Source organism: Ctenopharyngodon idella, chromosome 2 (assembly GCF_019924925.1).
Source record: "Ctenopharyngodon idella isolate HZGC_01 chromosome 2, HZGC01, whole genome shotgun sequence".
Classification (NCBI taxonomy): Eukaryota; Metazoa; Chordata; class Actinopteri; order Cypriniformes; family Xenocyprididae; genus Ctenopharyngodon; species Ctenopharyngodon idella.
The window spans coordinates 16,514,186-16,786,395 of NC_067221.1; the positions used below are offsets into that span (position 1 = coordinate 16,514,186).

The 272,210-nt window shown below is 37.3% G+C and overlaps 6 protein-coding genes and 2 long non-coding RNA genes across 16 annotated transcripts; 3 read left to right on the forward strand and 5 right to left on the reverse strand.

The window, feature by feature from the left end:
- The first annotated feature begins 1,546 nt into the window (after positions 1 to 1,546).
- Positions 1,547 to 5,849, forward strand: LOC127497452 (uncharacterized). Its single transcript, XR_007925551.1, has 3 exons — positions 1,547 to 2,312; positions 3,867 to 3,950; positions 4,079 to 5,849. It is a non-coding gene; the product is annotated as an uncharacterized LOC127497452 (long non-coding RNA).
- Positions 5,850 to 17,421: 11,572 nt separating this feature from the next.
- On the forward strand, positions 17,422 to 149,946 carry LOC127524791 (dihydropyrimidine dehydrogenase [NADP(+)]). 2 transcript variants are annotated; one of them, XM_051916693.1, is made up of 23 exons: positions 17,422 to 17,589; positions 28,314 to 28,424; positions 34,481 to 34,563; positions 50,012 to 50,099; positions 50,318 to 50,479; positions 52,446 to 52,642; positions 54,199 to 54,280; positions 56,082 to 56,169; positions 65,146 to 65,253; positions 65,541 to 65,710; positions 68,840 to 69,050; positions 79,081 to 79,265; positions 80,722 to 80,937; positions 96,339 to 96,503; positions 101,178 to 101,246; positions 109,278 to 109,361; positions 117,978 to 118,098; positions 120,146 to 120,265; positions 130,407 to 130,549; positions 139,165 to 139,344; positions 147,598 to 147,747; positions 148,929 to 149,069; positions 149,428 to 149,946. In XM_051916693.1, exons 1-23 carry the CDS (start codon positions 17,551 to 17,553, stop codon positions 149,590 to 149,592), a joined length of 3,078 nt encoding a protein of 1,025 aa, XP_051772653.1. In that variant the 5' UTR covers positions 17,422 to 17,550; the 3' UTR covers positions 149,593 to 149,946. The 2 variants fall into 2 exon arrangements, with proteins under 2 accessions (XP_051772653.1, XP_051772662.1); XM_051916702.1 differs by having other exon boundaries at positions 17,490 to 17,631.
- Positions 149,947 to 162,878: 12,932 nt separating this feature from the next.
- On the reverse strand, positions 162,879 to 176,875 carry LOC127524797 (polypyrimidine tract-binding protein 2-like). 3 transcript variants are annotated; one of them, XM_051916719.1, is made up of 15 exons: positions 176,727 to 176,875; positions 176,036 to 176,066; positions 175,771 to 175,831; positions 172,452 to 172,624; positions 172,157 to 172,300; positions 171,878 to 172,039; positions 171,649 to 171,759; positions 171,108 to 171,306; positions 170,713 to 170,772; positions 169,937 to 170,052; positions 165,651 to 165,684; positions 165,016 to 165,108; positions 164,708 to 164,924; positions 164,304 to 164,381; positions 162,879 to 164,217 (listed from the first exon to the last, which is right to left on the reverse strand). In XM_051916719.1, the coding sequence occupies exons 1-15, from the start codon at positions 176,732 to 176,734 to the stop codon at positions 164,088 to 164,090; spliced, it is 1,617 nt and encodes a 538-aa protein (XP_051772679.1). In that variant the 5' UTR covers positions 176,735 to 176,875; the 3' UTR covers positions 162,879 to 164,087. The 3 variants fall into 3 exon arrangements, with proteins under 3 accessions (XP_051772679.1, XP_051772699.1, XP_051772689.1); XM_051916739.1 differs by having other exon boundaries at positions 175,771 to 175,852; positions 176,727 to 176,840; XM_051916729.1 differs by lacking the exon at positions 170,713 to 170,772.
- A 2,706-nt stretch (positions 176,876 to 179,581) lies between these two features.
- Positions 179,582 to 186,916, reverse strand: LOC127524807 (uncharacterized). The gene is made up of 3 exons (XR_007933169.1): positions 186,139 to 186,916; positions 180,891 to 181,100; positions 179,582 to 180,761 (listed from the first exon to the last, which is right to left on the reverse strand). It is a non-coding gene; the product is annotated as an uncharacterized LOC127524807 (long non-coding RNA).
- A 42,108-nt stretch (positions 186,917 to 229,024) lies between these two features.
- On the reverse strand, positions 229,025 to 231,087 carry LOC127503852 (RWD domain-containing protein 3). The gene is made up of 4 exons (XM_051878022.1): positions 230,754 to 231,087; positions 229,829 to 230,292; positions 229,448 to 229,563; positions 229,025 to 229,340 (listed from the first exon to the last, which is right to left on the reverse strand). Exons 1-4 carry the CDS (start codon positions 230,836 to 230,838, stop codon positions 229,229 to 229,231), a joined length of 777 nt encoding a protein of 258 aa, XP_051733982.1. The 5' UTR covers positions 230,839 to 231,087; the 3' UTR covers positions 229,025 to 229,228.
- A 209-nt stretch (positions 231,088 to 231,296) lies between these two features.
- Positions 231,297 to 236,290, reverse strand: LOC127503831 (holocytochrome c-type synthase-like). Of its 4 annotated transcripts, none has more exons than XM_051877993.1 (7): positions 236,090 to 236,290; positions 234,266 to 234,392; positions 233,898 to 234,073; positions 233,677 to 233,825; positions 233,476 to 233,595; positions 233,305 to 233,391; positions 231,297 to 232,246 (listed from the first exon to the last, which is right to left on the reverse strand). In XM_051877993.1, exons 2-7 carry the CDS (start codon positions 234,387 to 234,389, stop codon positions 232,054 to 232,056), a joined length of 849 nt encoding a protein of 282 aa, XP_051733953.1. In that variant the 5' UTR covers positions 234,390 to 234,392; positions 236,090 to 236,290; the 3' UTR covers positions 231,297 to 232,053. The 4 variants fall into 4 exon arrangements, with proteins under 4 accessions (XP_051733953.1, XP_051733962.1, XP_051733945.1 ...); XM_051878002.1 differs by having other exon boundaries at positions 234,275 to 234,392; positions 236,090 to 236,235; XM_051877985.1 differs by lacking the exon at positions 236,090 to 236,290 and adding an exon at positions 234,924 to 235,297.
- Positions 236,291 to 237,329: 1,039 nt separating this feature from the next.
- si:dkey-10f21.4 (Transmembrane protein 56-B-like) lies at positions 237,330 to 245,650 on the reverse strand. 3 transcript variants are annotated; one of them, XM_051869630.1, is made up of 7 exons: positions 245,120 to 245,650; positions 240,740 to 240,906; positions 240,567 to 240,656; positions 240,356 to 240,414; positions 238,892 to 238,986; positions 238,740 to 238,813; positions 237,330 to 238,661 (listed from the first exon to the last, which is right to left on the reverse strand). In XM_051869630.1, exons 2-7 carry the CDS (start codon positions 240,892 to 240,894, stop codon positions 238,343 to 238,345), a joined length of 792 nt encoding a protein of 263 aa, XP_051725590.1. In that variant the 5' UTR covers positions 240,895 to 240,906; positions 245,120 to 245,650; the 3' UTR covers positions 237,330 to 238,342. The 3 variants fall into 3 exon arrangements, with proteins under 3 accessions (XP_051725590.1, XP_051725595.1, XP_051725581.1); XM_051869635.1 differs by lacking the exon at positions 245,120 to 245,650 and adding an exon at positions 243,952 to 244,077; XM_051869621.1 differs by lacking the exon at positions 245,120 to 245,650 and adding an exon at positions 241,946 to 242,242.
- On the forward strand, positions 244,278 to 258,725 carry cnn3b (calponin 3, acidic b). The gene is made up of 7 exons (XM_051869610.1): positions 244,278 to 244,548; positions 254,905 to 255,026; positions 256,010 to 256,076; positions 256,213 to 256,350; positions 256,460 to 256,576; positions 256,713 to 256,859; positions 257,692 to 258,725. The coding sequence occupies exons 1-7, from the start codon at positions 244,492 to 244,494 to the stop codon at positions 258,037 to 258,039; spliced, it is 996 nt and encodes a 331-aa protein (XP_051725570.1). The 5' UTR covers positions 244,278 to 244,491; the 3' UTR covers positions 258,040 to 258,725.
- The last annotated feature ends 13,485 nt before the right edge of the window (positions 258,726 to 272,210 follow it).

The window sequence follows — 272,210 nt, forward strand, 5'->3', positions numbered from 1 at the left end:
CCTTTATTTATATAGCGCTTTTTACAATACAGCAGCTTTACAGTGATAACATGAAAATTATGCAACATGCTTATTTCGGCTGTACAGCTGCTCTAGAAGAAAATAGTGTCATTGTTTAGCTTGAGTCAGTTCAGTATTGATTTAGTTCTGTTGTAAAAATGATCAGTTATTAATTTAGTGTATTTCATCTGCATTTAGTGCATTTCATATAAATATTCATCTATATAATATTGTTAAATAGTAGGTGTCCTCAACTAAGTAAGACAAAGGCGACAGTGGCAAGGAACCTAAACTCCATCAGGTGACAGAATGGAGAAAAAAAACCTTGGGAGAAACCAGGCTCAGTCGGGGGCCAGTTCTCCTCTGGCCAACAAATGAACGCTGTAAGATTATATTCAGGTGGTGTCACAATTCAAAAGTCAGATTCGGAGTCAATCGTAGCATTCAAAATGTAATCCAGTTCTGTGTTATGATCGTTTATGATCATTGATTGCATCATTGGCTCAAGAATTAAAATACAAAATACAAGAAATAAAATTTATATATATATATATATATATATATATTTCTTTATTACTGACTATTATTGAGTATTCTTTGGAATGGCTATATTTTCCCATTATATTAAGCATTGTCAAAATTGGCATTGTTTTATAGCATAATAACATTAAATCAACAGATATTTAATATGGTTTCTCTGTCAAGTAGCCAAAGAAACCACATATTCTGAGCATAATGGTAATGATGGCTAATAATATCAACCTAAAGGAGTGGCTCTAAAATATATGTGAACTACAGCTGGACAAACCAACAGAGGGCAGTATGTAGTTGCAAAATGGGGTCAATCACTTCGTTGCCTTTGTCTAAGCTAAAAGCAGGATGTGCTTCAAAATTTATCAAATAAAAAGTTATATCTGAAATGTGTTTTTTTTTCCAATGAAGTGATATATCTGGATTCTATTCAAGAACTCTGCTAACATTGTTCTCTGACGTTATGATTTAATTTTCCAGTAAAACACAATGGACAATGTCATGATATCTTTCCCAAATATTACAATGGAAATCTTTCCATTTTTTGAATATGTCTTATTTGAAGTCGGACTAAGAAACACACAAATATTGCACAAGATTTAATAACATTTAAATATGTATGGTGGTGGTGTGGCCTAAACGGGCCCTTTATAAAAATGATTTTGGATACTACTCTCATTCTGATAAATCTGATTCATGTTGTACATCTTTGATTAAATAAGCAAATGACATATAATATCTTATGCTATATTATTTAGTTGATAAAACAGTCATGACAAACTGATATGTATGGAAAATGGAAAATGATTTATATCTTCGATTATAGAACATTTGCAAGGTGTTTCAGTTTCTAATATATCGTAAATTTCATTAAAAATATCATATGCAAGTAAAAGATTGACAGCAGCAGGATACACATACAGAAAAACTAAATATGTTTAATATGACATCTTTCTCTTTTTTGCTTCACGTCTCTCTCCACAGCGAATGACTCTCACAGTGAACTGAAGGGTTTGTGAGAAGCGGTGAAGTCATGCATACAGATGGCAGTGCCGGTGTTGGTGGAAATGATGCTTCCTGAACTGTTGTAACGGCAGTCCCAGAGGACTGAGCCACAGTCCAATAAGATGTCATGAAGACTAGACCGAGAGGAGTGCGCATCAGATCTCCCTCAATTAATCCACCATTAGATGCCTGAGATTCATGGCTCACTGCCTTTGCTTACTGCGTTGGAGCTAAAATCTAATTAGACCCCCTCTCTCTCTCTCTCTCTTTTTCTCTCGGCTTCTCTTTCTCTATGTCCATCCCTCCTTAGATCGAAAGATAGACGGATCTTTCCTCACTGAACGCTGTGGTTGGGTATTTTAGGTGTTCCTCCCTCTCCCTCTCTCTCTCTCTTTCGCTCTCTCTCTCAGTATCTTTCCTTACAGCCACATACTCACTCTCAGTCTGTCCCCCTCTCTCCCACTCCTGCTTTCCCTCCCACTCTCTCTCTGTAACTCCTTCGCTCCTCTCATCCTCCTGTGACTTAGTCTGCTGTGCGCAACAACTTGCAGACCTCTCTCCTCTTCTCCGGCGAGGTGGCAAGCGTGTCCTCAGGCATGGGAGGGGATCCTGCACGTTCGGGCACATGGTCTTACGGCGACGACGGATCGGCGGCACAACAACCTGAAGGAACGGAGGCACGGCATCCTCAGCCTTCCCCGTCACTGCCGGCTCAAGGCAGCGGACGAATGGGCGGCTTTGTGCTCAGCGGGTGCCGCTCTGTAGAGATCTCTAGGGTAAGCCTGCTTCAGTGGAGTAAGGATTTGTGCCTGTTTTTTTTTTCTGCCACTACTTTGCCTTTTGTTCCTTTTGTGACTCGTCACAGTATCATGGGGGAAAGAAAGATTTGTTGCCATGGGTATTGTGTGAGCTGATTGTCACTGTGCTGCAGATTTGTGTAATCGCGCTACTATCGGGGCGGTGGATATTTTTCTGCTGGATTTGTCAACTGTGTTTGCCGTATTAACATATTCATGGGATTCCTGCTCCTTCAATTAAATGGCAATCACTGGCAGGCAGCAGGAGCCCTGTGTCAGTGAGCCTCTGTAATGATGTGTGAGTGGAATGAAGAGGAGCTTCACCAGAGAAAAAAAAAAGAAAAGCTTTTTTGTCCCTCTCTGTCCACGTTTTGTCTTCTCTTTTCTCTCGTTTGTCCTCTCTTTGTCCACCTCACGTCATGTTTCGTTGTTTTTGTTGTTCTCAAAAGCCCCAAAATGGAGGGAAAAGTCACAAAAGGATTGGGACAGTCACTCTGACTTCTCGTTCGTGCACCTGCTGCAGGAAAACGCTTCTGGAGACGAGATTGAAGACTATGTGTTTTTGCTATTTAATTGTGCCTGGCCAGAGGAAGATGTTGTACCATGGGAACCTGGCTGTATGCATGCTTTGGGGGCACGGGAGGGTGGTCTTTTAGCTTTGACAGGGCTGTCCAAACAAGATAAGAAGAGAGTTTTTTTTTTTTTTTTTTGACAAGCCCGTTGTGCTGAACCAGTGGTTGTGCTGCTGTCACAATGTCTCCAATGTGTTGTTTCTCTACTACGTGTCTTGTTTGGTGTGAATTCTGAGCAAAATGTTGTAAGCATCTGTGGATGGGTGTGTCTGAGTGTTTCGAGCATGTTAAGATAGCCACGGTCCATGTTTATGCCATGTTTTTGAATGTATTATGTTGTGTTGGCTTTACACTCCAAGTGTCATGGTGAATCACCATTGTTCAGTGCTCATTCTCTTAATATTTGCATTTAAATGCTTTTTCTTCCCAATGGCCTGTGAGAAATGTTTCATGAAAGCTGTTGTAAACACATTTCTCACATTTACATCCTCCCAGCACAGAGAATCTTTGGATTTTCTCTTTGTTCATGTTAATTTATGGTACCACGTGAGTTAGAAAGTGTGTATGAATGAATTCCACAAAGCTGCAAAAATACATGTTCTGATGTCCATCTTTTTCCACTTCCATTTGGTAGCTGCTGCACCCCTCAGAAAATGAAAGCCATAATAACAGTCATTGTTCCCCGTTTCTGACAGCCATCATTGCATTCCCTTTTCCCCCCAAACGATCTGTAATTTGCTTCCCGCTGCTAATGGATTTTCTGTATGACTCCTCTTTCTCTTTCTCTCTCTTACTCCCTCCCTGAATGTGTGTGATGAGCATGTGAGACTTTGAAGGTGACAGTGTTTGACTGTTAATGTGGTGTGCAATAGCGACGTTAAACCTATGGTGAAGAATATATCAAGTATCTGTGCACATATCAACTTTTGTTTAATTCCTACCTCTTTAACATTGTTCCCAGATTTGGCCTGGATGTTTGCGAGCGCTTCCGCTCCCTGAGGACGGGCTGGACCGAGGACAGGACGTGTGGTCTGTGAGCTCCCAGGTAAGATGATCCCCCTCACCATCTGTCTCTCCACATAACTAGTTAAACCCAGGAAGGGAAGCATTTTTTACATGCAATATCCTCCCTCTCCTGCTACAAATGCAAAGTGTGTTCATTTCTGTCTGCAGATGCAACCTTTGACGGGGGCCTTGGCTTGTGGTAAAGGGCATCTTCAATCAATTCCCCTAGAGAGAAAACTCTGCTTTGGCCTATGCCACTGTGAATGGCTGAAAGTCAGGCGAAGCCCCCTTTTACTAAGGCTCTCTTCGGTGACGGGTATTCTTGGGTGGATAATACGGCTCTCGTTGTTATTGCTTAAGAATACGCGTAGTTGAGGAGAGTCATTGTCGACTGTCTTCGGGGAGATAACCTCCACTGATCCCAAAAACCTTCTGTGGCCGTTTATGTAGCAACTAGACAGCTAATCATTTTCACTGTGGTTTGTTTGATTTCTGCAACAGGAGACAGACAGCTCTTGCTCTCAGTGTAGTGTCTCCACCTACATTGGCAAATCGCCACTTTATGTGCTATCCAACGAGCGGCGTTTTGCATTTCACACAACTTGTTTGTTTTTTCCTCTGAGTGTGCGTGCGACGAGAGGTTCATGGGGAACGGCGTTTATTTTTGCTCTCTTCGGGGAGTGTTTTAGAGTACACATGCCTGCTTGCCTGGCTGATAGGAATGCATTTACTGCTCTTTATTGTTAGTCCTGAGCACCAGCGGGAGCCCCGGACTGCATGGGGTGTTCACACAGATTGATTTTGAGATGGCATTAGTCGTACAGTTTTCGCCATTCAGCTGACAGCGATGGGAGGCAAAATGTCCACGGAATCTAAACAGGCTTTGCTGTGAAAGGGGAGGGGCTTCAAGTCTAATTACAAAACACAGCTAAATAGAAGCAGCATAACAGATTACATGATTGTGTCTGCTGAGCTCATAGCATCAGCTGGTTCATTCTGATTGTAGCACCGTTTCTCAGGACAAAAACAGATTGAATATCTTTTTTCTCCTAGATAAAGACACACATACGCATAATGTTCTTTTCCAAACCGCTAATTACTTTTTAATGATGCGCTCAAATGTCTGAGTTAGCTTGTGCTGGTGAAAGCCAATGAGGCCCAAGGCGTATAAAGACGGTCAGTGTTTTTAAAGCAGTCATATCTATATCTCAGATTTTATCATAGGAATATGTTGTTTGTATAATATTTAACCAAACAGCTTTAATATAACTGAATGCATTTAAAATGAATGTGGAATCTATTTTTAATGGCTTGTTTTTAAACTAAAGGACTGGCAATTTTAAATATTCTCTGCTCAGAAAAAATACTTGTTTTTTATTTACGAATCATATTGTGTGGGTTTTTATTTAATTGATTTACAGAACTGTTAAGAAACACTTGATTTTAAATGCATAGCTTGCTTCTTTCATTCTCTGCTGTACGAAGGCCTGGGAGACATAGAGGCAAAATGCAAATTGGCTGCTACTCTGTTTTAGTAATATTAGCCAAGAAGTTTGTGAAAATAACTAGAGGCTTATTAGAAATGCTCATGAAAAGTCCCTAGCCCAAGAAACAAAACATATTACTTATATTATTATGTAATCTAGTGATGTATTACTAATATTATACATATCATAGGGTTGAAATGTGAATGAACTACTTCCATACTCAAGGTATATTATATTATATTATTTTTTAATTTATTATTGTCATGATTGTAATGTCATTCTTTGTTACTGATGCACATTCAACTTTTTTTTTTTTTTTTTCAGTGTAATTGTATTTCACACAAAAGTTAGTGATTTTACTCAGCACTGAATGTGCCTTTATCATTAAATCATGGTAAATGTTGTATCAAATGACTATATGAAGCCCTAAATAAACTCTCTATAAAACAGTCCGGAACATTGTTATGAATTTGTCATGGCTTGAGTGAGTTTACTCTGCCTTCCCCCTGTTTTCTCTCTCTGTGTTAATAGCTTTCATACACCTGTATCCGTGCAGGTGTTTTCCTCTTTATGATTACCTCTCCCACCCACAGAGCTAATTTCAGCCTTGGAAAAAAAGGGGGGGGAAAAAAGGAAAACACTAAATAACCCATGGAAATTTCACTAGTTTACTAAATAACAACTTTTTCTTGTGCTCTCTGTTTCTCTTGTGTAGACAGCCACATTAGTGGAGCTAGTAGTATTTTGTAGCAGGAAAGCATTTCAAATCCATTTGAACTGTATTCAGCTTTGAGACGTTTATCATGATGCATTCCCCTCTTATGCTGCTATCAACAACAGCCAGGTACCCTCTGTCTCACTATAATGACACTTTAAAAAACTAATCTATTTTTGGGTGTTTGTGACACACAGCCTTAGTGAGAAAACTGGATCAAGCGTTCCATTTCACCAGCATTTTGGGGAGAAAAGATTGTGCTATGGGAAAAAAAAAAAAAACTGTTAAAATGCGACTTTTTGATCAAAATGCGTCTTAGAACCCATCTATATTTTTACAAGATGTATTACTCACTTGATACTTGTGTTGGCAAATGCTGGTTTGTTTTAAAGCAATTGTCAGAAATAAGCTGACAGATACTTGAATGCCAAATGCTACCCAGAATTCTGTGTAGGCAAACGTGATCTAGACTAAACAGACATTAGCCCACACTCCAAAGACTCTGCATACTTGGCTGAGCTTGAAGCTGCGCTATCAGCTCACCCATATGATATGAGAATGCTGTTCATGTGTACATGTCCCTGCTGAAAAATCCAGCATTAACCATCATGAATTCCATGTTGGTTTTTGAGTAAGAGCTGGTATATTGGTTGTACAGCTGCTGGTCCACCAGCACCCCCGCTTCCCATGCTGGGGACCAGCAAACCAGCATCCCATGCTGGACTCAGAATGCAAAACATACCTTATGCTGGTGACCAGCAATGCTGGATTTTTCAGCAGGGGTGAGCGAGCGCTGTGTTTTTATCCCTTTTGAAGGCAGAGTTACCTTAAAAACTTGGGCGGTGCCGTCCCCAAACCTCTCTTTGGCTTTTAGCTACTTATCAGAGGGGTCGACAGATCAGTCGTAGTCCTAGTTAAAGGGTCAAAAGAGGTAAAACCATCTGAAGTTGAAGGGGGGTCTTACAATTGTTTGCTCAAGGCTATTAGTGCAACGAATGTGTTGTGGCAACTGAAAGCTCTCGACAAGGCCATTGCAGGCCTCATGGTCAAGTGGCTGCACTTAAAACATTTGAATACTCTGAAAGGGCCTCGAAATTGTGTTTCGCCCATTCGCCATCTCTCTGTCTTCGCCTCGCTCGCTCTCCCTTCCCCCTCCCTCTTCGCTCTCGTATAAGCTCTGACCTTTTGATACATAATCATCTCCTGGGGGCTGCACGCAGAGCCTTTGTTTACTCCATCATCAGGACCACCTTCAGACAAGACCCCCCTTCCTCCCGCAGCCCTTCTCTTCGCTCTCCATGCAGGTCATATCTTTAATTATTCTGTGATAATTAGTCCAGCAGGGCATTTTCATCTGCATTGATATATGTGCGGTTCAGGGTAGGACGCTCGCTTTGTGAGTTTAAGAGCGCGCGGAGGTGATCGGTATGCATGCCATCTGCCCTCCAATTGCCTTCGACAATTTCGCTGAGGAATAAATGGAGGCCTATCGGCACAAAACAAAATAAGCAAATCAATTATCTGCGCCGCTGCAGCTCTTTTACCGAGCACTACGCATTTCGCATGTAGCGTGGGCTCTCCGTGAGAAACAATCTGTCGGGTCCTTGCTTAACTGATGCGAGATCGTAATACAGCACAACAGTCGCTCTTTGGAAGTTCACGCATTTCTTTGCTAATTAAATAGCCATGCGTCCTATCGTCGCAGCTGGTTTAACCGTGTCGTGTCAGGGCTAATTGCAATTGAGACGTCGGACAGAATCAACTGCTATTTCCGAGGTAGATTTTGAGCACTCTGTGCCTGATAAGTCAAAGTGTGAAATAAAACCGACTCGGAGAGGCAGTTCAGTCAGCCAGCTTTGTTTCATCCTCGGAAAGATTGACACCGACGGGAATTCCAGATCAACAGTTGCCAGTTTTGTGTGCTTAGAGCTGACACATTGACACACATAGCAGTGCATCTCTCTGTTAAACAAATGGCTCGTTGAGCCGCGGCTGACTCTGAGATCAAATAAAAGCTTGCCTAAATCCTCTCAAGGAGGACAAACTCTGTTTCTGTCAGCAAGACGAGCGACTGTTGTATTCGCTGCTAATCAACTTTCACACTTCAAGCTCACATCAAGAGCTAAGCGTGCAGCATGTGCCTGAGCCGATCCATCGCCCTGAAAACCACAAAAGCACGTGTGTTGCTATCAAAACATTTTCGGGCTGGGGCCTGGCCAGCTGTTGTGGGTCCAGATGTGCACGCCTTGCTCCTTTCTCACTTGTGCTTTATCACTCTGACTGCCAGTGAAGAAAGTTTCACAGATTGGTGTTGAACAGAACGCTACGGCTTGGCTTGTGCGTAGATCAGTTTTCATGATACATCTAACTCTCACAGGATTGGCCAGAACCCTGCAGAGAGAGTCTGTGCTGCTACAGCCATCTGGCATGCGTTGGGTCAGCAATGCCTCCCTGCCCTCTGTTTTGGCCTCCTATCTCAATCCTGCCTGCTCAATCCAGTTGTTTAACAGATATTTACTGTCTGTTTGCCAATTGCTCATCTTCATATTCTTTTTCCTGCACTATATAACAGGTTAGGACTGCTGGTTGTGCTTGGAAGACTTAGTTGATTTAGCTAATTTGTCATTTAGCTGACATTTCTTTACACTGCGATGTACAGTGTGCTTAATACAGTCCCATTGGAGCAGCCAGGGGTTAAGTGTTTCGCTCAAAGGTGCAATGGTGATTTTTCATGGGGTCTATGATATGTTGCAGGATTTGGACAGTAGTGTTTCAATTAAAAGCTTCTGCTAAATGAACAAATGTACTGTAAAAGTACAATTAGCAAAGCTTTTAGTTTAATTACTTAGGTGGTAGCATTGCTAGTTTTTAAATTATGTAGTTTGTCTTGTTAAATCATACATTTCCTGTCAGATTCATTGGTGGTAAAAAATGGTACAAAGTACACAAATGTCCTTAAAGGATTAGTTCACTTCAGAATTAAAATTTCCTGATAATTTACTCACCCCCATGTCATTCAAGATGTTTATGTCTTTCTTTCTTCAGTCGAAAAGAAATTATGCTTTTTAAAGGAAAACATTCCAGGATTTTTCTCCATATAGTGGACTTCAACAGTTACCGACAGGTTGAAGGTCCAAATTGCAGTTTAAATGCAGCTTCAAAGGGCTCTACACGATCCCAGCTGGGGAATAAGGGTCTTATCTAGCGAAACAATCGGTCATTTTCTAAAAAAAAAAAAAATTTATATACTTTTTAACCACAAATGCTCATCTTGCACTAGCTCTGCGATGCGCTGCGTATTACGTAGTCACGTTGGAAAGGTCACGCGTGACGTAGGTGGTAGCACCGTGGTAGGGCGAAAAACTATCTAATTTATCTAATTTTATGTAATTTTCTTCTCCTGTGTCAAAATCGTCCAACGTCGTTATTTTACTTTTTTTTTTTTTTTTGGAAAAACAGTTTGACTTAGTCTTTGCATGTATGCTTTGTTAACACTTGCTGGGAAATTCCACCTACGCCACGCGTGACCTTTCCAACGTGATTACGTGATGCTTGTCGCATCGCAGAGCTAGTGCAAGACAAGCATTTGTGGTTAAAAAGTATATAATGTTTTGTTTTTTTTAGAAAATGACAGATTGTTTTGCTAGACAATACCCTTATTCTTCATCTGGGATCGTGTTGAGCCCTTTGAAGCTGCAGTGAAACTGCAGTTTGGATCTTTAACCCATTGGTAACTGTTGAAGTTCACTATATGGAGAAAAATCCTGGAATGTTTTCCTCAAAAATCTTAATTTCTTTTCGACTGAAGAAAGAAAGACATAAACATCTTGGATGACATAGGGGTGAGTAAATTTTAATTTTGAAGTGAACTAATCCTTTAAGTTCAAGTACAGATATGAGATCCTACTAAATTATTAGTCCATTAAAAGTACTTATTTTACTTAAGTACACTGATAAATAAGCACTTTTGTACCACTAAAGTAACATACTAAATGAAAAATGTACTTATGTTAAAAAAAAACAACTTATCATCCACCAACGAGAATCAGAACTAGCGATGTTCTTAAATTAATCATTCTTTTGAGTCGGATCCTTTCAATGAATTGTCTGAACGGGTTAGCATAATCATCTAAATCATTTCACAATTTATTCACACAGTTTCGTTACGCACTGAATCAGAATCTTCTAAATTAGTAAATTCACACTGGTTTCTTAAAAAGAACAAAAAAGTATCAAGAGTAACAGTACACACAAAATTTAAAAGTACCACATTGTTTCCAATTGGAAAATGTTTCTGTAAAATAGTTATTTAGCTATTTTGTTTGGTTTCTTTTTTCTGAGTAGCTTGCCCAACAGTGCAATTTAAACCTTTCGATTACTAGCACAGAGGTTTAACCAATAAGCAACACCATATGTGAATCAGTTAATTAATATTTCCGTTGCAGCAGATATTTCATAGCACTTTTAGACTTTAAAGTGGAACGTATCATGCTGCTCCTTGTCACATATACTTAAGCTGTTCCTCTAGCACTTGCTGATGGAAACCTGCAAGACCTCCAGTGAGTACGGGGATGAAGTGGAGAGGACTGCAAGGGCTGACGCTTTTCTTGTTAAAGTAACCCAAAGGTCAGCCACAACCCAATCCTTCCAATCCAGTTAGAGCTGCCGGCAAAGCTGTCCAACACCTTGCTTTTTCTCAGTGCCCCCAAATCCTTGACTGGCAGTCAAAACAGCCCTGAGCAGAATCAGAGGTGTAGTTGACCGCCTCTCGTCTGCGCTTTGCAAACCATCCCTTCAAGTCGCCTCTAATCCTCTGCTAGCCCGGCTGGCCGCAGCACCTTTAATCCCGATGCTGTCTGACAGAACTGAGCCCAGGCCTGAAGTTTAGGCTCTGCTTGCTTGGGAGAAATAAGGTGATGGTGAGAAGCATTTCAGGGCTCAGCCAAAGTCTGGACGCATCCGATGACAAACAGACACTGCCCGGATCTGCCTCATGGCTGACGGTTAGTGAGCCTGAACCTGCTCTGTTATCACTCAACACGCTTTTCTCTGCAGTCTTCCATCAGTGTCAGATGGAGGAAAGCAGAGATGACAACAAATAGTATCTTCTAACCTCTGATGTTTAAGGAGATGCGACTGGTTAAAAATAGTACGTTTGAACACAGGCTCTTAAGTTAAGAAAAACGGTATTTGCTTTCAGCAGGTCTCCTTTTTAGGTGCCAATTTAATACGCCGCAAAGAATTTAGCTGTATTTTTGTCTGGTTTTGCAATGAAAATATCTAAACATTATTAAAAACAAGATAATTTTGCATTTGCATTTGTTAACACTATCGGGTAGGTTTAGGGTTCAGTGTAGGTGTACGTTATTAAACGTGATGGTGCATTAAGCTTTTAGCGCCACTCACCGGACATTTCGATTCAGAACTGCAGTGATATGTATAAACTCCAACATAATAAAACGTCATATTCACATTCATCTGTTCTGGAAAAGACTAAACACACTTTTAGCACCACTCACTGGACATTTCACTTTTAAACTGTTGTGAAACGGGCACGACGCAACGTATTTTGCGCTTTGCAAAAATGTTGACACGGGTACTTTTTTGTAATGAGACTGGGCTGGAATATACATAAGCTTGATTTTGGCAGACGAGATCTGCTACGCTGCTGCTGCTGAGCAAATACAAGAATTTGTTCAGCTTAGTTCAAATAACAAACAAAAAGACAGGCTGCTGAAAGAAAATTGAACCCCATAGCAGATCTCTACAGGTGGTGCTGGGGAGGAGGAGGGACAAACAGAAGTTTTCATAATCGCACAGAAGGGCGGTCGCAGGCTAGGGTACGAGATTGTTAAGTGGATTAGGAAGTACTTCTGATTGGCCGATGCCACGCCGTTGGAAGAACCAATCAGTGCTCGGTTAGAGTTTCATGTCTGAACTATGTATCTATAATATTTCACAATATTACTGTTTTTACTGTATTTTTGATCAAATAAATGCAGCCTTGGTAAGCATGATAGATTTCGTTTAAAAAACAATAATACTTTTACTGAATTGAAACCTTTGAACGGTCCGATGGTTTTAATTATGAAAAGGATTTGCAGTGTGATTTTTGCAAAATCCACACATTTCAGATTAGATGTTGACCGGTTCTATATAATCTTGTTTGTGATTGTTTCTGCATAGCCATGAATTGTGAGGTGAGCGACTGGCTCTCTTCTCAGGCCTCTGTGTTTTCAAATGATGTTCTTTTTCATGTCTCCACCAAAGATGTGCTGCTGAATTCAGACCTCTGTGGAACACTGAAGGGAAAATGAAAGACTGTAAATGTTTAATGCTCTACCAAAAAACAGAGAATAGGAAGTTAATATAAAATGTCATGCAATTCGAACCTCGCCGCTTCATTCGATCTGAATTTTCACAGACCTGTCATTTATATGAATTACTGTATCAATTAATTGGAATGACTGGGAAGCTGCGTGGTTCCTCCTGGAACAATATTGCAGTATATTTCTCTGTTGTTTCATCATATCAGAAATAGTTATGGTTTCCAATATTCTTTTTGTTCTGGATGTCTGCCAAGTTCTACACAGGCAGTGTTGCCAGACGGCAGGCATTTTCAATCCAGAATGCTAAGACCTACTGTGGTTGGCAGAGAAGAAAAACATTCGAAGCTTGACATTTGTTAATGCTCTGTCCTAATCCATGGAAGACATAAATGTAGAACAAAGAAAATAATAATAAAAAAAGAATAGGAATTCTCGAATTTCTCCGTAAAGAATGCAGGAACTGTTGAGTGTGCAGGTGGAAGAAGGAAGAATCTTCTAAAATCATGGCAACAAAAGTCCAGGCTGAAAACTGATGAAAGAGCTGTAATTTTCCATGCATGCAGCAAATAGGACATTTCCTCGTGTTACTCTTTTCAGAAACCTCAAATGTTTTTGTGACAAACATTATTTACAGAGGTTTTCTGCAGAGCCCAACAAGAAAAAATGAAAGGAAAAGGAAAAGTGAACCAAGGTCTGTTTTTTTTTTCTTCCCTGTCGCTGCCACTGTCACAGGAGGTAGCCTGTTAAACGCAGGAAACCGTTTGGTGTGTTTCTCTCTCTCTGACTGCCACACAACGCTGTTTGTCATTCCCTTTTGAACCGTTGCCTACCGGATCAAAGCATGCATGAAAGTGTGCAGGTTAGTTAAAACCAGAGATGTGTTAAACCACATTCCATATGCACACACACACACACAGAGCTCAGTCACTAAGGATAGCTCCACTCTGATGATGAAGCAATGTGCTTGTGCTTGCAAATAAAAGGGAACGATTGATGCTGAAGAAATCACAGGTATTTTTGAACCCCTGAAAAAATGGCTTAGACGTTATAATAATTGATAGACCTTATTATTGATAGACAGATTAATCAGTTGCTATTTGGCCATTTTGAGATTATCTGTAAAATACTTGGCTGTTTTTTTTTGTTTTTTTTTGTTTTTTGTCGTTTAACACTTCCAAAATCTACTGACAGTCTTGTCAATGGATAAATAGACATTGAGACAAATAGACGCTTTGTGTTTAAAATGTTTTTTTTAGTGAATTTTGAATAAATATTTTGTTATATAATAACTTATTATTTTTTTAAATTATTTTGCTATCATTGTATTTTATATAAATTACCTTTCAAAAGTTTAAGTTTATATATATATATATATATATATATATATATATATATATATATTTATATATATATGGTTTTGAAAGAACTCGCGTATTATTGCAATTTAAAATGCTTTTTTCTATTTTATCATATTTTAAAATTTAATTTATTCCTGTGATGCAAAGCTGAATTTTCAGCATCATTACTCCAGTCTTCAGTCACATGATCCTTCAGAAATCATTCTAATATGAAGATTTGCTGCTCAAAAAAAAAAAAAAAATTATCAAAAATGTATTATCAAAAAATTATTATCAATGTTGAAAACAGTTGTGGTGATTAATTATTTTTTTTGGGAAACCGTGATACATTTTTTTCTTGATTTTTTGATTAATAGAAAGTTCAAAAGGACAGAATTTATCTAAAATGCAAATATTTTATGATATTATGTATTTACTGAAACTTTTATTCATGTCGAATAGAAGTATTAATTTCTTTAAAAAAATTCTTACTGACCCCAAACTTTTGAACAGTACTGTATATAAATGAAACAATAATATAAATGAGCTAATTTTAATAATTTTATGTCTTTAAACTATATTTGTTTATGTGCACAATATATGCAATGCAATTTAATGTTACCAAAAAGTGTTCATTCTAATTCTTTTGCTAACACTTTATTTTACAGTATCAGTGTTACACATGTTTCATGTAGTTACTGTAGTAATAACTATAAATTATGCATAATTACATGCAATTAACCCTAAATCAAACCCTCATTCTAACCCTAACCCTATAGTAAGTACATGTAGTTAAAGGTGCAGTAAGTGATTTCTGAGAAACGCTGTTGAAAGTGACAGAGCACCAAAACAAACTTGTAGCCAATCGGCAGTAAGGGGCGTGTCTACTCATGATGGGGTAGGTGCCTGTGTTGCATAGCGTGTTCATGAATTTGGGGGTGGAGCTATCGAGATAGGGGTGTTATCCTTTTGGGTAGGGGCGTGTTTGTTTTGGTGATTTCAAATATCAACAGTTTCTCAGAAATTGCTTACTACACCTTTAATTATTATTACTCAAACGTACTTAAATGTATAATTACAATGTAACACGGACACCTTAAAATAAAATAAAAACCCATTTTTTAAATATAAAATATATATTATATATTCAAAATTCTAAATATTTTAAACAAAATGTGTAGTTCGATGTTTAATGTCTTTGTGTTTTCAATGCCCATCAAACAACTCATATCAGTCGACCACTGCTTATTATCCATCTATAGTTTGATTATGTAACAGCAGAAGTCCCTTTTTGTTAAGTATATAGAATGTATGATAACCTACTGTACATGTAACCTCTTCAAAACTGTTTAAAGTCCTTTAAATATACAGCCGGCTGTTTTGTTTTACAGCAGGGCAGTGAAATATCCCAGTGTACTGACAGCAGCTCCGTTCACAAACGACTAATCAAGCCGCCTTCCTTCGCTTTGAAAATGAAAGGACACTTATCTGATGTCAGGTTTGTTATTGCCCAAGGACTGAGATCATTTCTCTTTCAGCACAAAAACGCTGGGTGACGAGAATCAATCAAACACTGATTCACCGAATTGGCCAACACGGAGGAGAGGAAAAATTCACGGGAGCCAAGTGTGTCATCTGTTGCCAGAGTCTGTCTGTCTGTATGCGTGATGACAATGCTGTGCTGGATTCTGGTCCGTGCGTGTATGCTAGAACACTGGGTCTGCTGTACTACTACAGCTGCTTGATTATAATGATATTCTGACCCCTGCTGATTCTAGAGGATCCACAATCCCTCTGATCAGTAAGTTGCCTCAGGCTTATCAGCTCTCAGCATGAGGAGGCTGCTGTCCCGAACATAAATATTAGATTTGAAAAATATAGGCCGAATATGAATCTAAACGAGAGCAAATAGAAAATACTGTTTGGGATGTTGTTTTAGTTTTTAAGATTATTTATGTGTTGTTATTTATATTTGTACTGAAAATTGCATTCAAAAGTGCACTAAACTCTGCGTTTGTGTTCTGATACTGTGATTATAATGAGTGGCAAAAATAATTGTTTTGAGAGAATGACTAACATTGTGTTGAATGATTATAATGAGTGATAAAAATAATTGTCTTGCCATAAAACACAACATTTTGTTGAAGGCTACATAGACGCTGCAAAAAACACTTGAGGCGCAAACACACACCACACACACACACACACACACACACCGAGAAGCTCAGCTCAGCTCCAGAGTTGCAGATTTGAAAAATAAAGCTCCTCAGCAGTCGGCAGGTGTTTGAACATCAAGCCCTGCTCACGTTTGGCCTGCTGTGTTGGGTTGGAGAGAAACCCGCTCTGACTGCAAAGACGAGAGATGCAAGCAGGCAGGAGGAATAAACACTAGAGAATGGAAGGTGAAGTGACCTATTTCTAAATGTGATGGCAGAAGTGTCTACATAAAAATAGGAAAACAAAGCTTCTTGTCTTAAGGCTAAAGGGAATTACAAGTCATTCTGTATGTTCATTCTCTCACATATAAATGAACGTACTACAGCACAATATTATGATGAAAAACACATCTGTTGGAAATATGTACATTTTATAATAAAGCAGAAATCTATAAATGGCTTTGTGTGATGATTTACTGCACTCTGACATTGTTTAGACACATTCAAATACACTGATTTAAATAAAAAAGTGATGTATGAACATGAGGTGGATCATAGATTAATCCCAACTATTTTCATTTTAATAAAATTTTACATTTCCATATTTGATTCTATAGCTGTTAAAGCTAAACTATGTGTTAAAAATGTCTTAACTTTAACAAATTGAGAGTACTATACTTGAATATTGCATAATACCACAGCTCAGAGATATGGTAACTTGGAGTCATCAGACTTTGAACCTCATGGTTTACTGAGGAAAGAAAGAGGGGGAGGAGCCAGTGACATAGATTGGATAAGCCACTCCCCTTACTGTGATACTGGCTCAAAACATTTAACTCCTCATTGCACTCTGAGACTGGCTGAATTAAACTTCCCAATGCCTAGAGTTATTCATCTTTCAGTGTTCTGCCCCCATAAGGTATTTTCAAATATCATATCTGACCCAAGCCACATAAAGAAGTAAAATTATATAAACTTGCAAATTATGACAATTTTCAGATTAAATCTGAAAAATGGCAATATCACAATATAAAATAGATAATGTACAATTTCAAAACATTACGTTAGTATACTGGTCTGATGACTATATATTTGAATATGTATGTAAGCTTTATGATTATTCATTAAATTAATAGTCCCCATTAAATTAACAATTACTATAAAATAATAATATAAAATTCATATAAATTCATAAAAAATAATACAAATGTATACATGAAAATATAAAATTGATTAATAGGTAATAAAACCGTGTGCACGTGCAGCCGAGCTTTACCTTCAATGTAAACTTTGACCCTCTAAACTTCGTCTGTAGAAGGAATAAACCATTTCACTCAGAACATTTCGCCTGTTCGTGTCAATTAAAACAATTAATGGGTTGAAAAGAGACACTAGATGTGAGTAGCGTTGGTTTAAGAATAGCTTTTTATCATGCCTGCGTCAAAACAAAAAGTTCACAGCTGCTGCTGATGTGAGATGTGTGCGGTGTCATAATGGACTGGTCGCGTGTTTTAGGCGCGCTCACTAAAGTTCTGAGCGCGTGCTTAGATCTTGTCAAGAGCTCTCGCGTCTCTTAACGGAGGAGAGATCGGATCATATATTGCAGACCGGACATAATGGCTACTATGTTGAGCAAAGAATTACCGGATATCGAGGTAAAGCTACACGCAGAGTGTTACTGAGCTTTGTATATTTCGGTAAGACGTTTTTACACGCTTATCTGTTGCTAGCCTATTTTTGGGCACGTGTCCATGGTTTAAAGTCAGGTAAGGTGATTTGTGTGGGAGACTGCGAGACAAAACTTTGAAAGTTGCACTGTTGTGCAAAATACAGGCACATCGAGGAAGAATAACAATAAATAATAAAACATTTGATTTTAATAAAATAAAAATATTCACTTTTTTATGCACTTATATTATAGTCTAATTGTTCAGCATGACTATTTTCAACCTAAAAATAAATAAGAGGTTATTGCACAGCAATGTATTGATGGTGATTATGGAATTGTTAATGTAAATTATGATTTTGTTTATCAGTTTCTAATTTCTGCACTTAATTAGCAGTTTTAGGTTACATGGAAAAAGCTACATACGAGGATTTTCGTCTCCAGTACTTAAAACTCTTAAATCCCACTGAATGTTTATTAAATGGTGGATATGAATAAAGGGTCAACTGAATAAGACTTGTGTACTGCTAGGAAGAGATTTCAGGACCTTGGACAGGGACTCACTCAGTAGTTGAGATCACAGTACAGTGTTCAACACTGATGAAGCCATAATTAGTACCTTAATGAAAATGTACAGTTCCAATTTAGGGATCATTTCCTCCAGATAAACAAGTGTACAGCCACGTATGTTACACATTTTCTTCTGATGTGCAGTGCACTTTAGAGACAACAATCCCTTTGATTTGTGAGCAGTGCATGGTGGCCTACATTGTATATAACTAGGATTTGTTTTTCAAAGCAAGTGTACAGACATTGACATGTCAGTAGCTTTTTATTCCTTCCTTTTTATACTCTTAAATAAAGACTGTTAAATCATGTTTTGTTTCTATCAAGTGCACTTAAGCAAGCAGGTTGCTAATTTAGTGGTTAAATTAGTCTGGAAAAACAGAGGCATTGGGTGTTTTTTTTTAAATACTTCATGTCCCTGAATTAAAATCAATTAACTTAATCAAAACATAATTGAATGTTTTAATTTTATGCCTTTGAAATGGTGGAGTATTTTAATTTAGGCCCGACAGACCCTTCCTCGACTTCAGTGTCTCTGGGTGCTTTTCAATCAGCTCCCTAGCTTTGAGCTTGTGAGTCAGTATATCGTGTACACAGATCTGGGCACTGGTTAGGACCCTGGCTTAGTAGACACTGGGACAATGGTTACTCAATTTCTGGTGACATGACTATGTACAACATCAATGTACAACATTGTAGAACAGGCATTGTAGAACAATTTTAGATATTTTTTTAATTCTGTTTAAACACATTATTCTGTTACATGTCGTTACAACATTTCAGTCGAATAGTCTAAATAATAACTAGATGTGTTTACTACCTGCTTGCATATAATAAAAAAACGTTTTGCGCTTCAGAAATGTGATGTAATTTCCGGTAAGCGAGCATAGTGAGCATCGATGCTCGCTGGTTTTTGTGGTGCATTGTGGTATTTTTCAGGGAGCGAACGTTCCAGTGCACTGGAAGGATTTTGCAATTGAGACAGCCCTTAAAATGGCCGACTCCCTATTCAGTGCCTTGACTAGGGAGCTGATTGAGACGCACCCTCTTTATTTCCAATATTAGTTCCAGCTGTCCGTAGCATTTGCCATGTTTGATCTAGCATTAGCACATCTGATTTACATGAATCCTATCTGTTAGCGTTGAGCCTAAGAGAACATCTTGGTATGCACAGCACATGCCGGATGACATCTCTGCTCAGGTGAGATAAAGCTTTCTCTTTTAAGTTGAGCAGATATGGGCATTGACTTTCATAGAGAAAATAGAACTGTTACTGACGACTCTCATTAGCATTTCTATTCATGAGTGTTATGACTATGGCAACGTGACCTTGGCGTGCAGAGTGCACTTAAAACGTGCTCTAAACGACTCCTGTCTGCCACTGAAAATACCTCACTAAATGTCATAATAATGGCTGTCCGTGGGGCAATTAAATTGGCCATTCATTTTGGCAGTGCTGTCAGACGTCTCATTTTAATATCCTGCTTTTCCAAGAGCGCTAAACGTGTGCCTTTGTGTGTGCTCACGGATTCATTAAAAAATCCTCCGGGATGGCCATCAGTGTTCGTTAAAAACCAGATTAATGTGGCCGCTTACACAAAGGGCTACGGCTTTTTATGGAAGGCCCCGAACCCCGACAATGACCACTTCCTGATAACGAGTCAAGTACCGTGATAGAAAATTGTCGACTTAAAAGCCAAAATTGCAATATGAACGTTATGAAAGCCCCATTAGCTGACAGACATCCATATCATGGATGTCAAAGTCAGATGCTGTACCTGCTGGAGCTTTTATCCGTGCCATAAAAAAGAAGTCCTTCTCAAGTTCAGGAGGAAACTTGGGAATATTTATAATCCAGTAATGGTCTGCAATTACATGTGGTGCTTACAAAGACGCTGACCTCATGACATATGCTACTGATGTAAGTGCTTATATAAATGGTTACATAGTAGTGGTTGAATGGAGTTGATTTGTGATCCGTACGGACCAGGCCCCGCAGTTAAGCGCGTATGTGATTTGCGGATAATTTGCTAATTTTAACCATCATCGAGTGAAAGTTTATCATTTGCACGTGTTTCGTCTTGTCCATTTACATAATCAAGTGATTTTAAACCATTGCAGCACAAGAAGAGGCAAAAAAGAACTCGCATGGTGTTATCTGTGGGCACACAGCCACACACACCTGAAATGCGCACACACAAAGACAGGTGGTTTCAGATAGCGCGTGAACACAGAATCAGTTCCTCTTTTGCATCTTCTTGCGCTTGAACAGACAAATACACACAAAATTATTATGTTAAAATACCCATCAAAATATTCTAGTAAACACCGTCGGTTATGTCTTAAGTGAACGTAAATAGTTGAGAAAGAAATCAGATGTGTATCATTATATTGGATCCGTGCATTCTGTCTTAAAGTGACAACAGCCTATAAATATCTGCTGCTAAGTCATTAATGTTAATCAAACAACAAAACAGCTTTAAAAAAAGATTCATCTATTTTTAATTTATACAGTGAATACTATAGTGTTACATTTTGCCCTAATTATTATATTTCTGTACCTGAATACTACAATTAGACCTTACTTTATTTATAACTTTGTTATATTGTATTTATCTATGCTTGTAATTAGTGAATTTGATCTTATTTTTTTACTGACTGTTCACTTGTCTTTAATAATATCTGAACTATATTAGTTAGGCTAGTAGTTTTTGCTGTGACATCAAAGTACTTAAAGTATGCTTTAAGTAATAAACAGAAAGCAAAGTTACATTTGCCCCCCCCCCCCCCCCCCCCCCCCCCCCCAAATTATTTTGTTCTTGCTGCTATGTGACTCAAAAACCGTAATATTATATATATATATTTACATTTATATTCAGATTTCTAGGTTCCAAATAATAAAAAAGCAGATGATATTCCATTGTTCTATTGTGTCTGTCTGTGTGTGTGTGTGTGTGTGTGTGTGTATATATATATATGTATATATATTACACCATATGAAAAGTTTGCAGAATACTTTTTTTTTTGATCTGAAGATACAAGAAAATAAAAACATTTAGTCTTTAAATTTAACATTGTTGCATAAAAAAAGTAAGTGTTTGAAAGGACATTGATGAGCCAGCAACCCTTCAGCTTGGTTATCATACTATCATCCACTCAACCGGTTCATGACCCTAAGTCAATGATTATCCCAGGCACTAGTGAGTGGTATTAAGAAATCTGTTCACAAACAGCCTGTTCAAACCCTTTGGACGACATGGCAGGCCTCTCCTCTGGAACGCAGGATTTTGAACTTGTTCCACCCTGTTACCTTTCACTTAGTGTGAAATAATAAACATTAATATATAGATTTTCTCAGTCTGCTCCTAGTCTGGTCCAAGACTGTCTCTTAAGAACTAGTCTAAGTAGCACTTAGCCAACCAGCCTTCTTTTCGGACCAATATAACTGACTGAAGTTATTATGACTAACTTGTAAGGCAAGTCTAATCAGTTTATGCAACCGGCCACAGGACTGAGGCATTTAAGACTTTAAAGGCAATTTGTTTTGTAAATACTTTTTGTTATACTGGTTGAAACTCTTTACATCCTGATAGCAGTCAATAATAGAAGTTGTCTAAATATCAAAACATGTACATCTTCAGTAGAAGACTCAGGACCACAAAAAATGTCCGACCAATCATTGCATTCAGTCCGATACAATGTCCTACCTGCCTATCAACACATGTATTTCCATACCTCTGCGCACCCTGCTCGCGCAGACATCACATGTCATCAGCATGTTGTAGACACAGTCACCGTCCACCGTAAACAAACAGCAGTCATCTTTTACAGTTCCTCCTAACCCAAAACAACGAGCTTATGCTGCGGTCACGCCATGTCGTAACCGTAATTTCGAGACCCGTGACGTTCTACCCGGAGCTGTTCACGTCCTCAGACTGGGATTTATGCGTTTCTATGTCAACACTGTAAACGGCGAAATGAATCTGCAGCAGTCAGGTGGTACAAGTAAGAGCTCTGTAAGTTGTTTACGTTCATTATTATTGTAATGTTATGTGCTTTGAGACATGAGGTAATTTAACGCCATCTCTCGTCTTGTGACACTTTGCAAACTCTGCTGTGTGCGTTCAGGTGTTTTGAAGGAGGCGTGCTTTGGAGAGCGTTCTGAAGGTAGGGTGGGATCTCATGCTTTCAAAGCTAGCTTGCTATCGCTAGCCACTCTGAAATTGCCTACCCTACCTTTAAAGAGACAGTCCACCCCAAAATAAAAATTCTGTCATTATTTACTTTCCCTCACGTCGTTCCAAACCTGTATCACTTTTTTCTTCCAAGGAACACAAAAGAAGGTATTTTGAGAAATGTCTCAGTGTTGTTTTATCCATATAATAATAGTCAATGATTGACTTTTGACATTGATTTTCATTGCATGGACAAAAACATTTTTTCAGTATGTCTTTAATGAATCATTTTAGGAATGTTTAATACCTTTTTAATCAAAATAATGTGAAGCATGTGTGAACATGGTTGGTCGAAAGTATATCAGCAGGCCTCTCATAGATGCCTAGCCGATGATCAGCCGTGCGTTTTCGCGTGAATCAACTACGTTTCACTCATTACAGTGTCTGAAAATTGAATAGAAGCTTCAGGAGACCTTTAGCTGAGCAAGATGATGTTGATGCCAAATGATCTGTATTGCACTCTATAATTATGTTACAGGACTAAATGATATTCTGGGCTTGTGCTGAACATTGCTGGGCTGCTGGAGCACTGTGGCTTCATTGCAGCTATGGAGGATCAATTCCTGTATTGATTTCAGGCAAAAAGACTAGGCAAGAATCTCTGTAGATTGTGTTTAACTATTCCGCCTTAGGGAGGGAGGGGGCTGTGTTATGAAAGATGAAGTGTGCTTTGGAAAGGGGTCAAGTTGCCTACATTGAGATCATTGCATAAATGCTTTTAGTTATGAATTTGCTCTTTTCTGCATCTGGATGATGTTTCATTAGTATTAATTATAGTAGAGAACACACCTGAACTCATTTAGACAGAGACAAAAGCTTGCTTTTAGTGTTCTGGGTTGCTGTCGTTTATAAATGTAACATTTAAAAGTGCCATTTAAAAGTTCACATTGGGGTTCAAAATCTAATTTAAAACTTTACTTAAACATATTGTTTTAGGACTTTGAAAAATGTAAAACAAAGAAATGTTATTAAATAAACAAGAAAATAAAATAAGATATATTTAAGAGTTCTAGGTCACAAACAATAAAAAGCAAATTTGTGACATTCATCATGTGAATCTTTGAACAGATGGTCAGATGTTCTTCAATTTAAGATTATCTATACCGTATATAAAAATTGACTCACCCTATGAAAATGCGTGCCGAATCCTTATGACTGACATCAGACTACATCATTCCCTATCATTTGATCATATTCGCTATTCTTTTTCTGGATAGGGAGCAGATTTTGCTTACTTTGGCAGGAAAAAGCCAGTATTGATTTGTTGTCTCAGTGGATCACTATGACCAGCAGAGAGTGATAAAGCCAGTCTCCAGAGCTCTCCCTGTGGAAATGAAACACAGCACATCACATGCAGCTTAAAATGCATTCTCTTTCTAGCCAAAGCCTGGCATGCTTTAATGAAATGTATACACTTGCTCTTCAGTATGCGATTCTGCTATGATTTCATTCTGTTCAATTCCACAGCTTTATTTTTTCTCAACTCGATGCTGTGGTATTTTGAGAGGAGAAACCTACCTCACAGATGAAACTCGAACCTTGCTGACATTTTAAAACAGGTTTTATTTCAAGCGACCAAGCGATGTAGCTTGTTGTGAACATAGTTCAAGCTCATAAAGGCTTACTGTATATATCTGGGAAAAGAAACCCGTGATATCTCACCAATTACCTTACGCCCTTTACAAGCGAATACACAAAAAGCAATAACTACGCATAGTGACCCTCTGTTTGGTCATAAAAGTGGGCCCACACTTTCATTTCCATCTTTGTTCCACTAAAAGCCTATTTGACATGAAATAGACTATGATTTCCATCTAGAGCTTGTTCAACCGTCACAGAGGGACTTTAGAAGAGATATTGATCTCTTCTTATATAGATCTTTTCTTCTTATGGATGTGTTTCCTCTTACACAATATTGATCTAATTGGCAAAGGTGCACAATGTTTTTCATTGCTTACAAGAAACAGCCTTCACTCTAAAATCATTGTCACTCTAAACATACTGGGCATGTTTCTGTACTGGCTTTGATTAAGTGTTCTTTTTTATCATTAATACTTGTTTGTTTTTCCTTTTTGGCTCTGTGTGCCACTTTGAGGTTGCCATCCATAGATTTTCAAATCTGTTCATCTGCGACTGGTCAAACATGGCTTAACTCACTCATTATTACTTTTGCTTCTCAGACTGAGCCTATTATAGCAAATAAACAGTAGTTTGACTGGCTCAGTTATCAGCAGTCCCAGCAAGGGAACAATACTGTGCAATCCTGATGTTTTTTGTCATGTCTCTGAAATGAATGAAAATAAAGAAAATTTCCTTTAAACATTGCTATTTAGGATTATAAATTCCATCTAGTTCAAGCTGCTTGCCGAAGTCACAATTAAATTATATTTCAAATCAGCAACAAAATCTGACATGAAATGTCCCAAAAATGCTTTATTAAAAGGGCTGTCTTTTTTTAGCAGAAGCAATAATTCAGATAAGATTATAAAATAATGTTAACTTAAAGCCACAATATGTAAATTTTCGCCGCTAGAGGTCGCTTATTCAAAACAAAGGCGTAGCTTGATGACGCCTTGATTTTGCAGAATCATGGGGTGAGTTGTCTTCACGTTTACAGCCGGTGGAAAAGAATCGGGATGGGACTTGGGCAGAAATCATGTTCATGGATGAGATTATTAACGTTACTGTAGTATGAAGCAGAGCAGGGCTGAGTGCTGCGAGAGCTGAAACGAGCGCTGTTTTATCATATTAGATACATTTGTGTGTTGAAAGTTGTTATAATGCTACTCTATGCGTTCACTTATTGCACACTGCAGTAAGCTAGATCGATATTAGGAATGGTAAAAACCTGGTATTTGCTGTAAATCAAGAAAATGAGATTTAAAAAATAACACTTACTGGGCCCTATCATACACCCGGCGCAATGTGGCGCCAGGCGCGACGCAAATGTTTTTTGCTAGTTTCAGCCCGACACAGTTATCATTTTCACATCCTGCACCACATTGTTTGAATAGCAAATGCATTTGCACCTATTTGTGCACCCATGGGCGTGCTGGTCTGAAAACGAGGTGTGTTCAGGCGCATTGTTGGCGCGTTACTATTTTGAGGCAACTGAAATAGACTGTGCCGTTGACCAACTGAAATCTGGTCTAAAGTCAATGGCGCAATATTTCTTTTGTTATTTAAAGAGTGTGTTAGTAATATCGTTAAAATAGGGCCCACTGTGTTGAGCTATATAACATGATTAGTTTTCTGTCGGTGAATGTATCCATCCAAACAGTTGCTCACCTGCCTAATAAAACACAATATACTAAAGCATCTTTGGTGTTTCCATGGTTTCTACAAAATAAAACCGGAAATCGAGGGTAACACAGTATGATGTCATTGATAGGCGACGCATGGACACAGCCCGTGTCCTGGTTAAAATTGCTTATTTCTCTGGATTTAAACATTCTTGGAAACATTTGGGATACAATAAGTACACAAGTCAACAAAATATATAACAGTGTTCTAGTGGTTTTTGGATATTTTAATCCAAAAATCCTACATATTGTGTTAATATTTAATGTCTATGTTTTTATTTATTCGACAAGTAGCCATGTAATAAGCAATACAGTCAGCCATTCATCATCCAGCATCGATGTCTTATCGTGGTTTATTTTACGATAATGGCTGGCTGACTGTTATGTGTATGTTCAATTGCTGCTTCATGCTTGCCATAGTTTTTACTCCTTATGTTTTGAGGTTTGACAACAAATGTAAGAATACTCCATGATCGAACATTGCTGTCAATTTCATTCATACTAGTAGAATAAAATTAGAATAAAAAATAAAAATATGAAAGTTTCATGCAAGACCTACCTTTCCAGCTCAGTGCTCTATACCCCCAACAAAACTAAGAATGATTTACACATGCTACATATTAATAGTGTTATCAATAATTTATCCCTCCATGCTTCTAAGAGTAAATGGAAACAGCCTGGAAGGACTGTTTCCTCCCTCTCACTATATTTGTTGTCAAACATATTTCTTTACAAGTCATTCGGAAAGTTTTGTAGCATAAAATGGCAAAAACAACATTGAAATTTGTTTAGGGAATGGTGCATGACTGATTGTAAATTGAATTAATTGGATAAATATTCACACAGATAACACAGAGAGCCACCACAGCGTTCAAGTGTCATGTCAGGATTTTCTGTCAGTGTCCTTTTTTTGGGTGAAGGTTTTTCTGACACCTGGCTTGTGGGCTATAATGCCAAAGTGGCTTATTTCAATTTGCTCCTGGCCTCCTGTTCAGGCCTTTGTCAGATAGTGTTTCAGCACAGTGAAATGACTGTGGACATGGTATTCTTTTACACTACGAAGAGCATGAAATTGGTATTAGTGTGATGGTAATGGTTGCTTCTCCCTCACTTGTTCTCCTCTCTCTCAGTAAACTGCCTGTTAATTGTGTTTGCCATTAAAAGATCCCACACTGCTGCCTGCCTTCAGCTCCTCGAGTGTGGTGGGGTGATTTGACTGGCAGGCGTGAAGGTGCCGTGCGGTGCGTATTTGAAATGAAGGTTGCTCCTGAATCAAATGATGATGGTCCCCATCATGGCTCTCATTTCACCCCTCTTTATTGGCCCCGCTGCACTAGCGTTCTAATCAGTGTTGTCAAAGACGGCTTTGAAGGACCTTGGCTTGAGCAGGCTTTGTAGTTCATATCAATGTTTTAAAATGCTTTCATGTTTGTGGAACACAACAGCATGATTATCTTTGCTTTTTCTTCAGTTATGCTGTAAAACTAGACATATTATTCAGTGTTGGGGAATGTTACTTTTAAATGTAACTGTTGCAATATTGAGTTACTCTGGGGAAAAAAAACAAAAACAACACTTTTTATGCAAAGTAAGTCTTAAGTTACTTTTGCTTTACTTCTAACTGTCAGTGGAGGTGCTTTGGAGATGTTCAGCTTACAGCCATTTTATATATTGGAAGTAGGGATGCACTGATATGAAAATTTTGGTCGATACCGATAACTGATATTTCTTTATATTTGAAAGCTGATAACCGATATATTGGCCGATAAATCTAAATCCATTTTTTATATAATTTTTGAGAGCCTGATTACAAAGACAAAAGTTTCACCATTAAAAGCCATGTCCCAAGCACACAATTATAATGTTCTCATTATAATTTTATGTAGCCTATATGACAGACAAACTATATTTTCCTTTTGGAAGTGACTCCAATCATATTTCAAGCAATTCAAAATCATCATGGTGAACTGTGCGCATCTGAAATGTTTCAGCTGAAGGAAATAATCCATTTTTTATCGGCTTTAATTTGTCGGCCAAATTTTCTTATTGGGCCAATAACGATAACATTAAAAATGAACTGGTTTGGGGTTAGTTACTTGTAATTATGCATAATTTACTGTTATTACTGTTACTATTGCAATGTATAATTTCACTATATAAGCACAATTTTTATTCCAACATAGGTGAGGGAAGGGTTTTCAGTTCATTTGTCAGTATATAAATTATTTAAAAAAAAAAAAAAAATGAAAGTGCACTTTCATTTGTGAAAAGTAACTTGGCTATTATGGTGTGAATTTAGCAAGTAATGAGTTACTTTAGTAACACTAATCTGATCAATAATCTAATGAAAATAATAATCCGATTATGTAATATGCATCAACTGTAATAGCATATAATAACATATCATAATATTGCAATATGAATTGCATTTCAGAGACAGCGTGTTAAAGAGTATGTAGAACCATTACAGCAGTCATACGTTTACTTTATCCTATAGTTTATTTGTTCTGCATTCAATGAAAAAATGTTACACATCATACCATAATGATCATGCATTGATAAGTCCTTTGAACTTTTAATGATTTTCATTATGTATAACTGTACTTCAGAGTATCCTCGCCTTGAACCCAAGGGTGAAGACTTATGCAAATCTCCATTCCACTGCCTCTAAGAAGAATGAGAAGAAGCACTGGAAGAGAAACCCAGAGAGGAGCTGCGATGTGAGTATTGTTATAAATAAATAAATAAATAAGACAAGCTCTGCTCATGGGCTGGCTGAAATAACTCATTTTTTTCAAAACTCTCACATACTGCTGCCTTTGAGTTTTAGATTAAATATTAAAGAAACAGCCAATGAGAAGAAGAGTCCTTGTCATGGCATTTCAAACTTACATGTCTTTCCTTGTTTGTGAAATGTTTACATGCTGCCAATTGTCACAATGCGTTATAGTCACAATGTACACAATGTAAATTAGAGGTAAAAGAAGAATAACTATAACCCATTGAGATGTTAGGGCTGGTTCTCTGAATCCCCTGGAAGCTGTAGCCCTAATATCCTCTTCTGTGAGCAAACTTTGTCCCAGTTTACCGATGATAATGAGTACTCTGTGATGTAGTTTATGGTGTGGTGATTCAGTGATTATGTCGGTGATGGCTGTGATCATATTACTCTGATGAGCAGTAATAGGGCCGAAGATTATAATTCTATAATTAGTTCCAGCCGCCTAGTTTGTCCAATTATTGTAGAGATTCAAATTTTGACTCTTTCTGCCCTTTTGCTTACAATTTGTCAGTGAGTAATTCTTTAGCACTCATCAGAAAACTGCAGCAAAAGCCTAAAGGAGACATTATGAAAATGCATCATAAGCAGATGCCCCCCCCCCCCCCCCCCAAATCCCCCAAGTGGATTAAATATTCCAAATTTCCTCTCAATTATTATCATATCCTGTGAGTCAAGGCTCATAAGCATATTCAAATGTTCATTTTAAATGCTATTTCACCATGTGGTGACTGTGTTGATGAAATACCAAATCTTGTTTCCAGAGCTTGCATATTAATTAGCTGTTAAATTATACTACCAATTCCCAGCACTAAGCATTTTGTCTAATTAATAATAATAAAGCCCCCAAGATGTTGGATTAGACTAATCCTTTGCAGGGGAAAATGCTACACATAATTTCAAGAGAAAATGTCAATGGTTATCCCAGTCCCAACAATGCCTCGGTGTAATTGGAAATGTAATTATGTTTCATTTTACCACACAGATGAGTTTTAATACCACACAGAAGCTTTGAGATTAGTCTACTGTGACACAGGGTTGACCAAGGTCAAGTATTTTTGCATTTGAAATGACAACACAAAATAACACATGGTGCTCTATATGCTTTAATAAAATTTGCTGACGACAGACACTTCTCAAACTTCATTATACATTGTATGATGATATGGTTGTTTGATTTGTTGACTAGGCTACACATCTGAGAGGAGACAGTTACATATATATTACCCATCTTTAAAAATTATTTCCATTTATATATACTGTTTACTTTATTATTATTATTATTATTATTATTATTATTATTATTATTTTATTCAGTACTAAGTTCTATCAAGGTAAATATCATCAATATTGTTACCGGTAACAGTACTGATACCTCTATTGAATGTAAAGTTTTTGCAGTTTCTAAAGATCAAGTATCAAAAGTACTTCAAGATTGATCCACCCATCCCTATTGCTGACATGCAGTTGTATTATGTGCTGTTAACAAATGTTATGCTCATCATGGAGCAGTGTCAGATTGATCGTGGAGAGAGTGAAAACATGCTCCAACTTTCAGAAAACCTGCGCCTCACTCCAGGCAAAACCACACAACTCTTCTTCTCCACACCGCTCACATATTCTGCGATCAAGTAAAAACTATATATAGTCAGATGTTTGAACATGGTGAGTTTATCATATATTCTGTGAAATCTTTTGAGTGGTATCAATAATACCAGCAAATCCTTCTCGTGGCAATCAAGGCATCACATTGAGGCTCCGTTTTAAAAATGTAAGTTGTGCAATGTAAAACAGACTGTATTCTTGATTTGTCTCTTGTGAATCTGCATCTTGGCAGAGGTTTCTGCAACACAAGGTTGCCAGTGGAAGAAAAGAATCCAGTGGAGGTTCATAAAATAACTATATCAGAATATCAGATGGCTCACTGGATTGGTTTCTTATTCACCACCCATCTGTGTTATAATAAAATGTAGTAACTCTCTCTCATGCCATAAATTAACTCAGTCTGTGAAATCGAGTTAGCCTCAATCTCAATCGTGTTGTGATTTTATTTTCTTGGCGCCTCAGCCGCATATATGTGTGGGGGAATTTCCTGGCTGCTCATCCCTTTGAATTTCATTAAATAGCTTAAGTCAGTTGTCACAATGGCTTCTGTGAAACTGTATTAGCTTATGGAATAAAGAAAACAGCTTAAGCAGCTTGAACTTTGCTTCCTAAAAAGGGAGGGGTGGGGGAATCCTCTTTAATGTTTCTCTGATAATGTCAGCCATGTCATGTTACAGTGTTAAATGGCACCAATTAATCCTTCCGTTTTAAAGTAGAAACTCATAAATCTTTAAAAGCAGGATAATCTCTGAACAGTCTACTCAACGGCATAATCCTACAGTGCGGTCATATTTAAATCTACAACATACAGAATATTCTGTATGTTCCTTAAGATTTATTACTATTTGGAGGATGTTTGGTTATCTTTGTGAGTTAATGATTGTTATGTTTCTCTCCTTAGCAGTGGTCAATATAAGCAGCATATTTGTAATGTTTAAAAAAAAAAAAAAAAAAATCAGGGTATGGCCCTCTATTTAAGATTTAAAACAAAAATGAAGTCAAAACAAAAGGTTGATCTTCAAACACTAGACCGTTTTAATTCTTCATATTATATTAGAGACATTTCAGAGTCAGAATGCTTTTTTTCAACTGCTGCAAAATATATAGAAGCTTGAGCATTTAAGACATACTGCTTCATCACATATAGAATATATAAAATTTCCCATAACAGATTTATACAGGTGGAGCTGGGGAAGGTGGAGGGTGAACCATAGTGAATGCCCACCACCTATTTAAATGTTGAGCAGCAAGCTCACTAGTTGTAGATGTGACATGAACTAATCAACTTGTGCCAACTTGGGTTAGTTCACCCAAAAATGAAAATGATGACACCCTCATGTCATTCCACATCCGTAAGACCTTCGTTCATCTTCACAAATCAACACAAATTAAGATATTTTTGATCAAATCCGATGGCTCAGTAAGGCCTGCATCGCCAGCAATAACACTCCCTTTTTCAATGCCCAGAAAGCTACTAAAAACATATTTAAAACAGTTCCTGTGACTATAGTGGTTCAACCTTAATATTATAAAGCGACTAGAATACTTTTTGTGCACCAAAAATAACAAAATAACGACTTTATTCAACAATACCTAGTGATGGGCGATTTTCAAAACACTGCTTCATGAAGCTTTGAAGCTTAAAGAGTTTTGAATCAGTGGTTCGGAGTGTGTATCAAACTGCCAAAGTCACGTGAATTATTGAAGTTTCAAAACAATGACGACATTACGAAGCCTTGTTTACTGAAATCATAGGATTTTGGTGCTCTGAACCACTGATTCGAAACAAAAGATTCGTAAAGCTTCGAAGCTTCATGAAGCAGTTTTTTTTTTTTGAACATATTTTTATTTTGAACCACAAAATAGCATACAATACAGTATAATATTAGTTTTTAACATGTTAGTCCATATTCCAACAACCTTGACAATTATGACATTTTAATTACATCAGACACATTATCTAGAGAATAAAAGCAAATACACCTAGTACAGGGGTAGGAAGAGTTTAAAAAAAAAAAAAAAAAAAGGGAAAATTATAGGGAAAGGCGGAGAAGAACACATGAAGGATGTGATCATATAGCACAAGATCACTGGAGTATTAAAGGCATTACAGGAGCCCACCTCATTAAGAAATTAGTTTTCTGAAGTCGTAATGAATATGAGATTTGTTCCATTTCATACAACTCCCATACTTTTTGAATCCAGGAATTGTATGATGGGGGGTCAGGTTTTAACCATCTGCATGTAATACATTTGATGGCTGCAGTAAATAGAATTTGTACTAAATATTTTTTAGCTCTACCCTCAAAGCCCTCTGGACACACACCTAGAAGGGCAATTATAGGGTCTTCAGGGATTTCAAAATGGAAGATTTCTTTAAGGGCGTCAAATATATCTTTCCAATAATTTCTTAATTTTGGACATGACCACAAAATATGGGTGTGGTTGCCAACATGCTGGCCACAGTTTCTCCAGCACTTGTCTGAGCAGGATGGATTCCATTTTGCAATTATCTGTGGAGTTCGAAAAAATCTGGTTATTATCTTCCATTTGAATTCCCTCCAGATATTAGAGTTGGTCACAAGGTGTACCTCTCTGCAAACTTCCTCCCAAGTTTTGAGACGAACTGTTTCGTTAATTTCAGCCTCCCATTTCTCCATTATCTGTAATGTGTTATTTGGGTTCTTAGATAGAAATAACAGATATATTTTAGAAATGATCTTTTTGACCGCATGTCCACTTTGTATTTCTTTAAAAACCAATTCTTTTGGAGAGGTTTTTTTTTTAACAATTTCAAGATCCTTATGTGTTGTGAGGAAATGTCTCAATTGTAAATATCTAAAATTCAGACCTTGGGAGTGTAAATTCTTTTCTAATCTGATCAAATGATTTAAGTGTATCATTGTGAAATAATTGGTAAAGATAATTAAGTCCATACTGAGACCACTTTTTTAAACCCACATCTGTACGAGATGGTGTAAAGTCATTAAGATAACCAATACTTGCTGCTGATGAAATTTTTTTAGACAAACTAAATGATGTTTGTATAGTTCTCCAGATTTTTAAAGTAACTTTGGTCCATTCACCCATGGAGGTGTTTTTTAAAGAAACACTGGAAAAGGGTACTATTTTTAGAGGCATGGAACAGAGGCTATTTTCAATATTGACCCAACGAGTTTGTGTATCTTCACTCATCCATGAATTTAGGGGCCTCAACTGAGCTGCCCAAAAGTAAAACTTAAAGTTTGGGAGTCCCAGCCCACCACTTGTTTTTGGTGACTGTAATATTTTAAACCTTATTCTTGGCCGTTTTCCTTGCCAAATAAATTTAGAAAGCATTTTATTCAGCAAATCAGAGGTAGATTTTGGCACTTCAATAGGTAACATCTGAAACAAATAGAGTAATCTTGGCAGGACATTCATACGAATAGATTCAACACAGCCAAAGAAGCAGTGTTTTGAAACCGCCCATCACAAGATATTGTGGAATAAAGTCGCTATTTGTTATTTTTGGCGCACAAGCAGTATTCTCATCGCTTTATAATATTAAGGTTGAACCCCTGTAGTCACATGAACTGTTTTAAATATGTTTTTAGTAGCTTTATGGGCATTGAAAAAGGGAATGTTATTGCTGGCGATGCAGGCCTTACTGAGCCATCGGATTTGATAAAAAATATCTTAATTTGTGTTCCAAAGATGAACAAAGGTCTTACGGGTGTAGAACGACATGAGGGTGAGTAATTAATGACAAAAGTTTAATTTTTGGGTGAACTAACCCTTTAAGGACCCGTCAGCCTGCGTCATCTGGAGTTTCATGACAGAACTTGGTGTTTTACCCAAAAATGAAAATTCTGTCATCATATGCTCACCCTCATATCGTTCCAATTTCCAAAACAAAACTATATGACTTTTTTCTTCTGTGGAAAATAGTAGATTTTTTGGAGAAATTGGTCTCTAAAACTGTTTGGTTTCCAGCATTCTTCAAAATACCTAGTATTGTGTTCCACACAGGAAAGAAAGTCATACAGGTTTTGAAATGATAAAAATTCTTAATAAATATATGAATTATTGCATGTTTAAATTTACGCTAACCTAAACTAAAAGTAAAACAATCGTAAATCATTTCAGTATTTATTGTATGAAAAGTATTTATTCACAGATGTCCGTCATTCATAAAATGGTAGCTATGAAATTAGCCTTAGCATTACAAAAGTGCTCTTGAAAAGTACATATAGAGTTACTTTAATAAATGTCGACCTCACTGTAATAAATTCACTGTGTAATTAACACACTGACATAAATGTAGATATTTTTGTTAAAAATACACCCTAAAATTCAGGAAATGTGCCACTTTGTCCCAACAATGTCTCTGTGTGTTTTTCACTCCCACAGTCTTGTGTGAATTTGGAGAACAACTTTGATGACATCAAGCACACGACTTTGAGCGAGCGTGGGGCACTTCGGGAAGCGCTGAGGTAAGCAGGTCTCCATGGCAACAGTCACAGTCAATGCAAAGAGGAGTTTCGGGTGGGCAGCCGAAGGAACGTGTGTGCATGTGCGTGCCGTTTCGCGAGGTGAGGACGAGTAGCGTCGTAAGTCATTCTTCATTATTGAGGGAATAGAGGGGTGTACAGGCAGAACTCGGCTCTGCTTTTCTCAGGGATTAATTTGTCGGAGGGAAGCCTCCCTCTGGGCTTTGCCTTGACTCTTCAACCCTGCAGTAGATGCTAAGGCTCAGTGCACAGTGAAAAATGTAAATGTTTAATTTGTTAGTTGAAAATGCTTTTGGGGATCCCAAGACAACATCAGAATACTTGATCATGAGGACCTCTGGTGTTCTGGTGTAGCTTTCTGTTTGTAGTCTTAAAAACAATGCAAATGATAAAAGCCTTATAAATAATCTGGATCTAAAATATATTAAGTATGATCTTCATATGAATAAGACTGTGTGCTATTAGGACTGTTCCCCACTAACATATTTATTTCTGTACCCATGTTAACAGGTTACAGCAAATAGCGTGTAAGTGCTGTGTAGCAGAAGTGTAGTGAAAGTTGAGCTGTTGAAAGTTGAGTCTATTTTTGCACGAGAGACCTGTTTATCAATATAAAGAATGAACTATTCATTCATTGATTTAAAACATACATAGTTTAGGGTTGTTCTGACTAAATTGCAATGATTAAGTTGTATATAATCTACATTTTGGCCCTTGGGTTTTATTCTGTGTAAATTAATTACCGTATAATGTGATCTCCTCCTGTAATTAGATTTCATAATGGTATAGTTTGTAATAATTCTCAAAAGCTCACTCCCAACAAACTTTTTATAAATTATGGCTGATATTAAAGGAAATAAATATAAAGGAAAAACTGAATGTGGTAAACCATATCACTTTATTTTCTGCATAGAGCGTGGGTCTGAGTGAATATTTACAATGTATCTATGATGATTTTGCAGACAGTATCAAATTTAGCAAGGATTTTTTGTTTGGCAGTGTCATTAGATTACTTTTGCAATCAGTTCAAAACTCTCATTTAACTATATTTGTGTCATAAAAAAAAAAAAAAGTTTCATGAGAGCATTTAATATGTTTTTAATATATTAAAGGGTTGGTTCACCCCAAAATGAAAATTATGTCATTAATTACCCTAATGTCATTCCAAACCCTGTAAGACTTTCGTTCATGAAAGATGTCTCTGCAACTTGATCTTTGACGCTTCAAAAAGTTCATCGGAAGAGATCGGAAAACTAATCCATATAAATTGAGCGGTTTAGTCCACATTTTCTAAAGAGACACGATTGCTTTTTATGATAAACAGATTTAATTTAGGATTTTACTCGCATTTAAACTTGATCAGCGAACATAAACAGATGCTTTACCGAACGTAAATGACGCACAAGAACAAACCTCTTCCGGAAGCTCAAACGTGCTGCGTAACACACGAGAATGAACCTCACTGGTTACACAGCAGTTTTGAGCTTCCAGAAGAGGTTTGTTCTCGTGCGTCATTTACGTGAGGGTGAGTAATTAAAGGATTAGTTCACTTCAGAATTAAAATTTCCTGATAATTTACTCACCCCCATGTTATCCAAGATTTTTATGTCTTTCTTTCTTTGGTCGAAAAAAAAAAAGGTTTTTGAGGAAAACATTCCAGGATTTTTCTCCATATAGTGGACTTCAACAGTTACCAACAGGTTGAAGGTCCAAATTGCAGTTTAAATGCAGCTTCATAGGGATCTACACGATCCCAGACGAGGAATAAGGGTCTTAACGATCAGTCATTTTCTAAAAAAAAATAAGAAATTTATACTTTTTAACCACAAATGCTCGTCTTGCACTGCTCTGCGATGCAACACGCATTACGTAATCACATTGGAAAGGTCACGTGTGACGTAGGCGGAAGTACCGCGTTAGGGCGAGAAACTAATTTTCTCCTCCAACTTCAAAATCGTCAGACATTGTTGTTTTACCTTTTTTTGTAAAGGCTGTTTGACTTTTTGCACAATTGCTTTGTAAACACTTGCTCATATAAATGAAAATGATTAAATATCGTCTCAGTTTCATTAATTTACTGAAAAAATGTGAAAAGCATGATTATTTTACTGTGGTTTAGTTCTTACTAAACTTACTTTGAATCTTTATTAAAAAAAACACCTTAACAGCAAATACAAAAATTTTGGAACGTTCTGTTTATTTAATACTTTTAAAGTGTATATTTTCAATTTAGGATATACATTACAGTTCAAAAGTTTGTGGTCAGTAAAGTATTTGATAAGTCTCTTATACTCACCAAGGCTGCATTTATTTATTTAAAAAAATATGGCAAAAACAGTAATATTACCGCAATGTAAAATAACTGTTTTATATTTGAGTTAAGTTATTCCTGTGATGGCAGCTGAATTTTCAGCAGTCATTACTCCAGTCTTGATTTGGTGATCAAAAAACATTTCTTGTTATTATAAATGTTGAAAACCGTGATACATTTTCTATCAAGGATTCTTTGGTGAATAGAAAGTTCAAAAGAATAGTATTTAATTGAAATAGATTTTTTTTTTTGTAACAATTTACTTTACTGTCAGCTGCGATCAAATCAATGCATCCTTGCTGAATAAAAGTATTAATTTCTTTAAAAAAAACAAAATCGTACTGATCCCAAACTTTTGAACAGTAGTATATTTTGTAGCTATTTTGCCGAACCCTAATAGAGCCACACTTTGGTTAGATGTGAAACACGAGTCTGCCGTTGCAGTTATGCTGAAGTGACAATTATGTGCTGATTATGTGTGTGGTGTAAAACAGGACTTAGTTTGTAGTGAAATGAAAGTGCTAAAAGCAGTGTGTGTTGACTTTAGATGAGCCTTTCTCAGTCAACCACAGGATACTAGCACTGACGACAAAACCGGTAAAGACAGTCAGATCGTTTACCCTGTATCAGTTCTGATCACATCTGATCTGTTTTTCGGACATCTGTCTTCCCAACATAATGGCCTATTCAAAACTATACTGAAATAGCACCACATAATGACTTCATTTGAATAATATGTCTTAATTCTGCATGGCATCGAATATGCATGAGCACAGCATTGCATCTGCTGATCATGAATAAAAAACAAAACCCAAAACAGCAGTGAAAACCAAGAGTTGGGGGAAGAAAGAGAGCCAGAGCGATACTGGATACATTAATACACACTTTTGTCCTGCAGAGGTTGGATTTTAATCCTTCTCTAAATGAGACACCCCTGCAGTGACTGTCGGCAGATTTGATGAAAGATTTAGGTTTTATAACTGCTAATAATGCTGGACATGAAAGTCCGAGCGGCGTGCACTGTTCTGGTGCTCATCACAGGAGGCAGCTGGCTTATTTGGCCTGTTTGTTGGGCGCAGAGGAAGCCCCAAGTCTGGATCCCCAGTGTCACGAAACAGCCAGGAAGTTGACTCCTCATTAAAGACCACAGATTGGTTCACATAGTGAGGCAAAAGTTACTGAAATACTACTCTTTCATACCTCAAAACTCTTATCAAAGATGCTTCATTATGCTTCTACCTTCATGTCAGTGAAATCGAGAACTCCAAGCACTTGCAGCATGAATTCACTTTGATTTCAGAATAAATCAGATAATGACTAAGGAAAATTGTGATGTTTCATCCAAAGGTATTTCTTGATGATTATGAGGAAAGGCAGTTTAGTCGTCATTTTGAATTGTTTATAGGGCCTACTTTGATATGACAAGACATTTCTATTAAAACTTAGTTTAAAAAGCTAGTTCCTGACACGTTCCTGACATATTCAGTTAATGGAGGCAGGTGGATCTTTGTTATTTTTATTTTGTTCTCACTTATAAAATAATCATAACATTTTAACTGCTTGTGGTAAATCATGAACTGGTCTGTCCAAATCTCATCTTAAACAGAGCTCTGGTTTGGTCAGGTAGGGTTGGGAACTGAGAAGTGTTCTTATATGACTCGCATGAGGGAGGCGGTTGTTTTTTAGGGAATCAGTGACATACAGCTTACAACTGAGACTTAAACATGAGTAACTACACTTTTGTTCATATGACTACATGTAGTTAAAGATACACATTATGTGTTTTGTCGAAGATATTTTATAAAAATGACTAGTATAAAATATAGTAAAACCTATAATATTGTGAAATATTATTGTAATTTAAAATAAAAGTTTTCTATTTTAATATATACTTTTAAATAATTTATTCCTGTGATGAATTTTCAGCATCATTACTCCAGTTTTCAGTGTCACATGATCCTTCAGAAATCTTTCTAATATGTGACCTGTGCTGGCAAAATGAGTTGGAATGAGCACAGGCTAATTTCCAGCTACAGGCAAAACAAGTGAAAAATGTCAATTTTGGTCAAAATTAAGGTTTCCACAAAAATGAGTTAATTAAGCCCGCATCTAGTGATCCTAATGCTCCAAATAGCAATTAAACATCTAAAAGTATCTTTATTTGTGCGTTTTCTGAGAGGAGTACCTTTCCTTTGACCATGAAAAATGCTGTTTTCTCTGCCCGCTTCTGGACGACTGCCGCTTCATCTCAGCACAAGTTTGGTATTATTTTAAAGTGCAGCATTCCAACTTTCTGATTATTCATAGCAAATTTTTTGATGGTATGAGTCTGAACCAATGAAATGTGATTTTCAAACTCATGCTGATGTAAACAAAACGATCTTACTTGCGCTGACTGACAGATCCGAAGCGCGAGCACAAAGACGCCTCAGACAGCGCGTGATCCCGATATACACACAATTACAGTATTTCAAAAAATGTGTCTTAGCGCGTAATCATGCAAACATTATCTGTTATGTCTTAGGTGAATGTTTGGTTAACTGTTGGGGAAAAACATCTCATGTGCAACATAGTAGATCTGTGCTGTACAGTAGGTCTTAATATATAGGCTGTCTGTTTCAATTCAATTCAATTCAATTCACATTTATTTGTATAGCGCTTTTCACGATACATATCGTTTCAAAGCAGCTTTACAGAGAAAGCATATCAACATTACAATTTGGAGACTGCAGTTAGCTAATAATGTAATAATTTAGGCGATTAACATACAATCACTGTTAGCAATGTAATTGGAGGTAGAAGCAAAGAGCTCCTGGAAAAATGAATTACATATTAACAATAATTAGGATTTATAGAATGTGAATGTGCGTGTTGATCCAGATGTTGCATCTTCTGAAGTCATCGCAGGAGTCGGCGCCGTCTCTTCCAAAGTTTTAGTCATCTGAGGTCTTCTTAAGAGGCTGGATCCAAACTGAAACTGATGTACTCTCTAGTCACCTCGGGACGGGCGTCCCGAGGTAAAACAGAAAAGCAAATGGAGAATAATTAGCATAGCTGCTGTTCATAACATTAAGCAAAGATAGTCATGTGCAATTGATCTGATATGAGATGGATTATGTGAATGCTTGGCTGAAGAGATGTGTCTTTAATCTAGATTTAAACTGGGTGAGCGAGTCTGAGCCCCGAACATTATCAGGAAGGCTATTCCAGAGTTTAGGAGCCAAATGTGAAAACGCTCTCCCTCCTTTAGAGGACTTAGCTATCCTAGGTACAACCAGAAGTCCAGAGTTTTGTGATCTTAAAGAGCGTGAAGGATTGTAGGGCGATAAAAGGTCGGTTAAGTACACAGGAGCTAAACCATTTAGAGCCTTATAGGTCATTAGCAGTACTTTATAATCGATACGGAACTTAATAGGTAACCAGTGAAGAGATGATAAAATTGGTGTTATATGATCATATTTTCTTGACCTGGTAAGAACTCTAGCAGCTGCATTTTGTACCAATTGTAGCTTGTTTATTGAGGAAGCAGGACAACCAGCTAGTAATGCATTACAGTAATCTAGTCTAGACGTCATGAAAGCATGAACTAACTTTTCTGCATCTGAAACAGATAACATATTCCGTATCTTAGCAATGTTTCTGAGGTGGAAGAAGGCTGTTTTTGTAACATATGAAATATGATTTTCAAAGGACAAGTTGCTGTCTAATATAACACCCAGGTCTTTAACTGTCGAGGATGGAGTAACAGTACATCCTTCTAAATGCAAATTGTAGTCTGAGAGATTCTGTGTACAGGTTTTTGGCCCAATAAGTAATACTTCAGTCTTATCTGAATTTAATAGAAGAAAATTACTAGTCATCCAATGTTTTACTTCTTTAACACACTCTGTCAGATTGGATAATTTAGAGTTTTCATCTGGTTGTGTTGAAATATATAATTGAGTATCATCGGCATAGCAGTGGAAACTAATTCCATGTCTTCTTATAATATTACCAAGTGGCAGCATGTATATTGAAAATAGCAGAGGGCCTAACACAGATCCTTGAGGCACTCCATAATTTACTATTGTTATCTTAGATTTTTCCCCGTTTAAATAAACAAAATTGTGACGGTCTGATAGATACGACCTAAACCACCGTAATGCCTGTCCCTGGATACCAATGTAATTCTGTAGTCGATCTAGGAGTATTTTATGATCTATAGTGTCGAACGCAGCACTGAGATCAAGTAACACTAGTATTGAGATACAGCCTTGGTCAGAAGCTAGAAGTAAGTCATTTGTAATTTTAACGAGCGCAGTTTCTGTGCTATGATGAGACCTGAATCCTGACTGAAATTTTTCATAGATAGCATTTTTTTGCAGGAATCAGGAATCATCACATTTCATTAATGTTAATCAAACAATTGTGGAATCATGGAAAATAAATGTTAAATATATATATTTTTTTCTATAGATATGGGTTTTGACTTGGTTTGTGCCAAATTTGGTGGTATTTCCAGGGATTTTAAGGCATGGTTGCTTGGTGATTTTTGTTTTGGAACCCTCAGAAAACTTTGACTCGAATTTTCTCAAAATTGACTTTGCTGACTCTATCGACTTCAAACAGGTGTAGCTCAGTCATTTTTTTGTCGGATTCCAACAAATCATACATCATTTTGAAGTTTTTTAATAGAGAATGTGAGAATAACAATAACTCATTTTTGAAAATTTGCTCATTGCGACTCATTTTGCTAGCACGGGTCACATATGCTGATTTGGTGCTCAAGAAACATTTCTAATTATCAGTGTTGAAAACAGTTGCCTAATACGTTTGTAGAAAATATGACATTTTTTCAGGATTCTGTGATGAAAAGAACGTTCAAAAGAACAGCATTTATTTGAAACAACTTTAAAACTTACTGTCACTTTTGACCAATTTAATACATACTTGCTAAATAAAAGAATTAAAATTTTACTGACCCCAAACTTTTGAACAGTACTGTAAAAATGGTTTTATTTAAGTTATTATTAAAATGATCTTTATTAATTAAATTATATTAGAAATGTATTTATTATTGAAAGTATCTCATCATTTGGCAATGGAATTGCATTTCTTTTCCCTATTATTTACTCCTTAAAAGAACTTTTAACTTTTGTTAAGGAACTGGAACAAAATCACTAAATTCTTAACAATTTCCATCCCTAGTAACAAGAGTTTTCACTGCACTTGTACTAATGGTCTGAAAGGTGAATTTGGCTTAATATGATACATTCCTGCTTGAAAGCGAGGATCTCAAAGCCGACAGCTGCCTTTAGTGTCTGTTGTCAAACCGATTTCACAGATGTCAGATGAATGAAGTCAAGTAACATGTTGCGTTGTTAAAATGATGAGCTCTAATGAGGAATAACTCCTCTTATTATTCTCTGCTCCACCACACCCCTGACAGAAGCCCTTTTCCTTTTCCTGTATTTTCTTTGACACAGGAGCCACAGTATATAAAGGTGGATTGATCATTAAAACAGTTCTCTCATCCCAGCTGTCCCGGCACCTAGTCTAAAAGGAGGCCCCTTTGATTCGGAGCCAGGCTTAATTGGTCGTATCTAAAATGGTTTAAGTAATTAAGATGACAGAGCCGGTCTGTGAGAGGACACTTTCCTCATGTCCTCTCGGAGAGGTCTGGCACCTCTCTAGGGTCCTCATTATGATTCGGTCCACACAAGTTACATGTCCTCACGAGTGAGGATTTTGACGGGTATCTCTCCAAGTTGACCTCCCACACACACATGATAAATTCATCATCTCTACAGAAGAGCGTTTGGGATTAAGTTGGTAGTAGTGGGAGGCAGGAGGTGATTTGACAGCGTTCGCTAATGCCCACGTTGGTTTTGAAATGAGCTAACATTGTATCATGTTTTGTTGCACTGAGTAATGCGCATGCTGTGTGTTATTGCACAAGAACAAGTGTGCGCTAGTGGGATCCTGAAAAAACCACAATGAAAATCTAGATTTTAAAACCTAATTTAAACCTCAAAATGTACAAAACCTCAACTAATGTTATTCATAATTAAATCCAAATTAAAGGTGGGGTAAGTCATTTTTAAAAAACACTGTTTGGAAGTTTGTTGGGCCGACACCAACAACAAAGGTGTAACCAATCAGCATTAGGGGGCGTATGACGGTCCAGGAGACAGAACGAGCAAGAGAGAGATTTGAAGAAAAAAAAAATGAAAGAGATATGCAGAAAGAGAGATGAGACACAATACAAAAGAGCTCAAAAGAATATCACTGGAATGAAGGTTTATGACTGGGCAAGCACTTTAGGACCCGCGTTAATATTAGAAAAGCTTTCCAGCGCTGGAGAGAGCTAAGCGGGAAGGCCTGAAAACAGACATGGAGGCTGTTTTGATTCCACTTCTCATGTGAGTAACACTGGGTTTGAGTGTCATTGATTGTCTGGAGCTGTTGTGCTGTTGGCGACCAACAACAAACTCTTGTTTGTATTTACTCTTGTGTACTGTACGTTAATTTTTTGTGCTTCCTTGTCGTTTGCTCATCATCTGCGCTTTATTTTTCGTGAAGCAATATTTTGTTGTGCGTCAGCTGTGATAAACAGACATCCACTCTTGCATTGCGTGTAACAGTGGCCAGATAGTGAGAGTTCTGCAGTTAAATCACTGCACACTGGCGACCGCTAGATAATGCAGTGTTTAGCGTCATTGTCAGTAAACTGGCCTCACCTGCCAGCAGCGATCGGGCCGGGGTTCGAGACCGACTTAGAGCAGGGTAGTTAGGATTGGAGGGTTTTGGAGGCTGAGCAATGAAGAGAGGGGTGGGTTTGTTTGGGTTGATTTCAGATATCAACAGTGTCCAACAGTGTTTTTGAAAAAAATTGTGGCATTGACAGATGTACAAATGGTTGGATGTTCTTTCAAGATGCTCTTTGGATCATCCTTAAATCATGCTGGAGAATCAGGTCTTCATCAGGTTTTAAAGGGGTCATGACATTTATTTTAATACGTTCCTTGAGGTTCATTTAAAATTTTAATAAAGTTTAGTCATGACAACTCTCGGGATAGTTTGTAAAACATTTTATTAATGTAAATGGATTATGGAATGTACATAGGTTTGGTTTTGGCAGACTAGATCTGCTGGTGCTGCTGATACTGGAGCTATTGTTGCTGCTGCTGCTGCTGCTGCAGAGCAAATACGAAATGGAAATCTTGAAGAATTTAGTGATTCTGTTCCAGTTCCCTAACAAAACTTAAAAGTTTTTTTAAGGACATAAAATTACAGGAAACATGCTGCTCCTGCTGTTGCTGCTGCTAGAGAGCAGGAGAGCCTAACCCCCTAACCCTAAACTCCAACCTGCCCCAACATAGCAGATCTAGACAGGTGGTGCTTGGGAGGTGGGAGGCTAGAATAAGAATTTGCATAGTGTGCAGAGATAGTGTATTCATTTGGATGGTTATAAAGGGAAATGGTAATGAATATATGAAATTGATTGGCTAAAAACTATACATTGAACAAACCAATCAGAACACGAATTAGAGTTCAGAATCAAAACATGAGTTTCACGACTGAAATGTAATTTTTTAAATTTTTAAATTTTTTTTTTTTACTTCACAAAAAACATATGCGGAAAAATTATTTTCATCCTTTTTCTGAGACTTTGTCTGAAATGATACATTTTTAAGGGCCGACTTTAATGTCAATATGAAATTTACCAATCTTATTTTTTATGGACTATTGAAGTAAATATATTGTAAATGATTTATGCGTGACCATCATTATTTATTTATTTATTTATTTATTTATTTAAATTTGCCCTTGTAATCTTTAATCAGAATAACTTTCCCTCTCTCTTGCAACAACTGCCGCAAGGGTGGGACAACCACAAATGAATGGCAGTGGGCGGGATCTATGGTGTGATGATGTATGACTATTTGTTGATGTCTTACACTAGAGGCAGTCATATGCAAATATATTTGCCCATGTGGCATCACAGATCCCACAAAATCCAAACAAACCATATTTGGAGCTTGATTATATTATGATTTATTTATAAATGAAAGGCGTTTTAAGTTATGAAACTTGCAGGATGTTTTAATGGTACAAAGAATAAGGAAAATGTCACAACCACTTTAAACAAAGTGGTCTTGTAGACTATATTTCATCTGTAAAATTTTATAGGATCAGTAGTGTTTGCAACTGTACCACAAGCACTCACTTGTTGTTGTTGTTATGAAATTTGTGGTGTTCTGTTGATTCATGATTTATTCCACAATTGAAATGAGCAAGAAATAGGTGTGTGTGCTGAATCTGTAATGAATGTGTGTGAGCTGTTGGCACCGGAACAAATCGGTTTTCTGTGTATTTTGCTGAAAAGCTTCCCAACCCACTTTATATTCCCTATCCTTACAAATAAAATCTTTTACAATTACCATGTTTTTGTTTTTTTCCCCAATTAATTTTATATTTGTATATTTTCCCCTGTTGGTCAGGTTTTTTAGCATTCCTTAGGCAAATCCTGCAGGCATCCTTATGAAAGATGACTGTACAAGTAAAAGAGAATGTAAACTCAAGTGTTACAGGAAGACCTCCGTTTCTGTAGTAAGAGGGAAGAGTAGTGTAGGTCAGGCTTATGTGAGGCTTATAGGGTTGAAAGAAAGCCTTTGTTTGTATGCAGCCACAGACAAATGCAGTGACCAGATTTCTGAAATGAAAACTGGAGACATTTGTATTTCAGCTATAATTGAATAATTGAAAATCATAACAGTATCTATGAATTATAAAGGAGGACAGTTGAAATTTTGTATATTTTAACCTTGATTAAATCTAATGTGATGAAATATGGTTATACTACTCATATTTACATTTAATCATCAACACAAACTTGAACATGGAAAACTGTTCAGAATAACCCAAGGGCACTCTTGTCTCGTTCCCCTCAAACTGATGCTCATCGACTGCCCATAACATAAGTAACTACACTGAATTGGTATATAATGCAACTAAATGAAATCAATAATAATATTCATCATCTAACTAAGTGTGTTAGTCCAATGCCACAAATAGAAACTGTGAACTGACTATATATAGTGTGCTCAGTTTAATTGCCTTCTGTTCAGTGAGTTTATTATTTTTTAACCTTTAAAAAAACAGATTAAACTGGAATTATACACTGTATGTGAACACCATATTTATTTATTTTTATTTATTTTTTTTACACAAGCATATGCAATAACTAGCACTTAATTATGGTTTTACTTCAGGAGTTATTTAGGCTGTTTTGAATCTAAAATGAAAAAAAAAAAAAAAAAAAAAACAGGGACATTGTTGATGACTGTACTATCTCGGTCATAGATATTTGAAATAAATACAGTCCCTTGTCATTTTATGCATTTTGTATATTCCTTCCAGCTGTGTTAAGTGCAGACAACTCTACATAATCAGGTTCATTAGGATTATTGATGGGATTCTCAGTTGAGGATAATTAACAGCAAGAGATTCACAAACGCACTTCACTCCACATGAGTGGATGCCTAGAACATATATTTCCTCAACATCAGTCAGATATGACCTCTGTCAAATGAAATGAGTGTACAACGCTTTGACACTGTAGCGACATGAGGTATTACCGCTGACACAGTGCTGGAGCAGAGTGCGTATTCCAGAGGTCATGTTTAGTCTGACCTCCCATTGTGGCTCATTTACCGGCAGGTGCTAAGACCAGGCAACACACGCAAATAAATAATGAAACAAGGTGCTGAATTTAAGAGCACAGGGGTCAGAGCTTAGCGCTTCTACTGCATTCACACAACAGAAAAATGCCCAATTTCCAATTCAAAATGTGAATGTGCCTCCAGCGCAGCACTGTGTGTAATGCTAACAAGGTACGTACTGTAAAAAAGCAAAGCATTATTAGACACAAGCAAATATTTAAAGGAATAAATGCTGTGAGATAATGTCATAGCTGAGAATCCCAGCGGCCTCCATTCTTAAATAATGGAAAACTCCCAGAAGCAACAACGTGCAACATCTATCAGAGATCTCCGTCGCAGCCCACAAGGAGAGCTGACTCTGTTAATGACCATACTGGAATTATTCTGCCCTTGAAAGCTAACTTCAAATGCATATTTATTTGACTGAATTACATTTAAGGCCTAAGCTTTTCATTTCTCAAGCAGTGCAGCATTAACTCTATGTTTGCCCTTGAAGTCCCGTGCTACAGAATATGATCAAATTTATTGCTTTAAGTTTCTTCCATGCTTTCGTTATGTCAATTAAGTAGTCAATTAAGTTTAGTTCATTTCCTGAATGAATGAATCTGAGTCAGTCTTTTTTAGTAAATCAAACACATGAATAGTTCAGCCATGAAACTCTATTTGCGTTCTGATTCGTTGTTTCAATGAGTGCGTTTAGATGCGATTATAATGGGATTTTGGCAATATTACGATTAAACTTTAGCTCATGTAAACGCAACACTTCGATCAAGCTGATGCGATTAAGCTCGTAATCGTAGTAACCATATTCGCATAAAACTATGTGGCGTACGCCGATTTTAATCGCAATAAATAGGCATGTAAACACATTAATCACATTATTACCGCTATGACCAAAGTGCGCATGTGCTCAGTTCTGCACGTGTGTTGTTCACAACAATTTCATGAATGAACTCTGTGACATTATTCTAAAGTTTTCCAAATCTCAATCAATTCAAATCAAAACTCTGTCAACACAACACTTTATCCAGACGGCGCGTAGAACACGACGACAGCTTAGGAAAACCCAGCATTGTGATGTTCATCACGGCACTGAATAATATCGAGTACTTCCATAAAAAATTTATTTTAAATTTGATGTGAGTAGATTAAAACAGTAGCCAGTAACATGCATACTGTATACCTATCTGAATGTGGTATAACCATACTTACAAAACGGTTAGTTTCTGTCCTTGATTCTGATTGGTCAATAACCAATTTTACTCATTTTATTTACGATAAAACACAGCTATGACCGCTTCACCCAACGGTTCTGCGTATCACTACACAACACCCTTATGCCGGTTTCACACTGCAAGCTTGAGCGGCGCGTGAGCAGCGCATGAGCATAACTACATCGTCACTGCAGCTGCAGAGACGCGCGAGTATTCACACTGAAAGCGTTTGTACAGCGTTACAGCAGCGGCTCGAAGCTACATATAAAGTGAGCATTTCTACATATAAAGTGAGCGGCTCGAAGCTACATATAAAGTGAGCATAAATTTGTTTTTATAAGTTGGTCATTTATAAACTTGATAATCTTGAAAGTTTGTTAACATGGGGATGTATATAAAATTTGCATAAACGTAAATAAATAAATAAATAAAAATAAATAAATAAAAGCCTAGTGTCATCTATTGCTGCACACATATGAAGTAAGCTTTGTGTTTTACATCATCGTGCACATGTTTACAAGACAGCCAACTCAGTGAAAAAAGACTGAAGGATTCAATATAAAAGTCTTCGCTATGGAGTGACTCACTCATAAAGACAGTCTTTACCGCCATTTAATGGCGTAATAATGTAACTTCTGTTGCTGTTCATGGTCAGGGACTATTTTTTCAGGTGGAAGGAAGGCTTTTGGTAAAAGTTTAATTCATGAAAGTTGCATTGATACATATTTTTGGCTTCAATATTTGTATTGTGTGGTAACCGTTTTATAAAAGCAATAAGGTACTCGAGGCTAGTGCTGTATCGTGAATAAGTCACAATACAGCACAGCCTCTCATACCTTATTGCTTACTTATTAGCGAATAATCAGAATAATGAAAATTGCATGTAAACTGGAGTGAAGAGTTGTACTTGCTCCGCAACAGCAGCAACCATAGCTCAAGTAGCAGCAGCATAGCAGATATAGTCCACCAAGACCAAACATATGTACATTCCATTTACATTGTTACAAATGTTTTATAAACTATCCTGAGAGTTGTCATGACTGAAATACAGAAAACGGATGAGACTTAAAGTGTGGTTACTGACAAAATGACAAAATTGAGTGTTGTCAGTAGTAGAGTATTTTTTAAAAATATATGAAATATGTTAAATATGTTTATTTTATATTGTTGTTTAATATAGTTAAGGCCAATTATTAGATCGGATTTATGCCACTTTTAAAAGTACTGTGAAAAGTCATTACAATGTCTAGATAAACAAAATGTATTTCAAAAATCATCTCATCATTTTGTGATTAATTGTGATTAAATAATTGATTTTTTTCCCCAAATATGTATTCCTTACCAGAACTAAAAGAATTGTAAATGGAAGGAGCTGAAATCTTTTCAGAATTCTTAACGATTCCCATGCCTTCTCATAATCCACATTGATTGGCCACAGGTTTTAGCCAGAATTTTGATGTGATCCTTTTATTGTGGATGCATGCAGCCCCTCTATTTACCACTGACATTTGCCTGAATGTGTTTGCTCCCTGTCAGTCAGATATGGCAAAAAAATGTGGCAGGTTATTATGAGCCAAACCATTTTTAAAGATGCATGTGGAACTGACCAAGAATCAGATAACTGACCTATGATTATTGCACCATTGTTACACTTCTTGTGTCAAAACCATGATATTTTAGCTCTAGGTTTCAACTGGAATTTCACGGTCACAGGGACCTAGTCGAGCCTTACCTATATCCAAAGCCGCTCCGCTCGCTCTCTCCGATGGAATGTGCTGCATGCATTTTGTTCCTCGTTGAATATTTAATTGGCTGGAGCCAAATTATCCCATGTATAATTTAAAGCAGGCATGTTGTTGTCTACCAATATGGAGTTCTCTGGTCATTATGAAGTCAGCAGTATTTATAAGAGGTATCAGTCTTCACCACAGTCAGTGCAGAGACATGTCTAGGATAAAACAAGCATCAAGCATTTGTTCTCAGCTCTCCTTTTTCGAAACACACAAAGGGCAAACCATTATCTACTGCTGCACACCATCAGCGGTGCCAGTAGTGTATTCGAGTTTCTTGCTTTAGCTTTCTTTGGTGTTTAAATATGTGGTTTTTGCATTAAAGCAATTGAATAAAATTCTCTTTGGGCCATACTGGTTTTGCATATAATTGTGAAGATTTCAAAATAAAAATGTACTGTTTTTTCATAGATGCCTGAAATGTGCAGATGCTCCTTGTCAGAAAAGCTGCCCCACCAATTTGGATATCAAGTCTTTTATCACCAGCATTTCCAACAAGGTAACACCTATTACAATGCTTGAACCTGCTCGCTCAGCAGCTACGCCGAACAGAGTTTATTGATGTTGGCTTAAGTGATAATCTTATAATCCTTTGTGTATTATATTTCTCAGTTTGTTAAGCATAAGCACTTATACATGGCTTTATTCGGCCAGGTAAAATCTCCAAAGCGCTGCTTGAGACCATGTTTATCGTTGGCGCTATTGTTTGTCTTCTAGAACTACTACGGTGCTGCCAAGGCAATACTGTCTGATAACCCTCTGGGTTTGACCTGTGGCATGGTGTGTCCCACCTCTGATCTGTGTGTGGGGGGCTGTAACCTCTATGCCTCTGAGGAAGGCCCCATCAATATTGGTGGGCTGCAGCAGTTTGCTACTGAGGTAAGGAGCTCAGTTGCTTTTAAGTCAAAGGTCTGTTGTGGACTTTAGGGGTGCAAATAATGTTCAGATAATCGTTAGACTGAACTCAAATCTGAAAAGTAATGTGAAAAAATATATTGTCCATTTGAAGACCAAATCTTATTTTTAGACTTAAATTGTGATTTAATGTAATGTTTAATGTAATGATTCTCCTCTGCTCTTTCTGCTGTCTTGTACTAAGTCTTGTACTTTCAGTTCCTCACTCACATCCCTATAACAATCACCAGGCTCGTTTTAGTTCCTCTGAGAAAAGTCAGTGGGAAAGTATTTTTCTCTGATGGAATGGACTTTTTTTTTCAAAGGTGTAAATCAAGAACAAGCTCAGGGAGAAAGAGTTAGCCTTTGCTCTCTTTTTCTTTAGTTCTTAATCTTTTTGAAGAAAAGTAGAACACAAGGACTTTAGAATTGAGATTTTTTTTTTTTATGTCGCCTGCCTAGTATCCTACTGCTTTGCACGGTCATATTTATCTAGCTTATATGGGATTATTTGTTGGTAAATATCTATTTTATTAATTTTTTTATTTTTATTTGAAAGAAGTCACTTATACTCACTAAGGCTGCATTTATATGATCAAAAATATAGTAAAAATAGTAATATTGTTAAATATTATTAACATTCAAAAACAGTTTTATATGTTAGTATATTTTAAAGTGTGATTTATTCATGAGAATTAATTTCAGCAGCCATTACTCCAGTCTTTAGTATCACATGATCCACTGAAATCATTGTTTGCAGCTCAAGTAACATTTCTTATTAATCATTATAATATCAAATGATATTATAATATTAATAATCAAATGAACAGCATTTATTTGAAAAAGTATTTATTTGTAACATTATAAATGTCTTTACTGTCACTTTTTATCAATTTAATGCATCCTTGCTGAATAAAAGTATTCATTTCTTTAAAAAAACAAAAACAAAAAAAAAAACGTATTGACCCCAAACTTTTAATGGTAGCTTATACTAGTGTTTATATTTTTTATTAGTTTTGGAATAGTTTATTATTTTAGTAGGTTTCATTGCCATTAAAGTGAAATTACTGAACATAAACTTGGAAGCTTTTTCTTCATTTACTAATACAGCAAGAAAAAGACAGGCCAATTAAGCATTTTATTTTAATAAATAAATAATGTGTATATATTTTTTATTTGCATACTGAAATAAAAAACACACGTTGTGTCCACATATGGCAGCCTTTCTGTAGGATGACCCAGTCTTATCTTCTCTTCAACTGACCTCAGCAAATCCCTCCATTTTCACATTCACCCTCTTTGAAAAAAAAAAAAAAAAAACATCCATGAGAAGTCCAGAGAGTCCTGCAGGAGAAGGCCAACCCAACCATCCCGTCAGCTGCTTCCCCGTCACCTCTCACCGTAGAGATGACAGCTCCTCTCTTCTCAAATGTGAAAGGCCAGGGTTGTTTATCAGCCTGTTGATTAGATAAGCCCAAGACAGGGCCATCAGCGACTGCTCGCCTTCCCTCCTCTCCTCTCCTCAGTATGAGCTCGCCAACATACACAGACCAGCTCCTGCATTAGTGTAAAGCAGGAACTGTACAGTACATCACATACAGTAAATCACATTATATGCCCAGGGCTGCTTCTGGTAAACAGTGAGTTGAAATGAGATGATGTAAACTGGGCCTGAAAGGCTTTCTGGAGCTAAATAAGAGAGGAAAGGGAATAAGGTAATCACAGCGTAATGTTGTTTCATTAGGCTCGAGCGGATCCGTGCTTTTACTGTAAAAAGCTCTAGAGAGATCAACTTTGAACTGTAATTTGCAGACTGATTCCTTATAAATATTCCTGAGGTTACAGAGCCGGGGAAATAGGATTTATGTGTAAATGTGTATTTTGCCCTAGTAGGAGAAAGAGCCAGAATGATGGCGAAGTTTGTTTGAGGACTTTCCTGTGCTCTCCTCAGGTGTTCAGCAAGATGGGCATCCCTCAGATCAGGAATCCAGAGCTTCCCCCGGCAAAAGAAATGCCAGAGAGCTACCACACAAGGATCGCTCTCATTGGCTGCGGCCCTGCCAGCATCAGCTGTGCCTCCTTCCTTGCTCGGCTAGGCTATGACAACATCACCATCTTCGAGAAACAGAAATACATCGGTGGCCTCAGGTAGAGTAAATGTTTCAGAATTTTTCTTCTGCTAAACTAAAGGTTATGAGTCACTACTACAAATATGAAGTTACAGATCCTTTTAACTACAGTCTGAAAAGACCATGCTGGTCTTAGCTGGTCGAGAACTGCAATCATGCAGAAAAAACATAATGTCCTGTTATAGTCATCTGGTAAGTAGACAGAGCTGTCTAGTTTTTGTTGACAAAAATACAGTAGGTTGTTTAACTGTCAATCAAACAAGCTCAAAAATATTCATTTTAACACGGCTTTAAAAAACAAGTAGACTTACAAAATATAATGAATAATAGGAAATATTTTGTAGAATTATTTGGATAACTTTTATATTATTTATAGTATATTAAGGATAGGCAAACCAGTTGTGTACAACACAGATGTAATTAAATGTGATAGTTTTGTATATAATTAATTTTATTTATAATTCATTCGTTATTATTATTACAGTTTTATTCATCATGTATTTCAAAAGTTTAGGGTCAGAAAGATTTAAAAGAAATTCATATATTTATTCAGCAAGAACACATTCAGTTGATCAAGTGTCAGTAAAACATCTCGGGTTACAAATGTAACCATGGTTCCCTAAGAAGGGGAACAAGACACTGCGTCTGACAAGACGCTATGGGGAACACCTCCAGCGTGACTGGTGTCTGAAGCACGTGTCTAAACACGACAATTGCATTGGCCGGCGACACCCAATGACGTCACTACAGGTGCGACTGTGAGTATAAAAGGGTGCCTGAGGAACATGTCATCCACTTCTTTGTCTTCAGGAGCGTTTGTTTGTATGTGCATGTAAGACAGAAACACCACGGATGGAGCGTGTTTGGCTACTTGAGCAAGTTATTCAAAATTGTAATAATATTTCACAATACTGCTGTTTTTAATGTATTTTCGATTAAATAAATGCAGCCTTGGTGAGCATAAGAGACTTCTTTCAAAAACATAAAAAAAAAAGACCCCAACATTTTTGAATGGTAGTGTATATTTAAATATCATACATTATTATTATATTTATAAAAAAAAAAAAAAAAAAAAAACCTGCTGTCTTTTCTTTTTTGTGTGTGTGTTGGAAACATTATGTTCCTCCTGGACCTTTAATGAGGGGAACACACACTTAAGTGCAAAGAGATCACGTGTGTGGTTTGAACAGGTGCCGTTTGCCCCAAAGGTTATTTACTGAAGAAGTCTGAATTATACACCACCTTGTAATCCCCATTATTATTCTTTTACTCACGTCTGATAGAGACTGAGATGCCGCCGAGCTTGTCATATTCGTCATACCTCTCACATGCATCATGGGGTGTTCACGCGGACATCAATTTGCACAGCGTCAAAGCAACTGGACATTATTCATTTTCAATGAGAGTTGGCACAAACATGATCAAGAAAGACTGCTGCCAATGCGACAAAGTTGAACAAAGCTTAGTAGACTGATTGATCAGTGCATCCTTAGTGACAAATCAATATAATGCCACAAAGAAACAATTGTAAATATTAAAAGTTGTTTTGTGTGTCTCCCTGTTTTTTTTTTGCAGCACTGCTGAAATTCCTCAGTTCCGTTTGCCCTATGAGGTGGTGCAGTTTGAGATTGATCTGATGAAGGATCTTGGTGTAAAGGTACCAGTGAGAGAGACATGGGAGGATGTCAGATCCTTCCAACCCATCAACAGCCAAATGTCACTGACATTAATAACCATGCAGGGAAAAAAGCAAGCTAACAAAACACAATTAAAAGCCACATTAGTGAGGCAAGTGGCAAAGACATCCATCTGTCCATTGCCTGAGAGCTGTGATGGTGAGAAATGGCAATCGATAGTCCTCATCCAGATCACCTGACCATGATTAATTTGATTTTAGTCTTGAGAGAGCTGGAGAGAGAGGGGGGGGGTGAGGGAAAGGGTTTCAAACTCAATGAAGGTTGGTTAAGGTGAGGTAAGGGGTACACTGACTCCCATGAGCTGACCTTTATATCAACACTTTATTCATTTTCAGCAAATAACTTTTTTTTTCATGGCCTCAGTGGTTTTAATTGAGAAAACAAATGCTGTCAATGAGGACTCCACTATATTCCACCATAAACAAAAATTTAAATTCTTCAGTTCCCTTACCGTAAACAGAGTTAGAATCACATACTACCCAACAAATGTACCCAAGATTACAACCCCCAAGTCATCTTTACAATAGAACACTGAAATGTACTAATATTACCATTAATTGCATAGGCTTAACAATATGCTAAATTATTGTGCATTTGATTTAGGGATGCATGACAAATCACTACCAATATCATTTGATATTGGATATACACTACTGTTCAAAAGTTTGGGGTCAGTAAGATTTTTTTCTTTCAAAGAAATGAATACTTTTATTCAGGAAAGATGCATTCAATTGATTAAAAGTGACAGAACAGGCTATGCTTCATGCTATTTCTGTTTCAGATAAATGCTGTTCTGAATTTTTTATTCATTAAAGAATCATGACAAAAAATATATCACAGTTTTAAGCCAAAATATTAAGCAGCAAAACAGTTTTAACATTTTAAACGAATAATACTTCACAGTATTACTGTTTTTACTGTATTTTTTGATAAAATAAATGCAGCCTTGGTTGAGAATAAGAGACTTCTTTCAAAAGCATTACAAAAATCTTACCGACCCCAAACTTTTTTTTTTTTTTTTTGTATTTCTGCCAATACTGGATATTTAAATGTGCTGCTCACTTGTAGCATTTAAAACAATACATTTTTTAGTCATTTATTTTTAATTTTGGCACATAAAACTATTTGTTTATTAGTATGAAATATTCAGTGTATAGTATTCCTTTTCCTTTACCTTGCATAGTTTTGTACTTGGTTTTTAATTAATGTCATATAAGCTGTACATTTTGGCATTTGTCTTAATTTAACTGCCTTCTACCAAATTATTTTTTGAATTTGCTGCACAATTCTGTACAATCTGATTGGACGCACAGCCTTTAATGTCAACAACAATATATAGGGAAGTGTTATGTCTGGTTTGATAAACATGTATATTTTACTTTCCTAACTGTACATGATTATCTTGTTAGCTGTATACGTTTTAATTTTTGCATTTAGCATTATTTTCCTCTGCAGTCTGTGACCCTTTAAGAATAGACTTGCGACCCACCGCTTGTGAACCACGGGCCTATTTGTCATTTGTACTCCAACACATAGCGGCACATGTGACCATAGAATCACTCTGTTTGCACTAATGTATCATAACTATATTCGTCTGTATACTGCCGTCACAAAGGTTGCAGGATGATTGATGTAATTATGTCCTGGAATTCACAGCAGCGTAGAATAATTGACGCTAACATCCTCTTTATGTGAATAATACAGACAGATGGAGACAGCCGAGACAGATGTAGTGTTTTTTTTTTTTTTTTTTCCTGACAGGTTGTTCTTGAGAAGGGGCTGGGGCAGAACGGGATGACTTTGACCTCACTGAAGGAGGAGGGCTTCCACGTGATCTTCGTTGGCATTGGTCAGTCCCTCTCTAGAGTTACTCTAGAACCTCTTTTGTGTGTGCTTTTTCCTGTTTTAACAAAACTATGCATCCGTTTGTCATATGCTTGCTGACATCCTGTGTTGATAAACTTATTAGTCGCTGCATAAAAATCAGTGATCTCCTCCAATGCAGGCCACTCAGGAAAGTTAAACTTATTTTTTCCCCCTCAAGGGACACACATAACCCCTGTCCTCCTTTCCCTTGATATCTAACTGGCTTGTCTGTGCAAAGCTCCCTGTTTCATTGTCTCTTTTTTCTGTCTGTCTTGTATGTCTTGTGTTCTGCCTATCTCTCTGTCTCCCCATCTGTTCTGTGTCCTTCACTGTGTCTTTCCCTTTGAACACACACATCTGCCCTCCTTGTTAAATGACACATTCATTTTTCTGTCCAGACTTGATGTCCGTATTGAACCTTAAAGAGATCAACAAAAAATGAGAGAGGTCGTTCATCGTTGAACAAAAATAAGAATTCTGTTATTTACTTTTTCAACACAAAAGCTAAAGTAGCCATTAAATGGAAAATAATCCGTTTTCTAAATTTGTTATAGATCTTATTTTGAACGATTCATGAATAAAATGTAATTTTGACAACTTGATCTTCCGGGGAAATCAACAGCAAGCTTGCACTCAGATCAAACAATTCAGCCAATGCCGACTGAAGTCCCCACTCTATTTTTTTTCTTTTCAATGATCTGTTTCACAATATGTAAGAAAAGATCTGTCGCTATTTCGGTTACATTGCAACTTTAAGAATGTCCAAGCCACCAATATAATGAAAGTGAATAAAAATGATAAAAAACACCAAAAAAAAAAGTACTTCATTCAGTGACTACATATGAAGCTGTAAGGATTGGAACAGACCAAAGTGTATGTTTTGACTGTGTGTAATTCAAGATGTATAAGTTTTGAATCAGCTCATCCAGTTCACAAATCAAGTCGCACTGGAGGGGAATGTCATCCACAGATAAAGCTTTAAACGACACTGTAAAACCGGATAAGTTCAGAAAACTCAATTTTTGTAGACACTAATTACCTCAAAAAAAAAAAATTAAGTTAAGGAACTCAAATTTTTTAAGTGAACAATAATTATAAATAACAATTAAGTCAAACTGAAAAATTTTAATTTTATTTAATGTTTAAGTCCACTGTACTTAAAACTGTTTACCATTCGTAATGTTTCTCATTTTTCAATTATTTTGATGCAGTGGTTGTAAAACCCAGTAAGTACACTCAAAACATTTAAGTAAACAACTCAAAGATAATTTTAGTACAACTTATAAAATGAACTTTGTACTACACAAACTTGCTAATTACAATTAAATTGAAATATTGAATAAACTAACCTAAACTTTATGGTTAAGTGTTAGTTAGTAACAGCACACCAGTAATGTAACCAAAGAGACTATCACTTGCATGAACTGTTAATCAACATCCATTATATAACCTTGAAGTTTGGCAGCCAATTCTCGACCTAACCACAGGCACTACTCTTCACCACGATGGTAACCCTACAAAACTGCATCACAGAAACACATTTAAATACCAAAATAACAGAACAATAAACAATAACAAATCTTCCCCTGTATTAATCTTGTGCAAAAACACACACAATAACACACAATTTCAACATTTATTCTCCTTACACATTGTGATCCAAAGCATGCTGGGAACTTGAAATCTGCTGTAACTCAGTGTAATGTTGAATGGATTCTTCTGATAACGTCGGTTAGAGCAACGACATGATGTGGATGACGTCACTTTATGTCGCTCAGTAAACTTAAAAATAATCATTTAAGTATAAGGGTTTACTCAAAAATGTTGAGCTGCACAAAAATAAAATTAAACTCTTTGTTCAGAAAATGTAGTTGTTTTAAGTTGCATCAATGATTTAACAGACTTTAATTGCAGTGTACTCAATCTTTATAAGTTAGTAGTACTGTTCAGGTTTACAGTGCAGTCTTTTCATCTCACAGATGTTTTGTATGACTTAAGAAGGCTTGGAATATTGAGCATGTGTGTCGACCACTTTTATGGTCATTTTTGAAGACTCCAGTCTAAATTCACTGTGATTGCACTGAAAAGATTGCATTTGTGTGCCACAGAATAAAACAGGTCATATAGGTTTATAATCAACATGAGGGTGAGTAAATGAAACTTTTTTTTAACTAATCTTTTAATGCTTCTCAGCTTGTGGCATTTGTGGTTTCTTTATGCAAAAAGAAATGTGTCCGTTGAGTCATTTTGCCTTCTATTTTTATTAAAGTAAGGAAATATTGTGTGCATTGGTGTATTGATTTGATTTGAGAAATTCAAACATTCCTCGAGGGTGACTGTGTACTTTGTGCTTCTTTCTTCTCCTTATAATTAAAAGGAATACGTATCATTTATTATGTTTGAATAAGCACTACTCTTTGGTAGCTAAGCTTCGTTGTTATTGAGACGGGCAAGTCTCAGAACTGCTATGGGATTTCTTTTTCTAATAAAGCAACGGCAATAAGCTGGGAATCATAAAGGAAATGATTACATTTGCGCCTCTGTGATATTTTTTCACCACTTCTCTCATGTTGTCTCTAATGTCAGCCTCTACTGTGATTGACATGCAAATGTGTACCTTTGCCTTTGAGAGAGAGAAATGGTTGAAAAACACAGATAAGGATGTTCCTTTTTGGCCTGTAGAAATAACCAACATGTTCCACGCACACAGTTTTTTGTCATTTTATCGTGTGATAGCCATTACTGAGACGGAGAGCAAACGACATGGCAATCATCAAAATGTACATTTTTGGACTGTCGCCTTGAAAATATTGTTCTCTGTGTACACCCATCACAAAATCATTCACAATGGAGGAAATTAAGCCCAGAATGCTTTAAGGTTAGCGACAGTCATGTGGGTTTATCTGAAGCAGTGAAAAAGATGAATACAGCATCTAAACTAGACCATATGGGTAGGCAGATTGGTCTAGATGTTCGTTTCTAATGAATATGACTCTGAGGAGGTCTTACTAAGGTCAGCGTGTACTGTATATCGTATTGTTGCATTAGTTGAGTTTCTCACAAAAGCTTCTGAAATGCAAGTGTTGCCTAATAAATATAATATTTTCTTAGATTAGAAAACATGTTGCAGAGGGTTTTTAACCTTTAAAGACTCAGGAACCCCCTCATCCAGACTGTCAGCCAACCCAGAGACCCTCAAAATAAAAAGGACAGATTTTCTCAGTAACACTTTATAATGACTTAATTGTAAGTAACATTGCTACATTATGTAATGCTTAAAAGATAATTAGGTTGACATCTAGAAAAAAGTTTATAGTTAGAAATGCCATGTGCATGTACAAATGCTATATATTTTTAGGTATATTCTCTATGGACTTCCTGGAGTGCCTTCGGGGACTCCTGGGGGAAAACTCTGGATTTAAGGCAGTCACTGTCTGTGAAGGATAAAACTGTCTTTTTAACTGCTTTGCATCGTTTTACTGCATATGGCATTAAGGCTGTTGAAGAATGTGGTCCCAGAACTACTTTTTAACTACAGTTGAACTGCAGATAGTATATTGGATATCAATATGTTGTGCTTTTACATTTATAGCAGTAGGCTACTCCAAAAATTGAGCTGGTTACTTTTTATTGTAGTATATTACTTCTCAGTGTTGCTGTTAGTCACTGCCAGTTCAAACTACAACACAAACTTCGATTTATGTCCTCACTGGGGTGCTTGCACTGATCCAAGAACAGTACAAAAAAAACCTTTGTAATCATTACTTGAAAACTCAAAGGTTTTTTTTCATTGATCATGCTGTAAGTACAGTCAGAAGATCACAAAAAAAAAAAAAAAAAGAAGAAAAAAAAAAGAACAGAACAGAAATTTTTTCAAAATCCTAACTTATTTCCAGGTTTAAATTAGTTTTGAATCACAGAAATATCCCATTTAAACCTGTAAATAAACAAAGTTTGGGGGTGTTGAAAATACATATTTATAAAACGTTAGTTCCTGTCCTTGATTCTGATTGGTCAATAGCTTTGTTTTATTCACGATAAAACACGGCTATGACCGCTTCACCCAACAGTTCTGTGTATCACTACACAACACCCTTAGCAACCACTCTTAGCAACGTAAACTGTATGTTCTCAAATTATATTGCTCATTGAAGCTTACTGTATTATGTAGAAGCAGCCTGGTCTCATTGTTAATACGTAGGTATTAATACGTAACTTTCAAAGACACAAAACGTACATTTTTGTACGTTTAGAAAGGTGCTAAAACGTACAATATTTATGTAATTATGGCACTAAAACGTAAAAATACTTACGTTTTACAGCGAAAAAAAACGTAAAATATTTACGAATCTTATCATGTCTTAAAGATATATGTATAATTTCCCTTTTATCGTTTTGTAGATAAATGTAAGATCCCTAAACCCCATCCCGAACCTAAAAACCTACCAATTTTATACAGAATGTTAAAAGAATAAAACATAATGGGCAGAAATGTGTAGGAAAATTACAATTTTAGTAAAAATATAACATTGAAACGATATTTTGAGCCACTAATCCTACACCTACCCCTAAACCTACCCATAACCATTTCTTTAAACTACCTACTAATATAAATAAAAGAGTGACAGACAAACAAGCGTAATCACAATAATTTATTGTTTTTACGAAAATGTCAAAAGTGGTACCAAAAGTAGTTCAAATGATGATGAGTTCCAGTCAGTCTTCTCTGGCGGTAATAGTTTTTTAGGGTACAGAGCAGAATTTAATTTATTAATCCATGAAAATATGATGAATCCGGCTTCTCTCCGTGAAGGCACGACACTCATTTCAAATGTCAATCCACTGAAACACGGCATGTCGCAATCTGTGACGAAGCAGGTGAGAACCAATGAGCGTTTGATATCAGTGCCATAAACCATGTCGTAACACTTCTCGAGGGTGGCGCTACTTTCAAATTTGAATCATAACGATCGCGAGCTTTGACTGTGACGGTCGCTGTTGCTGAGAATCAAAATGAAGATCGATGGATAAAGGGCTGAAATCGGATCTGTTCCTTACAAACATATGGATTCTAAAGATTGGGAGTACAGCGAACAAATAAAATGGATGTGATTTGTGAATTTATGTTGTGTTTTGGTGTATCTTATGGTTGTATTGTCAGTCGCTGCAGGAGAAAACGCTTTCTGTGTCGCACAGCAAACAAACTAAATATTACAAAATGGTTAAACAATTACAGAAAATTTATTCATAAGGTTTTAAATTGTAGTCTTGTTTAACATTATGCAATCCTCCGAAACGAGCAGCACAAGTCACGAACAGAAATGTTATTTCATATTAAGTAGATGAGTAAACTGCTTTCAATAAATTCGACTAAAAACAAAATTAAATCATTAAAGCCACGATTTTAATATTAATACATGGGAATTCATATACATTCATACTTTACGTTACATGATTTACATTTTTATTGCTGTTAATACGTAAGTATTTTTACGTTTTAGTCCTCTAAATACGTCAATGTTGTACGTTTTTGTGTGTATGAAAACGTAAATGTACGTGTGGTAGAACCACAATTTACATAAAAATACACACGTATTCTCATGAGGTCACGTTGGTAGAAGAGTATTGTGAGAAAAAGATCGAGTGAGCGAGTTTATTACCTGCATTCAGATTTAGCATTTTCCTTCAGGTCAGTCCTATGTTCATAATAAAAAATCTGTTTAAATGTCTGCCGCAATATCTTGTCCTTTTAACAGTTAAGGGGTTTTCCATGACTGACAGCGCTAGTCAAAGCATTTGTCAGTTGCGTCTTGTTCCGTGTTAACAACAATTCAATCTTTTCAATATAAAAGTCTTCACTACTGAGTGACACACTCATAAAGACAGCCTTTGCCGCCATCTAATGGCGTAATAATGTAACTTCTGTTGCTGTTCACGGTCAGGGACTGTTTTTTCCAGTGGAAGGAAGGCTTTTAGTTATTTTACTTCATGCATTGATACATATATTTTTTGGCTATAATATTTGTATGGTGTGGTAACCGTTTTATAAAAGCAATAAGGTACTCAAGGCCAGTGCTGTATCATGAATAAGTCATGGCTGAAGGGTGTTGTTAGGCATGACCTGAAGCGGAGGGCCTGCAACCTCTTCAGCCGTGACTTATTACACCATTCACTCAATAGCGAAGACTTTGATATTGAAAAGACTGAATTGAACAAACACTTTATTTTACAGTATGTGCACTTATGTGTAATTACAGTGTACTTACCTAAGAAAGCACTGGGTAACAAAAGGTAACTACTGTACATGGGTTAAGGTTAGGTTCAGGGTTAGTACCTAGTTATTACCCAGTAATTGTAATTACTATAATAAGTACATAGAATGTACATAGGGAACAGGACTGTAAACTAAAGTGCTACCAATATTTCAATTTCATGGTCACTAATCAAATAACCAACTAACCAAGTTTGTGTGTGAACTTTACAAACTTTGTACAGACGGTCAGATGTTTTTCAACTGAAGATATTCTTTGGATCATTCTCAAATAATGCTGGTGAACATTAATGTAGGTGTTATCAGATTTGAATAGAGATTAATGAAATTTTTTGAATAGATCAAAACACCTTCAGGGTTCTGCGCAAGATTTCATTTCTAGAATCACATATACTTCTGTACATACCTCTGCTATAAAACGATTACCAGTCTGTTTATCACAATATTTCTCTTCAGCTACTGCTTGCAGTTGCTTAATGCGTTATAGTAATACAGAAACAGACTATTTAATTTGTGCATAGATTTGATCTGAGAAGTGTCAAATGGTGCTATACAAAACAACTGTTCTTAGCAAAAAGACATTTTTAGACATCTCTAAGCTACACAACTTTGTGACTTTAACCGTTATCCTTATGTTACCTTATATAAAGCGCTGACGTTGTTCAGAACAGACTTTAAATAGCCTATAATAGTAGCAGAGAAGTACAGGCAACATTATGTTTGTACCTAGAGTATCTGTGAACTTACAGTTACCTCCTGCAGTTTGTACATGTTAATCTGTTCTTTGATGCTTTTCCATACAAAGTTTTCATCTGATGCTTCAAGGCACAGAATGGCTTTTCCTTCCCATCACACATGAGGCCTTGGTGTTCATTGTTCATATCGTGATGATGGGCATAATGAGATAGAGATTGATAGCCTGCATCACGCAGTACATCCTTGGGGTGCGTGCCAGCTTAATAGACAGATTTGAAATGACAGGGGGTTAAGTATCCCTTAGATCCATTTCTGTTTGCCCTTTGTCTTATCGACATATTTCTTAAGGAAGCCGTCTGCCGTTCCTCTAGTTCCTCTAGTAATTTTATGCAACGTGTCTGAGGAGGACATAATTCCAAACAAACTCTATTAGATCATTGAATTATTTTCAGTTGCTGAAGTGTGATTATGCTTAACAGTTACTGTCACTCGTTAATGTTTGTCACAATGTTGATATAAACTGAACAAATCATGGCTTTGCTGAGGTTTTAACATGGGTCGCTTGCCCTACTACAATATGCTAAATGCTCTTTGAATATTAGAGGCGTCATGCACCTATTTATTTATTTATTTTTTTTTTTTTTTTTTGAGGGTGCACAAGTAATGTCATGGGTGGTTGCAAAAGAAGGATCTAAATGCAGCAGTTTTCAACATTTATTTTAACAAAACTCAGGACACTGAACAGAACAACCACATAAAACGCAACAATAACGGACCATGAACAGAACAAAACACAGGGCTTAAATAGACCAAACTAATTAATGAAATGAACCACAGGTGTAACTGAATCAGTAACCAAGGCAACAAACATGATAATTAACACAGGCAGGAAAACTAGAACAAAGGAAACATGCACCAAACACAGGAAAACTGAACAAAACCCTGATAAAAAAACAGTTGGTGGACAAGGAGAGATTTTATATGTGGTTCAGTTTTTGTATAACATGTAAGAGTACTAATATAATAATGTATATAATAGAGTATTAATAATATAATATAATATAATATAATATAATAATCTGGACTGAGAAGCTAGGATAGGCTCCAGCATCCTAACAGTGGACAAACAGTTTGGGAGATGGATGGAATTAATTCATACTTTTTATATACAAAAATATAATATAATATAAATAATTTATTTATTAGGAATGCTAAATTGGCACTGAACTTGACAGTGTCACAAAGTGGCTGTAAAAGTGCGCATAAAGACGAGGGATTAAACGAAAACAGACTTTATTAAATCCGCAACAGAAAACTCAGGAGATCACAGGGAAAAACATAGATACATACATAATACAATGAACTGAGATTTTAACGGGTTAGTAATTAATGACAGAATTTTCATTTTTGGTGGAACTAACCCTTTAAATACACAAGGAGTAGTAATCAAGCAAACTAGTAATCAAGTAAGCTAGCAACCAAGGAAACTAACTATGAACACAAGCAACCGGGAACTGAGCAAACAGAGTGAAAACAAAAACAAAACAGAACATAACAGTATATACACATCACAGACAGCAAGTGACCACCATGCATTTTTTATTCTGATAATACTTAGCTCATTTTATTGAGTAAAAAGTGACGCGAAGTTAGGTAGATTATGATCAATTCAATTTAAAGCAAATTATCTGCAGAAATTAAATTTAGACATGTTTAGAATAGACAATTTAGGCCACCGAATTTTAGACAAACGTCATTTATGCAACTTAATTCAAAATTTTAAAATGCACATTGCTTCCAATGTTGTTATAATGTGAAGCATTAAAGCAAACACAAGCCTAATGGGGGTGCAAAAGACTTTGTAATGATGAATATAACCGCACACTCACTTAAAAGTTTATTTTTACCAATGTTTCAGTAACAAGCCTTTGTTTCCTCCGAGTGTATTTATCATAACACACAATTTTTCTCTTTTTTTTTCATGCTGCACAGGTCTTCCACAAGCAAACAGGGACAGGATATTTGAAGGCTTGACCACAGAACAGGGATTCTACACATCAAAGGATTTCCTTCCTTTGGTTGCAAAGGCCAGTAAAACAGGTACCAACGAGAGAGAAAAAAAAATGTTAATTTGGAATTACTGTATACTGGCTACCAGTTGCCGTCCTTTCACAGTAATTTTATTTTCACATGTTCTTTTGTAACAGTATTACACTTACTGGGAGAAAGTACATAACAGCTCCTGAAGAGTTTTCATTTGTGGCATTCACTGGTCAAACTGTTAGAGTCAACTGGTATTTGATATTGGTTAAGTCTTTATGCACTGAATTTTACTTACAATTTGTGTTATTTGTTGTGTCTTTTTCTGTGGTGCGTGTTTTTTGCAGGCATGTGTAATTGCCGTTTGCAGCTGCCAAAGCTGCATGGGAATGTGATAGTCCTGGGCGCAGGAGACACAGCGTTTGACTGCGCCACCTCTGCTCTCCGCTGTGGAGCTCGACGAGTCTTTGTGGTCTTTAGAAAGGGCTTTACCAACATTCGTGCTGTTCCAGAAGAGGTAAAAAAAAAAAAAAAAATCAGTTCAGCAGCACCTGCCGCCAGTGATAAATTCCTATTGAAGGAACAGCTGTCCTTAAGAAGACATTTTCTCTTTTTGTCCTCTTAAATTACATTTTGTGTGGATTTTGACATGTTCTTTTAGACGTTTTTTGTTGTTGTTGTTGTTGTTGTTGTTGTTGAGGTTGTTGTTTCACAAGAATTTAGGCAACTCTCTCTCTATCTCTACTGCTGACTGAGATGACAAGTAGATAGACAGACAGATTACTGTGTACCTCTACAGAAAGAAATCTTCTTCTGTCTGAGTATTTCTCAATCTCCTTTGCTCCTTTGATAATTCCAATAATTTTTTAAAATGCAAAATCTAGTCTGTGCAGCCTTAACAAAATTGATTTGAAACTTGTATTATTATTATTATTTTGGTGCTGCTCATGGACAGAAATATCACAGTTCACCTTCAAAATTATCTTGTGCTGCACCAGACTGCTTAAAACCCTAAAATAATAAAAATGATTCCCAAATGTATGTAATGTATTCAAGGGAGTGTAAAAAAAATTAGTGCCTTTCTCCTAGAATTCAACTGAGAACATAGCCCAGTTTCGAAAGCCATTGTTTCATTTATTACTGATATTTTGCAAAATTCTATCTGTGATGTGGAATAGTTACATTAAATATTAATCATTTCAAATGGAACCATATCAAAGTTAACACAGCTAGCCGTAGATTACACAACAGACAGTCAGAATAAAAGCAATAAAAGTCAGCTGAGAAAAACTGAATGGCCTCACTTAATGGAATAAGCTGACAGTAAAAAGATTCAGAGTTAAATATCTATGATAACTGAAATCTAGTGTAAAATCTGGAATGGTATGAGCCGGAGTTAAACATGGATCTTTGTCTGTGAATGAGAGGTCTGAGATAAAAATAAACATGTGAAATCATGATTAGATAGCACACAGGACTATGTTAAAGGCACCGAAGACTTACGTTTTTAAAACAGTTAATTATCACATTACACAAAATTAAATTATTGTTTCAGGTACAAACAACTAAAATAATATACGGTAAACGTATGTTCAGAATGCATATAAATGCACTGTAATGCATTAAGTGTACTTTAATGCATTAGGGTAACAATTACAATTTATATGTCTATATTGTATCTAGTGTCTATGTTAGGTTGGCTCAAACACAATAAACTAGAAGATGAAGTTTTTATTATTATTATTATTAGACTTTCCAACCTCAGGTAAAAACCTTGGAGTAAACGCAGTTGAAAAAGAAAAAGTAAAAGAAAAAAAGTGAGAGAACTTTCTGTAAAGGTGACCATGTTGAGCTGTTATAATGGGCAGCACTTTATATAATAAGATTTATTTTTCTGTGGAGCTTTTTAACAAAGTAATTAAGACATATTCTTTTCTCAATGACAACTGTTGCAACGCTGCCATGGCAACAGTGTCAAGAAAGTTAAACTTAGAAATGTGTAACTACAGAAACTATTAGATCTGCCTTTGCTGTGCGAACGTTCAAATAGGGGTGTGCTAAAGCACCATGGCCATAAATTAAGCCTCTTCATAATGGAGGAATTTTTATGAAAGGTGTTAGTTTTATTTCTTCTCTCAGTCCATGTACATTTAAGGAATTTAGCAGACGCTTTTATCCAGAATTACTTACAAAAAGTGTTTTAGCTTGACATATCATACCATTGTGATCAACAGATGGTAAGCATGCAGTTTAGAATAGTATCAACTAGGAAAAAAAATATTTGTGTACACATACAAATAAATGCTTACTGGTACAAATAAAGCTAATATAGATACAATAAAACCTAGTGCAAATAAACAAGCCAGTTCAAGGTTTCTTTTTAAAATAATTCAATAAGTATTTTTTTTATTTATTTAAGCTAGGGTGGTTTTTAGATAGGATGCACAGAAGCTTGTTTTTGATAAATGTAGCTTCTGAAGACATCCGTTCATCTAGGTAGAAATGTTAGACATGAGTTGATTTGTGAGGTACTTGGTTATCAGAGGGTGGGAAAGTGAGAAATAATTGATTATCAGCTCATTAAGAATGACAGATGAAGACAGGAGAGGTGATAACTACAAAACCATTTGGTGTAAAGGGAGAACAGAATTGGTCTGAGTACTAAACCCTGTGGAACTCCAATGGGTGTGGAGATGAAGTGTATCCTTTCCATTATATCTAGTAGGTTCTTTTCTGAAGGTACGATGAGAACAATGTGAGTGCAGACCCTGTAATTCAGTCACTGTGATTAGGGCCATTTTTGTGGAGTGTGCCATTTTAAATCTAATTTTCATCAATTAAGTTGTTCTTGCAGGTGTAGTCTGAGATACGTTTGAACACAGCACACTCCATGTGGTTCTGCAGTGGTTTTGCTACATTGGTTTATTTAATTTAATTTATTTTTTTCCCACTGCTGTTCATTATCCTATCAGAACAGATTTGTCACCCATTTTTTGGTCACTACCCACCAGCTGAGAACCACTGCTCTTCATTGCTGAGGAAGGGCAGTAAAGATCTGCATAACTTGTCAGATGTCCATGACTACAAGCCAATGTGAAGATGACCAGAAGTTGGGGAGGTCAGGTGAAGGTAGAGGTGATGAATAAGAGTGTTAAGATGGAAAAAAGCAGGTTCGAAAAGGGGGTCAACAGTGCATGTGGAAGGGTTGTTGTAGTCTAAGTGCTTTCGAACCTGGCAAATGGTTTATACTGGAGTGTTTTATTGGAATAGGTTCTTAAGAGTAAAGAAATGATGCACTGGTACAGATATCAGAAGATACGGTGGGAGAAGCTGGAGGGTTAAGTGGTTAGCAGAAGATACAGAAATGCTTTGTAGATGATTTTAGGCTGTTTTCACTAGGAGGTTTGGGTCTCCAAAAAGTAAATGGCACAGTACAGTAAAACGGGTGATGCTGTCTGTAAGCAGAAAGATGTTCAGGTCTTCTGTGAAGTTTTCTGGGAGTCCTGGTTATAGCCAATACTTCAACTTCACTATCATGACTGTTTTTTTAAAGATGAATGCATTTAGTTCTCTTCACTCTGTTATCAAGCATTCACTTGTTCACAATTAGAATCACATGCTTCTCATTTGATTTCTGTTTTTTAAGATGGAGGTGGCCAAAGAGGAAAAGTGTGAGTTCCTGCCATTCCTGTCCCCTCGTAAGGTAATTAAGAAAGATGGGCATGTCGTAGGCCTGCGTTTCTGCCGCACAGAGCAGCGGGATGATGGCACCTGGATTGTGGATGAGGAGCAAATTGTCCACCTGAAAGCAGACTTCATCATCAGCGCCTTTGGCTCCATGCTGAACGATCCAGCAGGTGAGCCTCAGAAAGGACGATTGCTGTAGCTGGTTTTAATGAGCTTACATTTATATGAGTTTATTATTGTTTTCATCTCCTTTTTGAAGCTAAATATGTTGTATGTTGTAAGAAACAATAGTTTTATTTCCCATCATCCCAAATGTATTTGTTTACCAGGCAATGTAGTTTGAAGGTACCCAAATGAACGATTCCATTACTTATTATTTTGTGCTGCACACCGGGCACACCGGGTTAGAAACAGTTTCTTCTATAGTTTAAAAGAGCACATGTTGGTGTACCTGTGGTCCATGTGAAAGATTTCCCCAGCGAGCCATCACAGAATGCAGACTGTTCCCTCGTCAATAAGCATTCAGCACCGCCCCACTTATCTTTCCTTAGCAGATTTTAGTAGCCACAGTGTGATAACCATCACTCTGAGGGAGAGGCAGGAGATGATAAGACCCTCAAAACGAGAGCCTTGTTTCATTATGGGAATCCTTTATCAATCCACCATCACACATACAACCTTATTTCAGCAGATTAGCCAAAAACATCAACCACACATTCACATATTATGTCTGGATCACACATTTTGTGCTTCTTGACTATATATATTGTAATTTTATATAATTTTCCATTAGGCCTTTTTGTTTTAAAAATGCTATTAAATATATATATATTTTACAGTTGTTTTTCCTTTATAAATTAAATGACATAATAATTTGAATGAAAAATAAAATTGAAAAATTACCATAAATTTCAGAATGTCTTAGTATCTGGTTTGTCCCCCTTTTGCTTTACTAATCCAAAGACTTGCAACGGAAGAACATCTGATCGTCAATACAAAGAGACATGATCACTGTCACAAATATACTTATTTGATGTGTGATCTATAAATAGGGCAGAATCTTAAATATTTAATGTTCATTTGCTTTATATTTTTTAAGAGCCTAAAACTTTTTATTTCAAGGTTTAAATTAGATTTTAATCCCAGATGTGGCCTTAGACTTTTGTACACCACTGTATATCATTGTGTTTATTTGTCAGCACACATTCATCCAGCTATTTTTCACCTCCTCATGTTTTTACTTAGTGTTTTGTTGTCCCAGTGTTGTTGCTCTCTAGCGAACCTGTCATCCATCCTAAACACTGTAATGTCTCTGAGCGGAGAGACGTTTCATCACCAGCTCGAAGCTCAGAGATAGCAAGCTTATAAATGCCACTCACTCCCCGCACCTTGGCCAAGATATGAATTACTTATCCACTTCAATGGCCGGCGGAGTCGACAGAAGAGGGTTGCGTTGCAGTGTTACAGAAAAGCTGAGATAGCGAGAAATTCACCCCCTGCAATCTTGGGTGGGCAGGCTGGTCGATGATTAGGTCACCACTGGCCAGCGGGATGAGCAGCTGACTGGCTACTTTTACCACTGTGGACCCCATGAAGCATGACGTTGTCTGTATTCAGACCCCTAGGTCTCAGAGCAATGCAGTTTTGAGACATACTCACAATTATGTAGTTCACCAAAAAATTAAATTCTGTCATAATTTTTACCCTTATTTGTTAAAAATATATTGTGGAACACAAAAGGTGAAATTTTGAAGAATCAAGACCAGTGTTGTTATCGTCAACTAAAGCTAAAACTATTAAATATTTTTTTTATAAACTATTTTTTTTTTGTTAATTGAAATAAAGCTGAAATAAAATAAAATAAAACTATTTAATGAAAAATTTAACTTAAACTGGAAATGTTGGCTTTGCAACTAACATAAATAAAATAAGTTGAAGTACTAAAATTACTAAGACTAAAACTGAAATAAAATAAAGTTAAATAGTAATATAAAAAATATTAAAAAATAAATAAACAAATAAATAAAATAAAAACTCATTCAAACTATTAACAAATAGTATATAAATATTACTAAAACAACACTGGCACATACTGAAATTTCAGTCATTATTCACAAATAATTTTTCCCCTACAGTGAACTGTTAACTTGAGATATGCAGATCAGTGAGTCAGTGAACTAAGCTTGAAAACTCGTTTAACTGGATTGGTCCTATTTGTAAATGATTTGTTCTGTTCGATGAGTGAACTGAACCGAATCAACCAGCTCAGTTGAAAATAATAATTTGTACACAAATTGGTTGGATCGAGTTCGATGCTGAGTTGGTGGCCATGCTTGCCTGGGCCGCTGCGAACATCGGGCTGGAGTGAAATTCTTCACACTGTCCCGAGCGTTCGCGGTTGGATGATTGGTATCTGGGCCCCAGTGCTTTTCTTCCTTGAAGTGCTGGCGATGTCGTGGAGGGCACCTTTTACTGCTGGTCCCACTTTGTAGGTTCTTCCATCCTCACTACCCTCGACGGTGGGGGAGGTACATGGAGGTTCCTCATGGAGGTGGATTGTGCGATTGCAGTGCATTTATGTCCACAAAATATGCTGGACAGGCTGCTTCCGCCTTGCATGCCATGGGCATCCTGCAGGTCCATCAGGCCAATATCATCTGCAGGTAGTCATGAGCCAGGATTGATGTAGGAAGTGCGTTCGGCGACCAACTTTACCAACAGGATTGTTTCGCAGCAAAAGACCTGAAGGATGCATACTTACATGTCTCGATTTTGCCTTGACACATACCGTTTCTTTGGTTTGCTTTTGAGGGTCAGGCATACTAGTACAAAGTCCTCCCTTTCGGGCTGTCCCTGTCACCTTGCGTTTTCATGAAGGTCGCAGAGGCTGCCCTTGCACCGTTAAAGGAAATGGGCATTCACATTCTCAACTTTCTCAGTGACTGGCTGATCCTAGCTCACTCTCGAGGTTTGTTGTGTGCACTCTGGGATCTGGTGCTCAGACACCTCAGCCGTTTTGGGCTTCAGGACAACTGGGAAAAGAGCAAGCTCTCCCCAATGCAGAGCATCTCCTTTCTCGGGATGGAGTTGGACTCAGTCACTATGACGCGTCTCACGAAGGAGTGTTCTCTCCCTGGAGACATTCAGGGGAAAAACAGCAGTTCCACTGAAACAATTTCGGATGCTCCTGGAGAATATGGTGTCCTCTGCGGTGGTTATGCCACTTGGGTTGATGCATATGAGACCGCTTCAGCATTGGCTACAGACTTGAGTCCCGAGATGGGCATGCCGCAGCGGCACACATTGCGTGGCCATCAGGGAGGTTTGTTGTCGCTTATTCAGCCCTTGGACAGACCTTGCATTTCTACGGGCAGGGGTTCCCCTAGAACAAGTGTCCAGGTGTGTTGTTGTCACAACAGACACATCCAAGACTGGCTGGAGTGCTGTGTGCAACAGGCACACTGCGTCAGGCTTGTGGACAGGACCTCAGCTGCAGTGGCACATCAACTGCCTCGAGTTGCTGGTGATATTGCTGGCCCTGTGGAGGTTTCATATGTTGATCTAGACGGACAACATGTCAGCAATCTGAAGTGGCTGCAGGCCACTCAAATCCCAGGTGAACTCGATCGTGCAGTGGATGCGCTCTCACAATGAGTGACACTTCAGGGGAAGTGGAGATTCCATCCCCAGGCGGTCCAGCTGATTTGGAGTTGATTTGGCAAAGCGCAGGTAGACCTGTTCGCTTCCCCAGAATCCTCCCATTGCCCGCTGTAGTATTCCCTGATCGAGGCCCCCCTTGTCAAGGACGTGCTGGCACACAGCTGGCCCTGGGGCCTACATAAATATGCATTTTCCCCAGTTTGCACAGACATTGTGCAGAGTCAGGGAGGATGGATAACAGGTCTTGTTGGTTGCGCCATACTGGTCCACCCAGACTCATGCTCCTTGTTATAGACTTAAAGTGGAGTCTGTTCGCGAACTGGTGTTCTTCTCGAGGGGAAGACCCACAGAGATGCACAGTTGGGTCAGTGCTTTCCTTCCTTGGCTGGCTGTCCCCTTCCACCTTGAAAGTGCATGTGGCCGCTATAGTAGCACATCATGCAACAGTGGATGGTAAGACTTTAGAGAAGTGGCACATCATGAAGCAGTGAAGCAGTGGATGGTAACACTTTAGGGAAGCATGACCTGATCATCAGATTCCTCAGAGGCACCAGGAGGTTGAATCCTCCTAGGCCACACCTCATTCCCTCATAGGATCTCTCTGTGGTCTCGCTAGGCCTATAGAGAGCTCCTTTTGAGCCACTGGAGTCAGTTGAGCTTAGATCCCTCTCATTGAAGACAGTGGAACCCTCATCAAGAGGGTTGGGGACCTCCAGGTGTTCTCTGTCAGCGAAATGTGCCTTGAGTTCGGTCCGGCATTCCCCAAATGATTTTGAGACCCTGGCCGGGCTACGTACCCAAAGTTCCTACTACTTCCAAGTAGTGAACTTTCAAGCGCTGCCTCGGGATGAGGCAGACCCAGCCTTGTCGTTGCTGTGTCCAGTACGCACCTTGTGTGTTTACTTAGACCACATGCAGAGCTTCAGAACTCTAAGCAGCACTTTTTGGGGGGGGGCAGCAGAAGGGGAAGGCTGTCTCCAAATAGAGGATGGCCCACTGGATTGCAGATGCTATTGCCTTGACATACCAGGCCCAAGGCCTGCCGTGCCCTTTTAGGAGTGCATGCACACTCCACGAGAAGTGTTGCATCCTCCTAGGCTCTTGCAAACTGTACCTCTCTAACAGACATCTATAGAGCAGCAGGCTGGGCTACACCCAATACCTTCAAGCCAATTTCATCCTGTGTACTACTGGGTACGAACAGGTAAGTTACAGGCAACAGGCCATGTTTACCGCTTGTACATAATGCCTTTTCTCTCCCTTAGGTAATAACCTGCACTTTTTTTGTCCATGTGAGTTCCCCGGACTGGCGAACCCTGAATGTATCTTACTTTTCAGCACCCTGCTGCAGTCGAATTTAGTGGAGGAATTCAACGCCAGGCCCAGTACTCGTAATGCATGCCCCTTCGGGTCAGCCCGTGTACTGGAGCTAAGTGTTCCATATGTAGCGATTCCCTGACGGTAATCCCATATGAGATATTTTCCATGACACGGATTCCCTAACGGTAAACCTGTATCTTTCTGTGCCGCCAGTCACTGTGCTTGTAGAAGGTAGGACCTATTGAGGAGACTTCTTTCCATGTGTGGTACTTCTTGGTTGGTAAGTCCATGTGATATATTCTCCACATGTTAACATCCCTTTGGGCAGAATGTTGTCTCCAACGTGTTCCTTTCTGTATGGAAAAAGAAATGCTTCTCCAGCGCTTCCTCGGGTCCGCACAGCTGTGAATTAAAAAAAGAGAAAAGGTCCAAAGACTGGCTTAGTACAGTACTTCCCATGGTAAGTACTGTCCTCTCTGTCCCAGTGCGGTACATAGGACTACATGGCTTAAGTGGGGCATTCGGTAGATTACAATGTTGTTACCAGGCACATGGGAGCTTGCCGACATCTGCACCGCCAAAACCTCGTAACATGGTTCAGTTGTTGTGGCGTTTTTCCCAGGGGAGCCCTAGTGTCAGTCATCAACACCACATCGTAATGACTGACAGATAGGGAACATCTCGGTTACTATTGTAACCTCCATTCCCTGATGGAGAGAACGATTCGTGGTGTCCCTCCTGCCACAACGTTGAACTGTCCATGGATATTTCTAGGACACTGTCTCAGCTCCTCAGCACAAACCCGAATGAGGATGCACGCCGGCTCCTTTTAGACCCATATGTCTGGGTGAGCGACGTGTGCAAGTTCCACTCGCCAACCAATTTTCATTGGCCTTTCCTCAAAGTATCAGAGGTGATTAGGGCTCCCAAGTAACAGTAATTGCAATAGTCTTTTCTTCCCTATTGTCACGTATATCTGATTAAAACGGCTTCTCGAACAAGAAAAAAAAAAATGTTGGGCAGGACTTCATTTTGTCCATCGGGAATTGATTGGATGGTTGTGGTTTGCTATTGCTCTGATCTCATGTGAGGGACAGGTTATCCCTCGTGCCAGTAAACACATCATCAGAATATGGAAGAGATGTTGCTGCAAGAGGGAGGGGTAGTTATTTTGATTAAAGATTACCAGGGCACATGAATTAAAAAAAAAAAAAAAAAGATATGCACACATAAATCATTTACGATAAGCACTTCAATATTACATAAAAAAAATAAGAATTGTCAATTTTGATTTTATGGCGACTTTAATATATTTCCATTTTTTTTTAGTACTGCATCCTGCATTCTCCCTTTTGCCCATCCAAAGTGGCTTTGTCTCCTCTAAGCTGTTGCATTTCTTCATGCCAGCATCTCTCCTGCCTGTATTTCACACAGCATTCCATCTTCTAATGGAGCTTAGCAATGAGCAGTTGTATGAGAAGTTTCTCTGGAGAGTACTACTGGATTCTGAGAGGAGGCCATTTCATTTAAGGGGAAGATCTCAGGAGTCTCTTAGATTTGTCACACTCCACAGCCCGCATGTGTGTGCATGAGACAGAGAGGGGGGGTGGGGGAAGAGGGAAACAAACAGGAGGGTGTGAGGATGTTTTTTTTTTTTTTGCTGAAAGTGATGAGGCCGGCAGTCTTCATGATCACTGGAGCGTCAGGCGAGGAGAGCTGACGGAGGGACTAGGGGATTGGTCTCAAAAAAAAAGGAAAGGGAAAATATACTCCACAATAACAGCCACAGCAAAAGCATCAACAGGGCCGTCAGGGTTACAAATTCCTTTGCTTGTCTCATGCAGGAATCCGGAGGGACTGTCATTTCTTCTTCCATCAAAGACATGTCTTCATTTTTTAGCTTAAACAATATCTAGCAGTCACTAAGTGAACAGTTATGTGTCCTCAGTGGCACCAAAAAGTATTTGGACACTTATAGAGACCATACATTCAAAATCAAAGTTTTGTGGCTTTGTATTTGTGTCTACTAGCTGTATATTATATAGAGTTATTTTTGGGGAAAATGGACCAAAAAATTGATGACTCATCCTTCACAGATTTTTGTTCAATCAAAAGCTCTTTAGAATGAGAATGTCCCTCCCCCAATAGAGTGCAACAGTGACTGCCATCTTTTTAGCGGTCTTGGTTCCAGAAGTATTTTTCCCATTCATTTTGATTTAAAAAAAGTCTTTAATAAAGCATCAAAAGTCATGAACTTAACCAACCAGCTACGAGGTGAATAACAACATGACAAGTTTGATTTAAAGAAAGAAAGTAATTGAAAATAAAAAAAATTAAAAAAAAAAAAACACAAAGGTACAAGACAGTGTACTTAACTGCTTTAATGAGGGAAAGAACTACAATCCTACGAAGCATTGCGAATGACATAATCGACTTAAAATGAAAAGAAATATAAAACTATTGATTTAAAGCTGCAGTCCGTAACTTTTTTTTGTTTTTTGAGCAAGTACATAACCAGCCAGTGTTCAAAACTATCTCCTTACCTTAGCCCGATTCACAATGGTAAGCATGTAATAATGTTTTCTAATCTAGCGTTTTCTCACAGCAGCCGGAATAATTAAACTTATCATTTTGATGGCGGATTGTATGGTATAACAAATGGACAATTAGAGATTAGACTGTACAGAAATTGAAATCTACAGGTAATGCTAATACACACTAAATACACATAGTCACGCAATGCTGATGTTGTTAACATTAACAATTTGAGAACAAAGTATAACAATAATAATTTGCATGGTTTGATGTGATATGAGCTAAGCGATCGTTGGATTTAATCACCATTGGTAGTGAGATTTATTGTAATATTTATTTTCTCAGTTGGTCAGAACAAAAGTGGCAGATTTGTTACTTGTTCAGATGACATTTTCTAGAGAAAATTCTTATTTTGGTCATACTTCCGGTGACTGACGGCCACGCATTCTCCTCAAAACATTAGATTCATCCGTGCTGAGGTGCTGTGCCAATGCACAACCCATGTAAAGATGATAATTCCGGAAATAACTGCAGGTTTCGAAAAGAGATGGTGACAAAGAGGCAAAACTTATGCACTGCAGCTTTAAAGTTGTTGATTATGTGTATAGAAACAATATCTATTAAGTTTATTGAAAAATATGCATACTGTATGTACACTAATATTAAAGTAGTTTGAGAGCGTAGACCGACTCTATTACTGTACATCAGTCACAGTGCTTCATGGGAGTGGATGGGGACTAATGTGTTTTTCTGACACAATTTGTTGCGATTTGTTGCACAGTTCTCTGATTGATAGAAATTTCTCTGCAGACTCATGGGTAATGAAGTTTTTCACCTGGAATTCTGCTGTTAAAAAAAATAAGCATAAATAACCTCACAGCTTACAGTTTGTCTTTAAAGTTTATAAGTTATCTTTTAAAATTCCCCTATGGAGAAAATGAATGGGATTTTTTACTTCCGGAACTCGACTGTTGCCCTCTACTACCTGCAGCTGACTAGCGAATAGCAAATCATTATTCATGCATGTGTAACTAGCCTATTGACTATTAAAAAAAAGAAAAAAAAGAAGGAATTATATTTTTCGTTATGTTCCATCCAAATGATCTATCTTAATATGAAATATGTCAGCAAATAAAAAAAAATTGCGTTTGACAACAAAATATTAGAACAAATGCCATTTATTTGAAAGACAACAGTTAAATTTTTTTAGCAAAACATTAAAAAAATAAGTTTGTTATGTTATAAATGACAATTTTTTTAAATGATTAAATTAAGACTAAAAGTATTATCTGGTTGTTGAACATAACTTAGTGGAATTTGCACATGTGAACTACACATGTTTTCTCTGCAAGGACACCTGTGTGACCGTGAAGAGAAATAACTACATACATCCATTAAAAAGACCTTGGATGTGCCTGAAAGCTGAAAAATGCATTGTACGTAGGTTGGAAAGCAACAAGACACATTTGAATCCAGTGTTTTTGTAACAAAACACTGTCTACCAAAGTGCCGTCATCTGCTTGTTTTGTGAAGACAGCACAGATATATCCTTTGTTGCTTATAATTATAAATGTTCTTACTGAATGAAAGTAATGATTATTTTCAAAAACAATAATAATAAAATACTGACAAAACTTTTGAAATGCTGTGTATTTATTTTTTTATTTTTTTAAATTCCTAGTGTGCCCTTCCCTGCTATTAGCCCTATTTCAGACTGTAATTGTTTCTCACGTGGACATCTGTAAAAATAAATTTGCATGGCAACTCAGTAATAAAACTCCTGCATTCAGATGGCTATTTATTTACTGTGGAGGAGCGAGTTTAGTGATCCTTCGAACCCGGAAACGTGCTGCTCACGTGGTCGCATGATTGTCTTCTGTAAATAAAATGTCATATGCTTGGAATAATATGAATAAATTCAGATTTAATTTAATAATAGGAAAATAATATCCTATTTATTGTGTGATTATTTAAATCTGTTTAAAAAAAGGAAGATAGACACACTATAGTTGAAATGGTTTTGTCTTGCATTTTATCTCAAAATGATGGATGTCATTTTAAAATTATGGAAATTAGCGTAAATAAGTTACCACAACCTCTTATTTACATGAGGAAAACATAAAGCTGCTTAGTTTATATTTTTAATGTATATAATTGTATACAATACATTTTACGATAAAATTTTAAGGCTGTATTGCTGTAACGGCCCATTTCAAATGTTTACATGCTATTTTCCTCTTTCTCCTTTCACTGAGGTGGAGTGGTGATGAAATATTGTTCTTGTAAATACTTCCTAGCTTTTCAGTAATAAAAGTGTACATATTTAAAATGCATGCAAATTACAGTGAAGCGCAACAGTTATTGTAACTGTGAATTTTGAATTGATCTCTTGTAAACTCAGAGATGTGGATTCAGACGGTTCTTATAATTACCACACGACCTTGGCATTTGTCAAAAAACAGTAGGTAATTCAATTTTTACGCGGGTGGTGGGAGAAAAACACTGACATTTTGGATTCAGATGGCAATAAAATCAGACTAGCCCCTGTAAATGTTGAAAATACCTTACGTCCCTATGAGAAACAATTACCGTCCGAAAAGGGCTATAGTTGTAAATTAGACATTTTCATTGAGTTTTCATACACTCTGACAACTCTAATCTTTGCAACATTCTGTGCTGGAACAGTGAAGAAGGCCCTGGAACCAATAAAGCTGAACGGATGGGGGACACCTGAGGTGAACTGCGAAACCATGCAGACCAGTGAACCCTGGGTGTTTGCCGGCGGAGACATCGCCGGCTTGGCCAACACCACCGTGGAGTCTGTCAACGATGGCAAACAAGCTTCCTGGCACATCCACAAGTACATCCAGGTGGGCTCTCCACTCAATAAGCCAATCCATCTCATTCTGCATTTGGACGTCTTACACAACATGCTTAGTGTTTGGCCACAGTTGTGTAGCTCTGAGAGCCTGCTTCACATTATGTGTCAGTGCCAGCAATTTTCAGTATTAGCGTAGCACTCAAAGTTTTACGCTCACAGTTTTTATAGCGAGGGCATTATTCCACAGGGATTTTTTTTTCTCAGGGTGACATCTTGAGTGCTTTTTGGCTTCGACACTCAAACAGTAGAAGTTTCTTCCTTCGTTTTCCTAGAAGAAGACTATTTTCTGCGATTTTGCACACCGACCTAAGTGGCAGCATAAAGAGAAGGTTCATGCAGAGGTTAATCGCTAATGTAACTGTGGCCAGGGGAAGTCACGCTGAAGTGTTTGTTCGGCAAATCCATCCCCCCCCCCCCCCCCCTCCAAAACCATTCTGTAATTTTGGACTACAGAGAAAGAGCTGTTCAAATATTTGCTAATGGGTTCAGCAGTTCAAGATCACGTAAATCATTGGAAGATGAGATCACATTTTGTTGTGGGTGTTGTTTAAATTTCGGTTTTAGGGCTTTGTGTATGGATCTTCAGCGGAATGAGATGTTCTCTCACGCAGTGTGCTTGTTTGTCTGGGTTTTTAGCTTGCAAAAAAATGTTTCTTCGCTAGTAGCAATAAATTTCCTCTGTCACAAACAAACTAGAGTGATGAAACTTAATCAGCACATGCTCAGGAAGTCTCTCTGCCTTAGTGACAGTTTGAGAAATTGTCAAAAAAAAAAAGGTAACACTTTAGCATAGGGAATGCATAAAAACTATTAACTTAGACTTTTCCCTCAAAAAACTCCTAATTTACTTCTTATTAATAGTTAGTAAGGTAGTTGTTAAGTTTAAGTCTTGGGTAGGATTAAGAATGTAGAATAAGGTAATGAAGAATAAGGCATTAATATGTGCTTAATAAGTACTAATGAACAGCCAGTATTCTAGTAATATGCATGCTAATAAGCAACTAGTTAAAAGACCCTCAAATAAAGTGTTACCCAAAAATATCTTGTTGTGTGAAAGTTGAAATTGTTATTAATAATAATAATAATAATAATAATAATAATACAAATTATTAATAATAACAATAATAATAAAGATTCTTTTATGTACATTATTGAATGCAGCAATTGGCTGAAGGCTGTTTTTGACTCATTGCAGTATATATATGCAGAAACATGTAGTATTTCAACTCAAATATAATTGGAATTTAGACCATTCCTTTAAACCTGCTGAAAGAACCTTATTAATGGGAAAAAGTAGTATTACTAATTATTAAAGATGTTGTATTATTATTCCCTTGGGATGTGCATTTTTTGTGTTTTATGTGTTTATTTTTTTGTGTGTGAAAAGCACAAAAAAGTAAAAAAAAAAAAAAAAAAAAGTTTATATGTGTGTGTTTTCTCTGCAGTCCCTTTATGGTAATACAGTAAGCACCACTCCTAAACTGCCCTTGTTCCACTGCGCCATCGATACAGTGGACATCAGCGTGGAAATGTGCGGGATCAAGTTTCCTAACCCGTTTGGGCTGGCCAGTGCTCCACCCACAACCAGTGCAGCCATGATCCGCAGGGCCTTTGAGCAGGGCTGGGGCTTTGCCCTCACCAAGACCTTTGGCCTGGACAAGGTATATTTACAGAACACAGAAAATCAACATGGAGAATGCCATAGGCTCCACATGCACTCGTGGTAGGAATTGGGTGGTATGTTTGTGTGGGAAGCGCACTCTGCATTGCAAAGTATCAGCAGAGCAGAGTCTTTTGTACAACATCATAGAAACTGAAACCTTGGCAAAAATCCCCAAAAGGTCATAAGCATATGAAAGCACCAGCACGCTGGGCACTGCTAACAATAATGCTAGTCTTTCCAGCTTGTGAAACAGCTCACAAACACACACTCATACACACATGTGCACACACTAACACCAGCCATAATGAGCCACATTCTGGTGGCTTTAAAAAAAGCACTGCAAAACCAACAACCCTCCCATTAGGCAGCCATGCATCTGCCTTGTTAGCAGTGTAACATTTGTTCTTGACAGGAGGTAAAAAAAAATGAAACAGGCATGAGTTGTTTATTGAACTCCAGCAGAAAATCTTTTTGTTTTAATTTACTTTCTAATTCAAGTGATGGGAAAATTAATCGGTAACATCTGTTTGTTCTGGGCTTACTGGCAGTCCTTGATTAGTGGAGCTAGAAATGGAAATAGAATTAAAAAAAGAAAAAGGAAAGGAGAAGAGAGGCAGAGTGCAGGGTTTGAGTCCTATCAGATGTCACCATGGCAACGACAAGAGGCGTCTGCGCAGCTCTTCGATCAGAGCGTCAACTTAACAAAGAATTTCAGAAAACAAATGACAATGTTAATAATAATACTAATTTGTTACATTTATGTTAGGGATGCAACGATACAACTTTTTCCAAAATGAGGCCGATACCGATACTTTAAATTTTTTTGTACTCGCTGATACCTGTGATTTCACTGCATTTGTACTTTTTAAATATATTAGGTAGAGAAACCAAAAGAATATGAATCATAGTCATTGATTTAATTTGCTTAGCAAATATATATTTCCTTCAGTTATTTTCATGCTTAATTATGCCTGTTAAAATGTATTTTACAAGCTTCTGTTACTTTTACTGTTCATTCTATTGCTCTATCATATTTTATCTTTCATTTAATAGCACAGCACATATTTAGAGCTGCTTCCGCAGGGCTCAATGCTATAAGGATTTTTTCTACTGGCCTGGTCGGGTCAGTGGTTCAAATGTTAAGATACACACCAGTGAAATATCACAGTTCTCTAGTACAATTTTAATACTACAGCAAAAACTACAAGTCTTATTAATGTAAATTTAAAACATTATTAAAGACAAGTAAGCAGTCAGTAGTAAGATAAGAACAAATAATCCAATTGCAAATAGCACAAATAAATACAACAACAAGGATGCAAATGAAATAAAAAATGCTTTTCAGGTTTTCAGGTAGGTCTAACAGTAGTTTTCAGGTACAGAATTTGAATAAAGTAATCAAATGTAAAACAACACTGCATAGTCTTTAATGTATAAATTAGATATAGATGAATCGTTATCGAAGTTACAGAAGTCATTCAGTCAAGAGCAGTGAGTGATTTCTTTGTCCTTTGTTATTTGATTAACATTAAAAACACAGCAGCAGGTTTATTAAGCTGCTGACCTATTAAGAATGAATGCACAGATCCAATACTGTTACACATGCATTTTATTTCTCAACTGTTTACATTCACTTAAGACATAACCATGTTTACTAATATACTCGCAAAGACAGACGTTTTTACATAATTTTGTGTGAATTCATCAGTTCAAATGCAAGAAGACGTGAAGGAGAATTCAGTGCAGTATTCAAGTGCTGTCTGAGACTTCGCTTTCTGTGCGCATGCTTCTGATGTTTGTTTGTACACTTCTTGTCCTGTAAACGTCCTGTAATAATGTAGGGAACCACTCGTTATATATAAATCACGTAACGGTTCAAGTTTTTACATATATGATTTAGTTTTAATCCAAATGACACTTGTGTTAAGTGAGAGATCAGCAATCAAGAGCATGCAACAGAAGTGCTTGCTCACTTTCTTTTTACCATCAGTTAACGTTAGTATGTGCCTCATTTTACCTTTTTTAGCTATTGATATCCGCCCGAACTACAAACTTTCCAGCAATGTCTGCGAAAAAGGGATGTGCGCTTGACAAGCTTGCGTGTCTGTGCCGCTGCGCACTCAATCCACTCTGTGTCTCTTGCACAGCAGCTTTATTAGCACAAATATTTAATTTGTTTAACATTCTATTAATTCAATACATTTACTTCATAGACATACTTCTCTGATATATCCATTCTGCTCTCTGTTTGCTCTTGTTGGTGTTTCTTTGTCACAAGCACTGTATCGGTTGTTGGTATTGGAGCATTTTAATGAGTACGAGTACAAGTACACGAGCGCAGTGCATCCCTAATTTATATAGCATTTTTCTCGGCACTCGAAGCACTTTACATGTGGAAGAGGGGAATCCCCTTAACCACCACCGATGTGCAGCATTCACTTGGATGATGTGACGGCAGCCATATTGTGCCAGAATGCCCACCACACACGTTTATTGGTGGAGAGGAGACAGAGTGATAAAGCCAATCAGTATTTATATGGGGATGACCCTGATGTTGGACAGAAGCCAATGGGTAAATCTGGCCAAGATGCCAGGGTTACACTCCTACTCTTTTTCGAAGGATTTTTAATGACCTTAGAGATTCAGGACCTCAGGTTAATGTCTCATCTGAAGGACGGTGCTTTTTTTGACAGTATAGTCAGTATAGTCCCCAACACTACTGGGGCGTTAGGACCCACACAGACCAGAGGGTGAGCTGCTCGCCCTTACTAACACCTCTTCCAGCAGCAACCTATTTTTCCCAGGAGGTCTCCCATCCAGGTACTACCAGGCTCAACCCTGCTTAGCTTTAGTGGACAAGCTGTCTTGGGCTAAAGGGTGGTAGCTGCTGGCTGCAACTTTTAAAGGGTTAGTTCACCCAAAAATGAAAATTCTGCCATTAATTACTCACCCTCATGTCGTTCCACATCCGTTCGGAACACAAATTAAGATATTTTTGATCAAATTTAATGGCTCAGTGAGGCCTCCATTGCCAGCAAGATAATTCACACTTTCAGATGCCCAGAAAGCTTTTTGTGCAAGAATACTTTTTGTGCGGCAAACAAACAAAATAACGACTTTACTCAACAATATCTAATAATGGATTTCAAAACACTGCTTCATAAATCTTCGAAGCTTTACAAATCTTTTGTTTTGAATCAGTGGTTCGGAGCGTGTATCAAACTGCCAAAGTCACGCCCCCCCCCCAGTGGTGAACCATTGAAATTTCGAAACACTTATGATGTAACAAAGCCTCGTTTACTGAAATCACGTGACTTTGGCAGTTTGATACATGCTCCGAACCACTGATTCGAAACAAAAGATTCGTAAAGCTTCGAAGCTTCATGAAGCAGTATTTTAAAATCGCCTATCACTAGATATTGTTGAATAAAGTTATTTAGTTTTTTTGGCGCACAAAAAGTATTCTCGTCACTTCATAACATTAAGGTTGAACCACTGTAGTCACATGAACTGTTTTAAATATGTCTTTAGTAGCTTTCTGTGCATCTGAAAGTGTTAATTATCTTGCTGGTAATGGAGGCCTCACTGATGAAAGTATTACAGGTGTGGAATGACATGAGGATGAGTAATTAATGACAGAATTTATATTTTTGGGTGAACTAACCCTTTAAGGGACTTCAAAGGAAAAAAAGTAGTAAAAGAATGAAAGAGCAAACAATTTCAAAGAAATAATCATTAAAAAAAAAAAACACGCCATAGGAGGAGCCAAAATAATTGTATGATTTTGAAGTGTCTGAACAAAGCAAATAAAATGGAATGGTTTTTAAAAAATATTGTTGAGGGTTGAATGCTGTAAAATGAATACTGAATTAATATTTTATTCAATCTACCCTTCACACTCTGCGTCTTTGCTGTTGTCAAGACAATCTGTGTACTTTTTTAAAAAAAGTCAATAAACAAATAGACATAAAAGCATTGGTGGATTGTCATGAACAAAAACAACTAACTAATTTGATATTGTTCAAAATTCGCCCACTCTTGGCTGGTATATTAAATGTACCGATCACCTAAACCCCCATTTTTGCCATGCCACTCTAAATTGAAACTCTGCCCAGTCTGTTATAAAATCAGTATGCTCTTCCTAGAATATGATCATTCTAGTTCAGCCGTTTCTCTGCAGAGGACTGCGAGTCATGTGACAGTTACATCTAACTCGCCTCACTGGATACTGCGCCCATGTCAACAGCGAACCCTAGCTAATAATTCTTGGAATCTTACACTGCTGCGGCGAGATGAGGCTATATTTCAGTAAATAGAACTCATATTACTCTCCACGTTTTGGAATGGCTGCACAGAAATGCTCTCTCTCTTTCATTCTCTCTCGCAGGCAGGATAAAGAAAACCCCTCAGTGTCAACATGTTCTCTGTGTTTCCGCGCAGTGCTGTCATTAGAACATAGGGGACTTCTTTTTAATATCCTCTTCTCCTGAGCCACTCTAAGATGCGCCGTCCGTCGAGGCTGCGCTGCATCAATAGCGCTCGGAAAACCCAGCCATTTTCAAGATGGATATGAAAATAGCCGTGTGTGTATATGTGTGCTGAATAGCTAATTTACCTAGTGCTAACAGGGGCACTGAGCAAGCAGGCGGCACTTTCATTAATTATAATTAATGAGATGCATTGCATATGTAAATGTTTTATTTTTTCCTTCTGTCACAAGATGCGAGTCCCTTGGGAATTGGCACCACACTGACTTGGAATGGGCCTCGGGAATGGCTTTGCATGACAGATAGTGGCACTACTCTCTTATTCCTCATCTCTGATGATCTGAGAGTCCAGTGGTCCTCAGATCCACATGAGAAGGTCACATGGTCAGATTGTAGCCATCAAACAGCAAACGAGGCTTGTAGAGCTGATGGGTGCTGGGATTTCTGATGGATCAGAACCTCCAGGCCCAATTAGCCTTTTAAGTCATCTCTGTGTGAGAGACTTCACACAGTGTCACGTTCTTCCTCTACGGTGCCATCGCAGGCAGGCAGCTAGGAAGTGGCACGTCGGAGCGCCGGAGGGCTAAGGGGCCATCACTCAGTCAGTGCTGCGCTAATTGTACATGAGAATGAATGATGGCTGCTATTGTTCTTTTATGCGAGGTTGATTGCCTATTACTCGTGTTCTTGAGCTCACATGAGCGGTATCCTGAGCCGTTGGATCAGCTGGTTGGAGATGATGTTAATGCCGGCTGATTTTTTGATGGAGTTCATTATGCCCCTGCAGAGTCATGATGAATTTTAAAGTTAGCGAGAAAGAAGGTGAGCCAGATTTCCGTGTGCGGAAAAATACATCTCCCTCTCGCTGACACATTCATCATAACACTGTCTGGGCCGCTCCTGACAAAGCTCCGCAGCTATACCCACTTTCCCCTCTACTGATTTAGCCGGTTGGTTATGGATCGGAGTGGAGTGCAGAGACAGAACTCGCTCGCTTCCTGCATGAGAAATAAGCCCATCCCCTGCTGTTTAAAACACATTCAATCATTGTCGTAGCTCAGACAGGAGCTTATCACACCTAAGCTTTAAAACACACCACTCCAGGCTACAAGACTTAATATCTGCAGCATAAAACTGGGATGGTAAAGCAGATGAGATCCACATCTCCTAATTAGCCTCTAATTACATAGTGCTTTGCCCAATTAAGTTAGCGTTTACATGGGTGGGTGTGAGCACATTGTGTTCTTTTTAGTCCACTGTCAAAGTTATTTGACTGACTGGTCTGATCCTCTTGGCAGATATTGTCATGTAAGGTTTCATAAAACATGAAACTCAGTGGCTACAGTATATTCACACAAGCAGTGTTTGATATTAACAACCGTGTTTATTAACCGGTTTGACTAAAACAAGTTGCATTCACTGATGATGGATACTGACAAGAGTATTTACTAACAGGTTTGACTCAAAAGCTGCGTTCACACAGTCAGTGTATGGGATTGACAACCTTATTTACTAACAGGTTTCAATCTCAAAAGGTACATTGACACAGTGTTGGGGACTGATAACCGTATTTACTTTAATAGTCCCTTTTTTTATACATCAGCTTACAAAAGCGTCTTAAATACTGTCTGTAATAACCGAAATGAAGCTACTCTTCTATTCTTGAAATAGCCACAGATGGCGACTTTGATAAAATCAGACTGTTCGCAAAGATCCACCCCCTTTAGTTACTGTTGCTACGTCTGACAAGCCATGGCGCTCTCATGCCACACATCATGTGCTCAGGGAAAAATACACTGCGGAACAAAGAGGACACTGACAACACGCCAACAGACAAGACAGAGCAGGTTACTTTTAATATAAACAAAGTCTCAGCTTTCAAGTTTTATCATTTTTTTAAAAATATATTCAAACAATAAATACCGTTTTGTGACTCTTTAATGTGTTGTAACAGATCGCTGTAGCGCATCAGTTCAAGCAGCATGTGAACCGATCATCTCTTCCTACTATAGCGCCAAATAAACATGAATGAACATCAGAAGGAATGTTGTTTCAACCACGGACAGATGTCAATTCACACCATTTTTCAAGTTCAAGTCCACTAAGATTAATCTACTCTCTCCTGTCTGCTTTGTCGGACAGGAGGGCAACTACACAATACCCCTATTTTATGCTATTTTTCAAAATCAGAGAGTGTTTGACAGCCCTAACATTAGTGACTGACAGCAAAGAATAACCCAAAACTCAACAACATGAGCGACACCTAGTTGTCCACTGCGGTTCCATTTATACAGCAGATATATACCTTAATCTCAAAATTCATGCAGATTTTTTTAGACTCTCAGTATGTTTATAAAATACAGTTATATCAGTCTCTTTCATAACCAGAGTTTGTGTGAACTTAACCATATTTAGCACTCCAACCAGGACTGACAACCATGTTCTGTTGCTATGTGAACATAGACATATGGCCATTATTGAGGCCAGGTACTGACATTGGATGATGGGGGTGATGGTGCCTGGGCCACTGTTCCAATTTGTCTTAAAGGTGTTTAGTAGGGTTCCGCTGTGAGATTTGAGCAGGTTTATCAAGATTTTTTTTTTTCCACACCAGAGTCAATAAAATATTTCTTTATGTCATGGCTGTGTACAAACTAAAAGCTCAAATTTCTCTAGAATTGTATAGTGCAGCATTAAGACTAGTTTTCCCTGGAACAACAAACCTGTTTGATAAGAGTTTGATTTAGTTAGTAGTAGGCAGCATTGTCAATTTAGGGATTTTGTCACTAGATTTAGTGACTTCAATGCCCATTTTGAGACTTTTTTCAAAAGTTTATGGACAAATCTAGCAACTTCTTGGACAAACCTTATCTAGATTCTTATTTTGCCCACTGATCTATATTCATATTTATATAGATCAATGAATTTGCCATTATGATGTTATCTAGTGATATTTAGCTACCAGTTTTAGCTACTTTCAACTGAAAGCAGTTGGCAACACTGGTAGTAGGCCTATAGTTAGTAGAATTTGAATAGGATAATACAGTATGTCTGTATTCCACAGAAAACATTCTTGACTGGCTGTAACCCCAACAGGAGCTCCAGGTATTGTTGCACAGTTAGGTAGAACGTCTGTCCTCTCTTTTCCTCTTCTTCTCTTCAAGGCCCTTAAAAAAAAAAAAAAAAAAAAAAAAAAACAGGCAGCCTACTCAGTCCCTCACGCCCATGTGGGGCAGCCGGAGCAGGCAGGAAATCAATGGTGGCTGGGGACAGACGGCTGCCGTCCCACAATTAATGCCAATTTGTTATGTGCACGTATCTCTGCAGGGAGACATGGTGTGGGCGGAACTTTCCCGCACTGATTCAGGCACCTTGAGTACACAACTCCAGAGAAAGAGCTAGATAAAGAGTCTGTTCCCAGAGGTGAATTTAGATGGCTTTACATTCGTAGATGTTTGCATGAATATGAATGATTGCAATGAATTATTCAGATGTCTTGGCATGTTTTGTGAGTCTGTGCTGTTATTAACATACACTGTACCATTTTCAAAGGATTGTAAGTTGCTGCTAATAAGCTGTGAGGGATTCTATGTATAGAATTATAGATCTTGCTAACAACCTACATCTGACTAAGTGGCAGTTTTATAACTTGGATGATGAAACATTTAAAATTTTAATTATATATTATTTCAGTGCATGCATTCCCCGGAATCTGAACCCATGATCTTGCTGTTTTGAGCTACAGGAATGCCTAAATATCAAGTAACATAACATATAAATCGAATTAGCAATCAAAAGATAAATTTCTCAGTTTGGAGACATGCACATGCTTCTAAGGTGCCACTTATGCAAGGTCAAATCAGGCTTGTGTCATTTCCTGTTCCCATCCACCTGTTTTACGGATTGTTTCCTGTCATTCATTTGAATGTCACTATCTAAAGGCAAAAGGCCCATAAATAAAAATGTGATATTCGTAGGTTTAAAAAAAAAAAAATTGCATGACATAAAACAAAGGGGAGAAAGTACCTATAGGGTTTTTTGTTTTATTCTTTAATGCAGTACATGTGTATCAATAAGCACTATCCTCCTTTACATATTGCTGTTGTGTCCTTGAGTCTGCTTATTAATTCACTATTGCCTCAGGCGTACTGTATGACAGCTTTTCAGCCTATAACGTGTGCTTCAGATGCTGGAACAGCGGTCAGCAGTGCTGAATGGGTGTAACAGTAACAAGGCCTTCATTAATTGACATATAGCATGGAAAGTAAAAGATCTTAAAAACTTCACACTGAGATGGCAGGTGTGTGCAAGAGCAAAACCTGCGTGGGGATGTTAACACGTAGCGGTTAATTTTATGTTTGTTAAATGCAGGTGTCGTGTGTGGGAAGTTTGAGCTTCATGACAGAAGAGAAAGCTTTGTAGTGACTTTTTAATCAGTGTATGTGAAGAGTGGGAGTTTTAAGCATAACTTTTCATTTCGTACTTTGTTGCAAAGATATTTTTATAAGATGTAAATCACGTTCACTTACCTTTTTGAGATCTCAGAGTTAAGAGAGTTCATTTTTCTCTACAGCGCTTGAAGTCCTGACTTATTAACAGATTTTAAAAAAAGTACCATGTTTTTTTCTCCAAAGATAAATAAAAAAAAGAAGAAAGTTATACATCCATGTTTAATTGTAAAAAAAAAAAAAAAAATTAAGCACGAAAGCTTTTCACTTTATTGCTTAAATTGGGGAAAAAATTAAAGTTCTGTCAGCGTTTACTCACCTTAATGTCATTTCTAACTTGTGTGATTTGTTTCTTCTGTGTAACGCTAAAGTTTTGAATTATAGTTTTGTGTGTGGAACAGCTTGAAATTTAGTTGACTGAGAATTTTACCTTGAAAATCTTCTTTGAAAGCCATAGTAACCATTCACTTTCATTGTACAGGGCTCAGCTATAACTCTGATTTGTGAATTTTGCTTCTCAGCTTTAATAATTGGATAACATAGATGAAACTGCAAAAATGACTCCTGATAGTATTTGTAGCATCAGTAAGAAAGGGCTGAAAATTATAAACAAATTAGTGAAGTTTTTCCATCATCTTCCAGCAAAAGTGTTTAGGAATATATGGACTTTCCTATGTAATTAGAATACCTGTATCATATCCAGCTATTATTGCTAGTTTTCTTTTAAAGAAAACACTGGTCAGTAAAACATTTTTAGAAAAATCTGTTGTTGAATGGAACAAATCAACTTGAACATTCAGCTAAATAACTCCAGTTGTGTTTTTCTGAAAGAAAGAAGCTATGCTTTTCTAAAGACATGAGTGTAAGTAAAAGAAGACACAATTTTCATTTTTTGGGTGAAGTATTACTCTAATAATAATGGCAGCGGCTATTTGCACTAAGTGAAAATAGCATATTTTCTTAGCGATAGATGCTATTTACACTAGGTGAAAATAGCAATAGATTTTATTTACACCATATAAAAGTATCAGTTCTTTGCAATAAGAATAAATAGTAATTATATGTTATCTATACATTATATTGTCAGATACTATTTGCACCTCAGTATTTTTGTACATTAACATGATGCAGTAATATCATAGAGTGTAAATGATTATATTTATTAAAATTATTAAATGGATGCTGCCTTATTCGGAGAATAAAAACACTCCCTACACCTTCCCCTAACCCTACCCACTAAACACTTTTAATATTATTAACACTCGTTTGCAGTTTATTTCCATTTTTAGAACATTATTTTCATTTTTACTGAAAATAAATGCGAGCTCGGCAAAAGGCGGATTCGAACGTGCGTTGATCGCGTTAAAAGCCAGGTCTGTGAGCCTTACTCACTACTGCTGCGCTACTGAAGACACTGAATTTAGTGCATCACTTTTTTGAGTGGCCCAACCAGAAATTGGTGGACGGAGCTAGTGTAAATAGCGTTTGCCAACAAGGGACGCTATTTGCACTTAGTGTAAATAGACACTCTGAATAAGAATATCTTAGTGAAGTCAAGAGCTTTAATAAGTCTACAAAACATCTTTGCACTGCTTTTCTCTGCTAAATGTTGGTTTTAGGCCTTGGAAAATATTTCAGACAAGCAGCATTCATCTTTTTCTTAGAGGCTTTTAATGACTGAGATCTTCCCTTGTTGTTGTACGTTCTCATCATTGTGTCCTTAGTGCTGTTCAGTGACTTCCTACATTAATGACACTCAGTTATACCATTGAAATCTGCTCTGAAACGTGTACTGAGTGTATATCTTTTCATTAGTGAGATGTGACACACCATCTGTGATGTTAAGATACCTACTGCCTGTACACCTTGCACAAAGCAATTCATATTTGTGGAACCTTGTGTGATTTTCTGGTAGTATATGAAGCGAAAACAATGTAATGCTTCTTTTATGTGCACAATATAACATTTATAGATTTGTGTAACAGTACATAAGATGAGGGTCTGATTATATTATATATGAAGAATATAAGTGTGGCTATCTATGTTTTTCAGCTTTTGTAACAGCTCCTTTGAATCCAGAAAGCGCAGTGTATACGTGTTGATGTGAAGGTACACAGGGACATTTATCCTCAGCAAACAAGCTCAGATTCCCTTCACTTTACAGAACCAAACAGACTGCTGAAAAGCAGAAAGGAAACGTTCTGTAAAATGTGAATGTATCAATTAGTAAAGTGGCCATGACTGCTGAAAGTTTTGAAACGTGGTGATTTAAGGCCACAGCCAATATACTGTTTGTATAGACTTTTTCAATAGAAAAAGGAATAGACTTAAAAGTAAAGGTCATTTTTTAGACTTTCCAGAATGTCCACGCTACATGAATGGTTAGATTTATGAAAGCCTGCTCTGAATAACCACAAAAAAGTAAATAACATAGGCAAACATTAAATTTAAAGCTTTATTTTGCCCTAATCGTTGACATTAATGTGTGAAAACATGAACTGTACTAGCAGATGGAAAAGCAGTTACGCACGTCATTACCATCAAGGCCATTTAACTGTTTCCCACGTCACATCCTGAGGTGAATCGGGTTGCTTTAGCTATACATCTAATCTGCAGTCAACAACCGCGTTCTCTAACATGTACTTCCAAGAACTCGCTTACATAAACCTGCAGCCAGTTGTTGTGTAAAGTGTAATTGTTTTGCAATCTCCAGTCACGGTCACTCGTCCCTTGATCTACGGCGGACCCTAGCGCAAACGCAAGGACACAGCAAAATAGCAGCTGGAACAGATTCCGTACCCTCTTTCAGAGCTCGTTCTGTGTCAACATAATGACGGCTGTAGTCATAGAGATAACTGTGGCCGAACGCTTTCCTGTGTCAGCTTAAAACATAGCTGAACTGTTTAAATGGCAGACAGACTAATATTTAACCAGAGATTTTCTCTGAGGAGAGCGTGAAAGAGGAAGTGGGGGTTGGCAGCTCGTCGGGACAGAGTAACCGCGGTGTCTGTAATTACCCTGGATATGCCTCCGGGCCGGCCTATCAGAGGGCTTCTTCGGACGCTCGAGTGTGGCACATGGCATGACATTTGATCACTCTGTTATCATGTGTGTTCCTTTTGGGAAAGGTGCTGGCTTAAAAGGGGGATTACTGAGCTGTGCCGGTGTGATAAACACCCTCAGTTTGCTGAATGCCACACACAAGGCCACGACTAACCACTGACCTCATCTCATACTAAAGAAGTATGTGATTTCAACCTAGGATAATGTTTGGCAGGTTAACGCATGCTAATGGGCTCAGAGAACCAGAGATTATTTACTTACCACTGGATATCCTTCACACGCATTACCTTAAAGAGGGTACTCACACTGAAAGTATAAATGTAGGGTAATGTGAGGATTACTCATACCTCATACATCTCAAACACTTCCAGATAATTTGTCCACATATCTCCTTTATTCGCAATAACGAGATATGCTGAGTTTCTAACCTAAGCAACATATACCATTCTGTGGAGACACTCTTGGCATTAGCATTGAAGGCAGATGTTGTGTTGAAACGGAAGCAAAACCAAAGGCAACAAAATCATTGGCAGGGTTAACGCTCTCACGTTTGGAGGCGTTTCACGAAGGCGTCCATGATCGGAAGATGCTCCAGATTCACTACAAATCACATGTGGTTCATTGTAACAATGAAGCTGTTTTTCTCTTCCTATGTTTCAAAAGTAAAAGTCACATAGGCCTGCTGTACTGTAGATACATTAACAGATTGTGCTGTAGTTATTTTCAGAAGCTCACATGCGGCCACCGATTTTTTTCAAATATGAATTTTCAATTTTGTAGGTAAAAAAGACAGAAATCAATTCACAACCAATCAATTACAGGGGTCCCCAGAGAAAAAAATAAATAAATAAAAAAATTAACATAATGTAACTTAAGATATTAATTAAATATATCTAGCACTTTTACTATTTTTAACCAAATTTGATATTAATACTGTTTCATTCTGCTTTCAGTAGTCACAAATTTACTCATGGTTATTTTATTACATTGAAATCTTTAGTTATCAACATTCACACATACATTTTAAATATTCTAGCTGAGACCCTGGCGTGAGTTTATTAAGACAACTGTTATTTTAGAATGAATCGCCTATTTCCATGCCAACATGTCAAGCTTGTCATGTGACACACCATTGCCACGATAACTCTGTATGACTAATGTATCATTTTTTTATTTCGCTTTTCCTTTTCATTCAAAATTTTCACAAACTTGTTAACTAAATCGTAAAATATCTGATATCCTGAGTCTCAAATACATGTAAGTAAATGTATTTTGTTGTTTAAACACCTTTATAATGATCATGTTAGTTGATCTATAACAGGCGATGGACACCTCCATGTTAGTTTGCGCCGCAATGCTGAGAATGAGTTGCCAGTTTTATATCAAATTCTGTGACCGGGGTAGAATTCACAAAATTCGATGGGTCACAGAATTTGGTGTTACACTGGAATTACAACACATAAGTTCATCCACTTTTCCCAAAAGATATGAAAGTAAGTGGAAGGTGAGCTGGGAGAAGAATAAAGAAACTTCATAGTTAAAGGATTAGTTTATTTCTGAATAAAAATTTCTTGATAATTTACTCACCCCCATGTCATCCAAGATGTTCATGACTTTCTTTCTTCAGTCGAAAAGAAATTAAGGTTTTTGAGGAAAACATTCCAGGATTCTTCTCCATAGTGGACTTAAGTGGGGTTCAACAGGTTGAAGGTGCATATTGCCTTTTCAGTGCAGCTTCAAAGGGCTCTACACGATCACAGACGAGGAATAAGGGTCTTATCTAGCGAAACGATCGGTAATTAAAAATAAAATAAAAAAAAATTTATATACTTTTTAACCACAAATGCTTGTCTTGCACTGCTCTGCGATGCGCCACACATTAGGTTGAAAGGTCTAATTTTCTCCTCCAACTTCAAAATCGTTAATATCGTTGTTTTACCTTGTTTTTGGAAAGGGCGTTTGGCTTAATCTTTGCACGTTCGCTTTGTAGACACTGGATCGGTACTTCCACCTACGTCACACAACATGATTACGTCATGCATGCGGTTCACAGAGCTAGTGCAAGACGAGCATTTGTGGTTAAAAAGTATATAAATTTTTATTTTTCTAAGAAAATGACAGATCGTTTCGCTAGATAAGACCTTATTCCTCGTCTGGGATCGTGTAGAGCAGTGGTTCTCAACCACATTCCTGGAGGCCCACCAACACTGCACATTTTGCATGTCTCCTTTGTCTGACACACCCATTTTAGATCTTTGAGTCACTACTAATGAGCTGATAACCCTAATCAGGTGTGTTTAATTAAGGAGACATGCAAAATGTGCAGTGTTGTTGGGCCTCCAGGAATGTGGTTGAGAAACACTGGTGTAGAGCGCTTTGAAGCTGCACTGAAACTGCAATTTGGACCTTCAACCCGGTGAACCCCACTGAAGTCCTCTATATGGAGAAGAATCCTGGAATGTTTTCCTCAAAAACCTTAAATTCTTTTTGACTGAAGAAAGAAAGACACGAACATCTTGGATGATATGGGGATGAGGAAATTATAAGGAAATTTTAATTCAGAAGTGAACTAATCCTTTAACTGCACAATGTGTATCTGATGTGAACAAAACAAGTTGTTAAATAATGTTTGAAAGGATTATTTTTGTCGCTTCCATCGACATAAGTGTGTATTTTACAAACTGTACACGTGAGATGAACAAACACGATCAACAGTCTAAAGTTTTTTGTGTTTTGTAGAGGTTTATACATCTTACATGATGGGGTATAAAAAAAATTGTAGTTAACTTAATACAAAATATTTTTAATATTTTTAATAATTAGCTGCCTTTTAAATTTTTCTCTTTTTGTAAATCACCTTGAAAAGCAACCTTTAACAGTGCTGCAGCATATAAAAATAAAGTTTATTACTGTTATTATTATAATCATATTTCAGGGTGCTGGGCATCGAGGTAGTTAAGTAGTTTAAAAAGTTTTTATTTTCTTTGGCCATTTGTTATTTTGCCTCTGGTGCCCCCTCAAAAAAAAAAAAAGTTGCATGACGCCCCTGGTTATCTTAATTGTTTAAAATTATGTGGCTCCTAATTAACACATGCAAATGAATCCTAATTGCTCTTATTAATGGGCCGTGCTCTTATCAATTCATTTATCATAGTTTTCTCTTAATTGTGAAAAAAGGCTAAAATGTGTTTGATTGATGCTTGTATCATGAATATATAGCAAGCATTTGTGGAGTCTGACATTATGATAAAGAAAGGACAGATGTGTGTGCAAAGGTTTCAAAGGAAAAATGCATTCATGCTCCAAGTTTGATCACTTTCAGCCTAGCGAATGTGGTTTGTGCACTCTGTCAGTGCTAATTGCAGTTTAGTGAACAGTGACAAAGTTTCTCTCTCTTGCAGGATTTGGTGACAAATGTGTCACCTCGAATCGTGCGTGGGACCACCTCAGGTCACATTTTCGGTCCTGGCCAGGGCTCGTTCCTCAACATCGAGCTCATTAGTGAAAAAACAGCCGCCTACTGGTGCAAGAGCGTGACTGAACTCAAAGCCGACTTCCCCAAAAATGTGAGTTCGCTTTCAGCTTCTCTTGTCTTTATCTCTTATTTCTCTTTCTTCTTTACTCTTATTCCTGAAGAAGTTTTTTCATAATGTGATTCATTACTTTGTTTCTTACTTTTTGAGACTGGGGAGCCTGTCAGTGTTTTATCAACAGCCATAATTCTCTATAATAGAGGTGCCATCTTTTTCCCTTGTTTTCTGTCCCTCAGTAATTCGAGTCGCTTTTGCTCTGTGCATGTTAACTGCTTCATGAGTAATTGTGTAATAGAATCTCACTAATAGAAGATTTTCCAAGGCCTTCATTCTCTTCTTCTCCCTCCTCACAGTCGCTCCGCAGGCAGATGACAATAGCTTTTTGTAGTGTTCTTTTCATCGCAATCAGCCATCTCTTTTCTCTCTAATCATTTGCAACGAGACAGCCCGTTTGAGCACAAAATAACTTCCTCAACTTTTGTTGTCTGCCTGCTTCACTCAAGGGTGAGATTAATTTTGAATTACAGGGTGTAATTATGAGGCACAACGTCACTTTTCACACTAACCCCTTGGATCCCTCCTTCACACAGATGTTTCAGACTGGCTTTTACCTCGCTGTCTACATAGAAAGCTATCTTCTTAGGCAACATCCAAACCTAAATTGAACTTAATATAATGCCCTGTTAAAGTAGTAACTGCACACTGCTCAAATTAGTGTTTTTTTTTTTTTTTTTTTAGAGTTTGATATTAACATGTTAAGATTACTGCAGAATAACCTAGTAAACAAAAATACATAGCAAAATAGCATCTAGCGCTATTTGCACTTAGTGTAAATAGCATCTATTGCTATTTGCACTTAGTTCAAATAGCTGCTGCCATTGATCACATATTTTTCATTATTGAATGAAATATCATGTAACCTGTATGATTGTTTGATTTGCCGACATTTGCCGTAACTATGAGATTCAGACTTGCAAAAAGCTTTCACATCCTTGTTGTTACAACTTACACTTGAGCACCACTTGACGGCTGCAACATTATTTGGAAACACTCAAAATACTAGTGGCAGAGGCTTCAGCAGTATTGTGTAATAATTCTGTTTAATAATTCATATAACTGACTATATTGACAGATTGATATCTGACAGAGCGCATTTAGGCCACGCCCACACCGGGGGGGGGGGGGGGGGGGGGGGAAGCTGCCTCCTTGTCATTTCTGACTTATAACAAAAAACAGAACAATGCCTTAAAGCTGCTGTGTGACAAGGTGTACAGCAAACAAGCTAAAAAACCCAGAACTAAGTTTTTATAAGCTACCGAACCATAAAAGCCAGCCTTTAAGGAGACAAAAGTGGATACAGGCAATAAGATGTGAAGCATCAGCAGGAAGAATGGGTAAATTTTGGGATCCTGACACTCAGTATGCCTCAGTAAGCCTACGTGTGCAGTAAACATTTTGTCACTGTTAAGTCAAATATCCAAATGTCAGTTTTATATATTATATTTCCTGTCGCTGATTACGTTACCCTCCAGTGGGCGTAGTTCTCATAGTAATATGACATGTCGCGCTCTGTCTCAATCGCCTGTATCTACTTTTTAGTCCTTAAACGCTCGTTTTTTGGGTCGACAGCTTATAAAAACTTCTGGGGTTTTGGTTCTGGGTTTTTTTTAGCTTGTTTTCTGTACACCTTGTCACATAGCAGCTTTTAGACATTGTTCTGTTTTTTGTTATAAGTCAGAAATGACAAGGAGGCAGCCTCAAGCAATACAAAGTCAATGGAGACGGTTGGATTGTTTTCCCCCCCGGTGGGCGTGGTTTTCAGATTATGACTCGTGTTGCTCTTTTTCTATTGTTAATGTCTTAATAATGCAAGATTTATCTGAAAATAAATTAGGGACATACAATACAATTTAATGTATGTAGCTAGCACAAAGTTATACAACTAACATCTAATGTATGACTAAGGCCACATCCACACGAAGCCAGAGCTTTCCCTATCCGATCTTTTTTTTTTTCTCGTTCTAAAAAAAATTATGTAAACACAGCGTCGTCTCCAGCAATATCTGCGTACACACGAAACCACTGAAACCGACTCAAAATGATGTAGTATACATGCCAGACCAGTATGTGGCGCTGTAATTCTGCCACAGAGATACACTAAAAATGAAGAAGAAAACTTGGAGCATGTGCATAAACCTTGTGCGCTGTATACAAACTTTAGTAAAGCCTGGTAATAAATTAGTAAAGCTCAGTAGCTTTTGCAGCACGAGCACAGGCATGTAGTCCGCCGTTGTTGTTGTTGCTGTTACGTGACATAGCGGTGTCTGACTAGGTTCGAGACGTGGGGTGATGACATTGTTTCACAAAATATACGGGCTGACTGTACACACAAAAACGCAAGGGTGTCGTTTTCAGATTTATCCACTCTGGGACCTGGTTTCAAAAAATACCGGATTCAGGCTCCCAAAACACCAGATCTGTCTGGACGAAACGCCGATACGATACAAAAATTTTTATGTATACAGCTAAACACGTCTCCACGTGGCCGGGCTCTAAAAAAGCATAGCATTTGACATTATTATGTTGCTAGGCTAACAACATAGGACTCTGGTAAACACTACAATACTTACAATATCGTACTGTTTATGTTTCACCTTAAGGAGTTATTTATACTTGAAACACTAAAGAATATTTTTGTTGGCATAATCAAGTTGATTCAGTCATATTAAAATAATATTAACCACATGAATCATTCTTTTTACAGTGTGGGTAAATTATTCAGTTTTTTTTTTACACTGAATTACTTTGTAAATTAAATGTACGTTTATTAAAGGTCAACACTTCTCTCACTTCACCTTGTACGTCATCTTGGATTTGTGTTTTCGCTTCTCGCCACAGTGCATCCCAAGTTTGCCTTCTCCACAAAGAATATTTTAGAATTTGGCCAAAAAAAGGGCATCTTAGGATGAATCAATATTAAAATGCCTAAATTTAGCAATGCTCCCTTAAAATGTTTTCTCTGTAGGCAGCACACATATCCAGAGAGATAAACATAATATGCACACACACTGAATTGTTTAGTAAGACTCTTATTGATAATGCTCATTGATTTTGGGCAGGTTTCAGCTATTCAACATGCCCATTATCTCCATTTACTATTTACAATTTCCATTTTTCCCCAACGCTCCTCGCCACCACGTCGTGACCTGCGCAAGCCAGCAACGAACACACTCTAGGGAACATTGAAGTGTGTGTTCGGCGGAGCTCATCACAGCATGTGACTGGTTTGTGGTCAGGGGTGATGGGCACATGCCGCTGGATGAAATGAATACTTGGAGAAGCATAATGAATAACAAAACCACCGCAATAATGTCAAATTATACCGGCTCACATATTTCAGCCTCACAAACACACTCTCTCTGAGCCTGCGAGGCTCGCGAGAGTTCTGTAACTGAAGAATAGATGTGGCTCGTAGAAAAAGATGCGACCCCGCCCCCTTCTTTTTTTTTTAATTTCCTCATATCATCGCGTGATTGACAGTTTCCACAGCAATGGGGGTCCCTAGAGGGCCAGTGTTGCCAGTGTTGGCGGACGGGCTTGGTTACCTCAGCGCAGTGTTATTAAAGCGATAACAGGGTGATTCCTGTGCTTCTCAGAGACGTGGCCTGTCTTGCTCACTCTCTCTCTTTCATTTTTTCTGTCTGATTAGAAAGGGGTAGAGTATGGAAGCTTATTTTTGCCACAGAATAAAAAAATTAAAAAGGTAATTTCGAGTTTTTCTCTCAATTCTTGGCTTTTTTTCTCAAAATTCTTAGAATTGCAAGATATAAACTCAGAATTGCAAGATATAAACTCTCAAAATTCTGAGAAGAAAAGTCCGAACTGTGAGATATATACACACAATTGCAAGAAAAAAGTCAGAATTGTGACAAGCTTCCACAGTAGAACAATGCCCTGCATGCACATTCACAGATTTATTTCATCTCAGTTTCTGCTAAATGCAAGATAGCAAAAAGAGCCGACTTGATGTTATATTGCAGATATACTGTACATGTAGACAGAGACCCGGCCCTCATTTATCCTCCTGACACCAATAAAACATTGACGCTGCTTTTCTAGCCGTGGTCAGTATGTGCGGTTGAGCAGAGCTCCCAGGGGTGAGCGGATGAGAGGAGGTGGGGTTAAAGCCGCTACAGGTCCCCCAGGTCCCGGCGAGATCCAGGATGGATGGACTCATAAACTTCAACACATGCTTTGGCCGCCAAGCGTTCCTCCCAGCACCCTCTGTGCCGATTTGTTTCCCTTAAAAGCGCCCAGCGAGGAGGAGACACGTGGCGTATATCTCTTCGCTTTATGGTGCGATTACAGTGTCTCCGCATACAGCGAGAGTAATACAGCTAAATCCTGCCTTGCCACAGAGGAGCTGAATAATGCCGTCAGCGTGATGTTTTTATTGTTTTAATAATACGTGCGTGCCACTGGGCATCTACAAATGCACTGAATTATAAAGCAGCACAGTTTAAGGCGGGGTAATAGCTTTTGCTGGGAGCTGGGCTGTTAAAAAATGAAATAAATAAATGCGGATTAGAAAAAGTGGTGGATTTTGTGCAAGCGCATCAGGTGAAATCACACTTCATCAGTCATTTTCATTCCCCCTAAGGTTTTTTTTTTTTTTCTCTTCCTCACACTCTTTTCTTCTCTGTCTAGATTATCATTGCCAGTATTATGTGCGGTTATAACCAAGCTGACTGGACTGAGCTGGCAAAGATGGCTGAGGTAAGCCGCCATTCTCTATGTTTGTCAAGTTTGCTCTGTTTGCTCCTTACACATCTCCCAACTTCAGAGAGTAATCAGGCTTATTGGAAGCATGAAAAGTAAATGTAACATGAATCCGTAAAATTAGTTAATGTTCTAAAGATCTTGTTCCTCAAGATATCCATTTCATTTACATGTTTGAAAATCTGTTATTGTGAAGGTTTTTTTTTTTTTCTTTTTTCGCTTAGTGTATCGCAAAAAAGAAGCATTTGTTTATCACACGCACTCTCAACACAGTGACAAACTCAGTCGCATCCATATTCATAGTGTAAAGCCTCATTGGTTCTGTGGAAAGAGGCTTTTACATTAAATTTGCATTAGATACTGTATCATTGGATTTCAGCCTTTTGGGTGACAGAAGCCAACTGTGCTCACAAACTGTGAATGAGAAGTTGTAAAACTTTATAAAATGTATGTTTGCCGTAGCTGGAACAAACCCACTTCCTCTATCATAACCACACTGACCCTGACAGACTAAGTGTGCTTTTCTTCATCTAGTGGCTAAACACAGGCTTGACTTAAAGAGATAGTTCAAGCAAATATGAACATTTGTCATCATTTACTCACTCACTTAATCTTGGCATTTCTTGCTTCTGTGGAACACACAAAGGGAAATGTTGAAGAATGTGCTTGGCAGTCTTTTCCATACAATAAAAATGAATGAGAATCTAGGCTGTCAAGCTCCAAAATTACAAAAAAAAGCACCATATACATTTCATAAAAGTGGTCCATACAACAATATATAAGGATATATGATATGATATGATATGATATGATATGATATGATATGATTCAGTGTCACATGGTCCTTCAGAAATCATTCTAACATGCTGATTTGCTGCTCAAGAAACATTTCTTATTATTACCAATGTTGAAAACAGTTGTGCTGCTTAATGTTTTTGTAGAAACAATGATATATCATGATACATGTCTTTTTACTGTCACTTTTGATGAATATAGTGCATTCTTTCGAAAAAAAAATCGGACACTAGACTAGACTAGACTAGAATATATGGTAACATTTTACAATAAGGTTCCATTAGGTAACATTAGATAATTAATGCATTGTATTTAATTAATTAATTAATTAATGCAACTGACAATGTGAAATTTGTTACAAAATTTCTTCTTCTTTTTTTTAATGGCAGTTAGAAGAAATACAGCTGTTCATTGTTAGTTCATGGTGACCATGGTCCATTAAAGGATTAGTTCACTTTCAAATGAAAATTAGCCCAAGCTTACTCACCCTCCAGCCATCCTAGGTGTATGAATTCCTTTTTTCTGATGAACACAATCAGAGAAATATTAATAAATATCCTGACGTATCCGAGCTTTATAATGGCAGTGAACAGGGTTCACGAGTGTGAGCTGAAGAAAGTGCTTCCATCCTCATCCATCCATCATAAACATACTCCACATGGTTCCGGGGGGTTAATAAAGGCCTTCTGAAGAGAATCGATGTGTTTGTGTAAAAAAAAAAAAAATCATATTTAACAAGTTATGAAGTAAAATATCTAGCTTCTGCTAGACCGCCTTCCATTTTCAACGTACGAAGAAAGTTTAAAACTCTTGCAGTTCAAAACGCTTACGCTACGTCCTATTAAACTTACGGAAAAAGTGTAACTGACGCGACTCCAGTTTACACTTTCTTCGTAACTTGAATATGGAAGGCGGTCTGACGAAAGCTAGATATTTTACTTCATAACTTGTTAAATATGGAATTTTTTTTTTTTTTACACAAATGTATCGCTTCGCTTCAAAAGGACTTTATTAACCCCCCGGAGCCGTGTGGAGTACGTTTATGATGGATGGATGAGGATGGAAGCACTTTCTTCAGCTCATACTCATGAACCTGTTCACTGCCATTATAAAGCTCAGATACATCAGGATGTTTACTGATATTTCTCCCATCGTGTTCATCAAAAAGAAGAAAGTCATATACACCTAGGATGGCTTGAGGGTGAGTAAAGCTTGGGCTAATTTTCATTTGAAAGTGAACTAATCCTTTAAGTAATATTAACAGATACAACTTTTAATTTTACTAATGTGTTGTTAGTAAATGTTGAAAATAACATTAACTAAGATTTATAAATGTTTTTCAAATATTTTTCATTGTTAGTTAATGTTTAATCATTTAATCATGTAGTTAACTAATGTTTACAAAAGCAACCATATTGTAAAGTGTTAAGGCCTTTCACACCAAGAACGATAACTATAAAGATAACGATAAAGATATAGTTCTAAAAATTGTTCTAAATATAAAAGAAAAGCAGAGTCCACACCACAACTATAACAATAACAGCACAGAGAAACAATATCTTTGGACTCACTTTCAGAACAATTTTTTTCCAGCTGATGAATGATAAAAACATTGACAGCCAATCAGAATTCAAAATTGCATGCTATTTGCCTTGTTTCATTCACCGCTGTCTGCAACTTTATTTGAACAGCAACATCCAGTTTAGATCCACTAGTATTGGTTTATGATACTAGTAACTACTTTATGATACTTTATAGCATTTTTGTCTTAACTTTTATAGAAAAATAATAAAGGCTTCAAATAGGATGAATAAATGATAAACCTTTTTGAGTGAACTATCCCTTTAAGCCTAACATGTTTTGACAATCTGTGTCCTAGCAAGGCAAGAGTGAAGCAAAAACATGGAACCTCTTCCTAAAATTCACACAAACAATGGAGTTTCTTGTTTGATATATACCTGAGGGTTTCTGCAGACTGACATTATTGCAGCCGATGTATGTGTGTGTCCTCAGAGGCGTTATAATTCCCACTGGAGCTGTTTCGTTCTGTATGTAAACAACAAGTGCTGATTTGGACAGGACCCTGCCATCACTAACACTTACTGCTGCTGGTGTTCTAATTGAGGTGTCGTACGCTCTCGTACCTTCCAGTTTAACTCTTCGACGCCCTCACACACACACACGCACGCACAAATGCACTCAACGATCCCACACACGTGCATTTACATTGAGAAACCCAGGAGAAGATTTGGCTCGTGCAGCGAGGAGGCTGCCGTGACGGTGAGCTTTAAGACGAATAAGGAAGACGTTTGTGAGGGAGTTTAGTGGGAAGTTTCATGTACAATCATGTAAGTCATTCTCTACTGTTGTATCATTATGACAATCTTCTTCCTCCTCAACATGCCTGTGATATAATACACATTACAAAACAACCCACACTTTGGCCCTGTTTACACATAGTATTAAGATCTGTGTACTGAATGTGATGTAATAAAAATACAGAATACCTAAATATAACGATACAAAACTTATTTCTTTTATAAAATACTGTACCTAAAAGGCAAAAGACTCCAATGAACCAATTATTTTAATTGAATCAGGAATATACAGTGCGACCAGTGTTGTCTGATTCCCAAAATGAATGTCTCTTAAAGAGTTCGCTGATCTCTTATGTTCGCTGATCAATGTTTACATGCGAATAAAAGCCTGAATTAAGTCTGTTCATCATAACAAGCAATCGATTCTCTTCAGAAAATTTGGATTAAACCATTCGATTCATATGGATTAGTTTTCCGATCTCTTTATGAAGTTTTTGAAGCGTCAAAGTGGTAGTTACAAAGGCAGGCAATGCAAGGAAATCTGACAGAATTCTGTCATCAAAAATATCTTAATTTGTGTTCTGAAAATGAACGAAAGGGAACAGGTTTGGAACAACATGAGGGTGAGTAATTAATGACAGAATTTTCATTTTGGGGTGAACTAACCCTTGAAGAATGCTTTTCAATGAATCAAAAACAGCGCAGCCAGTGTAGTCTCAATGCCGAAACAAATGTCTCTTATGAACCAGTTCTTTGAATTAAAAGCCATGACAGTAAAGACTTTTACATTGTTAAAAAAAAAAAAGAAAAGATAAATGCTGTTCCTTTGAACTTCCTGTTTTCTAATGTTTTCATCATTGATAAAAATAAGAAATGTTTCTTGAGCAGCAAATCAGCATATTAGAATGATTTCTGAAGGATCATGTGACACTGAAGACTGGAATAATGATGCTGAAAATTCAGCTTTGCCATCACAGGAATAAATTACATTTTAAAATATTTTCAAATCAATTAAAATGAATAAAACTCTTACCGACCCTAAACTTTTGAACGGTAGTGTACGATACTTGCTACATCAGTGTATTACTTTGTGTCATTGGACCATCTGGACTGACCGCTTGAGACCACCAGAAACTGATCTTAATACTGGGAGTAAAAGGGATATTTTACTCTGATTTTCACTGTACTTGGGCTGTTTGGATTTTGGATCCGGATTTTGATGCGTCATGCTTGCCTTTACTAAACACACTGTGCTTTTATGAAACTTTCAAAGACACAGAAGATATGAGAGCGGCCTTTCTGTGGTGATGAAGCCTCACATATTCTTGCTTTAGCTAAGAGAAGAGTCCGAGAAATTTCTTAATGCCGATCATTAATTCATTCATTAAAGAAGTGTACTGTGTTAAAGGGCCCAACAGAATTGTCTATCAAAGGTGCCTTGAAGTAGCTATGAGCTGGATTGGGCCGGACAGCGTGGCTTTGATCACACTGGAGTGGTTAGTTCTTGTCAAAGTTAGTGTCAGGTCTGATCAGTGTTTGTGTTGAGGCCTCTGGCTGTCTAATGGAGCGTATCCAGACATCCTCCACTCACTCTGTCTCACTCACTCACACACACAAACAAAATTTTTCAGAGTCCTGCAGGTCCTCAAAGCCTGGTCCATATGTGAAGACTGAAATCATCTGGGCTTACAAATGGAAACCTACTATAGATGCAAGTACTTATCTTCGTCTCAACGAGTGCAGCAGTTGGCTTTTGTTTTCCGTTCAAGTGGGCAGCTTTGATGTGATGTACTTTTTACTATTTCTGGATAATAGAAATCAGCTTTGAAGTTTTCTGTTGTATGTGGTACACAAAAGCTCTTTCTCATTACACACAGGTGATGCTCTTGTTTTCCCCCATGCCATTGTTAGGATTCACAAATAGAATTACTTGAAATCTGTCCAAGGATGCCATCTTTCCTACAAGTCGCAGGTGGAAAATGCAGAAAGGGGCCGTTGAATGTTAAGGTGTATTGTGTGCAAATATCATCTGTCCTTGGTTGCGAATCTCCTTGTTGAGTCCGCCAGCCTCTGGAAACACAGAACGGCACAAGAACTGTTCATCAGGGGCTTTATAAATTTGGTTTCTGTGGCCATGCAGCTGCATACAAATCTAAGATCACCACGAGCAACGGCAAGCATCAGCTGGAGTGGCGAAGAGCTCGTCACTATTGGGCTCAGGAGCGGTGGAAATGCATTCTCTGATTAATCACTCACTCTTCACCATCTGGCAGTCTGACAAACGGATCTCGGACTGACGTGAGAATCTGAATCTGACTGAGAGGGCGACTCACATTCCCAACCTTCCACGCATGCATATTGCCAGCTGAAAAGTTTGATGGAGGAGGAATAAGAATAGTGTAGGGCTGTTTTTTCATGGTTCAGGTTAGTTTTTCCCTTCAGGGAAGTTATAACACATTCACACATATTTATATATAAATTTATACTGTGTGTGTATCTGTATTATATCACCCTCTCATATATATATATATATATATGTACAGTCAAACCAAAATTTATTCAGACACCTTGAACATTTCATTCATTAATACAGTTTATTCACTATAGTTTAAAAAATGGTAATAAAATATGACAAGATCTCAGAGTTAAACTGTGTCAGAAAAAAATAATCTTAATTATGTCAGATAACACTTAAGCAAAACATGGTCAGGTCAAAGTGTCTGAATAATTTTTGGTTCCAATTTTTTATCAATTTTATTGGTAGTCCACTGTATGAATAATTTTTGGGTATAATATGTCACAGTTTACTTTATTTTGCTATCCTCACATAAATGAACTATAGGGTCCTGCACCCACTAGTAAAAAAATTTAAAAAATTATATCTAGTGTCTGAATAATTTTTGGTTTGACTGTATATACATATATATATATATATATATATATATATATATATATACGTACACACACACACACAGACACATATTGCATTAATACAAATGCAAGGATGCATTAAATTGATCAAAAAGGACAGTAAAGATATTAATAATGCTACAAAAGATTTCTGTTTCATATAAATGCTGTATTTATCAGAGTCCTGAAAAAAAAAATCACTGTTTCCACAAAAATATTAAACAGTTATATTAAACTGTTTTCAACATTGATAAACAAATGTTTCTTCAGCACAAAATCAGCATATTAGAATGATTTCTGAAGGATCATGAAAATTCAACATTAAAAAAAAATAATAAAAAATTGTAACGGTAGTGTATATATGTTATGTATATGGTGCTTTTTATGTAATTTTGAGTAATTTTTTTTTTTTTTTTATACATATTATTATTCAAAATTCTTATCGCTCAACATCAGTACTGACCCCAGTAATGTTCATGTAGATGCAGGAAGGGAACAGCCACTGAAAAATTCCAGCATTGACTGGAAACCCTTACCAGAGAAGTGTGTTATTGCAGTACGGACCAACATCATATTATTCTCCATCATTTGTGGAATGAAATGTTCACAAAGCAGATGTCCTCATATTTTTAGCCATATAATATATTATGCAGCTTATATCAGCACACCTTGGAGTAGATTTGCACAGTTCTGTCTCCTGCCTGCCTTGTCTGTCATTTTGTGTTTCTCAAACCCAGCCAAATCGCTCACTCGCTCTCATTTACTATCCCTCTCTCTCTCTCTTTCTTTTTTCTCTCCTCTCTAATGGCTGTCAGGCTTTAGGAAAGCCATGGCTGTGTGTCTGAAGCAGCAGGTTTGTAGGGTGTGTAGTGGAGAAATCGTTCTGGCTCTCCCCATTTCGGTGTGGTTCAGAACGGCCGCCAGAGCGTAATTGCCTGTTGAATGCTTTCCCACTTCCAGCACCCTCGCTCACTCACCCGCTCCCCATCCACCTGTGCTGCCTTTTTTCTGCTTCCCTTTTTTTTAAGACGACTCTGTGGCAGCTTTGACATGTCAAAGAGTTCTTCTGGGTCTATTTTAAGAACACCATTTTATGCTTTTTGAATGCTGGGAAGTGCTCAAGGTGTTTTTTTCTTTTTGTTATAGATTTGTCTCTTTTTCTTTGTGCAGCTTCTGGGAGGCTCCTGCTGTTTTACATACAGTGGCCCCAAAAAGTATTTGGACACTTTAGTATATTAAAAATATATTTATTTCATTGGAAAGCTTTTTTTGATAAGGAAGTGCTTTTTATGTCTTATATATATATATATATATATATATATATATATATATATATATATATATATATATATATATATATATATACATATATATATATATATAATCACTTTAAAATAGAAAAAAAAAAAAAAATTGAAACATTTTGCTAGAGTTGTGCTGTCCTGTAAAATAAATGTCATCTGAACATTCATACACTGTATGCCATTTGTGACCTGTTTATGAAGTATTGAAGGTCTGTTATAACATGTATAATGTGTCTTGATTGATTGGATTGCACTTACATATACACTTGGCCACATAAATGCAAAATGGATATAAATTCCATCTAATATTCATGAGCTATATGGAAATATAGCAAATCTCTCTTCACACACTGTGGCAATTAGTGTTTGAGTTTCATGATTGCTTCATCCATGTGTCTTATTCACATTTACGCTGGGCCGAGTCTCATCCTGTAAGTGTCTTAAACCACCTCCCGAGCTTGTTTGAGTGGTCGGATTGCTATGATTCTCAAATGCATCTTGGAAGGGCATTTACAACTGGTCTTGTCATGGTGAAATACTAATCCGATCTGTAGAAATCCATTAAGCAACCTTGTTTGTTTTGCATGAGATTGTGTCATATTTCAGCTTTGGTTTTGCTTGTCTGTAAATGTAATTTTGCAGTGCAATGATTCTTGCATTTATTTCATTAGTGTTTTCCTTCATTCTTTTGTGTTCAACAGGACTCTAAAGCTGATGCTCTGGAGCTAAACCTGTCCTGTCCTCATGGCATGGGAGAGAGAGGTATGGGACTGGCCTGTGGACAGGTAAGACAGCACTGCTGAAAAAAAACAGCCTCATTTCAAAAATGAAAATTCTGTTTTTATTAACACCTTTATGTTGTTCCAAACCCGTGTGATTTTCTTTCCTCTGCTTATATATGATGTTTATATATGATATCTTTGTGTAATTGAAACAGAAATTTTAAGTCATTATTCTCTAAATATTGAAATATGATGCCTGCCATAGATCTCTTTCATGATAAAAGTCAGAGCATCCTGTTTGTGAATGAATGCTTCAGATTTTTAAAATTAATCAGTTGATCTTAGGACTGCACAATTTGGGATAATACTATAATTTTGAAACACACACACACGTTATGTTCCCATTTGCCTGTGTTCCCTTTGCTTGTTTGTTTCCATGGTTCCTGATTAGTACACACCTGTTTCTGTTCCAGTTAATTAGTTCACTCTGTGTATAAATAGCCCTCATTTTCTGTTCATCCCTGTCCGTTCTCATGTCTGTGTTAAGTTGGCTGTGTTTATCTTGTTCTTCTGCATTTATCCAGTGCTCCAGCGTTTCTCTTATTTTCTTTATATTGCCTTCCCAGTGATGGTCTTCAAGGGACATTTGCAGAGTTTGTGGAGTAGGGCTGGTGAGTTGCGATTCTCCATTCACTGTGTACTCTGCTGAGGAAGACATCACCAGCCCCACTCTAGACTCAGACGGGCATACTGCCCGAGCCCACCACAGACCCCGAGCCCGTGCCCGCCACGGAGCCTGAGCCCGAGCTAATGCTAAAGGCCATCTACGTCACGGAGCCTGCGTACAAGGTGGAGTCTGACCAGGTGCGTGAGCCAGCTACATTGTCCGATCCACTGGCTTCGTCTCCATTCACAGAGCCCGTCACTCCACCTCAGCCTGTCGACCAGTCACCTTGGTTCCTCCCTCGGCTCCACATGGGACCGTCATCCTCGCTCGTCCCTTCGGCTCCATCTTGGTCAGTCATTGTTCTGCCTATGCCATGGACTTTTGAGCCTTCAGCTGTGCTTTGTCCCTCCACCCCTTTTGGCTATGTCGGGCTCCGTCTTCCCACAACTCTGCCTTGGTCTTCAGTCCCACCAGCTCTGCCTCAGTCCTCTGGCACCCAGGCTTCACCTTTGATGCTCATCGCTGCATCTCCACCTCTGCCTCCAGGACCATCGGTGTTGCTAGGTCTTTCTGTCTCCTCGTCTCCTACTCTCCTTGCTCCAACCCTGGTGGTTAGACTTCTGACTACACCCTGGCTCCTTCCACCATCGGTTCCGCCGTAGGCCTTCGACTTGGTGGCTCATTAGGTCACCTGTTTGCTCCTTCCTTCATTGCCTCCCTAGCTCCTCCCTCCTTCATCACCACCGTGGTCCCTCTATCAGCTCCTCCCAGTTTCTGCCTGTCTCCAAATTCTCGTCCTTCTCCAGAGCCCCCGCCTTCTCTCCTCTGTTGGACTTTATTTAGTTAGTGGTAGTTATATAGTAGTTATTTGGTAAGATGCGCCTTACAGGGGGTATTATGTCAGGAGTATGTTTGGTTCATTGTGTTTTGTTTTGGTTTTGTTAAGTTCCCATTTGCCTGTGTTCCCTTTGCTTGTTTGTTTCCATGGTTCCTAATTAGTACACACCTGTTTCTGTTCCAGTTAACTAGTTCACTCTATACATAGCCCTCATTTTCTGTTTATCCCTGTCCATTTTCATGTCTATTTTAAGTTGGTTGTGTGTATCTTGTTCTCCTGCATTTATCTAGTGCTCCAGCGTTTCTGTTTTTTTTTTTTTTTATATATATTGCCTTACCAGTGATATTTGCAGAGTTTGTGGAGTGGGTGCTGGTGAGTTGCGGTTCTCCATTCACCATCTACTCTGCTGAGGAAGACATCACCAGCCCCACTCCAGACTCAGACTGGCATACCGGCCGAGCTCGCGCCCGCCACAGAGCCTGAGCCCAAGCTAATGCTGAAGGCCATCTGCATCATGGAGCCTGCATACAAGATGGAGTCTGACCAGGTGCGTAAGCCAGCTACATAATCCAATCCCCTGGCTCCGCCTCCATTCAGTGAGCCTGTCACTCCACCTCAGCCTGTTGACCAGTTGGCTCCACCTTAGCTCCTCCCTCCCTCGGCTCCACCTTGGACCGTCATCCTCCCTCGTCCCTTCGGCTGCACCTTGGTCAGTCATTGCTCTGCCTACACCATGGACTTTCAGGCCTTCAGCTGTGCTTCGCCCCTCTACCCCTTTGGCTCCATCGGGCTCCGCCTTCCCATGGCTCTGCCTTGGTCTTTAGTCCCACTGGCTGCACCTCAGTCCTCTGGCACCCAGGCTTCACCTCGGATGCTCGTCACTGCATCTCCACCTCGGCCTCCAGGACCATCTGTGTTGCTAGGTCTCTCTGTCTCCTCGTCTCCTACTCTCCTTGCTCCACCGCTGGTGGTCAGACTTCTGACTACACCCTGGCTCCTCCCACCATCGGTTCCACCGTGGGCCTTCGTCCTGGTGGCTCTTTAGGCCACCTGTATGCTCCTTCCATCATTGCCTCCCTAGCTCCACCCTCTGTCATCGCCGTTGTGGTGCCTCTATCAGCTCCTCCCAGTTTCTGTCTATCTCCAACTTCTCGTCCTCCTCCAGAGCCCCTGCCTTCTCTCCTATGTTGTACTTTATTTAGTTGGCGCAAGGACTTGCCCTACAAGAGGGGGTGTTATGTCAGGTGTATGTTTGGTTCATTGTGTTTTGGTTTGGTTCTGTTAAGTTTCCTTTTTGCCTGTGTTCCCTTTGCTGGTTTGTTTTCATGGGTCCTAATTTGTATTAATTAGTTCACTCTGTGTATGAATAGCCCTCATTTTCTGTTCATTCCTGTCCATTCTATGTTAAGTTGGTCGTGTGTATCTTATTCCCCCACGTTTATACAGTGCTCCTGCGTTTCTGTTATTTTGTTTATATTGTTAAATAAAGAGACTGGTGCATTAGATCCTGCCTCTCAACTCTCCTTGCTGCAGCCACCTGAGAATGACACTAAGCCATATCACAATATTAATTTTCTTATGATTAGTCTTTCTGCTGTAGTTGATCTGGTTCATAAATCTGGCCTGAATGATTAGTTCATGAATCGAAATGATAAAGTTCTTGCACTGTAAAAAAATATTTTTCAAAGATGTAAATAAAACAAAGATTATTGGAGTACGTTTTACAAGAAAATACTATTTCAAACTTTCTACCTCAGCATTTCTAACAAGTAACACATGTTACTTGGCATTTCTTTGTAATTATTTGTGAAATTTACTAGCAATTTCTGAGTGAAAAAAATGTTTCCTACACCATTTTTTTTTTTTTTTTTTCAGTGTGGACTCTGATTAGTGGTTAAATGGTCAATGAGGGTCCGTGAATAACAAATTTAAGTTTGTTCCTCACACAAATCATTTGATTTGGTATACAGTAGATGATTCATTGGAACCACTTTTATGGTGCTTTTGCATCTTGTTTGAGGTTTAAAAGCTTCATTTTTCCATTAAATTAAACTGCATGAACATAAAAGAGCACAGAATTTCACCTTTCATGTTCAAAGAAAGCAATAAAAGACATTGCTTTCTTGAGCTTTTACCAACGTCTCCTGCACGAACATTGGTGAGGTGACAGGAAATCACAGGCAGACGCGACGGAAGGTGAATCTGGAAATGGCACAAGTTAGACTTAAATTCGGGTTACCCGCATAAGAGCCAATTCGCATTGGTGACGGAGCATGTGCGTGCCACATCTCCGCTCCCAAGCTATGTGTTTTTTAGCAGGGAGATCCTATAAGCCTCACAAGACATTCAAATGCAGAAGAAAAGGACAGAGCGGGTCATAAGGAGGCATCTAATGGCACCCCATTCCTTTCCATCTCCCTTCAGCTTCGTTATGGTTGTGAGGGGAGCAGGAGCTTTTTCCCCCCTCAAACAGGACACAAAGCCATTGTGCTCCTGCAGAGGCTCTAAACGAGCCCTGCGCTACCTCTCACACACACACACACACACACACACACACATATGAAGCTAATCACAGCCTGCTGCCTCCTGGCAGCTAACCTCTGTGTGAACTAACGCAAGGCAATATCATTTAATCACACTGTTTGCCACACGCTCTCTCATGCTCTCTCTATCGCTGGCTTTCTCCGTCTGTCTGTCTCTCTCTGTCTTTGCTTCGTATTTATTTTTCCCTGTCTTGATCACCCTCTTCGCTCCCCCCAACCCTTCCTGTATGTTTCTGTCTCTCCCGCTTCTACTGTGGGGAACAGGGGGAGGTCTCGTTGATTGTATGAGAATAAGTGGGAAATTGTGCACCGGTACAAAAATGTATGATTGCAGCCCCATACTGTTGGGTATTTAATCAGGGAGCGTGGCCCTCTCTTTGAACCCTGGAGCGTATGGCACACTGGGCTAATGCAGCTCTATCTGGACACAGCACTGTCGGAGGGGAAACTCATTTACATTTTACAAAGACAGAAATCAACTCACAAAGATGTAAATATGCTAATGTTAAACAGTTTCTCTCTCCTAGCGCGGATGCTGGAGAACTTCAGGAATCTTAAGCGATGCATTGTTTCGGTTCAGGCGTAGCTGGAATTCTCTTTATCTGAACTACATATTGTTCTGTACTAGAGTCTGTTTATGATTAATGGCAAATGTTTGCGCTACAGTTTATTGTGGTTGTGATATGTTTATCACTGATTCTTCATAGGACAATATTATTATATTATATTATATTATATTATATTATATTATATTATATTATATTATATTATTAATCTTTTAATATGATTATCCTGACAGAAGGAAGTCATAAAGTTTACACGGACAGATGGATGGATGGATGGATAGATAGATAGATACATACATACATACATACACACGTAGATAGATAGATAGATAGATAGATAGATAGATAGATTTTTTTTGTGTCTGACAGTGTTAACACTGTGTTATTATTAATCCAAAATAATTCTTTTGATACACATACTTCTATTTCTTCAGTTTTGTAGCATGTTTTGTCTCAGTGCTCAAGAATCAGTGATATGACAATCACCACAGCATCCGGAGCTGAAGGAGCTGTCAGTGGTGCTGAAAACAGTCATACTACAATCTGCAGGACAAAGTACTTTCCCTCCCTGCTTGATTTATATTTATAGATCCTCCTTACATGTGATATCGTCTGCGGTGGACAAGATATTGCACCCGTGCCTTACTTTATACTGCCTGTGCTGTGTTTCAGATGTGTTCGAGTCCTGAGCTCCATATATTACCACCGTAACATATTCATTGATCTTCCACTGCACCTTCAGTCATACCATGTGTGTTTGCCCATGTTTTAGAGTCCGGCCAGGTGTGTGTGCGTGCAGTGAGTGATCCCGGGCTCAGATTCAATGCCCTTTCTGTGAGATTGATGCGTCTCATAAGTGTCCCGATCCTCACCGGGACCGGTTCTTCCCGGATTTCGAGGAAAAGGGTTACAGACACGTCTAGCCAGAGGTGCCTCTCTTCCTGCATTCAAAGCACCAGCGAAGCGCGAGCCCTGAGCTCGGAGCCTTGAAAGCCAAGCTTACAAACACTTGTCAGCCAGAGGCCTTTAATAAGCTGTCATAGGCCTTCCCAGTGCCGCTGAGCTCCCCTCTGTGAGGACATTAAGTTCTTACAAGCAGCATCTGTTTCAGGGCCAGGCACCTGCCTCTGGCCCTAGCGCTCCGCTAATGCTTTTCTACCTTCCCTTGACCATGCTCCCTGCTGTTAGCCACTATGTTTTAGCCTCGCCACCAGTGACCTATGCACAGATGGACACGCACACACACTTGTGCTTGCAGACATCTGCTGGCCAGCCTCCATTATGCTTCTGGAAATTTTAATGTGCTCTCAATCTCTTCTGTGAGCCCGAAGGTGCTGCTTTTTTCTCCTCGCTCAAGCATTTCATTCCTCGGGGCGCTCGGGTCCCTGGCGCCACCGTCCCTGATCACCCCGTCTCCACTGATAGCTTGCACAGTTCTCTTTTCCTTCTCTTTTGGGTTTTTCTGTCTCCTCTCTGTAGACCGTAGAACATTCTGGTTGCTACCCTCTGACAAGATTTAGTGTGTGTGTGTGTTTGTGTGCATGTATGTGTGTGTGGTTTGCCAGCCTTGTTATAAATGCTTGCTGCCCACATCCCTCCCACGGCCCATACTGGTGGCTATTTTCCTCCAATGCACCACATATCATCCCCTCATGTTCCTCGGCACAAAAAGAAACTTGTTCAGATTAGGGCTGCACAATATATCGAAATAAAATCGCTATCGTGATATGGCTTGGTGCAGACTGAGATTTAATTAAATAAATATATGCGCTACTGACAGAGATGGTCTTTTTATTGGGTAATACCAGGGTCTGTGACTCCACCATTGGAGAAAGCATAACGGCCAACTTGCCGTTGATATCCAATCACATTACAGCCTTGACGTTAATTTCTGTCAGAGTTGTGCGACAGTCAATCGCTGTTTGCGAATACCATCGAAATGAATGAAAAGTGCCGTAAACTGGATCCTAGCTACAACAAAATTGTCTGTGACTTCTCTTAAAAAACAGATTTTTTTAAAAAATAGATAAATCCAAAATGAATGTTTAATGACAAACATGTTAAATTAGCCGATAGACTGTCGATTCATTAAATAAGCTGTTTTCCAACAAAAGCCGTTTACTCAGTGTAGTGAAGCCTATCCTCCATTGGCATCCATTCAGGGAAAAAAAGACCTCTGGTCTCCCTGTAATTTTACAGTTGTACTGTACTATGATATTATTTTTATTAAACACTCGATTTGTATTTGAACAAAAAACATTCATGTATTTCTTTATATCACAATATACATATATCGCAGAAAAAGTAAATATCACAATGTCAGTTTTTTCCAATATCATGCAGTTCAAATCTCCATCATGAAGCATTGTTCACCATGTCAGCGTCCACCAGTAACATCTGCTTGTGTTCAGACCTCAAAATCTTGAGTCAGAAACAATAGCTGGAGGGTAAGATCCACAATAAAGTTTCTTGTGCAGCGATTACGGAGCGCGGCACAGAGGCTGCATTTCAATCAAACGTGATGGGCTACAACAAGTTAGACAATAGGGCTTTTCCTCAAAAGCGCCTCATTTCTATCTCTTTGTTTGCTGCTTTGTGCTCATCCCTTTCCTTTCACTCACTCTGACACTTTTCTGCCAAAAAAAGGAAAGAAAAAAACATAAAAAAGAGATGTTTTATGGGCCCACACATGCTATGAACAAACACGCTCATATTCAGAGGAAAACAGAAATGCCCCGAAGCATCGCATTTCCAACAGATGTCTGAGGAGCCCGGAGCCTGGTACGACAGAGGCACATCACATTTCCATTTGGCACATCTCAGCCGTATCTCTGAGTTATGACAGTTTGCGGTACTCTCAAGATGCGCGCCATTCAAATCTCATTCATTATGAATGCCAGTGATTTGGAGGGCTGCCATCACGTTGCTCTCCAGAACCACAGCACCAACAGAGGAGGTGCGGTTTCACTATAAAACACACTTTATTCTGCTCCAGATGTTGCTGGAGATGGGTTATTTTCCTTCATTTACAAGTTCTGAGGGACTCGAGTTGTATCTGATTCAATGTTTTATTTCTCGTTACTTTTTTTATGAGTGAGTAAAAATGCAGGACACTTTAGGCAAATCAGACTTGTTGCACTTGCATTCTTGTCGCTTAAAGGAGAGCCAGTGTTCAAATTACAAAGTGGTTTAGAGGAGGACAAGACCCCCTATTTTCAGTCATAACCACCCCTAGTTATCTCTGCAACCCAACCGCACCTCAAAGTGTCATATAAATTTATATAGGGGTGTTCGGGTTACTTGTCTATTACATTTTTGTAACAATAGTAGAAGCTAATGTAAAATTTGTTCTAATTTAAGAGCGTTTCAAACAAACATACAGAATCACTGCTAGAGACACAAATTTGTGTAAATGAACTTGACTGCATTCCTATGTATATTTTATAGATCTATATATTATGCATCTATATATTATTTTTGTAGCTTACTGAATGACAAGGGCATGAGAGACATGAGCTTTACTGAGAGAAGGCTGGGGGAAGGGAGCGGGAAAAGGCAGCCGCATAAGTGAAAAAGCAACATGAAGGCAGCGATGTGTTTCAGACGACATGTTCAGACACAACAGCGTTTTCCTCCCTGGCCACATCTGAGAGAGTTCATGAGGGGATCGCTAAACCATTTGGAGTCCTTGGTGTGTATGTGTGTGTGTGTGTGGGTGAGCGGCAGAAAGACAGAAACTGGATGTGAGTGAGGAAAAAAAGAGAGATTGAGAGAAAACACATTTTGAACATTGCCTCTGTGCTCTGTGGCCAGTGTTCGGTGAATATTTAGGGCAGCCTTGCTGTTTTAAAATGGACCAGCAGATGAATGAGAAATGCACCTCAAACGTCCCAGTTTGTGCTCTTTGTCATTTTTGGGTTTGACAAACATGGTCTCTGACTCCCTGAATTAATAGCAGGAAGTTCCTGAATGTCCAGAATGAATGTCAAAACAAGTCTTAAATAGCTTTTTCTTTTTGAGATCTACAGTTGCCTGTAATGAGTTTTGACTCTTCTGTCACTCTAGGACCCCGAGCTGGTGAGGAACATCTGTCGCTGGGTCCGAAAGGCCACCACCATCCCCTTCTTTGCCAAGCTCACACCAAACGTCACCAACATTGTTGACATCGCCAGAGCTGCATATGAGGGTATGAGCAGCCTCACCTACACACAAACATGTAATGCGTGTCATATTTTTAATGTTAAAAGTATGTTGATTATGATGGGAAAGTTTTTAATATATATATATATATATACACACTACCACACACTATCAAAGGTTTGGGAGGCTGTACTATTTTTTTTAAGAAAGTCTGTTATGCTCACCATGGCTGCATTTATTTGATCAACAATACAGTAAAAACATTAATATTGTGTAATATTATTATTATTACAGTTTAAAATAACTGTTTTGTTTTTGAATATATTTTCATTTAAAATACGTAATTTATTCCCGTGATGGCTTCATTGTCACATGATCCTTCAGAAATCATTCTAATATACTGATTTTGGTGCTCAAGAAACATTTCTTATTATTATCAATGTTGAAAACTGTTGTACTTTTTACAGGCCTATTTTTTGTGGAAACCATGATACTTTTTTTCAGGATTCTTTGATTAATAAAAAGTTCTGAAGATTTTATTTTATGAATTTTTTTGAAATAGAAGTATATAGAAGTATATGATCATCCATCTTTGCTGAATAAAAGTTTTAATTTCTTTCAATATATGGAATAAAAAACATTTATTTGAAATAGAACTCACATTATAAATGTAGTCACTTTTGATAAATTTAATCCACCCTTGCTGAATAAGTGTTAAAGGGTTAGTTCACCCAAAAATGAAAATTCTGTCATTTATTACTCACCCTCATGTTGTTCCACACCTATAAGACCTTCATTCATCTTCGGAACACAAATTAAGATATTTTTGATGAAATCCGATGGCTCAGTGAGGCCTCTATTGCCAGCAAGACCATTTCCTTTTTCAGTGCCCAGAAAGCTACTAAAGACATATTTAAAAGAGTTCATGTGATTACAGTGGTTCAACCTTAATGTTATGAAGTGACGAGAATATTTTTTGTGCGCCAAAAACCAAAATAGCAACTTTATTCAACAATATCTAGTGATGGCCGATTTCAAAACACTGCTCCATGAAGCTTCGAAGCTTTACGAATCTTTTGTTTCGAATCAGTGGTTCGGAGCGTGTATCAAACTGCCAAAGTCACGTGAACTATTGAAATTTCAAAACACGTACGACGTAATGAAGCCTCGTTTACTGAAATCACGTGATTTTGGCACTTCGAACCACTTATTCAAAACAAAAGATTCGTAAAGCTTTGACGCCTCATGTAGCAGTGTTTTGAAATCGCCCATCACTAGATATTGTTGAATAAACTCGTTATTTTTTATTTTTTTGGCACACAAAAAGTATTCTTGTCGCTTTATAATATTAAGCTTTGGCATTGAAAAGGGAAATGATCTTGCTGGTAATGCGGGCCTCACTGAGCCATCGGATTTTATCAAAAATATCTTAATTTGTGTTCTGAAGATGAACAGGTGTGGAACGACATGAGGGTGAGTAATTAATGACTGAATTTAAACTTTTGTGTGAACTAACCCTTTCATTTATTTTCAAAAAAACAAATTACTGACCACAAACTCTTGAACATTCAACAGTCTGCATTCAACACATTAACCTTATCAGTCATTTTCAAATTGCATTTTCCTAATCATGTCATTATAATTAGGACATGCATAATTATTCTGAAACAAAGACATGGATGTTTTCCCTGATATTCTCTTCTGCTTACTCATGCCATTTATTACACTGCACTTTAAGTCATTTAACTCCATCATTCATTCTCATTCATGTCCTTCACAATACAAGACAGGAGGGTGAAGGATAAATTATACAATGTAGGCCAGTAACCTTTTTAAATATAAGATTTTCTGTGTATTCAATTGGTTCTTTTATGAATCTTGATTTGTTCCTGCATAACATAGGATCTTATCCATACAATTTAGCATCAAAATCTAATCATACATGTATGTATAAATGAGGCCCTGGTGAGGTGAGGCTGATCTTTTTGACAGGGTTAACACGTGTATTCATATGTTGCTTTATCACTGAAACAGCTTCATCAACACAGTGTGGCTGGTTCAGGTTTTGTAAGAACCTCTGTGGTTGTTTGTAGGCGGGGCAGATGGAGTCACAGCCACCAACACCGTATCTGGACTGATGGCTCTCAAAGCCGATGCCACACCTTGGCCTGGGATTGGCAGAGGCGCAAGAACTACATACGGTGGCGTTTCTGGTAAGAGAAAGAGTGTGTGTGTGGTGTTGGCCAGCACTCTGGCTGCTGAGATGTCTGGGCTTGCTCTGGTCAGGTCCTGCCTGCACAGACAGATGGACTAGATCAGGTGTGAAAGTACTGGGCATGCTCTTTGCTCTCTAGAAATGGAGCTTCAGTGTGGGAGGCTTATAGTAAAAATGACATGAATCCAGCTTGAAGTACACTGCAAAAAAATCATTTTGTTCATCAGTATTTTTAGCTTATTTTTCCAGTATAAATATCTTTCTTAAATATCTTTAAAACAAGTTATATTTACTTGAGAAGCATAATTACATATTAAAATAAATTTAATATTAAAAATTAAAAAATAATATTATTTTAAATAATAATAAGATTTTTTATACATTACTGGTAAAAATGTATAAAAAAAAAAATATCCATGCATAAATCCAACAAAATTGAGAGAGACTTGTTCTTAAAGCAAGAAAAAAAAAATCATCAATTTATCATTGTGGTAAAAAAAACTTAATTCAAGATTCAATTGAATGTTTTAATACAAAACATGGTTTAATATGTAAATCAGTATTTTTTTATCCAGTAAAATGTCTTACTTAAATATCCATAAAATAGATTTATGTGAGACGCAAAATTCAGTGAATCCTATCATAATCAATAGTGAAATTACTTTTTCATACATTATTGGTAATTTATTTATAATCATAAATTCAGCTAAATTTACTGAGGCTTATGCTTAAAAAAAAGAAAGAAAAAGAAAACAGAAAAAAAAAAATGCCAATAAGGTATGAAAGGCTAAACTTTGTTTAAGATATATTCTCTCAAACCATGTTTTAATATCTTAACACAATTTCTTAAAGACCCTCTGTGGTGAAAATTAAGTTTTTAATGTTGTTTATATGTCTATGTGGTGTTTTAATATGCAAATCATGAGTCGACACCATTGCTGCGTATTTTCTCCTTAAAACAGCAGTTTACCAAAGATAGTCTCAAAAACGTGGTTTGAAATCTCCCGTGTTCCCTGCCGTCACAAACATGTTGTAGCCAATCCTGTCAACGTGTGGGACGGTCTTTAGCATATCATTAACTATGCTGTGAAGCAGGGGGGTCTCAAGAGAAGCCAGGTTATACTGGTATATCTTTCTGTTGATATAAAAAAAATTGCAATATAGAGGGTGAATTATGTATATGATGTATATTACAAATTGCTTTTATTAGTGTTCTGAAAGAACATAAATGTCAGTATGCATCTGTGTGCTTATTACCACTAATAAAGACAATCTCTGTGGTCACACATAAACAACTTTTAACATATTAAACGGCAGATGATGCATATGTGCTTTATAGTTTCAGCTGTGTAGAGCTGAGTGTGTGTTTAAGCTTCACCTCAGCACACCTCTCCCTTCAGCTGAACTGCCACAATGTCTGCAGAGGAAAGGACAGGGTCAGAAACACGGCCTGCATTAAAAATTAATACTCATACTATTGAGGCTCTATTTTATGCAAGCAAAACTGACTGGCTGTCATATTTTTCACTTTTAAAGTCTTATGGGCCTCACCGTGCAGCTCTCCCATGGGACCCAACCTTGCAGGAATGGTCTAAGACGCTGCCCGAGACCAACCTATTGATCAGCGGGGCCCTAAAGGGCCCATGCGGCCCCACATATTTTATCTGCTCCCTGTACAGTAGATCTCCTCAGACTTTTTGTTTCAGAAGCCCATATCCAGAGCACATAAAACCATGTGCAGAGCATCCAGGGGCACATAAATGTGTGCTGCCCTGAGCCCTCGGTGGAACTGGCTTGATTCTCTAATGTATTCAGTAATTTAATGTTTAACTCAGCAGCAGTGGCCAGGTTTAAGGTGCTTTGATTTATGTGACAAGTGGCATAAACTATGAGTGTGGATGAAAATCAATCTTTTCTGACTTGATGTTTTTTTGTTTTTTTTTACCTCAAAATTTTTTAATCAGTTTTTATGCAAGATTTTTGCATTTGCCTCTAATGTTTAGTACAAACTGTGTTCCATATGGATTTAATATGGAACGATACATTGATGTCTTAAATTCGGAAAGGGGGGGTGGGGTTGTATGGGGGGTGGCAAACATGATTTAAACCATGATTTTAACTGAGGAGGAACCCCGGACAGCAATTTCAAGTGAATGCGCGTTGGAGATTAATATTTTGTAAATAAAGTGGTAAGTTATGTTTTTTGCACAAAAAAAGTGCTCACGCCACTTCATAAAACTGAGGTTAAACCACTGAAATCACGTGGATTACTTTTACTACCTTTCTGAGGCTTGAAAGTGGTAGTTGTGTAAGATGTCAATGGAGGGACAGAAAGCTCTCAGATTTCTTTAAAAAGATCTCCATTTGTATTCCGAAGATGAACAAAAGTCTTACGGGTTTGGAACGACATGAGGTTGAGAATAATGAATTTTCATTTTTGTAGAACTAACCCTTTACATTTGTGGCACGGTTCGATTATGGTATGAACATTAAGTGCTTTCCTTTCACATTATTCTAACTTCAGAATAACTAGAATAACCTAACTGCTTTAAAGGGTTAGTTTACCCAAAAATGAAAATTCTGTCATTTATTACTCACCCTCATGCCGTTCCACACCCATAAGACCTTCGTTAATCTTCGGAACACAAATTAAGATATTTTAGTTGAAATCCGATGGCTCCGTGAGGCCTTCATAGGGAGCAATGACATTTCCTCTCTCAAGATCCATAAAGGTACTAAAAACATATTTAAATCGGTTCATGCGAGTACAGTGGTTCAATATTAATATTATAAAGCGACGAAAATATTTTTGGTGCGCCAAAAAAAAAACAAAATAACGACTTATTTAGTGATGGCCGATTTCAAAACACTGCTTCAGGAAGCATCGGAGCACAATGTGTATCGAATCATGATTCAGATCGCGTGTCAAACTGCCAACGGCTGAAATTACGTGACTTTGGCGCTCCGAACAGCAGATTCGATACACTGATTCATTGTGCTCTGATGCTTCCTGAAGCAGTGATTTGAAATCAGCCATCACTAAATAAGTCGTTATTTTGTTTTTTTTGGCACACCAAAAATATTCTTGTCATTGCTCCCTATGAAGGCCTCACGGGGCCATCGGATTTCAACTAAAACATCTTAATTTGTGTTCCGAAGATTAACGAAGGTCTTACGGGTGTGAAACGGCATGAGGGTGAGTAATAAATGACAGAATTTTCATTTTTGGGTGAACTAACCCTTTAAGTTAGTATACAAATCTAATAATATGGCACTGGGTCAAGACGAGAAGGAGATGACAATATTTCGCAAGATTCAGAATGAGAAACATATTAAATGGAAAATTCTGTCATTATTTATTTAACCTCATGTCGTTTCAAACCCAAGATTTCTGTCCCTCCATTGAAAGTCCATTACGCTTTCAAGCTGCTCAATTGTACATGTGATTACAAATCACACTAGTTCTTGCATTAAACAAGCACTTTTGAGCTTCTGTTTACCATATTTGATGAGCTCTATGCATGTGCATTGATAAATATTCATATAAATAAAAATATTCATGAATAAAAGCCACAATTAAATCAGTTTAGCATATAAAGGGAGATAAAATCACTTGTTTCATATGGATTTCTTTTGGATGCATCAAAGTTTTGGTGTATAGAGCTTTTCAGTCTCTCAGGTTTCAATAAAAATATCTTTATTTGTGTATCGAAGATGAACAAAAGTCTTTTTGGAAAAACATGAGGGTGAGTAAATGATGACAGAATTTTTTTTTTTTTTTTTGGTTGAATTATCCCTTTAAATATCTGTAGTCAACAACATTAAGAAACTTGAATGGCTTTCTTCCGTTCTCCTACTGTTTTGATTTATTATTACATTTTACTGCCATTGCGGTTTTTGTATATACATTATACTTTTGTTGTGTTATAATAGTCTGTGTCATAATAGTCTGTGTATGTTGCTTCAGATACAGCGATTTTTATGATTATATTAATTTACAAGAAATTTAAATTTATCTGCCAATACGGAGTACAGATCCAGGCTGCGGTTCCAGTAATTGCTGACCTCTAGTCTAGATCATATGGTCACTTTATTTTTCCCCTGGTTGGGCCTCCTACTGTGATTTCATTTAGCTGGCAGCGTGCTCCTCATTTGATGTGTGTTTTAATGATTGGTCATGCCGACCGACTAGTCTGCTGTCACAGATACATTATTGCATCCCTTTCATTGTGTATGGAAAACCATGTTCCCCAGACACCCTGGCAGCATCGGCAGTCGTAATTAACAGAGAGCTGCACCGTCATTCCCGTCTCTTATTTGCTTTTGTTATCTGGCTGGGTGTTTTTGAGGCACAACATATTCGGATGAAGATAGGAATCGTAGAGGATGCTGAGACCCCACGCTCTGTCTCGCACTGTGTTTGGAATTATTAATCAGAGAGTCTGGCATTGGGAGCGGACGCCTCGCACTAACAGATGCCACCGATGGCCTCACTGAGCTGTCAATCACCTCAGCACGGGACCAGACTGAGGATGGCACTCGTCCGGAGCTGTGTTCGCTCGCTTTGGAAGCTGTGATAGGACCTGCTTAGAGTAATGAGGTATTGATGAAAGATACAGAGCGCTACCGAGTCCAGGACAGTCTCTGTTCTGAGCACAGACTGTGCTCTCCATAAAGCACAAGTGTAATACCGCGGACACCATCAGCCTACAGAAAAGAAAGTAAAATTAAAAGTGAAAGTGTCCTTTGTGGTCGCATCGCATTCCCATTTCTCCCAACCCCCGGAACGTGATTTCTACCGAGGGGGACCGCCCCCCACCTGGAACACGATTTTGCCCCTGCACCCACAGGGGTCTGTGCACGCTAGAGGTCTTCTCGGGTCTTAAAATCTGTACCCGACCCAAATCGACCCGAATCACTTCTTACCCAAACCCGATGTGCATAAATTCTTTTTTTTTTTAAGAAAAACCCGACCCAAGACAGACCCGATAGAGTTTAGACTATTTTCGAACCCTACTGGACCCGAACGTAAACGGCATTGACGTGTCCACAGCCTTTTTTTTAATAAACTTTAAAAAAGATTATTTTTCTTTTAATTACAAATTGCTGTTGTAAAATTGCTAAACCACACAAATCAGGGTTTAAAACTGTATTTATACTGTCTTAAATATTGGTAACAGGTTTGCAAAAAATTTTTATTTGACCTATTGATATTGACAGTCTACATTTTCTGGAAGTTAAGTGCCTCCGTTTGTTGAAAAGAGCAAAAGAGCACTTAAAGAGTTTCAGACTGACGATCAGTCCACTGAAGGCAAGTTGAATGCGAACCCATGTGCAGTTTATTGAAATAGAATACAAACCAAACAAAACCATGTCATGAACTAGAGCAGGGGTCTCCAAACTCGATCCTGGATGGCCACTGTCCTGCAGAGTTTAGCTCCAACTTGCCTCAACACACCTGCCTGGATATTTCTAGTATGCCTAATCAGGCCTTGATTAGCTGGTTCAGGTGTGTTTAACTGGGGTTGGAGCTAAACTTTGCAGGACAGCGGCCCTCCAGGACCGAGTGTGGAGACCCCTGAACTAGAGCATTTGACTTAAACTTGGCTAGAATATAAACTTGAACATAGACTTGACCTGACAAAACTCCCCAGCAGTGGTTACACGAACAAAGCTAGACAGTGGGCACATGAGGGCTATATATACTCAGAGACTAATGACTAAACAAAAAACACCTGTGAACAATCAAGACAATAAACCAATTACAAACCCAGAACTGAGAAACACATGACCTGAACAACCAATCAGAACATGATACAATAGGCTTGTTCAACTTCATGCGGTGCCACAAAGATTGGCTGCCGCCTGGCAAAAGCAATGCATTCTGGTTAGAAAATTTGTCTGACTTTGATCCGCGCCGCAGCCAACTTACGATCACATGTGCCATCAAAGTACCCCATGAGCAAAACGAGACCAGCCGCCTAGGTCAGGCGCTGCAGTTGCTCAAAATCAGCTGCGAAAGCCTTGATGACGACACACTTTATTCTCATTGGCCAGATTCTGTGATGACAAGGACGACGTGTGTTGCATGTTTTTTCTTAGACAAGTTCCTGTATTTAACCAGTGAATATCTGATATTCATAACATGGAAATTTCAATCGCATCCACTTCTTCGGCTACAATCAACGCAAAAATTACGTGGTCTGCCATGAATGACTTTGGTTCAGCACACTACGGAAAGCACGATGTGTCCGACCTGATGGCAACCGGCAGATCTCAGACAGGCTAGTGTAGGGTGACCATATATGCCATTTTCCCAGGACGCATCCTGTCCAGGATTTCTAAATTGCCTAAAATGGCTTGAGCCTTTGCCTCTTTAATGGTGAAAGTGGTCATATCGATGTGCCCCCGGAACGCGATTTAGGAACACGATTTCTACACGGATGTCTGTGCAAGCCACTGTTCTTATTGACAGTCTTCATGCAATGCATTAAAATGTTGTCGTATTTGCAATGCTTTGACCGTTCTCTGTAGATCCAGCCTTCTCGCAAGCCACGATTGGTCGATTATGTATAATGCATGCTATTGGTCAAATTATTTTTCAGTCATTACCTTCCGCAAATATGAAAACAAAACCAAAACTGGGACATTTTATGCAACTTAGAAATCCTGGACAGAACGCGTCCTGGGAAAATGGCACATATGGTCACCCTAGGCTAGTGTACTTCATCTCGCATAAGCCTAATAAGACTAGGGAAGCACAAGACATGATCACATGATGGCAAGGAATCACATGACAAGGAACCAGGAAACATGACTATAAGAAATTACAAAATAAAAGACATGAAACTATAAAAGTAAACCAATCAACAGATGTGACACAGACCCTATGTTACTCTATTTGTGGAAAGATTGGAGAATAATTGGAGAATTTGGGCATTCTCACCAGAGACAAGTCAGACATTTCACCGAAAGTTTGAATTAAAAATGTAAAAATGACAAGGTCAAATAAAATTACATTTCAAGTATAACAGTAAAATCTATATTCTCTCATTTTGAAGTGTCAGGTTTGCTTTCAACATGGTTATGATTCTGACAATTATAGTCATATGCATTTAATTTACAGTTTTAAGTAAAACTTTCAGGAAAATGTGATTTGACTTATATAAAAAATATAATTTAGAGTATAAATTTATGCCATGATGACCATTGAAAGATGTAATGCACTTGAAGGTTTAAATGAAATTGTGCCGAGAACTTCACCACAGGTACTGGTGACAAACAGGCGTGAGCGATGACAAATTCTACCTGACGTGCCATCCATTCAGCCAACAGGTGGAAGAGCAGAAAAAAGTGAGGGCGACAGGAAATGCCAGAGGCTTAGGGAAGCGCCCATATGTACATAATTAACCATGCAGCATGAGGATGCAAAAAAATATGTGCCGTGATTGAATTTATCTACCCAATTTGGGAATAGTGTGGGTGATGAGGATCGTTTAGCATGCCAGAGTGGGGCTAAAAAAGAAAGCTGTCTCGAGCCATCAAACGGTGGAAGTGGAGTTCTGAGCCGTGCCGACGAAATGAATATGGACAAACGTACGGCTGTGATCAATGAATGGGAACCTGCTGGGAAAATGAGGTTAAATGTAATGTGATAAACACTTCCATCTGTCTGGCTGATCAGAAAGCCGCTCGGCTTTCATTAGGGAATCCTGCCATCCTGAGAGATGAAGACAGAAAGGCACGGGGAGGGGAGGGTTGTGCTGCTGCATAGGTGAACTCAGACACCTGTAGACACAGTCACTCTGATACAAAACCTCACAAAAAAATCTTGCTGTCTATCCTAACCGATATGAAACCTCGTAAGTGACTGTTATGAAACACTCTACATAGGCAGCAACTCAGGAACTCAGGAGACTTGACTCACAATAGAGTGCTGCAAGAATGAGTCTTAAAACACAGAATTGAGCATTGTTGCACTTCTGGTTCCATCATTTCAAAGTCAATGGGTTTTTTTATGGGTTTTTGGTTAAATGCCTGAAATAAGTTCTGTGGCTAAAACAAGCTCAAAATATATAAATATTTTTTTTAATTCTGTGACATAAAATATATCAGTAATCCCACACTCATATTTATAAGTTTTTATGTGTTTTGAAAAGGGTGGTTCTTAAATGCGGACTACAGAGGTTGTCAGGGACATTAAATGTCATCATGCCGAACAGGTGAACTCATCTACTCACTAATCTACAGAGCCCCTAAGGGCCATTGTGATAGATTTTACCTGCTATCTCATTTTTTTCCATCACCATGTCCCCTTAGGGGCTCCTTACTAATCCACTTTTACAGCCTCGTTCTGTTTATACTCACGCTTGTGTAAAATATTCTAAGGGTACGCTTACACGACAACCATGTACTAAAAATGGAAATGTTTTTCCTCTGCTTGTTTATTTAATTTATTTATTTATTTATTGTGTGTGTGTGTGTGTGTGTGTGTACAAACAACACCATTGTCAAAACAATCCAGATTCACAAAGATCCACGAAAACAACTAAAAATGCTGTATTATTCATGCCAGTCCAGTAGTTGGCGATGACACTTTGGAAAGAAACGCTATGCGCCTATAGACTGAAGATGTAATACGCATGCGCATGACATCAGCGTTTTCACAAATTCATGTTTTTGTAGTTTGCATGGAGACTATAAGGGTATCATTTTCGAAAACTTGCACTTTGAAACACGTTCTCAAAAGTTTGCATTTTCAGGCCCCCAAAATGCTGTTGTCTTGTAAATGAACGGCCAAAACGCATAAAAAGTTTTCTGTTTTTAGTTGTTAAAATGGTGTTGTGTAAATGTCCCCTAAAACTTCTACAACTTTTGCATATTAAATAAAGACTATATATATGATGAACCAAATGTGTAAAAATTATAAACTTTTGTTGATCACAGAGCTTATTTGCAATGATCCAAAGGCTATGAATAAATCACATTGGCTTTTGGTTGAGGGAACCAGGGTGATGCTAACTTCCAGGTTGGCCAACAGAAAACATACCTGTAGCTCTCTGTTGATTTCAGAAGATGTTGAAATTAACATTTTGCTAAGCTTACAGTGCAATAATGTATTAAGCATAAAAATATATTAAAATGTTGACTAATATGATACAAATTTGAATTATTTTAAACAATTGTATTGATACTTTTCAGTACTGAATAAAATAATAGTTTACAAATTTATATTTCTCTTTGATTTATTCTTTTCACATAGCTATTTGACTAAAGCATAGAATTTGACTAAAACGAGGTGTCTTAGGAGACAGTGTAATTAAGATGTTTACCTTCTGAACATCCTTCACATATTAGTAGTGCACTTATGGTTTTAAAGAAAGGTCTTAAAAACCTGCCTACATCGGAAGTTCACTAGGTTTGGAAGAATTTGTCTTTTGGATGCATTTTTAGGAAGCAGGACTTTTGTGTTTGAAGCAATACTGATATACACTACCATTCAAAATTTTGGGGTCAGTAAGACTTTTTTTAATGTTTTTGAAAGAAGTCTCTTATTGTCAGCAAAGCTGCATTTATTTGATCAAAAATACAGTAAAACAGTAAGACTGTGAAATGTTATTACAAATTTAAAATAACTGTTTTCTGTTTGAATACATTTCAAATTTAAGATTTTAAACGTATTTCAAATTGTACAAATATTTTTTTATTTCTGTGATGGCAAAGCTGAATGGCCACATGATTATTGAGAAATCATTCTAATATGCTGATTTGGTGCTCAAGAAACATTTTTTTATTATTATTATAAATGTTGATGTTGATGAACAGTTATGCTGCTTAATATTTTTTGTGGAAACCATAATACATTTTTTTCAAGATTCTGTGATGAATAGAAAGTCAAAAAAAAAACTTTTGTAACATACATTATAATAACATATACATTTCTTTAATGTAATTTTATATCAATTGAATGTGTCCTTGCTGAATAAAAAAAAAAATCTTAATGACCCTGAATTTTTGAATGGTAGTGAATGTATGAGACATGCTCCGGCCACAAGCTGAATTTGTAATCTGTATGAACTGATTTTATATAATTATTGTTTTACAATTAAATAATTTTTTTCCATCCTGTATTTGGATAGGCAATGCAATTCGTCCCATAGCTCTGCGCGCGGTGTCAGCTATAGCAAGAGCACTTCCTGGATTCCCAATCTTGGCTACCGGTGGCATTGATTCAGCAGAGTCTGGATTACAGTTCCTCCATGCTGGAGCGTCTGTCCTGCAGGTAAGCACTCACATTCATCACCAACTACCATCAACTCCACCAGTGATTGTAAGACTGGAAACTACAACCTTTTATTTAACAGACTTTAAACCACTAGGCTATACCACATCTCAGCCTTATAAAATCCTAATTTGTAGGACCGTGGCTTGGGTAAAAACATGTTATTTTTGTTTTATACGATACGCATGCTTAACGCCTGAGTTTAAACATGCATTAAGTAGTCAGTTCTAATCAGTCCTTAATAAGGAGTCTACAACCGGCTACGCTCACACAGAGCTGCTACAGCCGAGGAGCAACAGCAATCTCAAAGCAAATTGCAATTTACAACATGGCTCTGAACAAGTTGTTAGTGCAAATAAACCCATTATCTCAACATGATGCCACAGCCTCCGAAATCTCTTTTTAAATAAATAAATCAAAACACTCATTATGTGCAGAAATAACGTTTTCACAAGTGCCTGGGTGTTCTGGGGGGAAAAAGACTGGAATTAAAACATTTTAATCACACCCACATGTAATAGCAGAGTGCTGGCTCGTAGTAATAGGAGAAATTGTAAACTAGCCAACTCCTCACTACACTACAGTTGAATCAGTGTCACCAGCAGGTTACAGGAACACATCGTAGCTCCATATACTGCACGGATTATATTAGCTCAATGAGCTGCCCTGGCAAACAACGTTAACTTCTCTTAGACTCGAGAAGACGCACAACAACACATGTGATAGTAAGCAAATAAGGAAAGTGTTATTTATGTAGCACTTCTACAAAAGTTCCCAGTTTTGAAGCTAAAGTCTTATTTTGACACTTTTTGACTTTTTGACATTTGCTTTTTTTTTAATCATAGTTAAAAAATTTTATAATCCCCCCTAGATATACATATGTCATATATATGTCATGTTCCCATGTAGGCACCGTGGCATGAATAATTCAGTTACCATTTAAGTTTTTACTCTTTCTTTCTTTTTTACATAATTTGGACTGGTGTTAAGTTTGGTATTCTGTTTGAGTTGTGTTGTGTTGATAACTCGGAGTGCATCTCTTCCCATAATGCTGTGATTTTGAGTGTCACCATCATTGTGTTTTGTGTGTGCAATGCACAAGTATTGAGAGAATCATTATAGTTCATCCATAAATATGTTACTATAAAAACTACAGTGTTACAAAAATACAACAGTAATATAACTGAGGCGATTATTCATAAAGATTGGATAAACATTGCTGCAATTCCATTTGTTGTGGCATTGTTCATACTTCATCAGTAATATTAAGTATGTTCAACCTACCAAAGCTGCAGCAAAAATCCAGATACATCAGAAGTACAGAAATGTTTAATATGGCAATTTGAGAAGCACTTCAGCATGTGTCTTCCAGGGTGACTCCAGAAAGATGAATGCTAGGGTTTACCTGCCTATTAACAATTGAAAGCAGAGTTGCCCTATGAACATTGCTTTTATCTGAAAGGCATTTTCATTTAATTTATCTCAAAGCCACTTTTCTGATTTTTATCATTCAAAATAAAAAAGTAAATTATTAAAAATGAGAAAATCAAAAAGCATGTGACCTAAAAACAGCATATTAGTGTCTTTAAAGGCCCAGTTAAGTATACACAAGAGCATACACATACTGTGCAATATTTGGGGTGACAGCAAAGTGACAGTAAAGACATTTACACTGAATTCTATTTCAAATGAATGCTGTTATTTTGAACTTTCTATTCATCAGAGAATACTGAAAAATGCATCATGGTTTCCACAAAATGTTAAGCAGTACAACTGTTTTCAACATTAATAATAATAAGAAATCTTTCTTTTGCACCAAATCGGCATATTAGAATGATTTCTGAAAAATCATATGATACTAAAGACTGGAGTAATGATGCTAAAAAAAAACAGCTTTGCCATCACAGGAATAAATTATATTTTAAAATATAGTAAAATGTAAACAGTTTAAAGGGTTAGTTCACCCAAAAATGAAAATTCAGTCATTAATTACTCACCCTCATGTCGTTCCACACGCGTAAGACCTTCGTTCATCTTCGGAACACAAATTAAGATATTTTTGAAAAATCCGATGGCTCAGTGAGGCCTCTATTGACAGCAAAATACTTAACCCTTCCAGATTCCCAGAAAGCTACTAAAGACATATTTAAAACAGTTCATGTGACTACAGTGGTTCAACCTTAATGTTATGAAGTGACGAGAATACATTTTGTGTGCCAAAAAAACAAAATAACAACTTTATTCAATAATATCTAGTGATGGGTGATTTCAAAACACTGCTTCATGAAGCTTCGAAGCTTTACGAATCTTTTGTTTCGAATCAGTGGTTTGGAGCACGTATCAAACTGCAAAATCAAGTGATTTCAGTAAACGAGGCTTCGTTACGTCTTAAGTGTTTCGAAATTTCAATGGTTCACCACTGGGGGGGGCGTGACTTTGGCAGTTTGATACACGCTCCGAACAACTGATTCGAAACAAAAGATTCGTAAAGCTTCGAAGCTTTATGAAGCAGTGTTTTGATATTGTTGAATAAAGTCAATATTTTGGTTTTTTTGGTGCACAAAAAGTATTCTCGTTGCTTCATAACATTAAGGTTGAACCGCTGTAGTCACATGAACTGTTTTAAATGTGTTTTTAGTAGCTTTCTGGGCATCTGAAAGTGTAAATTATCTTGCTGGCAATGGAGGCCTCACTGAGCCATCGGATTTTATCAAAAATATCTTAATTTGTGTTCTGAAGATGAACAAAGGTCTTACAGGTGTGGAACGACGTGAGGGTGAGTAATTAATGACAGAATTTTCATTCTTAGGTGAACTAACCCTTTAAACTGTAATAATATTTCATAATATTACTGTTTTTACTGTATTAAACATATAAAAATCTTATCGACCCCAAACTTCTGAACAGTAGTAAACATAAACACATTCACATACATATCTATGAAAGGAAACAGAGAGTGTAGAATAGAAATAAATGAAAAGAAAATGCAAACAAGGAGATAAGAGAAACTTGTTAAATTTGCATGTAGGTTGTCAGGCTTTCAGTTCCACCATTTTGGCCCATACTTACTAAAGTTGTGTTCAGGTAGAACCAGCAAGTTGCAGTTGCTGGGTGATTTTAAGTGATCTAGTTGGATTATATCTAATAATCATTTTGCTAAGGTATAGAGGGAAACACTATAAAGACATTTCAAAATTAAGAGGATCTTGAAATCAGCACAAGTAACAGTAAAGAGATTTATTCGCTGGAGTGATGTAATTTCTCAGTCTAGTAAGAGTCAGCATTTATACAGCCGCTTTCTGAACTCTTTGTAAGTGTTTGGTGGAGCTTTTAGATAGGCCAGCCAAAACACTATAGCAATACTGAAGTCTTAGATGTGACAAAAGCGTGAATGAGATTCTCACTGTCAAAAGGGGAAAGAAATCACATAACTTAGAGATGTTGTGAAAGTGATAATATGCTGTTTTACAAACAATTCCTAATTTTTTGAACTTTAGAGACAATTAGTGTAGATATGGCACAGTAAAAACTATATTTAATTTTAAAAGATTCTTTAGATTCAGAAAGTGCTAATCTTTACTTTTTGCTTTTAAAGTATTTTTCTGTATGCAGTCCAGCAATGTGTTAATTGTTTTGTGGGCATCTGGTGAAAGTAAAAAAAAAAAATAGTTATAATCATCTGCATACTGAAGAAGGATATCGACACCAGTTAATGGGTGCATATAATGTTTAAATAATAAATGACTTACAACTGAGCCCTGGGGAACCCCACAAAATGTCTGGAGGTTTGTGCACCTAGTGCAAAATAGTATTGCCCGTCGCTTAGGTAGGATAGTCTAGGACTAAAACTGAAAGGTTGGTCAGTCAAGCACAATCTTATGAAGTTTTAAAGATACACTGAGATCTAAAAGATCTAGGATTGACAGATTGACAGATCTTTTAAAAGCAATTTTAGGGCTATGGTAAGACCAGGCTGGAAAGTCTCATTAGAATTATTAATGTTGAGACAGTTATTGAGCTGTAATAATAACATGTTTTCAATTATTTTTGTCAAGAAATAGAAGATTGGATGAGAATCAGGATCACTTTGCTTCACCAGAGGCCTAGCAATTGATTTCTTTAAATTATGTGGAAAAATCCTTGCTGGAGGAACTGATTAACAATGTTCAGGATGTCCAGTAATTAGAAGTTTAAAACAGTTTTTAGCAAGTTAGTGTGTAATGGGTCAAAAAAAAAGGACCCTTAAAGAATTCATAAGTGATGTGACCTGGGTGAGTTTATTAAGGCTGATGAGTGGGAAAATGGACATATTACTTTTTACAGCAGGAGATGGAGAATTAGAAACCACTCCAAAAGGACAAGTGCCAGCTATGGTTTGTCTGATGGCAGTGGATTTCATCAGTGAAGAATGCTGCAAACACATTGCACTTTTCTGTTGGGAAACGTTTAGATGATATTTGAGGTGAGGGGTTAAAAAGCCTCTCTATGGTGGAGAAGATGAATCTAGGATAGTCTCTGTGTCTGTTAAACTTGAGACTGTCTGGCAGACTTTATCTCATTATTGAAGAGGTCAAATCATGAGGAATAAAAATTTCCTTGATCTTTTGAGAGAGAGAAAAAAAGTATGATGAAAACACAGTAACTTTCAAAATTAAATGACTCATTCTTCCACAACTTCCTGATGTCAGACAGATATATACACTACAGTTCAGGGGCCATATTCACAAAACATCTTAAGGCTAAAAGTAGCTCCTAACTTGCCGATTTAGGAGAAACTCTTAAAAATAATGGGCGTGTCTGTCCTAATTTTAGGACTCCTAAATTTTTGTTCTAAGAGCATTTTAGCACTAAAACTAGCTCCTAAATCTGTTAGAAGAAATGTTAGAAGTAGTCAAGAGGACTCCTAAGTAGGGCTGGACGATTAATCGGAAAGTAATCGAAACCGAAATTCAGAACCTCTAACCGACGTAATTTTCCCATGCCGGTTATTTCGTTTTTTTAATCCTGTTAATACTTCCCCCTTAAAAACATATTACCGCGTGTATAGCCACTTGACTCCGCCCAGTCCAGTCAGTGGCATAAAAGCAACACAGAGGTGAACGCCTGTTCAACACATAGTTATGGCACGCGAGCGGTGAGCCTTGCGTCTTCACTAAACTTTGTCAGTTGTATCTGTTTTAAGGCTTACCAGTTTGGACATTCAAGCGATTTTAGACGATTGGATGTATATTATTACGAGCTACCATGCTCGCGCAGCTTCATTGTGGCACAAACACTCATTCAAACAGTAGCTGCGCAAAACGTGAAGATCACGCGCACAGAGAGGAACGCAGAAACTAGTTGTCAGCGCTGTCCTGTGATTTATCACTAAAGTAGCTTAGAAACTCAAAACTTATTATAGCATATATTTTTCTACTTTTGAAGGAACTATTTACAACCCACAGCTTCACAATTAATAGAGAGACGGTATGACTAATTCACACACGCAGTCACTCTCATTACTGGTACTGTGCTAATTTATCTTTATCTGATTTACAACGAGCAGAAATCTGTAAGAAATGTTACAAACCATAGATAAAATAACTGCTGAAAGTGAGCTGTTATGTCAGATCACTCTTTCAAAAGAAAAAAATATCCCACCTTTAATAGTCAATCATATTTACAGTATGAACCTTGTCAGTGAACTATGAGTGCCAAAAAAAAAAAAAAAAAAAAAAAAAACAGAAACAGAAACAAAAACAAAATAATCGTTCATTAATCGTAATCGAGGGAAAATGTTCAATTAATCGAGGTTTTGATTTTAGGCCATAATCGTCCAGCCCTACTCCTAAGTCACTAAGACCAACTCGCAAACAATCTTAATCCACCTAAAGACACTGTACACCATTAGGCAATAGCGATCGAGCCTTAGGTGCTGAACCTTTTCTTCATAAATGCAATACATATTTTGATTTATAAATTTGAATTTACGATCAGACACCAAAAATAAATATTTAATAATAATAAAAAAAATGATTACCTGTGGCAGTTGTTTTCATCAGTTCATACTTACAAATGATTGAATAGAGTAAAAAAAATATATATAATAAGTGTATTTGGCGTGCTGTCTGGGATGGAGGGCTCCAAGCTTGGAATTTAGCCCAAACCCAGAGTTCTGCCTCGTATCGCAGCCAAGAGTGAGGAAGGAACGGGGTGGCGGAGGGATGCAGAGAACTGTCGAGGTAACTGTAGGTGAGTCGGCTCTCATCTGTGTATACATACCTCCACTCGAGCTGATTAAATAGACCATTTGAATGCGCTCCTCCCAAACTTTGTTTATAAAACGTAATTTGTCGCTTGAATTCTGAATCTCTCGAGACGCAGACATGTAAGTGGCTGACAATTAACTGAACATATACTAGTTTAATTAGTGACACTTAGCCTACATTTTAAAACCTTTATTTGAATATAGCAACATTTTTATTAAAAATCTTTTTGAATAGGGCAACATTTGTATTTTAAAACCTTTATTTTGATATGGAAACTTGATACCTCATTCTACAATATTTCTATGATTAAATTGCTGATAGATACTCCTCCCCCATCAGCCAATCACTGTGTGCATAGTTAGTAAGTGTGTTGACATCATCCATAGCAATGAGGTCAACCCCGCCCTTACTCTTACTCTAGTTTAAGACTTCTGTCTATTTCTTAGTAAAAGTTGCTCTCAGCAGCTTTGTGAATAGGTTTTAAGAGAAAACTCTTAGCTAAGAACTTTTACTGCTATTTAGGAGAACTCTTAGTGGTAAGATAAAATGTTTTGTGAATACGTCCCCAGAAGTTTGGGGTCAGTAAGAATTTGTAATGTTTTTGAAAGAAATCTCATTATTTGTCAAGGCTATTCTAAAATACAGTAACAACAGTAATATTGTTAAATATTATGACAGTGCTGAATTTTCAGTCACTTTTACACTTTTTGTCTTCTGTGCCACATGACCCTTCAGAAATCATTCTAATATGCTGATTTTATGCTTAGGAAACATTTCTTATTATTACAAGAGTTGTTCTGCTTAAAGGGGACTTATTATGCAAAATTCACTTTTACATGGTGTCTGAACATAAATGTGTGTTGGCAGTGTGTACACAACCAACCTATAATGATAAAAATCCACCCACTCCTTTTTTTTATCCCCATAAAACCTCAACAGTCTCATAAAACAAGCCATTTTCATTTTCTGAGCAATGTGACGTCACATTGCACAGGCCCCGCCCACGACTGCTGGCGGACTATTAGCATAGTTTCTGCCCTGAGCAAGTTGAATACTTTCCACCATTGTCTCTACACTGGAGTTGCTGTAATGACAAGAATGTCTGGAAAGCAATTGCGATGTTTTGTTGTTGCATGTAAGAGTGAACATAACAGTCTTCATTTACTCTGACATCTGAGCCGCTGAAGACGCAGTGGATTAGTTTTATTTTTGAAGGGAATGCGCCACAGCTGTTTACGTTCACAGACATAACAGACTGTGTTTTTGAACTTTGTATTTTTGACATAACCTTGAGTGTATTTGGCAGTTTAAGCACAATAAAATGTGAAAGAGAAGCTAGTTCAATACTCACGAGACGTGCCGTCTGTTTTCTGTGTGTATTTCAGATGTGTGCGCTCAGAAAATGATAAATTGGAAGTTTAAACTGATATAGCTTTAAAACGCATGCAGATAATAAACTTTCATGATGAAGAAGAACTGCGATGTCCCTGAGCATGACTGCGAAATAGATACTCTTGTTAGTATTTGGCAGATGTCTTGTTAGTATCCGATGCATGCAGGAGCTGTGAATGAAGGAAGTGCTATTCTGGATAGGGGGCAGGGAGCAGCAGCTCATTTGCATTTAAAGACACATGCATAAAAACAGCGTGTTTTTGCTAGCACTCAAAAATGGGTTTTTATAACATGGTATAATAAATGATCCGTGAGGTATTTTGAGCTGAAACTTCACAGACATATCCTGGGGACACCTGAGACTTAAATTACATGTTGTAAAAAGGGGCATAATAGGTCCCCTTTAATATTTTTGTGGAAACCGTGATTAAAAAAAAAATCAGAATTCTTTGATGAATAAAAAGTAAAAAAAAAAAAAAAAAAAAAATGTTTTTTTTTTTTTTTAATATATAATTCTTTTGTGGATTCTTAATATATTCTCGCTGAATAAAAAAGTATTAATTTCTTTAAAAAAAAATAAAAAAAAATCTTACAGACCCCAAACTTTTCAATGTTCAGAAACAGTGAACTGAATAGGTGCTATTATTCTTAAACAGCAGAATGAAATAGAGTTTGAGCTGTTTCCGGCTGTGTGTAGCTCAAAGGTTTGGCCATTTTTTGAATGTGAACGTGAATGAGGTTTCAGAGCTTCAGCAGAGAGGAAGATTATCAGTAAATAACTTAAATGAAATAAAACTCAGTCCTATTGCTCTGCAACCACACAATCAGCTTTCTTTCTATTATGTTGCATTGAACCATTGAATACACTCTGCTTTTAAGAAGACACACACACTAAAATATGATGTGGATAGTGTAATCACTGGTTTTTCACTAAGTCTTGGCCCTGAGGTCTGTTTATCTGTGCATATTTAACAGGTGTGCAGTGCTGTGCAGAATCAGGACTTCACAGTGATTGAGGACTACTGTTTAGGCCTGAAGGCGCTGCTGTATCTAAAAAGCATAGAGGAGCTGCACGATTGGGATGGCCAGTCTCCTCCCACCATACGCCACCAGAAGGGCAAACCCGTCCCCCGCGTGGAGGAGCTCGTCGGAAAGGTGAGCTTCTCTGTGGCTGGTCGCCTAAGGCTCGTTTTAGAAAACACAACTCTCTGTGGTGTTTTTCTGGTTAACCTTTAGTGATTTGTGTTGCAATTAAACAGGCAAAATCCGCCTGGTGTGGTGATAATACTTTATTGAGTAATGAAGGATGTTTAAGGTTGTAGGTGTTAGCAACATAGCCATGAGGGTGATGCTAAAAGGCGTGAGAGTAATTTACTTTCCTCTGCTTGCTGTGAAAGAAGCTCCAGGCTTCCTCAGGCCGGTTAGTGACCCCGTGACCGTTTGACCAATGGTGGCCCTAAGCTATGCTGTGCTGTCAAATGTGGTGTGAAACCCATCTACTTTTGCACAAATCCAACAAAAACTACTGTGATCAATATCAACGAAGAGAGATTTTTTTATTTTATTTTATTTTATTTTATTTTATTTTGGGCTTTAGTTGTGAATTACATTACACACAGAGAGCACAAAATGTGAGGGTGTTGAAATGTTAGATAATCAAAGCTGGCGTGTTTTTCGACTGGAATTACCATATATTTATTTTTAATATCACTAAATTATTCGAATTGTGATTATGTTTATCTCTCTCTCTTGGTCGCAGCCAAACTCAGCCCTCCATTGAAATTTCACAGTTGCACAAAAAGATATTTTCCCCATCACTACACCGTATTCACGCAGCATAAAAACGAAAGCATACAAACATATGCAAATGTTTCTCTCTCCATAAACAGCTTTGTGTTTCTGTTAAAAGTGATGGAGGGGCAAAAACACTGTGAACTGATAAGTGCTATTCCTCGACTACGACATGATTTTGAAAAACATGAGGGGCGAAATATCTCTTTCTCTCTCTTTCTCATGCCAATAGGGTGTCTGTAGAGCTCTGTCCAGAAACAAGCACACAGTTTTGGGAGACTAGGAGTGGGAGGAGGGTGTTTAGACACTTATTTGTTTTTATTTAAAAACATTGGAAGATCATATTTTTGTCAATATATGCAAATCCTCTGCAAAAAAACAATTTTCTAAATTGTTGTCCAGTAAAAATTTCTAGATAAAGATGTAATCTATTATATAACTTATGCAAAGTATTTATATTATATTATAGTATAGTCGTGTGTAGGTTCAGATGATGAAGAGAAGGATGAAAAAGGGTCCAAAACAAAGTATTTATTTACAAAACAAACTCAAAAAATTCAGCAGGTAGCGTGTAGTAAGACACAAACAATACTGGACAACTGAAGTGAGCACACAGAGGAACTTAAATACACAGTGATAATGAAACAATGACAAACAGCTGTGATAATTAATGAGTGTCCATTGAAACTGATGAGTGGTGGGAAACTGAACAAAGGAAACACAGGAAACAGGCAAAGGATGTATACAAACTAATAGTCCATGAAAACGAAACTAACTAAACATAATTGTGACTATTATATTATATATTTAAATTTTAGAATTTAAATAATTTTATTTATTCTGATTATATTATTTACATTTAAGACATCAAATACATATACAGTATAAATATAACAAGTCTTTGTTTTGTTAGTTTTGCTTGTTAAGTGTATTTATCTAGTTTTAGTGATGTTTAGATATTTTTACTGGAAAGTAAGAAGAAACAAAACTTAATTTTAGCCTAATTTTTAATCCAAGAACTGAGAAAGAAAGTGAAATAAAAAAGTCTACTTATTTCTTACGAATTGGTGTGTGTGTTTTGTGTGATTTAGTCATTTTTGTGAGGTACTTCTGTGGTTTTTCTGTGTCTAAATCATGCTGGTCACACAAGTTCTGGTTTCAGGTGGAGCTTTAGAGAGTTGTTGCATGTTGAATTTTAAGGAACTCTGTATTCCTTAAGAAAAAAAGCATGTAAAGCAGATCCCACACACTCTCACTGTTATCTGAATGTTTGCTGTTGTTCAGAAATGGAGTGAGGACACTGGCAAAAGGTTTCCATTATCTTTGCACCCTGATGAGAGGAGACACAAAAAGAGATGTGTGGTCTTGGCTAATACAGTATTTCTTTCTCTGCCAAACAAGAGCAAATTCACTGCCTGAAGCCAATTAAAGTGCAGAGATCAATGCCCACCATGATACCAGCACTGAGCTCCTTACGTTAATATGAGCTTGGGGGATTAATGTTTTGTTATTTTATTCCGTATTATTTAGTGCCATTGCATAAGAGGATCCTGTAAATTGAAAACATGTAATTGGACCAAAAAGCCAAACTTTAAGTAATAAAGTTACACTGATTATAAAATTCATTGTTTGGTGTTCAAGTAAAAATCAAGTAAACTCAAGTTACTTCAGTCCAGTAAGTATTTATCTTGAAATATTACTAACAATATAAAAGTTATTCTTACATTTACTTTTCACAGCAAAAAAAAAAAAAAAAAAAAAAAAAAAAAAACACATGTACCACAACAGGTTTCTCACTTTCAGTCACATTCAGACAACAATAACATTTCAACTGATGTCCTACTGAAATATGCTTTCCATAGCATACATCTGTCAAGTGAGGTCTGTATAGCTCTTAATATGTGATTAGCGGCCATTACAAGGCAAGGATAAAGTTTAACGCTTCTCTCGTTGAAGCGATGCTACAGAACATAGGAGGCCGGGCTTCCATTCTAATTCTCGTATAATTTAAATCACTCAGCCCACACTGACATAATGTGCGCTCCTTCCTCCACTGCACTCTTGATTTACAATCCAGAGGGGAGATGGGAGAATTGACAAGCCCTGTGTTTTGGAAAGCTCTGCATCTAATTAGCGAAGGCTTTCTGGTTGCCCGGGACATGAGATTTGGCAGTGCGTGTAGCTCCTCTCATTAAAACAGCACTCCTCGTGGAGTGGACCGGCAAAAAAAAAAAAAAAAAAAATCTCAATAGAAAGAAAGAAAAAGGAAAGATTCCTTTTCCACCAACACGTTTGAATAACTGTTATTTAGTGTGTACGCTTTTATATGCAAGTATTCAACCTGTCTGTTTAGCAGACGCCCAAAGCAAATGGCATTTTCTTTTTCTTTCAGTGTTTCTTTGTAAAAATCATTCTTTGTGAAAACTTCTATCATTATATTTCTTTTCCATTGTTAAATGTATTGCTTTGTAGACTCGCCTTTGAATCCTTTGAATGATCTAAGAGTGAATTAGCATAAAGCAGATACGCCGTGACTCGTTGCTAAACAGAAAACACAGAGAAAGAGAGAGCGAGAGAGGAAGTGCTCATCTAATAGGACTGAATGGGTTGCTGTGAGTCGGGCAGACTGCAGTTTGTGTGTCTGGAAGACATGAAGTTATAATAGGCGTAGGGGATTTCCGCTGGTTGCCATTTAAGTACCCGGCACTTACTCACAAGACTGCCGGAGGCAAAATGGTGGTCAGTTGCTTTGTGTGTGGTTTTGGTGAGATTTGAGAAGGACGTGTAAGCCAGTGAGGCGTGATCGAGTGTTTTTTGGTTCTGTTTCATGGCACCTGTGTCTGTGTGGGCTGTGTATTAAAATAGATGTTTGTCCTGTTGAAAGTTATTGTGTCATTTTGGAACAGCAGATTTGCTCATGTTTTTACGGATAAAAAGAAAACTGAAATTGAGTGAAATTGTGGAATTGTGTTCAAAGCTAAATGGAAAGCATCTGTGGCATGTTGATTACTACAAAAAATAATTTCAACTTGGTTTGTAAAAGCATATGAAAAACACTTTGGCAGAAATACTCTTTGTAAATCTTTGAAGCAATTTTTGTCTCATGGACTTCAAAAATTTAGCAGATAAGCGACCATTATTAATAGCTATTCAATGTTAACCGACAAGCCTTAAATCAAACGTGACCATCCACACTTCATACTTTTCCGATCACTCAGATTGAGTGGACGACAGTGGATTACGTGTTATAGCGCCCTCATGCGTGCATATGTAATTTGCTGTTTATGACTTTGACTCTTATAACTAAGTTATACTTTTCATGTCTGATGACCTTCAAATGGCTAATATTATATTCTTTATTATTCTAACCAAAAAATTGAAATCAACTGTTATAAATGCTACAAGTACGTTTAGGCATCACAACATAATTTTACAGAATGAAAAAACTGAAATTGGAAATGGAAAAATGGAAATTATTATTAGTGATTTTAAAGATACATTTTTAAAAACTTTAAGATTGAAAAGGGTCATATGATGCTATTTTAAAAGTTCATTATTTTATTTATTGGATGTAATAGAATATGATAACATGCTTTAATGTTGCAGCATTATTGCAGCACCTCTTTCCCAGTCTGAATGAAATGCGCTGATTTCTACAAAGCCCCTCTTCCGAAAAGCTCACAGTGCTCTGATTGGCCAGCTCACCCAGTGCGTTGTGATTGGCCAAGCATGTGTCGGAACTGTAATGTAGAATAAATCCCTTTGTGGTAGACTATGGGCTTTGTTACTTTGCAGATCGTATACATTTACAAACAGATACATTACACACCAAAGAAAAACGAAAACATTAAAAAACATCATATGACCCCTTTAAAGGAAATATAAAAGTAAAAAATAAGGTATACACACATGCACAATTAAAAATACTGTATCAGCTGAAACCGATAAATGCAAAAACTCTTTAATATCAGTCAATAATCAATATGGTTGTCACGGTATGGTAGTCATAGAACTCACAAAGACGAGGAATACGTTGAATAATATTTAATCAGAAGTCACTCAGGAAAAACACCACTAATATTAACGATGACCGACACTGAACTAAACCAAACAGGGAAGTATTTATATACCAGGGAAATAGCTAATTAAATGACTACAGGCGAACAAAATGACTAATCAAACGAACTGAAAGAACTAGGTCAAGACAGACAAACTAAGAACAAAGAAAACTGATGAAAACATACTGAAAGTCGATAAACATGACAGTGATCTCCCCTCCCGGAATGCACGTCCTTGCACCATAACTGAACATACCACTGTGGAGGGAGGGGGCTTTGGAGGTTGGTGTGGAACTGGTGATGGACAGGGACCTGGAAGAGCCGATGGAAACGGACACCAAGGTGGAGCCGACGGTAGGGGGAACCAGGGTGGAGCCTTGACCGAAGGGCTAGGTGGAACCCAGGGACTGACGAACGGCGGCGAAACCAGGGTGCATGGGGTTTCCGGTGAAGCAGAGAGGCCGACAGACCAGGGCGACATCCACAGCCATAGAGCCCGAGGTGGAGCTGCTGGCTTGTGGGACCGAGGCAGAAACTAGGGTTAGGCAGACTGGGGCGATGACGGAGGGAGTGAGGACTACGGAGAAGCTGGAGGGAAGGAGAAGCCTGGTGGAGCCGAAGGGGTGGAGGGTCAAGACACAGCCAGAGACCCGGAAGTCCGCAACAGAGTCAGAACGACGACTGACCGAGGCTGATCCGGACGGACGAGGGAGCCCGGAGGAGTCCCAAGGCTGATGGACCACAGTGGAGTCGAGGGAGCGCAGAGCCGTCGGGCTGACAGGCCTAGGTGGAGACATGGGCCTGGAGGCTTGAGGTGACGCCAGGGAACCCTTATCCTTGTGCTGAGCTGGTGAATGGGCAGTTCGAAGAGGCGCTGGAGAGCCGCGTGGAGCAAGCGGCAGGGGCAAAGCCAAGGAGCAGGACGGCACTAATGGCACCAATGGATCCAGAGAATTGGACAAAACCAGCGGATGAGATGGGACCAAGAAATCAGGCGGGGACATCGGAGGAGGAAGATTTCCGGATGATCATCCAGATGGCCGGACAGGACCAGCATGAAGGGCGAAGACTCGAGGGTGGGGTTCGGGAGGGGAAATGATCCGCGGACCCTCTGAGTTGGACTGAGCAGCTTGCGTCGGCTCTATGATGACCCAGGTAGTAGACTCCGGTTTGGGCTCCTTCTCTGCCTCACAGATGGTGAACGAGGAGTCTCTTTGCCGCAGTCTCCACCACCAGTACTCCAACAGTGGCCTGTCTTGGCAAGTGATAAGGCAACGCCAAGCTGGTAAGTCCATTTTCAAGCTTGTTATTAGGTCAGTCATTCTGTCATGGTATGGTAGTCATAGAACTCACAAAGATGAGGAATATGTTGAATATTTTATCAGAAGATACTCAGGAAAAACCACTAACATTACGATGACCGTCATTGAACTGAACCAAACAGGAAGTGTTTATACACCAGGGAAACAGCTAATTAAATGACAACAGGTGAACGAAATGACTAATCAAACGAACTGAGAAAACAAGGTCAATACAGACAAACTAAGAACAAAGAAAACTGATGAAAACAAACTGAAAGTCCATAAACATGACAATGGTACCTATATGTTGCACTTTTAATGTAATAATATTTCATATGTGGCCTAGTGGTATTGACGTGTTGAGGTGTGGTGCTCATTCAAGTTCAGTTTGTGTTCGTGATCTCCCCAATCATTTTCTGTCTGCTCTTGACTATGACTGTAAGAAAATGGCAAAAAGAACTAAAATAATATATTTATAATTCATATTTTTATGGTACACCCTTAGGCTGTTTTTTTTTTAAATAGTAAACTGTCACCACGTTAAAAATAAAGTAGTGTTCAAAGTTGCTGTGTAATCAAGGTTTCACAAGCAAGCCAGTCAGCTCTCTGTTTATTTTGACTAATGCACTGTTAATGACATATCTCTGTCTAGCCTGTGTGTTTTTGTGTGCATGAGAATAGGTCTGTGTGTGTAGTCAGTGTGTGTACGTTTATCTCCCCAGCCGCCGATGGGTTCCTCAGACTGTCTGCTGCAGGGCTGGAGCGCTTGATTCATTAGACTGTCAGCCTGTGCCTGAGAGAGTAATGCTTTTATGCAGGATTAGAACAGGGCCACCAGTGTTAGCTCTACAGGGAAATAAATACATGGAGGATGAGCCACCTCCCCCCCCACCCGCCCACCCCCCCCAAGCTAGCCATTAGTCCTGCAGTCAACACCGCCACCGTAGATTTGTTTCTCTGATTCCTCTGATAGGTCCTGCTTTACCAAAGGCCTCCATTCTCTTTCGGGCTGCTACTTTTTTAAAAAAAAGAAAAACAAGAGACTTGAGAGAAGTTTGACGCGGGCGGCTAATAACTGAGTCCTTTCCTGTTGTGTTTTGATTCTTTTGTTTTGCAGCGGAGACACTTCCATCTGGCCATGGTGGAAATGAAGGGTTACAGGCGGTTGTGGATGACAGCTTTGAGGACATTGTGTGACTGGGAAAATACTAGACCAATTTAAATGTCCTATCGTTGGGACGAATGGATTTGTGGCAGGCGTTGTAAGGAATACTTGTTGCGGGAAAGGTGGAATAGGGTGTTGTTAAAATGCTTGAATAACCGAACCGCTCTTTTGCAGAGAGGTCATGAAGAGAGATGCAAAACGAAACTGTCATTAAGCAAATTCAGTGTTTGCTCGAATGTTTCAAATTATAAATATGATAATTAGCCCCCCCAAAAATCCTCTAAAAAAGGCTTCTTCATGAAAAAGCATTTATAAAACTGAAAATATCAGTTATTGGAAGCGGTGCCCATCAGCAACCCATAAGTCCATTTCCCTCAAATTACCATTCATTACCATTTTAGTGTCAAACCATTAGTTTGACCAGCTAATCCTTGCAATTACCGGTAGTATTATACGATTTCCTAACAATTCATTGCAGATTCTCTTTATGGCTCCATTAAAAGGATGGCTAATTTTGTGGCAAACTTGATTTCTCGTCAGTGGAGCCAGTGTTTCCTGTCGAATGGCCTTTGGAGAACGAAGCCTCAAGGCACTTTTATGGCCACCTCTCAGGCTCGGTGCATTGGTATGAGAGTGTGACTGTGAATACGAATCGCCTCTTTAGCCCTGCTGCTCTAAGGGGTCAGGCATGTGTGCGAGACTCAGAGGCAAAGATAGCACTACAACCACTTTTGTTCTAAATGGATGTGGGAAGTGATAGCAAGGATGTTTTAGCACACTTTCGTGATTAGAATGGTGTAAAAAGCTGAGGTTTATTTAAATATTGATATGAATCCACATGACGTCCATCTCAATCTTGTCTTGGTATAATTTTCAAATAACTTTCATTAAAAAGTCATTAACATACATTATATAATGCTGAACAGATCACTAGTTCATGTACATACATAGACAAAATATAGAATTGAATAAATCAAAGTTTAATGATGTTTCAAACTACCTGAAAGTACATTAACTACTGATGTATCAAATATTTTAAGACTTACTTTGAATAAATTGAACGTGTTTTAACTGTCATCTTTCTCTCCAAAAGAGTCTGCCTAGCTTTGGACCATACTTACAGACGAAGACTCAAGCCCTGGCGAAGTACAAGAAGAGCCTAAAAGACGTCAGTGGCAATGTGATTACAGACACCAGTGATGCTAGAGTTAACATCCCCAAAACACCTGTCCCCAGCGTGAAAGTAAGTATCATCTCACCATTTGGTATTTGAGGCATTACATTTTTCTAATGATAAATGGATAGTAGGGCTGTCAGTCAATTACAAGTTGTATTCAAATTTATTGCATGATTAGTCAAATATAATTATATATATATATATATATACACAAATTATATTGATTACTGTTGTATGTATACTGTGACATTGATCAAAAGTGACAGTAAAGACATTTATAATGTTGCAAAAGATTTGTTTCAAATTTTGAACTTTTATTCATCAAAAAAAAAACTACAAAAAATAGTTTTAACGTATCCACAAAAATGTTTTCAACATTGATAATAAGAAAAGTTTCTCAAGCAGCAAATCAGCATATTAGAATGATTTCTGAAGGATCATGTGACACTGGAGTAATGATGCAAATTCAACTTTGCCATCATAGGAATAAATTACATTTTAAATTATATTTTAAGATAGAAAACAGTTCTTTTAAACTGAAAAAAATACATACAATATTGCTGTTTTACTGTATTTTGATCAAATAAGCAGCCTTGGTGAGCATAAGAGACTTATTTAAAAAACATCTTACCGACCCATAACTTTTGAACGGTAGTGTACATACATTAATTAGTTTCAGCGACATTTTTTTTTGTAATTGTTGTCTTAAGTATCCATGCAGATGTCATATGACTACTGCATCGTTTCCTGCTGTTTTTCAGTATCTTACGCTATGAGCAACACGTTTTTTTTAAGACATGTCATGTTTAAATTAAAAAAAATAAAATTTATGTACAGGTCAAGGGTTATGATTAATTGCATTCAATTGTTTTAATAACTAATCACCCTACATTAACACGTTGATTTGACGGCTCTAATACATACAATACATAAACATACACAAATGCACATACGCGTCCTCAGCAGTCTGTCCTCCTGTAATATGAGGCTTTCATTTGTAGCACATGCAGTGTTGCCGCTCATAACATTAAAAGGCTTTATTCCTCGAGGTGATTATGCTGTGAGGGATCTCTAGGAGGAAATGGAGATCACAAACTACCAGCCAGACATCAAAACCGATCCGCTCCTTCCAGCGCTGATTTAATTAAGCTAACTTAAGAACAGAACGCTGCCTTTCAAACTGTTTCTTTGAGACGCTACGGCTGTTTTTCTTGCCGTTTTAATCCCTGCTTCTCCTCCCTGGAAAGGATGTGATTGCCAGAGCTCTGAAGTATATTGGTGCCTATCAAGAGCTGGACAACACAGAACAAGTGCAGGCCCTCATCGATCCAGATATGTGTATCAACTGTGGCAAATGCTACATGACCTGCAATGACTCAGGCTACCAGGTACAGATGCACAGATCAGATAATTACACATTATGGCTATTTACGGGAAAGCAATTACTACTGGATTTCATTTGCCGAACTATGGGAAGCTAGCAAATGTTTTCAGATTATATGTTGTTCACTCGATTATAGAGTTCAAAACATAAAGAGCCAAATGCATGAATAAAGCTGGTGCACGATGAAGGAGCCCAGCTATTTACCTTAAAGAACGACACTGTTGTGCTCGCTGCTGTCATTGTTGTTGCTTTTTTTCCCTCCATGAAAAGCTCTCCCAAGAGTGGGGAAATCCTCCTATGGAGAGTCGATAATTGCTCTAATGTAATAGCTTTTTTTCCCTCCCCTTCCTCTTCTTTTGCAGGCTATTAAGTTTGACCCTGAGACCCATCTTCCTGTAATCATGGACAGCTGCACCGGCTGCACTCTCTGCCTGAGCGTGTGCCCCATCATCGACTGCATCAAAATGGTTACCAGGACAACACCGTACGTGCCCAAGAGGGGCCTGCCTGTTAATCCCGTTTGCTAAAGCACACTGTCGCTCCACCTGACCGGAGAGAAAGAAAACGAAAGAGCGACATCTCATTCAAAGCATCGATTCCACTTATAATTGCTGTGTGAAAAATTACCTTTATTATGAAAACGAATAATTAGCCAGCAGAAATAATTGCCTTATATTCCCAAGCCAGTTATGCTAGAATAATTGTGCTGGCACAAAAGAGTTGCATTATTTCAAAACAACACAGTGCAATGTTGATTTTTTGTCCCTTTCCCTGAAGATACAGCAATCAAAAGTGAAAGGGGCGGACTGAGTGAGAAAGTTGGCTAAGTGCTGTTGTTATCTCTGATAATAATGACAATAAATAAATAAATAAATACTAAAGCACGGACATTAATAATTGACAGTATTGAAGTCTCATTTTCACAATACAAATTTTAAAACTCCGGAAAATGAATTATGTGCCTGGCAACTGTGATTAATAATAATGAAACATCTGATAATTATTTATAAAGCAGATTTGCTCTTTAATGTTTGTTAGTAATTAAATCACAAGACATATTTATGTATAAATAGATTTCTAACGATAAGCTAATTATCTCCAAAAACATGCTTTTTAAATCATCTTCAAGTATGAGCCATAATTAAGTTTAAACAGTTTCATTTGCAGTTTGTCAGATTGTTTAGGCTTCCTGAAGAGCAGCTTTAGGTTTAGACACAGACACAGAACAAATCGTTCTAATGATGTTTAGAACGGGTTCTCTAATGTCCCAATTGATTTGTTTTGCAAAACAAAGCATTCACTGGAGCTGATACAAACAGTCTGAAAGGTTTATGCTCAGTCTCTGTTGTGTTAATATGATCTTCCTATAATTGTTACATCTGCGAACAAACATCCGATTGGGTGCAGTGGACAAGACTGTAGACGGAGTTAATTAAAATGCTATCGTTTTCATCTCCGAGATGCAGACCGCTTGTTCTCTGAGTGGTTTCGTGTTTGAAATGCAGGAAAACGCTGCTTTTGAAAAACAGCAGCCAGACATGTCAGAGTTATTTCATCATTTGTTATAGCCGCACAATAACAAGGGATTAGAAGGAAAACCGGGCCTCCATAAATCTAAAGTTTGCACTGGAGCTCCATTAATTTGGCTGCGACTTAACTTGCTTTGTAAAAATGTTTGCCTTCGAAAAATTAGCAACCATGCCAAGCACGATGAGAAGGTTCAGCAAATTTACTGAAGTCCCTTAAGCGCACTCATTATTAGTTGCCAGAACAGTATCACAGACACTTTTTAAAGAGCGTAAAGTTATTTGCACTACTCTTGCTTTTCATTGCCTGATATTAAATTGTTCTTTTTATTATTATTATATAGAGACAAAATCCTTTACATACGCACAGAAACGGGTCAATAACAAGTCAAAGTGTGATTGTTATTACAGTAAGTTGTGCTCTGGAGCAGCATCCTCCCTTGCAACAGCTCTTCCCTCGCCTGTCATTCATACATCACTGTGCATCAACCTACTTCCTCCCTCTGATTGCAATTAAGAAATGATGTGTCTGGACCATGGCCAGGCGTGCCAGGTTAAATTATTCATAAATGTTAATAAGACAAGCCGAGAGCACTCCCTCTTTTTCTCCTCCTGCTCCCCTTCCTAAGTGCCGTATTAGAAAAATAATATTGACCTTTCCGTCGTAACGCCCACATGTGACACCGGGAAGCTGCCGCGACATCATAATGTCCATGTCTTTTCGAAAGGCACACGGAGTCGGGCTCTTCCTCTCTGACATATACAGAACTGTATGAGTGGGATGTACTTAGTGCTCAGTTGAGTTGAGAACTTGTATATTACAAGTTGAGAAATGTATATTAAAAAACAATGATGTGATGTGATAATTCTAAAAATATTCGCAGGGCTTTATAATAGCACATAAGAGTATTCATAAAGGGGTAATTCACCTAAAACTCCTGTCTTCATTTACTCAACCTCATGTTATTCCAAAACTGTGGAACACAAAAGAAGATATTTTGAAGAATGTTGTGAACCAAACATGTTACCATAGACTTCCATTGTATGGACAAAAAAAAAGTCATTTCTCAAAATATCTTCTTTTAGTCATTTAAAACGACATGAAGGGGAATATATGAGAGTTTTATTTTAGTATGATTTACATACTATTACAGTATTTATTATAATGAATGTATCTTTTATTTTTTTATTTTCAGTTTTCATTTTAATTTAAGTTTTAGTAATTTTGTTTTTGTTAGATTTCTTTTTTTTTTTTTTTTTTTTTTTAAATATTTATATATAGCTTTATATTTATAGCTATAGTGATATATTTATTTCTTTTCATCTAATATTTATATAATTTTTTTACAGGTTTATTTAAATTACCAAAAAATTTTAATAACTTTAATTAACAATACCAACACTCATATATGATGACAGAATTTTTATTTTTGGGTGAACTGTCCCTTTAAGTCAGAAAAGGATATTTTCCACGGAAAAATGTCTCTTTCTGCCATAAGTACACTCATATGTGACTCTTTCCTTTTTAATACAGTTGTTTTTAACATTTTATGTTTTATTTTATGTTAAAAAAAAAACTGTATTAAAGCTACTTCTCACAATCTGATTATTCCTGAATTAGAGAACATTTCAGAAATCTTGATTTATTTAGGCAGAAAAAATATTCTTTTCTCCTCTAATAACACTCCTTCGTTCTTTCTGGTGTCAACAATGAATGTCCATTTTCTTTTTAATATATATTTTACATAAAACAATTTAATATTCCATACAATCTTTTTTTCTTCTTTTTTTTTTTTTTCTCCATATAAAGACCTTAATATTCCAGTAATCTTGGTTTTTAAAACTCTTAACCACGCTGTCCTATAGGCCTTGCAATTCAAGTAGAAATTTCATGAGCTAACCAGTAGAGGGTACCATGCTATGAACGTTACATTAGAAAGCTAATACTGCTCTGAAAAGACTGCACTAGGGTTCACATCAGTAACCCCACAACATCTTATTATCAGACCCAATGGACCAAGATCACCAGAACAACATCTATCTAAAGGGTATTTACGGTATGTTGTTCTGAGGCCATTCTTCCAGCATTGCTCCAATATAGAAGCACTACAATTTTTCACATTGACTGCAATAGAATGAACATGTTTTCCTCTCATTCCCATGACAGCCCTATTGTCTATGGGTTTGACCTCACCCTTGACAAATCTAATTTGACTGTCCTCAAATGCTGTTACCTGCAAAGTTGTAGTTGTGAATGTGACAATAATCATTAAAGCTATTAGCATGGAGCGAATCGCAGCCACTGGTGAGTGCTGTATAGACTCATGACCTCTGACCTGGGCTAATTGGCATTGGCAGGAGGCTGGCAGAGAGCCTTTCATTTCTCTCCACTATGAAACACTAAAGAGGTGAGAGAGACTACAGCACCGAGCCATGGCCGACAATGATTTGGTTCTTCACTGCAGGCCCAGGATGCGCACAGTAGAAAAAAAAAATTATGAAACAAAAGCCGTCACTTTGCTTTTTCAGTTAAGTACTGTCTAGTATTGTCTTGCTTTTAATAAGTAGTTGTTTCTTTTTACAACAACTGCAATATACAATTTAAGCATTTCTTTTAAATGAATTCATCATATATGTGACCCTGGACCACAAAACCAGTCATAAGTCGTACAGGTATATTTGTAGCAATAGCCAGCAATACATTGTATGGGTCAAAATTATCGATTTTTCTTTTATACCAAAAATCATTAGGATATTAAGTAAAGATATTTTGTAAATTTCCTACCGTAAATATATCAAAAATGTATTTTTGTGAGTGGATATGCATTGCTAAGGTTATTGTCCTATCCTAACAAATACATCAATGGAAAGCTTTCAGATATATAATATAATAAAATTTAAAAAAAAAAATAAAATTGTCCCTAAAGACTGGTTTTGTGGTCCAGGGTCACAAATCACAATTTTGTTTTAAAACGACATGAGGGTGAGTAAATGACTATTTTAATATTATTTATATCATATTATTTATTAACATTTTAAATTAAAATAAAATTTATTTTTAAAGTTTAAAAGTCCTTTTTAAAAAATGATATTTTTTTTTTATTTTTTAATGTCTATATACCTTTATTTATTTTTTTAATTTTAGTAATGTAGTACTTAAACAAATATGTTAAATATTGCCTTGACAACTAACTGAAATAAGTTTATAAGTCTTTCCATCTATCATTTTATATTATTTTAGCTTTATTTCAATTACTGAAAATGATTTTAATAATTTTAGTTACATTTAGTTACAACAATAACAACACTGGTAAATGATGAAAGAATAAAGCAATAAGAAGCACAAGAAGCTGTGGTTTAAAGTGAATTTATAACAGCTAAGGGGCGTTGTTAGGCACGACGCAGAGCGGCTTCACGGGGCTTTTTTTGAATTTATTAGCTGTTATAAATTCACTGCAAACCACGGCTTCACAGGGCTTATTGCTTTTATAAAACGGTTACCACACACCACAAATATTAAAGCCAAAAAAAATATGTATCAATGCAACTTTCATGAAGTAAAATCATTAACAGACTTTCTTCTGCTGGAAAAAATAGTCCCCGATCATGAACAGCAAGAGAAGTTACATTTATTACGGCATTAGATGGCGGCATGGAGTCGCTCAAAGACTTTTATATTGAAACTTGTTGTGAACACGGAACAAGATGCAAATGACAAATGCTTTGACTAGCGCTGTCAGTGTCAGCAGCGCACGGGAAAACCCATTAAATGTTAAAAGGACAAGATTGCAGCGGACATTCAAACGGATTTTTTTTTATTATGAATATAGAACTGACCTAAAGGAAAATGCTAAATCTGAATACAGGTAATAAACTAACTCACTCGATATCTCTCTCACAGTACTCTTCTACGTAATGCAGTAAGCTTCAATGAACAAAATCAATTGAGCACAAACATATGTTTACGTTGCTAAGAGTGGTTGCTAAGACACTGGCGCAGCGATACTTATGTAATGCGGTCAGCTGTATGTTTTCGGGAATTTTACAATGGCTTCGAACGCAGCTCAACCAATCAGAATCAAGGGCCGGAACTATCCGTTTTATAATTTTAATTTTTGGGTGAAGTCAGAAAGGGATCTTTATTATGCAAAAATGTTCTTTTCTGCAAGATATGTGACACTTTAAATTTTCTTTTTTATTTTTTTTATTTTTTCCCCCATAAAACAACAGCCATGGCTGCCATTGCTGCAGGCCCGGGATAATGGAGAAGAAAAAAAACCAAAGCCTTCACTGGGTATTCACTTTGCTTTTTCATTTAATTATTGTCTATAATACTGTCTTGTTTTTAATAAGAAGTTAAAAAATGTTTATTTTTTACAGCTGCAATATGTAACAATAAAAAAAATGTTTATTTTAAACGAGTTTATCACATGTAAATTTTTAATTGTTTGTGTAGATTTAAACACCAATCAATTCTCACAGTGGGAAAAGTATATTTAAAAAAATAAATAAAAAAAGAAAGCAGTGCACAGCAGGATGGTACACGACATACACACTGCTGCACAAACAATCCTATTCAGGATGCAACAATGGCCCTTGTCAGTGTTTTCAATACTGTGGCTCCCTCCCAGTCATAAAGATATAAACTCTTGTTTGCTGCTTTAATTCAATTAGACTGGTGGAGGTAGGATGTCTGTGGAACACTGGCCAATGCTAATCTCATTTCATCACCCATTACGCCGGAGCTCGGTCCTGGCCTGCTCTCCCTACGAATGCACCTTCCTGCCAAGCCTTGGCACACCCTTACAGCTTCACAGCCTCCGTAAAAGCCACTGCGAGCCTGGCTCCATACCTTCAGAGCTCTCATTTTCCTTCCCCAGTGGTGAGGTCTGCCCTGCAGGTCGTTCCTCAATGGAGGAGAGGAGTTAACCTTTCTGATGAAGACACCAAAAGCTGCAGGCTGCAAGTGAAACGTCTCTCCTCCTCTTGTCCTGACCGGCTGACCGATGGACCGGCTGGTCCAGGACGTGTAGGCCTTCTCCACAGGAGAACCGTCTCCCTGCGCAGAGCACAGATGAAAGCAGATGTTAAATGATGCTCCCCTGACAAATGCAATGATAGATGGTAATGGGGGTGATTACTTTAAAAGGGGATAAAATGGTCTCTAAACTACAGCCTATCAGCAGCGGCGGCCAGAGCAAAGAAGCGAACAGGCTTTCGTGCTTCTCTTTGAGCCTGGATTTCAGCAGATCAATTGGATTTTTGAGTTGGCCGAAGGAGATACGATCCGATGGCAATCCTCCCTCACCATCGATCTCTACTTTTACAATGGCTATGAAATAGCTTTTACAGCACTGTCAAAATGAGCCTGAAATGAGGGATAGGGAGAATCATCGGTTGATCAGGTTAAACTTGATTTTCTTTAGCAGTCAGCCTCGGCACTGAGCTATAGCGCTAAAAGTTTATTGTCAAAAATAAGTAGGTCTTTAATCGAATCTGCATCGAGTCGTGGAGTTCTCTCCTTATTATTTTTATCATCAAACGTAAATGAAGCCTACACGGAGCAGGAGGAGGAGGAGGAGAAGCACAAGTTGGTTTGTGTGATATAGTGACACACAAAAGCCCAGTGCTGTGCACGACTTGCAGTTATTTTAACTCTCTCCTCTTCTTGAGAATCAGTGAGTCGAAATTATGTTCAATTTTCCATCTCGAGCATTATTGAAGTGCAAACAATCCCGGTTCAATTTTCTAGCATTCACGCCAATAACCCCCCTGCCTGTTCTTTCCTCTACAGTTTTGCAGCAGTTTTTATGTTTTCCTCTTTTTTCTGATTTTGAAGCCACTTGTTCATTTTAAACCTTGTAAGTTGAAGACCAAACAGAACTGTGCATGTAATTCTCTTTATGTATGCTTATATGGATGGTTGGTTATTTTGTTGTCCACTGACTGATTGTTAGATTGATTAATTCATTCATTTACCCATTCATTCCAAATATTTTACTTCAAAATTTCAGATTTTTCACAACATTTCATTAGCACAAGACATACTCATATAGTATATTAATTAACCATCAACATCAATTTTATGTAAACTGCTATGGGTTATAAGTCCTAAACTCATTAAAACCATATTCAGACTTTTGATTGTACTACAAACGTAATGGGCCTAAAATTTGTATGATCATTTATGTGTCATTCATTCAGTGTTGACGAATAAGGTATTTAATATACACTGACACTACCATTCAAAAGTTTGGTGTAAGACTCTCTTATGCTCACCAAGGCTGCAAATATTTGATTTAAAAAATAGAGCAGTAATAACAGTAATATTGTGGATATATAATTTATTCCTGTGATTTTAGCAGTCATTGCTCCAGTCTTCAGTGTCACATGATCCTTCAGAACTCATTCTAATATGCTGATTTGCTGTTCAAGAAACATTTCCTAGCATTTGAAATGGATATATTTTGTAACAAGATCTTTAGTCACTTTTGAGAAAAATATTTCTGTATACCCAAACTTATGAATGGTAATCTAAATAATAAAATAAAACATGTTTATATTGTAAGTAATCTGTCTATAGTAAACTTTTGTATACACTACTGGTCAAAAGTTTTTGAACGGTAAGATTTTTTAATGTTTTTAAAAGAAGTCTCTTCTGCTCACCAAGGCTTTATTTATTTGATCCAAAATACAGCAAAAACAATAATATTGTGAAATATTTTTACAATTTAAAATAACTGTTTTCTATTAATTTCTATTTATATCATACCTCACAGACCAAATCTACCTAACCTTCTCTTAAATTAGTTTTTAAGTTATCCAAAGTTCAGCCTGACCTACAAAGACAGGCTTCTGGCCAGTCAAGCCAGTCTTTGTTTCAATAAGCATAAAACACTGCTTTGTCTCTGTGATATAATACAATGACCTGAATAGAGAAATTGAAACATTCACAGTGGTGAGCTCTCGTCCATTGCGAATGCTCTGCGTCTTACAGCCAACCTCTTCTTGAGTCATTAAAAATAAATTCAAGAAGGCCATCATGTCATTTGCATATAGATAAAAGCCCATTTGATTTGGGAAATCGTTCTCTCATTCCGTGATCTAGAAGATTCGACTTTAATCTGTGAATAAACGTCCTGTACACATTTTCCACGCTCCTTATTTTTACAGCTCTATGTCAGCGTGGGTAAAAAGATGTCGTCCCTAGCTAAGATGTGAATCTCCTGTAGGTGATACCATGTTCCGTACTCGCTGACAGAGCTGTTCTGTCATAAGCAAACTGTGCTGCTGTCATGAACCACTAACATTAAGAACATTAGCGTTCACCCTATGTACACAACATGCTAACAAAAGCTGCTCTAAAGAGTTCACCAAAAAAATTAAAATTCTGTCACCATTTACCTCCTGCCGTTCTGAACTTTTATGACTTACTTTCTTCTGTTGTAAATGAAGGAATTTTTTTTAATGTTCGCTTTTTTTCCATGTAGTTGTGATAAATGGGGACGGAAACTTTCATTAAAAGTAGTCAATTTGCGCTAAATTCCAAGTCTTCTGAAGCCACAGGATAGCATGAATGGAATGAATCATTATGTGAACTCGAAAACCGTATCACTTCAATTCATAAACAAATCATTTAGATTAGTTTTGTGAAACAGATAAAGCAATTCAATAGAATGATTCTTTGAAGAATCAGACATCGCAAAATTTGCGATAACCCATGAACACGTCTATGTTCGGGTTGACAAACGGGTAACGGCCATTCCTACAGCATTTTTGCATTTAAAAACAGGGCAGTGGAATGCAATTTTTTTAAAGTCCCCCTGAAATCAAAACTTAAGTTTTTTAGCTTTTAGTATGAATAGGTTAGCCTTAATGTTATGAATAAGCTGGTGTGTTCCAAAACAATGACAAAATTTGCATTTAGGAGATATAAGCAGTCAAAACTTTCACCCTGCGTTCCATTCGGAAGGGCTCATCCCTATGCCCTAATCCCTTCAAAAGGGTTTACCCTCCGGAGTGAGAGCTTCGAAGGGATGAAGGGTGTAGCATTACTGTAACATTATAAGCTACTGCTGATCTTTTATGTTAAATATAATGTATATTGTGTCCATGGATTTGAAACATTTAAAAAGGACTGGTAAAGGTAGCATTAAAGCATTTTTGTTGAAGTACAATCGGTGCGTTCCAAACGGGATATATCGTCCTCCGAAGGGCACTTCGGAGTGAAAATAATCATGGCCGCCATATTGAAGGGTCGTTCCAAACTGAAGTGCTCAAAACTGGCCACTTCAAAGGGCCCTTCGGAATGAAGGATTTTGAAGGGTACAACTGATGGACGCTTCGGGCCCCCATGATCCTTTGCACAGGGAAGTTGTTTGTCGTCACAGAATAGGTACAGGAGGCTCGGAGTTCGATTTTACCTATAAATGTATGTGTAGTATTTTTCTATACTACTGTAATATTTATACGAGTTAGATTTCGTACAATATTATGGTCATGTTGATGTTAAGGGAACAATTATTTTTAATTTACATTCCAATGTTCTATTTATGTTACATTTAATCATTTAAACCCATATCTTAGAGATGTACATGTGCTATCTGGGAATTCAACATAGCCTATAACAAATAATAATAAATCCAAAAAGTAAAAATATACAATCTACTCCACTTTACTGCAAAAATATGCATTCTTTTAATTCAGCCAAGAGGTCAAGCCGCGGTTTATTGATTTTCTATTGGTCACACATCTTCACTTGATACGAATTTGCTGGTCAGTGTTCACCAAACTTGCCGCGGTACTCTGATGTCATACAGCGATCAGTCTGCACAGTGCCGCTTCAAGTAGAACACACCTTAAATCTGCAGTGGTCAGGTGGTACAGCGGCCACATGGTACAAGTTATAGCTCTCAGAAAACTTTAGTTTACTGAGTTTACACATTGTAAAGTTCTACAAGCACGTGAAGGCTTTTTACAGTTCAGAATATTTACGGTAATTACGACATAGCGTGAACGCACCTTAAGAGATGACAACACGTGACGCTGTTCACGTCCTCAGATTGTGCACTTATATGTTTCTCTTGCACTATTAACTTGAAAATAAATCTGCAGTGTGTGGTACAGCGGTCACGTGGTACAAGTACTCAAAAAATGACGAGTCTAAAGTTGAAATCACAAGTTCTATGATCACGTAAATGGTTTTTACAAGTCAGAAAAGTTAAGTAATTAAGACATGGCGTGAACGCATCTTTGAAACGTGTTGCTACGAAACTTCTTCGCATGAGCTTCTGTTTGCGTATAGTATAGCCTAAATGAAAGTCAATGGAACAAAAAGTGTAGTGTGACCACCCTTTTAGTTGGGTAAGCAGCCCCGTCCTCATACAGTTTCATTATATTCAAAATAGTGGCCAAGATATTCTTCAAAAATATTCACAATTTGTGTTCCATTGAATAAATCCAAACAGGTTTGGAATAATTTAAGGGATCAGACAGAATTTTCCTTCTTGAGTGAACAATTTAAGACCAGGAGGTTTTTGTCAAGGTTCTTCTGCATCCTGAACTTCACAGCTGGTATATGCCCCAATTCACATTAGCGGATACAAACCTTGAAGAAAGAGCGTGATTGTCAAACTGACACACATTACAGGAAGTGATTAAAGGAAAAATAGAGTAATATATGGAGATCGGTTGAAGATATATTTAATATATGGAGAACCATGGAGTCTGTTGACATTTGGGTCATAATTACGCTATGCTAATTAAATCTGCTGAGTATCAGAGAGCTGTTTAATAATTCAAACCTAGTGCAACCTCTAATACCAATGCCAATTTCCCAAAGTAAAGACAGTGGAATGATCATACTTGTCTCTCCTAAATATTTAATTTCCTTGGGAAATCATTTTGACCTACAAAGACTAAGGAAGGGCAAAGCAATGACACTATTTCTGTACTTACAGTTGAGAAACTGCTCTGAACCAGATTGGACATGTGATGTGCGTTCTGTCACAGTACAACTGAAGACTCCTATTTAGCACTGCATGAAGTCTCAATATAGCCTTCCACAATTATGCCACAATTATATCAGTTGTTGAAGGAAAACAGATCAATTAGCAAATCAAATAATGCTAGGAGTTTTTCTGCCTTGTTGGTCTTTGAACTGACCTGTATTGGGCTATACAGCTTGTTTTCTAAGAAAAAGATTGTTCATGGCAGTCTTTTCTCAGAGCAGAGAGAAACAGCAGTTCTTTTCTCCGGGCATGAACAGTATTAAAGGCAACGTGGAGAGTTACAGATGGCCTTGTAACAACACAATGAGCAGAGTGGGTTTGAATTGCTCAGGGGAGCTTTGACATCCAGAATATTCACAACACAATAACAAGATCCCAAAGCTTTAGGAAAAAGACTGAGCTGCAGAGCAGGCTGGTTAGGTTCAATTAGCACATTCGAAAGAGCACATTTTTTTTACTTAAAAAATTTAAATTAGCAAATACTCCAATATGGTTGGGAGCAGTGTGGCCAACAACATTGACACCCTTGCACTTTAACTTTAACAAGTATTTATTATTACAAAAAAGTTGAAATTAACATATTCAGTCTTCTGCCTTCAATACAAAATCTTCACTTTTTTCATTTTGAAGGCTTTTGAGCTAGTAAATGAAAGCAAATGGCAAAATATGGGGTGTATATAATGGGCCTCTTCAGTTCATTACAGCATTTTATCTAAACCAGCGGTTCTCTACCAGGGGGCCAGGCCTGAAGGGTGTCTTGTATGTATTTTAATTAATTAATTTATTATTGTTATTATAAAATAGATATTATAAAATTACAAAAAATTGCTGGAAAGGCCTTTGAATACTGTGCTGGACAAAAGGGGCCTTTGAGTCAAAAAGGTTGAGAACCACTGGTGTAGACACATTCCTATTTTTTGGCTTAAAGGGATAGTTCACCCAAAAATGAAAATTCTATCATCATTTACTCCCCCTCAAGTTGTTCCAAACCTGTATAAATTTCTTTGTTCTGCTGTACACAAAGGAAGATATTTGGAAGAATGTTTGTAACCCCCCGACTACAATAGTATGTTTTTTTTTTTTTTTTTCCTACTATGGTAGTCAATAGGGGGCGAGATCTGCTTGGTTACAAACATTCTTCCAAATATCTTCCTTTGTGTACAGCAGAACACAGAAATATATACAGCTTTGGAACAACTTGAGGGTGAGAAAGTGATGACAAAATTTTCATTTTTGGGTAAAATTAATGTGTTTTAAGAAGGCCGGTGACATTTGCCAGAAACAGTCTTATCACTCTACGTTGCAAAATCCAAAATATTCAGATTTCATGATGCTAAGAACCCAATCCTAGAGGCAACACAACCCCATAACACTTAATCTCCTTCATGTTCGACTGTAGGAAAGGCATTGTACTCTATGAAAGAATAAAAAGAAGGCATGCTTAACAAAAAAGAAACACTCTCCCAAAAGGATTCTAGCACTGCATTCTGTTAGTGTTTATACCAGTTCACAAAAATGGTGCAAGCTGCAATTTTTTGTACCTTGCGCCTCAGCTCAAATCGGTGCCAGTTGATTGTCCTTTCTCCACCAGACAACCAATCGCTTCAACGCACAATCAGCCATATGTTGAAAAGCTGGATACTGCAATCACCTTTTTTCCATTGAACTACATGCAAAACACAGGTATCAATCTGAAACCCAAACACTCTCCTCTCACAGATACTAGATTATGAGCACGCTGATATGCAGTTTGGATATGTGAAGTCAAAAGTGGACAGAGAGATTTGGAGATAAGCATGAAGAGAGAATATCAGAGGACACATGACAACAGGTTGGCAACAAGTTACAGATTGTTACTGCAAATAAAGTTGAAGATTGCAGTTTTAGGCCTGGTTTCATAGACAGGGCTTAGATTAAGCTAAGATTAGGCCTTAGTTCAATTAGGATATTTAAGTAGCTTTCTTTAAACGTGCCTTAAAACATTACTGATGTGCATCTTGAGACAAAACAATGGCACTGACATATTTTAAGATATGTCAGTGCAAGTTTCTTTCAGTCAAAACAGCTCAAACATGCATTTTAGTCTGGGACTAGCTTAAGCCTTGTCTGTGAAACCGGGGGATGTTTTACTTCCAGGGTGTATTTACTTCCAATATTTTTTTATACTGAGACAAGTGAGTTTTTCTCAACCATAGACAACAGTGCATCAGAGAAAATTAGCTAAGTAAGATACAGAGGACAGTAGAGGAAGAGGAAGAGACAGCAGAGAGGCAGAGGTGAATGCAGAGCGAGAAGAGTTTATTCAGCATGCTACAGGATAAAAGCACTACACCACACAGGGACCGTCGAGCACAAGCTTGGTAGAAAAATTAACTTTTAATTGTGCCACTTCTATACTGAACTTTACATTCCTAAAGATGTAAAAACTCAATTCATGTAGAAAATGTACAGAACGCCCCCCTCCCCTTTCCATAACCTAAACCACAAAAAATGTCATTTTCAATATAATCAGTGAGCGATTCTCACACAATTACAATCACAGACAATTAAGGATCATTTATGAGTGATGTCTGTTGGAAAGTTTGATTTTTTTTCTCCATTGATAAAAATATTCCAGAGGTTGAAAAAAAACATTTGTACAATGCAGAATAAAGTAAGACTAAAGGCACATTTACTTTGGTCCCAACAGTCCCTACATTAATGTGACATCACAACATCAAACATGGTCAGTCTGACACATGCAACTGCTGAGATCCATCAGCACATGCTCTGATTTTCTTCTAAAAATGGGTAACAGAATTCACTGAAGCAAAAGTGAGTGAGAAATATCAAAGCAGGTACTATACGTCACACACTATGCTCCCCACTGTCATTGTTTTGTTTACCACAGGTTTCAATCACAAAAAGTACCTTGGGTGCCTGATCAAAGAAAAAAAGAAACGCTACAACCTAAAATAAAACAAATGCACAAGATAATTTACAACTTGGAGTATATTCCATCAAATTCAATTACTTGTGTTCAGATTCAATTCAACAGACCATAAAAAAAATAGCTTTTACCTTTGAATCAAAGCAAGCCGACTAGCTTTCAAAGCTTAAAAATTGTTTTTTAAAAAATATGACAAGGTGAGGACACAAGAGCTAAATAAACTATCACTTTCAAAACCCTTCAAAACAACAAAGCAAGGTGATTGTAAAGGTTACAAATCATCACACATAATGTGCCTAAACCTCTATAATCTGTAATGACGGGAGCAAAAGGATGACGCTATTTTGCTAAGTAAGGCACATTTTTGTCAATCCATCCTAAAATAGAATAACAGCTGGCCAAACAAACAATAGCAGGAGCAGATACAGAGCGAGTGTTCCTTTAAGGGCCATTCTCATTGAAGTTTTTGATATGGTGTTAAGGAATGACTGGTAAAAATGACTTCGACTTGAGGCTCCTGGGGGCGAAAGGAAAGGTGACATAGCACCAGGGAATCCTCAGATGGTAGACTTTGAGAAAGACACTCTCAGGCGGTGACCACGGCCCATGTCGTAGTTGTGAAGGTCAATGAGTGCCTGAATCGCCTCCTCCACCGTGGACATCTGCAGCAGAGCCATTTTGCGATCTCTAGAAGGAAAAATGAACACGTTGGTCAAAGCGATGACTATGCATGAACAAAAACAGCTGAGAAATGGAATGCAGAGGGTTCTTACTGGAAAAACTTGAACGCTTTCACTGTACCGCCGGAGTTAGAGAAGAGCAGTCGTAAATCCTCCTCTGTCACATTCTCACTGGAGGGGAAACAAGCAGTTATTAGCATTTCCTCAGAGTAAATGGTAAAATGTTATTATGATGCATGAACCAATAAAAAAGGAAAACAAATTTTCCTTGGTAGCCACATTTTAATCTCAGACTTGAACTGAAACACACTTTAAGGGATTAATTGAAAAAGATGGTCAGCAGTTGGTCAAAGATTTATGATGCCAGAATAGTAAAATGACAAAACCTACAGAAAAATCACCACTCCCATTCATTAGGATTGCACAGTTCTTCTTATGATTTTCACTAATGTTATCAAAGTATTGTTTAGAAAGACAATGTTCTCCTGCATACTCACGGTATGTTAGAGAGATGAAGTGTAGCAGAAGGGGGGAAGATGTTCTGGAAGTTCTTAGACCCGGGCTTCTTGAAGCGATGTAGTGGAGAACTGGTGAAGTCCTTGGTTAGGCCCTGATCATCTAAACCCTCCCTAGGCAGCTGTACTGTCTGGTGCTTAGAGAGTGTCACACGAATGATCTTGCCATACATCTTCTGTCCATTCAGATGGCTCATGGCTAGATCATGAAGACACGGATGTGCGGCATGAAATAAAAACATTACATGGTGTTAATCACAAAAAAAAAAAAAAACAGCGCATCAGCTTACCTAACTGGGCTTGGTTCCCATCGGACATCTGGATTAGAGCACTGTCCTTCTTATTGTAAAGGATCTTCACACGCTGCACGTCACCGTAGACACCTTCGGTTAAGCGAGAGGCAGATGGAAGAGGGAGGGAAGGAGGGAGGAGGAGAGGAGTGAACCAGGAAGGACAAGTTAGTGCTTCAGAAGCTCCGGTTCTGACATGAAAGGTGAAGATGATGGTACAAATCTTCCAAATTATCTACACCAAAGAGTCCAAAACAGTTTTTCTAACAGACACAACATACTTTGATACGCCCTCCAAAAACAAGCTCATGTGATATGGCAAAGTTAAAATCAAAAAGCCTACATGCAAAATAATCAACCATGCATTAATATAAGCTGTACATGAAGAGAGACAGATAGAGCAAGATAGAGACAGAGGCTTCGAAAGCCAAGGAAAAACAAACCAAAAAAATAAACTATTTCATTTGAAATTTGGCATAATAGAACTAAAATTAAACTGGAAAACTAGGAAACTGTTGATACACTAGTGCCAGATTATTAACTAACCCTTAAATGATAAATGAAAGAGAAAAAACAACTGAAATGAAATTAACAATAGATAAACAAAAAGAGGTAGATTGCTAACGATAACATACCGAAGAGGGTAAACAGACTTTGGGGCGTAACCATCTTTAGAAGGAGAGAAGAGCAAGCAGCGTAAGACAGGAAGAGAGAAGAGTCGAGGTAGAGCGGAGATGAACAGATCATCCATAACGGAGGGTGGTTTCCCGTAGAATGGTGAGGTGGTCATGGAGCATGGGTCAAGGCAGTTAATTGGGGCAAGTCGGTCCGAGGAGGAACATTTGTTTTGGTTCAGGCACAAAGCATGAATGGGTGGAGGGCGGGGAGACAGGATTGCAGGAGAGAAAGGGCCAACCAATCACAGAGGAGTCAGAAAAGGAGAGGAGAAGGAAAAGGAGGGGTTGGAAGCAGCATGAGATAAAAGGAGAATAAAAATAAAAAATAAAAAATAAAAAACACAAAAAGAAAAAAGTTGGAAGGGGGGACAAAAATAATATACAGGTCAGTACATAGGAAATGCAGGAGTTTGGTCAGAAAATGGCAGGGTTCTCTTTTTCTTTTGCTTCCCCCGACTATGTTTAACAGTGCCAAACGTAGTCACCCAAGACCGAACGTGGGCAGGGCACATTTACTCAGGCTAACTGCAGCACAGAAACGCTGAGAGGAGGACAAAGCATGCAGAGCAAGTGGAAGGCTTTGGTATGAGAAAGCGTTAAGAAACAATAACCAAACAAAACAGCAGCAGCCTATGGCTGTAAAAGGGAGGGGCCATGCAGCGGGTAGGCATGAAAACCACCTTGCAGAGTTATGGCATCAATAGAGAGCACGTCATGTTGAAAACTCCACAAACCCACAAGTGTTTGGGAAAACAAAAACCATGATGGGGAAATTACTGGGACACTTCAAAAAGACAGAGAAATCAAAGTGAGAGAGAGTGTGAGAGAAATGAGAGAGGCGGGTGGGGCTACCACATTTCATACCAACTTTGAATAGCTTAGAGAGAAGCAGTGGAGCATCAGGAGAGGAAGAGAGAGATACAGCTTAGAGAGAAAAGACAGTTAGATATTACTTCCAGACAGAGCGCTCGTGAAAAGGTGCGAAGGAGAAAGAGAGAGCCAGAGAGAGGGGAGAGGGGGAGAGATAAAGAGAGAGGAGAGACAGTGATCAAAATTTGCACAGAGGAGAGACTGCAGAGAGACCCTCCATTTTGACGAAAACCTTACTGAGAATGCTTTCAGTATATTTCTGCAAGTATAAATGTCACAATAGAGAAAAAAGAGCTACAGGTTTCAATTCATTACTACTCACTATCAATTCACTAATAACTGCAAATATACTGAAATAACATTGAACATAATATATGAAATACACTGAGGATGGAAATGAGACACAGGTCAATCTGATTTCATGTCAAGACAAGTTACCTGTTCAGTGTTTATAGTGTGTGACTGAATACATCATTCTGAATCTAATGCTCATTATAAAAGTGACTGAAATGACTTTGAAATCAGCTTCAAAACATCCAGCTAGAGAGCAAAGTCAACATGGGAATGTGATTACAGTGTTTTTGGGATAAAGGAAGCCTTCATGATGTATTTAATAGGGCTGGGTTTTGGCATTGACATTTTTTCATAAGGTGCACTATGACGAACACACTACAGGATCACTTAAAGGGACAGTTCACCCAAAAATGAAAATAGTTATCATTAACTCACCTTCATGTAGTTTTAATGTATGCTTTGACTCGCATATAAACACTGATCAGCGCACATACATGGAGCTCATCAAATATGGAAAACACAGAAGCTCAAGAACCAGTGAGGTATGTGTGTGCTGATCAATGTTTATGTGAATAAAAGACTAAATGAATCCGTTTATCAGATCAAGGCAGGAATTCAGACTTGGATTGCACCACTCTGTTAATAGGGGTTACTTTTAAGGTCTCTTTATTAATTAATTTGATGTGTGAAAATTGACTTTCAAAAGATAAACAAAAATGAAGAGAGCAGTGGCCTGTTGCACAAAGCCAGTTTCAGTTTCTACCCAGGTAAGTTCAAGAGTAGTTTGAGCAAACTCTGGTTTTTCGGGCTCATGAAGTTGGATTGGGTTTTAGCGGGTTACATTGCAATGGTAACTTACGCTACACGGCTAACCTGCTCTGAAGCAGGTTTTATTCTGGGTTAGAGATCGCAAACCCAAACTGGACCAATCAGCTGTGAGTAAAGTGACACGTATCTGATGCAATAAAGCCACTCCCCCTGTATCTTGCTCCAAATTAAATCAGTTTATAGTGAAAACTTTTTAGAGACAAAATTTCTCAACATTTTCTGTTAATTATTCTTTATATTTATATTATATGAATTAAAATTATAATTCAAGACATATTCATATAATTAGGCCTATTATATTAATTGACAATATTAAACTTTGCTTTTAAATTAAAATAAATATAATACATGCATAATATAAAGCTTTTAAACAGATTAAGCTTACATGTGTTCTTTGGAGCTCTTTGTGAAACTATATTAATTATTTGGTCTATTTGTTTGATTCACATGCATTGATATAGTCAGATATTTTCTTTCAGCTGCCTTCTCAAACTTTCACTGCATCTGTGTTTATTCCTGCTTTGTAAATGCTTTTAATTTCATATTTTTCATAACGATCTCTTAATCTTCGGAAGAGACATGAATTGCGCGGCTCTCTCGCAAGAAGTGATTGGCTGTTTGCCGCACGTGTCACACTTTCAGGTGCACGCGCTTTGCAAACTCTGGATTAAACCTGAGTTGACAGAGAAAGTTTATACCGAGTGTTGTGCAACAGTTGATCCTGATCTAAAACAGGTTGGATTTATCTGGATTTGTCAACCCCAAACCTACTCTGAAACTCAAAGTTTGTTCAACTAGCTTCATGCAACAGGCCACAGGGCTCTAAACTGCGACTAAACGGTCACATTTTGCGACCTTTTTTCTTGCAGGTGCAACTAGATTTTGTTAGAGGTTGTACTGGTGCCATTACCAACTTAACTAACTGATAAGCTCTGCCATTTCTGTTTGAGATTTCAGTATGTGAAACAAAACAGTAAATGAGTCAAAAGCAGAATGCCTTCAACCTACAAATGACCACATTTACCATGGATTTACTATAGTAACACTAACTGTAAACATGGTATTGCGGCAGAAATGTGGGACAATCATGACAAATTTTATTACATTATTATAAATGAAGACATGTATTGAAGTAATGGAATAAAATTAGTTTTTTGTTAACTTTTTTTTTTTTTGCATTTGTATTTAGACTAAATGAGTTTAGACTATTATAACAAATATATAAAGCATAGAGTTACTTTTTGCTTTTACCTGTGGTTATGATCTACAAATGTATGATACTATAGAAGACTAATTTTAATCAGAGTTCTAACCCGGTCAGAATATTTCGATTTTACCCTATAAAAATGAGGTTACAATTTTTACAGATGTTAATATTTTTGCTAATGAAAATAAACTTCCACACCTCAAGCTAAAGCTACTGTCAAATGTGCATTTACAAGGAACAAAGCATGATGCTACCAAATCAGGTGCTGGTGCCACCATCTATAGAACTTGGTGGCACTGGTGCTACTGCTCTCAAATGTTAATCTAGGGTCCTGAGAGAGAATATTAAATGTGTCTTCATATGTGTTCTGAAAATGAACAAAAGTCTTATGGGTTCAGAATGGCAAGATGGTGAGTAAATGATGAAACCTTTAATTTTTAGGTAAACTATCCCTTTAATTTTCACATTTGTCTATTTTGCAATATTTGGGCCATTACAGGTTAATAAAAGTGAATATAATGCAACATTATGTTGCAAGATTTGGAAGGAGTATATTAAAACTCTGAAAGCACATATTTGTGGGGCAGCTGTTGATGTAACGTTTTTTTTCACTTATGCACTGAAAATAAGCATGCACTGAAAGTATCTTGGGGTTTTAAGAACTGATATCAGATCTTTCAATTGATAAATAAGATTATAATATGAAAAATCTGTATTTCCACCCAGCCCTAGTAGAAAATATTTTCAAATTAACCAATTTTGAAAATGCTTATGACATCACTAAGAATCCCTCTTTTTTTTTTTTTTATGATGTAATCTTGCAACACAGCAACGTTTTAATTGTGTTAACACTGCTCTGCTGCTAAATGTCATGAAGGTGATGTTGAGGCCCCTTGAACTAAAAAATGATCTTAAACAGATGAGAACTGAACATATACAACCTGAGACATAAAGTGTATTGGTGACCTGATTGACACAATGAGAAGACTGTGAACAGAGAAAGTAGGGATATGTTTGTGTGTGTGTTTTGTGGAGGTGTACTGACCTCATCGTTGAGGTTGCTGACCAAGAGCACTCCGCCAGGTCCCGAATGTCCGGACAGCGCTACCCTCCCTGCAGCTGCCGCCGCCGCCGCTGCCGCACTCAGAGGGCTGATGGCCCCTACAGAGAGAAAGAAAAAGAGAGGAAGGACCATGTCAGCCCACATAACCAGGAAGAGCCGACGGCTCAGCATCTCAGCCAGATCTGCCCTATGGCCATGCATTCTAACTGTCTGCACCCAACACACCAAGCACATCTAGTTATCCAGCCAACACCACCACACACCTCGGGCAAACCCACATCCCAGAGTCAATATCTGCCGCTAGGCAGATCGCTATCTGAACCGATTTCACACAGACTGGCGCTCTGGAGCAATATCCGAAAACGAAATTGCTTTTTGGGCCCCTTCTGCTTGCTGTAGTTAGCCGCTCAATAGGCCGCTCTGCTTTAGCTAAAGGGAACTTGTGTTTGGCAGTTTGGATTGCCAGTCTGTCTGAAATACGGGTCCCTAATTAGTGTGTGTCAATCTATTACGTCAGGCCCATAATGCAGAATGGAAGGGCTTATTGTTGCAGCTTCAGATTTATGCTTTGACAAATAGCGACACTGTTTATGAATCTTGCATGTCAAGTCAGGACAAATGGTTGGGGTGGTTTCAACATGAAAGCCCTGCCAATTCTGACAGCACTGGAAAAGTCCCTGTCCTTCAGAGGGAAGAGCGCATTCAAGTAGGGTTAGAAAATCAAAAGGAAAAAGGAAAGTAAATGGAAGCATAGGTACCTAGAGAAGATGGAAACCCTCCACCACTAGAGTAGGAAGTTACCATTCCAGAGGGAGTACCTAAGGAGAACGTGTACAGTCAAAGTCTTACGGGATCAAACACAGACTGGGGGCCGTGGAAGCGGCAAAAACGTAAAGCAACGTGTTTGAATGGCACATCAATTAGACGGGATTGCATTTCAGGCACCATTGACCCATTTTCCACAAAGAACTAGAAATCTCTCATGAATCACAATAGAGGGGAAGCATTCACACCTCTACCCTGCTCTGAAACTAAAGCTATGCAGACAGGAGATGATGATGCATGTCAGAGAATGACAGGGAAGATGGGTCTTAAAGGTGTGATTGAACAACGTTTGCGTCAGTGGCACACATGAGAGCGTTTTCTAACATACCGAGCAGGGAGGTGGAATCTTTGCTGAGAGCGGCGGCCACAGAGGGGTCCACGGGTGGTTGGCCATCTCCTGCGGGCAGCTCGGGCCGGGTATAATCCCGGCTTTTGTCGTTGTTGTATTTTACGTTCAGGTTGACCAGCTTGGAGAAGTCAATGCGCAAAGTGCAGCAAGAGTTGTATATGTTCTGGCCATCCAAAGACTTTAATGAAAGAAAGCGAACAAGAGAGATAGAGGATGAGAGCAAGACAGTGCACCACGTTTGTTATTCTATGACAAGGGTGAAAAAGGATAAGAATAATTACATCCAGCGCATAATGTAGGGCCCTGGCTGAAAGTAATAAAAACGCTCCTCTACAAGTAATGACAACTGCAGTCATTTCATCACATAAATGAAAGAAAGGTACTAAACCAACATATGACTGGATCATAATTTGCCTGTGGCCATAACCGTTACATTAAAAATCTCATAACAGTGCTTTGGCACATCATTACACATTTATGGAGTTTGCGGTGGTTTCAATCCTCCTCTTCGTCCACTCACCAGTTTGGCCTGCTGGGCATTTACTGGGTCACTGAACTGCAGAAGAGCCTGGAACTGATTATTTTTGGTGAATGTGATTATCTTCATGACGGTCCCAAACTTGGAGAAAATCTAAGAGAGATCAGTGCAAAGTCGTGTTAATTCGGAGGCATGAGAGTGTAAAAATACATTTGGCTTGTTTTTTTTAACTGCAGTTTATTCCAGATGGATGCCTGCTGTGGGCAGTGACCTGTTGGAGGACGTCCAGGGTGACTGGGTAGAACATGTTGTCGATGATTATTCGCAGTACTGGGCTGGGGGCAGGTGTTAACACACTCTCACCGGCCGTGTCCGAGCTTGGAGAGCCGCCCTCCTGGACCGCAGACACCGCCTGCAGCACGGCCTGAGCTCGCTTCAGAAGGAAAGCAAAGGGAACAGTTTAGGACTGGAGTAATGCCAGTTATACACTTCCGTTGCTGCTATATTTTAGTTATGAAACATTAAAACGAGGAGGAGTGTGATTTCTAACCTGGTTGAGCGCACTGTCAGTCTTGAGCTCTTTGTGGTTGGAGTACTGAATGAACACTGGGACATTACGCACTTGAGGTGTAACAGCTGTGTAGTAGTTCACCATGGTAACAGCTGCTTCCTCTGTTCCCAGCTCCAAAAATGCCTAATTGTGTGAAAGTGTTAGCAAAAACTTTGTTCATTCAATTTGAAAACAGTTTCTAACAAGCCATTTTAAGCACTAAAATGAATTTCAGAAGATCTATCTCAACAGGCGCTGGGTTTAATGTTCCTCACCACCACCACTCAACACATACCTGATTTTTGCCTTTAAGCATCAGGATATTAGTGACCTTTCCAAAGGGCAAGCCCAGTGCGATGACCTCAGTCTCGGAAACCTCATTGGGGAGTTTCCGAATATGAATGACTCTAGACGGTGGGCTATCCATGCTGTCCTCCACCCTCAGTTTTTTACTGTCACCTCCATTAGCTGTCAAATAAATCAGAAATACAGCTGTATTCCAAAAGCTGGCTTTTATTTGGTTTTATCAGAATTTAATAAAAAAGACCATTTGAACTATTTATTATTTGCCAATAACTGGGGAAATTATCAAAAATAGAGAATTTGAGCTTGTTTTATTCGCGATCATCTGCTGTAAGCAACAATATGACATTTTCCACATTCTGTTTATATTTCATAAATAAGTGAAAATTTGGTAAAATGGTCACATCTGTTTATGATTTAAAGTCCATTGACACAGGAAGTGTCCTTGTATTCTGCTTGCACTCTTTTTAATTGGTCTATGTATGTGTGTCAGTTAAATGCTAATGGTAATTTTGCTACACCTTGCTGTTTTTCAGCATCTCACACCATGAGCATCAAGTTTTGAAGACAGCATGTCAAGTGAAAAGTAGTTTTAGAAGTACTGCAATGTATTTCACATTCATCTTAAGTTCTTGTTGTGTTCATTTCTTTGCACTCCATCTAATAATTTGTAATAGAAATTACATGAACTCTACTGAATTTATTGGGTTGTTTCAAATATTAAACATTACAAGATTACAAAACTTGCAACTAATAATATAGAATACTACAATAATTTACTTGTGTAATTTTTTTCAACCCATCAACATTCCTAATGGAGTTGGCCACTGCTGAAACAGCCTCTGCCACTCTTTCCCATGCACGCCGCTTACATTGGGCCATGATACAGTTATCCAACCTCCCAAGAGCCACGTTTCCACTGCCGGGCCAAAAGCGAGCATTCAAGTACATGCCAGGGCCAGTCACATTTCCACTGTCACTTCCGGGGCTCGAATGTGCCTCCTCGGGGCCAATGGCAAGGGGTTTTTGGCCCGCCGAATACCTTGGTCCAAAGCAGGCCAACTGGGGCTTGAGGAGTGGTTATGGACAAAGGCGGAGTTTGTTTTCATATCAGGCTACCAAGCTAACCTCAACATTTAAGATATTTTAAACAATTTTCAGCTCAAAACATACTTTCAGACACCAGCGAGTGTTTGAAAAAAACTTAAAGTGAGTAGTATAATGGCCATGCCAGTAGAAAGGGTTAAAACAAAGTACAATTTTCAGTTATCAGCAGATCAAGATGAAATCTGCAGATTTTTTTTTTTTCACACTGTAAAAAAATGAGTGATTTTAACATTAAAAGACTCTAAAAATGCTATGGTGAAAAACAGTAAATTGGTTTACAGAAAGTTTCCGTACTACATACGGTGAATAACTGTAATAGATCTAACGGTACTGTTAAAATACCGTTAAATTTACAGTTTTTGGAAGTGAAAAACAACAAGTCACTGTATAATTTACAATGAAAAACCATAAATTGACATTCCCACAATTCCCTCCTTAACACTTCACATTTGATGTATTTTCGTTGAAATAACTCTGTTTCTTCTTAGTTTTTTCCTAATCAGTTATGTACATTAAGGTTTTATGTTACATCTAATGTTGTTAAATTAATGTTTATTGCATTTTTAAAATTTCATGTGTTACCATGATGGTGTTTAGTGTTTGTGTGAATGACACTGTGTGCACCTTCTAAATATTAGTATTGTTCTTCTCAGCTTGTGGAAAAGCTGCTTGTGATGAGCTTTGATTCATCATGTGACTCTCATCACCACTGTGTTTGGTGGTTGTCAGTGTATTACAAAAAGGTACAAAATAGATATTAGTACTTCAACAGGTTGGTAAATAGGCCTGTCACGATAACTACTTTTTGTTGTGCGATATATTGCCCCAGAAATAATTGCGATATGCGATATTATTGTCATTTTAAGACCATTTTATGCCACTGAATATATAATCATAATATAATAGCATAATGCAAGTAGGCCTACACACTTTCAAATGACAATGAACTTAACTCTTAAGAATATTTAGATACTGGAATTGAAGCGTCAAAAAAATAATGTTGAATAAATAATAAATAAACCTTTGCTAACAAAAACTGCAAAATAACAAGCAGAAAAAAACACTTGCAAATGCACAAAAGGCACTTATATAGAGATGTTCCATTTACAGGTTTTTCCCTGACCTTATTTTCTCAGTAAAGTAAGGGTGCACGCTATTGTCAGATGTCCATATAAACAAAGACACAGATTTAGCAGTCAGATATGGCCTGTTGAAGTCTGTTTGAAAAACTTCTTTTAATTTGAGCACTGCGTTTTAGTGCCGCATCATGCACGAGATGCTGCGAAAGATGCAAACAAACATGGAAAAAAATGGCACAGTGGAATGCAAAAAACGCGTTCTCTATGAAAACGAACTAGACACTCGCGACTGCCGCGTCCTGTGTGAAACTAGCTGTGAATTTTTTTTGTACAGAGAGTAAAATAAACAGTTATGAACCATTATTCTTACACAGTTTTGAACTGTACAATAGACAATAAACTAAGTGCTGTCCCGTAAAACCTAAAACGTTGCTACCGTATTTTTTACGGTAAATTTCTGGCAACCACAGGTGCTGGTTTTTTACCGTACATTTTTTTGGGATTTTTTTTAAAGTGCACATTTCCAGTGCTGAAAAGAACTAAAAAAAAAAAAATAGTAGAATTCTGCAGAATAGATTTAGATGTAATTTGTTTATAAAACACTTAAACACCCCGTGACCTTATTACATTAGTATGACTGCACCACCGCATCTGAGTGTTGCTGCATCTATGTGTTGCTAAATGTTTGCTGAAGAACTATATTATTTGGTGGAATTATTATTTGTTATCAATAAATCATAACATTTTTGTTGCTGTGTGTATATTTTACGAAACCTTGCCAAGTATATGTAAACATTTTATAAAAGCAATAAGCCCCATAGTTTACACTAATTTTAGAACAGATTAGGGGAGTTTAGTTGTTCTAAAATAGCTGTAAACCACAGCTTCTTGGGGCTTATTGCTTTAAAATGGCACTACGTTCTAGACACATAAGTAATCTGGGTGTGTAGATCTTTGTGAATGAGGGGTGTCTCAAATCTGTGGCGCTTTACTAATCTGAATCCCATATAGACCTAGTTTTCGGTAATCAATTTCACACACAAAAAAATCTGTATTGACACATCTTTAAAAACCAGCCAAACTTTGCCTTTTTTACACAATAGCTGATGTCCATATTTCTCTTACCAGTGACTGATGAGTTTGGACTGTTGTACAGACTGCCAGACAGCAATTCATCTGAGCTTCTCTAGAAAGACACAGATGTACACTGCAAATTCAGTAAATCATTCAAATGATTAAAATGTAGTATTAACTCATATAGCTCTTATTTGTATCCATTATTTACATTACAGATAAATCAAAGATAATATGGACATCTGCGGGTGTACTCTCTCAGATTTGTTTTGATACATTTTGTAAAATTAAGACAAGAAAGGCAAAACCCGCTTACCTTCACACCAACTGCAACATCACTTGCAATGCTGAAAGGAGAAAACAGAAAAATGACGATAAATTTTGGGCCTTTCTATCTGTTACAGTTTCACTAAAACACATACACATCGATGCCACACCTGAACACATAATGCCATCGGTACACTAGTTTCTCAATTACAAATATTACAGTACAATAGTACAGCAAAACAATGTAATGCGGACAGTACTATTGTCATAAAGTTATATTATAATAAGCCTCCCACAAAATTAATTGTGCGTAATAAAGTAATATTCAGTAACAACAAATTTATATTCAGCTCGCGGATGGAGCGAGTGACCGTTACATTCAAACAAAGGGAATCGGACGCGCCCGCACGCGCAACAGCAGTACCGTTAGCCGCGGAGCTAAAATACATAACATGTACCTGTTGTACATATAACACGAAACACTTTATATATTGATACTAAATCACCCAGAATGTTGTTATTTGATTTTCTGTGCATAAATATTGCATCTTTTAGCGGTCAAATATGATCTATGGAGCTAGCGCGCATTTGTTATTATTAGCCAATGTTGGCTGATGCATCACCGGTCTGCGTGAGCGGCCTTGTCAGAACGCTAAAGATTGCGACTAACCGCTTCAAATGATCTTGAGATACTCTCAAATGGCATATTTTCACTTATTCTGTAAACAACGCAGTCTTACCCGTCCATTGCAGGGAAAACGTTCTTCACGGTGTGATACTGATCGCAGAAGCAGAGGAGCCTTCGACACACGCGCGGAACTATGCAAAATGGAGGAGAGGCTGTTATTCACGGAGTCACCCGAGCACAGCCGAGACACCGCCGAACCGAAGAGCAGACTCTCACAGCGATCTGGATTACTTTAAAAGTTCATCATTAAAAAACAACAACAAGAAAAAGAGAAATAAATAATCATTATAGTTTTTGCAGCACAGACAGCACTGTCATCATTATCTGGGGCTCCCATACTTATGAAATACCTGGAAATATTACATAGTAGCCTAATTATCAGAATTTTGATTTCCAGGCTTTGAAAAATCATGGAAATCTAAAAAAATGTCATTAACATTTCTTTAGTGAATGTACATTTCACTGGTTATACTTTGGTACACATAGGCCTAATTATAATATTAATAAAACGGTTTATCTCTTAATTCCAAAAAAATCCTATACCCAGCAACCCCTCCCTATAAACTGATATTAAAAATACTGCAGAAACCATGAAAAGGGCACCTACATTCATGGTCAAAAGGTTGGGAACCTCGATTATCATGTTGCAGAACTAAGATGACAATGTCTTTATGCAAGACTTTGTAGTTTTGATAGATTATTTTAAGCCCATTCTTATTTTTGTCATCAGTAATGTACATTATATGTTTACCAGAACATTTTAAGGTAAACAAGCAGTTCAATTAGTAATTTATCCCATAATACTGGAAACATTGTCACCGTATTGTTTGCAGTGAAACAGCAGCCATTTGTTGTTGTTGTTACTGTAAATTTAACAGGATTTTTTTTTTTTTTTTTACAGTGTGCACGTCTTTGGAATGAAAACTAATGTTTATGCAAATGGACACTTCTATGGCAATAATATGAAATATTAAAATAAGTGAAACAAGCGTGAAAACCGCGGTGCTCAAAAATCAACTTTCACGACCCTTTGTGTTTTGCTCAACAGTAGCAGCTCAGTGACCCTTTAAACGATGTTGCAGATTGCCGTAAGATCATCACACTTCACTGTTCTGAGAGCCCACAGGGAAAATGCAATCATTCGCTGGACGGAGGGGGCCAGCCGGCTTCAACTGACCACCGATGAAAAGATGTTTACTACACATTTCTGCACCAAATGTAACAGCTTGGCCTGAGCATCATTATATACCCTGTATTGATTTCCAATAGCCAGCACATGTGACTGTTGCCTCTGGGGTCTTGGTCACCAAGTGAATTGGGAGCTTGCAGTCCTTTGTCACTGAATCAGATTATTGATGAGAGAAGTGGGCCTTCTGGCTATAGTGTTTCATATAACCTTTACCTAACCCTCCTCTGCTTGTCCAACACCAGTTTGGGCGTCTGTGGAAAACTGCCAGTCCTTGCGGGTGTCCACTATTTCTGTGAACCTTGCAGAAACTAAGCAGAGCTAATGCTATTGTTAAGAGGTCACAGTGTGAATATACATGACTCTGTGGTTACCGTAAGGTTTGCTGCAGGGCTCGATCTGCCATGGTTACCTGATATAGCGTTTCCTTAATTATTCAAACAGCGCTGTGCATCTCATTTAGCTTGAACTCAGGTGAACTGTTCAATATGGTGAACCCGCTGACCCCTCTGTAATCACTACAATCTGTTTGCCTCTGTTGATTAAAGCCTTTTACAACATTCTCAGAAGGCCTCAGATGGACCCAGAGGACTGGGAAGGGTAATAACGACACAAACAGGACCATAAACAGGACCATTTTCAGGTCTTTTTGTGTAACGGTCCCTTTTGTCGATATTCATTTCATAAAGAATGCTTTTTACCCTCTCTAAATAGTATATATTTTTTGACCGTGACCTTGAATCCAACTTCCTTTTGTAATTTAACTTATTTCTCCCTGTATTCTTATTTGGATCAGTCTGCCCATGCTTGTAATTCAAACCCACAGTTTTAAATTTCAATTGGTTAGTCTTATTATTAGTGCATCAGCTTTGTGAAAGCATTCCAAATGTGTATAAAGCATATTTTCTGTTCTTATATGAACAAAATTGTGCAGTTAGTCTAAAAATGAACACAAAAAGAACACAAAAGATTTTTTTTTTTTACAAAACTACTTAGACCTTAGTCAGGTTAGCACCATTTTCAATGAAAGGAATGTGAATGAAGCTGTAAGGGATACAAGTACAGTGTGTTCATTGTACTATAATGGATTGTACTATAATTTAACAACATGCCAGTTATTCAGCTGATGACACATCTTTCCAAAAACCTTTCTGAAGAGAAACGCTCCATAAAACGGTTTTAAAAATGGTGAGTTGTGAATGCCATTGAAAAGACTATAAGACTGTGTAAGGTCTGTTGGAACACATAGACTTACATTTTACAAAAAACTAAGACATTTTTGAAATATAATTTTTTATGTTCTATAGATGGAAGAAAGTCATACAGGTTTGGAACAACATGAGAGTGAGTATTCATCAGATCATTTGAATTAGCTTTTATTTTTATCACTTTTCATTTTAATTTTAGTTATTTTTTATGTGCCTTTGTCATTTTTATTAGTTTTTTAATAAAGCAATAAGCCCCAAGAAGCCGTGGTTTACAGTGAATTTATAACAGCTAAGGGGCGTTGTTAGGCACGATGTAGAGTGTATGTATCAATGCAACTTTCATGTAGTAAAAATATTACAAGTCTTCCTTCCGCTGGAAAAAATAGTCCCCGATCATGAACAGCAACAGAAGTTACATTTAATATGCCATTAAATAGCGGCAAATATTGTCTTTATGAGCGAGGCACTCAGTCGCAAAGACTTTTATATTGAAACTTGTTGTGAACACGGAAGAAGACACAAATGACAAAGGCTTTGACTAGCGCTGTCGGTGTCAGCAGGGCACGGGAAAACCTATTAAATGTTAAAAGGACAAGATCGCAGCAGACATTCAAATTTTTATTATGAACATAGGACTGACCTGAAGAAAAATGCTAAATTTGAATGCAGGTAATATACTCAGTCACTCGATATCTCTCTCACAATACTCTTCTACGTAATGCAGTAAGCTTAAATGAACAAAATCAATAGAGAACAAACATATGTTTTTACGTTGCTAAGAGTGGTTGCTAAGACAGACGCAGCAACATACACACTCAGTAGCGCAGCAATACTTATGTAATGCGGACAGCTGTGTTTTCGTGAATTTTACAATGGCTACGAATGAGGCTCAACCAGTCAGAATCAAGGGCCGGAACTATCCGTTTATAATATATATTTCTATATCTTTAGGTCATTTTTATTTCAGTTTTAGTAATTTTAGGCCTATAGTTTCACAGACAGGGCTTAGATTAAGCCAGAATTAGGCCTTAGTTAAATTAGGACATTTTAGAAGCTTTTATAATGCCTTAGAAACAAAAACATTACTGGTGCGCATCTTGAGACAAAATTAAGATAAGTGTAAGTTGCTTTCAGTTAAGATAGCTCAAACATGCATTTTAGTCTGGGACTAGGCATAAACCTTATCTGTGAAACCAGGGGTTAGTACTTCAACTTATTAATTTCAATAAGTTGGCAAGGCAACATTTCTAATTTTCAAGTTCAAAATGATTTTTAATAGTTTTAGTTAACAAAAACACTGGTAAATGATGACATTAGTAATGAAGAACTTAGTACTCTACTATTCAATTTGTGATTACTTTTCACTTCTGAATCAAATTATATCAAGTCTGGAAATTACTTATAGATGTTAATTAAAGATCTCATTAGAATGCTCAATAAAGGCTTAATAGTTCCCTTTAAAGATTAAGTTAGATTATGTGCCGTCATTCTGCTGTGGCCCATATTGAATAGGTTCTCTCAATGCTGGTTAAATTAATCAATTCTTTATTCCAATTAGATGCTCCAACGTCTTTTTGTTCTCTTACTCTTTGTTGTCTTTGTTTCTGTGGTGTAGTATTATGCCGCTTTATTGTTCTTCTGTGTGACCTCGAAGAAAATTACCCAACAACAGAGGTCTATCACCAGCACTGTGCTGAAAAATACACAGATGTTTATGGTCAATTCTTTTGATATGGACAGTCCCCTCTATTGTAAGAAAACATCAGTTGATGTGAAAAAAGAAAGTGCCATTATCAGGTGAATAGCCAGATATTACACTCACAGTCTTGTTGAGCCGAGTGGCCTTTGGGAGTGACGGCTTGTGATTTCAGACGTGTCTGTTGAAATGTCAGGGCACTTCACATTTCCGCCCTGCTTCCTTCAGCAGGCCACCACCTCATCTTGCAGACAGGACAGTAGTGTTCAGATTTCCTCCGCTGGCCTGCCATGCAATGTTCTGCTATAATGGGCTGTGTCCACTGGGCTTCTGACCCTGCGTGATGGATGAGGTTTAACATACAGTAGAAGACCGCAGATGAGTTTTTCTCTTTTTTTTCAGGCACAAGACAAATACCTTGAGGTAATTGACATAATATTTCTATATCCTCAGACAAGTGAAGAGAAAGGGAGGTGCTTAATATTTGTATGGTTTGCTGTGCTCACTTACAAATGGAAGTAATTCTTGAGCTGTAATTGCTATAGTCTAATGAAATCCTGCTGCACTTCCAGAAATCAATTCAATGTTCTAAGATGTTTTAGTCTAAAAGCTGTAGCTCAAACAGTATTGAACTAGCAAAACTATGTCATGGGCATTTACAATAATGTTTAAAGGATTTCGTTTTTTGAAAGAAATTAACTCTATTATTCAGCAAGGATTGATTAAATTGATCAAAAGTGAGAGTAAGTACTTTTACACTGTTTCTACTTGTTTTAAATTTTCTATTCGTCAAAGAATCCTTGAAATGTAACAGTTTCCACAAAAATTTAAGCAGCACAACTGTTTATTGATAATAGAGTACCTCAGAGATTACATGTTTTTGTAGGCCAACCCGGAAGTTAGCGGCGCATGGGTTCCCTCGATCGAAAGCCTATGCATTTTTCCCATAGACTTTTGGAAAATCGCAAAAAATAAGCTCTGTGTTTAACAAAGGGTTATGACACTTACACGTTTTGTCTATCATGATAATCTTTACAAGTTAACACAACATTTATACATTTTGAAGCCTAAATAAAGTCGTCAGCTATAAAAAGCTAACAGTAGGTTATAAACGGACTACAGCACACCATGGTCGCGGATCAATGTCACCACCACCAAGCTTCCTCAAACTTTATTTAGAAAACAACTTTATTTAAAAACATGCTCACTGATTATGATCTGCGCTGTGTATGAATACTTATCCAGTTTTTCATGAGAAATCCTGTTTGTCATGATGACGTCTAAAGTCCCCGCCAAAGGAAGTAGTCCCTTTTAGCAATTTGTTAGCAACCGCCATTTTTAAGACACAATAAAGGTTTAAAAATCACAAGCGGGTTATAACTGGTGTGTTTTATGTCATAGATCAAAACATGAAAATATTTAGAGGTTTTGTTAACCACAGACCTTATTTCAGGCGATTTAGCAAAAACCCATTCAAAAAACCCATACACTTGAGGGCGATGGAACCGGAAGTCCTAAAATGCTAACTTGCTTCCGGGTTTTGCATACAAAAACACATCATCCCTGAGGTTCTCTATAATAAGAAATGTTTTTCGAGCAGCAAATCAGCACATCAGGGGTTGTTTACACGACACCGTTTTCAGCTAAAAACGAAAACCTTTTATGCGTTTTGGCCGTTCATTTACACGACAACGGCGTTTTGTGGCCTGAAAACGCTAACTTTTGAAAATGGGTTTCAAAGTGCACATTTTTGAAAACGCAACCGTTGTCACCTCTGTGTAAACTGCAAAAACGCGAATCTGTGAAAACGGTGATGTCGTGCAAATGCGCATTATGTGTTTAGTCTATCTACCTTGTTCTTCAACGCAGAAATAAGGTGTTTTCTGTGAATGTGCGAGACTTCCGATTTATTAGCCGCTATAGGGAAATAATGAGAAGAATATCAAAGTGCAGTAAACTGTAAAAATAAGGTGGATTGGCATGCGCGAGGCAAGTGCTATGTAAGAATGGGTATGTGCGCAGGCGCGTAGTCTTTCTTCACAAAGTAACATCGCCAAGTAATACTTGCCTTTTAAACTGTAATCGTATTTCACAATATTATTGTTTTACTGTATTTTTGATCAAATAAATGCATCGATGAGCATAAGAGACTACTTTTGTCCATACAATGTTAATAAAACCTGTTTTAACCCCAACATTTTTCAAAATATCTTCTTTTGTGTTCTGTAGAAGAAAGAATGTCATACAGCTCTGGAACAACATGAGTAAAATAGTTTTCTTTTTTGGATGAACTGTCCTTTAAATGGAAATGTAAAAGCATCTACCAAATGCATAAATATAGGTTTGAAATATTTGAGAATTTAAGTTTTAAGTTCACATCACATCAGATTTACACAATAAATATGCACAATATACACAATAAATAATATTAAATGTGATATTTTAAACAAAACACGCACAAAGTCAGAAAAAGTTTAAGACATCTCACCAAATTCAAAGTAAAAAAGAGAATCCCGTATAGATCTCTTTCCAGCTACTGAATGCTCAGAAATATGAAAATATCAGAACCATTTATCTGTGAAGCCCCACACACTGTCATATCATCACGACAGATAATAATTTATATGACAGATGTCTATTAAAAATACATTTTAAATCACCAAAGTTTGCTTTTTTTGGTTTATAAATATAGTCCAGGTTATGTTAACCGTGTCTTTGTGGCCTCCGCACAAATGACAAAATGATGGATTTTAACGTGTTCCACACTTTCTTGCACATTTTTTAAAGTTAGGTGAGGCGTGTCTTGTCTCATAATTTACAACATGTAAACACGTCTTTATCTCCATGGGTGCGTGACACTGAGGCAGTTTCCATGGAGACATACAGCTAAAAAAAACTGTTGTACAAATAAATCTCATTAACCTCTTCACCTCTGCCTACGTCTCTGGAGAATGGTTCTTCACAAACAGGAGCCTGGTTTCTTCATTCTGCCACACAAATTCATTTTAAGCACATTGTAACCTGACAAGGTGTCACAGAGGGCAAGTGCGGAGGGGCAGGCGGCTTCACCGCACACACATGAACTGTGCTCAGCGGCATATGATGCCTAATGGACGTGGGCTCACATTAATGACTCCGCGTCTGTCCTTGTTTAAAAAAGGAGGCATTTGTACCGAACAAGTTGCCATCCACTGAAGCAGGTTATTTCAAGACTTTGAATTAATGTTGGAATAAATGTTTGTAGCTGTTGAAATTCTTTTCCTCAGAGCCTGAAACTTCATTGTTATTTTACAGCTGCTGTAAGTGAGGCCCTATAGGTGAGAATATGAAAAATAAGTGAAAAATAACATGAAACATCCATAGAACCACTGCAATAATTGCAGTACTTATACTTCTCATAGTACAATACCACTGTAATATATATACGATTAAACATACATGCTTCTGAGGTTCCAAATTTGTGGGTAAAAGACTGTCTGCTAAATGAATAAATGAAATGTTTCATATAAATGGTGTAAATAAATTAAGGATGTAATATTAAACAGCAATTGGGGCATAAATATGAAGAAGTGACTAAGTTTGTACAAACAAACAAAAGTGTGCAGTCAATGAAAAATCAGGTACAGCAATGTGAAAGAAATAATTTGTGTATAGAAAATGCATTTAATATTAAAAAATAGTAAACATTAATTAAAAAATATAAAGTAATGACTGTACACAGACATTTTTTAGAGCAGGTCTTTGAAGAAAGGTTAAAAATTAATTGCGCTGCATTTCACTCACATATTTTCATAATTTGACAGATGCTGTTTCTTCCATGCAAAAGTTCTTTAAACATTTAAAGGGGTAGTTCACCAAAAAAAAAAAAAAAAAAAAAAAAAAAATCATTTACTCATGTCATACCTGGTGTTATTCTGGTACTTGAAATAGCTTTTATTTTAATATTTTCGGATTTTATTTTAATTTTATTTTAAGTTTTAGTCATTTTGTGCTTATTTTTGTTTAGATTTTTTAATATTTCTATTTAGCTTTATTTGATTTTTTTTATTAATTTTATTATTTCAACTTAAACTTATTTATTTCAGTTAGCTACCAAAGCAACATTTCTAATTTTCAGTGTAAGCTCATATTTATATAAGAAATATTTAATCTAATATCCATTTCAGCTACATTTCAATTAATAAAAATGATTAATATTAGTTTTAGGTAACAATTGCAACACTGGCCAAGCCTGTACGACTTTCTTTCTTCTGCAGAACACAAAAAATATTTTGAAAAATGGTTTAGATGTTTTTGTCCATATAGGGAAAGTCTTGGGGTCCAAAACAACACTGAACCCATTTGTCTTCCATTGTATGGACAATAAAAAAATCCATTGTGTTCAATAGAAGAAAAAAAGTCATACAGGTTTGGAATAGTGTTGTCACTGACCATGGTACCAAGTCGGTACTGAAATTTAAAAAATATGACGCTTTGAGCGCAGTTGAGCGGATTCGTAAACACCTCTGATTGGCCGTTGTGTTCACACGCTCATCAGATATGTCTGTGATTGGCTACAATGATCAACACTTCAAAAATATGTTGTAAATAGACATCAATGACGCTCTTCACAGAGCGCTTACACAGATACACACGGGAGCGTTTGAAAGCAGGCCGGTCCACTGATAGACGCCAGCTTTCAAACACTCCCACTTTCAAAACGCTTTCAAATTCAAACACTTCCATGTGCTTTCAAACGGTCCCGTGTGTTGATCATTCTAGCCAACCGCAAACATATCTGATGAGCGTGTGAACACAAAGGTGAAAAATCAGAGGTGTTTACGAATTTTTTAAATTTAAGTACCGACTTGGTATCACGGTCAGTACTTTTGACAACGCTAGTTTGGAATGACATGAGTAAATGATTTTTGGGGGAACAATCTCTTTAAGACTATCAGATTCAAGCCATAAAGTAAGTTTCTTCATAACAAACCTGATCGTTTTGATCAAGATGTGGATAATAAGTATCATACAGATTATGACTTCTTACTATTTTCTGCATTTATTTATACTGTTGTTGATGTATTTCTTGCTATTTATATTTGTCATGATGTGGCAACCACTTATATCGCCTATAGGAAGACTCAGACCTGTGTATAATTGCATGTTAAGCATACGGTAGCACTGTTAGGTCAAGCAAACTCCACTGGTGTTAAATACTCATTAGAACCACAAGAGAGCAATTGCATCTCTGTTCACAACATAATGATTTCAATATACACACATTACACCAGAGAATCGCCAGAGAAATAAAGATGCATGTTGCGCTCCCTGAGAGCGCATGTGTAATGAGTAATATAAAAAAGTGTTGATGTGTACTTGCGTTTACACGTACATCTGTGGCCCCCACACCAAAAGGCAGGTCTCTTTTACCCCCTGGGGGAAGCTGCTTGAGCACTGCTTGTTATCCTGTTGTGGGAGACAGAGTGTGACAGCCCCTTAATCCAGCCAGCTTTGTGCCACTGCCCCCGTCACCATGCTAAATTGTGTTTGCTTGAGGAAGCTCTCAGAAGCATCCAGCCCGCGCCACATCTGTGACCTCCCTGACACATATAGAGCAAATACCACAGAGACCGCACTGATGGGAAGCTCTGCCATCTCGAACGCGACCGGAGGCTCTTTTGTCATAATTCGTTCATTGATAGCATATGACGTTCCATCTTCCACTCGAGAAGGCAAAGCGATGAACTCAATTCCCCTTCCAAGAGCTCCTGTGACGTGGATCTGAAGTTTCCGCTGTGTTATTTGGAGTGAGAGCACCTGCCATGGGAGGATGTGAGGTGGAACGCAACATGCAGAAGTTGAGGAACTGCTAATACATTGGGAAAAAAAAAAAAACACTGATACTTAAAAAAAATACAATTTGTTACTGTTTATCTTAGGGGTTATCTGTGTTCGGTTACACTTTATTTTACAGTGCCGTAGTTACATTGTAATTACTTAAATAAGTACTGTGTACTATTAATTAACTACATGCACTTACTATAGAGTTTCAGTTAGGGGTTTAGGGTTAGTTACTTGTAATTATGCATAATGTACTAATATTACTATAGTAAGTACATGTAATAACTACAGCACTGTAAAATAAAGTGTTACCCTGTGTTCTTTTTCTGATTGGGTTGGTTTTCACTAGTTTAGTTCAATGTTCTGTGTTTTCAGTTAGTTTTCTTGGTTATTCATTGTCTGATTATTGTTTGCACCTGATGTTCATTTGGTTAATTAGTTGGACTGTATATTAAAGCCCCATGTTTGTTTTTGTTCTTTGTCAGTTCTCCTTGTGTGTACAGTGGTTGTTTTGTTTTAAGTTTTCTGAGTATTTTGAGTTCTGTTAAATAAATATACACTGCTGCGAATAAATCAGTTCCCTCACTGTCACGGTATTGCAACCGTTCGTAACAGTTACAGCCAAATTTATTAGTTTTTCTCAAATTTATAATTAGGTTCAAACCTTTGAGTTTTGATTTAATATTAATCAAAAATATTTATATTCCCAAAGACAAAAATGTACATTCATGTAAGTAAAAATACTTTTTACTCTTAGGGCTGGGACAATACATCGAATGTCGATTCGCGATACAAAGAATCTGGAGCGATTCTGATATTTTTCGATGTATCGCGATTCTCTCTCCAATCGATTCTGAGCTTAGTTTATTTAGAACGAACACTGCCTGCTTCCAGTTCCTTTACACACACCACTTAAACCTAAAAAAAAAATCATTCATAAAGTTCGAAAAGGTTGAAGCGGTTCATAAAAGAGCCGAGGTGCAAGTATATTTAACCACTTACATGACACGAGCGCTGTCCAGCAGTCTTCTTCGTGAGCGTTTGAGAGTGTGCGGTTAAAAACTAGCCTAGAGCGCCATCTGCTGTTTAAACTAAGCTCAGAATCGATTAGAGAGAGAAAATATCAGGATCGATCCAGATTCAGATTCATTCACAGCCCTAAAGACTATATACTTAATCAATATATATATATATATATATATATATATATATATAAACTAATTACTGCAAAAAAATTAAATGCGCATGTGCAACCTGCGGTGGTGCGCGTACAATTTTGATGACGAATTTCGCGTTACGCGCACTGTACACTGACCCTTGCGTACGCATAAAAAGTGAACTATACTTTGGGCTTACGGTTGAACCACTGTAGTCACATGTACTATTTTAACGATGTCTTTACTACCTTTCTGGGCCTTGAAAGTGGTAATTAAATTGCTGTCTATGGAGAATTTTCATTTTTGGGTGAACTAACCCTTTAAGGACCAGATTACTAAACACACAAAAAATTTTTATTATTATATTATATTATATTATATTATATTATATTATTATAAAATAGAAAACCATTATTTTAAATTGTAATATTCTCAATTTTACTTTAATTTTAATTTAAATATTTTTGATCAAATGCAGACTTGGTGGATATAATAATCTTCTTTCAAAACATTAAAAATCATAATGACCGCAATCTTTTGAATGGTAGTGTATGTAATATACTATTTTGGGCTTTTAACAGGTGAAGAGACTATTTTCATGGGCAGACCACTTTTCCTATTTCTAATTTCTATGGTGCAGACAGAAGTGAAAGAGGGTTCTGCAGTATAGAAACAGTTGTTTGTGTTTTTGTCACCTAAGAAAGTGTTGCTTATATCACTTATGTCAGAATTCACTACTGCAGCCAACACATTATAAATTGTGGTAATTGATTTTAATATGTCGTCATACTTTTTTCTCCTGCACCACTGGGTCGCTCCCTCAGGCTGGGGGCCCTGAGCTTAAACTTCAGCATGAGGAGACGGTGTGGAAGAAATCTTACATATGCACCTGAGAACTTAATGAAAAAAAAGAAAATAGTACTGGAAAGAAGAAAAACATACCGTGAGGGCTGGTTTCCTCCAGATCTAGCACAGTATCCACACAGCCGCAGGCTTGGGAGAGAACCCAGACTCACAACACCTGCAACCGGCAGCACAAGCTACACGGGGTCTGCAGAGATGCAGAGAGACATCTGGGAACTAATGAAGCCACAGATGAGCTAAATGTTAATTAAAGTTTCTGTAATAAAAATCCATATGGTGGCCTACTGATTAGCACACTCAAGATACACTTGACGAGTTTCATTATACCAGTACAAGGATGTTACTGTGGTTTCTCTTTGCAAAAACACAGGAGCCATCGGGGGAAAGTCTGATCCGAAGCTTTAGAGCTTTATGCCATGGAGGGGGGCTTTTAATTTATATATGCTCATAAAAAATTTTATGTTCATATTTCTTCATAAAACATCAATGTACTTTAAGATTATAGCATTTATTCTTGCTGGAAACACTGCAGAAATTATGTATAACTTCTAACAGAGCTTCACAAAAGTGTTTTTCAAAATGGATGTTTCAGTACGGACGCATATTATAGACAAAAGAAAATGATATCCAATCCTGAATGTAATTAGGACAAAGGGGTTAAGGTTTGGCTTGTTAGCAAATAGCTCCTGCTGGTAAATGCCATAACAACAACATTCTGGGGACAATAAGCATCTTTCTCCATTGACAACCATTCAGAAGGAGCTGTGTATTTTAACAAAATAAAAAAAAGTCTTGCTGACTGCATCTAGAAAACAGAGATCTATGCATCTTTTACAGTGTAGTGTTGTCGAGTTTGTTCCTCTGTGGTCACTGTGATGTAATCACAGATTGCAGGAAAACATTATTTAAATGGGGAAAAGGAGTGCTGACGATTCGCATAGAGATTCATTTCACCAGCTGATGCTGACTCAGCAATTCTCACTAAAACCGCAGGTGTAATGGCATCCAGCCGTATAAAATTATTTCACTTTATGCCTTTGCACTCTACCAAAACTATTATATCACAAAGGGGATTTTCGTAACAATTTAAAAATAAGGTTTCATTTGTTAACATTAGATAACTACATTCACTGACATGAACTAAAATGAACAATACTTCTACAGCACTTATTAATCTTAGAGATTAATAAATGCTGTAGTATTGCAGTTCATTGTTGACTAATGTAGTCATTTTAGTTCACAGTGCATCAACTAATGTTAACAGATAAAAATTGTGATAATAAAAATGTATTATCAAATGCTGAGATTAAAGGATTAGTTCATTTTCAAATGAAAATTACCCCGAGCTTTACTCACCCTCAAGCCATCCTGGGTGTATATGACTTTCTTCTTTCTGATGAACACAATCAGAGTTATATTAATAAATATCCTGACGCAACCGAGCTTTATAACAGCAGTGAACAGGGGTCACGGGTGTGAGCTGAAGAAAGTACTTCCATCCACATCCATCCATCATAAACATGTACTCCACACGGCTCCGGGGGGTTAATAAAGGCCTTCTGAAGTGAATCGACGCATTTGTGTAAAAAAAAAAAAAAAAAAAAATCCATATTTAACAAGTTATGAAGTAAAATATCTAGCTTCCATCAGACCGCCTTCCGTATTCAAGTTACGAAGAAAGTGTAAATCGGCGTTGCATCAGTTACACTTTTTCTGTAAGTTGAATAGGGAAGGCGTAGGACGTAGTGTAAGCGTTTTGAACTGCAAGAGTTTTACACTTTCTTCGTACGTTGAATACAGAAAGCGGTCTAGCGGACGCTAGATATTTAGGGCCCGAGCACCGATGGTGTAAGGACCCTATTGCTCAGTCAATTATTCTTCTTCTCCGAAATGAATCACATTTTTGAGGGTCTAAACATGCTCGAAAACTCATGAAACTTTGCACACGCATCAGAAGCGGTGAAAATTTACATCTGATATGGGTTTCAGAATTAGGTGTGGCAAAATGGCTCGACAGCGGCACCTACAAAATTTCAATTAAGCACCATTTGCGCTATGTTTCACGTACAGGTATGAAATTCAGGTAGACACATGTAACAGCACAATACCTACAAAAAAGTCCATGGGTGCAAAATCTGAAAACCCAACAGGAAGTGAATTTTTTGAATTTTCTCTGCTAAATTTTTGCAGTTTTTGCAATTTCCAGATGTTGTACTTTAAGAAACTCCTGCTAGAGCTTTAATCAGATCAAGGTCATATTTAGTCAGTCTAATCTAAAGGCCTTTGTGACGTTAAATTGCGAAGATCTTGACTTTTCACTGAAGGACGTGTCTGTGGCGGCCCCAAACTTCACATGATCTGAAGACATCTACAATGCAATATTCAGTTACAGTCATAGCGCCACCTGCGGGCAACAGGAAATGACATGTTTTACACTGTGATTAACTCCTCATAGAGATTTAATCAGATCAACATCATATTTGGTCAGTCTAATCTAAAGGCCTTTGCGATGTTAAATTGCGAAGATCTTGAGTTTTCACTGAAGGGCGTGTCTGTGGTAACCTGACAATATCTGATGTTTCGCCATGAAGGAGGAAGCTGTTGTAATTCAGGCATACAGTGTCCGATCTGCCCCAAACTTCACGTTTGATAAAAGTCCTGTCCTGAAGACATAGGAGCCAAATATGAAAATGCTCTCCCTCCTTTAGTGGACTTAGATATAGGTACAACCAGAAGTCCAGAGTTTTGTGATTAACCTCCAGGAGCCGTGTGGAGCACACGTTTATGATGGATGGATGTGGATGGAAGCACTTTCTTCAGCTCATAATCGTGAACCCTGTTCCCTGCCATTATAATGCTCGGATGCATCAGGATATTTATTAATATAACTCTGATTGTGTTCAACAAAAAAAAGTAAGTCATATACACCTAGGATGGCTTGAGGGTGAGCAAATCTTGAGCTAATTTTCATTTCAAAGTGAACTAATCCTTTAATGTTAATTTCAACATTTACTAATACATTATTAAAATCAAAAGTTGTATTTGTTAACATTAGTTAATGTACTGTGAAGTGAACAAACTATGAACAGCTGTATTTTTTTATTAACTAACATTAACAAAGATTAACAAATACAGTATATATTGCTCGTGGTTATTTCATGTTAGTTAATACATTAATGTTAACAAATGATCGTTATTGTAAAGCATTACCTTATTAAATAACATCAACAAAGGTTAATATATGCTGTAAAAATATATTATTTATTGTTCATTCATGCAATAACTAATATTCACAAATGAGACCTTACTGTAAAGTCTCACAGAGATTTTTCATAATTTTGCTTATTGTTTGTGTAAGAATGTATGAAGTTTAAAGTGAAAGAAGATGAACGACAACATATTCAAGTGTTCTGCTTTTGTATTAATATGATGTGACTTTGCCTCTTTATAAAACAAGAAAAAGGCCAAATATAAAGTTAGAAAATATCTTACATCCAATCAAACTTACATCAGCTTGATATACTGTGAGCACTTACAAAGAAATCCATTCATTACAAGCAGCCTGACATGGGCAGATGGCAACTGGTTTAATCTTTTCACCCCAGAATCCTAGGCAGCCTCAGGTTTCCACAGAGGCAATCATACGCACTGAGGGATGGGATAATTGCCATTGATGGCAGCCAACCTTCCAGAGACAGGCCTCATAGTTTCACAAATAGCACAAACTGACTCGATGGTCAAGAGCTCAAGCCAAACTTTCAGACAACAATCCAGCTGGCTGGCTGATGGAAGATAATTATAAAGTCTCTGTGAATGATGTCCACAGTCCAAAACATCCGGTTACTAGTGGTATATACAGTGGCCGCAAAAATTATTTGGACATTTTTGGACTCTTAGTATGTATAAATCACATTGCATCACATATCAAAATATTAAACCAAGTGGCATCTCTGCAAACAAATGATACTAGATATGTTCTAAGAACTAACTAAATTGTTGCAAAGAGTTTTAACCAGCTGCTGTCAAGGCAAAGATGTATGAATTAACTATGAATATGATCCACTAACATATCAGTGCATATATTATTTTATCATTTTATTTCTAACAAAATATTTTTTGTGAAATGTTTTGCTTGAAAAGTAATATGCCTTAGCATGAGTATATAATACAAGTCACAGGAAGTGGGGAAAAAAGAAAATTATGCCCCATAAAAAAGCAAATGATGCGAAAATTACAAATGATCAGAAATTAACATGTATTTTTTCCAGCCCCTATATAATATAATATAATATACACAGGAAGATTACATTCAGTCTACATCCAGTCAAGTGTCATAATGACGGTTGTGAGCAGCTAATGCCGCACACTAATAATTACCATCTAAACTGAAAATTGGACCTAAGAGTCCTCAAGTGTTGTTCAAATGAAAGAAGATTCAGATGACAGCTGTTTATTCCTGTTAGTTATGGTCTCACATGGACCCCCAGAGAGCTGTCAGAAAAGAATGGTGTCATTTCTCCTAACAGAGCAGAAATGACTCATTAAAAGCTGATGACATGATGGTGATGAGTGCAAGGCAGTGGTCCACTCTCTCCCAGAATGCCGAGCTGCAGTCATTAGCAGGGAGGTTGGGCAGGCTGAGGAATGAGGTCACTGTGTTCCATGGTTGAGCAGAGCAGAAGGAGGAGAGCCACTCTGGCCAGGACCATAATGAGCACATTCAATGCAGCCTTTCACACTTTCGTTTTCTCTCTTTCTCTCTCTCCCACACACACACACCCACCCACACGCATATTTGTTTTGCTGGGAAATGAGGGATCTATAACTATTTTTCGGTTTAGGTATAAATATATATATAAAAAAATGTTTTTTCATAAATGGCATTTTATGCATTTTGCATGAATTTGGAAACCAAGATATTGAGTCCACATTACAAAACTGTGAATACTATGCTCAGTGACATTTTTCGAAAGTCAAGGTTTGGCCTTTTTAAACTATAGGTCTGAAGGATACAGTGCTTAAAGAAAGTCATCATACCCTGTGAAAATCTTTACCTTTTTTCACATTACACCCAAGAAAATAAAATAAATTAAGTCTAACTTTTTTGAGCCGTATGTACACATTATAACCCTCAACATCAACGTGAAAATAACATTTTAAAACATTCTGGAAGATTATTAAAAAATTCAGAGAATAACAGGGTTGGAAAAGTTATCAGTCCCCTGATTTAATACTTCATAGAACCATGAAGTGTCTGTACTAGCTTTGCACACCTAGATTGGGGAATATTTGCCCATTCTTTCTTACAGAATTGTTCAAGTTAAGTCAAATTCTGTGGTGAACAGCAGTGGACTGCTCTCTTCAAGTCCATCCACAGATTTTTTTTTTGTCAGATTTAAGTCAGGGATCTGACTTGGCCACTCAAGGACATTCACCTTCCTATCCTTAAGCCATTGTGTTGTTCTTTTGACGGTATATTTAGGATCATTGTCGAGTTGGAAGGTGAAGGTAGGTTTTCCTCAAGAATTTGGATGTACTTGGCAGCATCCATTTTCCCTTCAATCCTGACCAATCGCCCAGTCCCCGCTGAAGGTGCCACCACCATGCTTCACTGTAGGTATGGTGTGTTTTGGGTGGTGTGCTGTGTTTGCTTTTCGCCAAATGTTTGGCTTTTCGCCAAACATAGCGCTTGGAGTTCGGTCCAAAAAGGTCAATTTTGGTCTCATCAGATAGCAGTCTTCCAGGTGGGTTTTTGCATAGTGCAAATGAGACTGAGTGTGGCACTTTTTCAGGAAAGGCTTCTTTCTTTCAGCACTATGTTTGGCAATGTTTAGCTTTCCAGTATGACTAGTTTAGCCAAAGTCCCTTTCAAGGAAAGTCTGTTCACTCAGCGGCCATATTTGCAATGCAGCTAGCATTCAAGACCAAGTCCTATCTATTTGAATGGGGGAATCCTGAAATCTCAAAAACTGCTTGCAGAACTCACAATTATTTAACATATTTCAAATCAGCAACAAAATCTGATATGAACTGTCCCATAAATATTGTTTCTTATGCTCAAATAGCATTAAAAAAAACGTATTTTTCAGGCTAAACGATCCAATGCGCATGTGCAGTCCTAAGCGCGAATCTCAGGTTTCTATGGGAACCGGAGCCTCTAACGGCAGCTGCAGTGATGCAATAACTTTATCAATCAGTGATTGGCTCTTTTACTTAGAAGGCGGGACATATTCCACCATATTGCACATTGCATTTTCTCCCATTCACAAGTAAAAGGAGTGAACTGTCTTTCTATATCTACAGTCTTTGGTTTAGCCAAACTGCGCATAGTAGTGATGACTAGTAGGTACATTTCCTGAAAACTAACTATGAAGTGATATACTGGTGAAAACAGTCCATGTTCTCTTTGCAATTTGCAGTGCCTTTCAGACTAAACATATATATATGCTCTATGTGATTTTGAATCTCTGTTTAGTTCACTTTGTAGGGCACTATTGGACGATTGGAATGCACTACAGGAAATATCTAATCTAGCTCCAGCTTCAGGTCCTGAGACCAACGAAAACACATGATTCCAGAAGTACCCTCAGGGCTGAACATTGCTGCATGGAGCAATAAAGAAGCATTTCATCACACACTGGAGCTGAAGCACCATTTTAAGTGTCCCACATACCAGTATTTTCAATAAACCTTTCTTTGCTGTCTAAAAACCTATTATCACACCACTGCGAAGAGTACTCAAGGCTGGCAGCAAAAACCCATATCGCAATCCAAAACAAAAACATCTTTATTTGGAATTTTAAAAACTCATAAAACAAGAAGGTTCATGAAAGTGTCACTGAATATTTGGGAGGAAAAATTGAGCACTTATCCAGACAGAATCAAGCAGTATTAACAAAACCCACTATATCTGTGGAGTCTGAGCAGACAGACCCTCATACCTGTCAGTGCGGCATTTCACAACTTTCAGAATCTGACTCCTGAAATCAAGCAATATTGCATATTAAAGAGGGGATTGTGTTGTTGAGCTTAACAGTTTGTTTATATTTTCTGACTTGTAGGAACAGGGCTGTCAATCAAAATACCAAAACATTTTACCCATACTAAATGTGAACTGGAATTTTGAAAAAATGTTCTTGTGTTTTTTATGTCAGCAAATACTGCAATTGTTTCGTACCTGTGAATTTGTTTGGAAATGTTCAATATCCAATTGTGGGGGCTTTAAATCCACAGTTTCTGTTTATTTTGCAAAAATGACCGGCTGACTGTACATTATTCTGATACTCACTAGATAAATAAATACAAAGACAGTTTAAATTATTTTATAATCTTACCTGAATATTATCTTAAAGCTTTTGCTAAAAAAAGCAGACCAATCAGAATCTCACTTAGTATATAAGGAACGAAAAGTGTATCTCCATCTGCTGTATATAATGTAAGAAAAAATATTTTTCAAGGTTTTCATTTATTCTACATCAAAAAGCTTTAAAGAAAAAAGTATGTGACTCATCATATCTTTTATACTGTGATTCCTGTGAATAGAGGTGCACTATGAAGTTAAAAGGGTGATATCAACAAGAAATCTATAAACCATACGCAATATCATACTCGTAGCCGTGTGATATGTAAATCAGCATGGCTGTGATTCAGCCATAGGCACGAGGCCGCAGGCCATTGTATAAATATTGCGTCATTTATACAACAGTTTGATGGCACGAGTGTGTAAATAAATAAGAAATAACAAATGAGTGTCTTTAAAACCCTCTTTTGTGCAGAACTACTTCCTTCCGCCACAGACTCAAATCTCAAGTTGACAGTTTGACCAAGGTTCAATTACTAATTCTAAAACGTCACTTTAGAACTAGTAACGAAGGAATGTTGAGTCCCTCCATTGAGAGAGAGAGAGAGAGCGATCGCCTGAGCGAGCATTACCTGTGTCTGATATAACATTCATTCTTCAGGTCGATGTCCATAATATTATATCCATTATAAAAATCCATTTGAATGTCCGTATTCATGTTGTATTTGTCCTTTTTACAGTTAAGGGAATTTTCCATAACAGCTCTAAAACAATGTCCTTTGTTTACAAAAGTCCCTTTCAATTAAAAAGTCTCTTGCGACTGACTCATTCACTCGTAAAGTATGCTACCATCTAATGGCGTATTAATGTAACTTTCACCCAATCCATATTACGCACTAATGGATGGACCCTTTCTCAATACCAAATACAATATTTTTATTTATATAAAATAATATGAATTGAACAACAATATTTAAATTAACAACAATAGCCATTATAAATGACAATAGGAAATAAACACAATTGTACAATTCAGTTAAATGTACAAAGCAGTGCTCCACATGATGTTAAATAGCATTAATATTAAATTATTAAATTCAACATAGCCCAATTTGATTTGCTCTTGAACAAGCAATAGATTAATAAGACCAAAGATTGCCCGTTTTATGTACCCAAAATGAATTATATCTCATGTTTAACCACTATAAGAGACAGCGACAAATCCCCGAAGCACTGGCCGAGATGAAGCTGTTCTCGGCGGGTACTCGAGTACTGAACAGCCGCTGACAGCCTGGAGCTCGCATCTCCGATAACATCTAAACAAATTGTAAAATAGGCGCTATGATTAAATATGAGTCACATATATCAGGTCTAAACAACTATATTCTTACCTAAAAAACTACAGTTCATGGTAAAACAAGTGTAGTATTTGTAAAAAATACAGTGAATTTGCTCAGCTGCCATGATAGTCGCTTCAAGCGGAGTGATACAAACGGTGAAAAGTGTTATATTACTATATATATAGGCTATGTTAAATAATCTTGTAGGCCTATATAAAATATATTGAAATGTTATCCTTGACATCTATGAAAGAAATTAAGAATTCAATAATTTAAATTTCAACCGCTGAATTCACAAAAGTATGGGGGCATTTTCACCTGAATTTAAATGAACCAATCTCAAACTTGATTGCAAAATTACATAGCCTAATACAATTACACCACCAGTAATAAGTTACATGACCAGTTGACTGGTATGAATGAAGAATTTGTTTGGATACTTATTAATGTCTGATGAAGGCAAAAGATTTCTAACACAACAAATAACTACCTGATTAAAATCTACCAACACTGACAGGAGGAAAAAAAAAAGTTAATTAGCAACTCAGAATGTTTTGATGATTAAACCAATGATGCTGTGACCTGCTATTCCATTAATACCTCATGTTTGGATGAAAAAGACAAAAAATCATTGTGCAAATTTGCTTGTGTCAATCAGGATGGGCTGAAGTGGATACACTGTCACAGGGGAGCATTTCAAAATCATAATGCTTTGTCTGATATGAGTAATTACACAAGAGAGATAGCAATTAAAGAATGTTATCTCCCTTCTCTACTTTCCTTTTCTCTTCTTCAATCACATTTAATTGAAGTCAAGAGGTTTGAGAAAAGAAGGTAGGGAGAATGCGAAGGAGGAGGCTAAGTGATTTGCAAAATGAGTTTTAATAATATTAAAACAATTAAGAGTTCAAGAACGGAATTGATTCCAAAGTGTATGGCTTTCTTCTTTTTGCTTTCTTTCTTGCTTTGTTCTCTCTCAAATACAGAATTTGGCACTAAAGTCACTCTCTGACCTTATCATGCACTGCTGTTTTACTACTGTGAGATGATTGTTTGTATTTGTAGGCTTCTGTTTGAGAAAGTCAATGTGAAATGCATGAGTTCTTCATAATGTGCCACATCAGGTCCAATTTTATGACCACAGAATGAGTTAAGCAAATTGTATGTTATTTACTCGTCCTCTCGCTGGTGTTGTGTTGAGCCAGCGGATGGCAGAGAGTGCCGTAAGTGTGCTGTTTAGCCCAGTATTTAGTTCTCCCAGGTGAGGAGAAATTAATGTAGATTTACGGACAGAGTTGGAAAGGCACACGGACCACCCACATCTGCGCTAGTAGCTGGAGTTTGGAAGCCAGTGAGTTTAGTGTGGAATTAATAATAGGGTGCAGATGCCAATCCAGTCAATCTTTTACCTATAAAAGAAGAAATGTTAAAAAAGCAGAAATGTTAAAACTAAAGTTTGCTAAAGAATGCTATATCTTAAACCAAACTAATTAATTTACATTTATTTTATTGTTTATATTTTATTCAATTTTGTTTTTGCTGTTGTTACTAGTATTAATAAAATTACCATACACTGTAAATCTTAAAGGATTAGTTCACTTCAGAATTAAAATTTCCTGATAATTTGCTCACCCCCGTGTCATTCAAGATGTTTATATCTTTTTTTCTTCATTTGAAAAGAAATTAAGGTTTTTGAGGAAAACATTCCAGGATTTTTCTCCATATAGTAGACTTCAGCGGGTTGAAGGTTCAAATTGGAGTTTAATTGCAGCTTCAAAGGGCTCTACATGATCCCAACTGAGCAATAAGGGTCTTATAGCGAAATGGTCAGTCATTTTCTAAAAAAAAACGAAAAATTATATACACCACAAATGCTTGTCTTGCACTAGCTCTGTGATGCGCCACGCATTAGGTAATCACGTTGGAAAGGTCACACGTGACAGAGGCGTAAGTACCAAGCAAGTGTTTACAAAGCGAACGTGCAAAGATTAAGTCAAACAGCCTTTACAAAAAAAAATGACGATTTTGAATTTCGAGGAGAAAATAAGATCTTTTTCGACCTACTTCTGCCTACGTCACGTGTAACCTTTCCAACATGATTACGTAATGAGTGGTGCATCGCAGAGCTAGTGCAAGACGAACATTTGTGGTTGAAAAGTATATAAATTTTTATTTTGTTTAGAAAATGACCGATTGTTTCGCTAGATAAGACCCTTATTTTCTTGCCTGGGATTGTAAAAGTGGTATCAGACTATTTTTTTGTACTTCTCAGAAATATATATTGATATTAGTATTAATAATATCAATGTTATGGTATGCAGCAACAGAGAGAGCAGAGGCTTGGATCTAGGGCACCCTTTCAAAAAATAAGTATAGTTCAAGTTCAAGATCATTTTATTAAGCATACTTAAGCAAAGTTCAAGTGCATTTTTAAGTACATTTTTAAGTTATCTGGTATTCAATAATGGGCTCAAAACATTAGCGCAAAAACATTGTACATTGTCCATGTATTCATAAAACAGTACGGAAAGGTACCCGGGTGACAGAGCGTCTGGTGAAATTCTGAAGTGCGCATCCAATGGAAACTTTACTATCCCATGAGGCCACTAGAATGGATTTGTGAATGGCAACTGACACTGATAGGTCTCACGTCAACATGACATCTAGATAACATTCTCAGCATATAGTTTTGTGGGTAAGTGCATTTTAAAATTCGCAGGACATTTATGATTGTGTCATCAGTTTTTAAGTACATGAAAAAGAAATAACCTAGTTGTCTAACAGTATATAAAGACATGGTAAAATTGTGCCATAAGGTTATAAAATAACAAGCACATTTATACCATCAGGACTTCCAGAGTGCCGTGGACGGCAGTGCAGGTGAGTGGCACTGACAGAGCCCCAGTGCATTTCCTAAAACCACAGGAAAGGTCAAAGAGCTCATGCCACAGAGACACTGATCTAAACTGAAGCCCCACGAGGTATACCGCAGGTGCACGTCGTTTCCGATTTTCCACTCAACACTACCTTTATGTAGGATGACCCACACAATAGTCCTTTTTTCTGTGTCTCGCTCCATCTCTCTTTAACTAGAACTTTTGAAAGTCCCAAGGTACTGGGAAGACAGTTTTCTAAAGGTTCAATAATTTGAGAGCAGCTTGTCATTGGCAATTGAGCAAAGTGTTGTTTCAATGTAAAAATCATTCTTGAGACAATTATTTTTAAATTTCTAGGGAGCATCTGTCAGCGTTGAGGTTAAATTTTCGCAGATATCTTGTCAAAATGTATTAAATGACTCACTGTGAAATCAAAGTAAAAGTGTCTCCTGTACCCTCTAAGCTAAATCAATTCCTTTGAGGCAATTTTTTATAAAAATTGATTTATAAGATGAGGTATTTCTAAATTTTAACATGAAGACAATGAATGTAGGTGAAGCTTTAAAAGACACTGAAAGAGTCACTGCTAACTAGGTCCTGTTTACACTTGGTATTAAGATCAATCAAGATCAATCGTTTTGGTCAATCGAATCACAAGTAGATGAGGGAGATACATACCCGTTTACACATGGTATTTTAATCTTAGTCTCTTTTGTCCACTTTCAACCACTTCTGTCCTGATTTCTGCGAGGGGAAGGTTTATGGGCGGGTAAATATATGTGTTTTTTTGTCAGATCTTTCAATCTAATGGACAAAATCTTTTTACATATGAACACACCCGGAGACAACGGAAAAACATACGGAGAGCACTAGCTTTCGTTTCTGCTCTGATAGTCACAAGACGACGCCGAACGCAATGAGTGTGTGTTAGAAATCAGGAATGGTGACATAACATTGTGCTTGGTACATTTTTCGTCTTTAAACCAAACTTGGGCTTTCAGTTGACAAAGTTTAAATCCCATCTGGCTAGCGCACTTCCCATAATGTTTACGCATTAGGTGGAGAGTAGATGGTCTTTTGTGGCTGTTTGAACACATTCAACCACATGAGCGTTTACACTATGAAAGCAATCCAGTCAAATGCGTTTTCAACTACCTCTGGAAGTGGTTGAAAGTGGACAAGCTCAATACATTTTAGACCACATTTACACCTGTTTTTAGCGTCGTCCACTTGTGATCCGATTGATCAAAACGTATCTTAATATCAGGAGTATACAGGGCCATAATTATGTTTATGTCACATTTACTGTTACCCTGAAGTGGAAACAGAGTTACATAAGATGCAGTGTCATACAAAAGGGATGATACAGAGATAAACCAATAATATTTGTCTGGTCATGTGACCTTAACATGGCAGCCCCTATGTAAAATAAAACAGCTTTTAGACAACAGACATGACTGAAATCTTGTAAGTGTAGTTCATTGTTTGGGAAACATGGTTGAAAACCATTTTTTCCCAATAGACCCTTTTCATATTTCCGGGTTTCTCAGAAGTGGAAGTCGTCATAGTTGGGTAAAATTCAATAGCGGTGAATAAGAGAATACATTAAATATATTTTTTGTGTTTCCATTTGCTCAAATAGCAAAAGAAATACTCCACAATAGTGTTTTCACAACTTTCAAAAAGAGGAAAAAAATAGAGAGCGATTGATAACGGCAGTCAGAAGAGAGAAAGATGTCATTTTTACTGTCACTCCCATAGCTGCTGTATTAGAAACACCCTAACAGCATTGTTAACTAGATTTGTGTAATTTGATGCAAAGGTAATATAATACTAAGTATAGTGTCATAAATGTACCTACGTTTTAAAAAAAAAAAAATGAAAATATAAAAAACTTTGCAGGATTTACGATATTGATGACCGTTAAAACGCTTCATCTCAGTCTGTGAAAAGGGTCTATTCCATTTAGAGTGGCTATAGAAATTACACACTTCACCTTTAAGAAACACAAAACAAAACAAATAAATGTTTACTTTAATAAATATTAAAATAAATATTTTAATATTAAATGCATAAATAATACTGATTTTTTAATAAATAATATTTTAAATACAATATAAAAATATATTTATGGAAGAAGGGGACGGAATCTGACAAATTGCCAATGTGCCGATTAAAGTCACAATGAAATCTTTAATTAAAAATAACTTCCCCTCCCTCTTGCAGCAACTTCTCTTCTCTTCTCTAATGACTTGTTTTTCGGCACGAGGGCAGGATAACCTGTCATTCACATGAGATCGACCAATAGCAAACCACAACCATCCAATCAATTCCCCTTGGAAAAAAATCAAGTCCCGCCCTACGTTTTTTCTTGTTCAAGAAGCTGTTTCACTCAGATATACGTCACAATAGGAAAGAAAAGACTAAGGCCCCGTTTACAGTAGTGCGTTTCTGTTTTAAAACGGCGTTTTAAAATGAAAAACGATCCTCATCTATACTGCCGTTTCCGTAGATACTAAAACACAACCCCGGCATTTTCAAACTAAAACGAGGTCTGCAGCGCTTTCGAAAGTCTCTGTTTTCGAGGTTCGAAAACACTGGTGTAGTATAATCAACAAGCGTAACCGCAGCAAAACTTATGCATTTTAAAACGAAAACACACTAGTGTAAACAGGGCCTAAAAAGACTACAGTTTTATGCCAACTTAAAGACAAAACCTACACATAAACACCCTTCTTCTTTCTTGTAAATATTTAATGAGGCTATACACTAAAAAATGCTGGGTTGTTTCAACTTATGTTTTGGTCAAATATGGACAAACCCAACCTTTTGTTTCAATTTTTAAATAAAATTTTTAAAGCCAATGTTTGGGTTTGTCCATATTTGACCAAAACATAAGTTGAAACAACCCAGCATTTTTTAGTGTATAGCCTTAAATATTTACAAGAAAAATGAAGGGTGTTTATGAACACTAATAAAAAGAATTCCTTTATTTATGTCATTAAACAGTGGATTATTCTTACACTCGTATCGTGATTTTAACGGTAAGACTGGTAAAATGCTACGGTGAAAAACTGTTGGTTGACAGAAAGTTTCCGTATATACGGTGAATAAGTGTAATAGATTTAACTGTACATTTAATGTAATTTTACAGTAAAATACCATTAAATGTACAGTTTTTGGAAGTAAAAAAGAACAAATCATTGTATAATTTACAGTAAAAAAAATGTAAATTGACATTCCCAGAATTCCCTCCATGACACTTCAAATTTAATGTATTTTCATTGAAATTACCGTTTCTTCTTAGTTTTTCTTACATTTTTTTCTAATCAGTTATGTACCTTAGGGTTTAATGTTACATCTTATGTTGTTAAATGAATGTTTATTGCATTTTTTAATGTTGTGTGTTACAATGATGGTGTTTAGTGTTTGTGTGAATGACACTGTGTGCACCTTCTAAATATTAGTATACACCTTCTCAGCTTGTGAAAAAGCTGCTTGTGATGAGCTTTGATCCATCACGTGACTCTCATCACCACTGTGTTTGGTGGTTGTCAGTGTATTATAAATGTACAAAACAGATATTAGTACTTCAGTAGATTGGTAAATTAACATTATAGGCATATCAGTTAATGAAATGCAGTATTTCACTGTGAATTTAAGTTAAAGCTGTAAAACAAAAACAATTGCTACCGTGTTTTTTTTTACGGTAAATTTCTGATAACCACAGCTGCTGTTTTTTTACTGTAAATTTAACAGATTTTTTTTTTTTTTTTTTTTTTTACAGTGTATGCTTAATTTCTAATTTAATTTCCAACATCCAACCAAAAAAACTAAGGGAAAACCACCCCCAGGCAAATGGATCATATCAGTATTCACCGTCTGTGGGTGAATAGGACTCATCTTCATTCTGTCTCTAAGAGAGCTCATTGTCCTGTTGATCCTCAGATCAGCTCCCCTGTGCTGGTTTGGAGTCAGTCAGAGTCTCACTATTGCTTTGGTTTAGGTCATAACTGTCTCCTGCCGACAGGACTGACAGCGGCCTGAAATAGAAACAGGTCCTGGAGATTCTGCCGTCAATTGGGCAGAAAATAGGGGATGACAGTGGAGCCTGCCCTGCCTGCTGAAATAGATCGGCTCCCCGATGGCTTTAATGTCATTATTACCTCTCAAATGCACTGTGCAAAACGCATCAGCTGGCTTAGAAACGCCACAGCGCGTTACAGAGCAGGTAGTACATGCATACGGCAGGGTGATGGCTTTGACAGGCGAGTCCAGGGAGGCAGATGGCTCTGTGCTGGCTGCTTCTGCTGTATTAGATTCTGGCCTTTGCTTGCTTCTCTCTCACCTTAATGGACACAACCTTTACTCCTCCTAACTGTCTAGCTCCAGAAGTGCCAAGGATATTCTGCAGATTGTAGATTGCTGAAAAAAGGGGCGAGGAAACACAGATCACTGTGAATTCACAGCATCACAAAGATCAACCAGATAAAAGTTGAAGTGGTCTATAAGGTCTATGGGTCATGTGATCATCAGCATGATATCTCATGTTCTGTTTAGAATGACTGTACTGTTTTTAAGTTTGATCTACACCACTGTTCAAAAATTTGGCAAGGTTTGGTTTGGCAATGTTTTTAAATATTTTTAAAAGAAGTTTCTTATGCCCACCAAGGCTGCATTTATTTGATAAAAACAAAGTAAAAACAGTAATATTGAGAAATATTATTATTTTCTAATGAATATATTTTAAAAGGTAATTAATTCCTGTGATTGCAAAGCTGAATTTTCAGCATCATTACACTTCAGTGTCACATGATCCTTCATAATTCATTCTAATATGCTGATTTGGTGCTCAGGAAGCATTTCTTATTATTATCAATGTTGAAAACAGTTGTGCTGTCTAATATTTTTTCAGGATTTTTTTTTAAGAATAGAAAGTTATCTAGAAATCTTTCGTAACATTATAAATGTCAACTGTCACTTCTGATACGGACCCCAAACTTTTGAATGTCAGTATACATGTAATACCAAATAAATACATAAATTTACAAATCAGTTCTCATTCACTCATACTGTCACGAGTGGTTGCAGGAAGGCAGACACAGAAGAAGATAATAAATCCAAAATGCAGGTTTTAATGGTAATTCCAACAGACAGGCGATAAGACGCAACATACATAAACATAACGCAGATTGGACAGAGACAGAGTAAACAGGAGGAACTTAAATAGCAAACACCACTAAGGATAATTAATAGAACACAGCTCTGACACATATGAACTAATAATGATGGTAACCGGGGAGACAGACAAGTGGCGGTAAACAGAACAAAGGAACATGTGACAAATGAAAACAAACTGAAAGTCCATGAAAACTGAAAGTCCATACAAACAGAAAATAACAGACTGTGACACATACGATTAGGCAGATTCAAGAAGTAATAACCTCAAACTGTTGCTATTGTTATGAAAATGGATTGACTTGACCCCAAACAAAACATGAGGGTTGAGTTTTTTTGGGAAAGAGGGGCAAATAGAGCAGCTCCGGTAAGTCAGATCAAAGTGAAGTCACACTAGCTAAGGGGCCTTAAGTCTCAGTGAGAGGTTGATGGGCTCCTCAGGAGCTGTGAATGTGAAACTGGCAGGAGAGGAAGTCCATGGAGTGCATTGGTGTGATACACTCTCTCCATCAAGGAGAAAAGAGCTTTTCACAGAAGGGAGCTGGCAGGGGGCATCAAAAGAGTTCATGCTTAGCAGATCTCCTCTATCCAGGACAAAGACATTCAAATCGTCTTAATCAAATGGAGATGTTTATAATAACCATTTACGGAAACATATTAGGACATTGGGATCTACCAATGGTGTGAGTTTGATGACTAATGGCAGGGCGAGTGTTTGGGGAAACCTGTCTGAAAACATTTTTTATTATTATTATTATTTTTAAGCACTAGTGGCACCAAATAGGCCACGTACACACTGCAGCTAAATTCGGTTGTCAGTTCACCTTTTAGTACGGAGCCCCGCACATGACATGCAAGAAAAAAAATTAAATCGTGCGCACGATTTACTAATTCGTTCCCTCGATTTACTAAATCGTGCGCACAATTTACTAATTCGTTCCCTTGATTTATAAATCATGCGCATTAGGGAACGAAATAGTAAATCGTGTGCACGTTTTAGTAAATCAGGGAACGAATTAATAAATCGTGCACACAATTTAGCCTACTATTTTTTTCCTGCATGTCATGTCCGGGGCTCTGTATTTTAGTGCTTCACGTTCTGTACACACACAGTTCAGTAAGATACGGGAGTGACAACCGCATTCTACAACTGAATTAACTCCCGAAAAATACAGGTAGTGACAACCACATTTACAGAAATTCTATGCAGTGTGTACGGAACCGTACGGAGCCCTGCACATGACATGCACGAAAAAAATTAAATTGTGCCACGATTTACTAATTCGTTCCCACGATTTACTATTTCGTTCCCTCGATTTATAAATCATGCATGAGTCAAGCAGAGACTTGACTCATTCGAGTTGCCAGATCTTGCTAGTAATGAGCAAATAAGAATAAGCCCATAATAAACCGAAATAAATCCAAATGATTTATGCTTAAAGTAAGGCCAAAATATCGCGATTCATTTAATAACTCCTTAAACCCGTTCGCTTTATTAGACGAGCTTAAACAACAAGCCCAAAAACTCTTATAATGAATGACCATGGCAACACAGAAAGAGCGCGCTCGTGTCTGTAAGCATAAACAAAACATGACGCCTCCGTCGACTGTTTTTAGTTAAATTGCTGAAAATAACGAGTGTTTTGTAAGTGTAATATTACTTTGGTCGCGATAACGGATACCAAACACGAGAGACGCCAGAACGTCGCTATGGTTTCCAAGCTGTCAATCATCGCATTTTCGAGAGTGAGTCGTGTTCCGTACACACGTAATAATAATTTAGGGGATTCACTCCTGCATTTAAATGCGGTTGTCACTCTTACAGTGTGTATGTGGCCGTAGAGTTGTTATGAAACAGAAGTAGAGACAGATCTTTTCTTCCATATGTGAAAACAACTTAAAAAAAAAACTGGATGGATGGATGGATGCATAGATTCAGTTGCACAGTTTACCTCAGATTACCATTTACACAGAGAGTAGTTGCATGGCAATAAAAGCTGATTTGAGTTGAGCAAGCTTCAAGTGTGGATGGTTTTCATTCAGGGAGGTTCTTCCCACCTCATGTGAAGCTTAGTGCTTATAAAAAGCATTAAATGTGGGATCATGCCTCTCTTGTCTACAGAACTATGTAAGAAGATAAACATATCCTCCTCTTGCGTGTAGGATTTTCATGTTGGACTGGGAAGAACCTACTTAGAATTCATGCAGACTGCGAGTGTGGCGCTCCCCTAAATCCACTTTGACAATCCATGAAAATGTGATTTGCAGGCTAAGTCAAATCCTGAATTATTAGCTCGTCCAGTCTGGAATGATGAAGGGAGTGCAAATCATAAGATGAATAATTGATTTTTTTATTTTTTTCCCCCCTTTTTTTGCTTTTAAAGCTTGTGAGAGGAAAAAATCCCAATTTTTTGGTGTTAAATATGCATTGTGGATATCTTTTATGGCAGCATTTGTGATAAATGAGCGAGTGGGACAATAAACAAATGGAACACAAGGAGTTCAAGACCCGCTGGCCGTAGTCTGAACTCTAGAGGATGTTACACTTGTGTTTCGGTTCCACGGCCCATCACATGCCAGCACCGGCTTACACTCATTCCAGACAATGCCAGCTCTAGTTAGGAGTCTCACAGGGCACAGACAACATTTTTACTCCTTTCGTGTTGTTTTTTCACGTCGACAGCTTTCTACTTGTCTCTCTTGCTCAGGCTGGATCTCTGGTTATGTCTAACAGCTCTGTCGGCTAAATGTGGATGCCAATCAAGCGGACACTCTCTGTGAGTGAGATGAGCAAAAAATGAGGGCAAAAAAAATGAGGGCAAGGCCGCTGTTGTTTTTATAAACAAGATTTCATTAGGATTCAGGCTGTAAAATTGGGATGAAAGCAAAGTTTGCTGTAAGACCCTTTTCCACAACATATCGATCCGGCTTTATTGACCACATGACTCTCAGTGGTACTACATTTACACAGTCTTGTCACAATCAACTGTTTTGACTCTTATTGACACTATTTCTAGCAGCGGGTTTACAGAGAGGCTAAACTGCGGAAGGAAAAAAGAGCCCTCCAACTCTCCACTTTCCTGAAAGCTTTATCTAATGATCTTTCTCTCCCAAACACACCACTCTCAATCAATATGTTTGTCTGGACTGACAAGAGAGAGCCCACACCAAGTGCGACAGTTTAGAGTCAAATGGCTCAAAGAGCTCAAGGTCTCTTTACCATGGCTAACACCTGGGCACACACAGGCATTCATTCTCTGTAGTCTATGGGCTCTATTGCTCGCTGTGTCATCATCAGGCCAAGGCAGTTCTGCCCAGAGTTACACAATGTCAAAGAACTCGCTGTGGTAGATGACACTGACCTTCTGTTCCTGATTGATATACGAGCACACGATATCAAGCACAACACTGCTCTGTCTTTTGTATTTTTCACTACTCCCTGTATGATTGCAGAAGAAATATATGTTTATTGAACACTGATAGAGCAACAGATTTTGTGTAAAAAATAAATCATAAAAGTGGTTTGATTTGTTTAAAAATCTTTGAGGTGGCACACACATGTAATAAAGGGTAATAAAAGGCTCACCGGTCACCAGCATGGGGCAAAAGGCTAAATACTATAGCTAAAGTAATATGTTTTGAATAATATCTAAGTTAATACTTATTGAAAACAATCACTTTAGCAAAGTTTGTACTATTTTCTATTTATTTTGATATTTGCTATATAGGGCCTAGTCCACACGTACACGGGTATTTTTATAAATTGAGTTTTTCTGCCGTTTAAAAAAAAAATTTGCGTCCACACAAGCACAGTTTAAAAAAAAAAAAAATTCTGTCCTCATGAAAACACAAAAACCCGCTATGAAGCGTGGAAGCCTGGAAAAAAGTTTATTACCGGTTCCGATAGGCTAACAACATTGTCATTTTATTAAGCATTTTATTACTATTATTATTAATGCCATAAACCAGAACAATACAATGAGACATATTCATTCAAAGTAAAAAAAAAAAAAAAAAAAAATTCTCATAAGCAGTGACCTGCATAGTATTGTATTCTGACGCCTCTGTTCTGCAATATAATAGGAGAACTGTGCATGTATCTGTATACATGTTATAAGCCCTGTTGGCGCAGTTATTAGCAGCAATATTTTGGCTACGTCCTTCATTGCACAGACTCGCCTCATGTAAACAAAGGAGATAGTGGCGCAAAATCTGACGTCAAACAAAGGAGATAACGGCGATGTCACTGGCCAAAATCTCCGGTTTCACCGACTACACGACAACGCTGTAACTGGAGTTTCTAAAAATCTTCACCCTGGCCGGAGTTTTCAAAAAAGTTCGGTTTCAGTTACCGGATACTGCGTTTGTGTGTGGACGAACGGCCAAACCGCATAGAAAAAACATTTTAAAAAACATTACATCAAATTAGCGCAGATTCAACTTTGCATTGCTGTCCACAATCGCTTCAAGAATCAGCCAAATTTTCATGTGCAAATGCGGTTGTTAAGAAAAGTGCTGGGTGAATTTTTGTGCCATCTAGTGGTTTAAAGGAGAATAAAGTCAAATGCGCCTTTTACCCCGGTGTGCCTTTAGCCCCATTGCACTATTTATAATACAATGAGGCTAGTTGTGACAAGGCCAACCCAGCAAACAGGAAATTCAAAAAAATTTTAAAGGCCCACTCAAAGAACAAATAAATGTTATTGCAGTAAAAGTTCTTAATAGAACATTTTTCACAAAGAACATTATTAGGATTGATAATCATTCTTGAAATGTTCTGTAAAGGTTCTCTCAAAGTTACAAATAAAACATTCTTGCAAAAACATTAAAGGTACACTATGTAATTTTTTTTTTTTTTAAATTAACAAAATTTAAATAATGAGTCAATACGTCATCAATCCTTCTTCCAAAGCATGTTTTTGTTTTGCCCAGATTCATTATGGTAAGCATTAGTGTACATGTCACTTATCCGTGGTTGTCTCGTCATATCCATAAATAGAGAAAAGTTGCTCTGGCTACTTTAACACCTATGTTGTGGGAGTGGCATAGGTTAGTTGTCATAACAAGTGAGAAAGGTTGACATAGAGCATGCTAAATCTTGAACCTTTGGAGAATCACCATGTTTTTTTTTTTAAAAAAGGAATAGGGTCTCCTGGCAAAAAGAGAATGTGACAAAATGAGAATCAACATTGGCTTGGCTTTTCGGAGATGGTGAGAACAGAGTAATTTGAAATGTAAAAGTGATGCATGATGAGATGCCGTTTTTATTACTCAACAGTAAGGTATTTTTTGAGTAAGGTATTTTATTGAACAGATAAATTGCCATATGTAGCTCTCTAACAGAGAATTATCATTATCATTATGGTTGTTAACGCTGTGCTGGAATTTATTTTCAAGGAAGTACTATTAATGGGTAAAGCTACAGCAACATCTTCAGCTAGTCAGCTTGAGATCCTTTCCCTCTAAACTGGTTATACTGTATCTCTTAAGCCTAGTAGTGAATGTACAATGAGCAGTAGAATAATCTTTCTCTTTTTTAGTAATGAGGAAGAACCGTATTCATCACGCAACAGCCAAAGCATAACCAAAAAATAGTTTTTCCGCAAAATGCATGCAGTTTTGGTTTTACATAGTTACATAGTGCACCTTTAATAGAACATTTTCCATATAGAGCGTAATTAAGATTGATAAACATTCTCAAAACATCCTGTAAAGTTTTAAATAAAACGTTTTTGTAATAACGTCAATATAACAATTTACACATAGAACACTATTACGACTGATAAACATTCTCAAAACGCTAACAATTTGCTATATAAAGCAGCATGATGAATTGAAAATTGCTTAGAGTCACAAACGTCTATGTATGTGTTAAAAGGTTTTTAATATATATATATATATAGGCCTATATTTTTTTTGTGTGTGTGTGTGTGAATTCTGCCTTCCAAACTACAATTCTGTCATATTTTAACTGTTGAATAAACCAGTAAACAGGTATTTTTCAGATTGATAGCAACGAATTTATACAATCTATTGTTTATGATTTTTTCTGAATGTTGCTGAAGAGCTATTAAAAACCTACAGGCCTAATATATTTTGAATATAACTATGCTGGTGTTTTTACTTTAGATTTGATTTTATATTTGTAAAAGGTATTCTTAATTCAACAGAAGTGTAACAACTTACCTTATTTGTTTTGACAAACAAATTCAAAGGTTTTATTATTGTTTTTAAAGAAATACACTTTAAAAGAGTTATAGTAAATATTCAGTAAAGTAATATGTGTGACAACTAGTCTCCTCTATTCAGAAGAAATGACCAATATAATATTACAGTAACAAAAGCACACAAAATAAAGATGAAATTATTGTTTAAATAATGTATGTTTATGAAGACAGATGCAACAGTCCTGTACAGTTCCTGACAAGTGGCTCCTCAAAGGTGGCTGACAGTGAGCGTTTCTCACCATTTTTCACATCCATTTTTATTTCTTCCTCCCTCTCTGTCTCCTTGCCCCGCAAGCCTCCCACAGCTTGTTAAATCACAACATGTCACGTTGCTTGATTGCAACAGTCAAGATCTAACATATGCCACCTGTGGGTGTGCTTTAAAGCCTGTAAATTATATTAAACCTATAAAAAAAGATCAGCTATCACAGGCCCGTGATGGACTGGAATAATTACGGCGGGTCTCACTTTGACTGTAAAGCTCACGCAAGACAAAGAGGTAGAAAGGAAGAATGACCGAATAAAATCCTGTGTGTACCCCAAGGAGACAGCGTGTGTGATTCAGTGCTCCAGCCCCCCATCAGGAGATACAAGCATCTCGTCATGCAACCATAAACAATGGCTATTATATATCACACAAGCTATTATATCATAAAATATGTCTAAATACTGAAATGAATGTGTTGGACTTCCTAAACCAAGCTCAGTGTACAGGTCATTTCAGGCTAATTATGACTAATTAATTTTAGTTTGGTTTAGGTGTGGTTTATTTAGATTAATCTCACTGATTATGAGTAGGTAGCATCTCTTGAACAAGCACTCACTGTGCACAGCAGTAATTTTAGTTACAAAACACGGCGCTCTCTGAGATGTGACTGTTCTAGTGGTGACATGATTTAAGGGTCAGCTCAGCTAATTAACTCTCAAGCCACAGATTTCATTACCCACAGTGCTGCTGGTCTGATCTGTGTCTCACTCTCACACCTATAGGCTGGGTTGCGTTGTGGAGGTGTGCTGGTCAGTGGCTAATGAAAAGATGATACAAGTATATTTGGCAGACAACAGAGTGAGATGAACCTGTTTATGTTAAGTGTGGCTCACCTCAGATTTCAGATTTTCAAACATTCGCTCATCCTTAACCACTCCTGCCTTCGCACAGTACTATATATATATCAGTATGTATATATATATATATATATATATATATATAGTATTTTCACCATATAATAATCCAGTGAGATTTTTGAATGCACAAGGAGTCTGACAACAGCCGGTGTTCCACACGGAGATCTGATCTCACCATCATCGAGTCTGTCTGTGATTACATGAAGAAATAGATGAAACTGAGACAAACTAAATCACACACAGTTTCTGTCAATCTCATGTTAATCTTGAGTACCTGTAGAGTAGTATTGCATCCTTCATATCTCCAAAAAGTCTTTAGCTTTATCATATTTATAAAAGATAGATACGCTGTACCGAGTCTTTCCGAAAAAAGCCGAGCTCCTGGAGGCGTGCCTGCCGTCACGAGTGCGCAGCTTTTGCGTACAGATCGTCTGTAAGCTGCGACATCATTATAAATAAAAAGGGAACAAAAACGTTCATGTCGTTTACATTATATGCACTTGGGTGCTGATTGCCAACAAAACACAGACATCTGATTGAGTTTTACTCACCACCCGCGATCAGCAAATCCAGTGCCGAACTGGGACTTGTTTACAAAGCATTCATCACCGAAATTCCGGGAACAAACAAACATACGGAAAAACAAACTGCATCCACTGTTCCCTTAACGCTGGGTTCTTTGGGACACTGAAAAAGGTAATCTTTCCCTCACAACCAAAAACACACTACTTTGGTGACAGAAGTTGCGTCTCATTTCGGAGGCCGGAGGTCGTATTTGAAGGATGCATATGTCATCAAGGATGTCTTATTTAAGAAAAGTAACCGTTATAAAATTGACTGATATTCATTGTGAGGTGTAAAATACTGTAATTTCTTTCTTACTTTGCAATCTAACGCTTTTTTTTTTTAAATGAGAGTGCCTCAATGATGTATGCAGCCTTTGAAGGTTGCAGCCCCTGAATTGAGACACAGCCATTGTTGAAAAATCTCTCTTTTGTAACATTATACACTACCGTTAAAAAATTTGGGGTCAGTAAGAATTTTTTTTTTTTTTTAAAGAAATTAAAGAAATTAATACTTTTATTCAGCAAGGATGCATTAAATCGATCAAAAGTGACGGTAAAGACATTTATAATGTTACAAAAGATTATATTTCAAATAAACGCTTTTCTTTTGAACTTTCTATTCAGCAAAGAATCCTGAAAAAAAAAAAAAAATAAATACTGTACACAAATATTTTGTACAATTGTACACAATAAATGTTTCTTAAGCAGCAAATCAGCATATTAGAATGATTTCTGAAGGATCATGTGACACTGAAAACTGGAGTAATAATGCTGAAAATTCAGCTTTACCATCACAAGAATAAATTACATTTTAAAATATAAATAGAAACAGTTATTTTGAATTGTAATAATATTTCACAATATTACTGTTTTTACTGTATTTTTAATTAAATAAATGCCGCCTTGGTGAGCAGACGAAACTTCTTTTAAAAACATTAAAAATCTTACCGATCCCAAACTTTTAAACAGTAGTGTATAGTAGTACTGTGCAAAAGCCTTAGGCCACCATTAGATGTTGTTTTAGCAATGGTATAATGATCATATATAATTATTTCTCAGTCTCTTTATTAGACTATAACCAGAAAATTTGTATGCAGTATTAAAAAAAAAACAGAAAAAACAGAAAAAAATGACTTCAATAGGCTAAAGTAGCAAGTATTTAGTGACCTCCTCTTACACTTGAGCAATAGCAGAAATCTGCCTCTCTTAAATCTAAATGGAGTGGAAAGCCTAGAAAACTTTCAAAATATGATAAGAAGTTTCTCAGATTTTCTTCTTTGAGATCACACTGAATACTGATTTTTGCTTAAAGAAGACATTTTGTTCTGATTTTTTTTTTTTTTTTTGTACATATTTCTTGCATTTTCTGTTTGCATCTATCTATCTATCTATCTATCTATCTATCTATCTATCTATCTATCTGTCTGTCTGTCTGTCTCTATCTATCTGTAAAGAGCGGTCTAAAGGATTACCAGTGCTTGGCAGTTTAAAAAAGAAAAGAAAAGAAAAGAAAAGAAAAGAAAAGAAAAGAAAAGAAAAGAAAAGACAAACATCTTTTCAAACAGACAAAGTCAACCCAGCTGACCACAAATTGGTGTTGTTGAAAGAAAGCTTGTATTGTTGTAGGTGCTTGTCAAAGAAAGTGAGGGGAGAGGGCTGTGCTGCAGTCATGGCCTGGTCAGACCGAAACACTTGTCATTTAGCTGATGCTTTCATCTGAAGTAACTTGCAGTACACTAATTGCAGGGACATTCCCCTCGAGGAGCCTGGGGTTAAGTGCCTCACTCAGAGGCACATCGGTGATACAGCAGGATTGTAATCTCAGTAATGGTTTGATTCCTAAGTCACCCTTATTTCAGACTAAACCTGTAACCCTGGTGATAGCAGGCCAGATCCTTAACCATGAGATCACTCCACTAGAATTGCATTTTTACCCTCAAAAGAGTTTGCCAAATCAGTGCAGTTTAAAGGTTGTGTTTTTGATAAATATCAGTTAGTATGCACCAAAAAGACATGAAGATAAATGAGTTATCTATTATTTGCATAATAAAGACACTGGTCTTAAAATGCAAATGTGTCTTTTATCTCCCGGTAGTAACAAATCTCACAATTAATACATCTAATTTTCAGATAATCCTTCTATCGCTGCATTAGTATCCTCACTTGTTCTTAAGAATTAAAGTACGGCAAGTCAAATCTTTAAAACAATCAAACAAAAAGGATTTGTCACCATATCATGTGTACAAGAAGTCTTATTTAAGACAATTGCTGGCATAATATACCTCGTTTATACGGTCCTTGAATAAACCAGTTAATCACTTAGGTTTTCTCTTTATAAAGACGAAATTAAATCTAGGGGGATGTTTGTAGCTGATGATTAAAATTTAGGTATGCATCAGCGCTTTAGTCAAACATGTGGTTAACGCCTCCAGACGTCTGTGCTACCTGTTTTCAGATTCAAATTCGTCTCTCCCAGTCGGCCAAAAAAACTCCTGAGCACACCAGAAAGTGAAAGAGCATCATCTGTTCCTCACTTAGATCATCTGTTATTCAAATCTACATGTGCGCTCTGTCACCTACAGTACGAGCCAGATCCAGCATTAATGGACACTGCAGTCTGTTGTGGGATATTCAATATTCAAATGATGCCGAGGTCATGGGGTCCAATTCATTATGAGTAATGAGAAAAGCACATTTGCATTGCGTGTATAGAATGTGACTCTGTCAACGAAAGCGCTGCGTTTTGGGCCTGTCCGTAAAGGGCTGAACAGGACATAATGAACAGCTGTCAGGTATGTCTGTAATGGTATTGTTGCTATAATTGCAGTGGCATTATGTAATTCAATCATGGAAGCGAGATTAAGCATCCAAGCCTAACGGAAACTTGTATAAGAGAAAAGTTTTGAGAGCATTATTTCATATGAGGCATTGTGGAAAAATATGAAAATGGTGGGTTTTTTTTTTTTAATTTGCCACCTGTGAAATTTACTCTCAGTGAGTCACCTTCATGTGGTATTTGCATTTAATATATTACATGTCTCTACGGAGAAAGTGCTCTTATTCAAAAAGTCAACAGTTTCTTTACCCCAAAGGTTCAAATCTGAAATATAGTGAACTACAGTGGAGGACTCTTAAAAAATAATGTCACCTTACTTATTCCTAAAAAGATTTTGCTTAGCTTTTTATAATGTTAACATGTTTTTAAATATTTAAAGCTGCAGTCTGTAAGTTTTGCCTCTTTGCCGCCATCTCTGTTTGAAACCTGCAATTGCAGTTGTTTTTGCGGAATTATCATCTTTACGTGGGTTGTATCGGCACGACTCCTCAGCGTGGATGAATCTAATGTTTGCTGTCAGTCACCGCACCGGTGTTGATACTGTACTTCAGAATCACAGATTCTATGGCCCCGTTTACACTAGTGCGTTTTCGTTTTAAAACGCTTAAGTTTTGCTATGGTTGCACCTGTCCTTTACACTAAGCTGCCGTTTTCAAACCTCGAAAATTGAGATTTTGAAAACGCTGCAGACCCCGTTTTAGTTTGAATATGCCGGGGTTGTGTTTCAGTATAAACGGACCAAAACGGAGACTTTTGAAAACGATGGCGTGGCTGCCCACGTTCGCTCTGCATATCCTTGATGACCATGTAAACAATAACATGGAGACTAAACTGCAATCTTTGCTGGCTTTGTTGTAATTTTTAGCAGCCACTGTGTAGTTAAACTCTGCATTTTTTTAATACTGCAGCTGCCTACATGCACATAATTGTTTACACTTGTATGCACATGCCCAGTGAGCATGAACGGTCATGTGATATGCGTTTTCGGCCGCGTAGTGTGGACGGAAATCGTTTCTGAAATGCTGTGGAAACGCCAGTGTAGATGAGGATCGTTTTCATTTTAAAACACCGTTTTAAAACAAAAACGCACTAGTGTAAATGGGGCTATGTCTTGGAAGTATGACCAAAATAAGAATTTTCACCAGAAAATGTCATCTGACAAGTAACAAATCTGCAACTTTTGTTCTGACCAACTGAGAAAAAAAGCATTACAATAAATCACGCTTCCAATGGTGATTGAATCTATCTCTTAGCTCAGATCACGTCAAACCATGCAAATTATTATTATTGTTATACTTTGTTCTCAAATTTGTTAATGTTAACAACATCAGCATTGCTTGACTATGTGTATTTAGTATGGATTAGCGTTACCTGTAGATTTCAATGTCTGTAGCCACTCCGCAGTCCGAAGACTTTTGCTTTTGACTACGGGTGAATCTCCAGTTGTCACCTTTGGACCTTTATGGATTACAATCCACCATCAAAATGATAAGTTTAATTATTCCGGCTGCTGTGAGAAAAGGCTATAAATGATCCACCGCCTGCAGCACCCTCACATGCGATATAGCCTACTAGCTGGGACTCCTTCATGTAAACAGACGTGACATAATGACGCAAAGACAAACGGCGATATGCTCGAATTTCCCGCGGAAACCCACCTCTTATTAGAAAACATTATTACAAGCTTACCGTTGTGAATCAGGCTAAGGTAAGGAGATAGTTTTGAACACTGGCTGGTTATGTACTTGCTCAAAAATTGATTTTGGATCATTTTTAACCAAAAAAAAAAAGTTACGGACTAATGCTTTAAAATAATAATAATAATAGTAGGTTTTTCAAATTTTAATATAAAAAGCTACAGTTTTTACAAGTGTTCAAATAGACTTTACAGAACAGTGTAAATTTTCCACATGTCAGTTACATCTGTGTTGGATGTGGCTCAATGTTGTTCAGGCCTCAAGTCAAGTGAAAACTGTTTATGATAATAATGAAATGATGATTTGAGGAGTTTGTTAGTGTTAATCATTTACGGGGCAGGGCGTATTCCTGTCTGTTGGCGCGTTAAATCCAGCCCACAAACTTCTGCCAGACAGAAAGGAATCTAAGTCTTTGCATTCCCACAATGACCCTGGCACAGGAATGAAAAGTAATTGTTTCTGATCACAGTATGCAGTTATTTAAGTTCTGCCTGCTATGCAATTTCAGCATGCTGACAAATTTGTGTGTATTTGAGCATCTCAAAAAGACGAGGTGACACATGTGAAAATGTGCCATTAAGCTGGCAGGTGGCTCAATTATCCTCTTCCCAGCAATTAGGCAGCACACATCGTCATCTTCAAGGGCATGGGCAAATATGTTTTCTCACTTGTTTTCCAGCAGGATGAGTCAGCCGCAGCCAGCATAATTTTCCCCAAATTGTTTCCAAGCCGGAGGATGACATTTTACAAAACTACAAACTTCCGGCGCTCACCCCTAACAACTTGTGGAGCGTGGACCGGCTTTTTGTTTACACCCTGCCAACAGCAAATATCGGACAAAACTGCCTATTTGCACTTGGCAGAAGGAAAACGTTCACACCATCCCCCGCACACCATGCAGATCTAACAAACAGCATTTTAGGAGAATGCCGCACTAGTAAACTAAACCCGTCTGATTTAATGATGTTATTGTGAGACGCGTACACCAACCCATGCATGGAGACGTGGAGGGGAAAGCTCTGTTTGGAAATGTGTCTGCGCTCAAGGATGATGATCAGTCTCATCAGAACATGGAGAGAAGGTCACGTTCAGTCATCATCAGCGCTCACGAGTAGGAAATGCGCATCGCTATAACCGTGCTCTTGAGCGCTACGACCACAACCCTCTGAGCTCTTAAAGCTAATAGAGTGGTGGAACTATGACGCATTTTTGTAAGCCAAAACCCGGAAGCGAGTTAGCATTTTAGCACTTCCGGTTCCATCGTCCCAAAGTCAATGGGTTTTTTGAATGGGTTTTTGGTTAAATGGCTGAAATAAGGTCTGTGGTTAACACAAGCTCAAGATACTTTCACGTTTTATTAAACTACCCGTGATTTTTTTTTAAGCTGTTACATGCCTTGAAAATGACGGCTAAACGGGACTACACATGTTGTCGGCGACATTAAAATCATAACGCCGAACAGGTAAGCTCAGTCCGCTTTTACAGCCTTGTTATGCTTATAACTGAAATCTTACAAACTATTCTAATTCAAACTTTCAAGGAAAATGTCTTTAGATAAAAACTGAAAGTTGTCGGAAGCTTGATGTTGAAATCGTGCAACCGTGATGTAGTTTGCTTATAGCCTACCTTTAGCTTTTTTCTTCTGGCGACTGCATTTAGGCTTCAAAATTCATAAAAGTTGTGTTATCTTGATGGACAAAACGTGCAAGTATCAAATTTTTGTTGATCACAGAACTTAATTTTTGCGATAATCCAAAAGCCTATGGGAAAATCATACTGGATTTTTGTTGAGGGAACCAGCGTGATGCTAACTGCCGATTTGCCTACAAAGTGACATCATAGTTCCACCACTCTATTCACACTGCACTGACCGACGCCGACCGATGGCGACAATCACCAGATTACAACACGTCACTTATACATTCCTTGACCTGACAAACACCAATGGAACATGTTCAGTCGGCAAAACCAGGCACCGACCATTGCCAACAGATGCCGACAAGGTGTTTTTGCATTAAATAGTTTGTCCACAAGGTGGCAACACTGCCCAGGTCTATTGTTTCACAGTTGAAAAAGAAACTGATGAGAAGGAACAACACAACTGGAGGCTACAACAACAATAGATGCCCACGTTGATGAGCGCTTTGTGTGAGGGCATAAAAACATATGAGCAACTCAATTTAAATGAGTACAAAGACATTTTTATCAGTGATAACTTATGGAGAGAAATAGCGCAATAGGTGTTTCAACTGTCCAACTGTCAACTGTACACGGTCTACCCCTATATTTTGAAAGGCTGTGCCTTCGGCTATACACATACACAAAAGGCCCCAGTATACTTGAACAAACTGGTGTGACGTAATTTCAAACAAAATCAGGCCAAAACAAAGCTTGTTTTGGGAGTTTGGAAAGTGGAAAAGTTCACTCCGGCTGGTAAAGGGTTTTCACTGACAGTACACCACTGCAAAGGTATTTCGAACTTCTTTTTACCCCAAAGTGAAGAAAGAAAAAGAACTGTGCCATTAGTATATCAGGGCCTTAAGCGTTTGTGTCAAAACTGAAGTATATTTTGGGCTTTAGTTGCCAGTACAGTGTGAATTAGCCTTTAGGCACAGCAAGCTGCTGTTGCAGCACATTTGGACCATCGCAGAAATAAAGGAAAAGCTCTCTTGAGAAATACGCATAGAGAAATAGTGGCACTAAATATGAGGCATATAAAAGTCGCAGTCGAGTGGAAGCCCCATAGACCATGCCAGAGGTAAAATGATCTCAGTCCTGATTGCACTGTAATTGACTTTTTTAACCTGGGCCTCTTCGGCAGCTCATCCTGGCTTTGACCTCCACCATAATGCCAATAATCACCGAGCAGACGTGATGTGTAGAGAGCCACAGGCATCAGATGTGGCCATCTGCACTGTCCAGCAGAGCATCCAGATCCTCATCAGTGTTAGAGGTAGGACACTCCTCTAAATGGCCAGATCCTTGAGTACAGCACAGTTGGACAGATGGAGGGTAAATAGTGACTGTTTCAGGTATATTATAGTATGAGACCGTACGCACCACCACAGCCTGTTTACTGTCCATCTGATGCCTTGTTACTCACAAAACTGGTGAACACTATCTGAAAACCGGCAGTTTCTATTTGATTGGCTGGCTTATATGCAGTTTCCAGAAGTCACGGTGCATCAGAAATGTTGTTTATAAAGCACCGTCTGATTGAAAGAATGCTTTTGAGGAAGGTTAGTGACATCAAATATTAAAGGATTAGTTCACTTTAAAATGAAAATTACCCCAAGATTTACTCACCCTCAAGCCATATGACAGGTGTATATGACTTTCTTCTTTCTGATGAACACAATCTGAGTTATATTAATAAATATCCTGATGCATCTGAGCTTTATAATGGCAGTGAACCGAACCAATGATTATGAAGCTCAAGAAAGTGCATTCATCCATCATAAACGTACTCCACACGGCTCCGGGGGGTTAATAAAGGACTTCTGAAGTGCAGTGATGCGTTTGTGTGAGAAAAATATCCATGTTTAACAAGTTATAAAGTAAAATATCTAGCTTCTGTCAGACCGCCTTCTGTATTCAACTTACAAAAAAAGTGTAACGCCTCTCACAGTTCAAAACGCTTACAGTACATCCTACCGCCTTCCGCATTCAACTTACGAAAAAAGTGTAACTGACGTCACGTTTTTCGTAAGTTGAATATGGAAGGCGGTCTGGCAGAAGCTAGATATTTTACTGTATGACTTATTTAAATATGGATATTATTCTCACACAAAGGCATCACTTCACTTCAGAAGGCCTTTATTAACCCCCCGGAGCCATGTGGAGTATGTTTATGATGGATGGATGCACTTTCTTGAGCTTCATACTCATTGGTCCTGTTCACTGCCATTATAAAGCTTGGATGCGTCAGGATATTTATTAATATAACTCAGATTGTGTTCATCAGAAAGCAAAAAGTCGTATACACCTAGGATGGCTTGAGGGTGAGTAAATCTTCGGGTAATTTTCATTTTAAAGTGAGCTAATTCTTTAAATAATAATGGTTTTGTTTGGGGGGGAAAAAAACCTTAAAATCTGATTTAAGAGACACAATAGAGTACCTCAGGGATGATGTGTTTTTGTAGGCAAAACCCGGAAGCGAGTTAGCATTTTAAGACTCCATCGCCCCAAAGTCAATGGGTTTTTTTGAATTATTTTTTGCTAAATCGCCTGAAATAAGGTCTGTGGTTAACAAAGCCTCTAAATATTTTCACGTTTTGATCTATGACATAAAACACACCAGTTATAACCCGCTTGTGATTTTTTTTAAACCTTTATTGTGTCTTAAAAACGGCGGTTGCTAACTAGTTGCTAAAAGGGACTACTTCCTTTGGCGGGGACTTTAGACGTCATCATGACAAACAGGACATTTGGACAGCATTTCTCATGAAAAACTGGATAAGTATTCATACACAGCGCAGATCATAATCAGCGGGCATGTTTTTAAATAAAGTTGTTTTCTAAATAAAGTTTGAGGAAGCTTGGTGGTGGTGACGTCGATCTGCGACCATGGTGTGCTGTAGTCCGTTTATAGCCTACTGTTAGCTTTTTATATCTGACAACTTTATTTAGGCTTCAAAATGTATAAATGTTGTGTTAACTTGTAAAGATTATCTTGATAGACAAAACGTGTAAGCGTCATAACCCTTTGTTAAACACAGAGCTTATTTTTTGCGATTTTCCAAAAGTCTATGGGAAAAATGCATAGTCTTTCGATCGAGGGAACCCGTGCGCCGCTAACTTCCGGGTCGGCCTACAAAAACACGTCATCCCTGAGGTACTCTATAATGCATGGCCTATCAACTGTTTATTTTACAAACTACATCACTGTTTTTAGAAGTTTTTTTTTTAAATGTTTTTGAAAAAAAGTCTCATATGCTCATTAAGGCTGAATTTATATTCAATACAAAAACTGAGTCTAATTGGATTTTAAACTACCTTTGGATGTGTTTTTGTAAACATCAGATTTACAAATTGAATTTTTGCTGCCTAACTTTATACTTTTACACTGACATAAATTCTGGTAAGAAAATCAACATGATGTTTCTGATCATGGACTGACACTGGTATGCATTTATTTAAATGTAGTTTTTTCACACCTAGACTATAATTTATGAACTTTTTTTCTGATAAACCCACACCTAAGTGGCACATAAAACAAACTAAAATGATTGGTCACTGTATATATAACTGGGTGAAATATCAAAGGTCTGGTGACATGCTGCTACCGATGGTGTCTTATTAAAGCTCTGTGACAGGAATAGTTTAATTTTCGCAGATTTAACAACAGGTACAGGTGACCTGTGAACTGAAGAATTATTGACAGAAAGGCTATTCTGATCTCCACTGTGACCTTAACCCCAAGATGCTCCACACGGCTGCCATTCAATTAGAGCACGGGAAGTTGGTTTGAACAGAAGAAAACACCATGCTAAATGACAAGTAAAAAGGACAGACCAGAATAAACTTGTATAATGAAAACCTAACAAGCAGTTTTCAATCAAATGAAATTTCACCAGCCAGTGACTGAGGTTCTCTACTGATATTAGCCCTGTCAGGTCACTTGTCCTCAAGTCTACCTTCCAGGAAGAGGGAGAGATTTAAGGAATTAATTGAATTCCCTGCACACAGACATAGGTGCGCCACTGGAGCCCAAAGGGGACATTTGCTTGGGGCCCATCTGGAGCTATCCACTGTATGACTTGTCAGGACTCTGTGATTTCCACACACGTCACTGCATTTGAGAAGGTTAGCAGTGAATCACAAGAGCAGAGAGACATGGAGAGAGAAGGAGGTGCAGACAGAAGCACCAAAAATCAGATAACCTGACACGTGTACCTTTAGGATTTTACACATATCTAGGCTCGAATTGGCGGTCACATGACTTGTATGTCGTTGTACACGTTTAAAGGCTTAGCAGGAATTTTATTTCACTTGAACTTCAGGAGTGTTAAATATAATTCAGCTGTCTGTCATGTTGTCAAATGCTTGTTACGCTGACGAAGCCCTGAGACAAATCACGCTCGAGATCTGCATGCGCTCGACAGCACAACAGCACCCTCTGCTGTTCAGTCATGCCTCACACAAGCCACACATACACCATTTTTAATTGACAATTTTCCACCTGTATCACCGAACAAGCAAACTGTCTAGAGCAAAAACACTAAACAAAATAACATGTTATGAAATAATGATTTTCTCGATACATTCAACATTTAAATATTTACCCAAATCTCTTAACCCAGCCCAAACTAATTACAATTGCCCAGACACCAGCTATTCCTCAAATTACCCCGCGTTTAGCCTCCCTGTGTGTTCGCTCCACACCCGAGATTCTCATTTCTGTCTTCCTTTTTTTTTTTTTTTACTTAATTAACAGCAGGTTTATCTCTCACCTAAAAAACATCCTCAGTACTCCAGTTTAATTAAAAAGGGGGCTTGCATTCACGCGCCACATTATTCAGGAGTGTGTCTCTGCATGCAAACAAGCCAGTGCATCTCAGCCATTATGATAATTGGGAATATGAGCTCAATAATGGAGAATCCACAGTTAATGCCAGGTAAAGACAGATGTGCACCTCTGAAACCAGACGGGATCAGAGCATTAACATGAGTCCAAAATGATTATCCTCAAGAGAATTTTATTAAGCCTCATCCATTTATTTGTCTTTTATAATGTGTACTTTACAGCTTATGGGTTATTTCTGTTATGCAGTATACCGTTTCAACTCTGTTACTTGAAAAACGTAAAGGCCTATATGCCATTTAAAGGGTTAGTTCACCCAAAATTGAAATTTCTGTCATTAATTGCTCACCCTCATGTCGTTCCAAACCTGTAAGACCTTCGTTCATCTTCGGAACACAAATTAAGATATTTTTTATGAAATCCGAGAGGTTTTTTTTATTTTTTTTTTATCCTCCATAGAAAGCAATGTAATTACCACATTCAAGGTCCAGAAAAGTAGTAAAAACATTGTTAAAATAGTCAATGTGACTACAGTGGTTCAACCTTAATGTTACAAAGTGACGAGAATACTTTTTGTGCACAAAAACAAAACAAAAATAACAACTTTATTCAACAATTTTTTTCCTCCCCTGTCATTCTCCTACGCTGTTTACGTTGTATAGACAGTGCAGGCTTATTGGTTCATGTGTGCAATGTATGCGGGTGATGCTGCAGCAGGAGCCGGCCAATAATGAGTCAGCGTTCTGACGAACAACCTAGAAGCGCTGCAGCGTAAACAGCGTAGGAGAATGACAGGGGAGAGAAGAAATTGTTGAATAAAGTCATTTTTGTTTTGTTTTTGCACATAAAAAGAATTCTCGTCGCTTCATAACATTAAGGTTGAACCACTGTATTCATGTTGACTATTTTAACGGTGTTTTCACTACTTTTCTGGACCTTGAATGTGGTAATTACATTGCTTTCAATGGGGGATAAAAAAAACCTTGCGGATTTCATTAAAAATATCTTAATTTGTGTTCCGAAGATGAACGAAGGTCTTACAGGTGTGGAATGACATGAGGGTGAGTAATTAATGACAGAATTTTCATTTTTGGGTGAACTAACCCTTTATGTATTTATATAAAAGGACAGCAAAAGTATGCACTGGTGAAGCTCTAGCACTAAAAATTACTGATTATAACTTATAAAAGTAACAGGATGGAAATAAAGAGCTTATTGATAGCTTAGAGAAGTTAATTTTGACATGAACTTCTTTTGAAATTTTCTAATATCCCACCTCTGTTAATGTACTAAACATGGAGGAATACTTGTAGAAGTAAGAAAAAACTGCAGATATCACAAAACATTACTAAATTAATTGTCAATACTCACTCATGTTTGTGCTGTTGTTTTCCTTGCATCAAGATTGATGTTAAGGACCAGACTTTTGTTAAAGATCTAGTACAAAAGACTAACAGGATGGAAAGTGGAATTGATGGCAAGTGTGGGAGATGAAAGAAAACAATGAAGAATTTAATTAGCAGTTTTTCATGTTAAAAGTTGCATAGCACCTGAGAACATAGTAAATAAATAGGTAAATAAGTTAATAAAATTTGCTAAAATTAGTGACTTTTTTTTTTTTAACTATAATAGAAAACTATATGATTTTCATCGGATCCCTTTAAAAATTGTAATATTTTTTCCAATATATTAAAGCATAAGCTGTATAATGAGGAATGAACCTTCTCTGTTGCTGTGATTAAATTTCTTTTGAATTAAAGTTGCATGATCCTTCAGACTGAGGCTAATCATAAGGTTTGGGTGACATCAGATCTGGCTGTCGAGGGCCTTCTTGTGCCAGAGTTCATACTGCATCGACCCCCATAGAGTTGGACACGGTGGGCTGCGGCGGATCGTCTCAGTCGTGCTTCTGCATTGATTTAGCCAATCTTCAGCAGTCGGAAAGAATTCCAGATCACCGCTTTTAGCGTGATCAGGAAACGCAAGGAACAAAAGTCATATATGTAGCGTTAATTTGCCAAACTAAAATGTCATTTGGCCAATAAATTTTAAGTTCAACCTAACCTTTGTACATTTTAATGGGCCGTAATTAAAATATTCAACAGGTAGCAGGCGAACGGGGTCGCCAAGCGTGGCCTCGTGGCCTAGTAAAGGTAGGAAAGTGTGCTTCTCCTCTGGATCAAAGCCCTGTTTTATACAAGTAAATGCCACTGAGTGGATGACATTTAACAAGCAGTGTTGTTTTGTAAGAACATGTCAGGGAAAAGGTCAGGCAAGGTGAATTTATAGTTCAGAGTGGATCATTGTAAAGGGCGAGGAGGTGATTTTCATTAAGCCTTGTTAATTATGTTTAAAAAAAGAAATTTCATGTCAATTGCTTCTGGACCCTCCTAGGCAGCAGCTGTCTGCACAATGTGTATAAGATAAACATAAAATGACAGCCAGCTATACAACTTGTGTATGTGGGAGTATAAAAGAGAGCTAAAAACAGCATTGCTTCATACCTTTTGCCTAATTAAAGCTGATGTTCAAAAACCAATCTCTTATAAAATAGAGTGCTTATTAACCTGGAAAAAAAGTATCAATAAATTTAAAAGATGAGTCTTAATTTGTTTGAAGTACAAAAGCTGTCTTTAAGGTCAGTGAGTGTGCCAAATTCAATTTACAAGTTTAATTTAAAGAGCATCTTCACACCAACCGCTCAACAAAGATTTACTTTGTTTTAATTGTATTAAAGAAACACACTGAGTTCTATTCTCAACATTAAGAGGAAAACTTTGTACTTAGTGTTTGCTCTTGCAGAGTGTAGCAGATAAGATCATTGATTTTGCCTTTTAAAAAAAATGAAGCAGTAACTACGGCTTGTTTTTGCCCTCTAGAGCTTTAACTGTGTCATTGCGATTCAAATCTCAGCTATGTCACTAAATATTTGGGTACATATTAGGGGTTCAAATTACTCATGGTTCGGTTTTTATCACGGTTGTCACGGTTTCGGTATGGTTCAGTATGTGCTATGTTCAGGGGAAATAGGACTACTGTCAAATAAAAATAAAGAAAATAAGAACAAATAATAACACAAATAAATACAGAGCAAAGATACAAATAAAATAAACAGTGCTTTTCGGGTGTTTCAGGTATCTATCAGTAGTTTTCAGGTACAGAAATTGAATAAAGTAGCTCATCATATGGAAAACAACATTGCATATAATCTTCATTGTATAAATTAAAGGCACAATATGTAAGAGTTTTGCTGTAAAATATTCAAAAACCACTAGGCCAGTGTTATATATTTTGTTCAGTTGAGTACTTACAATATCCCAAATGTTTCCAACTATTTCTAAATCGAGAGAAAATCACGATTTTAACCAAGGATACGGGACGTGTCTGGGAGTCGCCTGTCAGTGGCGTCATATCTGCGTTACCCTCGGTTTGCGGTTTTATTTTGTAGAAACCATGGAAACACTAAAGACGCTTTAATGTATTACATGTTTTATTAGACAAGGGAACAACTGTTTGGTTACATTTATAGACAGAAAATGAATTATTGTTATATAGCTCAACACGTTTAGTCTTTTTGTTTAAATCAAGTTTTCTTGATTTTCCGAGAGTACCATGTTTTTACCATGCCTCAGAAAAAACACTATTTTGTCAAGTTGTTTCGTGCGCTTGCGCGTGCCTCAAAAGAGGACTTAAAATAACTTACAAAAATACATAACAGCTACAAGTGTATGCACCACTTGCTTTATGCAAGCACTATATAGGATAAATCACTATTCAGGATTTACCCTTTTATACTTCATCGACACGAATTGGTAGGTGAAACAACAAACAGCCACCCACAAATAGACTATAAACAAAGCATAAGGCTGTCTTTGAGTTCACATGAACAACGGTTAAAGTTTTCGTCAGGCTTCAGAAGAATACCATAATTCCTCCGTTCAATTAGGCCTAAGACATCGAGAGTCACGCAGACCTATAACAACCCAGCCACACAGAATAACATGCTTTACCTTACAGAATCGACCACAAACTCCAATGTTTATATTTTTTCTACGAATCTTTGAGTTAACATGTACTAAACATGAGTGGAATTTGCAAAGCAGCGCCCCCACAACTTGATGCTCATGACAAGAATGGCATGTATTTTCTTTATTGAAGTGAATTAGGTTTAAATCGCCGTCATGCATGAATGAATTATATTTTTGCAATTTTACACATAATAATCCACAATGATCACATTACACAAAATTGAAATTGCACGTCAAAATAACACATTGTCAATATTTTTTGAGACCCCCCAAAATTTCACAAATCACGTTTTCAGGGGAGCCCATGTCTTATTAAGCTCCCCCTAGCTCCCCCGTAGTTCGCACCCTGCTCATAAGTGATCATTTTGGAGAACATGATTTTACTGTCGGTGACTTGAAGCAGCGGTTCGCAGACTGATCAGTGTATGACATCAAAGTACCGCGAGAGCGATTAGAGAGCAGACGGCTCCATATGATTTTGAATTGCTCTCGCGGTACTTTGATGTCATACATAAACCTATCGGTCTCTGCAGCGCCGCTTCAATTCGAGCACACCTACAGACGTCTAAAATTCATGCAGCTCAAGACGAGTGCTGCTGTTACTAAATTCATGCACATTTCTTAAATAAAAACGTTACATGAGATATTCAACTCGAAGTCAGTTTAATGTAGTTTGTTGAAATACTTTGTACAGTACACTTCAGGGATGACAATAGTAAATAGTTTTACCACTCTTTTTTATTTTGATGTTGTTTTGAACTTGTGTTTACAATTTCATGCAATTTGTGTACATTTTCACCAATCCTACTCAGTAAAGAGACATGTCCTGTATGCATGATGCGTTTTATGATGGGAATACATCAAAAGTTGTTGAGTTTGGCTCCACCCAGTGGAGAGCGTTTATATTATACAGCAGCTGTCCTGTCAGATGAGCGAGGGCACAAACTGGTTATAAAGCTCAGTTAGTCCAACAAGATCAAACTCCCTTTTGAGGTCATCAAGTAATAAAATGTCTTTCACTTCAAATGTAGACATCCTAAAAAATGAAAAAACCAGCTGTGAAATTTGAACAATGGGCAGTGGAGTATTTAGAGCCTAGTTAACAATATATCACACAAAAGTGAATGCATTGTATATGCTTACATTATCTTCTCCTCTGGTTGTGGAATCTCACAAAGGACACTCATCATCTTTTCCTTACAGCGTTTCCCTGAAGAATCAACATCAACTTTTACAGTCTTCTGAAGGTGGATGTATTCCTAGTATAGAGAGTCAGCTTAGCATGTTCACAAGAATGGATACACAAATGATACAAACCAAATCCAATAAAAACTCTACAGTTAACCAGGAATCACATGAGAAAGTAATAAAAACTGCTTAGAAAGTGTGTACTATAAAGATGTCCAGAATATCCAGTGATGGCTGTGGTATTAATGCTTATATAAGTTATTGAATCAAATATCTGGGAAATGACAAAAAATGTTTAATTAATATGTTATGTTCTATATGATTTTGTAGTCATACTTTGATATTTTCCTTTGTTCCTTGCAGCAGAATCAATATCGGTTTGCCCATAAAGAGTCTCCCAGTGAGACACAGCTCTGAAGCCCATTTTTCAATCAGTTTTATGTATTTTGCTTTGGATCTCATGTGATCTAAATGTAGTAAAGCGGTCCAGGTTTCTTCTGTAGTTTCTCCTCTGACCTCTGCTGAATGACAGCTTGATGTTTTGATCAAGTCAGAGAAGTTTTCCTGAAGCCACAGCATTAAGCCATGGATCATGGGCTCTGGTGGAAGTGATCGTGCTGTGTCCAGTAATTGCTGTCTCAGGTCATGACACTGTTTCCTCGATAAGTGCCTGGAACTGATGCTTATATCTGGAGGAGTGTGGGGGTAGTCAGGAGAGATGTGGAAAATAAGGCCTAGCGGGGTCTTCTCGCTGTTCCTCTCTATCAGTGTATGTATACGGCACACAATTCCCCTCTCAGCTGCATTAAAACATGACATTTCAACAGGAATACAATTATGGGGATAGAGTTGTGTTCATGGAATTTGTGTGTTCATATAATTATCCACAAATAAATGTAAAGAGATTAATTAATTAATTAGACAAATAAAAGACCATAGTTTCTACAGTTATTGTTTCTACTGTAAAGCCATTATAATGAATTTGGATCTCCTTCAAACTGTATCAGAGGCTTTCTGAATCTTTCAGTATTTTTTTTTAATAACAGTGAAATATAATACAAAGTTACCACAGCTTTACTGTAAAAACAATATAAACACCCATTAACTGTAGTAACTGTGGTATTTTGGCGCAAACAGTGGCTACCACGGTCATTACATTTTATGTTCAATAAAGAAGAAAAAAACACGGGTAATTTTTTTTTTTTTTTACAGTCTATGGTAATTACAGTAAGAATACTAAAATGCATCCAGCAGAACTCACGTGACTCTTCTAACAGCTCGAATTCGCCCTGCTCGCAGTATATGGCGGATAAAACTGACATTTCATCAAACGCTTCCTTTGACATTTTTGCAGTCTATGTGCGAAATACGACATTATGTATTAACGTTTACATTTGACCGGTTTCAGTTTGTTATTGAACTACACGGTCATATTCCGTGTAGAAACACTAGAACAGAACACCAGTTCCGACTGACAACGTGTTACATTTAGGCCCGGTTTCCCAGACATGGCTCAGACTAAACCAGGATTAGGCCTTAGTTGAATTAGGACATTTAAATAGCTTTTATAAACGTACCCTAGAAAAAAAAAAAAAAAAAAAAAAAAAAACATTACTGGCGAGCATCTTTAGACAAAACAATGGCACTGACATATTTTAAGATATGTCAGTACAAGCTGCTTTCAGTTAAAACAGCTCAAACATGTATTTTAGTCCAGGACTGTCCTTGTCTGTGAAACCGGGGGAGTGTTTCCTAGTTCTCAACATAGATATGCATGGATTAAAACAATATAACAGTTAATTAATTCATGTTGATGGGTCATTTTATTGTATAGCAGCGTTGCACAAAAGTGCCATCCCTAGACAGTTCAAATTTAAAGAAAATTATATTACACACCAAAAACAGGTATAAATGATGCTCCTTTTTGACAGTACCTAAACAAAGTATTTAATTTCTGTTCTGTAGAGTGACATATTTCATCTTCATAATTTGTTTGGAACATCATGTCAGTAGCAAATTAGAAAACAGTGAGTGAGCATGTTAATGAACATTATAATAGATTCCTTTAACAACTGACTTTATGGCAGAAATAAATATAATTGATATGAAGAAAAACTAAAAAGCATGTATCAGAGTATTTACACAGTCACTGACCGTCACAGTCAGTCTCCCTGGATGGTTAACACTGTAGATATTTTACAATAAAACAGGAAGACAAAAGTATACTGACATGCCATTAAAAATCATACAGTACACTTTATTTTTTGTATGCCAGAATGCCTTCATAAGAGTACTATTTCTTTATTATTATTATTATTATTATTTATTTTGCTATTTCCTCTTTAATTACAGTAACAAAGTACAATGTATGATACTGTATGTCTGCAACAACAGTGCCAACTATAGCATTCTTCGCATGTGTCATTGGAGGAAGTCATGAGAATATGTACATAAAGGAAAATAAGGAGTTCATTATGATTCCATTTGCAAAAAAAAAAGTAAGTTATATAAATGAGTTCATGTATATCTATAGATCACACAAGACTCAATGTGGAGAATATTCATGTGGAGGTCCAACGCCACCAGGCCACTTTCATACGGTCCCAAACAGCTCCTAAGGAATCGAAGGCAGGACGCACGTCAAGGATAGTATGCTTAGACACCTGGCCTCCATCATAGTAGTCTATCACATATCTGACATCTTTTCCACACCGGTCAATAATCCAGTCATGCCTGTCAAACGGTAGCTCATGCCTACAACACAGAGGACCAAAAGCACGTTATCACTTCTGAATTGACAAAGACACTTAAATTTTTCTTAAGATGATCACAGAAGTTTTTCTGAGAGAAAGCATACAAGCAAGAACATCAAATAAATTTTATTAAAGCTTTTCAATCTTTTAGTTGCCAAAGACCCTCAAATATGACCATCCTTCTGTGAGGTATCCCTATCCTAAAATTTAAAAGGCAGCTATATATTTTCATGTATAAAGTGAATTAATATTATAAATGTGTAAAATATTTATTTTCAATTATATCACTGCACTCTAACTCACTGTAGTACTGTATTACTATATGTAAGTTAGATGTATTTTATTATGTATCAATTGATTATTTAAATCAAATGTCATTTATTTAATCATTTTTATTTGAATCAATTTAATTAGTTTAATCTTTTTTATTTATTTATTTATTTTTACACCCTTACTATTTTTATTTATTTAAATAAAGTTTTATTTATTTAAATTTTGTTAATTTAAATTAAATAGTTATTTAGTTTTATATAACATTTTATTTAATTCATTCAAATGTTTTATTTATTTTTTATTTAAATATAATTTCATTTATTTTTATCTAATGTATTAATTTATTATTTATTTAAATAACATTGTATTTATTTAAATTTTTTTAATCAAATTTATTTAGTTAATTAGTTTAATCTTATTTATTTATTTTTACATTTTTCACACTGCTTTTTTTTACTGACCCCCAGCACTTCCTTGTGGCCCACTGGGATTCCTTGGACACCAGTTTGTAAACCCCTGTATTAAAGGGATAGTTCACCCAAAAATGAAAACTCTGCCATCATTTATTCACCGTCAAGTTGTTCCAAACCTGTATAAATTTGTTTCTTCTGTTAAACACAAAAGCAACATTCCATACCAACATTCTTCAAAATATCTTCTTTTGTGTCAAACAGAAGAAAAAAAAAAAAACTTATACAGGTTTGGAACAACTTGAAGTTGTAAGTAAGTGATGACAAAACTTTAATTTTTGGGTGAACTATCATTTTAAGGGATACCATCTCTTACCCCATCCAATGGCGAAATCTGGCTCTGGGTGAAAAGTCTTTTGCTTTGCCACCAAACCTTAGAAGAGAAGGTCCACATGGGCATTCTCTGTAGAAAATAACAACAGAACATCAGGAATCATCTACTCGGTAACATCTGAGGTTACACAGCTGCCTTTAACATGTGACTTACTTAGAATGTAGCTTTTCCCATCTCAGGATTTCCTGCCAGGCTTGCTCATTATTCTGGTTGTGAATCCTGATGATGTTTGTCATATCTTTCTGTTTGATATCATCATTGTTCCAGCGCCATCTGGTGAGAGTTTGAGTCATAAGCAATGAAGCTGATGAAGCTAATTAGACGTACATTGCCTTTTCTCCATCAGGAACTCACCCTTTTCTCAGCATGGCATTCCAGAACATCTGCTCTGAGGGATAAACCCATTTCTGCTCAGATCCAGCACGAGGGATGGTAGATTCCTCTCTTACAACAGACAGCGGGAACGGTTGATCAGCTGAAGGTTGCTGGTTAGGTGGTGGCATCTATAGAGAACAGTAAATAAATCCTCAGTGCATCTAAACATCCAGATAACCAATTTCAAAAGGGCAAAGTACCATGTTTGCTGGATTGATGTCAGACATTGTGGGTTTAGCCCTGTCAGCAGCTCTCATAGGACACTCTACAAATTCATATGCCCTGTCCTGATGTGCTGGTACATCTGCCGCTTTCTTCAGCTGATCGCTAGCAGGTGCAGACCCCTGATGCATTGGACATTCTGGCGGAGGGGCACCTATTGGAGATTTTAAGAACAAAATCTGAGGAGAACATCTTTTTGAGATTAAGACATTTTCCTATATAAAAGCTGCAATAACTGATCAATAAAATCAACAGATTAATCGATTATGAAAATAATTGTTAGTTGCTGCAGCCCTATGTATATGTTAAAAGACTGAGTATTATAATTATAAAGAACTGGAGGTACCCATCTCACTTTTATTAACATCTTGATGCATTGGACAGCCCTTTGGTGGTGCGCTGCCAAAGTCAGGCACCATGATGCCCTCTGCCTTCACAGTGCCTGTAGGGCTGGACATAGTGTCTCCCATCAGCTTCCCAGACAAAAAAAGATGAAACGACACAGTAAGTTTTGAGTGGCTTATACATTTAGCATAATATTGCTGTCATATATGGGTCATTGACGAATAAGGTTTTTAAAAGTGTAAAAAAACATTATGGAGATAAAATTAATTTTGAAGTTTTATTAAGTGTTAACAATGAGATTATATGGTTTTTATAATCAATTAACACTGCTTTTGTCATTTTTTTACAAGATGGACAAAATTTGTCACCAAAAAGTCATTCAATTTAACCAAAATTTTGTTTTTTTCCAAATGACACTTTTAATTATATCGAATGACGATATTTTCAAACAATACTAACAGGCTGATATCTTGCTAGTTAGCTTGCTAGCTAGCAAGAAAAAGGACAATTAAACATTTTATATTTAGTACAAGTTTTTAAAATATTACAACATTTTCTATGTTTTATAGCAGTTTTACAGAATGACCTGATGTTTCGGGACATGTGTATGAGCAGGTGAAAACATGAATTTTTCAAATAGTTAAAAGAGAGTTAGTTACTTCGCTTCACGGCCATGAGGTCCTTTGCAGGTGTCTGAATAATGTCACATCCTGTCACATGATACTGACCACATGACTTGATCCAAAATGGTCCCTTTTATATTGGTTACTCCGAATGACATTAATAAAATTAATTTTTCCAGACATTCTTTCTCATAACAAAGCAACGACTTCTACACATAATTTTAATATCATTTTGCACTATGTTGATATATGATGTTATAAAATCATGCCAGAATAAAAAATATATACATTTATTACATTTTTAAATATTTTAATCACAAATTAAATGGCTGTATTGGCCTTTGGACGGTTAAACCGAATGACCTTTTGACACTTCAAAAACTTTAAAATACCTTTATATGTAGCAAAATATAATTAAAACCTTTTGGATTCAATAAAAGTGATCTAGTTGTAGTACCTTACATACTTTGGGTGTCATATCTTTGTTTTTTTATTATTATTAAGGCCTTTGGACAAAAAAATGACCCGTCACATCATTGACCCATATACAGTTATATATGCATGCATGTTATATATACATGCAGGAATAAAATCCTATTATGAAAAAGTCTAACAACTAAACTCAACTATTGTGTTCTTGCATTGATAAATGCAGAATTTTGTAAGTCGGAGACTTAGGATGACATAACTTGTCTTCACTTTGTTTTTTTTTTTATTATATTATCATTGATGCAAATTCAAAGAAATAACAACATGCAATACAATTATTCCCACATATAAAGCTAAAGTACAACGGGAAGCATCTACAATAGAAATTAAAAAAAGTGTTTTTGCCTTATAGTTGTCAAACTGTACATCTGATTGGCTCCTGTGTCACTATTACAGTACACCAAAGATCTGTACACATGTGTCTTTCTTTCTACAATTCTACCACAGTCCGTGGATAAAACGTTATTGATATCTGCACCACTACAAAACTCATGACAAAACTATGCTTTTGGGAAGTTGTGCAACAAATGTTATACAATACTCTTCACTTATAGAACAGTATGGACACAAGCATAAGATAAAAGCATGTACTAGTCTGTCCAGATAGGGTTACTAACTGCTCATATAGTTCAAATTGCCTTGTGTTGCCTGCTTACATGGCCAAGATATCGCTGATAAAAGACTAACCGCTATATAAAAGTAGTCACACTTACCTCCACCTCTACTTTCAATGTCGTTCACACTAGAAACATGCCTCATATCCCGCGATGCTCTGGGTCATTGCATCATAGATATGTATACTTATAGATGCCTTATTTCGACCGCCCCAGACACGCAGGTGCGCCCGCCATCTTGCAACGGTCAGCGTGTCATCACTCACAGAATCGATGACGCCACATGCTGCTTCTGGTTGTGAAACCACCAAGATTTAAATTCCCGAAGAAATTTGATAACGTGTTGGTTTGTGTTTTTATATATATTAGCTCAATATTATACGTTTTACTATGGTAATTTTAATGTTTTTACTTTTACTATGATAACTTTTTAATGTCAGCTGGCACCTTCGTCTTGTTGTATTGTGTTAGTTTAGCAAAATCGTCTGCTGAAATCTGTAATTTCATAGATATTCTATTCATACATGCGCAGTCAACTCGCTCTCTAATGTTCACGGACCGCTCCAATATGGCGGACGACTTACGGCCCATTGCAATGGTCGCTAATGAGGTATCTATATACATCTGTGCATTGCATCACGCTAAGTGTGTGGCAAACATAGACATCCAGATGCACACTGCCCTCTAGAGTATTGGAGTTTAACATCCAGTGCACACTGCCCCTAGAGTATTGGAGTTTGTATTTTCATTTTATTTTATTTAAGTGACTAATTTAGCCCAATTTAGCCTAATTTAAAAATTATAATAATTAATCATTTTAATTATATTATTTTATTCATTGAATATGCTTAACCTAATCATTTTCATCAATGCATTTCAAAACAGCATTAAAAAAAAAAAAAAATAGTTCTTGTTTTTCCATTGGTAAGTTGTGGATCTTGGATTTTTTTTTTTTTTTATCCTATCACTAAAATATTTATTCAGTTAGTCTTTCTGGAGGTTACATCATTATGTCTGTGTGTAGTAACTGATTTTTCGAGTGTTATGAGTGAATCACTGAATCATTTAGTAAACAGATTTGTTTATGACCGAAACAAGTTGCTCTATTTGCTAAAGTTTTAAAAGGCACAGACTTAGTTGAACAAGTCCGTCCCAATGAATGAAAGTGAACAAGAATGATTCGCATACTTAAAAGATTTGCTCATGAACAGATTTGTTCGCAAACAAAACAACATGTGAGCAAAACTGCATGTTTCAAAGTGAATTATCCTTTTTTTTTTTTTTTTTGTAATATCTAAAATAACAAAATTGGCAAAATGTACTTGTGTGACCTCATACATTGTATAAAGTGTAAAACTGAGAAGTTTATTTAAATTAAAACATTGTCACACCACAGAAACACACATGTCCAGTCACTTCCATAAGTATTTTTGACATCACAGTATTCATTCAGTTGGAATAGCTCATACACCTTTTTCAAGAATCCTATTGCGTTTTTTTAACTGCATAGGCCTACATAACGGTGAAGTAACCTGAAAAGCCTTTTCTTATTGAAGCTTACATATTATAATTGTCATTATTCCAAATCTAACCCACAAACCACATACTACAAGCAAAAAGCTTATACACTGCTGCATCAAGTTATAGATTTTCAGAAGCACTTATATTATATAACATTGTGTCACCTGATATGTTTTCCATTCCAGACATATAATACTCTCCATACATAGTATTCTCCATATATGCAATAATTATATTAATTATATGCAGACATGCATGGTTTCTTGAGTACAATATCCTGCACTGCTGAGCTGCAAAAGCAGGATCTTTCGCCTATTCATTTAACCCATTTCCACTACATTTATAATGGCCATTATATTTCTCTGCATACCCAACCCTATCCATATTGTAGTAAAAAAGTTGTGTATCGTAGTCTACAGGCACACACTGTGTATCTTTGTGGAAGTTCAGATGTGCTGTTGCTTTGTTGATTGCATTCATAAAGGCAAGTTGGTTGATCTTAATAGCAGCTTTATAATAAATAGTGCAACCACAACTATTGTCCTGATTGTACATGTGATCAGTCCCTTGCCTCTTAATCACCTGATTTTTCTTTTTAAACTGAAAGATTGTTTGTGACTTAATTCCTCCAGTTGTGCCCATATTTGAAGATGACATCTTTTAAGTCATTAATACATTGACTGACTTTCTAAGCTCTTGATTTGTCAGTTTAAAACTCAAAACTGAAGTCATGGCATTACAGCAGCATTTGCACTCCAGCATCAGGCTGGACATGATACAAGATGGACAGTTTGTGTGCTGATGTGTTCAGTTTATATTTGTATCTCCACGTCAGTCTGTCTTTCTAGTTTCCATTTCAGTTCCTGCTTTTCTCGACCAGGCTGAGTGAAGGACTTTGAGACATCCACGGATGATTCTGCGCATCCACATGATGTTCATAACATCCAAAGACACACTAGAAATAACCCAGGCACTGCGGCCTCCCAGAGGTAACTTGTAGAAGTCATCTGTGCCAAAGATTGAGTACATATGGCTGTAGTAGCCCGGAATGACTGCGATCCTCACCAAGAAGAATGTAAATGCCATGGTGACACCATTAACCAAACTCGGTCTGGAGAGTTTGTGGTAGCCCAACATGTGAAAAAACCAACTGGAAGAAATTAAAATGATGCAATTAGAAAATTAGGTCCATTTCATGGTTTTATGTCTATTTTTACATATTACTTACCGCTGGTTGACAAAGGGGGTGGAGAATTCTGAGAGCAGACGGAAATTAGCAAAGTAAGGCAATATCCCTTGACTCTACAGAAGAAGGAAAAAAGCACAAAATGACCTTGGGAATCTTGAGGAAGTAACAGATATCAGACCAGACCAACTTACCAGCACATAGTAGTATGCATAGAGAGCAGCAAAATGATGTATGACAAAGTATTTCTCTCCAATTGACTCCCATGAAGTAAACATGAGCAGGAGATCTGAAGAGGAACAGAGCATGTTCTTTGTGAGTGTAACTATCAATTAAAAAGTAGAAACATATTTCCCTTACACCTTGAATACATTAATGTAATCCTAATAATTATTTCCAAAAAATATATTTTTTTAGAGTAAACATTTTTTTTTTTTTTTTTTTTAAATGAATTAAGTGACAAATTAATAATTAAAAAAGTGAAACATTTGTTAAAATATTTTTTCCTAAGAAATAATAAAAGTGTTTGTTAAATACAGGTTTCTTGCCACTTTTTTCTTTATTATATCAGGACAATTTTTGGACAACAACCCCCTCAAAACTATCAAAATTATTTTAATTCAGAAATTAAAAATGTGCTCATCACTCAAAAAAAAAAAAAAATCCTTTTTTTAAGTTTTATGCAATTTAATTAATAGTAAAATTCCATCAAATTGAATTGAATAATCCTTATGAAATTTAACTAAATTATTGATTAAGGATTGGTCAATTATTCAATTCAATTGTACAAGGATTATTCAATTCAATTTGATGGAATTTATTACTATTAATTTAATTGCATAAATCTTAAAAAAAGGCTTACATTTTGTTTGATTGATTATAGAAGAGGTGTTTTCAATAATCAAATATATATATATATATATATATATATATATATATATATATATATATATATATATATATATATATATATATATATATTTATATAAACACACATATACAGTCAAACCAAAAATTATTCAGACACTAGATATAATTTTTTTATATATTTTTACTAGTGGGTGCAGGACACTATAGTTCATTTATGTGAGTATAGCAAAATAAAGTAAACTGTGACATATTATACCCAAAAATTCTTCATACAGTGGACTACCAGTAAAATTGATACAAATTTGGGACCAAAAATTATTCACACTTTGACCTGACCATGCTTTGCTGAAGTGTTATCTGACATAATTAAGATTAATTTTTTCTGACACAGTATAACTCTGAGATCTTATATTTTATTACCATTTTTTTAAACTATAGTGAATAAACTGTATTAATGAATAAAATGTTCAAGGTGTCTGAATAAATTTTGGTTTGACTGTGTGTATATATGCAGTTATCTCATGAATGTATTTTTAAAAGAAATTAAAAAAAAAAATTATTTACATTCAAATATTAAAAAGCAATGAAGCATTTTTGTTAAACAATAATCAATATTCAATGTTCAAAAAAAAAAAAAATAGATAAAAGTTTATTCCAAAACATGAATTAAAATTCAGAAATTAAACAATGCTTATCATAGAAGACACATTTAGTGTGTGAACTGCATTTTTAATTTATTTTTGCATAAATTAATAGATATAGCATCACATCATTAACCCTTCACTCACCTGAAATTAGATAACCTGAGGTAATGGCCACGTTTAGTTTCACCAGTGTGGCGTCTCCCCTGTAATCCCAAATTATAGAGGTTAGATAAGAAATATACTTTAATTCACACTTTTACATTTTGTGAGAGTTCAAGTTCCAGTTCAAGTTCAGACTGTACTGTTTGGTGTTGTGCCACCACATTTGTAATGGACTGCATCTTTAAATCCTCACCAGACTGGGTCTTTCTGGATGGATTCATCAAAGATATATATGTAGAGACAGAAAAGTCCCACAACCAAGGCGTGCACTGTTGAGACGGCCCTTTGAGAAAAAAAAGATATCCTCCAACTTTAGTCAAACTCAATATAATGTGCATAATTAAAACAGAGGATAAAATCTGACACCTGGAGTTCCACTCCGTCCTTTGTGTAGGGCTGAGCCTAAGGAAGCCTTTGCAGAGTTGCTGAGACACCCAAGGGCTACCTCTGTGGAACAGCCACTGGAAGCCCAGGAAGCTCCCTGTTACAACCACCAGCACCTGCAGGCTGAGAGGCTCCATGCCTGCTGAGCCCTAGAGAAAGAAAGAGACAGCAGCGAACGTTCAGCAATAACCCTTCCATTGACAAAACCCCCAGTGCAACACATAATAATCACACGCCTCTTTAACAAAACAAAATGTTTCTTACTCCAGACCGGTTCCGATCATAAAAGCCCCAGTCATCACCTGAGCTGCCGCAGTACCTCTCTACTGCCAAATCCCACTGTATACAGAAGCATTTGCATATGTGCTGACACAGCCGCACAGCCATCCAGAGGTCAGCCGACTCCAACACGTCTCAGATTGCTCCATCCGTGATTTATAGAGCCATGCGTGGCTTTTGTGCAGTCTGAAATGCCTCCGAGTCCCAGAGATCTCGGCGTCCCGTAAGAAACAGCTGATTGTTTGTTGGGTTTGTGCTGCATACACTAACTTCTATCCTGGCTGAGGGGAGCGTGTACATGTTACTCCGGCTATACATGTCTGCAGTATGGACAGCGATCGAAATGAAACCGCAGGAAATCAATGCGTGTGATCAATGTGGCATTGTTCTGTTCCATTGGGACACGACCACTCCCCTGCTTTGCCCTCGTACCCTTGAAAAAGGCATCAGGCTTCAGTGCTTTTGGTAATTGATAGTAGGAGGAAGTCAAGCCGGCATGACCTTGTCAGATTTGAATTCTACTGATTCTCTCACACGTACATTTAAGCATTTTTCAACTTACAAAAGAACAACATATTCATATATTCATAATAAACAATGCTAGGTTTATTTGATGAATAAGGAAACAAGCTAAAGAGGAGAAATGCAGAGAATATGTGAGTGTGTAAGTTCACTGAACATCTACAGTAGGAGTAAAACAAAAAAGAGCCAAATAATCAGGAAAAAACGCAGTAGGAAATGCTATTTTTATCATTTTCTGTCGGATTCTTCGGCTTAGTCATTCACTTTCTTTTGCAATTCATTTTCTCTTGCAACAACTCTTGCAGTCCTGCATTTTGGTGACTATGGAAACTATGACAATGAAAAAAGAATTAAATAAAGTCAACGTAGTGCTAGGGTCAGACTTACCCTTTCTGTTATGAAAGACCCATGTTGAACTGGCCATGAACACAGCTGGACACGTGGATAAATGCAGGGTTTAGGTGATCTGTAAAGCTCAGGTGTTTGCCTCAGGCATTCACAAGGGAAATTGGTGGAGAGATTGTGAAGAGAATCCAACAGCCTCTCCATTCTCCATATTCACTCAGAAAGTGCTTTCTCTTGTATGCAGTTGTCCAGTGTAATTTTATATCTTTGTATCCCAAATGAACGTCGTTGCAAAGAGGAACCACTAGATGGAGTGAGACATCCTACTTTATTCTCGCCATGATAGCAAACGAGCTTCAGGCAAATGTGTTTGTAGTCCTGTACGAACAAGGACACTATTGGTGAATGAATGTAGTATATTTAGCAAGGGCAGCCCTGTCATCCTCAATTTCCTGAATCCTCACCCTGAACTTCAGCTTAAACTAGCTCTATTATCAAATTAACCAAACAAAATAAACAGTATCCCTTTTAAAATCACTCCAACTGTAACACTGCAGAGCCTTCTTGTATTTAGAGCTATAATGGAGCAAGTTTAGGGCTGAACGGTTAGTCTTGCCCTGCAACTTCAGGTAATAACGTCCCATCCCCCTCTAAAGCACAGTTGTTGTTGTTTTTGTTGAGTCTGTCTGCATGTTGTGCCTCAGGGATGGAGCGACAAGGCATTCCTGTTTGATGAACCGTTCGCCCCAGAAGAGTTCTGCTCATGGAAAATTAAAGGGATGTTGTGCTTAAATGTGTATTAAAATAGAATAGCCTATTTATTTTTCACTTTATAAGGTGTGGGTTACATAACAGGATAGCGGAAACTAATAGCAAGCCCTGCTGTAGATGCTGAATGAAATAAATACTCAAGACTAAATATCCCTTTTCACGTCTTGTTGAGTGAAATATTCAGGGGTTTTGTGTAACCTGTTGATTTACTGGAAGACTGCAAACATGCATGATAAGGTATTTTAATGGAAAAGAAACTTAAGTAGAGTTTAAACATTTTATCAATTATGACATTTTATCTAATAGTTTCCACTTTTTATGTCATAATTTTGACTTTTTTATGATTTACCAAAGCATTTGTTTTGTCTTACATGGCAGAAATTGCCTTATTTGGCTGATTTAAATGTGATTATAACCCATATGCCAATATTAATGTTAAAGTTTTACTCAGGGTTACCCTCAGTGGTGGGTCTTGTGTTTTTCCTGTCTTGAACAAAGTCTGGGAACAATCACTTACAATGGCAAACACACCTTGTTTTCTGACAGTTTCTTTGTTTCATCACTATAGTGATAGGCTAAACACGAGCCCACTATTCATTAGAATGCAAGTTTTGGCTTGTCCTTAATTAATTGCATGTCTAGAGGCATGATGGTGATGGTACTTTCCATTTTGATTATAAATCAGGGGGCTGAAAACCATTTTGTATGTCTATGACATGGCAATCTTTCATCTTCAGAAGTGATAGACAAGTCAGATGATGATAAATGTAATTATAGCATTAACTTGAATACTGAACCCAAAAATTACCAAGGAGGAATTCAAAAGGTGAGAGAAATCTCTATATCTGGGATTAATTTTTTGTGGAATTGAGTCTTTACTGTTGTTTCCTGGACAACAGTGTCTCCTGATAACAGAGGCTTAGGAAACACATGGTGAGAGGGGGCTGAACTCCACAAGGATGTTCCACATATTATTATTATTTTATTTTATTTTTTTTTAAACAAAATCAAGTCCTTGTCCATCGGATGTTTTTTGTATGTGTTAAACAGCCTAAATATGCAATTGGTAGAAATAAATTCACAATGAAATCGTCTGTTTTTGTCAAATGTATTTTTTGAATACGTTTCTCTATTTTCTTCATTCAAATGTATTATTTGCGCTACATATAATTAATTTGTATTTATGGGTAATTATGTTTTAATATTTCAAATTTTGAAGCAATAAATAATAATAATAGTAATAAACATACTAGGGAGAAGGCTTACGTTATGAATACCTATTAATAGAGTCTGCTGGTAACCTTCTTGTAACGTCCACGGCTGCGTTTCCAAAACAAAGCATCGTTAGCCTAAGTATATGGTAAAACCTTTGCTCACGATGCTTTTGAGAAACGCAGCCCACTGATTGCGTCCAGGACTCAACCTAATTAATATTCATAAGCTAAACTTCCACTGTAGCCATTTCACTAGCGCCACAAACTAACGTTTGCATTTCAGCCAATCAGGAAGATACACTGTGTTGTGTCACGCAAACTGATTAATATTCATAACCCAAGCCTTCACCATAGTAGATTTCGTAAATTCGCTCGAGCTCAGCAGACCTTCTGCTCTTCTTTAATTACTTTGCTGAACAGAGAGAGTTTAGTGCATCCGCTCAGCTGGGGCAAATCGGCAGTCATCTTTGACTAGCCTAAACTCACGTATTTGTTGCTTTTTAAGTTGTGCAAAGGATCTTTTCTCGAACAAGGGGGGCTAAGTAAGAAATCGAGAGATTTCTGATAATTTCTTTGGTGTAAATCGACGTGAAATAAAAGACAATGACTCAGTTCAACAAGGGCCCTGCATATGGTTTATCAGCCGAAGTGAGAAGTAAGGTAAGGTTTGAATGATTTTTTTTTTTTTAACAGTGTAACTTTACTTTAACGTTAGCTGATCGATTGTTTTTAATCTTCTTTTGCATTGCAAATGTTTATAGCCTATGTGTGAAAGTGTAACTGTCTCAAATCAAAACTGCCTACCTAGACAGCTTTTCACAGACATGTTCAGAATAAAAAATGTCGTATATAATATAGTTCCAAACGTGCTTTGGATGGCCAAAGGCGCAGTCTCTGTAGGTTTTGAGAGAAAGTCATTGTGTTTCCTTTTCACCTGATTCCTTTGATTTGTTAGTTCTGAGATTCTGGTTTTAGGGTCGTTGCAATCTTTGTTTTACTACTAATTTGAGTTTTTTTTGTTTATAAAACACGAATCCTAATATTTCTGTAGGTAGAAAGTAAAAAAAAAAAAAATCTGTGTTTCATGTTGCAGCAACCTCCTTTTTTAATGAATGAAACTTTTTTTTTTTTTTTTTTTTTTTTACGCACGCGACGTGTTTTGCTTCACTCGCCATGTTGAGATGCTGTTTGACTCAAAACTTGACATTTTATCAGTGCAAATGATGTTTACCGTGTTTTATTCTGGTTGGTAAAGCTTGCCTGCAGCCTGATGTGTTGGTGGGTCATGGGGTCTTTTGTTGAGTTCTGGGTGGAGCTCCAGTTTGAGAGAAAGAAACGAGGCTGCCGCTTTCTGTAGCCTACAAAACTCAAAAACACAAATACAACCAATTAACTGACATTATCGGTCCAAATAAGCGACAATGTGTGTATAATAAAGGTTTAGTGAGATTAGCAATGTCATTTCTGCTGGTTTGTGTGGAAATCTCTTATGGAAACTTCGAGGTTGGGTCGAGGTGATGCGCGTGCAGCATCTCTATGATTTTTAAAACGTAGTTTGCTTTCGTTTTCAATGACCGGATATTTAGCAGTATGGCTTAATTTCACTTTTGTAGTTAAAATAGTTATAGTCCCTTCTTTGGAAATATTTAGTTGTTAGATAGCCTGTTTGAGTTGTACATACACATGTTTTTTTTTTTTTTTTCCCCTCTTCCAGGAAAGGTGGTTAAAAGCGTCACACTAAATCACACTGTGGCTTTTCTGCAAAGTTGCCCAGCGACTGGTGTTTTTAAATGATTATTTCTTTATGTTTCTGCATTCTGCTGTGTGCATTAAACTGCACATAAATGTAGCACAAAATGTTATTTATTGTATTTATTTCATCAAACATATAGTTAAGTAGCTAGACCATTGCTCCTAACTATTGTTTTTTTTTAAATTATTATTATTATTATTATTATTATTATTTATTACGTCCCAAATGCTTATTTTACTTTATTGCAAAATGACCTAGGCTAATCACGGTCCACCTGGGATTAACTTTCTTGCTCAAGCGATCAATTCCACATTCACACACCTGGGCTTGAACCTGCAGCCTTTTTGTTAGCAGCTAAGACCTTTAACCATTAGGTTACAGTCTTCCTCATTGTCTTAATTGCTTATCACATTTGAAGATCTCACAGAAAATGCACCCCTCTAGTGTCTGTGGATGTCATTTTAGTTCCCTTCAACAGTATTCCAATCACACCATGCATCTTATTAAGCATACATGTGAGCGTTTGTTTTGTCAGAATGAGTGGGAGGGTGGGCAAACAATGTAAACCACAATGGGGTGATGCTTTCTTGAATCCTGTGCCGTCTGCAGAGGTGTGAGGACACTTGCTCCAGATGACTTTCATTAACACTTCATTGGGATGCCATGCAAATATCTGAAGGGATCTTACTGTAGGAAACTCCATTACTGATAGGGAATCTTTTGGCTATGTTCAGACTGCCAGCAAAAATCTGATTTTTAGCATATCCAGATTTTATCCAGATGGGTTTTTGAAAGTCTGGACAGCAAAAAAACAAAACAAAACATGATTTTTTTTTTTTTTTTTTTTTTTTTTTTTTTCAAATCTGGAGGTGGTTTGAAATGCGATTCCAAACTGATTTTTACAGATGCGTCTCAGTCTGGACGCTCTGGCCACTCAAATCGAATTTCAAATTGTCTTGTGTGTCACTCTTAACACGACAGCGACACAACGAAACGGAAACACTGCACCCCTCACTGCACAGCGAAGTCGACCATGACTACAGCACGGAACATCACAATATATACCAGTTCTGCACCGCGACTCAAGGCGCTTATAGAGTGGTGCAGGTATGAGGTCACTTTGTAGGTTAGCATCACACTGTTTCCCTCAACAAAAACCCAATGGCTTTTGGATTATCACCAAAAAAAAAAAAAAAAAAAAAAACAAGCTCTGTGATTAACAACTTTTTGATACTACACCACGGTGATGGTCCCACATCTTCAACGTCACCATCACCAAGCTTCCGACAACTTTCTGAAAAATGTTTTCTAAAAAACATTTTCCCGAAAGTATGAGTTAGAATAGTTTATAATAGAACAATTATAAGCATAACGAGGCTGTAAAAGCAGACTGAGCTTACCTTTTCGGCGTGATGATGTTTAATCTCCCCGACTGACTCTAGTCCTGTTTAGCCACTTGTTAGCAACCGCCTTTTTCAAGACACGTAACAGCTTAAAAAAATCACGAGTGGGGTAATACTGGTGTATTTTGTTGTAGAATGAAACGTGTATCTTGTATCAAGTATCTTGAGCTTGTGTTAACCACAAACCTTATTTCAGTCATTTAACCAAAAACCCATTGACTTTGGGACGATGGAACCAGAGGTGCTAAAATGCTAACTCATTTCTGTGTTTTGGCTTACAAATTTAGCAACACTCTATTTGGAGAGTGAGATGATACGCTTCCATTTTTCCTGCATCCATTTTGAAAGCCTCATCACGTAATTGGGTACGCCTCGCCTACGTTGTTACACAAACCATGCAGATTAAGCAACCCATGCAAATAGGTTGGTTATGTCTCGACACACAAATCTTATTTGATCAGTAGTGTGGACAGTCTGCCTGAAAAGATCTGATTTGTCAAAAGATCTGATTTGCCTGCAGTCTGAACATAGCCTTACTTGAAATTATTTCTAAATATGCAGAATATATAATATATAATCAATGTGAGAATGTGAGAAGAGACTGGAATGATACGATACATTAGATTAGTCAAGTCAACTTTATTTATATAATCGCTTTTTACAATGCAGATTGTGTCAAAGCAGCTTTACAGTGATAACTAGTATATAATTTTTGGCTGCACAGCAGCTCTTAAAGAAAATGTTGTCATTGTCCAGCTTAAGTAAAATCAGTATTGATTCATTCGGTTGTAAAAATCAATAATTAGTTCATTTATCAATATATCAGCACTGGAGAAAACAGTGATGTCATCGTCCAGCTCAGTTCTGTTCGCATACAATGGTGTCAATGCAGGCAGATCAAAAACATTGTTGAATATCAAGTGTCCCCAACTAAACAAGCCAAAGGCGACAGCGGCAAGGAACTCCATCAGGTGACATCAGATGACAAACAGGTGATAAAAATGGAGAAAAAAAAAACCTTGGGAGAAACCAGGCTCAGTCGGGGGGGCCAGTTCTCCTCTGGCCAACAGCGAACAGCGCATGATTATGATTCAGGCAGTGTTACAGGTCATAAGTCTGATTGGGATTGCGACAGTCAAAATATTTGGTACAGTTCCATCTAGTTGAAGATCGTATTCATCACGCCGGTATGGGACGGCTTGTTGAGGGTCTGTGCACGATTACACTACCGTATAAAAGTTTAGGGTCAGTAAAAAGGGGTTGTTTTTTTTTTAAAGTCTTTTAAGGCACAGATATACTTCAAGCAAAATCGAAGAACAACTGGTGTGACATCATTTAGGACAAAATCAGGCCAAACAAAGTTTGTTTTGGGAGTTTGAAACAGCTTGCTGAAGTGAACTTTCCAGAAAAATTTGCTCCAGCTGGTATAAACACCTTCGAGCTAGCATTGATTCATGGCGATTATGTAATAGGCAGGCTCTTTCTTCTTTGACCTGGTAATCTTCTCTGGTTCTTTTCTTCTGTTCAGTCCATCGAGGTCAGACTTCTGCGAGTAAAAACATGAATACACTGGAGAAATGCTTTATAGTAGAAAATGAAGTTGTAATTCTAATTGAAAGAGACACTGACACTTTCATGTTCAGTATTGTAAAGCTGCTTGCTTTTAAGCAATACATTACGTGAAGTGGTATATAAATGTGACGTGATTTGACTGGAGTGCTGAATTGCAGAGCTTGTGCAAACGTCCTCATCGCTATGATCAGATGCTTTCTTAACTGCTGTTTTCTCACTGCTATCATTTTTGTTGTGTGTTTTTGTTGTTGAACGGAAAGTGCACAGCATATATTTAAATAGTAATCTAAACGCCACTCCCAGCAGTTCTGGTGGACACGCATTTTGAATTTTTTACCCCCAAGCGAAAAACGTGAGTGTATTGTGGTCTTTATGCTCACCAAGCCAGCATTTATTTCATCAAATGCAGTAAAAGCAGTACTATTGTGAAATATTATAACAATTGTTTTCTGTTTAAATATATTTTAAAACCTAATTAATTCTTGTGATAGCAAAGCTGAAATTTCAGCATCATTACTCCAGTCTTCAGTGTCACATGATCCTTTCGAAATCATTCTAATATGATGATTTGCTGCTCAAGAAACATTTCTTATCAGTGTTGAAATCAGTTGTGCCGCTTAATATTTGAGGATTTTTTTTTTTTTTTTTTGAATCAAAAGAGCAGCATTTATTTGAAAAGTCTTGTAAAATCATAAGTGTCTTTACTGTCTCATTTAATCAGTTTGATGCATCTTTAGTTTAGCTTATTAAAACTAATTTATTTTTACAAAAAAAAAAAAAAAATCTAACTTACTGACTCTAAACTCTTGACTGGTACTGTAGGAAATTGCCCTGGGCCAAAAATGATAGTTTAGAGTCATTATACAAAATGTGTGGCTCATATGTAAATGTGTAGTAGACTGTTCTCTCTAGAGTCATTGTGGGCCAGGTTTTTAATATGTAGTGGACTAATGGTCATATGAACCAATTGTTATGCAAACACATCTTGTAGTCCATATATACATCACAGACCTTGCTGCCCACATTATTTAGTTTGCTAGACATTTCCAGAGCAACAAAGTGAATAATTGATCAGCAGAAACAGCTGTGCTGTTCACCAAGGTCTCTCACAGCATTAGATCTTTGTTAAAGCTCTTCCCTCCAGCAAATCTATAACTGCATTTTAAGCAGGATCCTTTCCCTCTGTGTATCTGTGACTGAATTCCTCAAGTACTTCCTGCAAGTGTTTCTTTTTATTATTCTCAGTTTCTGCCCCCCACATGATGGGTTTTGTCCATGAGGCCAGCAGAACTCCAAACATGTTCTCACAGGGCCAAATACAGATGTTCTCCCTGTTTTCTCTGTCTTCAGGAAGTTCACTCTCTGCTCTGGGTTGAGGAGCTCTGTCTAGAGACATGTATCAATGCTCTCCTACATTTTTTTTTTTCCCCTTAAATGCTCTAGTACACACTAGGAACACAAGCTCTATTGTGTGGAAAATGGCAAGTGGTCAGCTGTATGTGAAGACACTACTGATGTCCTAGTTGCAGAGAGGTATAAAACACCCTGAGATGATATGAGAAGGATTCAGAGGGAGATCTTGTTGCTGCCTTTAGCTGCTGCATGTGTTATTTGAACCCTCTTTTGGGCCTCCATTTATTGCTGGCTCTTTATATCATAGGGACTTTTTCAAGTTGGGTAGAAAGATCAGTTGTGTTTTTTCGGCGAATGCCCTCTGCAAGGCCTGAATGCTTGATTACTGCTGCTTTAGTAGTAAGTTTTCTCCCATTGTAACGTTGCTGGTTCCTGGATCCTCTGAACTCTCTTTGAGTTGAGAAGATATTTTTACTGGGGATTCACCAGCATTAAACATCTGGTCAATACCGATAATTATTGTCATGTTATGGACAAAATTTCACAACATTTTGTCTAAAGAAATGGAAAAATAATATGCCAAAAACGAAAACCAGTGGTTTTAAATGTACACCAAGTGAACTTAGGCATCACAATTAAAATGTACAGTGCAATGCAAGATGAATTTGAGATTTTCTTAAGATTGCATTACAACAGTGATATTAAATTTATTAGTGTTTTAAAACTAGTGTTAGATGAAGCAAAAGTAATCTAAATGAAAAATAGGGGAAATGAGCATGATTAATTATTCAATATTGACTAAAACTTAAAAAGGCTGATATTGGCCGATAACTGATATGCAAACTAATTTTTATATGCAAAAGTAACTTGATTTGCCATTTTTTACACCATCATAAATTGCTTTTAATGCAACAATCAGAAGTTATAAAAAATTAAATTGAATAGCAGATAATTCACACAGAGGATATTTGGAAATCACTTTATTGTAGATAGATTGGAGAAAGAAAAAAAAAAAAGTGTTTGGGACTGCTGTGAAAAGCAACATGTATATGCACTAAGGGAGTAGCAAAATATTGTCACAAGATATCGCAATACCAAAATGCAACAATGTCGTTTCGTGGATAGCGACAATCTGTATTGTGTATAGTTTACCCAAAATGAGAATTACCGTGTGAGGGGGAAAAAAATTCAAGTTTACAGAGTTTTACTGTCAGTACTACATTAAAGTACTACTATATATAATGTTGATTTGTAATGTATAATAATTCAATGAGGGGAAATTTGTGAGTCCTGATAATGCCAAATGTCTTATGTTACCAGTAAAAAGTGGCCTACATTAGTTTAAATATATCTAGTCAGTGAGAGAGTGCAAATATATTCATCTAAAATAAATTATTCTGGTGTCACTATTGTGTTACCAGCACCAAGTTCAAGCCTATTAATTTCCAGTCCCAATATAATACCAAATTTAGCATTTTAATCAACAGGACATTTTTTGTTATCCTTTCACTATATGTCTTGCAGTATCGCAATAGTATTGTATCGTGAGTTCAATATCGTGATATGTATCGAATCGTGACATGAGGGTATCGTTACACCCCTAATATGCACAGGATGTTTGTCAGCTCTCTCAGGCGTAGGTGTGTTGTGAATTGAGGTTGGGGGAAACGAGGTTTTTCAGCTTTATCCTGCTCTGATGAGGGTTTTTTCAGTGTTTGTTTGTGTTTGTTTTAGTGTTGAAGGATGTCCACATTGTTAACCTTGACAAACACCTCAGGCATTGTGTGATAGGTGATGATTATCTCTCTTTCTTGTGTTTAAGGAGACTTTACAATAACACTTTAATAATGGAGTATAAATGGTCTCATGCTTGTCATCCGTCTGTCATTCATTCAGACCAACAGGAGACATTAAAGTATGATGGCTGCTGTACTCATTGTGACGCATGGAAGGTCCTCTGTTTGACTTGCTGTTTTCATCACAGACCCATTTCCTGTTGTCCTATTGCTGAGAGACAGCTGAAGTAACGCAGTTTACACCTGGTATTAAGATGTGTTTTGGCCGTTCGGATCACAAGTAGACAAAGGAGACACATACCCGTTTACACCTTGTATTTAATCTGTCTCTTTTTGTCCACGTTCAACCACTTCTGTCCTGATTTCTTTGAGGAGAGGGTCTATGGGCGGGTAAATATATGGGCTTTTTCAGATCTTTCGATCTAATGGACAAAATAAGCTTGCACAATTTACATATGAATGAGCCCGGAGACAACAGAAAAACATACGGAGAGCATCAGCTTTTGTTTTTGCTCTGATAGCCGTAAGACGACGCCTAACGCTCTGAGTGCAGGTTAGAAATCAGGAACGGTGCGAGAACATTGTGCTTGGTACGTTTTTTTTATTTTTTTTTATCTTCAAGCCAAACTTAGGTCTCCAGCCTACAAAGTTTAAATCCCGTCTGGCTAGCGTGCTTCCCATAATGTTTACACATTAGGTCAGTAGATGGTGAGTAGGCTGTCTTTTGTGGCTGTTTGAACACATTCGACCACATGAGCATCTACACTACGAAAGCAATCCGGTCAAATGTGTTTTCATCTACCTCTGGAAGGGGTAGAAAGTGGACAAGCTCAAAATGTTTTAGACCCCATTTACACCTATATTTAGTGTCGTCCACCTGTGATCTGATCATCCAAAACGCATCTTAATGCCAGGTGTAAACGGCCTAAAAGAGATCTCAACAGGATATAGAGCGCAACAGTTCTGTTCCCAAAGTGAAAATCCCTTTCATTTTCTTTTTAGAGGTAATGATTTTGAGTGAGAATGAAATATTTTAGGACAGACCTGCCATGAGCTTTGAGGTTTTGTTAAATGCATGTCAGGGTTATTTTTCTATATTTCTTAAAATTGGATTTAATTGCTGAAATCCCAGTCAACAACTACATTGGAAATCTAAAATATTTAACTTAATTTATTTTTTATCAATTATTGTATGATTATTTATTTAAAACAATGATTAAGTTAGAGTTCTGCAGTAACATATATTATTTTTATCCTTTTTTTTTTTTTTTAAATGTTCTTTTTGCCTTAAGTTTGTGTTGTGGTTCATCTTTGATTGGTTTGGTGGTTCATTGTTTTGAACTGTTTATTGAAGAATTGTTTAAGATGCCTGTGGAGAAAATGAATGGGGGAAAATACTTCTTGAACCAAGGGGGCGGTCAATATTATGCTCTATTTGTCCTCTCATAATGAAGAACTTCTAAAAGGAAAGGACAAAGTCTTATGCCTTTTGAAAGTGTCTTTTTTATATTAATGTTAAGGCCTTAAATTGTTATACAAAGGGAAGGGAAGGTTTTTCATTTGCTATACATTTCTTAAAGGGGACAGAAGAATTGTTCGTAAAAGCAGACATGTTTTATCTTGTCACCTCTTTGGAACTTTATTCAGTTGAAGTTTGGTTGGAGTATGATGGAATATGTTTTACAACTCATTTACAATTGATTTTCAAGACCAGACCAGTTGAAAGCTATTAAAGAACCTTAAAGTGACAATGAAAGGAAGGACTACTTCTCAAACATAAAGTTACTTGATTAAATTATGATACAAAACTTGTCCATAATTTAACCTGTTAACTGTCACCCCCTTTTTTTGAGCATAGATCTGAACTTAAAAGTTTGTAATTCATGAATGCATTGGAATACAGACTTAAGGTTGGTCTTGAAATCATCATTCCGATGGATGAATCCAAACATAGTGTTTACATGAATACTAAATAAAGTGATGATAAAGCTCTTCAAATTGGATTTAATCTTTTGACATGGGCACACTTCATGAATATACAGAGTTTCTTGCTGCTGTTGCATACTAACCATCCTCCTTTGTTTTTAAAAATCAGACTTAATATATATATTTGGGGTCCTAATTTGGAGACAGACGAGCACATGAAGCTTTGTTTGTGCCATTATGATTAAATCAAGCAGTAAAAATGCCCATTACCGGCCATGAGAGTCCGAAGAAAGCACTTGTGGGACAGCATTGTCCTGCACCACTTCACAGACGATGAGTGGAAAGAGAATTTTAGATTGACACGACAGTCATTTAATATATTCAACAACATCAGCTTGTTGCGTGCGTCATACGTCATTACGCCATTTCTACATCATTGTATATGCGCAAGACTATCCAGTTTCGGTTTTCAATCCGTTCAGGTGTTTACATGTCCTATCAAATGGATTAGAAAAGGTTTATCCCACCCCTCTCAAGCCGATTTAAATTTCAATCCGTTTGGGCATTTTTATTCAAATTGAGGTGTTTGCAGTACATGGAGCATTTTCATTCAGATTGGACTTTTAAACCGATTGTAATCATACAATGCTCATGTAAACGCACCTACTGACAGTTAACAAGCTAATCTATATAGTCTATAGTCTAATCTATGTAAGTCTATATAGTGTTTTTTTTGTAGGCAAGATAAGCCCTTTCAATATTTTTCTGTTTGCTGAATAGCAGTAATAGTGTCTGACAGGCATCTGGAGCTGCTCCTAAAGCCAGAGTTCACAGATGGGGCAACACTCTGTAATTTCCTGTCCATCTTACTGCACTTGGCTCCAGTCCTGCACAAACCACCCAGAGATGAAGGCGAGACAGTTTTCCAAAACTAACCTTAAAACATGATGGCACCTGCACGCTCAAACTCTTTGTTTTGGAAGTTTGAGTTCATGAATTGAAACTGTGCAAAAGTTTCCATGTGAGTTTCATACACGTGTTCTCAGTTCCAGTTATTTAGGTTCATTTTGGAAAGTGTCTGTTGCTACCTTACCTTATATTGGCACCATATCAGTTGGAATGAACGTCTCTTTGTATGGCAGGCCTTGGATTACATATGGAGAAACTGTTTAAGGAAGCAAGAGTTTTCAGTCTCTCTCTATGGTCCCTGTAGATCGCTCAGAAGTACGACCTGCAGAAGGAGGAGGAGCTGAGGTACTGGATTGAGGATGTAACGGGCATGCCAATCGGAGAAAACTTCCAGATGGGATTGAAGGATGGTGTCATACTGTGCGAGTGAGTCTATGAGCATGATAGAAACCATCATGCGCATTTCAGTTTGATTAGGAACTCAAAACATTGGAGCACAGTGTTTGTTTGGCTCTAAACAATGACGCTCAGCCCACCTGTAACCTTTTGTCTTGTTTATTGTAACCCTATAATATACCAATTTATGAGGTGGTTATAATATTCAGGCTTGAGACAGAAAAACAAAAAAGTTGTGCCAAGCTGAAACCATGTGTTCATATGATAACCACCTGTCTGGCATCTACACACTTTTTTTGTTTGATGCTGCCCCAAAGAAAACTTTCCAGAACGTTCCTTATTTTAATGAAGAAACGTTCTGTCAAATGTTATCTTGGTATAAAAAAAATGTCTCTTATGCTCACAAAGGCAGCATTTATTTGATCAAAAATACAGTTTAAAACGGTAATATTGTGGAATATTTTAAATGTAAATTTTCTATTTTAATATATTTTAAAATGTAATGTATTCCTGTTGTCAAAGCTGAATTTTCAGCAGCATTACTCCGGTCTTCAGTATCGCATGATCATTCAGAAATCCTTCTAATATGCTGATTTGAAAGAAGGACAGCTGTGTTACAAATGCTGTCAGTTTGTCTTTTTGTATTAAAGAGTTTCATAAATGTACTTTACACCTTACTTGTGAAAACCGTACCAAAGTGAATAAAAAAAAGTGTTAAACAGTCATGCTGCTTAATATTTTTGTGGAAACCGTGATACATTTTTTTTTTTTTTTTTTTTTTCCCAGGATTCTTTGATGAATAGAAAGTTCAAAAGATTAGCTTTCATTTGAAATGGAAATCTTTTATAACATTATAAGTTTTTTACTGTTTGATCAATGTAATGTCTTTGCTGAAAAGTATTACTTTTCTTTAAAAAAAAAAAAAAAAAAAAAAAAGTCACTGACCTTGATAATAAATCAGACCATGTAAATTGAATGTCTCCTAGAAGATGTAATATTTGTCTTTCTCTTAGGCTTATTAATAAACTTCAGCCAGGATCCATTAAGAAAATCAACCACTCCAAACTTAACTGGCACAAGGTGAGGGAAAACTGTTTATGTATAGCAGCATTGTTTCAATGTTATTATATGGATTTTTCTTCTCGTTTCAAGTCGGTTTTATTATTAATGTAAAAATATGATCGCAAAGTCACTTTTCTTATTCTTTTCACTGAAGCTTGAGAACCTGGGCAACTTCATCAAAGCCATTCTTGCGTATGGCCTGAAGCCTAACGACATCTTTGAAGCCAATGATCTATTCGAGAATGGGAACATGACTCAAGTTCAGACCACACTTCTTGCCCTGGCCAGCATGGTGAGTTTTGTGCAAAATATCTTGGATGGAGATGATGAAAGAAGGTTTTATTCTCTCTGACAACAGTTTGGATTCAGAGTTGCTGGTATAATGCCTCTTTCATTTAAAGGCAAAAACCAAAGGTATGGACACAAAAGTCGACATTGGTGTAAAGTATGCGGACAAGCAGACCCGTAACTTTGATGATGAGAAAATGAAGGCTGGTCAATGTGTGATTGGACTGCAGGTGTGACTTCAGTTGGTTCATATCTTTTGTGGCTTTGGGAAACCTTTTAAAACTTTTTTTTTTTTTTTTTTTTTTTTTCCCCCCCTTAGTCATGTTTTGTATGTTTATATACATCATTTATTTTCTCAATGGCTAGATGGGGACAAATAAATGTGCTAGTCAGGCTGGAATGACCGCTTATGGCACCAGGAGACATCTGTATGACCCAAAGACTCAAGCAGACAAGCCTTTTGACCAAACCACAATCAGCCTGCAGATGGGAACTAATAAAGGAGCAAGCCAGGTGAGTGTGAGTCCCTAAAGGGATAGTTCTCCCAAAAATGGAAAATTCTGTCATTTACTCATCTTTGAAACAGAAATGAAGGCATTTGCAAAGAAACTTGCATATAAAGACTTGCAGAATTCAGCTCTAACCTGCCTCCAACATACTCGTTTCTACTGATCATGAAGACTTGATTAGCTAGTTCAGATGTGTTTAATTGGGGTTTGGAACTAAACCCTTCCTGACTGTGGCCCTCCGGGAGCAGGATTGGACACCCCTGCCTTAAAGTCAGCATGAAACGGAAGTTGCAATAATCTTTTCTTCTAGGAATACACCGATATTTTGGCCGATACTGATAACCAATAATTCTTTATATTTGAAAGCCAATAACCAATATATTGGCAGATAAATCTAGATTGAAATTTTTATATAACTGAGCCTGATTACAAAAAATCGTGCATCCCTATTTTCTTCCTTATTGTGAAGTATATCCAAGTGAAACTGTTTCTTGAACAAGAAAAAAATGTAGGACAGGACTTGATTTTGCCCATCGGGAATTGATTGTTTGGATGGTTGTGGTTGTGGATCTCATGTGAGTGACAGGTTGTCCCGCCCTTGCATCGAAAAACACATCATTAGAAAAGAGATGTCACTGCAAGAGGGAGGGGAAGTTATTTTGATTAAAGATTACACTTGAATTAAAAAAAATAATGTGCATGGATAAATCCTTTGTAATAAATACTTATATTTATAATTATTAAAAAAAAAAAATTGCCAATTTTGAGACATCTAGGAGTTAGGTGTCCAAGTCAATCTTTAGTTTTCATTTTATTCACCCTTTCTTCTCTTTCAGGCTGGCATGTCGGCCCCCGGCACCAGGAGGGATATTTTCGACCAGAAAGTGGCTGTCCAGCCTCTGGACAACTCCACAATCTCGCTGCAAATGGGCACCAACAAGGTGGCCTCTCAGAAGGGCATGAGCGTGTACGGGCTGGGCAGGCAGGTGTACGATCCCAAATACTGCGCCTCCCCCACTGAGCCCACCATCCACAGCAATGGCAGCCAGGGCACCGGCACCAATGGCTCCGAGATCAGCGACAGCGACTACCAGGCTGAATACCAAGGGGAATATCCGGATGAGTACCAGGCAGACTACCACAATGAATACAGAGCCCACTATGACCATGGGATTGACTATTAAACTGCAGGCGTACAGCACAGATGATTATTTTTGGAATCCTTTCATCAACAGAGCGAGGTTTTTTTTCCCTCGCTGGCCTTTTTTATATGACAAGAAACAGATGTTAAGAGGAGTGTTTTTATATCATCATTCCTCTATTGATTAAACAGTATTTTATTAGGTAGGTAGACAATAGACTATAGTTTTAAAGTTTGGTCCTTTTAAAAGTTGAGATGGGTTAGAGGAGAAATGAAAGTATTCGTCAAATGTCATTCATGACACATTAACCACAATCTGTATCCCTAGATTTAAACTCATTTTGAGCATCATTTGGTTTAGCATTGTCATTTCTAGCATTTATTGGATGCAGATTTCATCAAGTTTTCAGACTGACAGCAGTGCAAAAAAAGACATCCAGAAAGATGAAATGGTTTCCAGGCCAATTTAAGCATTGTGGCTTTTTAAGAGTGTTTTTTTTTTTTTTTTTTTTTTTACTTCTTGACTTTAATTCATTTGACCAAACAACACATTGCTAAATTGTGCCATAGGCCCTTGTATATGTTTAGACCAAACCATATGTTCTTTTACGCTTCCCCCACTTCCCAATCTTGTATTTATTGCCAGTAATACTCAATAGAGACCACAGTCCTGTTGAATGGCTCTTGTTTTGTTTTTTAAATAAATAAAGTTTTTAATTTTCCAGTCAAGTATGTCGTCATTCTGGTTAAATGAAAACTTTTTGGGTTTCTCAATAGGTTTTGTCACATGTTTCTGTCTTTATTTTTATGATTGATTGGATGGATGGAAAAATATTCAGATGAAACCCATCATTTTGTGATGAACTCAACCACAGAATCTTAATATCTTTGCTGAATCATTCTGGAAATGATGAGCCCTTGCGCTTGGACGAGCGGTCATGAGCGAGTGTGAATGCTGCCTTGTGTCACCGAGAGCTGTAGAGTAAGAATCTCTGATCCCAGAGCAGTAGTGAGGCTTGAAGCACAAGGACTGGCGGTATAAAGGGTTCATGAGAAAAGCACCAAACCCCCACCTCTTCCCGCAAACACCCTGACGGGGAATAATCCCTGCTTTGTGTGCCTTTGGAATTTGGCTCTGATAATGCAGCACTCAATTAGACAGTCTGACAGAACAGCACAGGTTTCCCCTAGCAACATTCCCTTTGTATCAAATGTGACTGTATAAGCAGCCCGAAAGCTTCTACCTGCTTTGGGAAGAGCTTGGGTATAACAAAGTTAGTAGTTTTCCAAGTGTGTTCTGGTGGGAATTCCAAGTGTGTTTGGGATGGTTCTGTCCAAAAATGAAAATTGTCATTTACTCACCCTGTGGTTGTTCCAAACCTCTGTGACTTGCTTTTTTCTGTTGAATATTTTGAGAAATGTCTTCCCAAAACTTTGTTTCTCAGCATTATTCAAAATTTCTTCTTTTGTGTTTCAAGAAAAAAAGATGTTTTGGAACAACATGAGGGTGAATAAATGACAGAATTTTTATTAGTATTGAAACCATCTTTTCAAGGGCTATTAAAGCAAGCACCAAGGGTACAATGTTGGTTTGTTGATGACTGATCACATGGGTGTATCCTGACGTTTTCAGTGTACAAGAACTTTCTAGCAATGTTAGATCTTGGTAAAAAGCACTTAAAAGAATGCAGACCAAGCAAAGGTCACTTTATGCTGTTCTTACTAAAAAGTAGATGTATCTAATAATCTCATTTAATATTCTAAATTTATATAGACAAACCTGAGAGGTCATAATAATTCATACAATATGGTGAAACTGGACTAAAAAAGTTCTGTCATAACATAACAAACATAAACATAACCATTCCTGTAATAGGAAAAATCAAATACAAGTCGATCCTCTTCCTATGATATTACAATATTTGCCATTTCATTTCAATTATATTAATTTGTCATGAAAGTGCATATGGTATCCAAGTGACTCCAATTTAATATATTTTCTTAGCGAAGTGAAATCGCAACAAACAAGCTTTGTTGAGATTTCAAATGAACATTAAGAAAGAAATTCAGAAAAAAATGTAAAACGATCCTGCAGGCATCTGCTGAAGACATCAACAGAACCTGATAAATCGTTTTTTGTATTGTATGGAAAAGCATTTAGCAGAGGACGGTCATTTCTTTAACTTTCATTAGGGGATTTTTACGTTAATGTTGTTTTTTGTGCTGTGAAACATGAGGCAGATAAATGTTCTAAAGGAAAAACTTAGATGTATGAGCTCAGCTCATGTATTCCCAAATATGTTAGACTCAAAGAAAACACTATCATTTTGCTCCACAAACCTCAAGATCAGTTTGTGAAAACAGTGAAGTAACTTTAAACTTGAAATATTTTAATGCCTGTGGCATGAGCTGTTCCTCTTCGGTTACAAAAGCTGGACTGTACTTTTGCCAACCATTCTGCAATCTCCAGCCCTTTTGAGGAATCTTCTCATTCAGGCTTTACGCACAGTATGTGAATACTTTACATGACAGTAGGCATGGCTACAAGTAAATGAGTTTTTTTTTGATGAATACTTTCCACTCATGGCTCAGAGAGTTCCTCTCAGCGTTCAGCTGGACACCGCAGCTGCCGAGGGACCGAGGCTGGAAAATGTTTGTCACTCCTCTTTCTCTGTGTCCCCTCTCTGCTCATTGTGTTAGTTTATACTTTAGACAGATATGACTAAAAAGCTGAAGGTTTCAGTTTCTGAATCAAGGATAGGATTTCTATGAGTGCAGGACAGCTTGCACTGTTTCTTTAAAGTGTGTTTGCTTAAAACTATAATATTTAATTTTATGACCTTTGGCTCTTCCGGTCATATGTTAGCTGTGGGAATAGTACATTGGATTTGATGCCAAGAGTTGTCCTTGTTTTTTACCCTTAGATACAACATCTCTGTGTGGTCTGTTTTTTTCTAAATTAGATTCAAGTCTCTGTGATACTAGTGTCACTAAATGGAAGAGCATAAATGGTTGTTTTTAAACAGGTTTCCTAAACACTCCTCTTATCCTCCAATGGTAAGACAATAAGATAGCTCCACCCTAAACCCAACACCACTGGTTGAGGACTGGGCAAAATGCTCAAATAAGCAAAGTGATGTTTTGAAAGTGTTGCTTTACACTTTTTGTGGAAATCCACCAACAAATGGCTTGCTCATAGTTGTCACAATTGTAAAGTATTTAATATATATATATATATATATATATATATATATATATATATATATATAAAAATACAGACCTCAAGAAATTATTTTTTTGTGTGTGAGTCAATGAGTTTTAGTCAATGTACATTATACTACCATTCAAACCATTTGGGGTTGTTAGGATTTTTAAAATATTTTTATTTGAAGAAGTCTCTTATGCTCATCAAAGCTGCATTTATTTGATTAAAAAACAACTAAAAACTGTAATATTGTGAAATATTATATTAAATATTATATTAAATATACAATTTAATATAACTTAGTACATCTAAATATGTTTTAAAATGTAATTTATTCTTTTGAAAACATTTGTGCTGCTTAATATTTCTGTGGAAATTCTGATACATTTTTTTCAGGATTCTTTGATGAACAAAAAGTTAAAAATACAGCTTTTTAAAATAGAAATCCTTTGTGACATTATAAATGTCTTTACTGTCACTTTTGATCAGTTTAATGCATCCTTGCAGAATAAAAGTATTGTCTTTTTTTAAAAAAACCTTTGACCCATACTGTATATGCTAGCATACTTTTATGCTGACCAAAAACTGTTTTGCCTTTCAAATTTAAAGTCCTTCTCTCTGGAGAAACAAACCAAAAATACTGATGACTCATCCTGAACTGCAGAGTTCTGTCCAATCAGATACTCCCAATCCTGCCTACAAATGGTTTATGATTGTAATATAACTAAAGCTTGATGTATAAAAATTTCTTTCACAAATCGATTTAATTTAAGCAATTAGAAAAGTAGAAATAGATAAATATTATTTGTTTCTGCTACTTCAAATTGTGTCAGCATTTTTGCTTGAAAGGCTATTCAGTCAATTTACAATGCCTCATTGTTAAGGATAAAGTGTATTTGACTGGTCATGTGATCTCAGTACATCAGCCACCAGATTAAAATAAAGTAAAATAAAAGCCTTCATCTTGTGTGGGTGTGTTTCTCAAAAGTATTATTAATGTCTGTGTAAAATATTTTTAATGTGCACTTTTCTAGATGCAGTTTATAATTCAGACAGAACCCGATTTTAGCAGGATTTTTTTTATATGCATTTAAATTATTTGCTTTGAGTAACTTGAGATTATGTAGATGATCAAATCTCTTTCATTTATTTGCTTTAATTGTGGTGATGGGAATCTGCAGAGACACCTGCTGACTAGTCGCAGAAATACACCCTCTTGAGTGTCCTGAGACTCACTACAGGTAAATCCTCAGAGCTCTGCATTTGAGAGGAAACACTTTGATTTAAACGTTAATATTCCAAAATTATCCATCTAAGATCATCATCATCTCTGTTTAACAACATACCAAATATTGGTATGTTGTTGATAAAGCTTTGCATTATCAGTTAGTAATGGCATCTGGAATATGAGCATGTACATAACAACCAGAAGGTGGCACTCACATAGCAATGTAAAAGAGGGTCTATGAAAGAAGTAAGCGCAACACACATAGATAACCGTGTTTTGCTCGCAGGATGATTTCCAGTTGGTCAGAAAGAGTAGAAGCCACTAATAACATTGAACTTATCAGTAAAACCAACAAAAAACTGCTGATAACTGTGAGAATAATCAGTCATGAACATTCCAGCCAAAATGGGATTTCATCACTTCAGAATGAGAAAACACAGCAAACACATCGGCTGCACAATACCAGCTCTGTTAGTGAGTGCAGAGTGAACCACAGCATGTGGATCATGTGTTTAGTCAAAGCTTGCTTTGAATGAAATCTTTTCTAAATCTAATTCAAGTTAAGAAGATGACTATACAAACTTTTAAAGTTATATTGCAAACTTTTAATCTCAACCAAAACAAAGTGAGTTATTACAGCAGAATGTCCAGGCGGCTTTTTTCATACAATGAAAGTGGATGGAGACGACATCTGTAAAGCAAGATTTTCAGATTATTTTTTTTATTTTTTTTAATTTCTCAGTTCCTCACACAAAATTATTCTCTGACTTCAAAAATCTTGGCATATAACATAAAAGTTGTATGCACTGCTTTTATGATACTTTTATGCTGATATCTTAACTTTTTTGGAGCTTGGCTGGTCAACATCCACTTTCATTGCATACACGCAGCTAGAAGCTTCTGCTATAAATGCCTATTAAAGTTCTTTTTTTTTTTTTTTTCACAGAAGAACACAAAAGTTTCCATTTTTATTTCTATGGAAGCATGCTTTATCATCTGAATTATGAGCCGGCGTTCTGACACGGAAGCTCTGCAACGTAAATAGCGTAGCAGAATGACAGCGAAGAGACGGATTTGTCGAATAAAGTCGTTATTTTTGTTTTGCTTTTGCGCACAAAAAGTATTCTTGTCGCTTCATAATATTAAGGTTGAACCACTGTAGTCACTTTGACTATTTTAACCATGTTTTTACTACTTTTCTGCACCTTGAATGTGGTAATTTCGTTTTTAATGAGGATAAAAAATAAAAAAAAATAAAAAAACCTCTCGGATTTCATCAAAATATCTTAATTTGTCTTCCGAAGATGAACAAAGGTCTTATTAATGACAGAAATTTCATTTTTTGGTGAGTTAACCCTTTAATCTGAAATTGCTATGTTTTACCAATTCAAAGGAAAGAAGAAGTGGAACATTGTACTTACGCATCAGCTTTATTAATCAGGGCTATGCCAACCACAGTCTATGTGACATGTGAAACGTCACACATAGGGTCACAAGGAAGTGACCATGATAAGTCAAGTGATAAGACTTATGCATTACTAAATTCAAGCCGCATGACGTACTCTTTACGGTAACAATGTGCATTTTTAATCAATGAGTGTTTTTTTATTTCAGCACATTGGTTCATCTGAATGTTGATGATGATGGAGACCAGAGTTCCACAGTCAGCAGGAATGCTGAGGAATGTAGAGGTTGTACCGGACAATGTTCATCAGTGACTCCCAACTCATAAGAGCTTTTGCATAACCATACTGAGAATATTAGCAGGTTCAGAGATGATACAGAAAAATAAAGTGAAAAGGCAAAGTTTTCTCTGCCCTTGCATGTTCTGCATGTTCCTTTCCTATTAAAAGAACAGTCCCTCGAGTAAATGGATCATAGCGTTAGTAAAATGGGAATGAGTCCCAGTCAGCAGGGGTGTGATCGATGCACTTGAGAGCATGGGAAACTCAGAAAGGGACTTTCTTAGACTTCTATATTCTGTATATTTGTTTTTAGCAATCTAGCCAGGACAGATAGTCCTACAGGCCCATTTCAAAAAGTTAAATGTTAAATATAAATGAAAGGAGTTTTGAACACAAATCATTGTTTTTTCATTTTCATTTCCAGTTTGTTGGTGGAACCACACATTACAGGGGTGAACAAAATCTGCTAGAAATGTGAGATTGGTAATCATAAAGGGTGTGGAGCTGAGTGAATCTTGATACTGCCAGCAAATATTTGTAGAGAATGATAAAAATAAAAATAAACTCTTTACTTGCAGCAAGGATTGATTAAGACTCCTTAGTGCCCCTTGGCAGAGAGTTTTACCAGAAAGTTCATTCTGTGTTTTGTTTATTCAACAAAACTGAGTAACTAAAAGTATCATTATAAGGGGAGGATGTGGATATAAACTACCATAATAGTATATGTCTATCCATCAATCCATCCATCCATCCATCCGTTTGCTAAATTCAATTCCAATTCAAGAATTGATTTGGAATTTAAAGGGATTCTCAATTCAATTCTGAATGGCACAAAAACCCTGGTAAAGACTTAAAACCCAGCTAAATGATGTAAAGAGACAGTCACCAGCTGGCTGTATACCTATCCAGAGGAAAGAGAACACTGTGGAGAACAGACACTGTTGACAGGAATAATCAGTAATATCCTGGAGCCAGAAGAGGACAGGCAACCGCTCAGCGTCTCTGAATTTGAACTAATGTTCTGGCCACGTGTACCCTGTTTCCTGTTATCTGAAATGAGACCTGATCACTACTATGACTACTCAACCTGTAACAATGGTCTGAACCAGGGATGGAGATCCTTTAGCCTGATCAGATCATACTTGTGTGAATGGTGTTTATGTTGGATAAGAGGCAGACTTGTTGGAGTCTGGGAGACATCTGTGATTTCTGGAGCTGGGGGTGTAGTAATTTCCTCCCTCCACAGTTAAATTCCTCTGCATAGAGGGTGTTTAGCAGCCTGTCTCCTGGGGTGGGATTGGGAGGGGGAATGTCAGGGGGTGTCTGAGAATGTTCTATTGAGCTGTCATATGAGTAACCTTGAGACAAACTCACAGCATGAAATGACACAATAGAAACTAAGCTAACTGAGCTTATTTTTTAGTCAGTTCAGGAGTAGACTTTGTGGCTCAACCTCCTGAGGCAGTCAGCAAAAGGACACAGCGGAAGGACAAGCAGTGGACTGTTGAGGAACTTACAGCTTTCTAAATATAGCGTTTATTCAGGCCTTCATTTGACTTTCATCACCACAGACATTATTAGTTACATTCTGAAGACATGTAGAGTAGGGTATTAGTCAAGAGACTCATGAAAGAAATTGAATGGTGATGATGACTCTTGAAATGACACTGACCGGTTTTGACACATTATTTCTTCAAGAATAAGCCTAACTATATACGGCTACCTTCTGTAAAGTAGAAAGTACCTTAACAATTTTCTGAAATATGTAGTGCCCTCAGAATGAACTCTCTAAAATGCATTTTTCACATTAAGTCGCTGGTAAAACTCTAACACACTAAAATGTTTTTTTTTTTTTTCCTTTCTATTTTTATTCAAGAACATTCTCTTTCTGCACAATGAAAGACTTATTTGTTAAACCTGAGTTTGAGCCATTTTTGCTGTCGTGCTAAAGGCTTCACCATTAATTTCATCACAGCACAATATTTTCCCCTCAAAAGGCTTCGGTTTTGTCACATGGCTTCGAGTAAATTATGGCCATGGCGTAACATTGGCCTTTTTGAGAAGTGGTTCTCTTCTTATCTGTTTTAACAGTAAAAAGATGAATTATTTTCCATTGGAAAAAATGCAAGAGTCTCGAAAACTTTTCACTGTGCTGCTATGCAGTTGCTAGGGTGTACCGAATGTTTTGTAGGGCATTGCTAGGGTGTTCTGGGTGGTTGCTAGGGTCAAGTTACTTTTATTTATATAGTTCTTTATACAATACAGATTGTTTTAAATCAGCTTTACAGTGAAAACAGGAAAATTATTCATTTTCAGCTGTTGTTCAGCGGAAGTCATTTTAGTGCTGATTCAGTTCCATTGTAAAGATCATTCATTGTTAAATTAGTTTATTTAATCTATAAAGCAGTTCTGCAGAAAACAGTGATGTAATCGTCCAGCTCATTTCAGTTCTCATACAACAGCATCGGTACAGTCAGATCAATAACTAATGGCGCTTTTCCACTGCGTGGTACGACTCGGCTCGGCACGGCACAGCTCGGCTCGCTTTGGCACGGTTTGCTTTTCTACTGCAGTTAGTACCGCTACAAAGTGGGTGGGATAACAGACTGATCATTATAGTTGCGCCGCCTCTACTGCCAATGACGCTGATGGTGATGATTCTCTCTGACCAATCAGTGATCTGCAGTGTTTAGATGTCACATTTTGGTATCAGTACAGCTCGCTTGGAACCTCAACCAAGGTGATACTATTTAAACAAGCCACACCATGGAAAAGCGCCAAAGCGAGCTGTGCCAAGCCATACCATGCAGTGGAAAAGCACCATAAGAAAGCCAGAGGCGACAGTGGCAAGAAAACCCAAACTCCATCAGGTGACAGAATAGAGAAAAACAACCTTGGGAGAAACCAGGCACAGTCGGGGGGCCAGTTCTCCTCTGGCCAATGATCGCACATGGTGTGATTATGATTCAGGCTGCATCATAAGTCAGAATTCAGATCAGGATTGGTAGCATTCAAATATTTATCCAGTTTCTTTTGCTTGAAGATCAGATTCATCACACTGGTATGGAGCCGAAGCTGTCCATAGGGTCTGTGCGGAGGACCTGTCTGGTTCTTCTGATCTTTGGTGAGGATCTGTGCTGACAGCTGTCATGTCAACAAGGCTTTCACAGGAGATTGTCTAGTTGACATGGTCTGACATTCAGGGTTGTGTTGTGGTCGTGTCTAGGTGCAGGTCCACCATCTGATCTGGATATGGACCGAATCTGGCTGACTGCGGGATACAGATGAGACAGACAGACTAATATTAGCATAGATGCCATTCTTCTTATGACGTAACAAGTACATCGGGTGTTATAGGAAGTGTTCCTAGTTCTGGTTGACCTAATTTATGCAGCCTAACAATCATTTAACTGATTTGAATAATAGAAATTGATAATTTGTTATGTGTATGCCAGGTTAAAGAGATGTGTTTTTAGTCTAGATTTAAACTGACAGAGTGTGTCTGTTTCTCTAGAAAGGTTGTTCCAGAGTTTGGGTGCTAATTAGGAAAAGGATCTACTGCCTGCAGTTGATTTTGATATTCTTCGTATTATCAACTGGCCAGAATTTTGAGATCACAATAGACGTGAAGGACTATAATGTGTTAAGAGCTCACTCAAGTACTGAAGTGCTAAACCATTTAGTGCTTTGTAAGTAATTAGCAAGATTTTACAATGCATATGATGTTTAATAGGGAGCCAATGCAGTGTTGACAGAACCGGGCTAATATGGTCATACTTCCTGGTTCTAGTAAAAACTCTCGCTGCTGCGTGCAGGGCAACCATCCGGTAGAGCATTACAATAATTTAGCCTTGAGGTCATGACCTTTTCTGCATTTGTCATTGAGAGCATATGACGTAATTAAGATGCTAGAAATGTGGCTTTCAAATGAAAGATTGGTATCAAAGAGCACACCCAGGTTCCTAACTGACGACGAAGACTTGACAGAGCAGCCATCAAGTGTTAGACAGTATTCTAGTTATTATGTGTGGAAGTTTTTGGTCCAGTAATTAAAATCTCTTTTTTTTTTCTCTCAAAATTAAGTAGTAGGAAATTACTAGTCATCCAATTTTTTTATGTCAACTATGCATTCCTTTAATTTTGTTAATTGGTATGTTTCGTCAGAGCGCAAAGAAATAGAGCTGAGTATCATCAGCGTGACAGTGAAAACTAATGGCATGCTTCCTAACGATATCTCCCAAAGGTAGCATGTGCGGGGTGAAAAGCAACGGTCCTAGTACTGAGCCTTGAGGTACTCCATATTGAACTTGTGATCGATATGATACCTTTTCATTTACTGAACTAATTCTCTAGGGTCAAGTTGCATTTTTTAAATAAGAGGTTTAATAACAGCCAGCTTAAAACTTTTTGGTACATATCTTAATGACAATGATGAATTGATAATATTAACAAAAGGATCTATGACTTCTGGGGGAGCATATCTTTCAGTAGCTTAGTTGGTATAGGGTCTAACATTCAAGTTGTTGATTTTGATGATTTAACAGATTTAGACAATTCTTCCGCTCCTATAACAAAGAATGAAAGAAATAGTTCCTCGGGGGGTCTATAGCACAATGTCTACTGTAGTAGATGGTTGCATGGTTATAATGTTCTTGCTAATATTAACAATCCTGCAAGTAAAGTCATTACTGCTGTGCTGTTTGGAAACACTTGAAGTTGAAGCTTTATTTCTTTGTAATTTAGCCAATGTACCATATAAATACCCAGGTTTGTGTTTGATCTCAAAAAGTAAGCAGATCAAGCAGTGTTTTAAGCCTTTCTGTGTGCAATAACACTTTCCTTTCACAAAATGTTTACCTCTAGTTTTGTTTTCTTCTAACTGTGCTCCATGTTTTGGGATGATCTCTGGAATGTGCTTATTATACCATGGCGTCTGACTATTTTCCTTAATCTTCATTAAGCGCAAAGGAGCAACCGTGTCTAAAGTGCTGGAAAAGAGAGAGCCAATAGTTTCTGTTGCAACATTGAGTTCTTCTAAACTATCTGGTATGCTAAGGAGTAGAAACTGATCAGGAAGGTTATTTATAAAGCAATCTTTAGTGGTAGAAGTTATGGTTCTACCATATTTCTAACAGGGATTTGGTTTTGCAGCATTAGATAATGATCTGCTCTGCCGCAGAATTTTGACGCCATCAACATCGATTCCATGAGACAATATTAGATCTAAAGTATGATTACGACAAAGAGTGGGTCCTGACACGTGTTGTCTAACTCCAGTAGAGTTTAGAATGTCTGTAAATGCCAATCACAATGCATCTTGTATATTAATATAGGTGTTATGGGAGGTTGCGATCTCAGTAAAAAACAGCCTGTAGATGTGGCTCAAGCCCTTGCTTCAGTAAAAATCTGTTGGATCTGAACAGTGTGGTATGGTGAAAACACACCTTACTGTAGATATGCTGATATTGTTTCAAATTGCAGGCAACGCTGTTGTACAGAAGCACGTCACACTCTTAAGAGTTTCATATAAGCCCCATGACCAAAAATGGAAGTCAGACAGCCCATGAAGGCTGGTATCCTTACTCTTTCCAAATAATTGAGACCAGACTTTGAGAACGGTAAAGTCATGGAAATTGTACACCACACGTCTGCCACACTTAAACGGAAAAAAATATTTTCAAATACAGATTTGGAAGATGTCTTGTTTATTGTACTCTTCAACCTGTAGAGATTAAACACTTACTGTATTTAAGTAAAATCTTATTCTGTTACTCAAAAAATAGATTCAAACCATTCAACTCATAAAATGGTCATAAAAATGATCCAAATTAGTATGAAATATCATAAGCATTTAAAGTAATTATGAGGACATAAAAAAATAGACTGCCAAAGTCTCTCACAAGAATAAAGATTTTAGACATAAACATTGCTTAGAGAGAGACCAAAATAAGTCCGCTATTAGAAGCAGCTGTAAAAACAAAGAATCTAATACAATCATGAGGGACTACAGTACTTTTTTGTGAACATTCTTTCATAGTTTCTACTTTCTACAGCAGAGAAACTAAAAATCACACTGTGTATTTATGGGCATGGAATTTATATCAGTTTAATATTATATGTAATTCTGCCCAAATTATTATTTATTTTATGATAGATATTTTTGGTTAGAATGTGTGGTACTAGAATGTTCGATGTTAGATTTAGTGTCACCCATCCAACCAGTCAGAAGCAATGTTTCACTATTTCATACAGTAACCTCTGTCATCACAGTTGAATTTCCTAATATTTTGTTTCGTTTTGCTGCTGCTTCAGATTAATTTAATTATTGTCTCCAGTTCCTTCTTCTTAATGTGGTGTCAGACAAATTGAAAAGCACCCTATTAAAAGGAACTGTTATTTCCATTATGCAAACAGTGTAACAGACATCCGCCATAGTTGCTTCATTCTGGCAAGATTGTTCCTCTATTCCATCGAAAACACAGTATATAACAATCTAGATTAAAATGATTTCTTAGTACTCACATGAGCAAAGCTATCAAACAACGACTACCTTATAGTCACGCTTTATCTCTTATTAACAATGATTATGTTCTGAAAAAATTTAGATTCAAGAAAATGACATATAAAAATAACCTTTAAGTATAAATATAAGATCCTTTGCAATACCAACCACTTCTGGTTTACCAAAAAAGACTTTTTTAGATTTCTTGATGCAAGAACTGAGGAAACTGAGGAAAAACACAGAATCATGTGACGAGATATTTTTTTTAGCAGAGTCATTGCTGTGACAAATTTACAGTTATGAAACTGAAAGCTTGTTGAACTTGATGATGTAAACTTGTAACTTATGGGAATATGTTAACTTCACCCTTACAAAAAAGAACTGCAGTATATTGAAGTACAACTGCAGTAAAACTGCAGTACATTGAAGTTCAACAGCAGTAAAACTGCAGTTGTATTGCAGCTATACTGCAATATCACAGTTTTTTCACATTTTCTATATGTAAAAACTGCAGTAATCTGCAGTAGTCTGTCTGTTGTTACATTTCATGACTTTCCAGTTCACCACAAATATTATGCTCACCGATGTGCTGTTTGCCATGTTCAGCCCCAAATCTGATTTACAATCATCTCAAATTAAGGCATCATTTAATAAAAGTTTGTCCATTACACTATGAGCTTCTTGAATGTCTGACCAATGCCTGTCAACTACAGTAGTTGCCTCAATCTCATGCTACATGTCACGCTGCAGGAATGACTGGACTTCCACTTACATTTAAATTAAACAGTCACAGGATGCAAATTCCAATATTACTCAAACAGTTTGAAGTATTTCAGATGTTTACCCCATAAATAAACGGTATACTTTAGAATACTGATCCTTCATTACTGAAGAAATTAGTAATGCATTATTAACACTCTAGTAACTACTATTAACTAACGAGAAACTCTGATTAATGAATTAGTAAGTAATAGCGCTCAGTTTAAGGTGGTAGTTCACTATTAGCTAATCAGTAACTACTGTTTTTTCATACCTTACAGAGAATTACTAAGAGCTACTATATACAGGTTCATAATTAACATGAATGATGCATAATGTATAATTAATAGTAACTTTTGAGGTTTTTGTACAGTTTTGTACAGTAATTCCTTCTAATGTATTTGGTAACACTTAAATAATTACTAGTGGGTTACCATGATCTTCACTTTAGAATACTGATCCAAATAATTAGTAGTTCCTTTAGAAGGATGTAGTAACTCTTGAGTTAATACTATTCAATACTTTACAAAAACCTCAACATTTTACAATGACTTCAGTATTTACTAGAGAGTTATCATGTTTCTCACTTTAGAATACTGATCCAAATAATTAGTAATTCCTTCTGAAGGATTTGGTAATACTTCAGTCATTACTAGTGGGTTACCATGACCTTTACTTTAGAATTAATTATACATTATGCATTATTCACATTAATTATGAACCTGTATATAGTAGTTCTTAAAAAAAATAGTAGTTACTGATTAGCTAATAGTGAACTACCACCTTAAACTGAGCACTATGACTTATTAATTCATCAGAGTTTCTCGTTAGTTAA

What these genes read in the sequence shown, in the direction of transcription:
- LOC127524797 (XM_051916719.1), bottom strand. An exon ending in ATGTTGCAGTTGGTGTGAAG is followed by an intron (nt 175,832 to 176,035) that starts GTAAGCGGGTTT and finishes GTGTCTTTCTAG; the next exon opens with AGAAGCTCAGATGAATTGCT. An exon ending in TGGGAACCAAGCCCAGTTAG is followed by an intron (nt 164,925 to 165,015) that starts GTAAGCTGATGC and finishes TTCATGATCTAG; the next exon opens with CCATGAGCCATCTGAATGGA.
- LOC127503852 (XM_051878022.1), bottom strand. Translation starts at nt 230,838, where the DNA reads ATGTCAAAGGAAGCGTTTGATGAAATGTCAGTTTTATCCGCCATATAC. An exon ending in CGAGCTGTTAGAAGAGTCAC is followed by an intron (nt 230,293 to 230,753) that starts GTGAGTTCTGCT and finishes GTTTTAATGCAG; the next exon opens with CTGAGAGGGGAATTGTGTGC. An exon ending in GAACAAAGGAAAATATCAAA is followed by an intron (nt 229,564 to 229,828) that starts GTATGACTACAA and finishes TCTCTATACTAG; the next exon opens with GAATACATCCACCTTCAGAA.
- LOC127503831 (XM_051877993.1), bottom strand. Translation starts at nt 234,389, where the DNA reads ATGGGAGACACTATGTCCAGCCCTACAGGCACTGTGAAGGCAGAGGGC. An exon ending in ACATCAATCCAGCAAACATG is followed by an intron (nt 233,826 to 233,897) that starts GTACTTTGCCCT and finishes TGTTCTCTATAG; the next exon opens with ATGCCACCACCTAACCAGCA. An exon ending in TGGGAAAAGCTACATTCTAA is followed by an intron (nt 233,392 to 233,475) that starts GTAAGTCACATG and finishes TATTTTCTACAG; the next exon opens with AGAATGCCCATGTGGACCTT.
- si:dkey-10f21.4 (XM_051869621.1), bottom strand. Translation starts at nt 242,107, where the DNA reads ATGGAGAGGCTGTTGGATTCTCTTCACAATCTCTCCACCAATTTCCCT. An exon ending in AGGACGGAGTGGAACTCCAG is followed by an intron (nt 240,657 to 240,739) that starts GTGTCAGATTTT and finishes TTTTTCTCAAAG; the next exon opens with GGCCGTCTCAACAGTGCACG. An exon ending in ATCCAGAAAGACCCAGTCTG is followed by an intron (nt 240,415 to 240,566) that starts GTGAGGATTTAA and finishes TTGGGATTACAG; the next exon opens with GGGAGACGCCACACTGGTGA.
- cnn3b (XM_051869610.1), top strand. Translation starts at nt 244,492, where the DNA reads ATGACTCAGTTCAACAAGGGCCCTGCATATGGTTTATCAGCCGAAGTG. An exon ending in TTCTTGCCCTGGCCAGCATG is followed by an intron (nt 256,351 to 256,459) that starts GTGAGTTTTGTG and finishes TTTCATTTAAAG; the next exon opens with GCAAAAACCAAAGGTATGGA. An exon ending in AATGTGTGATTGGACTGCAG is followed by an intron (nt 256,577 to 256,712) that starts GTGTGACTTCAG and finishes CTCAATGGCTAG; the next exon opens with ATGGGGACAAATAAATGTGC.
- LOC127524791 (XM_051916693.1), top strand. Translation starts at nt 17,551, where the DNA reads ATGGCTACTATGTTGAGCAAAGAATTACCGGATATCGAG. An exon ending in AGACCTTTGGCCTGGACAAG is followed by an intron (nt 80,938 to 96,338) that starts GTATATTTACAG and finishes TCTCTCTTGCAG; the next exon opens with GATTTGGTGACAAATGTGTC. An exon ending in CACCTGTCCCCAGCGTGAAA is followed by an intron (nt 147,748 to 148,928) that starts GTAAGTATCATC and finishes CTCCCTGGAAAG; the next exon opens with GATGTGATTGCCAGAGCTCT.